This window comes from Oncorhynchus keta, chromosome 36 (genome assembly GCF_023373465.1).
Source record: "Oncorhynchus keta strain PuntledgeMale-10-30-2019 chromosome 36, Oket_V2, whole genome shotgun sequence".
NCBI classification, from domain to species: Eukaryota; Metazoa; Chordata; class Actinopteri; order Salmoniformes; family Salmonidae; genus Oncorhynchus; species Oncorhynchus keta.
The window spans coordinates 3,518,452-3,806,809 of NC_068456.1; the positions used below are offsets into that span (position 1 = coordinate 3,518,452).

The following is a 288,358-nucleotide window of genomic DNA, read 5'->3' on the forward strand; positions in this document are numbered from 1 at the left end:
TGTGTGTGTGTGTGTGTGTGTGTGTGTGTGTGTGTGTGTGTGTGTGTGTGTGTGTGTATGTGTACCTGAGACAGAGAGGCAGCAGTGTTCCTGACTCCTGGTTGAATTTCAGATGAACACTTTCCAGTTGTCTGGTACGAACTAGCTCGTGAGGAATGATGGCCGCCGAACTCTCACTCTCCAGACTGTCCTTACGACTTCTAGAGAAAGAAGGGGAGTCAGAAAGAGATTTAAATGACCCCTTACGTTCAGGGGAAACAAGTCCGATGGTGGCGTGTAGCTCCCTATAAAGTGTGTGAATGAGTTTGCTATGGAACTGGACATGTGCATAAGCACTTATCTCATCTTTCTCTTACCTGTGATACTGCTGGCGCTGCAAATGGCCATTGTTTGTCTACGGAGAAACCAGGGGGAGAATTCTACCACATACAATTTCACACACCTATCACGTGTTGTTCAATGTCCCAATACTGTGTCCACACTTGGGTCTCATGGCGTGGTCTCTGGCTGGGTTAAGGGGAGGTGCATGCATGTGTATAGTCTACTCTAGAGAACACGACAAAGGAGGGGGGCGAACGCTGTTGATGTGACATCACCGCTTGAGAGGGAAGAGAAAAACAAGAGTGGGGTGTGTGTGCCTCAATGCTGACTGAGAATGAACATTTAGAGTGGGAAAGTGAGTTAACAGCAGCTGCACTGTGTGGGTATGTACTCACTGAGGCTTGTCGTGTCCTTGTTTCTGTGAGTTGATAGGGGGTAGTGCTGCTTTGGTGTTAAACTCCAGTCCTTTCCTCAGGGCTTCTCTGATCTGCTCTGTATCTGCAGTGGACAACCCATTGGGTTAGTTTTTGGACATACAGTAACATTAGGACACAAAATCACGCCGCAAGGACTTAAATCACAATATTGCTTACACTTATCGGGGTAGTCACCAATAGCTTTGCTGCAAAGAAACCACTACTAAAAGACACCAATAAAAAGAAGACTAGACTTGCTTGGGCCAGGAAACACAAGCAATGGACATTAGACTGGTGGAAATCTGTCCTTTGGTCTGATGAGTGCAAATTTGAGATTTTTGGTTCCAACCGCCGTGTCTTTGTGAGACGCAGAGTAGGTGAACGGTGGATCTTTGCATGTGTGGTTCCCACCGTGAAGCATGGAGGAGTGATGGTGTGGGGGTTCTTTGCTGGTGACACCGTCAGTGATTTATTTAGAATTTAAGGCACACTTAACCAGCATAGCTACCGCAGCATTCTGCAGTGATATGACATCCTATCTGGTTTGCGCTTAATGGGACTATCACACCTCCAGGCTGCGTAAGGGCTATTTGACCAAGGAGAGCGATGGAGTGCTGCATCAGATGACCTGGCCTCTACAATCACCTGACCTCAACCCAATTGAGATGGTTTGGGATGAGTTGGACTCCAGAGTGAAGGAAAAGCAGCCAACAAGTGCTCAGCATATGTTGGAAATCCTTCAAGACTGTTGGAAAAGCATTCCAGGTGAAGCTGGTTGAGATAATGCCAAGAGTGTGCAAAGCTGTCATCAAGGCAAAGGGTGGCTACTTTGAAGAATCAAAAATATAAAATATATTTTGATTTGTTTTAACACTTTTTTGGTTACTACATGATTACATATGTGTTATTTCATAGTTTAGATGTCTTCACTTTTATTCTACAATGTAGAAAATAGTAAAAAGTCAAGGATTATCAATAGAAACAGGATGCACCCGAGCTCAATTGAGTGTGTGCAAAGCTGTCATCATGGAAAAGGGTGGCTACTTCAAATATATTTTGACATGTTTAATACTTTTTTGGTTACTACATGTTTCCATATGTATCATTTCATAGTTTTGATTTCTCACTATTATTCTACAATGTAGAAAATAGTAAAACTGAAGAAAAACCATTGATTGAGTAGGTGTGTCCAAACGTTTGACTGGCACTGTATGTATGTATGTTCAGTTGAAGTCGGAAGTTTACATACACTTAGGTTGGAGTCGATAAAACTTGTTTTTCAACCACTCCACAAATGTCTTGTTAACAGACAGATTATTTCACTTATAATTTCACTGTGTCACAATTCCAGTGGGTCAGAAGTCTACATACACTAACTTAACTGTGCCTTTAAACAGCTTGGAAAATTCCAGAAAATTGTGTCATGGCTTTAGAAACTTCTGATAGGCTAATTGACATCATTTGAGTCAATTGGAGGTGTACCTGTGGATGTATTTCAAGGCCTACCTTCAAACTCTGCCTCTTTGCTTGACATCATGGGAAAATCAAAAGAAAACAGCCAAGACCTCAGAAAAACAATTGTAGACCTCCACAAGTCTGGTTCATCCTTGGCAGCAATTTCCAAACGCCTGAAGATACCACATTCATCTGTACAAACAATAGTACGCAAGTATAAACACCATGGGACCACACAGCCGTCATACCGCTCAGGAAGGAGACACGTTCTATCTCCTAGTGATGAATGTACTTTAGTGCGAAAAGTGCAGATCAATTCCAGAACAACAGCAAAGGACCTTGTGAAGATGCTGGAGGAAACAGGTAGAAAGGTATCTATATCCACAGTAAAATGAGTCCTATATCGACATAAACTGAAAGGCCGCTCAGCAAGGAAGAAGCCACTGCTCCTAAACCGCCATAAAAAAAGCCAGACTACAGCAGTTTGCAATTGCACATGGTGACAAAGATCGTACATTTGGAGAAATGTCCTCTGGTCTGATGAAACAAAAATAGAACTGTTTGGCCATAATGACCATCGTTATGTTTGGAGGAAAAGGGGGAGGCTTGCAAGCCGAAGAACACCATCCCAACCGTGAAGCACGGGGGTGGCAGCATCATGTTGTGGGGGTGCTTTGCTGCAGGAGGGACTGGTGCACTTCACAAAATAGATGGCTTCATGAGGAAGGACAATTATGTGGATATATTGAAGAAACATCTCAAGACATCAGTCAGGAAGTTAAAGCTTGGTCGCAAATGGGTCTTCCAAATGGACAATGACCCCCCAAGCACACTTCCAAAGTTCTGGCAAAATAGCTTAACTACTCTAGGGTAGGGGGCAGCACTTGGAATTTATGAAAAGTGTGCCCAAATTAAACTGCCTTCTACTCAGGCCCAGAAGATAGGATATGCATATAATTGATATATTTGGATAGAAAACACTCTAAAGTTTCCAAAACTGTTAAAATAGTGTTTGTAAGTATAACATAACTGATTTGGCAGGCGAAAACCTGTGAAAAATCCATTCAGGAAGTAGGATTTGTTGTTGTTGTATTTTTTTTTTCAATGCCATTACAGTATCCATTGATTTAGGACTCAAATTGCAGTTCCTATGACTTCCACTAGATGTCAGTCTTTAGGCTGTTTCAGGCTGTTTCAGGCTTGTATTCTGAAAAATGAGGGAGTAAGAGCAGTCTGAATGAGTGGACCCTGCCGTGTCACAGAGCTTTTTCATGCGTGCGACCGAGAGAATGCCTTTCTTGTTTACCTTTTATATTGACAACGTTATTGTCCGGTTGAAATACTATTGATTATTTAGGCTAAAAACAACCTGAGAATTGCATATAAACATCGTTTGAAATGTTTCTACAAACTTTACGGATACAATTTGGATTGTCTGCCTGTTGTGACTGGGTTTGAGCCTGTGGATTACTGAAGAAAACGCGCAAACAAAACTGAGGTTTTCGGATATAAAGAGAGACTTTATCGAACAAAAGGAACATTAATTGAATAAATGAATGTCTTCTGAGTGCAACCATATGAAGATCATCAAAGGTAAGTGATTAATTCTCTCTCTATTTCTGACTTGTGTAACTTTTCTACTTGGCTGGTTACTGTTTGTAATGATTTGTCTGCTGGGCTATGTTCTCAAATAATTTTAAGGTATGCTTTTGCCATAAAGCATTTTTTAAATCTGACACCGTGGTTGAATTCACAAGAAGCTAATCTTTAATCCTATGTAAACTAGTTGTATCTTTTCTGAATTTTTAAAATGAGTATTTCTGTATTTCAATTTGCGCTCTGCAATCTCACTGGATGTTGGCCAGATGGGACGCTAGCGTCCCACATACCCTAGAGAGCTTAAGGACAACAAAGTCAAGGTATTAGATTGGCCATCACCAAGCCCAGACCTCAATCCCATAGAAAATTTGTGGGCAGAACTGAAAAAGCGTGTGCGAGCAAGGAGGCCTACAAACCTGACTCAGTTACACCAGCTCTGTCAGTAGGAATGGGTCAAAATTCACCCAACTTATTGTGGGACGCTTGTGAAAGGCTCCCCAAAACGTTTGACCCAAGTTAAACAATTTAAAGGCAATGCTACCAAATACTAATTGAGTGTATGCAAACTTCTGACGCACTGGGAATGTGATGAAAGAAATAAAAGCTGAAATAAATAATTCTGACATTTCACATTCTTTAAATAAAGTGGTGATCCTAACTGACCTAAGGGAATTTTTACTAGCACTAAATGTCAGGAATTGTGAAAAACTGAGTTTAAATGTATTTAGCTAAGGTGTATGTAAACTTCCGACTTCAAATGTATGTATGTATGCATGGAAGCATGTATATAGTTCTGCAACAGAAAACAAATATGAGCCGTTCTTGTTGGACAAGTCCAGATAGTCCCTCCCTGTTTCAAAAAATAAAATGTTGGTGCCTATTGAACACAGCCCAGGTCAGATCTATGAGGGCCCATTAGAATTGTCTAGGGATATAAGTTAGAGGTGTGCGTGTTACCTTTCTCCGACAGTCTTCGTGGCTGAGATCCTATACAGATGGAGCGGCTGTCCTCTTCATCCTCGGACGGCCGGCTGAGGTCGTCCCACACACACTTTGCGCTCACGCCACTCAGGTTGGATCCCTCTGTCTCTATACCCTGGTCCACACGCTCCTGCTTAGGATGAGCAAACGAACACGCAAACATTAACACTAGCCCACACACATTAACGCACACTCAAACACATTGTGTGGACTGAACCAGCAGGTGGCACTGTTAGAATGAAAATACAATTTAAATTAATACACAAAGTAACTAATCAAGGCCTTACTTGTAAATGCGGGTCGATGTCAAACATGGTCTCTCCTCTCCTCATGTCAGTTATCAACCAGGGTCCTCCGGCACTGAACACAGACAGCATAGAGGAGAAAAGAGAATCATTAACTCGGTCACACTGGGTTAATGTGAAATAAGACTGGTCGGCTGGCAGGGAGGTATCTCATATTTCAAACTCACACATGGACCCCTCGGAGTAGCTCCAGTATTCCCTGGCCATTCCACTGTTGGGCCGCCTGCAACTCTTCTGTACACACACCCACAATCTACAGAAAGGAGAGAGAGTTAACACACCGAAAAAAAAGTAAAAGACAGGGGGTAAAAGAACACACACAGAAGGCTATTATAGACTCAACCGAGGGAGTTGAGGGGGTAGGCCGGAGAGCCTGGGGCTAGATTAGCTCACCTGCAAGAAGTTGACCAGGCCGAAGGGTGTGTGGACCGGTGATATCTGGGGGTCCTCAGTGAGCAGCATGTGTTGGATACGAGACTCACTGTTGTCCAGGGGACTGTGCCACGATATGTGGTCTCCACTGCAAAATGTGTTTTCTACAGGAAAGAGACATGGCTGTGAAAGACCACTCTGTAATATATTGGAAATACGTTACAGTTTTCATCACCAGTCAAACATCAAATGAGAAAAGACCATCAGACTGAAAGAAGAGAGAGTGATGGTAAGAATGATAGGAGAAAAAGCAAGGAAAAAGGGAGTGTATGTATACAGTGCATTCGGAAAGTATTCAGACCCCTTTACTTTTTCCAGATTTGTGACTGACCGGCTCGATTCGGTCTTATGTACAACATTTTAAAATTGTGTTTTTTTATTTTTATTTCTTACATTGGATAAAAGTAGAGACTCCGAGCTCGAACATGGTATATCATACACTACATTTGAGGAACAATGGGAAAGTTATTCTGCTTTTTAAGTTGATAAACTTGTAACCCCACTTTCCAGAAAATGGCCCTTGAATGTTTTGCTACACTTACTGGAGAGCTCTTCTTTGTCTACACCCATTGAGTATCGTTCACACCCTCTTAAGCTTTTGCCCCACCCATCTAAGTATTTACATGTGAGGCCATTTACTAAACAACCAAAGGTTTCAAGACTAAAGGCTAGTGTGTTCGTAAATTTAATTTGGAGCGCCAGAGTGTGCTCTGGGCGTTCGAAAACTAAGAGCGTTGTCAGATTGTCCGTTCGTAAAGCGCTTCACTATCGGAGCGTTCAGACCTAACAGCAGTAGTCAAGCACCCAAGCTAACTGGCTAAAGTTGGCTAGCTTTCTAGCAGCTACCAGAACAGCTCACTGTTTTCATGTTATCCAGAGTGTTGGTGACTGCAACTGTGCTGCTGGCAACAATTTAACTTTTACTGACACTATTCAACGGAACTGCACTATTCATAAATTGTAAAGTTATTCTGCACTCTGCCACGCTCAGTGCTCTGAAATCGGAGAAGATAGCTGGTAAATTCACTCAGGCTACGTCTATCAACAGTTGTTGCAGTGACATCATAAACATTCTATTGAAATGGTTACTTGCATAGGAGTACTTTGTTTAGATATTTAGCTAGCTCGCTAACTAATGAACCATGCCAGCAGCACAGTATTTATGCTGCAGTAGTTTGTTTGTCGGGGGGGCTAGGGTCAGTCTGTTATATCTGGAGTATTTATCCTGTCTTATCCAGTGTCCTGTGTGAATTTAAGTATGCTCTCTCTAATTATCTCTCTCTCGGAGGACCTGAGCCCTAGGACCATGCCTCAGGACTATCTGGCATGATAACTCCTTGCTGTCCCCAGTCCACCTGGCCGTGCTGTTGCTCCAGTTTCAACTGTTCTGCCTGCGCCTATGGAACCCTGACCTGTTCACCAGACGTGCTACCTGTCCCAGACCTGCTGTTTTCAACTCTCTAGAAACAGCAGGAGCGGTAGAGATACTCTCTATGAAAAGCCTGCATTGCTACACCCGCATTGCTTGCTGTTTGGGGTTTTAGGCTGGGTTTCTGTACAGCACTTTGAGATATCAGCTGATGTAAGAAAGGCTAAATAAATAAATGTGATAATCCCAACTCATAACTCATAACGTTACTACCCTGCATGAATCTGCAGGTAGCTAACCAACAAGGTTCAATGTTAGCTAGCTAACATTAGGCTATAACTAGCAGTTCAAATGATACGAATAATATTACTACACAGATCATACTAGCAAGCTAATGTTAGCTAGCTAGCTAACAGTACACAAACTTGTAAACGACTGACAAAATTTGAAATGTGTAATATCTGAAAATGTAGTTAGCTAGACTATCTTACCCGTAAACATGGAAGGACACTTATCCCTCTCTATCACGGATGCCATGGTTGACCTTAGAGCGAAAAGTGTTTCAAACAGCCTTCTATGCTTCCTTTTCGACAATCAAAACACCAGAATTAGCTATCATACTCTAATTCCACTGATTTCAAAACTCGGTCCTCCTGAAAGTGGAGAGCAACCCTTATGCAGTTGTACTACATGATATCTTTAAAAAAAAAGCTGTGTTAAAAAGGATTACCTACACATACCGACCAGCTCATGTTATAGACAGAAGCGCGCTACATGGCAGACCAATCCGAACTCATCTCTCGGCATGTCCAGCCCACTCATCTCCGCCAATCATGGCTAGCGGGAAGGTTGCTGTCTTTTCCATGGCTAAACCAACTAGGCTCATAATTTAACAATTTTATTTGTATTTACAGATGACATACACATTTGTTATTAACGGGATGGCAGCCATAAGAAGTTAAGACACATGGGACTTCAAGTTCCAGAAGGCATCTGCCAAAAAACATATTTTGATCAAATAAAAAAGTTGTTGTTCAAATGGCTCTCCTGTGAAGTAGACGCGCGACTTACGCATATTTTCCTAAAACAAGTCACATTGTTACATTACAGCCGTATTCTCAAATGTATTAACCTCTCTAGGGTATGTGGGACGCTAGCCATCCATCTGGCCAACATCCAGTGAGGTTGCAGAGTGCCAAATTCAATTACAGAAATGCTCATTATAAAAATTCAGAAAACAAAACATATTTTACATAGGTTTAAAGAGTAAATTCTTGTTAAACCAACCACAGTGTCATATTTATAAAATGCTTTTCGGCGAAAGCATACCTGGCCCAGAACATAGCCCAGTTGACAAATTATTACAAACAGTAACCAGCCAAGCAGAAGCGTTACAAAACTCAGAAATAGAGATAAAATGAATCCCTTACCTTTGATGATCTTCATATGGTGGCAATCAGAAGACATTAATTTACTCAATAAATGTTCCTTTTGTTCGATGAAGTCTCTTTATATCCAAAAATGTCTGTTTTGTTAGCGCGTTTTCTTCAGTAATCCACAGGCTCAAACTCAGTTAAAACAATCAGACAAAAAAATCATAATTATATCCGTAAAGTTCATAGAAACATGTCAAACGATGTTTATATTCAATCCTCATGTTTTTTAGCCTAAATTGTCTATAATATTTCAACCGGACAATAACATCGTCAATATAAAAGGTAAACAAGAAATGCACATGCGCCTGAAAAACTCTGTCACGTTAGGGTCCACTCGTTCAGACTGCTCTTACTCCCTCATTTATAAAAATACAAGCCTGAAACAATTTCTAAAGAAGGTTCACATCTAGTGGAAGGCATAGGAACTGCAAATGGAGTCCTAAGTCAATGGATACTGTAATGGCATTGAATATAAAACTTCAAAAAACACCCAAAAAACATACTTCCTGAATGGATTTTTCTCAGGTTTTCACCTGCTAAATCAGTTCTGTTATACTCACAGACTAAAGTTTCCAAAACTGTTAAAATTGTGAGTGTTTTCTATCCAAATCTACAAGTTATATGCATATCATATCTTCTGGGCCTGGGTAGCAGGCCGTTTAATTTGGGCATGCTTAGCATCCAAAATTCCAAATGCTGCCCTAGAGAGGTTAAATATTTGTTTCCCCTCATCAATATACACACAATACTGCATAATGAGAAAGCAAAAACAGGTTTTCAGAAATGTTTACAAAAAAACAGAAATACCTTATTTTACATAAGTATTCAGACCATTTTCTATGAGACTCGAAATTGAGCTCCGGTGCATCCTGTTTCCATTGATCATCCTTGAGATGTTTCTACAACTGGAAAATGTATTTAAAAAAATGTCTGCAGCATTCAAGGTCCCCAAGAACACAGTGGCCTCCATTCTTAAATGGAAGAAGTTTGGAACCACGAAGACTCTACCTAGAGCTGGCCGCCCGGCCAAACCGAGCAATCGGTGGAGAAGGGCCTTGGTCAGGGAGGTGATCAAGAACCTGATGGTCACTCTTACAGAGCTCTAGAGTTCATCTGTGGAGATGAGAGAACCATTTCTGCGGCACTCCACCAATCAGGCCTTTATGGTAGAGTGGCCAGATGGAAGCAACTCCTCAGTAAAAGGCACATGACAGCCCACTTACAGCCCACACGAGTTTGCCAAAAGGCACCTAAACGACTCTCAGACCATGAGAAATAAGATTCGCTGCTCTGAGGAAACCAGGATTGAAATCGCTTGCCTGAATGCCAAGCGTCACATATAGAGGAAACCGGACACCATCCCTACGGTGAAGCATGTTGGTGCCAGCATCATGCTGTGGGGATGTTTTTCAGTGACAGGGAGATCAGATGGGATCGAGGCAAGGATGAACGGAGCAAAGTACAGAGATCCCTTGACGAAAACCTGCTCCAGAGTGCTCAGGACCTCAGACTGGGGCGAAGGTTCACCTTCCAACAAGAAAGTGAGAGGAAGCAAGAGATCCTGCCAGAGGAATCCCCACAAAGTAATCATTGTGAATGGTTAAGTGATTTGAAAGACTTAGCGAAGTGGCACACACACACAAACACCAAGAAAGGTCTGAGAGAAAAGAGGGAAACATTTCACAGCTGTAAAGAAAATACTATTAAGATGAGAGGAAGTTTCTCAACTATTACAACATTTAAACACACTTCTCCCATCAGAGAGAGAAATGGAAATGAGACTTCCTCAGTTTCCCCAGAGCCCAGAGGAACTTAACGGTGATATGTGAATGCTAACATACACCGTTACACTTTATCTAGTACAATGCACTGGAAGCAATTTTTCAACTAAACTTTACTTGGTGATACTTTCTTCGCTCACGATTCGTAAGAAAGAAACTCTAATAAACATAGGTGTGTAGTTGCAGGTGGTATTCCAAGAAACAGAGAATATTTGCCATTTTAGCCACCAGACATCTTGCAACCGGTCAGGATGCTCTCGATAGTGCAACTTTTTGAGGATCTGGGGACCCATGCCATATCTTTTCAGTCTCCTGAGGGGGAAAAGGTATTGTCGTGCCCTCTTCACGACTGTCTTGGTGTGTTTGGACCATGATAGTTTGTTGGTGATGTGGACACCAAGGAACTTAAATCTTGACCGCTCCACTACAGACCCGTCGATGTTAATGGGGCCCTGTGTGGCCCGCCTTTTGGTGTAGTCCACGGTCAGCTCCTTTGCCTTGCTCACATTGAGGTAGAAGTTGTCTTAGCACCACACTGCCAGGTCTCTGACCTCCTCCCTATAGGCTGTCTCATTTTTGCCGGTGATCAGGCCCACCATTTTTTCGTCGTCAGCAAACTTAATGATGGTGTTGAAGTCATGTTTGGCAACGCAGTCGTGGGTGAACAAGGAGTACAGAAGGGGACTAAGCACACACCCCTGGAGGGGCCCCAGTGTTAAGGATCAGCATGGCAGACATGTTGTTTCCTACCCCTACCACCTGGGGCAGCCTGCCAGGAAGTCCAGGATCCAGTTGCAGAGGGAGGTGTTTAGTCCCAGGGACCTTAACTTAGTGATGAGCTTTATGGCCGCTATGGTGTTGAACGCTGAGCTGGAGTTTATGAACAGCATTCTCACATAGGTGTTCCGTTTGTCGAGGTGGGAAAGGGCAGTGTGGAGTGCGATTGAGATTGTGTCATCTGTGGATCTGTTGGGGCAGTATGCGAATTGGAGTGCGTCTAGGGTATCCGGGATGATGCTGTTGATGTGAGCCATGACCAGCCTTTCAAAGCACTTCATGGCTACTGACTTTCTTGGGCACCGGGACTATAGTGGTCTGCTTGAAACATGTAGGTATTACAGATTCGGTCAGGGAGAGGTTGAAAATATCAGTGAAGACAGTTGCCAGTTGGTCCGTCCATGCTTTGAGTACACGTTCTGGTATTCCGTCTGGCCCCGCAGATTTGTGAATGTTGACCTGTTTTAAGGTCTTGCTCATATCGGCTACCGAGAGCGTTATCAGTCATCCGGAACAGCTGGCGCTCTCATGCATGCTTCAGTGTTGCTTGCCTCGAAGCGAGCATTAAAGGCGTTTAGCTCGTCTGGTAGGCTCGCGTCACTGCGCAGCTCGCGGCTGGGTTTCCCTTTCTAGACCGTAATAGTTTTCAAGCTCTGCCACATCCAACGAGCGTCAGAGCCGTTGTAGTAGGATTCAATCTTAATCCTGTATTGACGTTTTGCCTGTTTGATGGTTTGTCTGAGTTGGGGTATGTACTGTGGGGACGAAATCGTCAATGCACTTATTGATGAAGCCGATGACTGAGGTGGTATACTCCTCAATGCCGTTGGATGAATAACGGAACATATTCCAGTCTGTGCTAGCAAAACAGTCCTGTAGCGTAGCATACATGTCATCTGACCACTTCTGTAGAGCGAGTCACTGGTACTTCCCTGCATTAGTTTTGCTTGTAAGCAGGAATCAGGATAGAATTATGGTCAGATTTGCCAAATGGAGGGCGGGGGAGAGCTTTGTATGCATCTCTGTGTGTGGAGTAAAGGTGGTCTAGAGTTTTTTCCCCCTCTGGTTGCACTTGACATGTTGATAGAAATGAGGTAAAACGGATTTAGGTTTGCCTGCATTAACTTCTTGAAAATAGGGGGTGCTATTTTAATTTTTGGATGAAAAACATTCCCGTTTTAAACAAGATATTTTGTCACGAAAAGATGCTCGACTATGCATATAATTGACAGCTTTGGAAAGAAAACGCTCTGACGTTTCCAAAACTGCAAAGATATTGTCTGTGAGTGCCACAGAACAGGCGAAACCCAGATAAAAATCCAATCAGGAAGTGCCACATTTTTTAAAACCGCCTCATGCCAATGACTCCTTATATGGCTGTGAATGAGCTTAGGCTTTCTGTCGCTTCCCCAAGGTGTTGACAGCATTGTGACGTATTTGTAGGCATATCATTGGAAGATTGACCATAAGAGACTACATCTACCAGGTGGTCGGGTTATGCTAATGCGTTATAGTTGAAATATTTTTCTGTCGATTTCTCAGCCAAGCAGGATGAACAAACGTGACGTTTTTCACCTACAAAATATTATTTTTGGAAAAAATGAACATTTGCTATCTAATTGGGAGTCTCCTGAGTGAAAGCATCTGAAGTTCTTCAAAGGTAAATTATTTAATTTGGTTGCTTTTCTTATTTTTGTGAAAATGTTGCCTGCTGCCAGCACAGCCTAGCATAGCATTATGCCATGCTAAACTTACACAAATGCTTGTCTAGCGTTGGCTGTAATGCATATTTTGAAAATCTGAGATGACAGTGTTGTTAACAAAAGGCTAAGCTTGTGTTTGAATATATTTATTTCATTTCATTTGCGATTTTCATGAATAGGAAACGTTGCGTTATGAAAATGCGCTTGAGGCTATGATTACGCTCCCGGATACGGGATTGCTCGTCGCTAGAGGTTAAAGGTCACCCGGCCACTTGTCCCCGGCAATTACTTCTATTTAGCCGTTATTCTACCAGGTAAACTGACTGAGAGCACATTCTCTTTTACATGCTACATGAGGAAGTTGCGGTGGAGAAGCAAGGGGTTGAAAGAACCAATTTGAAGCTGGAGTGCTCTCCTTAGCCGAAACGTCACTGACGTAGAGTGACATAAGGTTACAAATACTGACATGCACATGCAAAATCTCAATATGGAGGTAGCGGAGCCCTCTGTGCCGTGTGTGGTGGAGAGTAACAAAACTGTCCGAGCGCCTGGCTTATAATTGGTAGATAACTACCATCTCCTAACCTTACTCCAATTACTAAATCCCTTCCACACTAGACACACACACACACACACACAGAGCCTGGGTTCTTACCTGATTGGAAGACGTAGCGGGCCAGGCCCTGCATGAGTTCAGCCGGCCAGGTAGGGGGTGCGGTCTCTCCCACCTCTCTCTTCAGCCTGAACGTCAGCTCAAAGCCAAAGCCACTGGGACCTTCCTGACCTGTAAACCTGACAATACACATATGGAATACACACACTTAATTCAAGTGTTATTTGACCACGAGTCCACACAACCCATGACAACACAAACCCAATAAGGATTAGCCTTCCCTTTAGCTTAACTCCATTACTCCACTAGGGATATGACAAATGAAAAAAAGTTCTTAGCATTTAAACTATAAGAATATTCATAGAATTACACATGAATTCACAATGCAGCTGTGCTGCTGCCAGCAATGGTTTGGGTCTCTTCCAAATAGTTAAGCATTGCACCTGTACTACCATTACTGTACATCAATTCCACCGCACAAAGTTTGCAATTCCTTGTCATTTAACTCCTCAAAGTATTTGCCTTCCTCTGTCATTTTTTCCAACTGTTCACCACTACATTAAGAGTCTACTCCAAAATAATTGATTCCTTGCGCATCAACTCTAGTTATGTGCATTTTACAGGGTTCGTAGGACTTTTTCAAGCACTGGTATTTATTTTCAAGGACCATCAATATGTATAGTTCCTATTATGCAATTGTTTCTAGTCGCCATCAGAAGGCGATTCATCTACTCAATCATACGTGTTTTGTTTCACTACTTATTTACTACATACATGAGTGATATCAGTTATATGAACTGTAACTCAGTAAAATCTTTGAAATTGTTGCATGTTGCATTTATATTTTTGTTCAATGTACATTATAATAATATTAAATTGTCTTTATATATAAATTGGCTTCATATTTCACAAAATGTTAGGTCCCACAGGCTGTCCCAACACAATGACATGGAAGTGTAACAGGCCCTTAGTTGACTTTAAAATATCGCATTCTATAACCATTTGAAAAGAAACAAGTTACTAATGTGTTTGATAAGATGAAAGAGTCTCTCCGGGGCCTCAAGTTTGGGTACCACTAACCTCATCTCTCTGCTTGCTTCAATGCTTCTCTGTGCATGTCCTTTGCCTCCTTCATTGCAGCCTGACTCACAACTGTCTGTCTCACTACTCTCTATAAAAAGGTAATTTGTTATGAGAACTTAGAAATGCGGCAAAAAAAGAGCCGTCCTCGCACTGTCAACTGCGTTTATTTTCAGCAAACTTAACAATTGTGTAACTATTTGTATGAACATAACGAGATTCAACAATTGCGACATAAACTGAACAAGTTCCACAGACATGTGCCTAACAGAAATGGAATAATGTGTCCCTGAACAAAGGGGACCAAATCAAAAGTAACAGTCCGTATCTGGTGTGGCCAACAGCTGCAATAAGTAATGCAGTGCATCCCCTCCTCATGGACTGCACCAGATTTGCCAGTTCTTGCTGTGAGATGTTTACCCCCCCCTCTTCCACAAAGGCACCTGCAAGTTCCCGGACATTTCTGGGGGGAATGGCCATAGCCCTCACCCTCCGAGATCTGGGCTCTTCGATGGCCATGGCAGAACACTGACATTCCTGTCTTGCAGGAAATCACACACAGAACGAGCAGTATGGCTGGTGGCATTGTCATGCTGGAGGGTCATGTTAGGATGAGCCTGCAGGAAGGGTACCACATGAGGGAGGTCTTCCCCGTAACGCACAGCATTGAGATTGCCTGCAATGACAACAAGCTCAGTCCGATGATGCTGTGACACACCGTCCCAGACCATGACGGACCCTCCACCTCCAAATCGATCCCGCTCCAGAGTACAGGCCTCGGTGTAAACGCTCATTCCGTCGATGGTAAACATAAATCCGACCATCACCCCTGGTGAGACAAAACCGTGACTCATCAGCGATGAGCACTTTTTGCCAGTCCTGTCTGGTCCAGCGACAGTGGGTTTGTGGCCATAGGCAACATTGTTTCCAGTGATGTCTGGTGAAGACCTGCCTTACAAAAGGCCTACAAGCCCTCAGTCCAGCCTCTCTCAGCCTATTGCGGACAGTCTGAGCACTGATGGAGGGATTGTGCGTTCCTGGTGTAACTCGGGAAGTTGTTGTTGCCATCCTGTACCTGTCCCACAGGTGTGATATTTAGATGTACCGATCCTGTGCAGGTGTTGCTACACGTGGTCTGCCACTGCAAGGACGATCAGACGATGTCCTGTCTCCCTGTAGCGCAGTCTTAGGCGTCTCACAGTACGGACATTGCAATTTATTGCCCTGGTCACATCTGCAGTCCTCATGCCTCATTGCAGCATGCCAAAGGCATGTTCAAGCAGATGAGCAGGGACCCTGGGAATCTTTCTTTTTGTGTTTTTCAGAGTCAGTAGAAAGACCTCTTTAATGTCCTAAGTTTTCATAACTGTGACCTTAATTGCCTACCGTCTGTAAGCTGTTAGTGTCTTAACGACCGTTCCACAGGTGCATGTTCATTAATTGTTTATGGTTCATTGAACAAGCATGGGAAACAGTGTTTAAACCCTTTATAATGAAGATATGTGAAGTTATTTGGATTTTTACAAATTATCTTTGAAAGACAGGGTCCTGAAAAAGGGACATTTCTTTTTTATGCAGATTTTTTTTGGATTGAGACACAGCCCATGCAAAAAAACATATCTCTTAGATGTTTTTCGTTATGTGTTATGCAAATTAGATTTGATCGGAATTTCTTGGCTTTTAATGTCTTGCAACTTCAGTAAAGCAGGGCCTATCATCAATGAATAGGCTAGGAAATTCTAAACGCAATAGACCGAAGACTGAACACACACTCGGCATCATAAGCGAGAGAAAGCAGGTGGGCCAGCGTGAGGCTGTATTGCATTACTGGAAACCAAGACTATTCTGAGGACAGGTCTCCCAGTTTTGAGTTGCAGAATTGCCTTTTTGTAGCAGGTTAGGAGAACTTACGCAACAGGGTAGGATAATTAACTTGGCAGGTCAGGAGAATTAGGTGATGGTTAACTAAATTGTCCCCGAAAACCAGGACCCAGAGAACAGTCTTGGTTTCCACTAATGTGATGCTGCCAGCACAAGAGAGAAAGAGGAGGGGGCAGGCAGAAAGAACCGTGGTACGCATATGTCTTGGTAATATGCATCTCATATTGTATGCCTCGCAAATTCACCAAAGTAGCCTAAAGTACGCCTCGTCCTCTCTGGTTTTATTTAAATTACACCACTTTCCTGAGGGCATTCTAGAACTGGGGAAAGTTGTGTAAATGAACATGTTCAGCGCTGGCAAGTCTAATCAAGAACACTACAAACGGGGGTGAAAGCTGTTGGCATGACATAACTGCTTCAGAGGAACAAGAAAAATTACAAGTGGAGAGTGTGTTAGTGTCTCAATGTTGATTCTGCAGGATGATACAAAGGAGTGAAAATGATGCACAAACCATGTGTGTGTGTTCTTAGTAACCTGGTCTGATGGAGCTTTAACCTGAAGTACTATACTTACTCATGCACTCTGTTGTCTCCATACAGGTCACTGAGTCCGAAGCTGATGTAGTGCCAGTGCTCCTGTACATCCTGCGCTGCACAGCCCACGTTACGGTACATACTGATGTAGTCCAATGGATCAGGACCCCCTAACCTGTAGAGACACACTACTGATAAGTGCGATCTGCAATATTTACTCCCATTTTAAATAATTACATAACCATTGATTATTTAATTTAACTATCACACAACCCAAAATGAGGCGATTTACACACCATTGTTTGTTTACAAACTCTGTAGGCGTTTAGTGGTTAACGTTACATTTCTCCAGCCCCATTCCTCACTGGTAATTTCGGCAACAATAAAGAGCAATCACATCAAATCATACGTTCTCTCTGGCTAGCAAGCTAGATAACTAACCGTAGCGTTTTCAACATATATTATGTTAGCTAACGGAACTAACAACATTGCAATCCAAGTTAGCCTAGCTAGCTTTCGAGGAATCCGACGTTGTTGCAAAGAAATGTCTCCACAATAAGACGTCGTTAGCCATCTCCTCACCAGTATTTGACAATGGCTGTAACTTGTAAGGGGTTGGCCTGGTCGGGGTAGAGGCGCCTGCATTCCCCGTAGATTGCCTGCAGACCCGGGGGGAAGATTGACGCCAGCCCAGGGGCTGCTGCTGGTCCGTTTATAGGCCGCACCTCGTCCATCCCAGCTTTTTTTTAAATGTGGTAATACCTGAAAGGGCGACAGAAATTACTTTCTTCGCGAATATAAGGAAGGATCCCTTGGTTTAATGTTGGTTGATGAAACAGTCCCTGTATTTTTTGTTTTTGTTGATATTGCTTCCAATATATATATTTTTACTATCGGCCCCTATTCCTTGCCCGACTCAACTGCGTGACTTGTTGCTCGCTTCACCTATGAAAACTTTTCATCATTGGTTGGAGCTGTGGAAAGGAAGGGAGGAACGGCTTGAGTGACGTTTGCTCAATCCAATCAAAGTGCCAGTTTTTGATAGGCGGATCCAAATACAGAGTTGTGTTTGGCTAAAGAATTGTCAATCAATATGTTAGAACCTGTTTAAGAGCAAGTTTGATGGATTTAAATCTATCCCCACTTTTTGATCGTATTGAAATGTATCATATTGTGTGTGTATTAAATTGCAGTTATTTTCTCACCTATGCCACATATTATATTTGTTTCCAATACAGAGTTATTTCCAATGTAAATTGACTGAGAAAATAAGTAATATTTGTTAAAGCAAAGACCTGGGGAAGAGTTACAGGTGGGAGGAGAAGTGATGAATGAGCCAATTGGAAGCTGGAGTTGAGTAGGTGGCCATCAATGGCATGAGGGCCAGATTGGTAATTTAGCCAGTACCCCAGGGTTAACACTAGTCTTTTTAGGATAAGTGCCAAAGGATCTTTAAATCAAATCAAATTTTATTCGTGAAGCAAAATGCTTGTGTTTCGACAGTACAGTAATATTTAACAAGTAATATCTGACAATTTCACAACATATCCCCAATACACAATAAAGGAATGTAATTAAGAATATATAAATATATATGGATGAGCAATGTCAGAGCGGCATAGACTAACATACAGTAGAATAGTATTGTTACTGGTTAGCTAGCCAGCTATTTGTCGTCCTTAACGTAGGAGACACTGCTAGCTAGCCAACAGCTAGCCAACGTCTACTGAATAGAACTTCCGCACTCAACAACCCGGTCGCATTCCGCTTCGCTCCACAGGTAGTATCACATTTTAATTTCATTTCATTACAGCACAACGGTTTGATTTGTTTGATCGTAGCTAGCTACATAGCTAGCTACATAGCCGTCTGTGTATCAAAGATAATTGTGTAGTCTAGAGCGATTTTTCTAGGTTAGCTAGCCAGCTATTGTCGTTCTTTTAACGCAACGTAACGTAATCAACACTGCTAGCTAGCCAGCTAGCCCCCGAATAGCAGCACTGTAGAAACTATTAAACTCAACGGAACGACTTGATTAGTGTAGTGTCAACAACGCAGCCACTGCCAGCTAGCCTACAAAGTCAACAACGCAGCCACTGCCAGCTAGCCTACTTCAGCAGTACTGTATCATTTTAATCATTTTAGTCAATAAGATTCTTGCTACGTAAGCTTAACTTTCTGAACATTCGAGACGTGTAGTCCACTTGTCATTCCAATCTCCTTGCATTAGCGTAGCCTCTTCTGTAGCCTGTCAACTATGTGTCTGTCTATCCCTGTTCTCTCCTCTCTGCACAGACCATACAAACGCTCCACACCGCGTGGCCGCGGGCACCCTAATCTGGTGGTCCCAGCGCGCACGACCCACGTGGAGTTCCAGGTCTCTGGTAGCCTCTGGAACTGCCGATCTGCAGCCAACAAGGCAGAGTTCATCTCAGCCTATGCCTCCCTCCAGTCCCTCGACTTCTTGGCACTGACGGAAACATGGATCACCACAGATAACACTGCTACTCCTACTGCTCTCTCTTCGTCCGCCCACGTGTTCTCGCACACCCCGAGAGCTTCTGGTCAGCGGGGTGGTGGCACCGGGATCCTCATCTCTCCCAAGTGGTCATTCTCTTTCTCCCCTTACCCATCTGTCTATCGCCTCCTTTGAATTTCATGCTGTCACAGTTACCAGCCCTTTCAAGCTTAACATCCTTATCATTTATCGCCCTCCAGGTCCCCTCGGAGAGTTCATCAATGAGCTTGATGCCTTGATAAGCTCCTTTCCTGAGGATGGCTCACCTCTCACAGTTCTGGGCGACTTTAACCTCCCCACGTCTACCTTTGACTCATTCCTCTCTGCCTCCTTCTTTCCACTCCTCTCCTCTTTTGACCTCACCCTCTCACCTTCCCCCCCTACTCCCAAGGCAGGCAATACGCTCGACCTCATCTTTACTAGGTGCTGTTCTTCCACTAACCTCATTGCAACTCCCCTCCAAGTCTCCGACCACTACCTTGTATCCTTTTCCCTCTCGCTCTCATCCAACACTTCCCACACTGCCCCTACTCGGATGGTATCGCGCCGTCCCAACCTTCGCTCTCTCTCCCCCGCTACTCTCTCCTCTTCCATCCTATCATCTCTTCCCTCTGCTCAAACCTTCTCCAACCTATCTCCTGATTCTGCCTCCTCAACCCTCCTCTCCTCCCTTTCTGCATCCTTTGACTCTCTATGTCCCCTATCCTCCAGGCCGGCTCGGTCCTCCCCTCCTGCTCCGTGGCTCGACGACTCATTGCGAGCTCACAGAACAGGGCTCCGGGCAGCCGAGCGGAAATGGAGGAAAACTCGCCTCCCTGCGGACCTGGCATCCTTTCACTCCCTCCTCTCTACATTTTCCTCCTCTGTCTCTGCTAAAGCCACTTTCTACCACTCTAAATTCCAAGCATCTGCCTCTAACCCTAGGAAGCTCTTTGCCACCTTCTCCTCCCTCCTGAAACCCCCCTCCTCCCTCTCTGCAGATGACTTCGTCAACCATTTTGAAAAGAAGGTCGACGACATCCGATCCTCGTTTGCTAAGTCAAACGACACCGCTGGTTCTGCTCACACTGCCCTACCCTGTGCTCTGACCTCTTTATCCCCTCTCTCTCCAGATGAAATCTCGCGTCTTGTGACGGCCGGCCGCCCAACAACCTGCCCGCTTGACCCTATCCCCTCCTCTCTTCTCCAGACCATTTCCGGAGACCTTCTCCCTTACCTCACCTCGCACATCAACTCATCCCTGACCGCTGGCTACGTCCCTCCCTTCTTCAAGAGAGCGAGAGTTGCACCCCTTCTGAAAAAACCTACACTCGATCCCTCCGATGTCATCAACTACAGACCAGTATCCCTTCTTTCTTTTCTCTCCAAAACTGTTGAACGTGCCGTCCTTGGCCAGCTCTCCCGCTATCTCTCTCAGAATGACCTTCTTGATCCAAATCAGTCAGGTTTCAAGACTAGTCATTCAACTGAGACTGCTCTTCTCTGTATCACGGAGGCGCTCCGCACTGCTAAAGCTAACTCTCTCTCCTCTGCTATCATCCTTCTAGACCTATCGGCTGCCTTCGATACTGTGAACCATCAGATCCTCCTCTCCACCCTCTCCGAGTTGGGCATCTCCGGCGCGGCCCACGCTTGGATTGCGTCCTACCTGACAGGTCGCTCCTACCAGGTGGCGTGGCGAGAATCTGTCTCCTCACCACGCGTTCTCACCACTGGTGTCCCCCAGGGCTCGGTTCTAGGCCCTCTCCTATTCTCGCTATACACCAAGTCACTTGGCTCTGTCATAACCTTACATGGTCTCTCCTATCATTGCTATGCAGACGACACACAATTAATCTTCTCCTTTCCCCCTTCTGATGACCAGGTGGCGAATCGCATCTCTGCATGTCTGGCAGACATATCAGTGTGGATGACGGATCACCACCTCAAGCTGAACCTCGGCAAGACGGAGCTGCTCTTCCTCCCGGGGAAGGACTGCCCGTTCCATGATCTCGCCATCACGGTTGACAACTCCATTGTGTCCTCCTCCCAGAGCGCTAAGAACCTTGGCGTGATCCTGGACAACACCCTGTCGTTCTCAACTAACATCAAGGTGGTGGCCCGTTCCTGTAGGTTCATGCTCTACAACATCCGCAGAGTACGACCCTGCCTCACACAGGAAGCGGCGCAGGTCCTAATCCAGGCACTTGTCATCTCCCGTCTGGATTACTGCAACTCGCTGTTGGCTGGGCTCCCTGCCTGTGCCATTAAACCCCTACAACTCATCCAGAACGCCGCAGCCCGTCTGGTGTTCAACCTTCCCAAGTTCTCTCACGTCACCCCACTCCTCCACTCTCTCCACTGGCTTCCAGTTGAAGCTCGCATCCGCTACAAGACCATGGTGCTTGCCTACGGAGCTGTGAGGGGAACGGCACCTCAGTACCTCCAGGCTCTGATCAGGCCCTACACCCAAACAAGGGCACTGCGTTCATCCACCTCTGGCCTGCTCGCCTCCCTACCACTGAGGAAGTACAGTTCCCGCTCAGCCCAGTCAAAACTGTTCGCTGCTCTGGCCCCCAATGGTGGAACAAACTCCCCTACGACGCCAGGACAGCGGAGTCAATCACCACCTTCCGGAGACACCTGAAACCCCACCTCTTTAAGGAATACCCAGGATAGGATAAAGTAATCCTTCTCACCCCCCCCCCCCTTAAAAGATTTAGATGTACTATTGTAAAGTGGCTGTTCCACTGGATGTCATAAGGTGAATGCACCAATTTGTAAGTCGCTCTGGATAAGAGCGTCTGCTAAATGACTTAAATGTAAATGTAATGTAAATGTAGTATAGAATACAGTGTATACATATGAGATGAGTAATGCAAGATATGTAAAAAATATTAAAGTGACTAGTGTTCTATTTATTGTAGTGGCCAGTGATTTCAAGTCTATGTATATTGGCAGCAGCTTCTATGTGCTAGTGATGGATTTTTAACAGTCTGATGGCTTTGAGATAGAAGCTGTTTTTCAGTCTCTCGGTCCCAGCTTTGAGGCACCTGTACCGACCTCACCTTCTGGATAATAGCGGGGTGAACAGGCAGTGGCTTGGGTGGTTGTTGTCTTTGATGATCTTTATGGCCTTCCTGTGACATCGAGTGCTGTAGGTGTCCTGGAGGGCAGGTAGTTTGCCCCAATCGATGCGTTGGGCAGACCACACCACCCTCTGGAGAGCCCTGCGGTTGCGGTAGGTGCAGTTGCCATACCAAGCGGGGATACAGCCTGATAGGATGCTCTCGATTGTGCATCTGTAAAAGTGTTTTAGGTTCCAAGCCAAATTTCAGCATTCTTACATAGGTATTCTTGTCCAAATGGAATAGGGCAGTGTGCAGTGTAATGGTGATTGCATCATCTATGGATCTATTGGGGCGGTAGGCAAATTTAAGTGGGTCTAGGGTAGAGGTGATAGAAGTGAGTGCTACGTGAGTGATAGTCATTTTGTTCAGTTTCCTTTGCTGTCTTGGGTACAGGAACAATGGTGGCCATCTTGAAGCATATGGGGACAGCAGACTGGGATAGGGAGAGATTGAATATGTCTGTAAACACAGCTAGCTTGTCTGAGGACGCAGCTAGGGATACCATCTGGGATTTCCTTTTGGGACTACAGAGAGTCAGGACACCCATTTTAACATCCCATCTAAAAGACACCACCCTACACAGGCCAATATACCCTTTACTGCCCTGTGGCATTATGATTTCCTTAGACCAGAGGGAAGCGTGGCCCGTACTTGCTCTCTAACACCACTTCCAACAGCATTTGGTCTCCCAAGGACTGACCAGGACTGACCCTGCAGGACTGACCAGGACTGACCCTGCAGCTTCACAGGCATGGCAGCAGTGGGATGCAGTGTGGTATGATGCCGGAGACTTGCAAGCAACCCATCTGACCTCTCACTGCAATCAGTGGTGTGGGGGCTGTGCTTTGGCAAAGTGGGTGGGGTTATATCCTTCCTGTTTGGCCCTGTCCGGGGGTGTCCTCGGATGGGGCCACAGTGTCTCCTGTCCCCTCCTGTCTCAGCCTCCAGTATTTATGCTGCAGTAGTTTGTGTCGGGGGGCTAGGGTCAGTTTGTTATATCTGGAGTACTTCTCCTGTTCTATTCAGTGTCTTGTGTGAATCTAAGTGTGCGTTCTCTAATTCTCTCCTTCTTTCTTTCTCTCTCTCGGAGGACCTAAGCCCTAGGACCATGCCCCAGGACTACCAGACATGATGACCCCTTGCTGTCCCCAGTCCACCTGGCCATGCTGCTGCTCCAGTTTCAACTGTTCTGCCTTACTATTATTCGACCATGCTGGTCATTTATGAACATTTGAACATCTTGGCCATGTTCTGTTATAATCTCGGCACAGCCAGAAGAGGACTGGCCACCCCACATAGCCTGGTTCCTCTCTAGGTTTCTTCCTAGGTTTTGGCCTTTCTAGGGAGTTTTTCCTAGCCACCGGGCTTCTACACCTGCATTGCTTGCTGTTTGGGGTTTTAGGCTGGGTTTCTGTACAGCACTTTGAGATATCAGCTGATGTACGAAGGGCTATATAAATAAATTTGATTTGATTTGAATGCTTGTCACAAGCTAAATTAAATATCAAATTTGTCACAGTAGTATGTTTGGGCAGGGTTGCAAAAGTCTGCCTAGTGTGCAATTGAGTACCACAGTATGAGTCATAATACTCACAGTATGAGTCATAATACTCATAAAATCATAATACTCATAAAATCATAAAATGTTTCCAATAGTTTTCCAGCATAATTAGTTTTCCACAGGGGATTTTAGAACTACTTCATGTAAGATCATTGTGTCTTGTAGGTTTACCCTGGTGTGACGTTTCGATAATCGTGTAACTCTCTCGGACAAGGTCACTTTTATCAATATATTCGCCTGTAATTGCCCCCCCATGTGAAATGCTAATTAGCCACAAAGAGAACTACACATCCTGTCGCAAGCTTTGACGTCATCGCTCAAGGCGCAGGATACCTTCATGCCATCCTCTTTGTTATATGTGCCCCACTTTACAGACAACACCCCATCTAACGACTGTGATCTGGGGACCCTCTTTTAGCAGCGACAGAGTAACGCTCTTGGCCCTGACCACTGCTCCATAATTGCTGCCCGTCAACCTCCTTCTCCTCATGGAGTGCTAGTTGGGGTTGGAGCACTGTCCAACTGTTGCCTGCCATATCGCTTCCTGCTGCTCCACCGACAGCTCCATGCCAGCCAGGATCCCTGCAAGCCCCAGGTGCCCTTGTTTTTTAAAATAATGTCCAGTACAGACAGGGATGACAGGGAGGGTAGTGACTGTTCTGGCTCAAGTTCAAAGAGACATGCCATTCCACTGAACCTGCCCTGGAGACGGTTCCTCAGCCACTGAAAATGTTCCTCTGTGGGCTATTGGGACAGAGGGTTGTAGTCTTCTCCCGGGTTCAGGTCCTCCACAGATTGCACGTGGTTGGCCACGGCTGGCTTCCTCCATTCGCATTCCACATTGGTATGGCCGATACCAATACCAGTTTTAGTTTTAGGTATGGCCGATACCAGTTTTAGCATTGGAATGTGATACAAAGCAAGGCAACGGTGTGCTTTAGGACCATGCGGATGCCTCCGAGCGGATGGCTAGGCTGTTTGGAATGTTTATCCGACCGGATAAAAATAATAATAATAATGAAAATAAAGTTACAACCAAAGTTGCGCCCCTGGAAATAGACACTAAAGTCGACAAACTGTACAAACAATTATCTAGGCCAATTTTTTGATCTACTGCTCTGCTAACGCTATGAACTATGCCTATGTAACGTGTCTGTAACCAGCTTCTGACAGACATTCACTATGGTGCATCAAGTTTGTTGGAACCTCTCCAACGCGCTGACAATAAACAATGATTAATTTCAGATTGACTTGTAGTGTCCCTGTGTAAGAATTTCCACAACAATTTGGCGTCAATGAACAGGGTCATTGATTCTGCCCGCGGAGCTTTCAAGTAAGCGTCTGCAAGGAAAACCGGTGGTGCATTTTATTAAGCGTGAGGGAAACTCCCGTCTGACTAAAAGACGACGAGACTCGCCCAGACCAGACATTTTCTGTTATCTGCCCAGGAGGAGACATCATCTGCGAACAATTGAGGGATGGCAACTGATTTCAGTAAGTCAATTTAAATGAATCGGTATAAAAAATCTAAAAAATGAGAAACTCAAATCAAGGTGAGTAAACGTACACAAAGGTACTCATAGTATTATAGAGAGAAGGTTATTCACTAGTTTTATGAAGACTTGAGCGAGGACGTAACGGTACCATGGGAAGCCCCGCTGACAGCTGTCTGTAGGCATTTATTTAAAAAAAACATAATCGTGGCCTGCAACCACTACAAATAACACAAGGTGTTTTTGAATACGTTGTGTTATTTATATTCACAGCAAGATACATATGGTGCATAGCAAATAATGACAAGAATCTTTGGAGATGCACATGGAGTAATGAGGGAGATTACTGAGTGTGTTTGGGAATAGTACTAAGTGCATGTGGATGTGAAAGCTGTGTGATTTGTGAGATATGACATATTAAGATGATTGGAATTTGAATCATAAATGGATTGAAATTATTACTAATGAGATTGGAATTTGGAAGATAAGATCCAAATTTGAATAGTAGGCTGATTGGATAATAAGATTGAGTGAAATGTGGATATTAAGCTGATTGAAATGTGGAAAACAAGATTGAAATATGGATAATAAGAGGTTTGAAATTGAGGTATAAAGTATTGAGTGAACGAGAGCTGTCAGGGGACTAGCTCACGTGTGATAGAGGTGAATGAATGCCCCAACCAGTTCTGTGAGCTGAGTTTTTTTGTTGTCTGTAACATTGTCTAGGGTTCTGTTCAACACCACCGATGGATCTACAGGTAGAGGATAACATGTCTCCAGTCTTTGATATATGCACTCCCATTAATAGAAGTATAACCTATGATGATAGTATTACCATACTAATTGGATTGTACAACTTAGAATGGGTTTGAAATGATGACGTGTCTGGTTTTATGTGTTGATTTCCCTTACTTCAATTTGATATAGAAGTTAAACAATGCTTACCTTACAATTTCACCATTATTATCACTCAAGTGATAAAAGGATGGAATGTAAAGGACATTTTACTTTGTGCATTTTGTGCATCTTGTCTTTTGTGTCATAAACAATCCTTGGTTCCTGCCTGTGCCTGGTAAAGACAGGGGGGGGGGGCACCATTACCTTCTCCTTTAGACTATTTGGCAGAATGCCAAGTATATGTTCTTTACATTAAGATAGGAGACGGTGTCAGACACATGCCGGAAACAACGCTATGAACTATGCCTATGTAATGTGTCTGTCACCAGTATACAAGGGCACTAAATGGGACTTCCTGGTTAGCGCTCCTGACAGACGTTCACTATGGCGCATCAAGTTTGTTGGAACCTCTCCGGCGAGCTGAACAATGATTCTTTTAAGATTTTCTTTGAGTGTCCCTGTGTAAGAATTTCCACAACAAGAGTAAATTGAGGTGAACAGACCGATTAAACTTGCCACGCCCTGATCTGATTCACATGTCTTTGTGATTGTATCCACCCACCTCCAGGTGTCCTGTTTTCCTCATTAGTCCCTGGTGTATTTATCCCTGTGTTTCCTGTCTCTCTGTCCCAGGTTGCCAAAGTCGACCAATGTTTTGCCTAGCTCCTATTTTTCCCCAGTCAATGTTTTTCCTAGCCCTACTGGTTTTGATCCTCGCCTGTCCTGACGCCGAATCCGCCTGCCTGACCACTCTGCCTGTTCTGACCTAGAGCCTGCCTATCCCCTTGTACTGTTTGTAGTCGGACCTGTTCACTGAACCCCTGCCTGTCCTGACCTCGAACCTGACTTTCCCCTGGTACTGTTTGTACTCTGACCTGGTTTATGAACTCGCCTTTCCCCCGACCTGTTTTCTGCCTACCACTTTTGGTACAATAAATGTCAATGCTCAACCATCTGCCTCCTGTGTCCGCATTTGGGTCTCGCCTTGTGCCCTTTTATAAAACTCACCTTGTCCGAGAGATAATCACACGGTTGACAAAATATCACGCCAAGGTAAAAGCCTACACGAAACATATACTTCATTTGAAGTGTGTGTAAAGTTCACTATGTGAAAGAAATGAATGGTGGAAAGGCGATTGGAGCCGTTTCTGAATCCGCGGGATTTTATGGCTATTATAACACGTCCACGGTGGGGCTCTATGCAAAACACACATTTTACAAGGCCTATGGGACTCACTACTGTTTGAGCTCCAAGTAGTATAGGAGGAACAGCAAGGGAACTCAAAGGTGCCACTGTCCTAAAAATGCAATTTGGTGTTTAGATTTTTATGACCTGACGACGACACCGTATTACTTACCCATTGAGCATAACGTAGTTCATTGAGAAGACATAGTCACCATCTTATCAGGATCTATGTACATAACTGTTGGTACCTGCAGCCTCGATACTGTAACAAAGAGTCAGGTGACTGGCTTCTGTGCCACAAGTTATGTCTGAATGTAGGGGAGGTATGGCAGACCCTTTCTATACTTAATGGAAGTGCATTTCATTTTCTGACAAGAGAACACCAAACAACACTGGCTTTGCGAGTTTCACTTCATATTCCTTCAGGTGAGCAACACGCTGTTGATTTTCTTATGATCTTGTGCGAGTTGCCGAGTCTTTTCACAACTTTTTAGATTTAATGACAGTCAGCCTATCTGTTTCTTTTTTCAGAGTTTAGTTCAGAGTTTATTGGAAATGGGAGCTAGCTACAGTGTTGACTTGTGAAAGTTCTTTTCATATACCTTTTTAATGTGAGTACTTTTCACCTCTTTGTTTTGTATTTGCTGTTAATTTCAGCAGAGTGAGATCCCTGTATGGACAAAGACAACCCCAACCTGCCTCTGAGGTCAGGGGACCTTCTACCATTCTCTCCACACCCACCTGTCTCTTAGAACATGAACTCTCACTACTTTTACACATACACCTCACCTCGACCTGCATCTACACACCACTTTTACAGATCGATGTGTCCCACCGTCATCACCCCACCTATGCAGTGGCCCAACAACTACAGTCTCTACCCTCCATGTATCCCCACCAAGTATCAATTCCCCTTAAACTTGGTCTCCAGGAGCACTAGGGGATTCCAGGGATCTGATCCCAGCGCCTTTCACCACTATCATCAAACTTCTCCCCTGCCCTGGTGTAACTATAGACTTATGTCTAACCCTTACTGGCACTACCACCAGCGCCAGTGGTATGCCAATCTTTCTGCTCCAGTGGCTCCTGTGGCCCCTACTCCAACCAGGCCCCAGAGGTTCCAGAACCAGGGAGGGACCTGGCCCGAGGGCTTCACCCTGAGAGGAGAGCTTCGCTGGGGCAGGCTGGAGAGGGTGTATGGCCCCCGCAGGGAGCTGCCTGAGTTTGTGAGGGAGGACCTGCGGAGAGTGTACGGTACCTATCCCCGGACGGATGTTAGTATCACCTACCAGGGAGGGGAGTACGTGGTGCGAGGGGACACCCATGTGGGGGAACAGGAGTACAGAGTGGAGAGGAGGATAGTGAGGCAGCAGGAGAGTCCTGAGGGGGATAGCATGAGTGAGGTAGTAGAGAAGAGGAGAAAGATGAGATGATTGTAATGGAGGTATGGCTAATAAATGTTGACAAATGAAAATGTATTTCCATAAATGTGATGATTTTTCCCATAAGCATTGAACAAAAGTATAACTGTTATATAGTAGTTGCTGTATATTAGTAAATGCTAATAGTAGAAATGCTATTGATAAATATTCTACATAAAATGTTATTTGTCACATGCTGAATTACAACAGGTTTAGTAGACCTTAGTGAAATGCTTACTTTACAAGCCCTTAACCAACAATGGCGTTTTAAGAAAATACAACAACAGCAAAAAGTAAGAGAAGAAACAAATAATTAAGGCGCAAACTTCAGATAAGTAGCGTTTGACTGCTTTTGTATTAAACATATTAGTTAATATTCTCCATCTCATTATATGGCGCTACCTCAGGCACCTACAATGCTGGAGTCATTCTCGTCTAGTGTTTTCATTAGGTGGTGTGCTACCGTGTACTACTATGATTTTCAGTATCAAGGTTCCTGTAACATTAGCATTAACAAGTTTGCTTCAGGAAAGCGCTTTCCCACTCTTGTTATAAACTCCTGTCATTTGCCTCTCATCTCTTACTGAAAACCCCAATGTTAAGCAGTTAAAACTTCTCTCATAACATGCTGATGTTCTATCATATTAGTCATTTCTCACCTCTTATACTATAACCCTGTGTCGTATTGTATCAAACCCGGTCCAGTCTCTTGTATCTCATCACTATTGTCACAGTAGACTTTGTCCATCAGCATAGAAATATAATTACTAGAATGGACATTCTCATTCAAGTCAACTGGTAACTCTGACGAGTATGACTAGTCATTCTGTTTCTGTCTGTCCAACGTTTGTGGACCCTGCTCTTCTCTCTGTCGTCTCCATGACTCCAGGTTCTATGGAACAGGCGTTTGGGTCTGAGTCACCTCTCGCAGTATAGAGTGATAAGACATAGCTGTGGCCAGGGTGTGTGGGTTGGGTATGCTGCATTCGAATTGCTTCACTTTAGAATGTTCCTTGTACTGCACAATTTCCAGTAATATATATATGTGCTTGAGCACACATCCCGTTTCTCTATAAATAAGTGTCACATATGATTTTACAAAACATAGATATCTGACTGTTATTTATAATCCTCACCACTTTGTAAATAAACATGAATGCTGATGCGATTGTAAATATTAACGAGATATGAAGTGTATTTTCTGAATAGGAAAAGTTTATTCATTTACATGATATGTATACATACAAAACACATACCCCGATTACAGACTTTAACAGTTTATTACAACACACAATGCTGAATTGTAACATGCTGAGTAAATGTAATCTGCAGAAGGACACAATGATTTTTATTTGAAACCGCAAGTTTGCCGTAGAAATCCAGATAACCCGTATTCCTCACAAGAAAGTATAGGTGATGTCTTATTATGCTGATAAGCAGTGCCTTGCCAGAAGAACTGAGCCCATAGATGACATCTCCAGTAGCCACCATCTATGGAATTCAGTTCTCAGGGCACAACACCTCTCACACCTCTCATTCTCCTCCCATTCTCCCGTCTCTTCTCTCTCCATTTAGGCTTTATCACCGTTCCAATCCATTCAAATTGCTTCTGTAACACCTGGCTCAAAAAAGTCTTTGTTTTCTTTCAAAGAAATGAGGTGCTCTTGTTCAATTGGTCCCATCAGGCAATTTCAATCAAGCATACCTTAAGTATTTTAAAGACTGCTAACACTATCAAAAAATATTTTGACCCAGGTATTGCACAATAGTGTAGTGAAAATTGTATCAATACCATAGTTTCCTAGTCTCAGTAGCATAGACACTTCTGTGTCTACCTCTCTACCATGTTGACACGTCTTTTAAAACCTAAGTAAACAGAACTGCCAAGGCTCCTATTCAGATTGACACCGAGTCTGATAAATGCCAGGGGAACGACAAGCAGTAGACCAGTAGAGACATTGCTCAACCTCTTATCACCCCCAGCTTTGCCCTGTGGTGACCTTCCCTATTTCTAGAAAAAGTCACTAAGATGGCGACGAGAAGATGGTGATAGTAGATACCAGCACCTCTTCCTCCTATGAGTACAACGCTATATGGTTGAGCATGTTCCATCTTCATTCAAGACTGAACCATGGGCCTGTTGATTAGAGGGGTATGAAGTTCATGATTTGAGATCTGTGCACAAGGGTTACGCCTATGCTTAACCTTGCTAAAGAATGTTTAAAGGATCCATCTGCAGCACACAAGATTCCTGGAAGTGTTTCACAACTTCTCTGATGGCAGTTGGCGGGGAGGAAAGGAAATATTTTGTGGTGGGGTGATGCAGGGCCTGATTCAGATCGCACTGAGAGATACTGTACAGCCCTGGTCAGTTACACACACACACACACACACACACACACACACACACACACACACACACACACACACACACACACACACACACACACACACACACACACACACACACACACACACACACACACACACACACACAGGTCAAGCCGAGAGATGACTCGTCACATACAACAGTTTCACACAAACCAGGGGACTATTCAGGAAGGTGAAACGTTCAGATAATGAAAGGCAATCCTATCTGTTGCTTAGTATTTCTTTAAATCCTCAATAATATAAATACATGGTTTGCCACTGATTGTAATCTGAGCAATTAAAATTGCAGGAATTATAATTATATTCAGATAACTAGAGTCAATATTGACAGTGTGAGTACGGTTGGAGGTGCCTTCAGCGTTCTCTCCTGGTGGTTTATAGTGTATTCCTGAGTGGACACGCAAACACACACACAAACACACACACACACAGAACATTGTGAGGAAGAACACAACTCAACCGGCTAGCACATTTGGTTCCTTGGAAGTTGTGGGAACATATGTTTTTGGTATCACATTGGCTGTGGGGAAAAAAGTTTAAATTGAGGTTTTTGAATAACTTCCTTAAAACTTGTGTGTGTTTCAATAAGACTTTTAATAACACTGCCAGCTCGTTTTGGATCTCCACGCACAGATAGGACACATAGAAATTCATTTCCTTAGGCATTAATCGAGAAAACACATTTATTTTTTCAATATGACACAGCAGCAGTGAGATTAAAATCTATGATCATCTGTCCTCTATCCGTGGAATGAGTTCACTTGGCCACCAGGATGGCGCGATCGTACCATGTTTTTTGTTACGCATACAAAGCTGTTCATTTTAGTCTATTTAAACAGACCCTAATTTCAAAGGAAACAAGCACTCATTAAAAACAGGTGTGGCTACCACAACTGAACACACTTAACAAGATGGATGGAGGGAGAGAGAGAGAGAGTTTTGTTAATGCTGAGAACGAAATGTATACGTTTTTAAATAACATTCTTAGAATGTTCCCTGAACGTTACTAAAGTTTTATAGTGGTTTTCTTAACTTTCTCGGGACAATTTGAGAACATTACTTTAGCGTAGCACCCCGTATTATCGGCATATTCAACAGGGTTTAAGAAATATATTACCTTCAACAGTGTTGTCTTGTGATCAAGCCATCAATGTTTTGTGATTATTGGTGTTGTAAAAATGTTAGCTAATGGTTTAGCAATTAACATGTTTGACATTTCAGTGGAAATGCTACTACTATCAGCTTTTTGATAAGCAGTTTAGCAAATAAAATACGTCCTGTATTATTGGCATATGGTCCCCAGTTGTTGACACCTTACTATTTTGTTCAATTACAACATAAAGCTGTTTAAGTTTGTTAACAAAAGGGGTATCAAACTCGTATCCGAACTGTTTACTGGTTGACTAGTTGGCTAGGCTTCCGGTAAAAAAAAAGCTTGCCTGTCAACTTTTCCTAGCGTAGCTCAGTGCACCCTCCTGTAGACTCTTAAAAATTCAGTGTTGTTACCAAATAATGTCTCATTATTTGTTTTACTGATTAAACTTATGTTTTGATAAAGTAGATATGTTTAATACTAACATTTAAATGAGTATGAATCATTTAGGTCAAAAGTTGGATATTAACTTATGTGTGTGGGGTCTGTCGCGCATTCACATTTTTAAATATACAACACGTCCCACAAAATGTGTATGTGTATAACTTTTTTGAAACTCTCAAAACCTAACTTACATAAACTGCAATGAAAATTGGTGGTCAGCTAGCTAGAAGTGTGTCTTTAGTCGCAAAACATACCGTTATTTTCCAGGCCATTTAAATGTTGAGCTCGAGGTGATTTAATCCTCCAATCGCTAGTGAGTGTCCTATGGTGGGGGAAAATGAGCTAAATACAACCATTACAAAAAACCTGTTACGCTAAAGTACCCACAGAAAAAACTTTTTTTTTTAAATTCTCTAAACTATTTTATAACATTCCCAATGTCAAACAAGTTGGGAGAACATTCTTAGAACATTACCAAAATTGAAATGAAATGTAACCATCTTTGAACTTTTAGGAAACTTTCTGTTAAATTAATAAAATACCAAGAAAAAACATTTCTGTGCCTAGAATGTTCCAAAACGGAGCAACTATTCTGCACCATTCTCAGAAAGGTTGTATACAAAATAACCTCAGGACAACCATGCTATCCCCAAGCTCTAAGAATTATATGGTTCTCAGAATGTTATGTGCTAGCTGGGTAATATATGCTCAGGAAACTCCAGTCTTCCTGCCAGTCAGTTGAACTGAGCAACAACCGGTTGAACTGCCTGCTATTTACTGGAATAAAGAAATAGTTGAAATACAGAGGAACTGGCTAGAGAGTCCCAGTGTAGTGGAGATGGTTCAGTGAACCATGCTCACATTATGATTAACCTTGTCTAAGGCCTTGACACTTGTGTTAGCTCCCAAAGCTAATGCCTAGGCTTTAGCTCATTGAGCTAACACAGTTAAACCCATTCGGTCACATACTAGGGACTTTTGTTATTAAAAAAGTAAATGTAAAGATAGGAATCACACACATATGGGGTAGACTAAAGCAGAGACAGATTTGGCTTCCAGGCAAAATCCAACACAGGCTCTAATCTCTGATCAACCTCTAGCATCTGTAATCCAGACAGACGAGCTAACACATAATGTTCTGAGAACCATATGTTTGTTAAAGCTTGGTGAGAGCGTGGTTGTCCTAGGGTAATTTTGTGTACAACCTTCCCACAACTTTCTGGGAAGGGTGCAGAATATCCAGTTAGCACATAACGTTCTGAGAACCATATGTTTCTTGGGTGGGAATTTCAGTTTCCTCATGGTTCTATTTAAAGTAATGTTATCGAATTGTTCCAAGAACGTTAAGAAACATCGTTCTTCCGCGGGAATGTCAGCACTTCAGCATAACATTTTCTGCAGGTTTCTTCCTGGTTCTATTTAAAGTCATGTTCTCAGAATGTTCAGAGAATGATAACAAAAAAACAAAAGTTATATTGTCACATACACTGGATAGGTGCAGTTTTACAGGGTCAACCATAGTAGTATGGCACCCCTGGAGCAAATTAGGGTTAAGGGTACAAGGGCACATTGACCGATTTTTCACCTTAAAACAAGAAACCTTTTGTTTAGTGACCCAACACTCTAACTGCTAGGCTACCTCACAACCAACAACATTCTTCTGTGGAAATGTCAGTACTTCAGCAAAAACATTAAGGGCACCTTCCTAATATTGCGTTGAAACAGCGCCACGTAATCTCTTATTCCAATACAGAAATTATACTCACACAGATGAAGACATTTGTAACTCAAATACTTACATCAGACTAAACACTGTCCCATTGATTAGGTACATCTCAGAAATTCTGTGTTGTGGCTTTCCTAGAAGTAATGTTCTTGCTAATAGTGAAATGAAACTCACAATAGTGATATGGCCCTCACCCAACAAATCGTGGTATAGCTCCCATTTTGGCACCTGATATGTCCAGTTAAATCACCATTGAGGATATTCTGTTTCGGTCTGAAATTATACTGGAGCTGAGCCCATCATCCGCATTTCTCTCTCCACCATCCTCCACCGACATCTACCTGTACTGTCCAGACAGATCCTCACAGTCTTCCCTATCCCAGGCACACCACTCACTGCACTGCCTGACATTCAGAGTTGAGACTCGCTTAAATACACTCCCCTCCACACAATCCGCCCGCTCTCTCTCCCCTCCTTCTGCTTTTCTCTCTTTCTCTGAATGATAAGCCAGGCAGTCACTTCCAGTAAGGAGGAAATAGTGGGAGTGAGGCTCTCACCCACACACAGTGATTAAACAGAGCTGCTTCCGAGGAACTCCATTAGACCAGCCCCCCTCCCCCAACACACTTCTCTTCAGAAAGATTGGGGAGAGGCGAGGGGGTGGCTTAGTAGTCTACAGTGGTTTCCTCTGTTTGTCTCCTCTTTTCTCTCACCTTTATCTCTCACTTCTTTCCCTTTAACTGATCTTTGACCAGGTTAAGAAATGCATGTTGCCTACGAGGGACTGTGTAGTCAACTCTTCTGTCGTAATAACGGAGGGGAGACAAGGATAGGAGAGAAGGAACCAGTGTTAGAGTATTGATGGTCAGCCTTGGAATGGTGAAGAGAACAGGAATTCCCCCTCAGCCCCAGAACAGCTGCTGAGAGTAGGTGATGAGGCACAGGGAAACACTTCTTGCTCTGGTATCTGTGTGTGGGTGCATTTGAGTGAAAATTAGGTGATGTTTTGCAGTGCACTTTTTTTAATGAACAACAGTCATGCTTCAAAAGTAGGTGGCATACTACAAGGTTCCCATTAGGCTGAAAAGGTATTCTACAGGAGTGCACATTTTAATTATTGCTCTAGCACGACAAACCTGATTCAAATCATCAAAGCCTCATGATGAGTTGATCATTTGAATCAGCTGTGAAGTGCTAGCACAAAAACAAAAATGTGCAGCCCTATGGGTCCCCAGGACCAGGTTTGAGAACCAGTGATCTAGATCAATCTAGACAAGCCTGAAGCCTATACAAGAACAATGTCTCCACTATGTGCATGTCGAAACCCATGATGTCATGGATAAAACAGGGCACTCGAGGGGTAGTGTGTACAAGTGTCAACGAGTGGAACAGATCAGTCATATAGAGATGAATGTGACAGACAGCATATAGATGAATGTGTACACAAACTATCGGTAAGTGAAACATGACAGGTATGATAACCGGAACAACCACATTAATCCTTCTTCCTCGTCATGTTATATTGACAGATACTCAGGTGTAAGCAGCTAGGTGGTTCTGCCTTGTTTGTTATTCTTCCTAGGAAATCCCCCTTTCTCTCCCACTGGTTTTACTGTATCTCCCTCCCTTCTCTACGTCTCAGTATTTCCGTGATGAAGCTGAAAAGGGGATTCCACTCTAGCTATACCGGTATGTCAGCATGCTTGACTTCTCTTACTCTACATAATCTACCCTGGTTGGTCCCCACTCATAGGGTTACTGTAATAACCCAGTGAGCACATTTGGTTCCTTGGTTGTGGGAATGTACATTTTTTTGGTTTCCCATTAGTTCTGGGAACGAAGCCAGAAGTTTCCTGTTTCCTGGTAAAACGGAACGTTTTTTAAACATTCTGAGAATGGAAGTGAGAATTTCACCTGTTCTGGGAATGTAACTGTTTTGGTTGTCGGGATGTTCTCTGAACGTTTTACTATGGTTCACAGAAAGTTTTCCTTGAAGGATTTATTAATGGAAATTCTAAGTTATTTGGAGGTTGCCCACCTCAACAACAGCCCCTTCACATTACACTCCATGAAGTTTGGCTTCAGAGCGAAACACTCCACACAAACGGCCAACTGCGTTCTTCTGGAAAATGTGAAGTCCAAGATGGACAAAGGGGGCGTTGTTGGGGCTGTGTTTCTGGACCTAAGGAAGGCTTTTGATACTGTTAACCATGAGATTCTCATCACAAAATTGTCCAAGTTCAACTTTTCCCCTGATGCCTTGAGATGGATGAAATCATACCTTGAAGGCAGTACTCAGTGTGTCAGAGTGAGCAAAGAGCTGTCGCCCACTCTTAGCTATGATGTGGGCGTGCCCCAAGGGTCAATACTGGGGCCCCTCCTGTTCAGCCTGTACATTAATGATCTGCCTTCTGTCTGTGCTGGGTCTGAAGTTTAAATGTATGCAGATGATACAGTGATATATGTGCATGGAAAGAGCAAACATCAAGCTGCACAAGAACTCACTACTGTAATGGTCCAGGTTACAATGTGGCTCAGTGACTCGTGTTCTTCACAAAGAGGGCAACAGATGCTACTGAGCCAGATGTCTATGTGTCAGGGGAGAAGCTCCAGGTGGTATTTGATTTTAAGTACCATGGCATCATACTTGATTCCAACCTCTCTTTTAAAAAGCATGTGAAAAAGGTCATTCAAATAACCAAATTCAACCAAATGTATACGAAATTGTTTGACTACAGAGGAAGCAAAACTTTACTTCAAATCTATGATACTCCCCCACTTAACATACTGCTTGACTAGTTGGGCTCAAGCTTGCTGTACAACATTAAGACCTATTCAGTCTGTCTACAAACAGGCTCTCAAAGTGCTTGATAGGAAGCCCAATAGCCATCATCACTGTTACATCCTCAGAAAGCATGAGCTCCTGAGTTGGGAAAATCTTGTGCAATGCACCGATGCAGGTCTTGTATTCAAGATCCTTAATGGCCTGGCTCCCCCTCCACTCAATATTTTTGTTAAACAGAAAACCCAGACATATGGCAGCAGATCCACAAGGTCTGCCAAGAGAGGTGACTGTATAGTTCCCCTAAGGAAAAGCACCTTTAGTAAATCCGTTTTCTCTGTGAGAGCTTCCCATGTCTGCAATACACTGCCATCAGACACACATAACTGCACCACATGTCACACTTTCACAAAATGCTTGAAGACATGGCTAAAGGTCAATCAGATTTGTGAACATGGTCACTAGCTGTGTGTTGCCGCTTTCCATGTATGTTGTCTGTAACTTGTGAGGTGTGGAAACATTTTGTTGCTTTGATCAATTTTATCTTGCTGCTTTTTGTTCTATGTTGCTCTGTCTGTATGCTACATCTTGCTTGTCCTATGTTGCTCTGTCTGTATGCTATGTCTTGCTTGTCCTATGTTGCTATTGTCTATATTGTAATTATTTTTAATAACCTGCCCAGGGACTGCGGTTGAAAATTAGCCGACCGGCTAAAACCGTCACTTTTACTGAAACATTGATTCATGTGCACTGTCCCTGTAAAAATATAATAAACTCAAACTCAGACACATCTAAATTTACTGGCGACCCTGTGTTTATAAAATTGGTTATTCTCCTCAGCATGCTTTTGTTGCACTGTCGATGCCTGTAGCAAGAAGATTGAGGGTTCACCAACCGCCACAGACGAGCTCACTCTCACTGCCTGTTTCATTACTTCATGATCAGCTAGGGGAAATCATATTTTCAACATTTTGATGACATATTTATAATTATATTAAAATACTGTATATGCAACACTAGTCTAGTGGTTAGGATTTGGCACTCCCACTGCCACGGCCCGGGTTTGATTCCTTGTCAGGGAACTGCTCTTAGGGCTCTGAGTGGCGCAGCGGTCTAAGGCACTGTATTTCAGTGCAAGAGGTGTCCCTACAATCATTGGTTTAAATCTAAGCTGAATCACATCCAGCTGTGATTGGGTGGCGCACAATTGGCCCAGCGTCATCTGGGTTTGTCTGGGGTCGGCCGTCATTGTAAATACGATGTGGTGTTGAAGTCGTCATGTTTTGTTTATTGGTTATGTGGTGTAAAATTAAAATAATAATAAAAAACATTTTTCACCAACAGGTTTTGGCACCACACAACCAATAAACAAACGAAGACGAAGCGGTCTTCTGGTCAGGCTCTGGAGACGGGCACATCGCGCATCACTCCCTAGCATACTACTCGCCAATGTCCAGTCTCTTGACAACAAGGTTGATGAAATCCGAGCAAGGGTAGCATTCCAGAGAGACGTTACGAGACTGTAACGTTCTTTGCTTCACGGAAACATGGCTCACTCGAGACAAGCTATCGGAGTCGGTACAGCCAGCTGGTTTCTTCACGCATCGCGCCGACAGAAACAAGCATCTTTCTGGTAAGAAGAGGGGCGGGGGGGGGTATGCCTCATGATTAACGAGACATGGTGTGATCATAACAACATACAGGAACTCAAGTCCTTGTGTTCACCTGACTTAGAATTCCTCACAATCAAATGTCGACCGCATTATCTACCAAGAGAATTCTCTTCGATTATAATCACATCCAGACACATCGATGTCCCTGAACAAACTTTATTTGACTCTATGTAAACTGGAAACCACATATCCTGAGGCTGCATTCATTGTAGCTGGGGATTTTAACAAGGCTAACCTGAAAACAAGACTCCCTAAATTCTATCAGCATATCAATTGTGCTACCAGGGCTGGTGAAACCCTGGATCATTGTTATTCTAACTTCCGCGACGCATATAAGGCCCTCACCCGCCCTCCTTTCGGAAAAGCTGACCACGACTCAATTTTGTTGCTTCCAGCCTATAGACAGAAACTAAAACAGAAAGCTCCCGCTCTCAGGTCTGTTCAATGCTGGTCCGACCAATCTGATTCCACGCTTCAAGATTGCTTCGATGACGTGGATTGGGATATGTTCCGCATTGCGTCAAACAACAACATTGACGAATACGCTGATTCGGTGAGCGAGTTCATTAGCAAGTGCATTGGCGATGTTGTATCCACAGCAACTATTAAAACATTCCCCAACCAGAAACTGTGGATTGATGGAAGCATTTGCGCAAAACTGAAAACGCGAACCACTGCTTTTAACCAGGGCAAGGTAACTGGAAATATGACCGAATACAAACAGTGTAGCTGTTCCCTCCGCAAGGCAATCAAACAAGCTAAGCGTCAATATAGACAAAGTAGAGTCGCAATTCAATGGCTCAGACAAAAGAGGTATGTGGCAGGGTCTACAGTCAATCACGGATTACAAAAGGAAACCAGCCCCATCGCGGACCAGGATGTCTTGCTCCCAAACAGACTAATCAACTTCTTTGCTCGCTTTGAGAAATACAGTGCCACTGACACGGCCCGCTACCAAAACCTGCGGACCCTCCTTCACTGCAGTCGACGTGAGTAAAACATTTAAACGTGTTAACCCCCGCAAGGCTGCAGACGGCATCCAGACGGCATCCCCAGCCGCGTCCTCAGAGCATGCACAGACCAGGTGGCTGGTGTGTTTACGGACATATTCAATCAATCCTTATCCCAGTCTGCTATTCCCACATGCTTCAAGAGGGCCACCATTGTTCCTGTTCCCAAGAAAGCTAAGGTAACTGAGCTAAACGACTACTGCCCCGTAGCACTCACTTCCGTCATCATGAAGTGCTTTGAGAGACTAGTCAAGGACCATATCACCTCCACCCTACCTGACACCCTAGACCCACTCCAATTCGCTTACCGCCCAATATGTCCACAGATGACGCAATCGCAACCACACTGCACACTGCCCTAACCCATCTGGACAAGAGGAATACCTATGTGAGAATGCTGTTCATCGACCACAGCTCAGCATTTAACACCATAGTACCCTCCAAACTCGTCATCAAGCTTGAGACCCTGGGTTTCGACCCCGCCCTGTGCAACTGGGTACTGGACTTCCTGACGGGCCGCCCCCAGGTGGTGAGGGTAGGTAACAACATCTCCACCCCGCTGATCCTCAACCCTGGAGCCCCACAAGGGTGCGTTCTGAGCCCTCTCCTGTACTCCCTGTTCCCCCACGACTGTGTGGCCATGCATGCCTCCAACTTAATCATCAGACGACACTAACAACAACAACGAGGCGGCCTACAGGGAGGAGGTGAGGGACCTCGGAGTGTGGTGTCAGGAAAATAACCTCACACTCAACGTCAACAAAACAAAGGAGATGATCGTGGACTTCAGGAAACGTCCACATCGACGGGACAGTAGTGGAGAGGGTAGAAAGTTTTAAGTTCCTCGGCGTACACATCACGGACAAACTGAATTGGTTCACCCACACAGACAGCGTGTGAGTAGGTGGACACACCTACTCATTCCAGGGTTTTTCTTTATTTCAACTATTTTCTACATTAAATCAAAATCAAATCAAATGTTATTTGTCACATACACGTAGCAAAATGCTTGTGCTTCAAGTTCCGACAATGCAGTAATCTACAACTAGTAATCTAACCTAACAATTTCACAACAGCTACCTTATACACACAAGTGTAAAGGGATGAAGAATATGTACATAAAGATATATGAAGGAGTGATGGTACAGAACGGCATAGTCAAGATGCAGTAGGTGGTATAGAGTACAGTATATACATATGAGATGAGTAATGTAGGGTATGTAAACATCATATTAAGTGGCATTGTTTAAAGTGGCTAGTGATACATTGTTTACATGTATGGCAGCAGCCACTCAATGTTAGTGGTGGCTGTTTAACAGTCTGATGGCCTTGAGATAGAAGCTGTTTTTCAGTCTCCTGGTCCCCGCTTTGATGCACCTGTACTGACCTCGCCTTCTGGATGCGGGGTGAATAGGCAGTGGCTCGGGTGGTTGTTGTCCTTGATGAACTTTATGGCCTTCCTGTGACATCGGGTGGTGTAGGTGTCCTGGAGGGCAGGTAGTTTGCCCCCGGTGATGCGTTGTGCGGACCTCACTACCCTCTGGAGAGCCTTACGGTTGTGGGCGGAGCAGTTGCCATACCAGGCATACAGCCCGACAGGATGCTCTCGATTGTGCATCTGTAAAAGTGAGTGCTTTTGGTGACAAGCCAAATTTCTTCAGCCTCCTGAGGTTGAAGGTGTATGTAAACTTTCGACTTCAACTGTATATGTGTAATTTAGTTGTGAATTTAGTCCTTATATTACTGTATGATGCAGCAAATGTAGGAACCACAATGGAAATAAGTCCCTGCCTTTATTGCGCAATCCTGGTCACTTTTAAAAATAATTTGTGTCTATACAGTACCAGTCAAAAGTTTGGACACATCTACTCATTCCAGGGTTTTTCTTTACTGTGCCACTAGAGATTCTGGGTTCGAGCCCAGGCTCTGTCGCAGCCGGCTGCGACTGGGAGGTCCATGGGGCGACGCACAATCGGCCCAGCGGCGTCCGGGTTAGGGAGGGTTTGGCCGGCAGGGATATCCTTGTCTCATCGTGCACTAGCGACTCCTGCGGCGGGCGCAGTGCACCCTGACCAGGTCATCAGGTGTACAGTGTTTCCTCCGACACATTGGTACGGATGGCTTCCGGGTTGGATGTGCGTTGTGTCAAGAAGCAGTGCGGCTAGGTTGGGTTGTGTTTCGGAGGACGCATGGCTCTCTCCTTTGCCTCTCCGTACGGGAGTTTCAGTGATGAGACAAGATTGTAACTACTACCAATTGGGGAGAAAAAAGGGGTAAAAAAAGTGAAATGTCAGAATAATAGTAGAGAGAATGATTCATTTCAGTGGGTCAGAAGTTCACATACACTAAATTAGTATTTGGTAGCTTTGCATTTAAATTGTTTAACTTGGGTCAAACGTTTTGGGTAGCCTTCCACAAGCTTCCCACAATAAGTTGGGTGAATTTTGGCCCATTCCGTCTGACAGAGCTGGTGTAACTGAGTCAGGTTTGTAGGCCTCCTTGCTCGCACACGCTTTTTCAGTACTGCCCACAAATTGTCTATGGATTGAGGTCAGAGCTATGTGATGGCCAATCCAATACCTTGACCTTGTTGTCCTTAAGCCATTTTGCCACAACTTTAGAAGTATGCTTGGGGTCATTGTGGGACATTTCTCCAAAAAGTACGATCTTTGTCCCCATGTGCAGTTGCAAACCATAGTCTGGCTTTTTTATTGCCTTTTGGAGCAGTGGCTTCTTCCTTGCTGAGTGGCCTTTCAGGTTAAGTTGATATAGGACTCATTTTACTGTGGATATAGATATTTTTGTAACTGTTTCCTCCAGCATCTTCACAAGGTCTTTTGCTGTTGTTCGGGGATTGATTTGCACAATTCCCACCAAAGTACGTTCATCTCTAGAAGACAGAACGTGTCTCCTTCCTGAGCGGTATGACGGCTACGTGGTCCCATGGTGTTTATGCTTGCATACTATTGTTTGTACAGATGAACGTAGTACCTTCAGGCATTTGGAAATTGCTCCCAATTGTTTTTCTTGGCTGATTTATTTTGATTTTCCCATGATGTCAAGCAAAGAGTCACTGATTTTGAAGGTAGGCCTTGAAATACATGCACAGGTACACCTCCAATTGACTCAAATGATGTCAATTAGCCTATCAGAAGCATCTAAAGCCATGACATAATTTTCTGGAATTTTCCAAGTTGTTTTAAAGGCACAGTCAACTTAGTGTATGTAAACTTCTGACCCACTGGAATTGTGATACAGTGAATTATAATCTGTCTAAACAATTATTGGAAAAATGACTTGTGTCATGCACAAAGTAGATGTCCTAACCGACTTGCCAAAACTATAGTTTGTTCACATGAAATTTGTGGAGTGGTTGAAAAACGAGTGTTAATGGCTCCAACCTAGGTGTATGTTAACTTCCGACTTCAAATGTATAGCTTACCTCTTTCAGGTAATCATTTCAGATGATTCAATGCAGTTACTAGTCTTATATTTAGCTAATGGATGATGTGCTACGCAAAAGCTTCTAACTTAAAATATCTTGCGCAATATGCACCTGCGCTCCGCTGGCCTCCCACCTTACAAAACACTCCTTAGCTCTTGAAGTCCCAGGAAAAACTAAACTAGAATAAGTTGCTGGATTTTATACTTCAGAATGACACTTCCGGTTTGGGCGGGAAATACCAGGTTACCCTGGGAGATAAATGATTATTTTCGGGATGGGACATTTGTCAAATATAGGGAAAATATTCAACCCTAGTCTGTAGTTTATTCTTCAGATGTTTAGGGCTGCTGGTGAACCATGATGTGCATTCAAATCTGACCTAGCAGATCTGAAGATAATTGGTTTTACATCGCCTTTTCAACTCTAGGCCTATAGTATATAGTTTTGTCACAAAAAATAGTGCTTAGGTACTGCGAATGTGTCCATGGTATTGGCACGTGGGCTCTAGCCAACAGCTTGCAGATACAGTGCAGGTATAGCCTACTAAATCAAGAGATTATTATGGACAAAAGTGCTAGATTATTTTTATTTGTCGAATGACAGCCAAGCATCGACCATCATATCACCAGAATAAGACCCTCTTGATATTTATTTAAAAGAGCATCAACCTCATCACCTTGCGCTTTCACCACCCTGTGAAGTTCATCGTAACTTATTTAATCTGTAGCAGAATTAACTGCATGCTTTCCATGTTGTGACATTTTTTATCTGACATGTAGGCTACTTTAATCGTGTAAAAAGTTAGATGTAATCCTGGTTAAAGTCATGCCATTTTGAGGATGCTGGAATTATGTTTAGGATGAATGTGCGCGTACCTACAGAAGACTTTTGAAGAAGCCTAATCATATTGAAACATTGACTGGATGTGTTTTTGCCACATGTAAACGGTAATACATTTTAAACTTTAAATGATAAATATGTAGTCTACAGTCGTGGACAAAATTTTTGAGAATGACACAAATCTTAATTTCCACAAGGTTTGCTGCTTCAGTGTCTTTAGATATTTTTGTCAGATGTTACTATGGAATACTGAAGTATAATTACAAGCATTTCATAAGTGTCAAAAGCTGTTATTGACAATTAAATGAAGTTGATGCAAAGAGTCAATATTTGCAGTGTTGACCCTTCTTTTTCAAGACCTCTGCAATCCGCCCTGGCATGCTGTCAATTGACTTCTGGGCCACATCCTGACTGATGGCAGCCCATTCTTGCATAATCAATGCTTGGAATTTGTCAGAATTAGTTTTTTGTTTATTTCTCCTCCTGCCTCTTGAGGATTGACCACAAGTTCTCAATGGGATTAAGGTCGGGGGAGTTTCCTGGCCATGGACCCAAAATATCGATGTTTTGTTCCCTGAGCCACTTAGTTATTACTTTTGCCTTATGGCAAGGTGCTCCATCATGCTGGATGCATATATAAATGTATTGTTCATCACCAAACTGTTCCTGGATAGTTGGGAGAAGTTGCTCTCGGAGGATATGTTGGTACCATTCTTTATTCATGGCGGTGTTCTTAGGCAAAATTGTGAGTGATCCCATTCCCTTGGCTGAGAAGCAACCCCACACATGAATGGTCTCAGGATGCTTTACTGTTGGCATGACATAGGACTGATGGTAGCGCTCACCTTGTCTTCTCCAGACAAGCTTTTTTTCCGGATGCCCCAAAAAATCGGAAAGGGGATTCATCAGAGATAATGACTTTACCCCAGTCCTCAGCAGCCCAATCCCTGTACCTTTTGCAGAATATCAGACTGTCCCTGATGTTTTTCCTGGAGAGAAGTGGCTTCTTTGCTGCCCTTCTTGACACGAGGCCATCCTACAAAAGCCTCACTGCGTGCAGATGCACTCACACCTGCCTGCTGCCATTCCTGAGCAAGCTCAGTACTGGTGGTGCCCCGATCCCGCAGCTGAATCAACTTTAGGAGACGGTCCTGGAACTTGCTGGACTTTCTCGGGCGCCCTGAAGCCGCCTTCACACCAATTGAATCGCTCTCCTTGATGTTCTTGATGAGCCGATAAATGGTTTATTTAGGTGCAATCTTACTGGCTGCAATATCCTTGCCTGTGAAGCCCTTTTTGTGCAAAGCAATGATGACGGCACGTGTTTCCTTGAAGGTAACCATGGTTGATAGAGGATGAACAATGATTCCAAGCACCACCCTCCTTTTGAAGCTTCCAGTCTGTTATTCAAACTCAATCAGCGTGACAGAGTGATCTCCAGCCTTGTCCTCGTCAACACTCACACATGTGTTAATGAGACAATCACTGACATGATGTCAGCTGGTCCTTTTGTGGCAGGGCTGAAATGCAGTGGACATGTTTTTTGGGGATTCAGTTCATTTGCATGGCAAAGAGGGACTTTGCAATTAATTGCAATTCATCTGATCACTCTTCAAAACATTTTGGAGTATATGCAAATTGCCATCATACAAACTGAGTCAGCAGACTGTGAAAATCAATATTTGTGTCATTCTCAAAACTTTTGGCCACGACTGTATATTAAAGCGTTAAGTTCTGGGTGCACGAGGAATAGCCACTTGGATTGTAGAGGAGGATGAGCTAGTGTTAAGCTTTTCTGAATAACTTTGGCCTGCCTGGAGCATATGTGGCCCCATTATTATAGGACATCTTGAGAGAATGATGATCTCCAACAGACAGCGCATCATTGACGGCAGTTTCATGAACATTACAGCATATTGGATGACTTGTTATTCATGTTTCATTCACCCAGTTCAATGTAACATTGATAGGCTTAGGCATGATACTCAAAATTTCCCTGTACCCATCATGAGGTTGTCTAGTCTATTATAGTCTGGTCTATGAATGAAAGTTTACAATGTAGATGCACACAGGTCGAGAGACACATTTGACAGTGACACACAGGGTGGTAGGTAGCCTAGTGGTTAGAGAGTTGGGCCAGTAAACGAAAGGTTGCTAGATCGAATCCCCAAGCTGACAAGGTAAAAATCTGTCGTTCTGCCCCTGAACACGGCAGTTACCCACCCACTGTTCCTAGATCGTCATTGTAAATAACAATTTGTTCTTAACTGACTTGCCTAGTTAAACAAAGATTAAACAAAAAACATGGCCAAACAATACGGCCTTGCACACTCTTGCCTGCATATAACTGATATAGCGTGTAATCCAACAGTTACAAACAAGAGTTACTATTGGACAATTTCAGGTATGTTTATCTCTTCAATAAATGTTTTTTTTTACAGAATCAGTGGAATGAATACACCCCTGATCACACGTAAACACAGTTCGCTTTCATAGCTGCCGTGTTGTATTCCTTCTCACATCTATGCGCTCTCCTCCTCTCAACTATTCCCTTCGCTTGTGGACTTCAATGCTCTATGTGATCAGGTGAAAAAACCTGTCCAAGCCAAACTGCTACACACAGCCTACATCATAGTCACCATATTAGCTTTTAATTTTTTATTTATTTAACCTTTATTTAACTAGGCAAGTCAGTTAAGAACAAATTCTTATTTACAATGACGGCCTAACGGGGAACAACGCTCTAACCAATGCTCTAACCACTAGGCTACCTGCCACCCCTAAGGTAACGTCATTGTCAGCATGGCTAATATAACTAACACATAATTATACAATGAATGGGTCTAATCCTGAATGCTGATTGGTTAAAACCACATTCCAGCCAGTGTCTATTTCACAAGTTACCACTGTCTAAATCTATGACGTTGAAGTGTCTTTATTATGTTCCATCTGACCCTCGCAGTCCACTGTCTTATCAGCCCAGCCAAGCATTTTATAACGATCTCCACTATAAAAAGCATCAAGACATTATCTCACATTTCTTTTAGACAAAGATTTTGTTTTTGACAGTGGAGATTTGTATTAATATTGTTTCAATATTGAAATTTGATCTCCAGCTGTCCCATAGTAATGAACGTGTCGGGAGTCAGGACGAGACAGACAGACAGACAGACAGACAGACAGACAGACAGACAGACAGACAGACAGACAGGCACCATTTCTCAGTCAGTCTAAATCATGAATCAGCATGAAATGTCAATTGAAAAAAGGTAAAAGCAAAATGAAGTGCAGCTAGTTTGAAGTCTTTCCAGCTTCAGTTTGAAGTGATTGTGAGCTAGCTGTGTTGTTGGCTAGCTCCTCTGAACAACAGTGTCCTGACAAGTGAGCACATTTTCTATGCCAGGTGAAATCCCGCCTCATTAGCTCATTGTTATGGATGTATCCAAACAAATGTCACTTGAAAACAGCATAAACAAATGGGGCTAATTTGCTGTTATTCTGGCTGCAGAAAATTTGACTTGACTGTACATTAGCCGGAATTTGCTAGCTAGCACGCAAGGGATAAGCACGTTGCCAGGCAGTATGGCAATAGAACATTTAGAACAAATGACTGTGTTGTGTCCATACATACAGAACAAAAAGACTGAACGACTGGGTCGCATCTCTAGCAACCGAACCGATAGATTGAATGCTTGGGTAGCAACCCTAGATTTGTGTCGGGACTATATCTTGTGGAAGGATGAAATGGTATGAATAAATTAATAAAAATAACGTTTTAAATGAAAATATGTCAATCATTATTTGAGTATGTTGTTAACCCGTTGTATAAATGTGATAATATCCTCAAAGCTGGTGTTTGGAGGATATATTGATACAGTTTGCCGGCCCTTGACTTCGTCTCGGGCCTAACAACACCCGTGCCAATATATCCTCCAAACACTGGCCTCTAGGGCATTATCAATTAAGTAAACCTGCTACAATCATGCGGTGACTTTACAGTATACATTCAGTAAGCAGTTACATCGGCGGGCCCTGGTGGCAAAAGAATTGTAAAACCAAAAGCTTACCTTGACTTGGAAGATTTCCAGTGTTGTGTTGGATAGTCAGAGCCAGCTAGCTAACATAGCATCCCTCTGTTTGAGCAGAGTGTTTCAGTAGGCTAAACAAGCTAACTGCATTTTCTAGCAAAGTAAGTGAAACTGGAAAAAAAAGAACACTCTCTCTCTTTCTATTTCTCTCTTGCTTCTTCATTCGTTCAACCATTGTTTTTATCTCTTTGAGTCAACTACTCAACAGCCAGCTAGCTGCAGCTTATGCTTTGAGTTCTAGATACTGTTTTTTTATTTTATTTTTATTTCACCTTTTTAACCAGGTTTTGAGAACAAGTTCTTGCAACTGCGAATTCGGCCAAGATAAAGCATTTGAACAGACAACACAGATTCAATAACACAGTAGAAAAAAAATGGGCAGTCTATATCTGATCCTTTGATTTGGTGGACAACACGTCAGTTCATGCTGCAAGAGCTCTGATAGGTTGGAGGACATCCTCTTGAAGTTGTCATAATTACTGTGTAAGTCTATGTAAGGGGGTGAGAACCATGAGCCTCCTAGGTTTTGTATTGAAGTCAATGTACTCAGAGGAGGAAGGAAGCTAGCTGTCCTCTGTCTACACCATGGTGCTACCCTACAGAGTGCTGTTGAGGCTCCTGCAGATCTTCTTTGCAAAACAGTGTTTTAATCAATTATTTTGTGACATGTAGTTATATTTGGAATATTGTTTTATCTTAAAAGGATAACTTTAATGTTTTACAATTTAAAAAAAAATGAAATTCACTGAGGAGAGTGGTTCACCCCTTTCTGCTCTGAGGAGCATCCACTGCAGTGCATTCAGTATCAGAATTTAAAATACAGCCAGACTGGCCTGCTACTGTGCCTTTCTAGACCGTATAAACTGTTCGAGAATAGACCCACAACTGATCCAAATCGAATGAAACATTCAAATCCCAGGGCTTTTGCTGCGTTATTCAAATGCATTTTCACTGCAGCCTAGAGAAGAATTTTGTTTTAATTTGAAAACAATAATGTAATTATTCATTGTACTGCGGCGTTGTAGGCTATTATAGGTAGGGTAATTGTATTGACCCTAAACAAAATCAATAGGGGAGCTGTTTGAGCTGTGTGTTTCATGTTTTCACTGATTGATGTGCAATGACGCACATGGCCTCTCTGCTGCCTATCAGCCATTCCTATTTGTTCTTGTCGATTCATAATGAAAATGGATTCAGGTTTGAATGTTTTTATGTGTGGTATATTGCTAGTTAGCCTATTGCAGATCTGACTATTGTCACTATAGAGAGCAGGATAGACTGTAGACTGGTAGACTATATTGACCTGTGGTATACTCAAAGTTAGCGTGTGGAAAAAGTGTTCAGTGGCTTGCGAAGGTATTCACACCCCTTGGCATTTTTCCTGTTTTGTTGCCTTACAACCTGGAACTAAAATAGATTTTTGGGGGGTTTATATCATTTAATTTACACCCTCATGCCTACCACTTTGAAGATGAAAAATACTTTTATTATGAAACAAACAAGAAATAAGACTAAAAAACAGAAGACCCCCCCCAAAGTCAATACTTTGTAGAGCCACCCTTTGCAGCAATTACAGCTACAGGTCTCTTGGGGTATGTCTCTATAAGCTTGGCATATCTAGCCACTGGGATTTTTGCCCATTTTTCAAGGCAAAACTGCTCCAGCTCATTCAAGTTGGATGGGTTCCGCTGGTGTACAGCAATCTTTAAGTCATAACACATATTCTTAATTGGATTGAAGTCTGGGCTTTGACTAGGCCATTCCAAGACATTTGAATGTTTCCCCTTAAACCACTCGAGTATTGCTTTAGCAGTGTGCTTAGGGTCATTGTTCTGCTGGAAGTTGAACCTCCGTCCCAGTCTCAAATCTCTGGAAGACTGAAACAGGTTTCCCTCAAGACTTTCCCTGTATTTAGCTCCATCTAACATTCCTTAAATTCTGACCAGTTTCTCAGTCCCTGCAGATGAAAAACATCCCCACAGCATGATTCTGCCACCACCATGCTTCACTGTGGGGATGGGGTTCTAGGGGTGATGAGAGGTGTTGGGTTTGCGTCAGACATAGCGTTTTCCTTGATGCCCAAAAAGCTCAGTTTTAGTCTCATCTGACCAGAGTACCTTCTTCCATATGTTTGGGGAGTCTCCCACATGCCTTTTGGCGAACACCAAACATGTTTGATTATTTTTTTCTGGCCCCTCTTCCATAAAGCCCAGCTCTTTGGAGTGTACGGCTTAAAGTGGTCCTATAGACAGATACTCCAATCTCTGCTGTGGAGCTTTGCAGCTCCTTCAGGGTTATCTTTGGTCTTTTTGATTAATGCCCTCCTTGCCTGGGCTGTGAGTTTTGGTGGGTGGCCTTCTCTTGGCAGGTTTGATATGGTGCCATATTCTTTCCATTTTTTAATAATAGATTTAATGGTGCTCCGTGGGATGTTCAAAGTTTAGAAAAAACATTTTACAACCCAGCCCTGATCTGTACTTCTCCACAACTTTGTCCCTGACCTATTTGGAAAGCTCCTTGGTCTTCAAATGCACAATTTTTGGAGGGGATAACCCTCCCCTATTTTGGATGCGCACCCCCCGCCCCCATAGGTAAATTACAATTTATCCCTTAAAACATTCACTAACACTGCCAGCTTATATTAACTGCGTTGAACTCTAAACACAGATAGAAACACACTTGCTTAGGCACTAATCATGCAAAGACTTTTTTTGTGTGTAATGGTATTTAGGCAGATTTGAACCTATGAACTTCAGTTTTTCAGCAATGGAATTAGTCCACTGTGCCACCAGGATGGAGCTAGCATGCCATGTGTTTTAAATCATACAAAGCTGTTCCTTTTAGTCTGTTCAAACAGATCAGGTGTGGCCAATTAGTGGGCGCGAGTTCACAACGTTGGTCTGCAGGGGGACTGCAGTCTGACGACAAAGAAGAATTCATAAGACTGGATGCTGCGTTCTATTCAAACTAGCCTCTCCCAACGACTGCCAGCCCTGGAGGTCTGTCTGGGGATGTTGCGACTTAAACAAGACAAAGAATACAAACAAACATATACCGAAGAAAAATAAACTAGTCCGCCCACCAAGGCAACCATAAATCTTTTGCCTGTGTAGCAGCTCAGATGCTAGGGCGGACTCGACCAAGTAACCGTATCCTACCTGCCTAACGTAAGAGACACAAACTAAAGCTACAGTATGAGCAGCGAAAAGGCTTATTAGCTTTACAGTTGGTGAGCCATACTCTTTCCAGACCTAGACAACCATCAAAAGGCATCAATGCTGAGTCTCTGACAGCATTGAACGCCTCTCCCAAACCACATGACAAAAGTTTCACAGAATTCGACCAACAGAGCCAACGGCTCACCATTCCCTGTCCTCCAGGGCGGAACCAAAACTCTCCCCTGAAAGGTTCTGCTCAGGTATTTATGACATTGCTCCCCTCTTATTTCATACCAGACACTGTTTTGTTGTTTTTGCAACACACGGGTTGAAAAATCACGTGATCAAACGACGCCATTGATGACATTCTTCTGATAAAGTGACAGACGCATCGGCACACTGCTTCGAGATCTCGATACACTCATTGTAAAGAATGTGGATTTTGTATCATTTATAGCCACTTTTATTAATTGCACTGCACAAGTGTCCAAGAGGTCTAAGAAGCTGGACATCATTGTATCTTAAGCTGAAAAAGTTTTTGGGGCTTCAAGGACTGTCACCAGAAAACATCCCTCCCTCACAAGATCCTTCTGAGCCTGATTAGAATTTGAACAGGAAATGCAGGTTGATTTTGTTTACTTTAACCTTTTTTTTTGATCATCTGTATGAATATTCTTTACCCCACGTTATTTATTTTTGGGGATCTTTATTATACCCTCGCACAGTAGGTGGCGGAATGCACATCCAATTGTTGCAAACGCCATTGTACCAGAGAAGAAGAAAAATGAGTAGCTGTGGCCAACACACTTAACAAGATAGAGGATAGAGAGCGTTTTAGATGTAGCTGAGAACAGAATGTTTTTCAATAACATTCTTAGAACGTTACTAAGGTTCTCTTATGGTTGTTATGTAAAAGTTGTAATGTTCTGAGAACATGACTATAAATAGAACCATGAGGAAACCTGCAGAAAACGTTATGCTGAGGCACTGAAATTCCCACAGAAGACTTGTTATTTCTTAACATTCTCTAAATGTTCTGAGAACATTACTTTAAAAAGAACCATGAGGAAACCTGCAGGAAATGTTGTATTGACGTTCAAACACTGAAGAGCGTTGTTTCTTAACGTTCTTGGGAACAATTTTAGAACGTTCCTTTAAGTACAACAATGAGGAAACCTGGTGGAAATGTTATGCTGTTATGCAGTATCTACAGGAGAACATTGTTTCTTAATGTTCTATGAACTATCTGAGAACATGTCTTCCTAATGTCAAACCAGTTGGAGAACGTTCTTAGAACATTACCAAAAATATAATTAATTGTAACAATGTTTTAACTTTTAGGAAAAAAGTTTTGTTAGTTCTGTTAAAGTAATGAAATACCAAGATTTTTATTTAGTCAATTTTGTTAAAACTGCCAAGAATGTTCCAAAGCCAAAAAACTATCCTGCACCATTCCAAGAACGTTGTGGGAAGGTCGTATGCAAAATAACCAGAGGACAGAACATTGTGTGCTAGATAGGAAGTGAAATTAATATATTAGGGTAAAGCGTGTCCATCTTGACACTTATACAGTACCTAGCGAAAGTCTACACACCCTTTGCACGGCCTTCACATTTTGTTGCCTTAAAATTTGAAAAGGTGAATTTACTCAGCAGGACCCAGACATTAGAAGGAGACACAGAGACCACATAGAGAGCCTCACTGTAGAATAGATGGGCTACACTACAGTGACTCCAGACTCCACTTTCAGACCCCGTCCTTGGGCAGGTGGGATAAGTTGCAATTGACATTTTGCGGCGGACTTCAGAAACAAGCCTTGCTTTCATGGCGCCGTTTGAACACTGGGGGAATCTCCTGCAAAGGTCACTGAGCCCATTTCCCTTCCTTCCCCCCCACCCCCCCCCCCCCACCCATCAATCCCCCCTGTAAAGACCTTTATTGCTTTACCTCCTCTCCGCTTTTCTCCTGCACTTCAGTTACTGGCACCAGTCCTATTCTAATGGTCTATATAGGAAGTGAATGAGAGGTGACATGAAATGGCATCTTCTTTTAAGTAGTATATTGCACCTACTTCAACTACCACTTATGTCCACATGATCCAACATGAATACAAACAGCTATTCTTTTTCGTTTCACAAACATACACTTAACAAATGGAAACTGAGTTGAAAACACTTTCACATGTTCACATTGAGTGCTGCACAGACACTTGTACAGTATGTACTGTATGTGTAAAGATGTCCTGTTAAAAACAGGCTAAATACATTTGAGACAAACCATTTGAAACACTTGAGGTATGCTTGTTATAGGCCTAGTTTGCGAGTTACAATGGTTCCATATTGATGGAATATCACATATCTTTTTTGCTAATCTCCGCAATCTTCTTTATCATCAGACTTCTGCTTCTTTTCCCTCCATCAGTGCAGCTATCCTGGTCCTCTCCTTCCTCTGGTAGCAACTGGTGAAGCCTCTCAAACTCCTCCTTAATCTGCTTTATTTTCTTAATCAAGCGCACCTCATGTATTTGACATACAGTACAAGTTTTTACCACAAAGGTAGTAAGCCAGACTGTCATACCTGCTTGCTCGACTATGTAGACTACAGTATGTCTTAAATCTTTTATATGTCCTGAATATCTCTTCATTATCTGTCAAACAACCATTCATACTGTCATTTTAATTATGTGCAAGTGTAATGGGGGTCAGTGTAGAGCTGGGCCATACGGACAGAAATCGGTGTTGCTCAGAAATTGCCTGAATTGATGCGATAAGGATACGTTTCTGACATGCACCACATTCCTTTATTTATTATCCTTTAAAAAGATGCACCATGCAGATATCGATCCACCATTGCCTGGTTCCAAAAATTCTAATAGTTTGCCTAATTTCAGTTTATGTGACAAAGCAAGAAAGTATAGTATAGAGAATCAGTGAACTATCTAAACCACTGTGAAGTATATTTTCCATCACCAAAAATATTGTATTTTCATCTGTTTGAAGCTGGTGTACAAAACCAAAAGTAAAAGACGCAGAAACAAAATCTAACAACGGGTCGCATAGCAATAGCACACATAGAACATATCTACTGCTTCTTAGACTTGCTTTCAATGAGAATGGCAGATCTATAAAACACATTTCTATGTGAATTTTGTCAGGTCGCCCAAAAAGTGACATATTGCAGCTTTAAACTACTACAGTACCACTAGCTTGATCGTTGTAGCCATCAATTGTACAATTAACAATCGCCCATATTAACAAACTTATTTGATTTTAAACTACACAGTTCTCTAGTATAGGCTACTTATGGTAATGAACGATATTAGCAAAATGCCTACAATAAGTGATGACTATGGTCTGTGTCAATTATTTTTGGTTTTTCGTCCTAGCTCTAAATCAGTGTACTGCTAACAGCTTAGCTTTCTTCACTGCCCGACTGCCCCATACTGGGCTCGAACCAGTGATCCTCTGCTTTGAAGCGCATCACTTCGACATGTCTCTGTAGCCCCTGGCCCACATTCCACAGTTTCTCCATATCAAACACTCCCTTGTCCTCCACAAACTATTCAAACAGGTGCAGCACCCACCCCAAAGTAGTTGCCCTTGGTGGCCAGGTAGACCATTCACCCTGAGGCCAACAGTCTGGAGGGTGTTGTGAAGAGCTGAGTTGTACGCCGTGTTGTAAATGGTCCCCGAGGTGCAGATTACGTCATATTTAGGGGACGGATCTTCCTTGAGGACCAGCACTAGGAACATTGTCCAGTCGCCTGAGAAGAAACGGCAGCAGGACAGCTTTGGGTGCTAGGAGGGTTCCAGAGCTTGCCTCTTGGGCAATATGCTGCCATCCTTTCCCTCCTATTTTTCTGTTCATTCTTCTTCATCTCCTTTGACTTTTCCTCTTCCTTCCTTACCTTCTTGTCCTCCTCCTCCTATTCTTTGTCTATAATTGTCTCATTGTCTTGTCCTTCCACCTGACAGTCTAGCAGTGCGTTAGACAGCGTGAGCCATTTTATAACGGTACTATTGTAGTCCTGGAAATGGGCCCCGACTTGCACATTTCTTTAGTGCCAGTCGGCCCAGCAGTCCAGCACCCTAGCCCAGATCTAGACCACTCTTCCCCCCCGAACGTCTCCCACTCTTTCTCTAGCAGCTCCATGAGGTCATAGGTACACTCAGAGCTCAGGGATGATAACGAGTTTCCCACTTGTTTCCCAATTACAAGTTGGAGCGCTGTTCAAGTTGATGTTTCCCAGTTGTATGTCGTAAATTCCCACTTCCCACTTGGTTATGAACACAACATAAATTTAGCAACCTCCATGCAGCCACGTGTTAATGACACATTAGGGCACATCAAATCCATAATGCATTGTGGGTAAATGGTGACTGACTGACTGATTGATCGACAAATAATAATGAGTAGGTTATATATGACGCAAGGTGATTTTTAGATCAGTCAGTCAGGCAGTCGTCTGCACTGTCGGGTGCAATGCCGAACAAGCCTGTTAACTACACGCGTCAGAGTCATGCGGACTGGAAGGAAAGGTTATATGAACATGCCTGCCGCCCAAATGGATGACGCATGTCACGCAGCTGAGAGTAGAGTGTGGGAGGAAGTGAGCTTGTTCGTGGAGGCCCAAGGCGGAGGAAGGAAAGACCATGGAAGCACTGTTTGAGTCAGATGGTGAATAGAAGAAAAACAATCTGGAGCAAAACGGGCTAAAGTTGTTAAGAAAGATGTAGAGTGTGTTTTATGGATGTGTTTTTGGGGGAGATCTATTTGCGGTCAAGGAGATGGTGGAGGATGCCCTGGGAAAAGTGGAGTTCATCAAAGTCACCAGGAGTGGTATGGGTGTAGAGTCATTGTATGTCAGAAGAACAAAAGGAACGTGCATTGTGTCTCAGGGAGTTATAGGAGTATGAAGTAGAAAGCTTTTTCTGATCAGGGCACCGGTAAAAGGTGTCATCTCTGCCATCACTGTGAAAAATGAGGCTGAACATCTAAAGCACCACCTACCAGGAGTGGTGGATGCACGTCAATTGAACCGTATGATAAATGGAAGGAAAGAGGAAGGCCTATCGGTGATATTGCTATTTGATGAAAAGTTTGACATATTTGGTGAAAGCTTAAATGTAAAAGGTTTCGCCAGGTGGCCAAGTGTGTGCAGACGGAATAAATATGTTGATGAAGAGTCTCAGTAGATACACAGTGCTGCAATTGTGGTGGGAACCACATTCCCGTGTTCCAGGAGTGTCCTGTAAGGGTGAAGGAGGTTGAAGTAGCAAGAATCGGGGCTGTCCACCAGAGGCAGTGCAAATAGCTGAAGGAGCAAGTGCAAATGAGGAAGAAATGGGAATGGATGTCCTGCAGGCTGCTAAAGTGTTGTTCATCAGTTGAGAGGATGCTGAACTAACAAGAAATCAACAAAACTTGACATAATTGTGAATGCAGCAGAAAGGTACATTTATCTCCAGGCGCCTCATTTATCAATATTCGGTAGAAACTATTCTAAAATGCTACTTACAAATGGAGTTTAGAATGTTCGTATGCATAGAAAAAGTGTGATTTATCAAACAATCCTAGGAGCATCTTACACACACCAGTAGGAGACTCAGTGCTCTTGCATGACCTTGGCTATTTGCATTTCGAAACGCCCATAATTAATCATATATGGTCAAAATCATCCCTTTAATGGCTGTGGGGAATATACAAAGCAGTACCATGAAATACAATACTTTTCCCGAGACTGATGCTAGTGTCAGAGATTGAGTACATCAAAAATATTTTATTTTGTTCACTCGGTTGTGGTTTGACCAGTAAAACATAGCTACAAAGAGAGGACCATTACGATAATTCAAGTTGCTTTAGCAATGGCAAATATACTTCAAATGAGTAGGCAACACTCACCAATAAGCCATCCATCCTCACCAATAAGCCATCCATCCTCACCAATAAGCCATCCATCCTCACCAATAAGCCATCCATCCTCACCAATAAGCCATCCATCCTCACCAATAAGCCATCCATCCTCACCAATAAGCCATCCATCCTCACCAATAAGCCATCCATCCTCACCAATAAGCCATCCATCCTCACCAATAAGCCATCCATCCTCACCAATAAGCCATTCATCCTCACCAATAAGCCATCCATCCTCACCAATAAGCCATCCATCCTCACCAATAAGCCATCCATCCTCACCAATAAGCCATCCATCATCAACAGCTCCCTCCTGTAGGCGTATAAGCCAACAATAATGCAGTCGTGCGTTCCACCTGGCCACCTTGCCACCACATTCAGTAGAGTTTTTTTTTTACGCACCATGTAACCTCTCACCTTTTCTGTTCACATATTCTAGTTTAAGTTGTTTTGGGATGGTGCTTTTATGGCAATGTGGGTGCTATCTATTACTCTGTACATATTTGGGAACCCATTCATGGCAAAGAAACCTTTCTTGACCTGTTGTGCGATGGTGTATGGAAATTGTATGTTACAGTTAGTTTTGCTGATGATTGTATCCAAATGATTGGCTCATCGAGGGATGTGAGATGCCGATCGGCAAGCTCCCTCTGAAAAGTGCCTGTTGCCAAAAACCCAAGGGTGGATAGCAGTTGTGCACCGGAATGGCATGTGTTTTGCGAGGATTTAGGTCTTAAATTAATCAAAAAATCTGATAAATTTGGTTTTGGGAAATGATATCTGATGAGCCAATCTGTACGTTCTGCAGAATAAGTCCCACCTGGACTGTACTTTATATGGATTATTATCGTAACATGCACTGATGGGGGTCAAATTATATTGCATGTCAAGATACACTATATATGCAAACATATGTGGACACCCCTTCAATTCGTGGATTTGGCTATTTCAGCCACAACCATTGCTGACAGGTGTATACAATTTAGCACACAGCCATGCAATCTCCATAGACAAACATTGACAGTAGAATGGCCACACACACACACACACACACACACACACACACACACACACACACACACACACACACACACACACACACACACACACACACACACACACACACACACACACACACACATTAATGGACTGCTGAATGTATATATATATATTTTCTATTGCTTTGTTTGCTCTTTTCAGTAATGTCTATCCCTGATAAGCTACCTGGAAAAGGGCTGAAAATAGCCCATGTTAATGTATGTAGACTTAGAAATAATGTTCATGAAATCAATATCTTACTAACATCAGATAACATTAATATATTCGCCATTTCTGAGACTCACTTAGATAATAACTTGATGATACAGCAGTAGCAATACAAGGATATAACATCTATAGAAGAGACAGAAAAGCTTATGGGGGAGGTGTTGCTGTATATATTCAGAGACATATCCCAGTAATGCTTAGAGAAGATCTTATGTCAAGTGTTATTGAAATGTTGTGTTTGCAGGTTCACTTGGCACATCCAAGGCCTTTTATTTTGGGGTGCTGCTATGGGCAACACCAAGTGCTAACAGTCAGTATCTAAATAATATGTGTGAAATGCTTCATAGTGTACAGTGCCTTGTAAAAGTATTCATCCCCTTTGTGTTTTTCCTATTTTGTTGCTTTACAACCTGTAATTTAAATTGATTTTTATTTGGATTTCATGTAATGGACATACACAAAATAGTCCAATTTAGTGAAGTGAAATAAAAAAAAAACATGGAAAAGTGTTGCGTGCATATATATTCAAGCCTCATGAGTTGATCATTTGAATCAGCTGTGTAGTGCTAGGGCAAAAACAAAATTGTGCAGCCCTTTGGGTGTCCAGGAGCAGCTTCGAGAACCAGTGATCTAGACCAATCTAGACAGGCCTGAAGCCTAAAAAATAACATTGTCTCCACTATGTGCATGTCGAAACCCATGATGTCATGGATAAAACAGGGCACTCGAGGGGTAGTGTGTACAAGTGTCAACGAGTGGAACAGATCAGTCATATAGAGATGAATGTGACAGACAGCATATAGATGAATGTGTACACAAACTATCGGTAAGTGAAACATGACAGGTATGATAACCGGAACAACCACATTAATCCTTCTTCCTCGTCATGTTATATTGACAGATACTCAGGTGTAAGCAGCTAGGTGGTTCTGCCTTGTTTGTTATTCTTCCTAGGAAATCCCCCTTTCTCTCCCACTGGTTTTACTGTATCTCCCTCCCTTCTCTACGTCTCAGTATTTCCGTGATGAAGCTGAAAAGGGGATTCCACTCTAGCTATACCGGTATGTCAGCATGCTTGACTTCTCTTACTCTACATAATCTACCCTGGTTGGTCCCCACTCATAGGGTTACTGTAATAACCCAGTGAGCACATTTGGTTCCTTGGATGTTGTGGGAACGTACATTTTTTTGTTTTGTAAGGTACTGGGTGTCGTGAGGGTGAAGTCAGGCGCAGGAAAACAGAGAGTTCAATATAGTGCTCTTTTAATGCACACACGGTGAACCACTAAACACTGGGTGCTCAAACAAAATGCCCCAGACACGGGGAACGAAAACAGTTCAGCACTATACACGAACATGTTCGTCTGTATCAAACACCAGGGTTACAATAATCAATCCCGCACAAAGAAACGGGCGGGCCGGCTGACTAATAAAGCCCAACTAATTACAACAAACCCAAAACAGGTGTAATCAATAAACACATAAGGAGGGGGAGAAAAGAATCAGTGGCAGCTAGTAGGCTGGTGACGATGACCCCCGAGCGCCCCCCGAACGGGAAGGGGAGCCACCTTCGGTCGGAGTCGTGACAGGTTTCCCATTAGTTCTGGGAATGAAGCCAGAATTTTCCTGAATGGTAAAACGGAATGTTTTTTAAACATTCTGAGAATGGAAGTGAAAATTTCACATGTTCTGGGAATGTAACTGCTTTGGTTGTCGGGATGTTCTCTGAACGTTTTACTATGGTTCACAGAGTTTTCCTGGAAGGATTTATTAATGGAATTTCTAAGTTACTTGGAGGTTTTTGAACAACTTCCTTAGGGACAGATCTAAATGCACTGGCGACCCTTGTTTATAAAATTCAATATTGACTTTGCTACTTCAGCATGTGTTTGTGGCACAGCCGGAGCCTGTAGCAAGAAGATTGAGGGTTCACCAACCGCCACAGACGAGCTCACTCTCACTGCCTGTTTCATTACTTCATGACCAGCTAGGGGAAATCATATATTTTCAACATTTTGATGCCATATTTATAATTATATTAAATATATGCAACACTAGTGTAGTGGTTAGGATTCGGCGCTCCCACCGCCGCGGCTCGGGTTCGAACTGCTCTTAGGGCTCCTGAGTGGCGCAACGGTCTAAGGCACTGTATTTCAGTGCAAAAGGTGCTACAGTCCTTGGTTTGAATCCAAGCTGAATCACATCCGACCGTGATTGGGTGGCGCACAATTGGCCCAGCGTCATCTGGGTTTGTCTGGGGTCGGCCGTCATTGTAAATACGATGTGGTGTTGAAGTCGTCATGTTTTGTTTATTGGTTGTGTGGTGTAAAATTAAAATAATAATAAATATAAAAAAACATTTTTCACCAACAGGTTTTGGCACCACACAACCAATAAACAAAACATACGGACTTCAACACCACAATAAATAGACTACAGTGCCTTGTGAAAGTATTCATCCCACTTGGCGTTTTTCCTATTTAGTTGAATTACAACCTGTGATTTAAAATAGATTTTTATTTGGATTTCATGTAATGGATATACACAAAACAGTCCAACTTAGTGAAGTGAAATGGGAAAAATGACTTGAATATGTATTCACCCCCGCTATGAAGCCTGTAAATAAGATCTGAATAGTTCTACACGTTCAAGATCTGTTTTTTGGTCTTATTTCTTGTTTGTTTCACAATAGAAAATATTTTGTATCTACAAAGTGGTAGGCATGTTGGTGTAAATCAGATGACACAAACCACCCAAAAATCTTCAAATTAATTCCAGGTTGTAAGGAAACAAAATAGGAAAAATGCCAAGGGGGTGAATACTTTCACAAGCCACTGTATGTGATGTAAACAGAGAGGTCTACTTTCTTGGGGACCTGAGTATTGACTGGTTTTCATCAAGCTGTCCGCTCTAGAGGAAGCTTCTTACTGTAACCAGTGCCTGTAATCTGGTTCAGGTTATTAATCAATATCAGGATGTATACAAACACTACAGGAACAAGATCATCGATATGTATCGATCACATTTTTACTAATACTGTAGAACTTTGTTCTAAAGCTGAATCTGTACCCATTGAATGCAGTGATCACAATATAGTGGCTATATTCAAGAAAGCCAAAGTTCCAACAGCTGGACCTAAACTAGTGTATAAGAGATCATACAAAAGATTTTACTCAGACTCTTATAACCCTAACCCTAACCCTAACCCACCCATTGAACCCCGGAACATCATATTGAGACCAGCCCTCCGACATGGAAAGAGGTGGAAAACACAGTTCGACGGGCAAGAACAGCATCAGCCCCGGGGCCAAATGGAGTCCCGTACAAAGTGTATAAGAACGCACCAGACGTCCTGAGGTTCCTCTGGGGGCTTATGAGAACAGCTTGGCAGAAGAAGATAATACCCAAAGTGTGGCGTAGGGCAGGCGGGGTCCTGATCCCTAAGGAGAAGGATGCAGTGAACATCAGCCAATTCCGCCCAATCTCCTTACTGAATGTCGAGGGTAAAATCTTCTTTAGGGTCATTGCCCAGAGGATGGCTGAGTACCTGCAAAGGAATGCATACGTCGATACATCTGTACAGAAGGCAGGAATATCAGGGTTCTCTGGCTGCTTGGAACATTCCAGCATGATCTGGCACCAGATCCAAATGGCCAAGGTGGAGAAAAGGGACCTCCATGTAGTCTTCCTCGACCTCGCCAATGCATTTGGCTCTGTGCCCCATGAACTCCTGTGGTCTGCCTTCAGATTTTTCCACATACCGGACACCATCACAAACCTGGTGAAGTCGTACTTCCAGGATCTGCAGTTCTGCTTCACCACCTCATGGCAGTGCCTGAATGTAGGTATAATGGCGGGATGTACCATTTCTCCGTTGGCATTCACAATGGCAATGGAGGTTATCATCAGATCCTCAAAATGGGTTGTTGGTGGACAGCGAGTCGACTCTGGTTTCCGCCTCCCTCCACTCAGAGCCTACATGGACGACATTACAACATTGACCACCACTGTCCCATGCACCAGGAGACTGCTCAGAAAACTCGAGGAGAACATCAGCTGGGCCCGTATGAAGATTAAACCATCCAAGTCACGCAGCATCTCGATTGTGAAGGGAGTACTCTCTGACCTGAAATTCTTCATCGGAGATGACCAAATCCCAACAGTGTCTGAGCAGCCGGTAAAAAAGCCTTGGAAGGTGGTATGATGCAAGCCTGAAGGATAAAGACCAGGTGCAACAGCTGCACAAAGACATCAGTAGTAGCCTACAGTCCATCGACAACACCCAGCTACCTGGAAAGTTAAAGGCCTGGTGTCTGCAGTTTGGTCTCCTACCCCGGGTGTTGTGGCCCTTAGCACTGTATGAGGTTCCAATCTCAACAGTGGAGAAGATGGAAAGAGGAGTCACAGGCTACATAAAGAAGTGGCTCGGAGTTCCACGATGCCTTACCACCATAGGCCTCTATGGAGATGGTGTCCTCAAGCTGCCCCTCACCAGTCTAACAGAGGAATTCAAGTGTGCAAAAACCAGGCTCCAGATGACACTGAATGAATCTCACGACCCAGTGGTGAGCAACAACGCGCCGACCTTGGCAACTGGGCGCAAATGGAGGCCAGGAAAAGCAGTCCAGGAGGCAACAGCAGCCCTCAGACATGCTGACATTGTGGGTCATGTTCAACAAGGGAGAGGAGGCCTTGGGCTAACTAGCCGTGCTGCTTGGAGTAAGGCCACTGCACCAGAGCGGCGGAAGATGGTAGTGCAGGAAGTACGCCATCAGGAGGAGGCTGCAAGGTGGGCCAAGGCAGTCTCTCTTGCCAAACAGGGACAGTGGACTCGATGGGACAGTGTGGAGAAGAGGAAGATCAGCTGGAAGGATCTTTGGGCCATGGAAGCGAGGCGGTTGAGCTTTTCCATCAGAGCAACATATGCCGTCCTTCCAACACCAGTTAATCTTCACCAATGGTATGGTGAAGATCCGGACTGTGCCCTCTGTTCCATGCCAGCCAACCTCAGGCACATTCTCACAGGGTGTAAAACAAGCCTCACCCAAGGACGCTACACTTGGCGTCACAACCAAGTCCTTAAAAACCTTGCGTCCGCCCTGGAGGACAAGCGAGCTGCCACCAACTCCCTACCACCCACAGCAGCATCACACTCCTTACGGACAAACTTTGTCCGCGAAGGGACTAAACCACCGAAGAGCGGCTCTACACCATTAGAGCGAGACCAGCTGTGCTTGGCCCGCGACTGGAAAATGCTAGCTGACATTGGCCGGCAACTTGTGTTTCCTCCGGAGATCGCAACCACCACCCTAAGACCTGACATGGTGCTCTGGTCCCGTTCACTCAATAAGGTCTTCATCATTGAGCTCACAGTACCCTGGGAAAACTCAGTAGATGAGGCTTATGAGCGAAAACATCTGCGCTATGCTGATCTAGCTGCCGAAGCACGGCATCATGGCTGGAACACAGAAGTCCGACCAGTGGAGGTGGGCTGCAGAGGTTTTGTGGCAACATCTACAACCAGACTGCTTAGAGACCTGGGAATTAAGGGCCAGAGCCAGCGTTCGGCAATCAAAGCTGTATCAGAGGCGGCAGAAGGCAGCAGTCAGTGGCTCTGGATGAAGAGGAAAGACCCCAGCTGGGCCCCGAAGTGAGAGGGCCAGGAGGTATGCGGTCAACAATGCTTGACTCAGGGAGGAGGACGCCCCTGCCATGCATAGTCCCATGGGATGTTGGCTATCAACAACAAGGCAACTCCTATGACTAATTGGGAATGGGACGCAAGCGTAGGATTGATCACCCTGTCGCTGGCCGCCTTTGGGGAGGGTGTATAGTGTGAAAGGCCGAAACACCCTAGGAACCAAAGGTACACTACTGACGATGCGCTCCCCAAATTTCACCACGCTCACTGTTCATTAACTCTTGGAAGTGCTTGCACAAAGGATAGTAACATCTCATCCTGTGTTCTTGGAATCTGGATGATGTTAAAAAATATTTGTTTGTCTGATGTGATTAATGAGGAGCATCCAGATGCTGCACTTGATTAATTTATCAAATTGCTTCTTCCAATTATTGATAAACATGCACCCTTTAAAGAAACTGACTGTTAGAATTGTTAAGGCTCCATGGATTGATGAGGAATTGAAAAACTGTATGGTTGAAAGAGATGGGGCAGAAGGAGTGGCTAATATGTGGCTGCAAATCTGTCTGATTTACTGCAAATTTGAAATTATGTGACTAAACTTAACAAAAAGAAGAAGAAAGTGTATTATGAAGCCAAGATCAATGATATAAAGAATGATGGGAAAAAAACTTGAGTACTTTAAATTAAATTATGGGCAGAAAGACAAATTCAACTCCATCTGTCATCGACATGGCTTATTACAAAACCATTTGATTTTGCCAATTATTAAATAATCATTCAAATAATTGGCAAAATCAAATGGGAAAACTTAGGCAGGAAATGCCAACAATGAACAGTGAGTAATTGTATTCATGCATAAAAAAAAAATAACAATGAAAGAAAATCATTGCAAATTTGAATTTTGTAAAGTTAAGTGTGGGAGAAATGGAAAAATTCTTGTTATCGATCAATAATCACAAACCTCCTGGGAATGACCACTTAGATGGAAAGCTTCCGAGGATGGTAGCTGACTCTATAGCCACTCCTTTCTATCAAATGTTTAATCTGAACCCAGAGGAAAGTCTTTGTCCTCAGGCCTGGAAGGAAGCCAAAGTAATTCCGCTACCCAAGAGTGGTAAAGCGGGCAGTACTGGTTCTAACAGCAGACCTTTAAGCTTGCTGCCAGCTATTAGCAAACTGTTGGAAAAATTGTGTTTGACCAAATACAATGCTATATCTCTGAAAACAAATTTACAACAGGCTTTCAGCATGCTTTAGAGAAGAGCACTCAACACTGACACAAATGACTGATGATTGATTGAAAGAAATTGATAATAAGCAGATTGTGGGAGCTGCACTGTTAGATGTCAATACAGCCTTTGATATTATTGACCATAACCTGTTGTTGAAATAAAGTACACTACCGTTCAAAAGTTTTGGGTCTCTTAGAAATGTCCTTGTTTATGAAAGAATAACATTTAAAAAATGTCCATTAAAATAACATCAAATTGATCAGAAATACAGTGTAGACATTATTAATGTTATAAATTACTATTTTTATGGAATATTTACATAGGCTACAGAGTCCCATTATCAGCACCCATCACTCCTGTGTTCCATTGGCACGTTGTGCTAGCTATTCCAAGTTTATCATTTAAAAAGTCTAATTGATAATGAAAAGCATTTTGCAATTATGTTAGCACAGCTGAAAACGGTTGTGCTGATTAAACTGGCCTTTAGACTAGTTGAGTATCTGGAGCATCAGCATTTGTGGGTTCGATTACAGGCAAAAGGGTTATCTAAATGATCAATTAGCCTTTTAAAGTGATAAACTTGGATTAGCTAACACAACATGCCATTGGAACACAGGAGTGATGGTTGTTGATTATGGGCCTCTGTACGCCTATGTAGATATTCCATTACAAATCAGCCAGTTCTAGCTACAATAGTTATTTACAACATTAACAAGGTCTCCACTGTATTTCTGATCAATTTAATGTTATTTTAATGGACCAAAAGTTTGATTTTCTTTCAAAAACAAGGACATTTCTAAGTGACCCCAAACTTTTGAACGGAGTGTATGTGTTATGGATTTTCAACCTCTGCCATATCGTGGATTCAGAGCTATCTATCTAATAGAACTCAATGGGTTTTCTTTAATGGAAGTTTCTCTAATGTCAAACAAAGTATGGTGTACCGCAGGGCAGCTCTCAAGGCCCACTACTCTTTTCTATTTTTTACCAATGACCTGCCACTGGCATTAAACATAGCATGTGTGTCCATCCATTTATGCTGATGATTCAACCGTATTCACATTAGCAGCCACAGCTAATGAAGTCACTGAATGGGTGGCCAGTAATAAACTGGTCCTGAACATCTCTAAAACTAAGAGCATTGTATTTTGTACAAGTTCTCGACCTCAGCTGAATCCAGTAATGAATGGTGTGGCTGTTGAACACGTTGAGGAAACTAAATGACTTGGCATTACCTTAGATTGTAAACTGTCATGTTCAAAACATATAAACTCAGCAAAAAAATAAACGTTCCTTTTTCAGGACCCTGTCTTTCAAAGATAATTAGTAAAAATCCAAATAACTTCACAGATCTTCATTGTAAAGGGTTTAAACACTGTTTCCCATGCTTGTTCAATGAACCATAAACAATTAATGAACATGCACCTGTGAAACGGTTGTTACACACATATATATATATATATATACTGTACGCTTTCTGCTGCTTTTGCAACAGCTACTGGGGATATGAATAAAATACCAAATACAAAAAATTCATAAAACTTCTGCCCTGTTAGAGCTGCCCCGGTCAACTGTAAGTGGAAACGTCTAGGAGCAACAACAGCTCAGCCATGAAGTGGCAGGCCACACAAGCTCACAGAACAGAACTGGTGAGTGCATAAGCGCGTAGCGTGTAAAAATGGAAAGTGAAACATTCCTCGATATTAAAAAAGAGACAAGCTGCTAAAAATATCAAAGCAAGCTTATTGGAACACTTTGCTTTAGTCATTCAGTGCAGCTACAGTGCTAGTTGTAGTATGGAGGATGTTCAACACTTTAATCCATAAAATGCACAAAGTGTTGACAGTGCTGAAGACAAACATTGAGTCTCTAGTTATGGTTTTATACATTTTTAGATTTCAGTCTCAACTGGCAGCTTCATTAAATAGTACCCGCCAAACACCAGTCTCAAACACCAGTATTCATACACTGGCTTGTCTGGCTGTCATGTTTATATCTTAACCTGCCCTTCCCTCATTTACACCGGATAATATCATTTCTGTAATCCTCTAGTATGATACATTTTTTTCTATCTCGCATAGCTCACTAGCACACCCTTGTGGTTGAATATATATGTGTCTATTGTAGATCCTAGGACACAACAATAAGTAATGTGGAACTAATAAATACCATCAAGGGATACCTTACAATTAACACCTTGTGAAACCGCTGTGAAAACCAACCTATTAAAGATTTTAATACATAAACATTGATATTCCTTTGGTACAGTTGTGGCACTAATATTTTTCACAGATTCTTTGTACACTCATGGCAATCAAAAACTAAAATACAGAATTCTGGTGTGTGGATTATAAAGGAGGTGGTTGCTGTGTGGGTGAGAGGTTCTGCCTGTCACTTGTTCTCGACAGGCAGCCAGTCTCAGAAGGGGGACTTGAAGAGGGAGACTGCAAAGTCCAGTCACTGCTGCGCTCTCTTTGTTCGGAGTGTTTGCAGTGCAAGTGTTTTTAGTTAGTTAATCTGTGTATCGCACATATGTGCCCAGCATGATAGAGCACAAAATATTTCTTAGCAGATAATGACAACAACAGTAGCTGTAGCAGATGTAATGAAAAGTTGGAGAGTGGTTGGTAATTGAGGACATCAGGCTGGTACCCTTCTGACTCAGAGAACCAGACTGATCTGAACTCACTGGCTCTGGTGGATGGGATACCTCCTGGGGTGCTCGGACAGTCGATGGTCCTAAAGTCATTTGGAAAGGTCAATTGAAGAGGTACATTCAGCATAACTACAATTTCTTGCTTTCTCAAATGTCAACCAAAGCTTAACATACTTTGTCTAATGGGCTTCACTGAAGTGCAGGGCATCAGGGCTTTCGGTGGTCGACCGTCCAACTGGGGAAGGTTGTTAGCTTCCACCGAGGTAACCCTAGGGAGACAAAGAGAAAAATATCATTGATAGGGAAACTAAAATTGATTTCAGGTTGTTTTGTGTGCAAATTAAAATTATTATCTGAGATGTTTTATATTCACCTTAACGGATGGTGACTCCAGCTAGGAGCGAAAAAGCAGCGAGGTTCCCCCAAGTCTTGCCTTCCTTTCGTGCTTCTTCCAAACCCAAGTAATTTGCCCAGATGTCGAAGTACTTGCCCTTCTTTACTTCCCCTTCTTGATTCTCCCCCGGTAGCTCTCCTTCTGTTTCTCCTGCACCTTGTCAATGTTCAGTCTCACATTGATTGACAACAGGACTAAATGCAAATTATATTTCATATTACAAATACATTTCTTTACATATCTCTTGGAGAAGGCCAGAAAATAAATGAACAGCAGACAATTATTTTTACCTCGTCAAAAACCTCCACATCCTTCTCAGTCTGTGCAAGAAGGTGGTTCCCAAAAGTATTCTGACAAGGTACACAGTGATCTGAAAGTATGTTACACAAAAACAGCAATAGACAACACTAAGTCAATCACAAATTTGAAAGACTACAGTTTATGCAATAATTGTACAGTTGAAGTCGGAAGTTTACATACACCTTAGCCAAATACATTTAAACTCAGTTTGTCCTGACAATTCCTGACACTTAATCCTTAAAGATTTCCCTGTCTTAGGTCAGTTGGGAGTCAGTTGGGTCAGTTTTAAGAATGTGAAATGTCAGAATAGTCGTAGTGATTTATTTCAGCTTTTATATATATATATATCTTTCATCACATTCCTAGTGGGTCAGAAGTTTATATATACACTAATTGAGTGTTCAGTAGCATTGTCGTTAAATTGCTTAACTTGGGTCAAACGTGTCGAGTAGCCTTCCACAATAAGTTGGTTGAATTTTGGCCAATTCCTCCTAACAGCTAGTGTAATGGAGTCAGGTTTGTTGGCCTCCTTGCGCACACGCTTTTTCAGTTCTGCCCACAAATGTTCTATATTAGTGAGGTCAGGGATTTGTGATGGTCACTCCAATACCTTGACTTTGTTGTCCTTAAGCCATTTTGCCACAACTTTGAAAGTGTGCTTGGGGTCATTGTCCATTTGGAAGACCCATTTGCGACCAAGCTTTAACTTCCTGACTGATGTCTTGAGATGTTGCTTCAAAATAACCACAATTTTCCTCCCTCATGATGCCATCTAGTTTGTGAAGTGCACCAGTCCCTTTTGCAGCAAAGAACCCCCACAACATGATGCTGCCACCTGTGCTTCACGGTTGGGATGGTGTTCTTCGGCTTGCAAGCCTCCGCCCTTTTCCACCAAACATAACGATGGTCATTATGGCCAAACAGTTCCATTTCTGTTTCATCAGACCAGACAACATTTCTCCAAAAGTACGATCTTTGTCACCATGTGCAATTGCAAACCGTAGTCTGGCTTTCCTATGGGGGTTTTGGAGTGGTGGCTTCTTCCTTGCCGAGAGGCCTTTCAGGTTATGTCGATATAGGACTCGTTTTACTGTGGCTATAGATACTTTTGTACCCGGTTCCTCCAGCATCTTCACAAGGTCCTTTCCTATTGTTCTGGGATTGATTTTCACACAAAAGTAAGTTCATCTCTAGGAGACAGAATGTCTCTCCTTCCTGAGCGGTATGACGGCCGCGTGGTCCCATGGTGTTTATACATATCGACGTGGTACCTTCAGGCATTTGGAAATTGCTCCCAAGGATGAACCAGACTTGTAGAGGTCTACAATTGTTTTTCTGAAGTCTTGGCCGATTTCTTTTGATTTTCCCACGATGTCAAGCAAAGAGGCAGAGTTTGAAGGTAGGCCTTGAAATACATCCACAGCTACACCTCCAATTGACTCAAATGATGTCAACTAGCCTCTCAGAAGCTTCTAAAGCCATGACATTCCTTATGGAATTTTCCAAGCTGTTTAAAGGCACAGTCAATTTAGTGTATGTAAACTCACTGGAATTGTGATAGATTACTTCACTTATTCACTCTGTCTGTAAACAATTGTTGGAAAAATGACTTGTGTCATGCACAAAGTAGATGTCCTAACAGACTTGCCAAAACTATAGTTTGTTGACAAGAATTTTGTGGAGTAGTTAAGAAACAAGTTTTAGTGACTCCAACTTAAGTGCATGTAAACTTCCGACTTCAATTGTACATATCTTTAAAAAAATATATATTTATTTTATTACTCTCCAACCTTACCAACCCTCCCCAAATTTGAGCAAACAACACTTAGGCCTGCCTTTCCAGCTTATGCATAATATATATATATATATATATTTTATGGACAGTCTATTTTACCATAGTTTTATTTGGTTTGTTTTTAGCTCCTTCCTCTACCTTCCACAACCTCTCCCATATACTGTTGAAGTCTGAAGTTTGCATTCCTTAAGTGTAAATTATTTCAATTTATATTCAGCTGTGCCTTGCAAGTGCTACACCAACTGATCCAGGGCCTAAAATTAACACTTGCCACCCCCCAAATGCGGGTAGATTTTGGAATTGGCGGGTAAAATCTCAATTTCACTCACCACGTTGGCAGGTGATCAGGGTTCCACTGTGCAAGTATTTCACTCGTATTTGTGAATGGCCCCTGTGTTCTACCTCAAAAAGGTACTGGAAAAGGGTAGTGCTACTGTACCAGTTGCCCACAAATACAGTGTAACCCTTTGAGGTAAGGCTGCAGCATGGAGATCACTGATCCAGATATGCAGAGACCCTCAAAATGCCTTATATCTGTGGTGGGGCCGGTGTAGATGATCAGGTCCTGTACATATCCTGTCAGACGGTCACATAGAACAAATACATGGACTTCAAATCTGTGGTGCTTTGATGGGCTGTATTGGCGGAATGCAAGCGTTCCCTTCCAAGCTATGAGAGACGCCTCAATGAACAAGTACTTGTGAGGCACAAACACTTCCAAATTCCCCGGTCAAGCTGCCTAGGACATTCCTAATTTTGTGAAGGGGATAGCGTTGTTCACTAAGTGGAGCGCTCTCAGCAAGACAGGGAATTGGTCCTGGGAGAAAATGGTTGGGAAAAAAGGGGTCCTCATTAGTGAGACGTTTCCTTTTAAGACCAGACTACCTCTATACTCAATGGCTATTGGGTATCTTTCAAGAGTACATTTTTTCTGTCAGGACTGACTTCGATTGTAACTATGGTTATTCAGGGTTGGCAACTCAGAACCCCCTTTCCAGAGGTTTATGCAGCTTATGAACTTTCTGTATTTGCACACCATTTATTAATAAAACCCCCATCGTAGTAATATTTCCTATGATATCCCCCCACAATACCTTCCCCCATTTCGACCCCACATGGACTAGAAAACATTCCACAAATTAAAATACACCCCCCTCCCACAAACCACTAAAAAGGTTTCATCCAAATCTGGCAACCCTGTTTAGCTTTCGCACAAAGGTAGGCTTGTATTTGAGGCGCTAACATTTTATTTGCCTTGTCAAAAACTGCATGTGCTCAGGTTATTGTGTACTCTGTAACAAGCACATCAAAGATTTGTTACATGGTGAAAAGTGGCCAGACTAAATTGATCTTATTCGGGCAACAGGTGCAGCCATCTTTGACTTTGTTTATTTGCGTTTTTAGTGAATGGCGTTCTGGGATTAGGGAGTTGTCTTGTCAAACAAACATGGCTGCCATCACAAAGAATTTAGCTGTTAGTTTATCTGACACATATCTCTTTTCTAAACAATTTCACATTTCTCCCTTTTGCTCACCAGAGATGTGGAACATTGCAAACAAGTGTAGCCGTTAGATCGCTAACTTAACCTGGTATTTAGATTGGCTGTGGATGTGTTCCCTGTGATACTTGGATGATGAAGTTTGCGTTGATCTTTTAAAATTAAAGGTGAAATTGTGGAATAAAGTTTAGACATTTTATTTTTCATCAGTACAAAACATTATAGATGCTTTTTAGACAACGCTGCAGGGACTACTCAACAATGATCACAAATAAGTGATCGTACGGGTCAAAAGGTTAATGACCGGGATACTCCCACACCATTCCGTTGTTGGGGTATGCCCAAAGCTTTCCAATACAAAAAAGCTGCTTTTTAACATGCTTAATAAAAAAAATTGGGAAGGAAAACTATTTCACTCAATGTAATTAATTTTAAGTGATATTTCATAGAAATCTAGAAAACCTGGACAGCTACTTTAAAGGTTGACTTTGGGCAAAAACTCAAATATTGTCTTTAAACTGTAAAATTCATCAATGCACCATCATACTAGGTGATTTAATGCAACAAAAAAAAATATATATATATATATATTAATAAGATATTTGGCTACAGAAGTGCCATTTCTTACCGCTTTCTACAGCTTCCGTCCAAAAACAAATCCTGAAAAATGATGTCAACACATACTGGAGGAGTTACTGTTTAGCTACATTGGCTAGCTTAGCTAACAAATGTCAGTCACATGACCAAATGACAACAATAAACCACGAAATGCAAAGTCCATTTCTGCTTGAAAATTGAGAAAGAGGAAGAGTTGGACCTTTTTTGTGCCCAAAGTCAACTGTATATGCAAATGTCCTACAATTCCACACATTTTGCCATTGCTTATGACATGTTCATATGCTATATGGGGTACCCCTGACCAAAAACTATTCTACATGGACATGTCCCACCCATCCCCCCTGGTAATTTTGCCTATGGCAAAGAAATGTGTGCTCTAATAATCTATTCCAAGGCTGAACATGAGTTTCAAGTTTGGGGAAGTTTACACGTTATCCTTCAACCTCTACCGATCTGCGTGCCAGTTATGATTTGCATATGTGCATTTTTCATGGAAGAGTTTCATTTGAATAATGTTTTAGTTTCTCAAAATCATTGTCATGTGGTTAATAATACTAATTGGAATTAAAATGATCAAATCTAAAAGTTAAAATTCCACTAATCTCTGTCATATGTACACATTGATTCACAGTTAGCCATTGGCGGCTAAAGAAATGAGCGCATGGAATGAAGAGAGCCTGTGCCAGGGGTCTCCAACCTGTTCTAGCATGAGAGCTACTTTTAAAAAATGAAACATGTCCTGAGCTAATTATTTTTCTAGCTTTCAAATAGGCATATTCTCCTCCTCTCCCCTGCAACTCTTCCCAAGGTCCTTAATGTACAAGAAAGTAGTAGTACACTGTTCTGTCAATATACCTGGTCAAATAATGGTTAATAAAATCTGTTTTTTTTCCCCCAAAATCGGCTTTATTTTTCACTCTTAAAATTACGATTGTTCACAGAGAAACAAAATTTGATGTTCTGAGCCCATGTCAATACTTCAGACACATTTCTTTAGGTCTAGAAGAAAACTAACACTTAAAATTGAGTGCAACTCCACTTTTAATTGCGCATCTGGCCCTTTAATTGCGCCACGGAAGAATTTCTGCACAAACTGTCAGAAACGGTTTCAGGGAAGCGCACCAGCGTCGCCCACACCAGCGTCTTGACCTGACAACAGAGTGCCCCATGGTGGCGGTGGGGTTTTGGTATGGGCAGGCATAAACTACGGACAACAAACAATTGCATTTTATCGACGGCAATTTGAATGCACAGAAATACTGTAACGAGATCATGAGGCCTATTTTTTAAGATGTGTATATATATATATATATATATCCCGTCTTGTGAAATCCATAGATTATTGCCTAATTAATTAATTTCAATTGATTGAATTTCTTATGAACTATAAATCAGTCAAATCTTTGAAATGGTTGCGTTTATATTTTTGTTCAGTGTAGATACAAATGATATACTTACTCATGATACACTTCTGCCAGGTAAGCCTACTTTGCAATTAACATTAAGTTGAAAAGGTTTTGGGGAAAGTATTTTTTAAACTCACAAGATGTTTACCACATCTGGCTACACATGGAGTGATTTACAAAAGTGCCCCCCACACAGACAGACAGGGGCAATATTGCTTCTACACCTGCATTGCTTGCTGTTTGGGGTTTTAGGCTGGGTTTCTGTACAGCACTTTGAGATATCAGCTGATGTACGAAGGGCTATATAAATACATTTGATTTGATTTGATTGCTGGAAATTGGCAGATATTGTGTTAGGTTTGGATTTTTACGCCAATAGCGTCTAACCAGGAGTGGGATAATGTCAATGTTGATTAGATATTAGCTGGGCGCTTGCTGTGCCTAATAGGGCCTACTTGTGAGATTTTTTTAATGACAGTTTTCGGTGAAACACGTGAAAATTGCATGTACTTTCAGAATTGTTTGGCGAACTACTCATAGGTGAGCTACGTGGTCGACCTGTTGGAAACCCCTGGCCAATGTAGACGCAGGCATATAACTTCCACTGTGAACTAAGTGAAAATACAGAAAGCTGACAAACGCATTCGTCGCTCTACTCCATCGGTCTGCCTCCTTTTCTATCTGTCTTGACTTAGGCTACAACGCACTTCATAGCTCATCAAATCAATCAACTGGCTCCGGCCCAATGACATACATATATATATATATATATATATATATATATATATATATATATGAAGGTCCATCCCGAAGCTGTTGCCAGCGAACTTGCAACATTGTATCAACTAGCCTATTCCGGGCCCTCGGTTTCCTGCACCAGTGAGCTCCGGACAAACACAGCTGATTTTGCACAAAGGGAAATGTGTTCAGGTATTTTATGACATTACCACTGGATATTGGTATCCTCAGAGCATTACATTTTGCTCTTTCACACCAAGGCCTGGTTATTATCAAGGGGGAGAGTGTTGGAAAGATTTTGGAAATACTATGTGGAACTATCGTCATAAAAAAAAAATTAAGGACTTCATTGACTTACTGTGTGAGGCGAAGAAACAATTACTTATAGAAGCGCATCTTGGTGGTGCCGAGATAAGACAGTCAAATCAAACATCCCCAAATGGGCACTTTCCTAAATTTGCACGCAGCAGACCAGTTAGTCTACTTCTATAGGTGCTCAGGCGCAAACGTTCCGTTAACATTAAGATGACAGAAAATACACTCATTGCTCACATGGAGCGCTCCAACCAAAATGCAATGAAACATTTGTAATTGAAGCTATGAAATAAACCAAAACTTGTTTCTCACAAGTGTAACAGGTTGTGAACTCTGCAAAAGTTTCCACTCTGAGAACGGCAAATGTCTGTAGGACTAATTAATTTAAGTATTAACATAACTGAATGTAACGAAATGACGCGATTAACGGTCCATTTACTACTGGTCACCGGTAATGGGGAATTGATCAAAATAAACCAAATGGCAAACCATTAACACAAAACAATGACTGCACAGCATTAATGTCTTGCTACATGTTTGTAAAAAAAAAAAACATTACTCCGATAAAAATGTTTGTAAAAAAAAAAACATTACTCCGATAAAAATTCACAAGTCCCGACATTGGCAGACAAATGTCAAATTCTCGCTGAAGTGTCTAGCCACTTCAGAATTTGACATTTGTCTAGCTGTAAAGGGCTCATCAGGATGAATCATTAGTACACGGCAAATTGACACGGCAAATGTTGAGCTGATTTCCTGGTGATTTGTCTTCTCAAACAACTAACATTATATTTAAAAAGTGGGTTAACTACCTTGTTCAGGGGCAGAACGACAGATTTTTACCTTGTCAGCTCCGGGTTTCGAAGAAGCAACTTTTCAGGAGGACTGACAATCGAATTTCTTCGTCTCGACTGCCGCTGTGCGACATAAGTCATCAATTAGGGCACCGTGTCAATATCAATTATTTATATACATACCTTTGGTCCGTATAGCCTCTCCCGGAAGTAAAATTACTAATTTTCAGCACTGAGTCTGTAACGTAGAAGAGAAGCGTCTGGGCTAAACTCGCGACAGAGAACATTGTCTCCGTTCAATTGTTAGCTTCCGGATGAATTAAACCTTCTTCGCCTTGGTATCATGGCCAGAGATAACACATTTCTCACGGGTGACATGCGATCCTAAGAAAGTGAGTATATAAATGGAATGTATTACTTTGTGCATGGTAGCTAGCAGCATACAGCGCTACTCTCTCTTCAAGCTTGCTGCTGGTAGCTCACGGCCTGTGGTCCTTTCAACTGATGTTCTCTTTTGAGGAAAAGCTTAAATGTATATGAATCATATTCAATCATATTGTTTGGCTATCTTAAAATAGCAATTTGTCCGTCGTGTCATAAAACATTGAAGCTTGATAATTGCTACTGCGCTGGCAGATGGTTTATAACAAATGGGGGGTGGACAGTGAGTGACAGAGGTATGTTCATGGAAAGTTGCGGTGAAAATGCGCAACAATGTGCTGGACAGAACGTCTGGATAGGATTCCAACAATGTAGCTAACTCCATTCTTTCAAAGCTGTCATTATGGGCTGTGTCGCTCTCACTATTGTGTTCCGCCCTGCTCATATCCCTTGATTGGAATGCAGAAGAGCAAGAGTAGAGTCGCCATAAAATGACGTGTCATAATTATATATATAAAGCAGTAGTCCTAGCAGTTTGTGGCCCAATCCCAAATCTACAGGGGTCCCCAATTACATTCAGCTGTGGGCCGATTATTATTATATATATATATAGATATATTTTCTTTCTTGAGCAGATGGTTGGTGTGCCAGAACATAGTTATTTGTACACAGCAAATTCACCGTAGGAATTCCAAACAGATAGTATTTGACATAATCAGATAAATTGTATAGATTTGTTTTTATATTTTTTTTACTAAACTTCGGTGCCAAATAAAACCACCAGTTTGGCCAGTGTGCTTGGGCAATCCTGGTCTAGACCCTACGCGAGGGCTCTCCAACCCTGTTCCTGGAGAGCTACCTTCCTGTAGGTTTTTGCTCCATCCCCAGTTGTAACTAACCTTATTCAGCTCATCAACCAGTTAATTATTAGGGTTGGAGTGAACCTACAGGACGGTAACTCTCCAGTAAACGGGTTGGCGAGCCCTGCCCAACGTCCTATGCACTTGTGGAGATCTGCAATGATTTCACAGGTGTAATCAATTTGGTAATAGTTCCAATTTGCCCTCTAATAGGCTAGGTGGAAGTTTTATCATATTGCTTAGATCAAATTATCTCAGATCTCCGCAAGTGTGTAGGGTCTAGGGGGATTGATTTGGGATTGGGCCAGTGACTTGAGTAATGTTCCCTCATTGTTTTGGGAACTGAGCAAATTTCAGGTCCGCTGAGTGCAAACTTGAACATTGTGAAAACTTCTGGCGCGGGTTTATTGTATATACTGAGGCTGTACCCACAGTGGCCGTTTGATCATAATGTAGACCTATCTGAGTGGCCTACCATTAAAAACAATGGAGAAAATGCATCACAGAACGGCTATTTCCATGTTAAAATGTTATGTCATTCAGCCTATAGTAGCAGCCAATGTGTGGTGTAAAATGTAGGCCTACATTCCGTGAGAATTTTTGGAAAAAATGCAGGGCTTCACATGAACCATTTTATTCCCTTGTCCTTCAGACAAGGTGGTGACTGGAAATGTGTTTGACGCAGGAAACCACTTACGAAAATAAAGTTAATTATTATTTCCATACCATCATTAGAGAATCAGACATTATCCTACCCTCTGCCAAATGGCTACTTAGCTCATTCAAGCATGTCTCAAAATACAACAATGCCCCTTTTTAAGACCGAAAACAAATATTTACCTGACTCTTTTCAAAGGCTCGAAATGCACAGGTTTTGTGCTCTTGTAGGAAGCAACCACTCTCCCATTGCTGACTAGAAATGAGCAATAACTGGACTAATAACTCACTTACTAGCAAAGAATATAACAAATGTTCTCTCGCTTTGATCCCAAAAGAAGCGCATCTACTCATGCTGCAAACACAGTCCAGGTCAAAGGAATAATCTAATCCTAAACTGGAATTACGGGTAGGATGAACGGCCGGCAGACTCAAAACTTCTCTGTCGCAAATCCACCCTATCCGTTAATCCCAGGGACCCAGGGGGAAATTGGAATAGATTCCAATGCCATAATTGTCCGGAGCCCAGAAAAGTAGGTCTTAAAAAGGGGAACCATTGCTTACACCATGTGGTCTTTGTAGCTCTGTGTATTGTTCAGGCCTGTGTGTGTGTGCAGGTTTTTTTTTCTGGATCAAAAAGGGTCTTCGGTGGTGGTTGTGGCAGGGGTTGCGGTCGGACGTCAGCCGGGTTTCCACTAGATAACACAGCCACAAAGTCAAAATAGTTTTTCTTAACACATTAAAACAAAAATGTACTTTTTGGTCTTGATTTATGGCTTGGGTAAGGCATAATGTTACCAGTGTGGCTTAAGCTTAGGTTTTGAAATCTGATTTTAAGAAGAGAAATTCTAGAAATAGGTGGAGTTTATGACTTTGTTGGTGTGTTAACTAGTTACGACCATGTGACAGAATTTTAGAGGGCCCTCATCTTGGCAGGGAAGAGATAAATAAAACAAATCTTGCAATTCTATACATTTTGTCATGACTAATGCTGTATTCTTTAAACATAACAAAATCAATACTGCTAAATTCATTGTTTTTGGAATTTTCAATTAGAGGCCGAACGATTATGATTTTTCAATGCGGATATCGATTATTGGAGTACCAAAATAGTAAATACCGATTAATCGGACGATTTTAAATGAAAAAAAAAAAAAAAATAATAATAATAAAATATACATTTTGTTTTTATTTTGGTAATTTTTAAAAATTGTATTTTTTTATATATATTTTTTATTTATTATTTATTTATACAGTGGGGCAAAAAAGTATTTAGTCAGCCACCAATTGTGCAAGTTCTCCCACTTAAAAAGATGAGAGGCCTGTAATTTTCATCATAGGTACACTTCAACTATGACAGACAAAATGAGAAATAAAATCCAGAAAATCACATTGTAGGATTTTTAATTAATTTATTTGAAAATTATGGTGGAAAATAAGTATTTGGTCACCTACAAACAAGCAAGATTTATGGCTCTCATAGACTTGTAACTTCTTCTTTAAGAGGCTCCTCTGTCCTCCACTCGTTACCTGTATTAATGGCACCTGTTTGAACTTGTTATCAGTATAAAAGACACCTGTCCACAACCTCAAACAGTCACGCTCCAAACTCCACTATGGCCCCTACCTGTGCTCGAACCAGGAACACATCGACAACAGCCACCCTCGAAGCATTGTTATTCATCGCTCTACAAAATCCTCGGCCCTTGCAAAGCAAGGGGAACAACTACTCCAAGTCTCAGAGTAAGTGACATTTGAAACGTTATTAGCGCGCTCCCCGCTAACTAGCTAGCCATTTCACATCGGTTACACCAGCCTAATCTCGGGAGTTGATAGGCTTGAAGTCATAAACAGCGAAGAGCTGCTGGCAAACGCACAAAAGTGTTGTTTGAATGAATGTTTACGAGCCTCCTGCTGCATACCACCGCTCAGTCAGACTGCTCTGTCAAATATCAAATCGTTGACTTAATTATAACATAACACACAGAAATATGAGCCTTAGGACATTAATATGGTGAAATCCGGAAACTATCATTATGAAAATAAAACGTTTATTCTTTCAGTGAAATATGGAACCGTTCCGTATTTTATCTAATGGGTGGCATACATAAATCTAAATATTCCTGTTACATTGCACAACCTTCAATGTTATGTCATAATTACGTAAAATTCTGGCAAATTAGTTCGCAACGAGCCAGGAGGCCCAAACTGTTGCATATACCCTGACTCTGCGTGCAATGAACGCAAGAAAAGTCACAATTTCCCTAGTTTAATATTTTCTGCTAAAATGAATTTCTTTTAACAAAATATGCAGGTTTAAAAATCAATACTTTTGTGTATTGATTTTAAGAAAGGCATTGATGTTTATGGGTATGTACATTCGTGCAACGATTGTGCTTTTTTCGCAAATGCGCTTTTGTTAAATCATCCCCCGTTTGGCGAAGTTGGCTGTCTTTGTTACTCGGAATCCAAACCGGCTGCGCACGTGCGTTATCTTGCATACATGTATTTGGTCCCCCTACACCAAACACGATCACGATACGCAGGTTAAAATATCAAAACAAACTCTGAACCAATTACATTAATTTGGGGACAGGTCGAAAAGCATTAAACATGTATGGCAATTTAGCTAGTTAGCTTGCACTTGCTAGCTAATTTGCCCTATTTGCCAGCTAATTTGTTCTGGGATATAAACATTGAGTTGTTATTTTACCTGAAATGCACAAGGTCTTTACCCAGACAATTAATCCACACATAAAACGGCCAACCACGACGGATTACCACGACGACCGGCAAAACAGTATGTCTTTCAGTCATCCACGTGGGTATAACCAATGAGGAGATGAGAGAGGCAGGACTTGCAGCGCAATCTGCGTCAGAAATAGAAAGGAGTTCTATTTTAGCCCATGACATCGCAAATGCTCGTTGGTGCACGCGAGCAGTGTGCATGCAATAATTGAATAACATGGATTTCTAAATATACATCGAGCCAGGTGGCCCAAACTGCTGCATATACCCTGACTTTTTTGCACAGAACACAAGAGAAGTGACACAATTTCCCTAGTTAAAATAAATTCATGTTAGCAGCCAATATTAACTAAATATGCGGGTTTAAAAATATATACTTGTGTATTGATTTTAAGAAAGGCTTTGATGTTTATGGTTAGGTACACATTGGTGCAACGACAGTGCTTTTTTCGCGAATGCGCTTGTTAAATCACCCGTTTGGCGAAGTAGGCTATGATTCAATGATAAATTAACAGGCACCGCATTGATTATATGCAATGCAGGACAAGCTAGATAAACCAGTAATATCATCAACCATGTGTAGTTAACAAGTGATTATGTTAAGATTGATTGTTTTTTATAAGATGCATTTAATGCTAGCTAGCACCTTACCTTGGCTCCTTGCTGCACTCTCATAACAGGAAGTCAGCCTGCCACGCAGTCTCCTCATGGAGTGCAATGTAATCGGCCATGATCGGTGTCCGAAAAATGCAGATTACCGATTTGTTGTGAAAACTTGAAATCGGCCCTAATTAATCGGCCATTCTGATTAATCGGTAAACCTCTATTTTAAATTCTCCGACCATCTAGCTTTTATTTTGGTGATTGTTACTTTTCAAAGGTTCTAAAAAAAAATATGGGTCCATTATCTTTTCTACATACGGTTCCTTCGGAAAGTATTCCTACACCTTGTCTTATTCCACATTATTTTGTTGTTGCAGCCTGAATTCAAAAGGTATACATTTCTCCCTCATTTACACACAATACCTTTTATAATGACAAAGTGAAAACATGTTTTTAGAAATCAAATTTGATTTGTCACGTGCCGAATACAACAGGTGAAATGCTTACCTAACAAGCCCTTAACCAACAACTCAGTTTAAAGATAATGGAGAATTAAGAGATAACAAATAATTAAAGAGCAGCAGTAAATAATAATAATAGAATAATATATGTATGTAATGGTCATTTTTATTTTTTATTTTTTTATTTCACCTTTATTTAACCAGGTAGGCTAGTTGAGAACAAGTTCTCATTTGCAACTGCGACCTGGCCAAGATAAAGCATAGCAGTGTGAACAGACAACAACACAGATTTACACATTGAGTAAACAATAAACAAGTCAATAACATAGTAGGAAAAAATAATCTATATACATTGTGTGCAAAAGGCATGAGGAGGTAGGTAATAAATAGGCCATAGGAGTGAATAATTACAATTTAGCAGATTAACACTGGAGTGATAAATGATCAGATGAACATGTGCAGGGAGAGATACTGGTGTGCAAAAGAGCAGAAAAGTAAATCAAATAAAAACAGTATGGGGATGAGGTAGGTAAATTGGGTGGGCTATATACCGATGGACTATGTACAGCTGCAGCGATCGGTTAGCTGCTCAGATAGCAGATGTTTAAAGTTGGTGAGGGAGATAAAAGTCTCCAACTTCAGAGATTTTTGCAATTCGTTCCGGTCACAGGCAGCAGAGAACTGGAAGGAAAGGCGGCCAAATAAGTTTTTGGCTTTAGGGATGATCAGTGATCACCTGCTGGAGCGCGTGCTATGGGTGGGTGTTGCCATCTTGACCAGTGAACTGAGATAAGGCGGAGCTTTACCTAGCATAGACTTGTAGATGACCTGGAGACAGTGGGTCTGGCGACGAACATGTAGCGAGGGCCAGCCGACTAGAGCATACCGACTAGAGCTGGGCTCCCTGCCTGTGCCATTAAACCCCTACAACTCATCCAGAACGCCGCAGCCTGTCTGGTGTTCAACCTTCCCAAGTTCTCTCACGTCACCCCGCTCCTCCGCTCTCTCCACTGGCTTCCAGTTGAAGCTCGCATCCGCTACAAGACCATGGTGCTTGCCTACGGAGCTGTGAGGGGAACGGCACCTCAGTACCTCCAGGCTCTGATCAGGCCCTACACCCAAACAAGGGCACTGCGTTCATCCACCTCTGGCCTGCTGCCTCCCTACCACTGAGGAAGTACAGTTCCCGCTCAGCCCAGTCAAAACTGTTCGCTGCTCTGGCCCCCAATGGTGGAACAAACTCCCTCACGACGCCAGGACAGCGGAGTCAATCACCACCTTCCGGAGACACCTGAAACCCCACCTCTTTAAGGAATACCTAGGATAGGATAAGTAATCCTTCTCACCCCCCTAAAAGATTTAGATGCACTATTGTAAAGTGGCTGTTCCACTGGATGTCATAAGGTGAATGCACCAATTTGTAAGTCGCTCTGGATAAGAGCGTCTGCTAAATGACTTAAATGTAATGTAAATGTAATACAGGTCGCAGTGGTGGGTGGTATAAGATGCTTTAGTAACAAAATGGATGGCACTGTGATAAACTGCATCCAGTTTGCTGAGTAGAGTATTGGAAGCTATTTTGTAGATGACATCGCCGAAGTCGAGGATGGGCAGGATAGTCAGTTTTACGAGGGTTAGTTTTGCGGCGTGAGTGAAGGAGGCTTTGTTGCGAAATAGAAAGCCAACTCTAGATTTGATTTTGGATTGGAGATGTTTGATATGAGTCTGGAAGGAGAGTTTGCAGTCTAGCCAGACACCTAGGTACTTATAGATGTCCACATATTCAAGGTTGGAACCATCCAGGGTGGTGATGCTAGTCGGGCATGCGGGTGCAGGCAGCGATCGGTTGAAAAGCATGCATTTGGTTTTACTCGCGTTTAAGAGCAGTTGGAGGCCACGGAAGGAGTGCTGTATGGCATTGAAGCTCGTTTGGAGGTTTGATAGCACAGTGTCCAATGACGGGCCGAAAGTATATAGAATGGTGTCGTCTGCGTAGAGGTGGATCAGGGAATCGCCCGCAGCAAGAGCAACATCATTGATATATACAGAGAAAAGAGTCGGCCCGAGAATTGAACCCTGTGGCACCCCCATAGAGACTGCCAGAGGACCGGACAGCATGCCCTCTGATTTGACACACTGAACTCTGTCTGCAAAGTAATTGGTGAACCAGGCAAGGCAGTCATCCGAAAAACCGAGGCTGTTGAGTCTGCCGATAAGAATTTGGTGATTGACAGAGTCGAAAGCCTTGGCGAGGTCGATGAAGACGGCTGCACAGTACTGTCTTTTATCGATGGCGGTTATGATATCATTTAGTACCTTGAGAGTGGCTGAGGTGCACCCGTGACCGGCTCGGAAACCAGATTGCACAGCGGAGAAGGTACGGTGGGATTCGAGATGGTCAGTGACCTGTTTGTTGACTTGGCTTTCGAATACCTTAGATAGGCAGGGCAGGATGGATATAGGTCTATAGCAGTTTGGGTCCAGGGTGTCTCCTCCTTTGAAGAGGGGATGACTGCGGCAGCTTTCAATCCTTGGGGATCTCAGACGATATGAAAGAGAGGTTGAACAGGCTGGTAATAGGGGTTGCGACAATGGCGGCAGATAGTTTCAGAAATAGCGGGTCCAGATTGTCAAGCCCAGCTGATTTGTACGGGTCCAGGTTTTGCAGCTCTTTCAGAACATCTGCTATCTGGATTTGGGTAAAGGAGAACCTGGAGAGGCTTGGGTGAGGAACTACGGGGCGGAGCTGTTGGCCGAGGTTGGAGTAGCCAGGCGGAAGGCATGGCCAGCCGTTGAGAAGTGCTTATTGAAGTTTTCGATAATCATGGATTTATCGGTGGAGACCGTGTTTCCTAGCCTCAGTGCAGTGGGCAGCTGGGAGGAGGTGCTTTTGTTCTCCATGGACTTCACAGTGTCCCAGAACTTTTGGAGTTGGAGCTACAGGATGCAAACTTTTGCCTGAAGAAGCTGGCCTTAGCTTTCCTGACTGACTGCGTGTATTGGTTCCTGACTTCCCTGAACAGTTGCATATCACGGGGGCTATTCGATGCTATTGCAGTCCGCCACAGGATGTTTTTGTGCTGGTCGAGGGCAGTCAGGTCTGGAGTGAACCAAGGGCTGTATCTGTTCTTGGTTCTGCATTTTTTGAACGGAGCATGCTTATCCAAAATGGTGAGGAAGTTACGTTTAAAGAATGACCAGGCATCCTCAACTGACGGGATGAGGTCAATGTCCTTCCAGGATACACGGGCCAGGTCGATTAGAAAGGCCTGCTCACAGAAGTGTTTTAGGGAGCGTTTGACAGTGATGAGGGTGGTCGTTTGACTGCGGCTCCGTGGCGGATACAGGCGATGAGGCAGTGATCGCTGAGATCCTGGTTGAAGACAGCGGAGGTATATTTGGAGGGCCAGTTGGTCAGGATACGTCTATGAGGGTGCCCTTGTTTACAGAGTTAGGGTTGTACCTGGTGGGTTCCTTGATGATTTGCGTGAGATTGAGGGCATCTAAGATTGTAGGACTGCCGGGGTGTTAAGCATATCCCAGTTTAGGTCACCTAACAGAACAAACTCTGAAGCTAGATGGGGCGCGATCAATTCACAAATGGTGTCCAGGGCACAGCTTGACGGGGGTCGGTAGCAGGCGGCAACAGTGAGAGACTTGTTTCTGGAGAGTAATTTTCAAAATTAGTAGTTCAAACTGTTTGGGTATGGACCTGGAAAGTATGACATTACTTTGCAGGCTATCTCTGCAGTAGACTGCGACTCCGACCCCTTTGGCAGTTCTATCTTGACGGAAGATGTTATAGTTGGGTATGGAAATCTCTGAATTTTTGGTGGCCTTCCTGAGCCAGGATTCAGACACGGCAAGGACATCAGGGTTAGCAGAGTGTGCTAAAGCAGTGAGTAAAACAAACTTAGGGAGGAGGCTTCTGATGTTGACATGCATAAAACCAAGACTTTTCGATCACAGAAGTCAACAAATGAGGGTACCTGGGGACATGCAGGGCCTGGGTTTACCTCCACATCACCCGCGGAACAGAGAAGGAGTAGTATGAGGGTGCGGCTAAAGGCTATCAAAACTGGTCGCCTAGAGCGTTGGGGGCAGAGGATAAGAGGAGCAGGTTTCTGGGCATGGTAGAATATATTCAGGGCATAATGCGCAGACAGGGGTATGGTGGGGTGCGGGTACAGCGGAGGTAAGCCCAGGCACTGGGTGATGATGAGAGGTTGTATCTCTGGACATGCTGGTTGTAATGGGTGAGGTCACCGCATGTGTGGGGGGTGGGACAAAGGAGGTAACAGGGGTATGCAGAGTGGATCTAGGGGCTCCATTGTGAACTAAAACAATGATAACTAACCTCAACAACAGTATACAAGGCATATTGACATTTGAGAGAGATATACAGCGAGGCATACAGTAATCACAGGTGTTGAATTGGGAAAGCTAGCTAAAAACAGTAGGCGAGGCTAATCAGCTAGCACAACAAACAGCAGGTAAAATGGCGTTGACTAGGCAACTGGGCCGACAGATAAACAAACAAGCAGAATGGGGTACCGTGATTAATGGACAGTCCAGCGTGCGTCAGCTATATAGCCAAGAGATCAGTGTCCAGGGGCAGCGGTGGATGGGCAGGGAAGCTGGGCTGGCGAGTGTTATCCAGGTTTAAAAAAAAAAAAAAACTAACAATGACTAAATAGCTTGTAGCTAGTTAGCTGGTTAGCGTCTGGAGGTTCTTGAGTGTGTCATAAAAATAAAATAAAAATTAAAGGTGATAGCGATTCCGTATCACAGTGGGTGGGACAGGTTTCCGGAAGGTATAAACAAAATAAAAATCAAAGAGAGATATAAAGTAAATGGGTTCAGAGTGTTTGGAATGCAGTGAGCCAGATGGTTAGCAGGCCTGTGCTAACAAGCTAACAGTTCGTAGGCCCGGGCTAGACAAGCTAGCCGTTAGCAGGCCGAATTAGCAAGCAGGGAGATAGCGAGGGCTAGAGAGCTAACCTTTGGGGGACGTCGCGATGGGGTGAGTCTGTTTATTCCTCTTCTTGCGGTGACATCGACAGACCGGTCGCGGGCCCGGGTGATTGTAGCCCAGGAGTATGCTACAGGAGCTCTAGTGCGCTGGGTGAGCTGGAGACACAGCGTTTCAGAAAGTCGCGGGCCTTGGCCAGCAGATGGATCTTTGGCGATGTCGCTGAAAAAGCCTGTTGAAACCACCTCGGACGATTATGTCGGCGGACCAGTCGTGATGGATCGGCGGGGCTCCGTGTCGGCAGTAAAGGGTCCAGGCCAATTGGCAAAGAGGTATTATTGGGCCTCTTCGGCTAGTCGGGAGATGGGCTTAGCTCAAGGCTAACTGTAGCTTGTTTTGGGACAGAGACGTTAGCCAGGAGTAGCCACTCGGATTGCAGCTAGCTAGTTGCGATGATCCGGTGTAAAGGTTCAGAGCTTGCGGTAGGAATCCGGAGATGTGGTAGAGAAAGAGCAGTCTGATATGCTCTGGGTTGATGTCGCTGGTGTCCTAGTTAGCTTTGAAGACCGCTAGCAATGGCTAACTGAGTACGAGCTAGTAGCTAGTTAGCTGGCTAGCTTCTGATGGTGGTTCCGGTTCTAAAGTAAAGTATGGAAAAAGCAGATCCGTACCACTTTGGGTGATGCGAGTTGCAGGAGAGTATATTCAGCTCTAGTTTGAAAGTGAGATTAAAATATGTACGAAATATATACAGAAAAAAAAAACGAAGAAAACTATATTTACACTAGACAGGACGGGACAAGACAAAACACACGTCCGATTGCTACGCCATCTTGGAAATGACAGGTAGTGATGACACCATAGGCCTTGTTGATCTCTGCACCAGTCCGGATGCTCTTACAGCATACTTGGGGTCCAACATGTACGCTGCGTATGGGCTTCAGGCAGAAGTCTTCACGTTTTTTGATGTATTTCAGAACTGCAGTTTCCTCAACCGTGAAATGGGCAGGGCAGTAAGGATTTCTTCTCTTATATCTGCAAGCAGAGTCTGAATATCAGACAGGATAGCATTGTCTCTCTCAATCCGTGCAATGGCTACTGCTATAGGTTTCAGGCTGCTTACCGCTCTCTCCCAAAATACATCATCCAGGAGGATCCTCTTGATGGGGCTGTCCATATCGGCAGACTGTGATATGGCCATTTCTTGGAGAGACTCCTTTCCCTCCAGGAGACTGTCAAACATGATGACAACACCACCCCAACGGGTGATGCTGGGCAGCTTCAATGTGGTGCTCTAATTCTTCTCACTTTGCCTGGTGAGGTAGATTGCTGCTATAACTTGATGACCCTTCACATACCTAACCATTTCTTTGGCTCTCTTGTAGTGTATCCATTGTTTTCAGTGACATGATGTCATTGAGGAGCAGATTCAATGCATGAGCAGCACAGCCAATGGGTGTGATGTGAGGGTAGAACTCCTCCACTTTAGACCAAGCAGCCTTCACGTGCGCAGTATTGTCTGTCACCATTGCAAATTCTTTCTGTGGTCCAAGGTCATTGACTGCCTTCAGCTCATTTGCAATGTAGAGACCGGTGTGTCTGTTGTCCCTTGTGTCTCTGCTCTTGTAGAATACTGGTTGAGGAGTGGAGACAATGTTCTTTTGATGTTTTTCAGAGTCAGTAGAAATACCTCTTTAGTGTCCTAAGTTTTCATAAATGTGACTTTAATTGCCTACCGTCTGTAAGCTGTTAGTGTCTTAACGACCGTTCCACAGGTGCATGTTCATTAATTGTTTATGGTTCCTTGAACAAGCATGGGAAACAGTGTTTAAACACTTTACAATGAAGGTCTGTGAAGTTATTTGGATTTTTACAAATTATCTTTGAAAGACAGGGTCCTGAAAAAGGGGCCTTACTTTTTTTGCTGAGTTTAGATGTTCCTTTTGTACAGGTGTGAAAGGGCAGTGTGGGGTGCAATAGAGATTGCATCATCTGTTGGGGTGGTATGCAAATTTGAGTGAGTCTAGGGTTTCTGGGATAATGGTGTTTATGTAAGCCATGACCAGACTTTCAAAGCATTTCATGGCTACAGACGTGAGTGCTACGGGACGGTAGACATTTAGGCAGGTTACCTTAGTGTTCTTGGGCACAGGGACTATGGTGGTCTGCTTGAAACATGTTGCTATTACAGACTCAGACAGGGAGAGGTTTAAAAATGTCAGTGAAGACACTTGCCAGTTGGTCAGCGTGTGCTCGGAGTACACGTCCAGGTAATCTGTCTGGCCCTGCGGCTTTGTGAATGTTGACCTGTTTAAAGGTCTTACTCACATCGGCTGCGGAGAGCATGATGACACAGTCATCCGGAACAGCTGATGCTCTCATGCATGTTTCAGTGTTACTTGCCTCGAAGCAAGCATAGAAGTTATTTAGCTCGTCTGTTAGGCTCGTGTCACTGCGACGCTCTCGGCTGTGCTTCCCTTTTGTATTCTGTAATAGTTTGCAAGCCCTGCCACATCCAATGAGTGTCAGAGACGGTGTTGTACGATTCGATATTAGTCCTGTATTGACGATTTGCCTGTTTGCTGGTTTGTCAGAGGGCATAGTGTGATTTCTTATAAGCTTCCGGGTTAGAGTACCGCTCCTTGAAAGCAGCAGCTCTACCCTTTAGCTCAGTACAAATGCTGCCTGTAATCCATGGCTTCTGGTTGGGGTCTGGTACGTACAGTCACTGTGGGGATGATGTCATCAGTGGACTTATTTATGAAGCCAGGGACTGTACTACTCAATGTCATCGGAAGAATCCCGGAGCATATTCCAGTCTGTGCTAGTAGAACAGTCCTGTAGTTTAGCTTCTGCTTCATCTGACCACTTAAAAAAAAAATTCATAGACCGAGTCACTGGTGCTTCCTACTTTAATTTTTGCTTGTAAGCAGGAATCAGGAGGATATAATTATGGTCTGATTTGCCAAATGGAGGGAGAGCTTTGTACGCGTCTCTGTGTGGAGTAAAGGTGGTATCGAGTTTTGTTTTTCCCCCTCTGGTTGCACATTTAACATGCTGATAGAAATTAGGGAAACTTTAATCAGTTTTAACTGCATTAAAGTCCACGGCCACTAGGAGCGCCACATCTGGATGAGGGTTTTCCTGTTTGCTTATGGCGGTATACAGCTCATTGAGTATGGTTTTAGTGCCCTCACCGGTCTGTGGTATGTAGACAGCTATGAAAAATACAGATGACAACTTTCTAGGTAGATCGTGTGGTCTACAGCGTATCATGAGATGCAAAACCTCGAGACTTCCGTATATATCGTGCACCAGCTGTTTACAAATATACATAGGCCGCCACTCTGTGTCTTACCAGAGGCTGCTGTTCTATCCTGCCGAAAGAGTGTATAACCCGCCAGCTGTATGTTAATGTCGTCGTTTAGCCATGACTCGGTGAAACATAAGATATTACAGTTTTTAATGTCCCGTTGGTAGGATATACGTGCTAATGTATTGCTTTTATACACATGTCAGTTTATCTCTATTCCATTTATTTTGATTAAAAAAACTACTTGCAGATGACCAGCATACCCATAACATGATGCAGCCACCACCATGCTTGAAAATGTAGTGGTAGGTACTCGGTTGTGTTGGATTTGCCTCAAACATAACACTTTGTATTCAGGACACAAAGTGAATTTATTAGCCAATTTTCTTTAGTGCCTTGCAAACAAGATGCATGTTTTAGATGCATGCTTCCTCTTCACTCTGTAATTTAGGTTAGTATTGTGGAGTAACTACAATGTTGATCCATCCTCAGTTTTCCTTGTCACAGCCATTAAACTCTAACTGTTTTTAAAGTCACCATTGGCCTCATGGTGAATCCCTGAGTGGTTTCCATCCTGTATCTTTGTAGTGACTGGGTGTACTGATACACCTTCCGAAGTGTAATTAATAACTTCACCTTGCTCAAAGGGATTTTCAGTGTCCGCTTTTTATTTTATTTTGACCCAATTACCAATAGGTGCGCTTTTCCAGGTATTGGGAAAATCTCATTTGACCTGAATTCCTCACTCCTCCCTAACTCGTCCACGTATGGAGTCATTCCATTTCCAATAATCCCTCATGTGGAACAATGATCTCTCACACCACCTAGAAAATATATTGACTTGAACAGGGAAGAGAGAAAATGCATGTTTAATCATTTCACACCAACCTTGGTGAGAATGAGATTTGGGCAAGAACTGTCCATCTGTTCTCAGCCAATGTGATGCTAGTCTCCATGCCAGTCTCCTTCTTCCTCGGGTGTCAAAACGAGATGCAGACTGAGCCTTGTACGTAATTAATTGTACTGTATCACCCAGAAAGCCATATGTATTCATGCACATTAAAATTAGGATTCTGATGACATGGTAAAACAAAATCCCTACTATCAATGTCAGCCCAAGCTACCATCTAGTGCGTTCTCCACCTTCCTCTCAGAGGACACTAAAAGATTAGGTTTCCTGGGAGGAAATCCTCCCTCGACTCTATAGATTTGAGCAGTGCACCCTCCCCTCACTTGGCGCTCTCTTCTCTCCTTTCCGGATCATACTTAAAACAATTGATAAATTATCCAATAGATCTGATAAAACTGCATAATTTCGATAACTGCTCCCCGAAGAAACAGCCTCAGGGAAACATTTCAAAGAGAGATAAGGACAGCCCATCTTCTCCTGGAAGAGAAAGTGTGCATTTTGTTAGTATTATGCTAAATCTTAATTATCAACTAGTTTTAATTACAAACAAAACACGTCCTCCCTCCAGTCATTAATCGTTTGTTTTAATCCATCCCAATGTTTATGTAGCCTGTACTACCCTTAGACACGGCGGCATTTCTTGCCACTGAGTCTAACGATTTACTCCCGTATATGACTGGTCTCTCTTTCCACCATGATTTCCCGTAAGCCACCACACTACAATGCCCTTCATGTGTCCATGAACAAATAGTTGAATAGGTTATTTTAGGTTTGGCAACCCCAATGCCGGCGCATGACACAATTGCTTTTTCAAAACAAACAATTACTCACAATATTAACTCCACTCTAATTTCTCGTGACCCCCCTCCTCCCTTTCGTCAATTCTATAAACATATGTCAGAATAAGTCGGAATAAAGCGTCCCACGAGATTGCAACCCCCCCCAAGGTTGTCTGAGCTTGCATGGAGTGTTTGGCTGTGTCAATTCTAACTTGTTGACTTTTTTAGAATCCATTCCCCTGGCATTTCGCATCTTCCAACCCCAAAATTGGTTCCCCGCCCATCACTATCCGAGTATTGTTACTGGTCCTGGTCGATTCTGCCTCTGTTACCCTGCTGAATGTAATAATTTTCCCTGTCGTAAATTTGACCTGTTTCATGCCCCGTTACACTCACTCTTCCAATGACCAACGGCCCCACACCTAAAACAGTGCTCTGACGCTCTGTACCTTGCGATAAAGTCATTGCTCTTTCCTCCCTGTTTCTTTGTCCGTGGCCGTGCAGTTGCGATAGGATGCTCTCAATTGTGCATCTGTAAAAGTTTGACGGTTTTCGGGTTGAAGAGGCACTGTTGCGCCTTCACCACACTGTCTGTGTAGGTGGACCATTTCAGTTTGTCAGTGATGTGTACACAGAGGAAATGAAAACTTTCCACCTTCTCCACTGCTGTCTTGTCGATGTGGATAGGGGAGTGCTTCCTCTGCTGTTTCCTGAAGTCCACGATCATCTCCTTTTGTTTTGTTGACATTGAGTGAGGTTGTTTTCCTGACACCACACTCCCAGAGCCCTCAACTCCTCCCTGTAGTCTGTCTTGTCGTTGTTGCTAATCAAGCCTACTACTGTTGTGCCATCTGCAAACTTGATGATTGAGTTGGAGGCGTGCGTGGCCACACAGTCATGGGTGAACAGGGAGTACAGGAGGGGGCTGAGCACTCACCCTTATGGTGCCCAAGTGTTGAGGATCAGCGACGTGGTGTCGATTCTTATCTTCATCACCTGGGGGCGGTCCGGACCCAGGGCCTCAAGCTTAATGATGAGCTTGGAGGGTACTATGGTGTTGAATGCTGAGCTGTAGTCAATGAACATCGTTCTTATATAGGTATTCCTGTTGTCCAGATGGGATAGGGCAGTGTGCGTGTGATGAAGATTCGCATCGTCTGTGGACCTATTGGGGCGGTAAGCAAATTGAAGTGGATCTAGGTTGACTCTCCAGTTCCACTATAAATCGTGGCGAATCCTGCCGACAACTGTTAGGTTCTGACAGAGTGAAAAACTAACGGACAACTAGTCAAAGCTCAAACCAAGTTTTTTTTTAAACTACTGGATCAAACAGCTGCATAAGACAGACATGTTTACACAAGCACATATATTTATACCCTCCTTCTAGGTTGAGTCTCCTCGCACATTTGGACAGCCAATACATCTCTGTTGCTAGGCGGGACTTTAGTGGCGACTCTTCGTTCTCACTTCATCTGACCTGACCTTGACCCTAATTCCTCACTCCTCCCTAACTCACGGCTGTCTGTGACTGAAACCAGACCGTTGCCCTCCTCTTCATAGTATAAATGAGATTTAACAATAACATGTTTGAACAGAATGTAAACTTTCTGCACTCCCCTTTCTCACTCAGTAGATTTCCATCCACTGTTTTAATAGTGTAAGATATTTCAAGTTAAAAGTTTGAATCCAACAAGTGTGTATTATTTACTGTATTTATACATGGGATATCACTTTGCAACAGTACATTTTCCAAAATCACTGGAGGATGTCTTCAGTTTACAGAGGTGTTTTATTTATTTAAGCATCGTGAAAAATGGTGCAATAATCCCTTGTAAACATTCATCTGTGTGTGTTTCAGGAGAAGAATGCGGCTGAGCCCCACCTTCCTGCTGCAGCGCTGGCTGTGGTTGTGTGTGAGCGCCAGACAGTGGCACTGCAGAAATGGCAACAACTGCAGACTACCGCTGTGTGCGAGGCAGATATGGGCCTACCTCAGACTGATGGTCGACTCCCTCTATTACAACACCCTCACAAACTCTGACGTCGTCATGGACTCACTGATGGAACCCATCTTATGGATGGTGGACCTACTCACCCGCAGGTTTGGGGCGGTAAGTGTGTGTGTGTCAGTTGCACAGATGTTCATGCTCATGAAATAATTTCTCACTCATTTACCCCCTCTCTATTTCTCCAGGTGTTTGTATGTCTGTTAGTGATACTGACCACTTCTATCCTGCTGGTAGTCTATGTGGTTATGCTGCCCGTGATCTTCGACAAGTACTCTCCATCCTGGATAGCCTGGCACATGAGTTACGGACACTGGAACCTTGTCATGATCGTCTTCCACTATTATAAAGCTACCAATACTGCCCCAGGATGCCCCCCTACGGTACACACACACACACACACACACACACTTGCCTTGCTGTAATCCATCGTATCTGATGATAACTTCCACTTCTGACTTAACAATTAATTATTTGGTGGCTGTAGAGTCCAATCTGAGATCCACAAACTTAATTGCAGGTGGGGCATGTGCAGTCTGTGTTGGGAGGGAGGGGGGCAGTCATGGTTGTCATGTCTCCTGTGATGTTTTTTCCTCCTCCTGCCCCTGTACACCGCTCTGTCAGAGGTACCGCCAGGTGGAACGGTCGGCGTCAGCATCCACCAGGCCTGCGGGTTTGACGTTGCACTTCTTCCGTGACGCTTTCAGCTGGTCCTCGTAGAGCTTCAGACTGGCAGCCAAGAAGTAGCTTGATCTTCCATGGCAAGCGCTCGCGAGACATTCTGATGACATGACCGAGCCAGCGCAGTTGGTGTTGGGTGGCCGTGGCGTCCCAACTCTTGCATTTGGTCTTTCTGTGTGGGGCACATGGTTGATTCCCAGTATGCACTGTAGGCATCCTATGTGGAATTGCTCGAGCTGCTTGTTGTGGCGACTGTAGGTGACCCAGGCTTCACAGCTGTAAAGAACTGTGGTAATGCAGACGGCTTGATAGACGGTGACTTTGGTGTGCAGGTGGAGATCCCAGTTTTGGAAGACAGAGTTTCCCGACGGCAGTGAAGGCTTGCTTGATCCTTTTTTGAATTTCTGGGTCAATGCTGAAGTCCTCCGGGAGGATGCTGCCCAGGTATTTGAATGACAGGGATATTTCCAGTGATTTGTGTTCAATGGTGAAGAAGGGCATGGTGGATGGAGGGCTGGATCTCCATTGGCAGACCACCTCTGTCTTGTTGACAGTCCCATCCTGTTGTTGACCTTCACAGCCGTTTTACAAGGATGGACTGAAGGTCTTCCGGAGTGTGAGCCACAAGCACAGTCATCAACATACTGCAGCTCAAAAACCTGGTCTGTCAACCATGGTGGTTGCTTGGAGCCTCCTGATGTTGAATAGGTTTTCACCAGCCTGAAGTCCACCGCAACCCCGCTGCTGTCCTCAAGCTCCTCGTGGAGAAGCTGGGTGACACATATGAGGAAGATGTACAGGTGTCAGCACGCACCCTTGCCTCACACCAATGCGTACTACCAAGGGCACTGACTCCTGCCCTCCTATGGAACTGGCAAAGGATGTTGACTCATTTTAGTATGCCCCATAGTTGTTCCCGGCTCCGTGTCGAAGGCCTTAGAGGGTGACAAAGGCCATGAAAAGGTCCTGATGTTCATGGCCTCTTCTGCTGGAGCTGCCGTGCCATGAATATCATGTCAACCGTGCTCCTTTTCTTTTGGAAGATGCATTGTGATTCTGGCAGCGTATCCTTGGCCAGGACCTTGCCGGGCAACAGCCAGAAGGGATAACCCCCGGCTGGTGCTGCAGATATTGCCACTGTATTCTCACCTGGAGTTTAGCCAGTATCATACAGTAATCTGTCCAGTATTCTGCACCCCTCATGACACGTATCAGCAGGACGTCATTGGTATCAACACGTCTTACTATGACGTAGTTGATCAGGTGCCAGTGTTTTGAAGCGTCCAATAGATTTCTATTGTTTTTCTGATGGAACAGGGTGTTAGTGATGATGAGATCATGCTCGGCACATGGTCAGTAGTCTCATGCCGTTCTCATTGACCTGGCCAACACCATGCGTACTAGAGGTCGACCGATTATGATTTTTCAAGGCCGATACCGATTATTGGAGGACCAAAAAAATACCGATTAACCGGACGATTTAATTTTACATTTTTTTTTGAAAAAAAAAAAATATATATATATATATATATGTGTGTAATTTATTCATGATACTGACAATTACAACAATACTGAATGAAAACAACTTATTTTAACTTAATATAATACATCAATAAAATGAATTTAGCCTCAAATAAATAATGAAAAATGTTCAATTTGGTTTAAATAATGTTGGAGAAGAAAGTGTTGGAGAAGAAAGTAAAAGTGCAGTATGTGCCATGTAAAAAAAGCTAAGGTTTAGGTTCCTTGCTCAGAACATGACAACATATGAAATCTGGTGGTTCCTTTTAACATAAGTCTTCAATATTCCCAGGTAAGAAGTTTTCGGTTGTAGTTATTATAGGAATTTTAGGACTATTTCTCTCTATACCATTTGTATTTCATATACCTTTGACTATTGGATGTTCTTATAGGCACTTTAGTATTGCCAGTGTAACAGTATAGCTTCCGTCCCTCTCCTCGCCCCTACCTGGGCTCAAACCAGGAACACATCGACAACAGCCACCCTCGAACCAGCGTTACCCATGCAGAGCAAGGGGAACAACTACTCCAAGTCTCAGAGCGAGTGACGTTTGAAACGCTATTAGCGCACACCCTGCTAAATAGCTAGCCATTTCACATCGGTTACACCAGCCTAATCTCGGGAGTTGATAGGCTAGAAGTCATAAACAGCTCAATGCTTGAAGCACAGGGAAGAGCTGCTGGCAAAACGCACGAAAGTGCTGTTTGAATGAATGCTTACGAGCCTGCTGCTGCCTACCATCGCTCAGTCAGACTGCTCTATCAAATATCAAATCATAGACTTAATTATAACATCATAACACACAGAAATACGAGCCTTTGGTCATTAATATGGTTGAATCCGGAAACTATCATTTCGAAAACAAAACGGTTATTCTTTCGGTGAAATACGGAACCGTTCCATATTTTATCTAACGGGTGGTATCCATAAGTCTAAATATTCCTGTTACATTGCACAACCTTCCTGTTATATCATAATTACATAAAGTTCTGGCAAATTAGTTCGCAACGAGCCAGGCGGCCCAAACTGTTGCATATACCCTGACTCTGCGTGCAATGAACGCAAGAGAAGTGACACAATTTCACCTGGTTAATATTGCCTGCTAACCTGGATTTCTTTTAGCTACATATGCAGGTTTAAAAATATATACTTCTGTGTATTGATTTTAAGAAAGGCATTGATGTTTATGGTTTGGTACAGTCGTGCAACGATTGTGCTTTTTTTGCAAATGCGCTTTTGTTAAATCATCCCCTGTTTGGCGAAGTTGGCTGTCTTTGTTAGGAAGAAATAGTCTTCACACAGTTCGCAACGAGCCAGGCGGCCCAAACTGCTGCGTATACCCTGACTCTGTTGCAAGAAAAGTGAAACAATTTACCTAGTTAAAAGACATTCTTGTTAGCAGGCAATATTAACTAAATATGCAGGTTTCAAAATATATACTTGTCTATTGATTGTAAGAAAGGCATTGATGTTTTTGTTTAGGTACACATTGGGGCAACGACACTCCTTTTTCGCGAATGTGCACCGCATCGATTATATACAACGCAGGACACGTTAGATAAACTAGTAATATCATCAACCATGTGTAGTTAACTTGTGATATTGATTGATTGTTTTTTTGTAAGATAAGTTTAATGCTTGCTAGCAACTTACCTTGGCTTTTTACTGCATTTGCGTAACAGGCAGGGTCCTTGTGGAGTGCACTGTAAGGCAGGTGGTTAGAGCATTAGACTAGTTAACCGTAAGGTTGCAAGATTGAAACCCCGAGCTGACAAGGTAAAAATCTGTCATTCTGCCCCTGAACAAGGCAGTTAACCTACCGTTCATTGAAAATAAGAATGTGTTCTTAACTGACTTGCCTAGTTAAATAAAGGTGTACATTTATTTTTTATCTGTCAAATCGGTGTCCAAAAATACAGATTTCAGATTGTTATGTAAACTTGAAACCAGCCCTAGTTTATCGGCCTTTCCGATTAATCGGTTGACCTCTAACGCGTACCCAGCACTCCCCTCCATATTCTTGTTCTGTCCTACCCTAGCGTTGAAGTCACCCAGCAAAAAAAGCTTGTCATTCCTGGGGATGCGGTAAAGGGCCTCATCTAGTGACTGGTAGAAGCAGTCATTTGCCTCATTTTTAGATGGTAATGTTGTTGCGTATGCACTGAGAAGAGTGGCATAGCGCGTCTTGACTAGGAGGATATGGAGAGTCATGAGTCTTTCACTTATGCCGACAAGTGTTTTTGGTGAGACAGAGTAAGAGGCTGGTCGTAATTTGCCAGTCCCACATGTGCTGATGTTGTCCATCCAGAGGGTAACCGTTCCAGAAGGTTTAACTTTCTCCCTCTTTCAGGGACCCTTCATCCAGGAACCTGTTATCACTCAGGGCAATAATGTCAATGTTGTAGTGCCTTAGTTCTGCAGAAATCAGTGGTCTATTGTTGTCATAGTCCAAAAGAGTTCTGATGTTCCATGATGACAGTTTCAGGGGAATTATATTTTTTATCGCTGAGTGGAACTGCCGATAGGTGCGATAGCCTATCCAGGAAGAAGCGAGTGGGCACTTTTTAGGCCACATTTTCTAGGCCTCTCCCCTGTTGGGGTGAGCAGTGTGGCTCCTAAATAGGGCAGCTCAGTCACATGTCCTGTCGAGAGCAGCTGCCACTGAAGTCCCAACTGCTGGCGTCCATAATAGCCCTGTGCCACTGGCGTGCAGGGGTCTGATTAAGGTCTCCCAGTGCATTCACCCCTGTCCCCCGTCATCAAACACCCCAACGCAGCCAGGCTTTAGTACAGTTTCCGGTTGATGCCTTCACTAAGGTCAGAAGTGGATACTTGTGCAAAGGAGGTTATGTTAGTGTCGCTGAGGGTACGCAATCTCCAACTGCACTACTTCCCTGTGGGAAGGTGTATTCCAGTGACAAGGGAGGAAACTCAGGACAACCAGCATATTCCACTGCAGGAGGCTGCCTGGTCCCCAATCTGTCGGCGTCTGCCAACCGCGCGCCACCAGCAGGCTGCTTTTCTCTCTGGGTGTGCGCCCCTGGACTTTGTCGTACCAGACTAACCCACAAGGCAGTGGGGCAGTGGTTGATGGCTGCCAGGGCGTGTCCACACAGCGGAGGGCCTGTACAGACTCCTTTCTGGGACCCACTGCTGCTCAGAGATTCCTTGCCGGGTTAGCCTTGAGTTTCAAGACAACCAGTTAACGTGTGCTGCCACTAGGAGGTCGGACAGCAGTCTTGGTCATGGAGAGACTTTGTACCGACAAGGGGGGACTTGTGCACGAAGCTCCCCAAATCACCACAAGGGCTAGCTGGCGGTAGCAAGCTGTAAGCGAGAGTATGGAGGCACTACTGCACTAGATGCGTCACATGCACCCTGCAGTTTACTACACACACACACACACACACGCACACACAGGCATAATAGAGATCTGTGTTGTGTTTATTCCAGATGAAAAATTCCATTCCATTTGTGTCCATGTGTAAGAAGTGTATCATCCCCAAACCAGCCAGAACTCACCACTGTGCCATCTGCAACACGTAAGGCAAACTTTGGTTACCCTTAACCATAGATCTAGGATCGGATGTCCCTATCATATCCATTAGGGGAATGAAATAGCTGACGGTAATGCTAATTCTATCTAGTCGATGAGAACTCATAACCCTGGTATAGTAGCGTTGTCGATGTCTAACTTTTAACATGACAGCTTCTACTTCACAGGTGCATTTTGAAAATGGACCATCATTGTCGTATCCTTTTAAATGGAGTTGGAGAGTAGAGATTGGTTGGTAGTGTCACGTTATCAGGGATGGTTAAACACCATTTAGATTGTCTACCATAGCTGCATCTTTTATAAGCAAGTCTGTTATGCATTAAAAAAAAAATGAAGATTTATTGCGCAATATTTTTGAGGATGGGTGTTTTTGAGTTTTTTGTTTCCTCCTTAACTCTGGTTCCCCCCAGCGTGGCTGAATAACTGTGTCGGCCATTTTAACCAGCGCTACTTCTTCTGCTTCTGTGTCTCCATGACTCTGGGCTGTGTCTACTGCAGCATCAGTGGCCGGAACCTTTTCCTGGATGCTTATAGTGCGTATAGTGCTATAGAGGTACACACAGACTCTTTGAGGGAGACCTGGGTCTGCTGGGCTTCTATTATTGAGAGGGTCATGGTCTACTTTAACCGTCTCTGTGTTCAATTTTAACCCGTGAAGTGTTTCTTCTGTTTGTCTAACTCTTGGTGGTCTTGGGGGGGGGGTGTTTTTGCGTTACCCTGAGAGCGCTTCAAACACATGGACAAATCAGGTGTCCCGGTGACGGGGAAGGGGCAACTCATAGGCATCTTACCGCCTGTGCAGGTAGTACACACACACACACACACACACACACACAAACTGCCCCTCTCACTTCATTGGCCTCTCCTGGTTACTTTCTTGTTCTTTAGTGGTGGTGGTTGAATTACTTTCTAAAGGGTGGTGTTTTTGATCTTGTATTATACATACTCCTAAAACAGGTGACTTAAGCACAACCCTGGGTCCCGACTAGGATATGTTTTCCTATTTAGGTGTTTGTATGACCTCTGTCTGTTGTCAATCAGAGCACCTACCAGACTCCTCCCTTAACGTTCAGAGACGAGATGTTCCACAAGAGTGTCATTTACATGTGGGTGTTAACCAGGTGAGATGTACTTCACAAGATTACTGTAATTATTACTGTATTTTAGTTCGTATTTACACAGTGATATTTAAAAAAAAAAAAAAAAACATATTTTAATAGTTCCAAGTTAAAAGCACATTATTTCCCAATGGTGTTAGAAGCTCCGCCCCACAGTACTGTGTGTGTGTTGTCATTGGCTGTTTAGCAATAATAAAAAAACAACTGTGACTGGTCATTTTAGCGTGGTGGCTGTATCTCTTGGGGCGCTGACTATCTGGCACGCAGTGCTGATATCCCGAGGAGAGACCAGCATAGAGAGGCACCTCAACAACAAGGAGACCAAACGGATGCGGAAATGTGGCAAGGTACACACACACACACACACACACACACACACACACACACACCTTGCCTTACAGTTGGCAGACACAAGCTATACAAACTGTTCTCCTATTCCTCCCAGGTGTACAAGAACTCATTTAACTATGGCAGACTGAACAACTGGAAAGTCTTCTTAGGTGTGGAGAAGAAAAGGTTAGATAGATGCTTCTCCTCTCCAGGCTGTGTGACAGACAATCTATTGATCTGCACAGATATTTAACACGCACATTATGTGACTGTTGTGTTCAGAAATAAAATACTATTACTGAGTATTGTATTTAGTTGTGGTGATGTCTGCCTCTCTTCTCTCTCTCCAGTCATTGGCTGACGCGAGTCATCCTGCCCTCTGGACATGTCCCCATTGGGAACGGCCTGACCTGGGACATCTGTCCAATCAGAAAAGACATGATGTCTGTCTGATCACTGATAATAAACTCTGTCCACACAGAACTACATCTCCCAGCGGCTCCTGCTCCCTACATATACTGATGTCACATGACCAGGTTTTGGAGACGAGCAGGAGAGTGAATACTGGGAGGACAACGGGGAAGAGATGGGGAAAGTTTGCTGCTCCGAAGTGAAACAACCCTACAACATGTTTCAACCCTGGTCCTGGCACAGGGCTTGTGTAATAAAGGCCAACCACACTCCAGAACTTGTAATGATGTGGGGATGAACTGTTTCATAATGTTTTCAGACTGTACTACAGTATGAGTCGTCATATTACCCATAAGACCTAGAGGTCAAACAGGGAAATTATTCCAGTTATTTTTTTTCCACAATTCACTTTTCCCATAGGTTTAAAAACAACAACAACAAAAAACAACACTTAAATTAAGGGCTGGGTTTAGTTTTGATAACCGTGTAAATCTTTCTAGGAGAAGGTGACTTATCAATATATTTGCCTGTATTTACCCCCCCCCCCATAAAAAAAAAAAAAACGAAGCTCTCTACTGTGACTATCATAAAGAACTACAAATGCCATGATTATCAGGATGAGACTTCCGAATCAAGAGAAAGGTAAGAATCTCGGGATCAACTATCTAATGTCAGCTACATGTAACGAATACATTGGCACCATTTCTTTAGATGGACAATTCTGTCAACTGTGCAAGTTTTCAATTGACAGAATACCTGTTAGCAAAGGTGTTAGCTAGAGATGACATGCAGGGATTTGTAGTCTTTCATGATGTCTACTTTGATGCTAATGACTTTTTTGATTTAAGTCACCTTGTCAGAGATTAACATGGTTATCAAAACGTCACACCAGGCTAACTCCACAAAACACAGCTGTTATTTTAGGTGTTTCTAAAATCTCCTATGGGGAAAAATGTATGGTGGAAAAATGATTGGAACCATTTCCCGGTTTGACCGCTAGGTTTTAGGGGTATTATGACACGTCCACAATAGGACTCTGGTGTACATTAGGCATGTCAAACTCATTCCATGGAGGGACAAGCGTCTGCAGGCTTTTGGGTTTTTCCTTTCAAATCAGCCCTAGACAACCACGTGTGGGGAGTTCCTTACTAATCAATGAACTTAACTCATCAAGTACAAGGGAGGTACTTGATGAGCGATATGTTTGCGATATTACATTTCCTTAAAACAACAATAAATGTGGATCTCGGCTTTAATCTAATTTTTAACATTGTCATAAGGAGCACATTCAAAACCATAAAACATGTTTTCCCATCTTGACATTAACATTGAGAAACATCACTGAAAAGGGGTTGACGGTACCCCTTGCTACCGGGAGAATGGAATCAAGGGAGAGGCAATTGAAAGCAAGCTTCACAAAACATTCCAACTTGTTTACCAATGAGTAACGGGGTTAAAGTGTTCTGCTCGATGCACTCGGTCTTCTACCCCAAAACACCGTATGTCTGTACAGTAGGACAGTTGCATGCAATGTTACATTTGTTGACCCTGGAGTTATGTTATGTTCTGTATTGTTCAGTTGTATGATATTTTTTTAAAAGCGGTCGACTCTGACACCTGTGTTTGCGTCTATCCTTCACACTTAACGTGTGGCGACAAGGATGGCCGAATTTCCCCTATCACCGTCAGTTGAGCCCCCAGTTGAGCCCCCAGCTCCATGGTCTCTTTGGATTCCCCATTGCTGCCTGGTGACCACACCAGTATGAGGCAAATCTACTGGGCACAGCTAGCTCGTGTAAATTTGGTGCACTGCAGGGCGAAATGGTACGTGAGCAACTCATTGAGCATTAAAACAACAAAGTACGCAAAAGACTGCCAGTGGCAAATCGTCAGGGTCGACTAACAAAAGCACTCCTGCTGGCTTTTCAAGTGGATTCTGTGGCAGAATGTGCTGCAAAGCTAGCCTCTCTCTCTCTCTCTCTCTCTCTCTCTCTCTCTCTCTCTCTCTCTCTCTCTCTCTCTCTCTCTCTCTCTCTCTCTCTCTCTCTCTCTCTCTCTCTCTCTCTCTCTCTCTCTCTCTCTCTCTCTCTCTCTCTCTCTCTCTCTCTCTCTCTCTCTCTCTCTCTCTCTCTCTCTCTCTCTCTCTCTCTCTCTCTCTCTCTCTCTCTCTCTCTCTCTCTCTCTCCAACCATTCACTCACTCACTCTCACTGACACAAACCGCTTTGCTCAGACACAACACACAGAGTTGCTCCACCCCAGAGCTCCGGTGCCAGCTAGAGGAAGATATCATCGTGCCTATCGATGCATCTCCCTGGATCTCAAATGTCTGCGTGCCTGTGTGGACCTTAGAGCAGCAAACAAGGCCATCATCCAAGACAAATACCCTCTGCCCACTGCAGAATAGCTCTGCCCTGTTCTATGGCGCCACTGTGTTCAACAAGCTGGACCTCCGCGAGGGATACATATATTAGCCGCAACATCACAGCGTTCTTTACCCACTTCGGGGTCTTCCGCTACAAGGACATGGCGGTTGGATTAAGCTCCGGCCCACAGCTGCTTCCAAAAGATCATGTCGGTCTTTGCGGGGATCCCAGAGGAGGCCATGTACCTCTGATATCATTGTTCACGGGCCCACCTCCAGGGTCCATGAGTGCCTCAACAGCATGTTCGCTGCACTGGCAAAACACCACGTTTTTTTTCTTTCCGCCACTGCCATAGACTTTGTGGGATTTCGCCTTTTGGCCGAGGGCAATTCCCCGCTCCAACACTGACGCAATCCACCGGATCCCAGAGCCAAACTCTGCTGCCCGGGTTGTATCCTTACTGGGTATGATGGCATACTATCTCTGTTTTCATACCACAGTACTCATCCACAACCGCTCCACTGCGCCACCTGCTAAAGAAAGAGGAGCCCTAGGTCTGGGCGCCCGCTTGCTCTGATGCTGTGCGTCTCCTTAAAAGGATACTTCATGATTTTACCAATGAGGCCCCTTATCTACTTCCCCAGTGTCAGATGTCTCTGTGTGCAGTTTGAAGGAAGTTGCTAACTAGCGTTAGTGCAATGACTGGAAGTCTATGGGTATCGGCTAGCATGCTAGTTAGCAGTAGTTAGTGGTCGTTTCGTGAGCCAATGTTAACTTCCTTCCTTCATACTGGACACAACATCAAAATAATATCCACAAAATGAATGCACCCCACAAACATATGGGACTTGTGAAGCAGGCGTCCCAGTTTAAACTGCGGCATACCTCTTGGTTTTCTCTTCAGCACGTTACTCCTCTTACGATGTTTAAGCTACACTGAGCAAAAATCTAAATGCCACATTCAACAATTTCAAAGATTTTACATTTCATATAAGGAAATCAGTCAATTGAAATAAATTCATTTAGGCCAGTCATTAATTCATGACTGTGAATACAGATATGCATCTGTTGGTTACAGATACCTTAAAAACAAAGGTATATGCTTGTATAACATGTGAGGATTTATGTCTATGCTCTGTAACCCAGTACTATATCACATAAGATTGAATTGTTTGAACAGCAGTGTGTGTGTGTGTGTGTGTGTGTGTGTGTGTGTGTGTGTGTGTGTGTGCGTGTGTCAAGAACTGAGCAACATGCTGAGACTGCTGCATGTTGCAAAACTGTAGATAACAGCCTGGCAGATGCTTTGTCCTTGTTTGTATCTTACAAAGTTGTGGTTAATCAAGTAAAGGGAGGGGTGGTCATCACGAGGTTTAACTGAGATGGAAAAATACTGAACAACACAATAGCAGGAACTGAGCAACTGTTATAACTAGGAGGTGATACCAGAACAGTAAGGATCTATACATCGACGGAGGGAGAACTGCGCCAGAGGCGGGGACCCTTTGTGCCTGCGATAGGCTTTGAAAGTCTAAACACGCCCAGCCTCTACTGTGTAGGCCAACTTGTCTATCACAGTATAAAGCTGGTACATCCTGTCAGTTCCCTGTTCTGCCCTGCGTGGTATTACAGTGAGCCCGTGTATACGAAAGTTGCATTTGCCATTTATTGCTTAGCTAATAAAAGTACATAGAGTACAATCAGTGACTCAGTGTTATAACTTGTTCTGATACCAGGTTCGAATTGACGCAACCCTAACAGGTTGAGCAAAATATTTTAAAGGATATGCGACGAAAAACATGTAAAATGATATATACAAGGGACACGACAGAGACGTCTGACTGCTACGCCATCTTGGATTGATATAATGGTTCTTGGGGTGGGATAGACATGGGCTGTGGGGGGTCTGTGGGTGGCTTTTGACAATTCTTTTGGATTCCTCACGTTTGGTCCAAGGTGGATGTTGAGTACTATTTTTATTGAATATTATCTGAAACCGAGCAATTAAATTGGCCAATTTGGGTGCAATCAATTAGCTTAACTTGTCTGAGATAAAAATAGCATTTCAACAGAATGCAAATCTTACCTGTTTCTAACGACAGAAACCATTTCATAACAATCTGAGATGGTGACTGTTGAAAAGACAAGGAACGACTCGGGTAACTTATACAATAGATACTACCAAGAATTGTCCACCCCCAAAACAATATAATAATATATGCCATTGAGCAGACACTTTTTCCCCAAGGGCCTGAGTCACATGTGCATGGGTGGAACCAGCAGGCCAAACAGACAACAATACAATGGTTTATACATTGCTTGAACTTCTCCTTAACAGGTGCAATCACATTCCCAGCAGGTAAGTATGGTCTGACCAGGGTTTTAAGTCTATAATGGGGTTGCTGTGTTGACTCAGGTTATTCTTGATCTCTTCCACCTCTTCCTCTAAATAGCTGATTGGATTAGTGCTGTTGTGTAAAGGATTAGCTGCCTTACTAGCCAATGTGGATGGGACATGCCCTCATATACCGCTCCTGTTGCTGTTTATAACATATGCTGCCAGATGTTCCATCTGACCATTTATTGATCCTGTGTGGTTCCTTAGTAAAGAACTGGGGAAGTGTCGTGACAGCTAGCGGACCTTGCTCTGACTCCACACAGATACCTGTAGTCGTCATCGATAGTCAAAGCATTGAAATCGAGTCCAGGTGGTGGGATTGTACCCTTGTCCACTACGACCTTCTTAAACAAATCTAAGTACTTTGTTTTCGTTGGCTCCAGTCGCTGGTAGAAGTCTCTGAAAGGCTGTTTTCTCTGATGCTGAGTCGGTGTCGTGTTTGATTTAAACAACACGTCTCTAGAACTAAGAGATCAAGTCTCTGGGAGAGAGAAAGAGAAGAACATGGGAGTCGCTAACTCCAGGGATCACCATCTGTACCACCCCTCACAGTCTCCCATCAAGGTGGTGCTGAAAAGTGAGTATGGATGGAGATGGACTATGGATTGTTGGAGTGTTGGATAACTGTGTTAGAGTGAGCCTCAACGTTCTAGCGCTGCAATTGCCAGAAACAGAACAGTGTTAAGTCTGTGTATTTTGTCTTTCCACCATGTCAAGTTGAAGAGGTTAAGTGTAAGATGTGGTCTTTAGATATTCGTAACAACTTGTCACCAGGTTGCATCAGGTTGTAAAATCTCTCATAAGCTATAGTATGACCTGTGTTAATACAACCTACCTCTTTTCAATAATTTATTTTAACAGCGAATAGGTAAGGGGACAGGGTAAATTTATGAAAGGATATGAGAAGGAAGTGTGTAATTTAAATAAGGGCACTTAGACAAATTATTATGGGAATATCTTGTAGTATCATGTATCAAATATTTATATAATAGTGAACTCTAACCTGCAGCATACAAAGAATGATGCTTGCCAGTGATGTTTGACTGTTAATGTGTTGTGCATCATTTAAAGCTGGAGACCAGCATTAATCGTCCATTATGGTCACTGCCTGTAAATGAGGCAAACATCAATTGTTTGGATTTACAGTACCAGTCAAAAGTTTGGACACACCTACTCATTCAAGGGTTTTTCTTTTCTTTTTTTAAAAACTTTTTCTACATTATAGAATAATAGTGAAGACAACAAAACTATGAAATCATGTAGTAAGCAAAAACCTGTTAAACAAATCAAAATCTATGTCATATTTTTGATTCTTCAAATTAGCCACCCTTTGCCTTGATGACAGCTTTGCACACTCTTGGCATTCTCTCAACCAGCTTCATGAGGTAGTCAGCTGGAATGCATTTCAATTAACAGGTGTGCCTTGTTAAAAGTTAATTTGTGGAATTTCTTTCCTTTGAGAGAATGTCAAGTGTGTAAAGCTGTAATCAAGGCAAAGGGTGGCTACTTTGAAGAATCTCAAATCAATGTTGATTTATTAAACACTTTTTTGGTTATTACATGATTCCACGTGTGTTATTTCATAGTTTTGATGTCTTCGCTATTAAAAATACTAACAATAAAGAAAAATCCTTGAATGAGTTGGTTTGTCCAAACTTATGACTGGTACTGTATATACAGTGCATTCGAAAAGTATTCAGACCCCTTGATTTTTTCCACATTTTGTTACTTTACAGCCTTATTCTAAAATGGTTTCAATTTTAGGAGTGGGACCCCGGTGCACAACTGAGCAAATAGACTGTACATTAGAGTGTCTAGTATGAGAAACGGACGCCTCACAAGTCCTCAACTGGCAGCTTCGTTAAATAGTACCCGCAAAACACAAGTCTCAACGTCAACAGTGAAGAGGCGACTCTGGGATGCTGGCCTTATAGGCCGAGTTCCTCTGTCCAGTGTCTGTGCTGTTTGCCCATCTTAATCTTTTATTTTTATTGGCCAGTCTGAGATATGGCTTTTTCTTTGCAGCTCTGCCCAGAAGGCCAGCGTCCCGGAGTCGCCTCTTCACTGTTGACGTTGAGACTGGTGTTTTTTATTCAGACCATTTACTCTGTATTTTGTTGAAGCACCTTTAGCAGTGATTACAGCCTTGACTTTTCTTGTGTATGACGCTACAAGCTTGGCACACCTGTATTTGAGGAGTTTCTCCCATTCTTCTCTGCAGATTCTCTCAAGCTCTGTCAGGTTGGATGGGGAGCGTTGCTGCACAGCTATTTTCAGATCTCTCCAGAGATGTTTGATCGGGTTCAAGTTCGGGCTCTGGCTGGGCCACTCTGGCTGGGCCACAGTGACTTGTCCCGAAGCCACTCCTGCCTTATCTTGGCTGTGTGCTTAGGGTCCATGTTCTGTTGGAAGGTGAACATTCTCCCCGGTCTGAGGTCCTGAGCTCTCTGGAGCAGGTTTTCAACAAGGATCTCTCTGTACTTTGCTCCGTTCATCTTTCTCTCAATCCTGACTAGTCTCCCAGACCCTGCCAATGAAAAACATGCCTACAGCATGATGCTTCCAGCACCATGCTTCACTGTAGGGATGGTGCCAGGTTTCCTCCAGACGTGAAGCTTAGCATTCAGGCCACAATCTTGGTTTCATCAGACCAGTGCATCTTGTTTCTCATGGTCTGAGAGTCTTTAGGTGTCTTTTGGCAAACTCCAAGCGGGCTGTCATGTGCCTTTTACTGAGGAGTGGCTTCCGTCTGGCCACTTTCCCGTAAAGGACTGATTGGTGGAGTGCTGCAGAGATGGTTGTCCTTCTGTAAGGTTCTCCCATCTCCACAGAGCAACTATACCCCAATTGCTCAAGTGGCCGGCTATAGGAAGAGTCTTTTGTGTTTCCAAACTTCTTCCATTTAAGAATGATGGAGGCCAGTGTGTTGTTGGGGACCTTGAATGCTGCAGAAAGTTTGGGGTACCCTTCCCCAGATCTGTGCCTCGGCACAATCCTGTCTTGGAGCGTTACGGACAATTCCTTCGACCTTATGGCTTGGTTTTTTCTCTGACATGCACTGTCAACTGTGGGAAGTTATATAGACAGGTGTGCCTTTCCAAATCATGTCCAATCAATTGAATTTAAGAGAGGTGGACTTCAATCAAGTTCGGTTAGCCAGACGAAAATACAGAGCCTAGGGGATGGTAATGTTCTCTAGTTGCGCCGTGATTGGCTAAGTGTTCTGTCACTCATGGGGACACTCTGTCAGGGCAAAATCTACAGGGAGAGCTCAAACATTCAAGTGGGTGCTGCCATAGAGTTACATCAGAAGTGCCCAAGGCTAAAGATTATTGGCCACAGATAAAATCTTGTCAAATCACATCATATCTACTGTAGCTTTGATTGGACTTTCATTTCAAAATCTTAGCTAGCAAGCTAGACAAGCAGTCATCGTCATGAAACATGGTCACAATCTACTGACAAATACTTTTCAATCCTTGTCATATGAAGAGAAGTTATAGATTAAACATGTCGGTGCTCATCAGCCATTGGACATAAACATTACACAACAAGTTGGAAATCGCAAATTCAACAATGAGTAGTTTGGAAGGAATCAGGGACTAACTGCAAGCGTTGCAAAGCAATCACTAGCCTGCTATTCACTGGATTTGGTGTGTGGTCCAAGTCTGGGTTTAAGGGTCTCTACTTTGACATTCTGGGGTATTTTGTGAAGATAGATCAGTGACCAAAAAATCTAAATTTCTCATACCTTTTAAGACTTTTTTCTGGTATATGTCGACAAGAAATCAAAGCCTTTGCTTATTCCAAATTTGTAGGATGGAAAACGGTTGAGAAATGTATATATGTCTCCAAAATATAGACTTTTCATTTGACACCCAATTTGATACGCTCCAATGAACTTCACGTTGGTGCTAATGGGTCCTTTTACATGGAAATGACCTTAATAGGTTTAACCTATAGTGTTATTCTTATGCCAAGACCAAGGATGAGAGAATGAGTTGGTCAGAATCAACTAGGGCTAAGAATGTATTTTCAAAGGATGATAAATATCAATCAATCAATCAATGAAACAAACAATAAATTCATTGGCCAAGACATGTCAATAGATGGATACACAATCATTGCACCTCTCTCTCTCTCTCTCTGTTCAGTAGCCTAAACTCACCACAGGAGCAGTGAGGATTAGTACTCATAACAGGCTAACACTTGGCAGCTAACACGCTAGCATTCAACCCTGACAAATGACATTGCGCAACACCCTGCAGCTGCTATCATGGGTGCTCACACATGTCAAGCCTCTGTGCACGTGTGTGTGCTTTGTTTGTGCACGCTTAGATAAATGCACAGTGATTTATTTAATAGAAAGCCACTTGAGTCAGAAAGTTGTCGTCGACTGCTGTGTACAGTCGGGGTAAACAAGTATCTATCCAATGGGGTGGTTCTATCTTTGTTGGTTCATGATCTAAGAAATAAGGATTTGTTTCATCAATTCAGAATGCAGTTGTTATCTGAAATGTGAGGTCCATTGAAGTCATTGCAGTCACCTGGCAGTCTCCACTCAAAACCCATCTCTCAGAGCAATGCATTGTGGGGTAGCAGACACTACATCCTGTTATGTGGCACCCGATTACTGCGGTAATCCACTGTTGTCCATTTGTGTGTATATGTGTGTGACCGTGGGTAATACACTGCACTATAAATAATCACGTTGATTTCTATCACTCTCTCTTGTTCTCTCTCCCGCTCTCTCTCTCAAAGTGACCTTAATTTCTAGTACAGGAATACAGCACTATGACCAACATCAGGCAGCAGAGTATTATACCGAGTCTCTTTGCAGAAAGATTCTTACAGAGGTGTACACACAAACACACCGCTCCTTGAGATGTGTTTCAGCAGTATCAAGTCATGTGGAGGTCTATGACTTATTCACTTATTTACCTTGTCAGATTATACGATTCTGCTTCGGTTGCTTCTTTTCTCCCTACAGGTTCTCACTCTGTTCATCAATTGATAGCATGAGTCTAAGACCGAAGGACCTCAGAAGAGACTGTGAATGTCCCCACTTCTGCATCTAGAAATGCCCCCTAATAAACCATTATACAATGGCTAGTTCTGGCATTTGGAAATGGAGTCTTTGCACCTGTTTTGATATAATGCTATAGACAATGCCATAGACGGAATGATAGCTAGCAAGTTACACTTTGTAATTAGTGCTGTGACATGACATTCAGAGGAATGGCAGTGTACATGCACATCAAAACTCTGAGTAAAATATCCTCACCTTTGGGAAGCAAATGTATGTATTTCTTTCTCTTTATTTCCCTTCAGGACGCAACGAGCCACTGAAGAAGGAGCGTCTTAAATGGAAGAATGAGCACCCTATGACGGAGGGCCAGCTGAGGTGTAAGAGGGCTGAGTTTTGGGACACGGCCCCAGCCTTTGACGGCAGGAAGGAGATTTGGGATGCGCTCCGAGCAGCAGCGGTGGCCGTAGAACTTAACGACCTGGAAATGGCTCAGGCCATAGTGGACGGAGCCTGCATCACACTACCACATGGTGAGATACACACATGTGCCCACACACACACACACACACACGCTCACATGTTCCATCCAATTATTAATACACTAGATGACTGACAAGGTGTACTGTTTTCAAGCCACTGCTCCTCCATCTTGGCATTCCCCCTCCATTGTGAAGATTTGGTTTGAAGCTATAAAAAAGCATGTATTGGGGCCTTCCGGGTGGCGCAGTGGTCTAAGGCCACCAGAGACTCTGGATTCGAGCCCAGGCTCTGTCGCAGCCGGCCGCAACCGGGAGGTCCATGGCCCTAGCATCGTCTAGGTTAGGGAGGGTTTGTCCGGTAGGGATATCCTTGTCTCATCGCGCACTAGCGACTCCTGTGGCGGGCCGGGCGCAGTGCATGCTGACCAGGTCGCTAGGTGGACAGTGTTTCCTCCGACACATTGGTGCGGCTGGCTTCCGGGTTGGATGCACGTTGTGTTAAGAAGCAGTATGGCTTGATTGGGTTGTGTTTCGGAGGACGCATGGCTCTCGACCCTCGTCTTTCCTGAGCCCGTACGGGAGTTGTAGCGATGGGACAAGATAGTAACTACTAACAATTGGATACCATGAAATTGGGGAGAAAAAGGGGGTAATTAAAAATAATAAAATATATATTTTTTAAAGCATGTATGGTAATGACCATGCTTAATGACTATCAACAATAATGACCTAAATGGCAGAGTGACAAGAACAATATTCATAATAAATATTCCAAAACATGCATCTTGTATGCGACAAGGCACTAAAGTAATACTGCAAAAAAACAAAGGAATACACTTTTTGGCCTGAATGCAATACATTACAGTACCTTCAGAAAGTATTGACATCCCTTGACTTTTTCCACATTTTGTCGTCTTACAGCCTGAATTTAAAATGGACTAAATTGAGATTTTGTGTCACTGATCTACCCCACAATACCCCAATGTCAAAGTAGAAATTTGTTTGTGGAACATTTTAGAAATGTATAAAAAAAATGTAAAACTGAAATGTCTTCAGTCAGTAAGTATTCAACCCCTTTGTTATGACAAGCCTAAATAAGTTCAGGTGTAAAAATGTGCTTAACAAATCGCATAATAAATTGCATGGACTCATTCCGTGTTCAGTAATGGTGGTTAACGTGTTTTCTGAACGACTGCCCCAAATCTGTATCCTACGCATATAATTATCTGTAAGGTCCCTCAATTGAGTAGTGAATTTTAAGACCAGAGCGTTTTATCAATGCCTTGCAAAGAAGGCCACCGATGGGTAGATGTGTAAAAAAAAAAAGCAGCAGCTGAATGTCCCTTTGAGCATGACAAAGTTATTCATTACACTTTTGGATGTCTAACTTATTTGCCGGAGAGGACGTAAACCGCTCAGGGATTACACCATGAGGTCAATGGTGATTTTAAAACAGTTAGAGTTTAATTGTTGCGAGGATGGTTCAACAACGTTGTAGTTACTCCACAATACTAACCTAAATGACAGAGTGAAAAGAAGGAAGTCTGTACAGAATGCAAATATTCAAAAACATTTATCATGTTTGCAACAAGGCACTTAAGTAATACTGCAAAATAATTGGCAAAGAAACTGACTTTTTGTCCTGAATATAAATCATTATGTTTGGGGAAAATCCAACACAACACATCACTTATTACCACTAATTTTAAGCATGGTGGTGGCTGCATCATGTTATGGGTATGCTTGCCATTGGCAAGGACACTGGAGTTTTTTGGAATAAAAAGAAACAGAATTGAGCTAAGCACAGGTAAACTCCTAGAGCAAAACCTGGTTCGGTCTGCTTTCCAAAATACACTTTCAGCAGGACAATAACCTACAACACATGGCAAAATCTACACTGGAGTTGCTAACAAAGATGACAGTGAGTGTTCCTGAGTGGCCAAGTTAATGTTTTGAATGAAATCTGTTTGAAAATCTATGGCAGGACTTGAAAATGGCTGTCTAGCCATGATCCCCAACATCTTGACATAGCTTGAAGAATTTCGAAAAAGTTATGGGCAAATATTGCGCAATCCAGGTGTGCAAAGCTCTTATAGGCTTACCCAAGATGACTCACAGCTGTAATCGATGCCAAAGGTGTTTCTATTATGTATCCTGTTGTGATTCAAAATATTTGAATGTGCAACCTAATCCAGTGATTGTCATGCATTTTGGATAGACAATTATGTTATTGTTATACTTTACCATTAATATGTCTCCAGAATTGTCCCTTTTTTTGTCAATAGAGATGAATTTGTCTGCATCTTTATGTGCTCTAATAGCATATGCTAATTTGTTTGGGGCTAATTCACCACCTGAGTAAGTGGAAACTCAAAACACATTAGATAGATCACTAACTCTAAAGTTAATAACCACTAATAGTAGCCATGTATTAATCTAACAGTAAATGTCATGTCCAGAAAAACTAGCCTATGTCCAATGAGGCCAATGCGCATATCTCAAAGCCATATCGAATATCTTTGTAAAATAGTTGTTATTCAACTCATAATTGAGTTGCAAAATAAAAGTAGACCTACAGAAAGCTGAGAACATCCTCTCTCCATCTTGGACAACCGGATAGCTGTGTTTTCCCAGAAATTGGATTTTAATATGTTATACAATCAGAACACCTTTTCTTTCTCCCGGAGCGTTTTTTCCCCCTGAAAAAGGAGAGATAGAGTGGTTCAATCGACACAGCAGCAGGCCCCAGCTACACACATAAAACGCCTAGTAGTCCAAGCTACTGATTGAGACACTTTCGGTCATGTAGTATATGTGGACACCTGCTTGTCGAACATCTCATTCCAAAATCATGGGCATTAATGATTCGTCCCCAATTTGCTGCTATAGCAGCCTCCGCTCTTCTGGGAAGACTTTCCACTGTTGGAGCTAGAAACAAGAGCATTTTGCTACATCCTTAATAACATCTGTGACCAATAAAATTTGATTTGATTTACAGTAGATGTTGAAACATTGCTATGCGATGGAGATGATGTCAAGGAATGAGAGTCGTCCTTGAATTGTCCGTTTCGACTGTGTGTCTTCATCCGTTTCAGTGCAGAAAATGACCTCTCAACGAATGCTGTTGTGGCTGATATAGTGAGGAACGTTGTCGCCACTGGAGCTACAGTAACTTTGTCGCCTCAGGGAAAGTCGTGTCAGGTCCTGCTGAACAAAAAACTGAGAAGCTGTCCAGGTGATTTGTCTTGTACCATTTGTGAGCTGTACAATCCGAATAACGAAATCAACTAAATCTAATGAAATCAAAGTACTTAGAGTATTTTGACAGGCACTCGTTTGCTGGTGTCAAACTTCTGTGACATTGTTTCACATTTTTTGCAGTCCACTGAGCCAAGGGAATGATGTTCACCAAAGTGGTCAAACCTGGCTCTCATCTAAACATTGATTGATGTTGTCCATTATGGTGTAGTAGATTCACCCCTCTCTACTCTGACCCGCTGGTTACTATGAGTTTCGCTTTCTGCCAGGCCCAATTCATTGTATTTCATGCTCGAATCGCTCAAATAAACGATCAGTCTTGTTGCTGCCTTTACCAGTGCTTTCCTTGTGTCGCTGAAACCCATATCCATCACTTTGTTCTGCAGAACACGAAAGAGCGAGTCAGTTTCATTGAAAATTCTATCATAGGCCTTGAGCAAAAAGCAAACATGCTGGCAGGTCTCAATGTGTTGCTAACTGTAAAAACCATATTACTGCCTCACTGGCGCTCACGAGTCATGAAGGCAGTCAAATTCCACATGACCGTTTATCAAATATAACTTTATTTGTCATGTGCCGAATACAACAAGTGTAGGCTTTACGGTGAAATGCTTACTTACAAGCCCTTTAATCAGCAGTGCAGTTCAAGAAGAGTAAAGAAAATATTTACCAAGTAGACTATAATAAAAAGTAATAATAAAAAGTAACACAATTAGAAAAACAATAACAAGGCTATATACAGGGGGCACCGGTACCGAGTCAGTGTGCGGGGGTACGGGTTAGTTGAGGTCATTTGTACATGTAGGTGGGGTGAAGTGACAATGCATAGATAATAAACAGCGAGTAGCAGCAGTGTACAAAATCAAAACAAATGTATTTAGAATGCCCTTCTTACATCAGCTGATGTCACAAAGTGCTGTACAGAAACCCAGCCTAAAACCCCAAACAGCAAGCAATGCAGGTGTAGAAGCACTGTGGCTAGGAAAAACTCCCTAGAAAGGCCAAAACCTAGGAAGAAACCTAGAGAGGAACCAGGCTATGTGGGGTGGCCAGTCCTCTTCTGGCTGTGCCGGGTGGAGATTATAACAGAACATGGCCAAGATGTTCAAATGTTCATAAATGACCAGCATGGTCAAATAAAAATAATCACAGTAGTTGGCGAGGGTGCAACAAGTCAGCACCTCAGGAGTAAATGTCAGTAAAATGCAAATCAATTTATAACATTTTTGACATGTGTTTTTCTGGATTTTTTTGTTGTTATTCTGTCTCTCACTATTCAAATAAACCTACCATAAAAAGTATAGACTGATAATTTCTTTGTCAGTGGGCAAACGTACAACATCAGCAGGGGATCAAATACTTTTTTCCCTCCCTGTATATTATTTCATAAACTCAGCAAAAAGAGAAACTTGAAATATAATGAAATATGAAATATAAACAATTAATGAACATGGATCTGTGGAACGGTCGTTAATTGCCTACCATCTGTAAGCTGTTAGTGTCGTAACGACCGTTCCACAGGTGCGTGTTCATTCATTGTTTATGGTTCATTTAACAAGCATGGAAAACAGTGTTTTAACCCTTTACAATGAATATCTGTGAAGTTATTTGGATTTTTACGAATTATCTTTGAAAGACAGGGCCCTGAATGTTTCTTTTTTTTCCGGGTTTATCATGCTTCTTTAGACCTCTCTAAAACAAATAATAAATTTATTGTGAAGGTGTAGGCTATATTACATGGATTGTTATTAGACTTTTTAAAATGGCTTGTAGCCTATGTGTGGAAGCCAGAAGATGCTAAATGTGTTTATGTTAATTAACGGTAAATTACCATGAGACCGACAGTTATTTGCTTGACAATCACCGGCTGTTGAAATTTCATGACCGCCACAGCCCTAGTCACGCCCAGGCCTTCCACGGGAGGTAAAGCAGTTCCGTCTTGTCGAGGTTGAGCTTGAGGTGGTGGGCCGACATCCAAGTAGAGATGTCGGCCAGGCACGCAGAGATGTGTGTCGCCACCTGCGTGTCAGAAGGGGGAGGGAGAAAAGTAGTTGAGTGCCATCCGCATAGCAATTATAGGAGAGACCATGTGAGGATATGATGTAGCCGAATGACTTGGTGTATAGTGAGAAGAGGGCCTAGAACTGAGCCCTGGGGGACACCAGTAGTGAGAGTATGTGGTGCAGACACCAATCCTCTCCACGTCACCTGATAGGAGCGGCCTGCCAGGTAGGATGCAATCAAACAGTGTGCATAGCCTGAGACACCCAGCCCTGAGAGGGTGGACAGAATGATCTGATTGTTCACGGTGTCAATGGTAGTGGATAGATGTAGGAGGATGAGAACAGAGGAGAGAGAGTCGGCTTTGGCATTGCGGAGAGCCTCCGTAACACAGAGAAGAGCAGTCTCAGTTGAGTGACCCGTCTTGAAGCCTGACTGGTTAGGGTCAATAAGATCGTTCCGAGAGAGACGAGAAAGTTGATCAGAGACAGCACGCTCAAGTGTTTTGGGGAAAAAAGAAAGAAGGGATACAGGTCCATAGTTTTTGACGTCAGAAAAGTGTTGGTTTCTTGATGTAGCCAGTGGTCAGGGATGAGTTGACGAGGGAAGTGAGGAATAGGAGAAGGTCTCCAGAGATGGTCTGGAGAAGGGAGGAGGGGATGGGGTCGAGCAGTTAGGTTGTCGGGCGGCCAGACCACTAGTCGCAGGATGTCATCTAGTGAGAGAGGGTAGAAAGAGGTGGACTCAATAGGCTGAGCGAATGAGTAGTGGACGTCGTCAACCTTTTTTTACAAAGTAGTTAACAAAGTCGTCCACAGAGGGGGGATTATATCTTTTTTTCACTCCGTGAACGTTGTTTTTTCACACATGTAGCCTTGTGCATTCGATGGCCACTACAATATAGCAAAACAAAATGATGCCTGTTTGTTTCTTTCTATTTCTACTTTAAGGTGTTTTATTCCCAAGTGCAATATTTATATGTGTGTGGTCACAAGTGTTCTATTATAAAGGCTGTCATGGCTAACTGTAATATTAGTGTATTTTCTTCTTTCAAGACTCGAGTGTCATTTGCAGTAAAGTCTCGGCAACAAATAACATTGGATGGCTTTCTTTACATTTTGTAGCTGTGAGTCAGGGTCACGTTAACCACTTTTTATTTTACACACAGAGACGGATCATGTAGATCATATTCTTTGTTGTTTAATTAGTTTAAACCTGCATTTCCCCCTAGCATGGATTTTCTTTTGCATGTTTCAGTGCAAAAAAAGAAAAAGTGTCACCTTTTTGGGCCCTCGCCAGTTTGCATCTCTGTTCCAAACGCTGCCAGACTCGTAATTCCACATGGGTTGTGCCGGAAGGGTACACTAAATTAAAAGGGTTGCATCCAGGGGGTGGGGAGTGTCTGTAAAGCCTACAGGGAGAGGTGCGAACAGGTATAGAAAACACACATAGTTGACAAAGCTACAGAACAGCCAAATGAGAATCTGTAAATAAAAAGGTAATATACTCAAGTGTGAGAGCGGTGTGGATCCTCCCAGATGTGATGTGTGGTTATATAATAGTCATGGGCAGCATGAGAGGATCTCAAGTATTTAGCTACATAGACAGTAAGGAGACAGTGGGGGATGGTGTCTCCGGGGGTAGGGTTGGCCACTCCTAGTCTAGAGGTCCCTAGGGGCTGTTGGTTGACTTCAGTCGGCCCTGCTACTGAGTTTTTTTGTTGTGTCTTTTTATCTGTCATCTTCAGGTACTCTGACAGAGAGTTATGATGAACTGGGGAACCGCTACCAGCTTCCTGCTTACACTCTAACCCCTCCCGCCAATCTCATCACTGAACGCACCAATGACAGCGAAGCTCCCGAAAAAAAGGAGCCGAAAAAGCCTCCCGCCTTTCTCAAAGAGGAGTTCCAGCTACGAGTACGACTCTCGTGCGGTAAGAGACACAATACTAGAGCAGGCGATATGACAAAAATTCACATTGCGATAAATTGCATGAATTGAGGCGAAAACGATAAATAAAACGTTAAGTTTATAACATTAATTTCCACCACAGTTTTTTTATTTTTTATTATCCTTTAAAATACTACTACTATCTTGGTGGTTGTAGCCATCAAGTGGCCCATTAACAATCACCCCGATAAACACATTTATTTCATTTCAAATGAGCAATATCAGCAAAATGCCTGTGATAAGTGGTTGATGTCGATCATTTTCCGTTTATCGTCCCAGCTCTACACCCTACCCTTTTTCCATTGAGTTGCTCCACCTGGGGATTTCTCACTGAGATCAGGAGGGTCATTTCAATACGAATAATTGTGAATGTCATCCCTCAGGCCTAGTTATCATCCTGTTGTTTGACAGGAATCTGTTTAAGCAAGGCGAGGCACAGAATCACTCATCTTGATTACATTATAGTGATTTGTGCATGAGTGATTCTACACAGTTTGACTCTCAAACTCTCTAGTCCAGGGTTTTCAAAAACTCTGTTCCGGGAAGCCTGTGTGCACGTTTTTCCCCCCCTTCTTCCTAGCACTACTCAGCTGATTCAAATAACCAACTTATCATCAAGCTTCGATCATTTGAATCAGCTGTGTAGTTCTAGGGCAAAAACTAGACCGTGCATCCAAGGGGAGCCCCAAGACCGAGTTTAGGAAACCCTGCTCTAGTCTCGAGTCGATTTACTTGCTCTGATGTCCCACTATTCCCAACTACGCTCCTCTCCATTCACTACCCTACAAACAGTGAACTGATTGAGTGCAGTGAGCAACTGGTTTATGCAGTGAGGGCAACGTTTCAAACGTTGCAGGTAGAAATATAATGAATAGAGTTGGCACCATTCCCCATTCTTGAACAGACCCTTGATTGTAGAAGTCACTTGACCAACGTCTCTGTCCTCCACAGGTAAGGACCTCCGTATAAGCGCCTCCATGTCAGACACCATCTCCCAGCTGAAGACAGTCCTGGAGGGGCAGGAGGACATCGAAGTGGCCCACCAACGCTGGTTCTTTGCAGGTAAACTGCTCACAGACAAGATCCGACTCCAGGACACCAAGATACAGAAGGACTTTGTGGTCCAGGTCATCGTCAACAACTACTTACCAGTTACCAAACTCATGCCAAACTGAGGAGAAATGGAGAAAGATGGATGGGAGAGCAGGAGGAAAGGATTGAGATGAAAGGGGGACAGAGAGAGGGGTGGCGAAAGACTGGGATGGAGTGCAGGCAGAAAAGGATGGGGGAATGTTGGTCAAGGCCTTATTTCTCTCCTTGGGAAGTTCAAGCACACCGGGGTCATGTTCATTAGTGCACACCGTAGGAAAACGTAACAAAACATTTTGCAACATTTCTCATTGGTCATGTTCAGATGGCCCGAAATGTGGAAAGACTTTTCTTCCATTTCGTGCCTAGTGAATAGGACACTGGACTGTTGGTTGCTGCAACAGAATGTTGTAATTAGTTTGTTTGCTTTTGTATTTCTTATCCTCTTTTTGTATTTTCCTAATGAGCCCACATTGTTACTGAGTAAAAATACACAAATTCTGCATAGCCTGGCAAAGCACTGACAAACTGTAGAATGAACGGGAAGAGAATCATGGCATATGGAGAAGAGATATTTCTCCCATGAGTCTGTCTGTCTGTCTACAAATCATTCCTTGTGAGTTTGTCCTTGTGGAACTTTGAACTGTGGAAAGTGTCCTGCCTGATGGTACAAATATTCTATTGGATCTCTATCTATACTGAAAGCCAATCGATTTGTACCCTATCGATTGTCTAATGTTTACCTAATGGGAGAGAAGAATATTGACAGATTTATGAACGAAAGTGTATGTACTGTTTCAATACTTGTTGGATCATCATATACAAATATTTGAAATTTTACGTGACAAGGTTCATGAAAAGTCAACGATTTGAGTAAAAAGTGAATATACAGGTTTATAAAGGTGAAAAAAGCAGATTTGATTTCCATCTACTGTATTTTTCGAACCATTTATGGAGAAAATGCTGGAAAGTGTATGAATATTTGTTAATGAATTTATTAATAAATATTCTAAATGTAAACTGAAGTAGTTTGTCCTAGTTTGTATTGAAAATTCATCCTTAAGTACAGATGCTAAATATTATTAAAAAGTTACATTTTATCTTCACCCGAAGAATATAACTAGAAACAGTCATTTTTCATGACAAATTGTCTGTCTTCCTTTAGCTGTTCAAATGTTTTTATGGTAGTTAAAGAGGTTTATACGTTTAAATTGCTATCATTGAACATTTGAAGCTAGTAGTAGTGATTGTATTACAAATAGCAGTACAGTAATCTTTTTTGGGATAGTTACAATAGAAGTTAGTGAATAGTAATAATATCAGCAGTGAGCAACTATTTGTTTCCATGTTCCCTCTCCTCACCGTCTCTCCTTGATTAGTTTTGACATTTTTCAAAATGAGGCAAGGAGAGAGGACGGAGGAGAGGAGGCAGGCGGCGAGTAAAACCAATTGAGATTCTGCCAGCGTAGGTAGCATAAGCGTAACCACATGTAACATACAGTATGGATTTGCATTAGAATACGCATCAAAAGTCCTATTTTTTGAGTTATTATATAAAACTGATCAGAATTCCGAAGTCATAATGGAAAAACATTTGAGGGGTGTGAAGTAATATGGAGGACCCGGCAAGCCAGCCTATTCCCTGTAATGTAAACTTCAACAGAAGTAACTTCAAAAGTATAACCAAATTCAAAGAAAATCTTTGCACTCGCCATGAATACGGGGTTTCAATTTCATTTTCAGCCAACTTACAAGCAAATACTTTACGGATATATTGTTACAAATCAGTTGCAAGGTTGCTAGCCAACTAGCATGCTAACGTTATCCCTACTAGCCAAATAGCGTTAGTCCTACCAGTCTGCTCATTTTAAATGAGCACTTCATGAGTCAGCCAGTTGCTATCTTACTTCTCCATTAAAGTAAACTAACATTTTAAATATTATTAATCATTAGTTATAATAGAGACGTGAGGGGTGCCATAGTCTAGGGTCTACAGCAGAAGTTTATGGTTATCTATAGGAGGAATGGATATGGTGGGTGCAATTAAGCTTGGAATGTGCTGAGTGCAGGGAAAACTATCACATGTTGGCAGGCACTGATAAGGGTGGGGAGCCGTGGATTAGTGATGAAGGGGGCCGAGGTCAGGTCAGGTCACGTTAAAGGAGAAGGAGAAGTTTATTTCCTGCGTCACTTAATTTCCTGCCTAGCAACAGAGATGGCGTGTTTAGAGAGGAGGAGGAGATTGCACCCAAAATTGGGGTATATATATATACACCACCACTATTGGAAATGCGTCTTTGTCTGTTCAGCTGTTTGACCCTTTGGGGTGAATAAACTTGGTTTAAGCTTTCATAGAGTCCGTTCGAGTTCTTACTCTGATATTTAGAACCTAATACTCCTAAAAACCAATGAGGAGATGGGAGAGGCTGGACTCGCAGCACATCAAGCATCACAAATAGAAACAATAACTATTTTAGCGCCTGGCTACGCAGACACTCGTTGATGCATGCAAACAGTGTGGGTGCAACGATTGAATAACATGTGTAAATGTATTTTGCAACGCTCGCGCACGTTACGAGGGTGGTGTGGTAGGAATGTAACTCTGAAGGTAACGTTAGCTAGCTCTCTAATTATGATAGGAAAACCTATCTAAAAAAATAAAGGAGAGCAGCACACTCTAGGGGCTCAGATGCAGAAATATTTATGTCCAACGTTTCGACAGACAAGCTGTCTTCATCAGGGTATAATGACAAACACTGCGGGATGACCATTAGTAACACACTACGCCGTCATGGATTAAAATCCTGCAGCGCACGCAAGGTCCCCCTGCTCAAGCCAGCGCATGTCCAGGCCCGTCTGAAGTTTGCCAATGACCATCTGGATGATCCAGAGGAGGAATGGTAGAAGGTCATGTGGTCTGATGAGACAACAATAGAGCTTTTTGGTCTAAACTCCACTCGCCATGTTTGGAGGAAGAAGAAGGATGAGTACAACCCCAAGAACACTCAGTAAGAGCATTGAAGATGGGTCGTGGCTGGGTCTTCCAGCATGACAATGACCCGAAACACACAGCCAGGGCAACTAAGGAGTGGCTCCGTAAGAAGCATCTCAAGGTCCTGGAGTGGCCTAGCCAGTCTCCAGACCTGAACCCAATAGAAAATCTTTGGAGGGAGCTGAAAGTCGGTATTACCCAGCGACAGCCCTGAAACCTGAAGGATCTGGAGAAGGTCTGTTTGGAGGAGTGGGCCAAAATCCCTGCTGCAGTGTGTGCAAACCTGGTGAAGAACTACAGGAAACGTATGATCTCTGTAATTGCAAACAAAAGTTTCTGTACCAAATATTAAGTTCTGCTTTTCTGATGTATCAAATACTTATGTCATGCAATAAAATGCAAATCAATTACTTGTACTTAAATTGCAATGTGATTTTCTGGATTTTTGTTTTGTATTCCGTCTCTCAAAGTTGAAGTGTACCTATGATAAAAACAACAGACCTCTACATGCTTTGTAAGTAGGAAAACCTGCAAAATCGGCAGTGTATCAAATACTTGTTCTCCCCACTGTATATCTTTGTCTGTCATGACTACAACACCAAGCATATTGAAACATGGTGACAGCGTTACTCAAAAGAACCTGGATCTCACCGATGTAAATGAAGAATACATCCCAGGCGGCAGTTTGAAAAAGTTCCGCGTTTACAGGCTAGACATTGCGCTGAACGTCAACGTTAGCTGGGTATCGTGAGTGACTCTATGCTAAAAGCTAGTTGGTTATTGAATACAAGCAGATTTGTGAGTAGCTAACGTTACATTTTACAAATAAATCGGCATGAAAAATATAATTTTTTCATGCAAAGTCAGGGCCACGATGAGTGTTTATTTATTTATCTGTTATTTTACCAGGTACATAAATGTGCAGGGCCCTGTAGCAGTGCATGCAGTAACACAGAAAGAAAGACCGGGAGGGAGAGGAGACCCTACAGAGGGACAGAGCATTATACAATGCAGATACTATGGACAGACACATGGGAGGAAAAATGAAAAATGCCCTAATATGGACAAAAATGTCAATCCTGTGGAAAAAACAATCACTTCTCTACGGTTTTGCAAAAGTGCAGGGACCAGCAAGAGAAACAGAGTCAATGGAAAATGCGTCAGCTGACTCGGAGAGCGGTGAGGATGTTCTCTGCATCACACTAGGGCCAAAGTCAGAGAGCATCAACGTTGTGCAGGAGAAAACCACAGGCCCCAATGCAGCTCTCTTTGCAACCATGCTGGTCAACAAAACGTCAGTCAGATTTCAGCTAGATTGTGGTGCTAGTTTTAATGTTATCCCTGCAAACCTCATAAAAGCCAGTCACCTAGAGCCCTGCAGTCAGGTATTGGTGATGTATAACAAGAGTACTCTGACGCCACTGGGGAAGTGCACACTTAAAGTGATCAATCCACACAGTAAGAAAACACTTCTTTGGTTACTACATGATTCCATATGTGTTATTTCATATATTTGATGTCTTTAGTATTATTCTACAATGTCAAAAATAGTAAAAAATAAAGAAAAACCCTTGAATGAGTAGGTGTGTCCGAACGTTTGACTGATACTGTATATATCGGAGGCTCCATATGGAGGGTGTGATGCTATATAAGAGCCTCCAGGGTCATGCAGAGGCCGACTTGAGCTCCATACTGCATCGCAATGCGCCTCCCAAATGTTGTAACAATGCAGAGGGCTCTTTCTATCTCCGCAGTGACATGACTGGTTGACTGTAGGTGGGGGCGGTACATCCTGTAGAAACACAAACTCACTTCCTTGACAACAGCTCTGCACTGCTCCGCAAAGCGCAAGAAGTATGAATGCCCTGACTTCTGCATGAAAGGGAAATTCTAATGCTCTGATCCAGTGGAAACGTCATAAAATAGGCCTAGCTGATTACTTCTTATCAGTGCTCGACTTGGACTGAAATAGGTTCCGATACTCATTTTGGGTGCTGGTACTTTTTATATTTAGGTGCAGGAGCTCCACAATAGTTTTTAGCTAATATTCTATAAGAGAAACAGGAGCTCAAGCAGTGAAACATTTGAGGTGCCGGTTCTCAGCTCCAGTGAGCTCCTGCCTAAATCAAGCACGGTTTCTGATCCCTTGTGCAAATAGCCTACAGATGTTCTGAGCTCAATAGCACAGGAAACTCTGAGGGCCCAGAATATTTTATACAATGTTGCAAGGTTGCTAGCATATTCGGGACGGACCTAGTTAATAGTTGATACATAGTTGGCAATGGCAATAGAAGTTACTTTTTAGGTTTTATACTTTTCCTTTAGATTTGGATCGAATTTTGATGAACTACATGTCAATGATTTTGAGATATGAAGACGTTATAAAAATAAAAAAAAGCTGTTTCACGTAAATTTGCAAACGAAAACCAGAACTGTCACACAAATCGGTAGAAATGGTAAGATAAATTGGCATTCCATATGAGAAAGGTTGTATCCTTTTGCCGGGAACTTAAGGAGAGTAATGGCAGAATCTGCGAAAGCAAGCAGGAGAATAATCTTCTTCTTTTTTTTAGGAGGTGGGGTACTTTTACACATTTCTCTGCCCAATTTCATGATATCCAATTAGTAGTTACAGTCTGGTCCCATCACTGCAACTCCCGTACGGACTCGAGAGAGGCGAAGGTCGAGAGACTTGTGTCCTCCGAAACACGACCCTGCCAAGCCGCACGGCTTCTTGACACACTGGCGACCGAGGTCAGCTTGCAGGTGCTGAGCCCGCCACAAGGATTCACTAGAGCACAATGGGTCAAGGACATCCTGGACGGCCAAACCCTCCCCTAACCCAGACGACACTGGGCCAATTGTGCGCCACCTCATGGGTCTCCCAGTCATGGCCGGCTGTGATACAGCCTGGGTTCAAACCCGGGTCTGTAGTGACTCCTCAAGCACTGCGATGCCGCTGAGGCATAGTTGGGTCAGGTTAAGATTTTTTTGTTCTGGTTATCTAGATCTCTGGCACCTTATTGAGGCATTTGTCTTATTAAAACACATTGGGTGTGTCTTTATATGGAAAAGTCCATGTCTATGTACATAGGGCAGCAGCCTCTAAGGTGCAGGGTTGAGTAACTGGGTGGTAGCCGGTAATGACAGTGACTAAGTTCAAGGTAGGGTACTGGGTGGAGGCCGGCTAGTGATGGCTAATTAACAATCTGATGGTCTTGAGATAGAAGCTACTTTTCAATCGCTCTGTCCCAGCTTTGATGCACCTATACTGACCTCGCCTTCTGGATGATAGCGGGGTGAACAGGCAGTGGCTCGGGTGGTTGGTGTCCTTGATGATATTTTTGGTCTTCCTGTGACATCAGGTGCTGTAGGTGTCCTGGAGGGCAGGCAGTGTGCCCCCGGTGATGCGTTGGGCAGACCGCACCACCCTCTGGAGAGCCCTGCGGTTGCGGGCAGTGCAGTTTCCGTACCAGGCGGTGACAAGGCCCAACAGGATGTTCTCAATGGTGCATCTGTAAAAGTTTGAGGGTTTCCCTTTCGATAACCACTCAGCAATTTCTTCAGCCTCCTGAGGTTGAAGAGGCGCTGTTGCACCTTCTTCATCACACTGTCTGTGTGGGTGGCCCAATTTTCAGTGATGTGTACGCTGAGGAACTTTAAGCTTTTCATCTTCTCCACTGCGACCTGTTGATGTGGATGGGGGCTGTCTCCTGAAGTCCACGATCAGCTCCTTAGTTTTGTTGATGTTGAGGGAGAGGTTATTTTCATGGCACCTCTCCGCCAGGGCTCTCACCTCTTCCCTGTTGGCTGTCTTGTCTGCAAACTTGATGATTGAGTTGGAGGCGTGCGTGGCCACACAGCCATGGGTGAACAGGGAGTACAGGAGGGGGCTGAGCATGCACCCTTATTGGGCTCCTGTGTTGAGGATCAGCTTAGTGGGGGTGTTGTTTCCTATCTTCACCACCTTGGGGCGGCCCGTCAGGAAGTTCAGGACCCAGTTGCACCTGGTGGGGTTCAGACCCAGGTCCCTGAGCTTAATGATGAGCTTGGAGGGTACTATGGATTTGAAGGCTGAGCTGTAGTCAATGAACAGCATTCTTACATAGGTATTCCTCTTGTTCAGGTGGGATAGGGCAGAGTGTAGTGCGATGGTCATTGCATCGTCGGTGGATCTATTAGGGCGGTATGTAAATTGAAGTGGGTCTAGGGTGTCAGGTAAGTTGGAGGTGATATGATCCTTATCTAGCCTGTGGTGATTAATTGCACTGTCAAGGTGGAAAGGAAGTCCAGGAAAATAGATATTATTGTGGATGAGGCGGAACTGTTCCATGGACTGAAAGACTTCTCGGCTGAGGAGTTGCATGGAGTAACGTCAAAAGCCTTTACCATCCTCTCAGGTCATAGAGCCTGAGAAGGGAGATTTGAAGATGTTTTTATTGTTTTATTTTGGGTGGATTAAGTTAGTTTTTCCTGTCACGTATGGGCTTTATTTATACGTAGTTTTTTCAACCCCGTCCAGTTGGTGGCAGTAATAAACCTTTTTGGGTTGTAGTCTGACATAAAAGCCCCAGAAGAAGAAGACTTGGGTGATCGCATCCCTGCTACGTCATCAGAAGAGCGACAGAGCCACTTGCGACAAATGCTTTGCTGAGCCTGAGTGGTTTGTATTACTTGAAAATATGGTGAAATCTGGAAAATTAAAATCTGGGGCCGCATCGAAACTGAAGCGATGGAAAAAGGGACACAGCAGCGACTCGAACCCCCAGACGAGCCGATTCAGACAGGCTGCCAAAAGCCGTTTCTTCAGCCGCCCCTCGGGTAAGCATTTGCAGCGTGCTCGGCCTGAGACTAGACAACACGTGGAAAGTCAGCCATTCAGCGAAGTTAGCAAGCAGTCTGTATTACACAATTTCTAAACAAAGAAAGGCTAGCTGTTTTCAACTTTTGTAACGTGCCCAACTTTCTGGAAAGTTGTCAGTGTGGTTTGAGTCCTTTCTCATTGCTGTGTTAATAATGCAGCTATGCTGACATATGAGCCATATCATATGCTAGCTCCAACTAGCCTAGTGCCGACCATAGTAGTTCTAACTAACACAATCCTATGCCACGGGCTTTGGACTGTTTTATGGTTGGGGCTCATCGTGACCTAGAACGTTTTGTTAGTGCAATACACTATTTAATGCGATATTTCTTATCATTCGACCCCAAAACAACCCATTGTACATCATTCAGTCTCTATATTTAAGCAATAAACCACCTGAGGCATCACGTTTATACAGCGGGTGGGTCTGATCCTGAATGCTGATTGGTTAAAAGCGCATTCCAACCGGTGTCTATTCCACAAGTTACCACCAGCTAAATCTATGACATTAAAAAGCCTATTTACTCTTAGAAAGAGGAAGGGAAGCGCTATGGTACACAATAGTACATTTTGGTAGACCGAAGGTGCTCTTTGGTAAAAGGGGTAAATTGGTCATCAAAAAGGAGGACCAAGGCACTCTTCATATAATTAAACAAAGTTTCTAAAATCCTACGCGTTTGTATTATTTTTTTTGTAGTCCCTGATTAAGGCCATGCAGATGAAACACGTCGTGTTTTTAAAACTTTGTTTCTATTGAACATGCCATACTAAAGATGTTTTAATGAATTATATGAAGAGTGCCTTGGTCCTCCTTTCTTTTCGATCAGCCTATTTACTCTGTTCCGTCTGTCTGCGCAACCCACTGTCTCATCAGCCCAGGCAGGGAAGTTATAAACTTCATCTCCACTTTAAAAAGCATCTAGACATTATCGCACACTTATTTTAGACTAACTTTTAGTTTAACAGCGGGGATTTGTGTAAACCTTACTGTCTGTCTCCGACATTTGCAACATGGTTAAAATATTCCAATTCAATCTCCAACTGTACATTGTAATGAACGTGTAACGTTAGGGGTCGGGAGTCAGGCCGAGAGAGAGAGGGAGGCAGGCAGTGTTTCTCAGCGAGTCGAAATCATGAATCAGCTGGCATAGTTTATGGATGTAAACAGACGTGTAAATTGAAGAGGTGAAATGAAAAGAAGTGCAGCTAGTTTGCTGTCTTTCCAGCTTCAGTTTGAAGTTGTTAGCTGTGTTGTTGGCTAGCTCCTCTGAACAACAGTGTCCTGACGAGAGAGCACAGTTTCTATGCCAGGTGAAATCACGCCTCATTAGCTCATTGTTATGGAAGTATTCCAATAAATTTCACTAGAAAACTGCTTAAACAAATGCAGCTACTGTTATTCTGTTTGCAATGTTTGACGTGACTGTAAGTTGGCCGTAGGTGGCTATCAAGCAAGGGATAAGAACGTTGCAATCCAGTGTGGCAATGGAACATTTGGAAAGAACGACTGGGTCTCGTCCATAGATACAGAACAGAAAGAATGAACGACAGGATCGCGTCCATAGATACAGAACAGAAACAATGAACGACAGGATCGCGTCCATAGATACAGAACAGAAAGAATGAACGACTGGGTCTCGTCCATAGATACAGAACAGAAAGAATGAACGACTGGGTCTCGTCCATAGATACAGAACAGAAAGAATGAACGACAGGATCGCGTCCATAGATACAGAACAGAAACAATGAACGACTGGGTCTCGTCCATAGATACAGAACAGAAAGACTGAACGACTGGGTCTCCATAGATACAGAACAGAAACAATGAACGACTGGGTCTCGTCCATAGATACAGAACAGAAAGAATGAACGACAGGATCGCGTCCATAGATACAGAACAGAAACAATGAACGACTGGGTCTCGTCCATAGATACAGAACAGAAAGACTGAACGACTGGGTCTCCATAGATACAGAACAGAAACAATGAACGACTGGGTCTCGTCCATAGATACAGAACAGAAACAATGAACGACTGGGTCTCGTCCATAGATACAGAACAGAAACAATGAACGACTGGGTCTCGTCCATAGATACAGAACAGAAACAATGAACGACTGGGTCTCGTCCATAGATACAGAACAGAAAGAATGAACGACAGGATCGCGTCCATAGATACAGAACAGAAACAATGAACGACTGGGTCTCGTCCATAGATACAGAACAGAAAGACTGAACGACTGGGTCTCGTCCATAGATACAGAACAGAAAGAATGAACGACTGGGTCTCGTCCATAGATACAGAACAGAAAGACTGAACGACTGGGTCTCGTCCATAGATACAGAACAGAAAGACTGAACGACTGGGTCTCGTCCATAGATACAGAACAGAAAGAATGAACGACTGGGTCTCGTCCATAGATACAGAACAGAAAGAATGAACGACTGGGTCTCGTCCATATATACAGAACAGAAAGACTGAACGACTGGGTCTCGTCCATAGATGCAGAACAGAAAGACTGAACGACTGGGTCTCGTCCATAGATGCAGAACAGAAACAATGAACGACTGGGTCTTGTCCATAGATACAGAACAGAAAGAATGAACGACTGGGTCTCGTCCATAGATACAGAACAGAAAGACTGAACGACTGGGTCTCGTCCATAGATACAGAACAGAAAGAATGAACGACTGGGTCTTGTCCATAGATACAGAACAGAAACAATGAACGACTGGGTCTTGTCCATATATACAGAACAGAAAGACTGAACGACTGGGTCTCGTCCATAGATACAGAACAGAAAGAATGAACGACTGGGTCTCGTCCATAGATACAGAACAGAAAGAATGAACGACTGGGTCTTGTCCATAGATACAGAACAGAAACAATGAACGACTGGGTCTCGTCCATATATACAGAACAGAAAGACTGAACGACTGGGTCTCGTCCATAGATACAGAACAGAAAGAATGAACGACTGGGTCTTGTCCATAGATACAGAACAGAAAGAATGAACGACTGGGTCTCGTCCATAGATACAGAACAGAAAGAATGAACGACTGGGTCTCGTCCATAGATACAGAACAGAAAGAATGAACGACAGGATCGCGTCCATAGATACAGAACAGAAACAATGAACGACTGGGTCTCGTCCATAGATACAGAACAGAAAGACTGAACGACTGGGTCTCCATAGATACAGAACAGAAACAATGAACGACTGGGTCTCGTCCATAGATACAGAACAGAAAGAATGAACGACAGGATCGCGTCCATAGATACAGAACAGAAACAATGAACGACTGGGTCTCGTCCATAGATACAGAACAGAAAGACTGAACGACTGGGTCTCCATAGATACAGAACAGAAACAATGAACGACTGGGTCTCGTCCATAGATACAGAACAGAAACAATGAACGACTGGGTCTCGTCCATAGATACAGAACAGAAACAATGAACGACTGGGTCTCGTCCATAGATACAGAACAGAAACAATGAACGACTGGGTCTCGTCCATAGATACAGAACAGAAAGAATGAACGACAGGATCGCGTCCATAGATACAGAACAGAAACAATGAACGACTGGGTCTCGTCCATAGATACAGAACAGAAAGACTGAACGACTGGGTCTCGTCCATAGATACAGAACAGAAAGAATGAACGACTGGGTCTCGTCCATAGATACAGAACAGAAAGACTGAACGACTGGGTCTCGTCCATAGATACAGAACAGAAAGACTGAACGACTGGGTCTCGTCCATAGATACAGAACAGAAAGACTGAACGACTGGGTCTCGTCCATAGATACAGAACAGAAAGAATGAACGACTGGGTCTCGTCCATAGATACAGAACAGAAAGAATGAACGACTGGGTCTCGTCCATAGATGCAGAACAGAAAGACTGAACGACTGGGTCTCGTCCATAGATGCAGAACAGAAACAATGAACGACTGGGTCTTGTCCATAGATACAGAACAGAAAGAATGAACGACTGGGTCTCGTCCATAGATACAGAACAGAAAGACTGAACGACTGGGTCTCGTCCATAGATACAGAACAGAAAGAATGAACGACTGGGTCTTGTCCATAGATACAGAACAGAAACAATGAACGACTGGGTCTTGTCCATATATACAGAACAGAAAGACTGAACGACTGGGTCTCGTCCATAGATACAGAACAGAAAGAATGAACGACTGGGTCTCGTCCATAGATACAGAACAGAAAGAATGAACGACTGGGTCTTGTCCATAGATACAGAACAGAAACAATGAACGACTGGGTCTCGTCCATATATACAGAACAGAAAGACTGAACGACTGGGTCTCGTCCATAGATACAGAACAGAAAGAATGAACGACTGGGTCTTGTCCATAGATACAGAACAGAAACAATGAACGACTGGGTCTCGTCCATATATACAGAACAGAAAGACTGAACGACTGGGTCTTGTCCATAGATACAGAACAGAAAGAATGAACGACTGGGTCTCGTCCATAGATGCAGAACAGAAAGACTGAACGATCCATAGATACAGAACAGAAAGAATGAACGACTGGGTCTCGTCCATATATACAGAACAGAAAGAATGAACGACTGGGTCTCGTCCATAGATGCAGAACAGAAAGACTGAACGACTGGGTCTCGTCCATAGATGCAGAACAGAAACAATGAACGACTGGGTCTTGTCCATAGATACAGAACAGAAAGAATGAACGACTGGGTCTCGTCCATAGATACAGAACAGAAAGAATGAACGACTGGGTCTCGTCCATAGATACAGAACAGAAAGAATGAACGACTGGGTCTCGTCCATAGATACAGAACAGAAAGAATGAACGACTGGGTCTTGTCCATAGATACAGAACAGAAACAATGAACGACTGGGTCTTGTCCATATATACAGAACAGAAAGACTGAACGACTGGGTCTCGTCCATAGATACAGAACAGAAAGAATGAACGACTGAGTCTCGTCCATAGATACAGAATAGAAACAATGAACGACTGGGTCTTGTCCATATATACAGAACAGAAAGACTGAACGACTGGGTCTCGTCCATAGATACAGAACAGAAAGAATGAACGACTGAGTCTCGTCCATAGATACAGAACAGAAACAATGAACGACTGGGTCTTGTCCATATATACAGAACAGAAAGACTGAACGACTGGGTCTCGTCCATAGATACAGAACAGAAAGACTGAACGACTGGGTCTCGTCCATAGATGCAGAACAGAAACAATGAACGACTGGGTCTTGTCCATAGATACAGAACAGAAAGAATGAACGACTGGGTCTCGTCCATAGATACAGAACAGAATGAATGAACGACTGGGTCTTGTCCATAGATACAGAACAGAAAGAATGAACGACTGGGTCTCGTCCATAGATACAGAACAGAAAGACTGAACGACTGGGTCTCGTCCATAGATACAGAACAGAAAGAATGAACGACTGAGTCTCGTCCATAGATACAGAACAGAATGAATGAACGACTGGGTCTTGTCCATAGATACAGAACAGAAAGAATGAACGACTGGGTCTCGTCCATAGATACAGAACAGAAAGAATGAACGACTGGGTCTTGTCCATAGATACAGAACAGAAACAATGAACGACTGGGTCTCGTCCATATATACAGAACAGAAAGACTGAACGACTGGGTCTCGTCCATAGATACAGAACAGAAAGAATGAACGACTGGGTCTTGTCCATAGATACAGAACAGAAACAATGAACGACTGGGTCTCGTCCATATATACAGAACAGAAAGACTGAACGACTGGGTCTTGTCCATAGATACAGAACAGAAAGAATGAACGACTGGGTCTCGTCCATAGATGCAGAACAGAAAGACTGAACGACTGGGTCTCGTCCATAGATACAGAACAGAAAGAATGAACGACTGGGTCTCGTCCATATATACAGAACAGAAAGAATGAACGACTGGGTCTCGTCCATAGATGCAGAACAGAAAGACTGAACGACTGGGTCTCGTCCATAGATGCAGAACAGAAACAATGAACGACTGGGTCTTGTCCATAGATACAGAACAGAAAGAATGAACGACTGGGTCTCGTCCATAGATACAGAACAGAAAGAAAGAACGACTGGGTCTGTCCATAGATACAGAACAGAAAGACTGAACGACTGGGTCTCGTCCATAGATACAGAACAGAAAGAATGAACGACTGGGTCTTGTCCATAGATACAGAACAGAAACAATGAACGAGATACAGAACAGAAAGACTGAACGACTGGGTCTCGTCCATAGATACAGAACAGAAAGAATGAACGACTGAGTCTCGTCCATAGATACAGAATAGAAACAATGAACGACTGGGTCTTGTCCATATATACAGAACAGAAAGACTGAACGACTGGGTCTCGTCCATAGATACAGAACAGAAAGAATGAACGACTGAGTCTCGTCCATAGATACAGAACAGAAACAATGAACGACTGGGTCTTGTCCATATATACAGAACAGAAAGACTGAACGACTGGGTCTCGTCCATAGATACAGAACAGAAAGAATGAACGACTGGGTCTCGTCCATAGATACAGAACAGAAAGACTGAACGACTGGGTCTCGTCCATAGATACAGAACAGAAAGAATGAACGACTGAGTCTCGTCCATAGATACAGAACAGAATGAATGAACGACTGGGTCTTGTCCATAGATACAGAACAGAAAGAATGAACGACTGGGTCTCGTCCATAGATACAGAACAGAAAGACTGAACGACTGGGTCTCGTCCATAGATACAGAACAGAAACAATGAACGACTGGGTCTCCATAGATACAGAACAGAAAGAATGAACGACTGGGTCTCGTCCATAGATACAGAACAGAAACAATGAACGACTGGGTCTTGTCCATAGATACAGAACAGAAAGACTGAACGACTGGGTCTCGTCCATAGATACAGAACAGAAAGAATGAACGACTGGGTCTCGTCCATAGATACAGAACAGAAAGAATGAACGACTGGGTCTTGTCCATAGATACAGAACAGAAAGAATGAACGACTGGGTCTCGTCCATAGATACAGAACAGAAAGACTGAACGACTGGGTCTCGTCCATAGATACAGAACAGAAACAATGAACGACTGGGTCGCATCTCTGGCAACCGAACCAATAGAACGACCAGCCGGCTTGGGTAGCAACCCTAGATCTGTTTCGGGACAATATCTTGTGCAAGAATGAAATAGTATGAATAAATTCATCTAAATAAGTTGAATTAAAATACGTCAATCATTATTTGAATATGTTGGTAACTCGTTTGTCTCGTGCCAAACAACACCGGTTCCATAATATCCTCCAAACACAGACTTCTTGGGCATTGTCACTTTATTAGAAAATGATTGAATTACCCAATTTACCTTACCCAATTTTAAAACCATCATCCACTAAGAGGACCCAATGTCAGTCAGTAGTACACAACCCTTAGATACTGTTATCTTCTCTCGCTCTCCAGAGAAGAGTGACCTGACAGTTGATGCACTCAAGCTGCACAACGAGCTGCAGGCAGGAACCCTGGAGAGGGGTGCGGGTGACCGGGGAGATGCCTGTATGGAGGAGACGGCAGAGCAGGCCCTTTCAGAGAGGAGCGCAGGGACCTTCCTCAGTGGGTTGTCGGACTGCTCTAACCTCACCTTCAGAAAGGTGCAGCGCTTCTGGGAGTCCAACTCAGCTGCCCATAAAGAGGTGTGTAACTCTGGGGGGGCTGTACTATTCTAAATGACCTGGTAAGTGTACGTTCGGAAAGTATTCAGACCCTTTGACTTTTTCCACATTTTGTTACATTACAGCATTCTAAAAATGATTAAATTGTTTTTGTTCCATCAATCTACACACAGTACCCCATAATGACAATGCAAAAATAGTTTTTTTTTTTAGAAATGTTTGCAATTTATTAAATAACATCTACATAAGTATTCAGACCCTTTACTCAGTACTTTTTTTTATTGGGTAAGATGCTACAAGCTTAACACACCTGTATTTGGAGAGTTTCTCCTAATATTTTCTGCAGATCCTCAAGCTCTGTCAGGTTAGATGGGGAGCGTCACTGCACAGCAGTGAGAGACTTGTCTCGTAGCCACTCCTGCGCTGTCTTGTTTAGGTTTGTGTGTTTAGGTTTGTTTGTTTGTTTAGGCTGTGTGTTTAGGTTTGTTGTCCTGTTGGAAGATGAACCTTCACCCCAGTCTGGGGGCTCTGGAGCAGGTTTGCATCAAGGATCTCTGTACTTTGCTCCATTCATCTTTCCCTCGATCCTGACTAATCTCCAAGTCCCTGCCGCTGAAAAATATCCCCACAGCATGATGCTGCCACCACCATGCTTCACTGTAGGGATGGTGCCAGGTTTCCTCCATACGTGACGCTTGGCATTCAGGGTTTTCTTGTTTCTCATGGTCTGAGAGTCTTTGGTTGCCTTTTCCAAGCCGGCTGTCATGTGCCTTTTACTGAGGAGTGGCTTCCGTCTAGTCACTTTACCATAAAGTCCTGATTGGTGGAGTGCTGCAGAGATGGTTGTCCTTCTGGAAAGCTCTCCCATCTCCACACAGGAACTCTAGAGCTCTGTCAGAGAGACCATCGGGTTCTTGGTCACCTCCCTGACCAAGGCCCTTCTCCCCCCATTGCTCAGTTTGGTCGGACGGCAAGCTCTTGGAAGAGTCCTGGTGTTTTCCAAACTTCTTCCATTTAAGAATGGAGGCCGCTGTGTTCTTGGGGACCTTCAATGCTTCAGAAATATTTTGTTACCCATCGCCAGATCTGTGCCTAGACACAATCCTGTCTCTGAGCTCTACGGACAATTCCTTCGACCTCATGGCTTGGTTTTTGCTCAGACATGCACTGTCAACTGTGGGACCTTTTATATAGACAGTTAAGCCTTTCCAAATCATGTCCAATCAATTGAATTTACCACAGGTGGCCTCCAATCAAGTTGTAGAAACATCTCAAGGAGGATCAATGGAAACTGGATGCACCTGAGTTCAATTTTGTCTGTGAATGCTTATGTAAATATGGTATTTCTGTTAATACATTTTCAAACATTTCTAAACATGTTTTCGCTTAGTCATTATGGGGTATTGTGTGTAGATTGATGATGGGGAAAAATGTATTTAACCAATTTTAGAATAAGGCTGTAACGTAAAAAAACGTGGGACAAGTCAAGGGGTCTGAATACTTTCCGAATGCGTTGTATGTTAGGGTTTGGCCGGGGAAAGGCCGTCATTGTAAATAAGAATTAGTTCTTAACCGACTTGCCTAGTTAAATAAAGGTGAGATGAGAATGTTGTAACAGAAGCTGACATCAACGGTGTACCACTGTTGTATTGATGTTATGTTAACCTCTCCGCTGCATAGGGTCTAAACCAGTACCTTGTCAAAGATATTCACTCTTCGTATCGGTCTCGTCCCATAGATCTGTGCAGTGCTGGCTGCGGTGACTGAGGTGATTCGATCTCAGGGAGGGAAGGAGACGGAAACCGAGTACTTTGCAGCTCTGGTGAGTAAGGGCCTAATTACCGCTTGTGCCTGTCTATCATAGTTTCAATATCACTAGATGAATGACCCTCCTACAAAGGTATAATTGCGTTGGATGCTTGCACTTGCGTACGAACAGGAGGCATTATTAAGATGAATGTTATTCTCTGTTGCATTATGCTCCTGCATTGAAGTCGATCAGAATTCACATACGCACAGTGGACAATACTCTGGTCAAACCAGAAGAAAAATAGTTTGTTTTCATGACTAAACTTGGTGTGTGTGTCTCTCTCTCTCTGGTTTCAGATGACCACCCTGGAGGCAGTGGATTCAGGGGAGTCTCTGGCTGCTGTAGCCTACCTCCTCAACCTGGTTATGAAACGGTTAGTCCCACAGTCCGTCACAGCTCTCGCCCATGCTAACTGGGGTCACTAGCTGTTTCCGTAAACTTGTCCAGTGATTTTAATTTATTTTTTATTTTCATTGTCGACATTTAGAAAAATAGATCTGACATTTACCTGCTAGGGTGTGTTTTCATTTATACTGAACAAACGTGTAAATGTTTCATAAGCTGAAATAAAAGATCCCCGAAATGTTCCATATGCACAGAATGCTTATTTCTCTAAAATTTTGTGCACACATTTGTTTACATCCCTGTTAGTGCGCATCTCTCCTTTGCCAAGATTATCCATCCAACTGACAGTTGTGGCATATCAAGAAGCTGATTAAACAGCATGATCATTACACAGGTGCTCCTTGTGCTGGGGACAATAAAAGGCCAGTGTGCAATTGGAGGGACACTGCATTTGGCATGCCGACTGAAGGAATGTCCACCATAGTTGTTGCCAGAAAATTCAATGTTAATTTCTCTACCATTAGCCGCCTCCAACGTTGTTTTGGAGAATTTGGCTGTACGTCTACCGGCCCCTTTAAAAAATGTCTCCTATATCTGCCATTTCCATTACACACGTCACAATGATATTTTTTGCGACAATGCTTTTGTCAAATAAACCTGGGTCAATGGAAACCTGCCTACTGTCTTAGGTCTGACTGTGGTTTATGTGTTTTAAGTATTTGTTAAGTGATTTGAATATGTATGTGGTGTCCCTCAGGGTTCCAGCACCAGTGTTGATTTCTAAGTTCTCTGACACGGCCAAAGCTCTGATGGACGTCATGTCCACCCTGGCCAGCTCAGAGTCCGCCTCCGCACTCAGATGGGTGAGTGTGTGTGTGTGTGTGTGTGTCCGTCCGGCGGGTACCTTTTAACATAACTTTATTTAAATGTTCAATGTGTGTCTTCTTTCTCCAGATCCTGTCGTGCCTCTCCACTCTTTTGCGGAAGCAGGATGTCACAGTGTGGAGTTACCCGTCTACTCTGCAGACATACCACGGTCTACTCAGCTTCACTGTCCACAGCAAGCCCAAGGTACGCGCGCCCGCTCGCACACACAGAGAGTACCTTATATTCACAATCATTTGGCAATCAATTGTTTCCACTCTCCACCTCAGATCCGTAAAGCAGCGCAGCACGGTGTGTGTTCCATCCTGAGAGGCAGTGACTTACTGTTTACAGACAACGCCCCGACCCACCACCCTGCTGCCGCGATGGCCGCCAAGTTCTGCATCAAAGAGATTGAACAGGCAGGAGGTACAACCCCCTATTTGAATACAGAGGCAACGATTTAAGTCTGTCATTTTATTTATGAGGTCCGTTGTTTTAACTCTATACTCTCAAAGCTTTGATTGACAGGGCTTGCGGCTTGTGATTATGCAAAGCTAGAGAACTCAAATCGCCCCTACATGACCCTTTAATTAAGCTTCTCTGGATTTTTACATTTTTAATTCAGGCAGTAAGGAGGACACCACCACCCTGCACGTCCTGGGTCTCCTGAAGGACCTCATGGTCACCTTCCCTCTCAATGCCGTCAAGTCCTGCTGTGAGACTCTGCTCAGGGTGATGACCCTCAGCCACGTGGTGAGAACACGCATACCTACATACATACACACACACACACACACCTCACCTTCCCAAACTGACCTCTCCCTGCTTTCTCTCTCTAGTTGGTGACAGCATGTGCCATGCAGGCCTTCCATAAGCTGTTCAGTGGGAAACCCAACCCTGTTACCCTGTCTGCTGAACTCAATGCTCAGATCATCACGGTAAGGTCACAAAGCTAAAGTCACAGCCTGGGATCCAAAAACACCACCACATATTCATACCCCCTTTACACTGTAAACCTGGGCTGAAAATGGTTAAATGGGTTAACGGTGCTGTGTTATGTTCTTCCTCTCTTCAGGCCCTGTATGACTACCTGCCCAGTGAGAATGACTTGCAGCCTCTACTAGCCTGGCTGGCTGTAATGGAGAAAGCCCACGTTCACCTGGCCAGGTAGGGTACTGCACCCGGGAGGGTACACTACACCAGGGTACACTACACCTGCAGCAGTAAAAATATAGTTAACTGAATGTTCTCTCTCTCTCTCTCTCTCTCCTCAGTGTTCAGTCGTCTCTAAGTCTGGGTCATCTCCCTCGTCTCTTCTCCACAGCCATGTCCTGCCTCCTGTCACCTCACCCACAGGTCGTCTCTGCTGCCACCAATACACTCAAGGTAAGATACTTCAAGCTCACCACTTTGTTTACACCTACCCTGTTAAGTGGCCCTAACTGTGCTCGTGTGCTGTTAGACTCTGCTGTCGGAGTGTGTGGCTCCTCGCATGGAGGAGATCGGCCCCGTCAGCCCCACCGCTTCCTCTGGAAACCCTTCCTACGTCTGCAAGATGTTCCGGTGAGACTCACACACACTCACCTAGGGACAGTGCGCTCGCTCACTAGGGCTGGGTGATACGGCCTAAAACTTATAGCAGATTCATGTTCTCTTTTTTTTTCTCGCTAAATAAGCTTTGTTGCATAATTAAATGTATTTCAAACAGTCAGGAATAAAGTTATACCTAGGCTAAACATAAGACTTCAACCATAAGACCCACTAATAGTTTAATTGTTATATCAAAATAGTTTAACCTGTTTTTGTTTTGCAATAGTCACTGATCTGGCTTTCAAGTGTAACTAGAACCATGCACATCAGCTATTAATGACCAACTTCTGGTAGAAGGCATTATAGACAATTAATACAGGTCACATCAAGGACAAGCCCACTGAGTAGCCAGCTAATCTTTATATTTAAAGTCTAGCCAACTTTGATCTATTTGCTTGCCTACAAGGTATAACAGTTGAGCAGTTATGAATACACCCTTGTCTGTCTCCAACTGTTCGAACAACATACCCGGTTCACTTTCTTTTTAGATGTTGAAATCAAAATGGCCTACCTGGATAAGAAGAAGCTTATTTCTCAGAATGAGAACGAGTTGCCAATTCCTTACACAAATATATTTTTATGCCCAGTGCACATTTTATAAAACGCAGACTACGGCGTGTGCGCGCGCGGCATGAAATTGAGTATTATTTTTCCACAATCATGTTCATTGATACTCCTGTCTTAGTAGGCTCTGCCCAGTCCAACATTTTGGGAGTTGATAATTAAACGGGTATTGTTACGTAGGTAAAGTTTTCCTCTATTACGTTAAAATAATGTCTCGATGTCTTTCTGTGTCCATATGACCGATTTAATAAATAAATAAAATAAAAAAATATATTTTATGCCGCACCAAACCTCAAATGCAAATGGTGAGTGGAAACTGCTTGTCAGAGAGGAGGAAGGGATCTTTCGTCTCTTTGTTGTGAGTGGCAGGGGGAGGGGCTTGGTGTCTGCTAATGAAACAAAGAACGTCCTTGATTTTTTTTGCGATTTGGAACATCAAGCTAACTGACTCAAGCAGGGGTCAAGGCATAATTAAGGAGTTTATATATAGATATGTATGTTTTGATATCCAGTTTTATGCTGCCTCTGTGTATTGTAGTATCGTGGAGGAGGGTCTGTCGTATCGTTTCCACGCCTCCTGGCCGTTTGTTCTGCAGTTGCTGGGCTGCTTCTACAGAGCAGCAGGGAAACACACGCACCCGGTCATGACCAAGGTAATGCTCCCCGACAGGACCAAGTTGAAACACACACTGGCTTTGTCATGCCCAACTACTACTTAGGTACTTTGTTTCTCTCAGTCTCTCCAGTCTCTAGCGGACCTGCGCTCCACCCCCCGGTTCCCGTTCTGTGGTGAGCTGGACCTGGCTGTAGGTGGCGCTGTAGAGAGCATGGGACCTGAAGTACTGCTGACCGCTGTACCGCTCAACATCACTGGACTGGAGTATGTCTGCTACTGGGATTACTGTTTGTTACTAAGTTATAGCTGTTTATTACGTTAGTGGATTGTATTTTTTTACGGTTAGTTTGTATTGTGTCTTCAGAGTTGACCAGATTAATAATTGTGTGTGTGTGTGTGTGTGTGTGTGTTGGCAGAGACAATCTGGAGTTCCCTCGTAGTTGGTTGATCCCTGTCATACGGGATCACGTTAAGAACACGCAACTGGCTTACTACACGTCATATCTCCTGCCGCTCGCTGCCACACTCCGACAGAGAGGTAAATAATGGTTTGTGTGTGAATGGGTGTAAGCGTAAACAATGCATCGCTCATTTCTGTGCCTGTCTGTGTTGTAGCTGAGGAGCTGGAGAAGGCTGGACAGAAACTGGAGGCTAAAGTCTACAAGACACTCCAGCTGCAGGTAAGAATCTTGTTAGATTAGGTCTCCATGCGGTGAGGGTGTTCCGTTTTTATATCTGTCATTTATACCACGGCATTGCTGAATACTCCATTCTGATTGGCTAGAAAGGGTTTCTAGAGTCGGCGTTAATATATATCTCTGAAGTAGTTCCAACAATGGGTACCGTTTTACTGTTTGAAATCACTGTACCATGTAGTAGGGATGCACCGATATGACATTTTTGGCCGATGCGATATGTTCCTAGCCAAAAAACCCAATGCTGATATTTAAAAATGTAGCGGCCTTTTTAAGCATTCTAGTGCAGTTAAATGGCTGAAACACACTGACCAAAAAGTTATTTTGGTGGCATGTATGTATGTATGTCCCCATTACCAGTAAAACATGATCAAAATCTTTTTCTTTCACTTACTTGCTGTGCTTTTTCGTTTTCCGTTTGTTCTGTCGTTTCATTCTCAACGGGGATTTCATCATACATGTCAAGCAGCTCTGTCTGTCCGTGGCCTCTTTTGTCGTGGGTCCTCTTCGTCGGAGCGCACTGTCACTGTCTGTTTCCATCTTGTCCAGCTGTGTCTTAACATTTCATGTAAACCCTGTTTCTTGTCTGCATCGAAATAGCGGTCCTTGTACCGAGCATCGACCATGGTGACAACACACAGTAAAGAGGCTCAGAGAGAATGCCACCGACTCGCTTGTTCACAGCCTCTGGAAGAGTACTTTTGCGAGTTGTAACCCCACAGTCTGTCGGCAGTTTCAATGCCATGACACCGGGAATCACGTCTGCTGCAGACACAGTTGATCAGCTTATTTTTTTGAGTCAGTTGTTCGAATGGAGCTTGGAGTGTGTTCATGTTTCAAACATCTCAAATGGCATTGAACTGGCAGCAGCGGTAAGAGAACCAGCGCATTCGGCTTTCCTCAGTACGAAATCATCGTTGACTCATTGTGCTGTCAGACTCCGCATGCTCATGGGGCTGACATCGCTGGTCCAAATGTCAGTCGTGAAGCTAATAGCAGTGACGCCCATAGCAAGTAGCTCACGGATGGGTGTTTCATTGGAAACGGAGGTCCAACAACGAACATTGATTTGGGCTCCCGAGTGACACAGTGGTCTAAGACACTGCATCTCAGTGCTAGAGGCTTCACTACAGACCCTGGTTTGATTCCAGGCGGTATCACAACCGACCGTGATTGGTAGTCCCATAGGGCAGCGCACAATTGGCCAGCGTCGTCGGGGTTTGGCCGGGCTAGGCAGTCATTGTAAATAAGAATTTGTTCTTAACTGACTACTTAAATAAATGTAAAAAAATAATATTTGTTTCTAGAGACTTGTTTTTTACAGCGTCTGATGACCTTAAGATGGTGAGCTTTGAATCTGATTTTCTCTGGTCCCTCTTTTACTATGTTGCAGTCATGACGCAAGTTGCGCTCGTTCTCTCATCCTCCCAACATGCTGTTACGTTTAACCAGCTGTTTTCAGTTGAATTTGGTTGTCATATTGGCAGAGTTTCCTGACTCCTGGCGAGACAGGAACTTTTTCCTGTACCAGCCGAAATCGCTCATCTGCATAGGCTACTTGTTATGGATGTGTCCACATAAATGTCACTAGAAAACAGCTTAAGCCAATGCTGTTAATCTAGCGGCACTGTTTGACGTGACTTTGTTAGCTGTGATTGGCTAGCTAGAAGACAATGAAAAATAATGCTTCCAGCCTGCGTAGCAATCGAATATTATAATTAACTACTGGTGCACGTCTCCAGAAACCTTTTACCAAAATAACAAATGGCCAGTCCGCTTCTCTAGCAATCTAACCAATAAAACGAATGACCAGGTTTTAGTGGAAGGATGAAATGGTATGAATTTACTTACCGACTGAAAGTATTGATAAAAGTCGATTCGACCAGTAAATTTGTGCTTTAGTTTTGTTTGGCAACCTTGGTATGGGTGGAATAAACCGCTCCTCATCGTCCATTATCCCCCCCCCTCCCCAAAAGGACAGTGTCAGTGTTGATCCCATACATACCTACCAGACTTGAGTGTTGTCTCTCTCCTTGCATCCCTGTCAAAGCTATTGTGTACTTCCTGTCATAGCTGTACTACTCCTACTTAGGCCATGTTTAACGGATGCCCCTCATTTTTCTTAATAAAACACAAAAATTGCTTCCAGTAAAGAGAGACAGAACTTTCTCAAATTATGGCTGAACTATGCCTCTTAAACTCATATCTCTTAATTAGGCTGCTAGGTTTTGACTATAATTATTATTACTTTTTCGCTTGCCTCACTTTAAAAACAACATTCAATACAATTTGTATGGCCTCTTGGTGTTGTGTGTCCCTGTCACATCTGCACCATGATAAGGTGTTTAGTTTTCTCCCGGTGATATGGTGTGTTCTGTGTGTGGCCATTCCTGGACCGTACTCACTGGTGTGTTTCTGCTCCCGTCAGATCTGGACCATGCTGCCAGGGTTCTGTGTGGGGCCCTTGGACCTGCTGGTGTCGTTTAAAGGTGTAGCAAGGGCACTGGGCATGGCCATCAACGAACGGCCTGACCTACGACTGACCATCTGCCAGGCCATACGCACACTCATCACCAAGAGCTGTAACACCGGTACACGCACGCACACAAACATAAAGTCTAGACATTAGCTCAAGTTTCTCATCATGTGATGATAGTTCCCAGAACCTCCTCTATTACACACACACACACGCGCTATGTAGGTCAGTTGCTAAACGCTCCTCTGCTATGTTCCCCCTGTAGAAGAGGAGAAGGCGGAGGTGGGGCGTTTTGCTAAGAACTTCCTGCCCATCCTGTTCAACGTGTTCAGCCAGCAGCCTGCTCCTGGAGACATTAGCCCCTACAGGATGGCTGTCCTAGACACCATTAAAGTCTACCTGACTGTCACAGACCCACAGGTACACACTCTGGCTCCTTAACGATCACAATTGTTCTTTTGATTTCCTCGCCTCCTTCTCAAAACGCAATGGAGGACAAGTTCCAAAATTCCTCTCCTCTGACTTTTCCTCCCCTGAGTTTTGAGAAGGCGAGAAGAGAAGATTCATGGAATCTAGGAAAAACTGAGAGAGCCTCTTTCATGCTCATTCATTTAGAGACCCACACCTCCATGCCTCAACAAAATGCCTTTAAAAAATGTACGTTTTGTCTCCTCCTGGTGGTGTAATGTTTTACCTCTCAGATGGTGTGTACCTTCCTATCGAAAGCTACAGAAAGACTCAGCAGCCCAGACAGCACTGAGTTCATACGGTAGGAATGTGCTTAGTTAGTTGTGTTTGGAGTGAATTATAAGATTACATTTCTGTATTACAATTGAATTGCCAATTACATTACTGTACACTGCCAATACCACATTCCTATTAACATTTAACAAAATGAAATCAAAATCTCACATCTGTGTCTCCCCCCAGGTTGTCTGTCATGGACCTGATGGTTGCCATGGCACCCTGTGTAGATGAGGTCACAATGAGTCAGACCTTTGAGCTGATTAGGCCATACCTGGAGGTTAGGACACGTGACATTTTGACTGCGCAAAGTTGTGGAGATGTTTTCCAAACCAGCCATATTATTTTAAATGCTAAACACGTCACTTTTAAAAGTGCGTAATATATTGTTTAGATTACCAGGAGTTGAATAACAGATTTATTTCCCCCTCCCCCCACCGCTCATACGTGTTTCCCTTTCTGATTTTTGGGTGTGTAGAATAAGGAGCCACACATGCAGAAGAAGGCATACCGCGTATTGGAGGAGATGTGCGGTGGAGAGAGGGAGGAGTGTAGATCTTTCGTTCTCTCTCACCTGGAGACGCTCAAACACGTTCTGCTGGGGACACTGAAGAATGCTTCATCTCCCGCCAAGAGGGTAAGACTGTGTGTCCTCGCCCTTAACTGAGTGCAAGGACGGCTCAACCAGCTTAATTTTTGTCTAACTCTCCCTCTCGTTCCCTTTTCCTCTCTCAGCCCAGACTAAAGTGTCTTATCCACATTGTGAAACAGCTGAGTGATGAACACAGAGACTTCATCACTGCCCTGCTACCAGAGGTATACACACACACACACACATACACATACACACGCGCACACATACTCACGCTAGCACTCACACACTTACACTATTCTTTAACTCTCCTAGGTGATCATATGTACTAAGGAGGTGTCAGTGGGAGCTCGTAAGAACGCCTACACTCTACTGGTGGAGATAGGAAACGCTTTTATCAGGTTCTGTGGAGATGCCAAAGGTAAGGATTACTCGACCAGAGGCGTTTGGTTAGGCTTACATGTCCTCTAGATTCTTACTATCACGTAGAGTTACTCCCCGTCTTTCTGTCCCTCTGTAGAAGCCTTGGAGCAGTACCTACTGTTGGTCTACGTGGGGCTGACCGGCTCGGTCACGATGATCACATGTACAGTCCTGGCTCTCACCAGACTGGTCTTTGAGTACAAAGGTAAATCCCCTGACACTGTTTACAGGGTGTGTTTATGGTGTGTTTATGTCCCTCTAGTTCAGGGCGTTCAAACTTGTTTCATGGGGGTTCGAGTGTCTGTTTTTTATTCATTCTTTCCTTTCAATTTGTATCCAATTAAGATGTAGGGAACCAGGTGAGGGGTCTTCCTAACTCATCAGTGACCTTAGTTGATCAATCTAGTACATGGGAGGAGTGAAAATCGCAGACACTCGGCCCTCCGTGGCATGAGTTTGACAGCCCTGCTCTAGCTGATTTCATCACTGGCGCAGCTGTTACAAAGTGTGTGTGCGTGTCAGACTCTATAGACATGGGATCGATGGAGCACCTCCTACACAACGTGTGCCTGCTGCTGACGTCTCGGACCAGGGAGATTGTGAAAGCAGCGCTCAGCTTCGTCAAGGTCATCCTCTTCGTCATGGACCCCAAGACGCTGGCTGGACACGTCACTGTGATGGTAGGGTTGTGTGCGGTTTGTTGGGTTTCTGGGTCTGTGTAGCAGAAAAACCACTTATGTTGGTGCTGAAGTTGGTTTGCAGACCTTTGCTTGAACATGGTTGTGTGTCTCTCTCAGATGGAGGGTGTTGGGAACATCAAGGATGACGTTAGAAGACACTTCAGGACGAAACTGAAAAACATTTTCACCAAGTTCATCAGGAAGTTTGGGTAAGTTTAGGAAACATATTTGATTTGACACTTTTCACTCTAGTTTGCTTGCTAGATGATTAGCCTTATGTGGATCTGAGTTGAAGAGTGGCATGCTGTAGCTGTTTTTATCAATACCCACATGGCAGTAATGGACAGGGACATATTGTACACACATTGGCATAGATGTTCCATATCCTGTATGATGCGTGTTTTGTCCGAGGTACTTGGTACACCCCTAATAATGTCGTCATTCACACAAGGGGCACGTCTGAGACCTCTCTCTCTCACACACACACACACACACACACAGTCAGTTCTCTGAGCCAGTAGATAATCTTTGGGAGGGATGTGCGAGACGGACTGATTTTAAGTGAATTAATAAAGTTTGTGGCAATACGCTTTGCATATTTTGCGGGCGTTTCACAAAGAACGAGGGGAGTTTATTGATGTTAGCTTCAACTGTAAGCTAAGGAAGGTTAGACGGCCAAGCTGAAATCTATCGGTATCGCCTTGCATTGTGAAGGCATTTTTCTTCTAACAGTTTCTGCATGCCGTGTCGCATTATTCACTCATGCTGCACAGAAGGGGGACATCGGCTGCGCTGATAGACTGACTTGATCCGTGAGACACAGTTGACATTACCGGCAGCAACAAAATCTAGTACCGAAAACGTATTTCATGTTCAGTATTGGAAAAGGTACAGAAGTTTCCGTACGCCGTTCAACACTACATGGACATATGGTTTACATTGTTTTCATGCTCATCAAGCCATTGTGACCACGCTTGCCCTATGGATGGGGGCATTGCCATGGTAGCCAAAATACCGGCCTGCCCCACATTTTTATAGATGACTTTAAGCATTATGGGATGTTAGTCGGGGATGTTATACCAACCTACAGGGGTTCTAAAATCCACAAATCGAATGGCTAAATGATCCATGGTATGACCATCTTACAACAATTCCATATGTTACCTAGATATCGCGAACCAAGGATGTAGACTTAACTCCGGAACCACACCTGTGTGGAAGTATCTGCTTTCAACATACACTACCGGTCAAAAGTTTTAGAACACCTACTCATTCAAGGTTTTAATTTTTTACCATTTTCTACATTGTAGAATAATAGTGAAGACATGAAAACTATGAAGTAACACATCAGCACTCCATCAGTCTCCTTCTTGGTCAAATAGCCCATACTAAGCATGGAGGTGTGTTGGGTCATTGTCCTGTTGAAAATCCAATGATAGTCCCACTAAGCCCAAACCAGATGGGATGGCGTATCGCTGCAGAATGCTATGGTAGCCATGCTGGTTAAGTGTGCCTTAAATTCTAAATAAATCAGTGTCACCCGCATAGCACTCCCACACCATAACACCACCTCCTCCATGCTTCACAGTGGGAAATGCACATGCAGAGATCTGTTCACCCACACCCAAAATCTCCAATTTGGACTCCAGACCAAAGGACAAATTTCTACCGGTCTAATGTCCATTGCTTGTGTTTCTTGGCCCAAGCAAGTCTCTTCTTCTTACTGGTTTCTTTGCAGCAATTCAACCATGAAGGCCTGATAGTGCTTGATGGTTTTTGCGACAGCACTTGAAGATACTTTCAAAGTTCTTGAAATGTTCCATATTGACTGACCTTCATGTCTTAAAGTGATGATCGACTGTCGTTATCTCTTTGCTTATTTGAGCGGTTCTTGCCATAATATGGACTTGGCCTTTTACCAAATAGAGGTATGTTCTGTATACCTCCCCACCTTGTCACAACACAACTGATTGGGTCAAACGCATTAAGAAGGAAAGAATTTCCACAAATTAACTTAAGGCACACCTGTTAATTGAAATGCATTCCAGGTGACTACCACATGAAGCTGGTTGGGAGAATGCCAAGAGTGTGCAAAGCTGTCATCAAGGCAATGGGTGGCTACTTTGACGAATCTCAAAAATAAAATATATTTGTATTTGTTTAACACTTTTTTTTGGTTACTACATATGTGTTATTTCATAGTTTTGATGTCTTCACTATTATTATATAATGTAGAAAATGGTAAAAATAAAGAAAACCCCTTAAATGAGTAGGTGTTCTAAAACTTTTGACCGATAGTGTATACTGAAAAAAATATATATAAACACAACATGTAAAGTGTTGGTCCCATGTTTCATGAGTTGAAATAAAAGATCCCAGAAATGTTCCATACGCACAAGAAGATTTACTCTGAAATGTTGTGCACACATTTGTTTATCCCCGTTAGTGAGTATTTCTCCTTTGCCTGTATAATCCATCCACTTGATAGGTGTGGCATAGCAAGAAGCTGATTAAATCATGTGAAATACATTGATTAGGGCCGAATTCCTTTTATTTTGACTGATTTCCTGATATGAACTTTAACTTGGTATAATTGTTGCATTTCTATTTTTGTTCAGTGTACTTTATGTTCCCTCATTTACTCAAGTGTTTCCATTATTTTCGCAGTTACCTGCACGTTATAAAACATTCAAGTTAAAAAACAAGTGAAATCCATGACTACATTGACTACATTGTGAAGAGGACTGGCCACCCCTCATAGCCTGGTTTCTTCCTAGGTTTTGGCCTTTTCTAGGGAGTTTTTCCTAATCACTGTGCTTCTACACCTGCATTGCTTGCGGTTTGGGGTTTTAGGCTCAGTTTCTGTACAGCACTTTGAGATAGCCCTTCTTACATCAGCTGATATATAAATACATTTGATTTGTAGGTTTGAGTTGGTGAAAAGCAAGCTGCCTGCGGAGCATCATAAGGTGTTGGTGAACATCCGTAAGGCTGAGGCCAGAACCAAGAGATCAAGACTGGCAGACGAAGACCACGACGACTCAGACAGCGGGGACGACAAGCCAAAAGCCAGGGGAGCGAGGTATACACACGCTACACTACTCTTGACTCCGTAATACACATCTTAACATTCGATTTGTGACTCTCTCTTCATCACTTCTTCTGTCCTCTTCCCTCCCTCAGTATTGAGGAGATCTTGGCCGAGTCGGACTCTGATATGTCAGATGACGAAAGGCCTAAGGGCGCTAAGACCCAGAAGCCCACAAAGCAGAAGGGGCGGGCCTGGCTGAAGGAGGGACAGGGAGACGAACCACTCAACTTCCTGGATCCCACTGTCTCCCAGAGGGTCTTGGGTAATGGAGCCTTTACTCTCAACTTTGTGGTGTTGAAACTACAACTGTGTATCATTCCAGGGAGCGTATTTCCTTCCCTTTGGTCATTCAGATCAGGATGAAACGTCTGGAACTACTGCTAACATCCACCCAGTTGTCTCCGATCAACAAAGAGAAGTGATCGAGGGAAGGAAGGATTGTCTGGAATGAAATATGACTAATATTGATCTAGATTTGTTCATTAGGACATGCAAAGGAAAATGTTTTCAACAATTTGCGATATGAAAATGAGCTGTTCTTATTCGACAAGTCAATGTAGTTTCTTGCTGTTGATGTCAGTTTTCTTTTTGGTGCTTAATGATCACGACCCATGGTTTTTGGTAGACGGGGAGATTAATTGTTTTGTATGGAGAGTGTATGTATTGACCTGGGAGTGTGTGTGTGTTTCAGCCACCAACCCAGACATGAAGAAGAGGGCAAAAGTTCAGCACAACTTCAAGGTCACGTCAGACGGAAGACTCATCATCAAAGAGGACAATGACGAGGGAGACAAGACTAAAGGTCACACACACACACACAGACACCCAAACTCACTCTTTGTTATGGGAGGAGAGAGAGAAGTGATCTGAAATTCTCTTCAACCACATTTTCATCTACAACTAATTTAAAATAAAATATATACTTTATCTTCCAGTTTGTGGAAATGAAAATGAGTATTTTGCCTTCACCCACATTACTCAATCTCTACATCTAGTAATAGTCTATCATAACCTGCTTCTGCTTTCTCTTTGCGGTCCAGGTTGGGTTACTGTGTAGCTAAATTATGATGTGAAAAGGGCTTTATATATCCACGAATCCATCTTTTTTTGTTCACATTTCAGTATGATGTTTCTCTCTTCCCTTACAGATGACGAGGGAGAGATGAAAGACATTCTGGAGGAGGCTGGAGTCAAGAGTGTGAGTATCCATCAGTGTTGCCTACTGATTTTCCACGTTACCATGGGATCTGTGCTCACTGTGGCGACTTCCTAGACGCGGTACACGACCTCCCCACGTCCCGAATAAAGCTCCTTTCATGTTGTAGCATCGGGACAATATGCACAAACACTCGTGAAACTGGCTTCATCGGAGGGATTATACAACCTGTTAAATGTGTCTACCCGAAAGTCCACTCAAGCCACATTTTCACTTAGGCTGCATTTACACAGGCAGCCTAATTCCGATCTTTTGCCACTAAATTGGTCTTTTGACAAATCATTTGATAATTGTGCAACATGTTAGAATTGGGCTGCCCATGGAAACACATTGCCATTAATTAGGTTGGATAAAGTTAGGATTTGCCACTAAATGAATATCATTGTGTAAGAAGTTGCCTGCTGAGATTACTGACACAAGGGTGGGAAGAGTACTGAATATTGTACTTATGGTAGAAGTACAGTTTAACCTCATTCGATGTAATGGCAAAACGTAGATTTCCGCCTAAATAGACATACCCAAAGGTACATGCTATTCATGTGTAATTACATGATTCGGACATGCAAAAACTTGGTATATATTTGGAAAGAAACATCTGGGAGATTATGAGGAAATGATAGGAGTTACAGTTGAAGTCGGAATTTTACATACACTTAGGTTGGAGTCATTAAAACTAGTTTTTTTTCAACCACTCCACAAATTTCTTGTTAACAAACTATTGTTTTGGCAAGTCTGTTAGGATATCTACTTTGGCATGACACAAGTAATTTATCCAACAATTGTTTACAGACAGTGAGTTATAAGTCAAATAATCTATCACAATTCCAGTGGGTCAGAAGTTTACATACACTAAGTTGACTGCACCTTTAAACATCTTGGAAAATTCCAGAAAATGATGTCATGGCTTTAGAAGCTTCTGACACAATTTGAGTCAATTGGAGGTGTACCTGTGGATGTATTTCAAGGCCTCCCTTCAAACTCACTGTCTCTTTGCTTGACATCATGGGGAAATCAAAAGAAATTAGCAAAGACTTCACACAAAATATTGTAGACCGCCACAAGTCTGGTTCATCCTTGGGAGCAATTTCCAAACACCTGAAGGTACCACGTTCATCTGTACAAACAATAGTATGCCAGTATAAACACCATGGGACCACACAGCCGTCATACCGCTCAGGAAAGAGAGGCGTTCTGTCTCCTCGAGATGAATGTGCTTTAGTACGAAAAGCACGAATCAATCTCAGAACAGCAGCAAAGGACCTTGTGAAGATGCTGGAGGAAACAGGTACAAAAGTATCTATATCCACAGTAAAAACGAGTCCTATATTGACATAAACTGAAAGGCTGCTCAGCAAGGAAGAAGCCACTGCTCCAAAACCGCCATAAAAAAACAGACTATGGTTTGCAACTGCACATGGAGACAAAGATCGTACTTTTTGGAGAAATGTCCTCTGGTCTGATGAAACAAAAATAGAACTGTTTGGCCATAATGACCATCATTATGTTTGGAGGAAAAGGGGGAGGCTTGCAAGCCGAAGAACACCATCCCACCCATGAAGCACGGGGTGGCAGCATCATGTTGTGGGGGTGCTTTGCTGCAGGAGGGACTGGTGCACTTCACAAAATAGATGGCATCATGAGGAAAGAAAATGATGTGGATATATTGACGCAACATCTCAAGACATTTAGTCGGGAAGTTTAAGCTTGTTTGCAAATGGGTCTTCCAAATGGACAATGACCCCAAGCATTCTTCCAAAGTTGTGGCACAATTGCTTAAGGACAACAAAGTCAAGGTATTGGAGTCGCCATCACAAAGCCCTGACCTCAATCCTAGAAAATTTGTGGGCAGAACTGAAAAAGAAATGTTTAAAGGCAATGCTTCCAAATACTAATTGAGTGTATGTAAACTTCTGACCCACTGGGAATGTGATGAAAGAAATAAAAGCTGAAATAAATAGTTCTCTACTTTTATTCTGACATTTCACATTCTTAAAATAAAGTGGTGATCCTAACTGACCTAAGACCGAGAATTATTTTCTATTAAATGTCAGGAATTGTGAAACACCGTAGCCAAATACATTTAAACTTAAGTTTATGTAAACTTCCATATGTCCACAGTTTCTGGTTAGGGTTGATTCTAATAGTCACAGTGGGTACATCTCCTATACACTTCCTGATAAACTCAGTCACCGTATCAGTGTATTCATCCATGTTATTCTCAGATGCTACCCGGAACATATCCCAGTCCGCGTGATCAAAACAATCTTGAAGCGTGGATTCCGATTGGTCAGACTAGCGTTGAATATTCCTTTTTCAAACTCCCGAAAATGCCTAAACATGTAGCCTAGACATATCCAATGTATTGTCCCCACATACAAATGAACTGTTTCTAAAGAAAGAACATATAAAAGCAACAGATATATACACACAACAATATATAAAAATGTCTTATCAACTTGGTTACACACGTGTCCTTCACTAAAAAAGGTGCAAGAATAGAAATAAGCTGAACTATTTACAAATGGCTTTTGTTTTGCATCAAAAGTGTAAATAGATTAGATTCCACTTTCACCATACCATGTGCATGTTGTGACTTGTCTCTTGGCATGCGAGTTGGATAGTGGCACTCACCTTGAGTGTTGATTTGGGCCCCCAATTCAGCCATTCCCAACACCAACTGCTCTCGGAAAGCCAACTGGGAAAGAGGGGTTTGACCTTTTTGCTTTGGTCATCTACTTGTGGAGAATTAAAGCTATTTTATTGTAGCAATGTCCACAAAGTGTTGAAATAGTCTACTATTTCCTGGTCTTGTGGAGGACCTGGTAGTAATGCAAATAGAAGCACAAATAAACAATGGTCATGAGAGTTTAGTGGCCTCTCCAAAGTTACAAGGATGAAACGGCATACAGTGAACTAATATGAAACATGGACAATAACTACTTTGGAATTATATAACATTGAAATGACTTGTTACATAGGCCTATGTAAACTAAATCAAAAGCGCAAAATGCAGACAACTTAACTCTAAAAGGGGATCCAATCCTCCTGGAAAGCAATTGGCCAAGTCGAAATCCTCGTATTTTTCACGTTTTTCCCCCTCTCCTTGAGAAGCCATCTTTTATGCTAAAGCGATGTCACTTTAATTTCAGTCTGTTTACATTGTTAATGTAGCGTGCTCTGTGAGTCTTGTCTCTGAGCCAGGTAGCAATATTTTGCATTACGCATAAAAGGTTCCAGGCCTTGCTTTGTCCCACCCAGGTGAACTGCATATCCCTGGAAAGCTTATCTCATTGGCTACAAAACTGTCAATGTGCCATAACCAATCCCCTGTGTAATGGATGCCTACAGTGTGTAAGCAAGCAACACATTTTTGATGCGCAAAGATATAGTCACTCGGTGGACATTCAATGTTGCTATTAAGTCATACATCTTCCGATAACATTGTCAATATGTTAGATTTGTTCCTACCAACCTAAGGATTCATTTGATACCCCCATGTTGCTATCGGTCAAACACAGACCAAATCGAAGCTTACCTTGTAAGATGTTTGTTGAAAACGTTGAGCAAAATAAACATTTTGACTCTTGGGGCTGGTGATCAATAACTAGGTCACAGGCAGACAAATAATATATTCCCATGATTTGTGGAGTCCTGGCTGTCGCTGTGTATCAACGTATTCAGTGTTTATTTTGTTTATGCTTCACAAAACTAACCGGAATGTAGGTAGCAGCCATCTTGAAATTAGGTCATCGGCTCGGCCTCCCCTTTATATATTTGTATGCCAAAATATATGGTTGTAAATCACACCCAAGATTTAATTAAGATTAAAATTAAATTAATGTACAGTAGGAACTAGGTTCATTTATTTTATCAGTTGTAAACAGGGCACATCTGTATGTTAAAAAAAAAAAAAAGCTATTCAAATGTAAATAAAAAAAATCTATAGAAAATAAAGTGCATAAACAAAGTTGCCAGACTTCAATATTCTTCAGACTCGAGAAATAAACAATTGTAATTATTTCAACCATCAATCACTCATTCACTCCTCTGTTACTTTTTAATGTCATGGAACCGGCTGATATTCACTCAAACACCCATTTACACTCTTTCCCTCACTCACAAGCTCCCCCACTCACCAGGGTGGAAAGAGTACTGAAAAATCCCACTCAAGTAGAATAACTGTTACTGACAAAAAAAAATACTTGAGTACCAGTACTCGTAAAAGCTACCCTGACAGTAACAAGAGTATTTGAAATGTGTTACTTCCTACCTCTGCTGACACAACTTCTGAAACCTCTGAACCCCCCATCTCTTTCTCTCTTAGATAAAGACTAAGAGGAGGACATTCCGGGATGGTCACTACGATGACGACATGGAGATTGAACCCCAGCTGAAATACAAAGGTACAGCTGACTATAAGTCTGTCTCTATTTGTCTGTGTTTTCTGGTTGCTGGTCTCAGCCGTCTCTTGTGTGTATGCATTCATGCAAGTTCTTTCTTTCAGCTGGAGGCTCGGGGATCCACAGACCTCTGGGTGGGAGCAGAGACCTGGGGGGAGACTACAAGGCCAAGGTGACACATGCACACAGGCTGAAGTGTGTTTAGGTTGATTTCAAGCGGGGACTATTGGTCAGCTCTTTGTTGAATCTCCACAAGGCTGAAGTGTGTTTTTTTTTGTTTTTTTTCTCCAGAAGGGTAAAGGAGATGTGAAGAGGAAAGGAAAGGTTGATCCATATGCCTACATTCCTCTGAGGAAAGCACAGCTCAACCGCAGGTAAACACATAGCAATGAACTAGTAATAAACATTGTAGTAGAGTTGTAATGGCGAAAGCTTAATAACCCTTTGTTGTGTTTTGCGTGTGTAGGAAGAAAGCAAAGATGCAGGGCCAGTTTAAAGGCATGGTGAGAGGGGCCCAGAAGGGAGCGCAGTCTGGGAAGAGGATGCAAAGGAACAAGAGGAGGGCCTGAAAGGTTTACATCCCAAAGGTTGAATGTGTCCTTCTGCCTGTTGTCCAAGAGGGTCTGTGCATAGAAATCTAATTAAAGCTAATTCTATGGGTCTGAGTCTATGCAGTTTATTGCTCAGGCATATCCCCCCCCCCCCCCATAACAAGCAGTCCATGTATGTCTGCGAGCAACAGAATGGGAGAAGGAACGAGAAGAGGATTTGAATAGCTCTTCAAATGGATCTGTAGATTTCTCTTTTGGGGGGGTCTTGCCTAATTCCCATTGTTATCAATGGATACAATCAGGCGTACACATGAAACTTTAGCTTTATAGGTGTGTTCAATTAAAATGTCTAATGATGGATAAACATCTGTTTTTAAATGTATTTATGTTCCCTACTTTTAAAGGATGGAGAAAAAAATGTTGATGGTGTGAAAATGAAGAATGACTTGTTATTGCTCTGTTTGACCGCTAGATGGTGGTCTAGATTGCGGTTGAATATAAACAAGTGTTGGTTAATACATATTCCAGCGCATGAAATTAGGATTACTGTTTGAATGTATTAAACTATTGATTCATCAGACTTAAAACAGTTTTCTTTGTTTAAGATTGATTGGCATGAAGGAAATACAGAAGTGGGTTTTTGCCCAAAATCAACACCTAGCCCCAGACACTTCTCCATTTAGATTTGATTAACATCAGCAATATGGCTTCTTCTATAAGACGTACACTCATCCCTTTCTTCCAGATCTACAAGGCGGCATACCAAATTGGCTGTAGGGTTGGGGAGGCTGGGAGTTTATCCTTGGGAGGCTTTGGCTGTAGTGTTTGAATGAAGCAGTCTGTCATTGCAGTGGGGGAGCCCTGTTCACGCCGTACTAAAGCAACTGTGAACAGGAGAGCAACAGAATGGCTCCATTCATGAAATGACTAGAGTACTACAACACTCCTACTGTTCATTGTTCTGACCAACCCCTCTGACACAGCCGAGCAAAGGAAGTCTGGCCTGCTCGCTCTCTCCTTCCTTCCCTCACACTCTTTCTAATCTCGTCACCCAGACCCAAATAGCTGTGCTTATGTAAGTCTCATGAGAGAATGCCCTCTGTAACCTGAGCAGATTTCAAGATGATGAAGACCATGAGACTGCACAAGGGTTGATGAGTGAGTGTGAGATCTGTCATCACTTGAAGCCTGAGTTCTTGTCTTTGGGCTTGTGCTCAGCAAATGATTCATGTAAATTTAAATATTTTAGGGGTAGGGTCTATGGAGGAAAAGAGCAGGGGGTAAGAGAAGTGGGGGCTAGGGAAAGAAGTGGGTTTTGTACAGACCAGGAAAGAGTTACCAGACACGCGAGTCGTGAAGCCGTCACTTGTTACATAATTAGTCGTAGGGTTACACACGGAACCGATGACCATTTGAGTAATTATCTAAACCAGAGGTTCTCTGAGGAGACTGTCCCATGCCTCTCTGAGGGGGTAGGCAGATGTTCTGGCCCATTCTCGGAATAAATCGACAAACTGTTTATTGCCTTTTTGATATTTGGGAGCACTGAGTAATTATGAACTCAATCTAATAATCCATCAAGAGTTTCCTTACAGTACGATAAATTAACTACATTTACCATTTACATTTTATTAACCTAAAATAATAAATATGTCTAGGTTTCAGCACCCGTAACTCATTTATTATACTCGTCATATCAGCTCAGCTGGTTAACATGACTTAAGGAAAGTCACTTGCATATAGGGCTGGTGTATAAATATACATCCCTTCAAATTAGCGGATTCAGGTATTTCAGCCACACCTGTTGCTGACAGGTGTATAAAATCGATCACACAGCCATGCAATCTCCATAGACAAACAGTGGCCATAGAATACTGAAGACCTATGGTGGGGAGAACAAGTATTTGATACACTGCTGATTTTGCAGGTTTTCCTACTTACAAAGCATGTAGAGGTCTGTAATTTTGATCATCTGGTACACTTCAACTGTGAGAGACGGAATCTAAAACAAAAATCCATAAAATCTCATTGTATGATTAAGTAATTCATTTGCATTTTATTGCATGACATAAATATTATCACCTACCAACCAGTAATAATTCTGGCTCTCACAGACTTGTTAGTTTTTCTTTAAGAATCCCTCCTGTTCTCCACTCATTACCTGTATTAACTGCACCTGTTTGAACTCGTTACCTGTATAAAAGACACCTGTCCACACACTCAATCAAACAGACTCCAACCTCTCCACAATGGCCAAGACCAGAGAGCTGTGTAAGGTCATCAGGGATAGAATTGTAGACATGCACAAGGCTGGGATGGGCTACAGGACAATAGGCGAGCAGCTTGGTGAGAGGGCAACAACTGTTGGCGCAATTATTAGAAAAGTTCAAGATGATGGTCAATCACCCTCGGTCTGGGACTGCATGCAAGATCTCACCTCATGGGGCATCAATGATCATGAGGAAGGTGAGGGCTCAGCCCAGAACTACACGGCAGGACCTGGTCAATGACCTGAAGAGAGCTGGGACCACAGTCTCAAAGAAAACCATTAACAACACTACGCCGTCATGGATTAAAATCCTGAAGAAGGATGCGTACAACCCCAAGAACACCATCCCAACCGTGAAGCATGGAGGTGGAAACATCATTCTTTGGGGATGCTTTTCTGCACTGTATTGAGGGGAGGATGGATGGGGCCATGTAACACGAGAACTTGGCCAACAACCTCCTTCCCTCAGTAAGAGCATTGAAGATGGGTCGTGGCCATGACAAAGACCCGAAACACACAGCCACGGCAACTAAGGAGTGGCTCCGTAAGAAGCATCTCAAGGTCCTGGAGTGGCCTAGCCAGTCTCCAGACCTGAACCCAATAGAAAATCTTTGGAGGGAGCTGAAAGTCCGTATTGCCCAGCGACAGCCCCGAAACCTGAAGGATCTGGAGAAGGTCTGTATAGAGGAGTGGGCTAAAATACCTGCTGCAGTGTGTGCAAACCTGGTGAAGAACTACAGGAAACGTATGATCTCTGTAATTGTAAACAAAGGTTTCTGTACCAAATATTAAGTTCTGCTTTTCTGATGTATCAAATACTTATGTCATGCAAAAAAATTCCCAGAATAGTGGAGGCTGTTGTAGCAGCAAAGCGGGAACCAACTCTATATTAATGCCCATGATATTGAAATGAGATGTTAGATGAGCAGGTGTCCACATACTTTTGGTAACATAGTGTATTTAACTTTTTTTTCTCAAGGCAAATATGGACAATTCTTTAAATTTTTAAAGTTGGTACACAGAATAATAATGCTGGATGCAAATATTGGAAAGAAAATGCTTTAATGATGGACAAAATTATTTTCACTTAACAGATGAACACAAAGCAGATTATAATTTTAGTCTCTAGTGAGGGACCTTTAGCCTGGCCTCCAAACAAACATTATAAAAAGTTTACATTTGAGGTTACATTTAATTCCTCATCAGCCTATCAAAGATATTAAACTTTTTCTCCACAAACCAATGGCATTTCTTTAAATATGTCAACTCGGCCAGCAGAGGGATATTGTAAACCTCCAATGTCAAGGTTCACAATATCCCTCTGTGGCCAAGTTGACCTATTTACGATTCAATCCATGTACAATTCAATACCATTACAATTGGATTTCTGTTCATAAGACAACACAATTTGAGGAAACAGAATTTGTCTGCACCTCCTAAAAGACCAGAGGCATTTACTGTGAACTCAGTAGTTTATTCGGTATTCACCAAAATATGATATTTGCTGTCCAGCAACAAACCTTTGAGATCAAAGCCTGAACCCGTGTATTAAATAAATACCTTTGCTTTTGGTGGTGTGAGGAGAGTGTTTTGGGGGGTGTTACTACTGTGAGGGCGTAATTGGGGTTTGTCTTGTCCTCAGGGCCTGGGTGGCGGGCGAGAGGGAGGGGGGCCTGGGGGTGCACGGGCTGGAGGGGGGCCTGGGGGAAGTCGGCTGGACGGGGGGGCACGGGAGGGAGGGATGGAGACGGAGGGAGGAGTGGAGTGTGGGGGAGGAGAGGACGGTTGGACTAGAGGCCTCTGAACTGGAGGAGGGGGAAGGGTTTGAGAGCGACGGGCAGAAGGGGGTCGAATGGACTCCTTGTTTTTTACGCGTGTGAAGTTGATACAACGACCCTGCAACACAGACAGACGGAACCAAGTTAGACCAGGGGTTCAGAACACAGACGCCTTTTCCACAGTTAGTTACATCACTGTTTGGCTGCAGAGTCTTCTGATTAAAAGGTGACAAAGTAAACCAGCATGCACATACACACGTGTGTGTGTGTGTGTATATGTCCTGTTTGCATCAAGATAGGTGAAGATTGGCGGGAACAATGCAAACTAAGAATAATGGTATTAGGGTGCTAATAAAAACAAGTGTTAAAGAATCCACTCTTCTAGGTGGTCCGAGTGTTGCAGAGAATTTAGAACTGGGCCGTTTAATTGGAAACAACTTTCCAGAGTCTGTAACACATCGTCTCTGAGTCTCACACACACACACACACACACACACAAAGCCCCTTTACAAGTTCTTCACACGTCATTAACTGGGCAGAATACATCTTCAAATCACGAGGTGCAATGAGGGGAGAAATCAAAAGACAATGACTTTTTTATTTCTGTATTGTTATTTAGGGAGCCAATTTCAGATGCAAACACACTTTTCTGTGAAAAGACAAAGCATTATCTCATCTCTGTATGTTTTTGAGTCATCTTCCAGGGTTTTATTCATACATAGGTATTGGATGTATTTTAAAAATTGTCATACAACTTAATGACAAATCAAAACAACAAAAGGCACAACGACAAAAAGTGCAACAAAAACGACAAAAGCACACGGTTAAAAAGCACATCAACTACGAAAAGCACAACAAGAAAAGGCACAGGGATAACGAGCTCAACAATATAACACAAAGCACTAAGACATCCAGATCAATTATGAAAATCTCCCATCTCTGACAAACACACACATCTCACTCTCCCATCTCTCCACATTACTCTCACTCTAATGCGCTCATGAATGGCCATCAGCAGGTTACCAGTTTCTGCCACAATGTGTGTGTGTGTGTGTGTGTGTGTATGTCATCCTCTGTGAAAGCGCGTCACCCAACCAGATGGGAAGTTGAAAGGCCACAAGCCAAATTGTGACAGAAGAGATTCCCTTTCATTGTCCCCTGATGGCCCTGTCACACAGCGGAGAGGAGAGGAAATAGGGAAAAGTAGGAAAGAGGGAGGAGAGGGCCCTGTTTATTAAATAGGCAAAGCAAATCAGGACCTCCCATCTTCTCTCTCCACCAAACTCACATTAACCTCTGGCCAAATAGAGATATCACATCTGCAGAATAAGGGTCTTGTTCCGCTATATGCATAGCGTGTGTAAGTGGATCCTCGGTTGTGTGATGGAGGGATCTTATACAGTTGCCTGTGAAGTGTGTGTGTGAGTGGATCCTTTTAAGGTCATGTGAGGTGACATGCAGAGCTGTCAGTTCAGAGCGCACTCTCATGAAACGCCGCGATGCGTGGGGTTTTGTTCTATCCTCGCAGGGACCTAAAAGTCCCCACAAGGATAGTAAAACAATTTCCCACGAGGACAAAGGCTATTTTGGCTTTAGAGGGCTAGGATTACGATTAGAATTAGGAGTTAACCCTAAAGCTAGGGTTAGGTTTCAGGAAAATTCTCCTTCGTGGGGACATTTCCCACATCCACACGAGGACAAAGGTTAGTTTAGGGGCTAGGTTTAGGGTTACAATTGGGGTTAGGGAAAATAGGATTTTGAATGGAAATACATTAGAGGTCCCCATGAGGATAGAAAAACAAGTGTGTGGGTGTGTGTGAGAGAGGGACTGAGAGGTTTGGGTATGCTGAGGGTTGTAAATGGAGCTGTGTTTGTTTCCCACCAGAGGCGGGTTATGACTTGCCTGAGTAGTGAGTACCAGTATCTTGAGTTAACATTCCACTCCTTACCACTGCTTTCGGCAATCTTAACTATGATCTCAACTTTCAATATGCAGTTGTTGATTGGTAGTTGGAAACAGCATGAATATTTTCTATGTCGTTATGGAACACAGGGTGCGAGCAAATTTGGCGCAATGTCGAATTTTTTAAGAACAAACAACACCTTGATGACCTGCTGCGGTCATTCCCTCGTAAGAAGGCAGTGTCACTGCAAGATCACGTTGTTCAAAGTCAAGTGGCGAGAGAGGACTCCGTAATGAGAGAAAAAAAATATTTGGAAAATATCAGCCTACAAGATTTAATCGAGCAGTGTTTGCTCCAGTTGCATCCCATTAATGAGAGGAAAGAAACTAAATAACCGGCCACCTGTCGTCATTCCTCGAACACATGCTGATCAGTGCTTGATATGATATGAAAGAAGTATGCGAGAAGTACAGGAACTGTCAGTCCCCCCCCCCCCCAAGTTGGTACATTAGACTGTTCGCCGAAATTCACAAATGACATTATGCTATATAGACCTCTTATTATTTATTCACTATTAAGGTTTCATACATATTGTCCATAACTAGTATTATTATAGCCGACATGAAAAAAGTAACCATTAATGACACTGGAATGCTGCTGTATCTGATCGCATGCAGGCCTACCATCTATTGCCGTTGTACACTTGATTGAGGCACTAAAACCCCCGCAAAGAAGTCTAACCCCCGCAAAGTAGAACTGCACTGTAAGTCACATGTGGCCAACCCACCGTCTGCAGAGCTCCTGGGTGTGCAGGCTTGGCAGGCTTGTGCAGATCCAGCCCTGAAACACCCAAGTCTGCTTATCAAGGTCCTGTTGAGCAATTGGTGTTTAGGCTACAACGAGGTTAGTCCAAGGCTCGACGAAATGCCTGCACACGCAGTAGCTCTCCTGGAGGATGGTTGCTACCCTTGATATAAAATATTGTTTAATTACAACCAAATACTTTGTCGTATTTATAGAAAATCATTCCCCAATTCAATTAATCGGGGATCAAATGGATAAGGCTACTTTGAAGTAGCCTAACTAGACATGTTTATATACAGTACCAGTCAAAAGTTTGAAAAGACCTACTCGTTCAAGGGTTTTTCTTTATTTGTATTATTTTGTACATTGTAGAATAATAGTGAAGACAACAACACTTTGAAATAACACATATGGAATCACGTAGTAACCAAGTGTTATACAAATCAAAATATATTAGAAATGTTAGATTCTTCAAAGCAGACACCCTTTGCACAATCTTGGTATTCTCTCAACCAGCTTCACCTGGAATGCTTTTCCAACAGTCTTGAAGTAGTTCCTACACATGCTGAGCACTTGTTGGCTGCTTTTCCTTCACTTTGTGGTCCAACTCATCCCAAACCATCTCAACTGGGTTGAGGTCGGATGATTGTGGAGGCCAGGTCATCTGATGCATCACTCCATCACTCTCCTTCTTGGTCAAATAGCCCTTACACAGCCTGGAGGTGTGTTGGGTAATTGTCTTGTTGAAAAACAAATGATAGTCCACTAAGCGCAAACCAGATGGGATGGCATATCGCTGCAGAACGCTGTGGTAGCCATGCTGGTTAAGTATGCCTTAAATTTGAAATAAATCACAGACAGTGTCACTAGCAAAGCACTATCACACCACCTCCTCCATGCTTCACAGTGGGAACCACATGCGGAGATCATCCATTCACTTATTCTGCATCTCACAAAGACACGGCGGTTGGAACGAAAATCTCAAATTTGGATCCATCAGACCAAAGGACAGATTTCCACCTGGCTAATGTCCATTGCTCGTGTTTCTTGGCCCAAGCAAGTCTCTTTCTTATTGATGTCCTTTGGGCTCCTGAGTGGTGCAGCGGTCTAAGGCACTGCATCTCAGTGCTAGAGGTGTCATTACAGACCCTGGTTCAATTCCTGGGCTGTATCACAACCGGCTGTGATTGGGAGTCCCATTGGGCAGTTGCGCAATTTGCCCAGCGTCGTCCGGGTAAGGTTTGGCCGGGGTAGACCGTCATTGTAAATAACAGTAGCAAGAAAAGGTATGTGAATTACATGGACTTCTGCATCAATTGGTCATGAAATTTGATCTGATCTTCTGTTGTTGATTTACTTCTGTGTTTTGGGTCGTTGTGCTGTTGTATCACCCAACTTCGATTGAGCTTCAATTGGTGGACAGATAGCCTTACATCCTCCTGCAAAATGTCTTCAATTCATTGTTCCGGCGATGAAAGCTTCTTCCAATTCGAGGTGAGTAATCGCTGTTCTGATGTCCAGAAGTTATTTTCGGTAGCAGCAACATTATGTACAAAATAAGTTGAAAAAATAAGTTACAAACAACACAAAAAAAATTATGTCTTTATATGCTTTTCCAAGAGAGAAATCACTTTGTTTAATGAAGCCTGATCACTGTTAGTTAGTGTTTGTTGCTGAATTATGATGACCGACAGCTTGTTGTTGAGTCATACACCAAGCGTTGGGGGTCATCGCGTTTTCTACCTTGGCAGTACTCTGCGCCTTGTGTCTGGCTGACTGTTCGTCTCTGTGATGGCTGTCAATCATTTCCTGTAAATCTCCAACGGTCCAATTTTCAAAAGGCTTGCACCTTTTATCTTTATCTTTCACCTTTATTTAACCAGGTAGGCCAGTTGAGAACAAGTTCTTGATTACAACTGCAACCTGGCCAAGATAAAGCAAAGCAGTGCGACAAAAACAACACAGAGTTACACATGGGAGAAACAAACATACAGTCAATAACATAATAGAAAAACTGTATACAGTGTGTGCAAATGAAGTAAGGAGGTAAGCCAATAAATAGGCCAATAGTGGAGAAGTAATTACAATTGGTCAATTTACACTGGAGTGATAGATGTGCAGATGAGGATGTGCAAGTAGAAATACAGGTGTGTAAAAGAGCAGAAAAACCAAAACAAATATGGGGATTAGGTAGGTAGTTGGTTGGATGGGCTATTTACAGATGGGCTGTGTACAGCTGCAGCGATCGGTAAGCTGCTATGACAGCTGACGCTTCAAGTTAGTGAGGGAGATATAAGTCTCTAACTTCAGAGATTTTTGCAATTCGTTCCAGTCATTGGCAGCAGAGAACTGGAAAGAAAGGCGGCCAAAGGAGATGTTGGCTTTGGGGATGACCAGTGAAATATACCTGCTGGAGCGCGTGTTGCTATGGTGACCAGTGAGCTGAGATAAGGCGGAGCTTTACCTAGTAAAGACTTATAGATGACCTGGAGCCAGTGGGTTTGGCGTCGAATATGTAGCGAGGACCAGCCAACAAGAGTATATAGGTCGCAGTGGTAGGTAGTATATGGGGCTTTGGTGACAAAACGGATGACACTGTGATAGACTGCATCCAATTTGCTATTTGCTATTTTGCTAATTACATCGCCGAAGTCAAGGATCGGTAGGATAGTCAGTTTTACGAGGATAGTCAGTTTTGTTTTACGCAGCATGAGTGAAGGAGGCTTTGTTGCGAAATAGGAAGCTGTTTCTTGATTTAACTTTGGATTGGAGATGCTTAATGTGGTTCTGGAAGGAGAGTTTACAGTCTACAGTCTACAGTCTTGAAGAGCATGCATTTAGTTTTACTAGCATTTAAGAGCAGTTGGAGGCCACGGAAGGAGTGTTGTATGGCGTTGAAGCTCGTTTGGAGGTTTGTTAACACAGTGTCCAAAGAAGGGCCAGATGTATTGTATACAGAATGGTGTCGTCTGCGTAGAGGTGGATCAAATAATCACCCGCAGAAGAATGACATCATTGATCTATACAGAGAAAAGAGTTGGCCTGAGAATTGAACCATGTGCCAGAGGTCCGGACAACTGGCCCTTCGATTTGGCACACAGAACTCTATCTGAGAAGTAGTTAGTGAACCAGGCGAGGCAGTCATTAGAGAAACCAAGGTTGCTGAGTCTGCCGATAAGAATACGGTGATTGACAGAGTCGAAAGACTTGGCCAGGTCGATGAAGATGGCTGCACAGTACTGTCTTTTATCGATGGCGATTATGATATCGTTTAGGACCTTGAGCGTGGCTGAGGTGCACCCGTGACCAGCTCGGAAACTAGATTGCATAGCGGAGAAGGTATGGTGGGATTCGACATGGTTGGTGATCTGTTTGTTCACTTGGCTTTCAAAGACTTTATAAAGGCAGGGCAGGATGGATATAGGTCTAACAGTTTGGGTCTAGAGTGTCTCCCCCTTTGAAGAGAGGGATGACCGCGGCCGCTTTCCAATCTTTAGGAATCTCAGATGATACGAAAGAGAGGTTGAACAGACTAGTAAGACTAGTAATAGGGGTTGCAACAATGACGGCGGATAACATTTTAGGATGAGAGGGTCCAGATTGTCTAACCCAGCTGATTTGTAGGGATCTGGATTTTGCAGCTCTTTCAGAACATCAGCTGTCTGGATTTGGGTAAAGGAGAAGCGGGGGGAGGCTTGGGCCAGTTGCTGCGGGGTGTGCAGATCAGTTGGCTGGTGTTGGGATAGCCAGGTGGAAAGCATGGCCAGCCGTAGAGAAATGCTTATTGAAATTTCTGTTTGAAAAAGCTAGCCTTTGCTTTCCTAACTGACTGTGTGTATTGGTTCCTGACTTCCCTGAAAAGTTGCATATCGCGGGGACTATTCGATGCAAGTGCAGTACGCCACAGGGTGTTTTTGTGCTGGTCGAGGGCAGTCAAGTCTGGAGTGAACCAAGGGCTACATCTGTTCTTAGTTATACATTTTTTGAAAGGGGCATGCTTATTTAAGATGGTAAGGAAAGCAATTTTAAAGAACAACCAAGCATCCTCTACTGACTGGACGAGGTCAATATCCTTCCAGGATACCCGGGCCAGGTTGGGTAGAAAGGCCTGCTCGCAGAAGTGTTTAAGGGAGCGTTTGACAGTGATGAGGGGTGGTTGTTTGACCGCGGACCCATAACGTACGCAGGCAATGATCGCTGAGATCCTGGTTGAAAACAGCAGAGTTGTATTTAGAGAGCATCATCCACTCTTTCCCCCTGTCTTTGCAAGCACTCACTGGAAAGGTCAAATGCTTTGCTCAGTCTGACCAAATAATCCAAGCAGCTCTCTGACTGTCTTGGTAAGGTTTCATAGAAGTATCCTAATGTAATTGAGGATTAGACTGCCTCTTCAAAGTCCTGCCTCAGGATATTGTATTTAGCTTCAGGGTCTCTGCTTAAGTGAACGGAGAGGGTTTCCACGGAGCCCAATCCTGAATATGTCTTTAGCCCGCCCCATTAGTCAGTCCTGTATCTCTTGCCCCTGTTCTTATGTACTGCATCCCTTTTTTTCAAGTAAGCCTGCATAAGTTCTTGCCATTCAGTCACTGTGCACCGGTATGTGCTATAACCCCTGAAGTGGGGTGGTTCTCTGATGTCTGACTTCAGAATTAGATTGACCACTGACCAATCAGGTATTAGTACTATGGGCTGGGGAGTGCTTAGAGCAGCCCCTGCTAGACTCGTGGCAACTTGATTTCCTATTTCACGGCCCAGTTGTTTGACTAACTCTGCTAGGGCTATGTTGATCCGGGTCGCGGCCCAAATCTGTAGCGGTCGTTATATGTACCACGGAAAAACCAAGAAATGAAGAGCGACACCACGGCTGTCTTTTTTGGGCTTTAATGTAGATCTGCAATGGTATTAGGAAAAGTCAGGGCAGGAATGAATCATTCTTCAATGCACTATCTGACAAGTTGTTCTTTCTCTCTGTGTCACTGTTTCGTGAGCAAATTAGAGCAGATGGTGTTAATACTATATAGCCTTCCGGGATTTTGTTTCAATGCAAGCACATTCTGCCTAGTGGCACAGTTTTGGCCGCATGAGAAGAAAAATGTGACTATTCAGCCAACCATCCTAAAATCTCATAAGAAAGGTGATGTTTTTGGTTTAACAGTAAAGCCATACTATGCAAATATATTTGGTTCTGTTATGTAAAATATAAAATGAATCATTATGTGATCTTCCAAGACATTGATTCAGCTTTGATCTAACTTGATTAAACAAGCACCATTGTGAGAAGTGGTAGCTTGACACGACACCAATGCTTCCACTGCAGCGAACGAAGCGCACCAAGTAGGCTATAGCCTACCTCCCGCAACATTTGGTGATGGCGAAACAAGAGACCACGTGTGGCTTTTATGAAGATCTGGGAATATTTGGCCAATGAAACATTTTTGGTTCGTCTCAGAGATTGTAAAGCAGTTAGGGAGGGAGACTTTCAAACAGTTTTGCATGAAGAAGCAGCAAATATGTTGAATGAGCAACTAATGATCATGGAGAGCATCACACGTTTGAGGAAATTACAAAGGGCTAAAATGCGGGACTGTCCCGCACAATCTGGGACGTGGTCATTCTACTACCTGGGTGCCCAGGCCAGATGCATCGAATCCCCTTATTGAATATAACGGTTGTTCCCATTCAAGACAATGGTGGTATAATGGGTGGACTGGGGAGTGTACCCATAAGAGCAAAGCAGGAAGTTAAAGCATAAAGTAAAAGCAGGAAGTGTACCCATCAATCTGTGCTGTGATTTGTTGAGACCACTCAACAGACATTCCATTCCATTGTATGAGCCAAAGCTGATGTAATTAGCATCATTTGAATGTTACCATGGAAATTATTGCATCACAATACCAGGCAGCCATTGCGAGTTTTACAACGGGTGGGTCTAATCCTGAATGCTGATTGGTTAAAACGGCATTCCCGATGTGTCTATTCCACAAGTTAACACTGGCTAAATCTATGACTTTAAAATGCCTATTTACTCTGTTCCATCTGACTGTGCAATCCACTGTCTCATCAGCCCAGCCAAGCAATTTATGAACTTGATCTCCACTATAAAAAGTATCTAGACATTATCTCACATTTCTTTGAGACTAATATTTAGTTTTCAACAGCGGAGATTTGTATAAGTCTTGCCTTCTTTCTCTCCGATATTTGCAACATTGTTTCAATAATCAAATTCAATCTCCAGCTGTCCTATAGTAATGAATGTGTAGGGACAAGACAGACAGACAGGCAATGTTTTTCAGCGAGTCGAAATCATGAATCAGTTGGTATCATTTTTATGGATATATACAAAGAAATGTCCATTGAAAACAGGTAAAACGAAACAAGTGCAGCTAGTTTGCAGTCTTTCCAGCTTCAGTTTGAAGTGATTGTGTTAGCTGTGTGGAGTCTGACATTTGCAACGGCAAATACACTTTTGACACGTTACCATCTCATTGTTTACTTTAACTTTCGTTCTGACTTCCTTGCTTGAAGACCAATAGTAAGATGCTCCTTTGTCCCACCTTCGTCCTGCCTACTGTAATTATCAATCTAGGAACCACGAAGAAGAGATCCTCCAGATTACAGATGAAATGGAAGGCCTTTGCACTAGCATGAAGTAGGACTATGTTTTTTTACACTTTTTACATAAAAACAACAACATTTATTTGGCAATTTAGTGCCGAGACATCATTCGCTGTTCATGTAACAATAAATACACATAGTTTTGAATGCATTTTAAGTACTTTTGGAAATTCTGCAATTTAAAATTAAACAATGGACCTGAAAACAGTCTGGGGTACTGCCAGGCAAATGTTACTGGCCAAAAGTGGTTTTGGGTGAACTTCCCCTTTAACTTAGAAATTAGAAGTTTGGAGCAACTTCGAAATTAGAAGTTTGGAGAAACTGAACAATGCTGAGCAGGAGTCAACCTCTGGATGTCAAAAACCATTTGAAATTTGATGTTTGGAGAAAAGTGCAAAAACCTATATAATTCTACAGTGAGAGAATGTTGGCAATAAGCACCTGAGACACAACTCTCCCTTACCCCAAACCACATTGGTTACAATACACCCGGCTCGCCACGCTGGTTTACAGCAGCATATGGAGGGGATTCCCTCCTCCCTCTCTCTCTGATATTCATGAGCTTGTGTTCTCATTGTGTCCATATGCTGTCTCTGGTGTAGGTCTGCTGCTCTGCTGCTTCCCTTTTCACGACCAGACCACCGCAGTCACAACCAACCAGGCTGCCCACATCAATCTACTGTTGCTACACTCTCTTTTCCCCTCTCAACTCAACAATGGGACTCCTTCTCAATGGGCTGTGTAATGTCCCTTGTGTGACTTTAGGGCCTCTCGCTCTGTGTTTTTGTGTGTGTGACTTTAGGACCCATCGATGTGTGTTTGTGCATGTGTGCACATGTATGCATGTGTGAGTGTGCGAATTCAGGGCCTCACTGTTTAATAAGGTGTTAAATCAGACCACCAAGGTTCTGTTAAAGGCACCTCTAACCTCTCTCCCCTCTAACCCTAACCCATTCACCCAGTCAAGAAGGTGTGAAAGACAGGATAAGGGTACAGAGAGATAAAAACAAAGAGCACTGAGAGGGAGAATGAGAGAAAGATGGAAATAGAGATAGTGAGAGAGAAGGACAGAGAAGGAGAGAGACAAAAAGAGAGAGACAGAGGGAGAAGAAGAGAAAGAGGATGAAAGAGAGGAGTAAATGTGAAGAAGATTCTCATTGAAAAGGAAGAGAGATAGAGAGGGCGGGTGGTCTCTCTCTGTCTCTCCCCTCCCCTTCTTTGCACAACAATAATACCAACATAACACAAAAAATAGCAGCCCTGTCACATCCCAATACATATTTTCTTCCAAGTGAATGAAACAGAGACTACTGGAAAGGTGGTTCCTATCTGTACTCACTGTCATGTTAAATGACATCATCTCTGCCTGATCCTTTTTTTAAATCTCTTTTTAGGCAAACTACTGTATCTGAGCTCGCAGTTTCTCCCAGGGGAGTAAGCAGAGGACTCCTACACAAAGCTGGAAACTCCATCAACTCCCAGTCAGTATCAGTACATAACTCTCCCTGTGTTTGAACAATAGTAGCTTTGTGTGTGTAGGACAGAAAGAGTGTTATTGGCGGTTCATTCAGAAAGTATGTGTGCACATGTGTGTGTCAGTAAGAGACAGATTTCAGCAGCTTATTCACAGAGTTCATATAGAAACATCCATCTGTGTGTGTGTGTGAGTGTGTGTGTGTTTGAGGCCGATAGCTGTACTATGGGAGCTACCAGTGACTAATAGTATAGTACTGTGATTGTTTCACTAGCACCTGCCATTTCTATGGTACAGAGAGTGCAGATGCTTCATTGAAAAGGATCACTGGAACACACACAAACAACCCAGAAGAGCGCTTTAGAGGAACCAGACTCTATAGGGGGATTCCTGTGTGTGTGTGTGTGTGTGTGTGTGCCTGTGTGTGAATAGTAACAGTCTCACCTTGTCTCCAGGCTGAGGTCTCATCAGGGACACCTGATCATATCCTCGACGACACAGAGCCCGCAGAGCATCCAACTTCCCCTGCGGATAGAGAAAGGGGAGTGGAAGAAGAAGGTTCCACCAGGGGATCATATTAAAAGCTGGGGATAAAAAAAATAAGCTTTTCTATGGTGCTCTATTAATTCTTTATATATCTTGGTGAATACCATAGTCCTTATTCACAGCGGAACATTCTACCATAGAAGGCTATTGCATCGAGCTAATAAACTGTTGTTGTATAATGTCAGGACTGATAATGACAAATATAGTTTCAAGCAGCCATGCCGGGGGTTCAAGCCAGAGTTATGGACTCGAGTCACATGAATTGGACTCGAGTCACCAATTTGATATCAAATAAAATAACTTGAGACTTGACTTGGACCCTAGACTCAGGACTCGAATGATCTGGCCAGGTTTTGGACCGTTTTGTCACTCATTTTGTGGCACAGAGTCTCTGTGGATTATATTCTTGTAAAGCTCAAAGAGAATCTCATGACAAATGAAATTCAAGTTCTGTGGTTGCAGCTTCACCTGCCTCATCGAAAGCCTTTTAGGGTGCTGCTATAGGTCACCAAGTGCAAACGGTGCGTATCTGGAGAATGTGTGTAAATGTTAGATAAGGTCTCTGATGCCAACAAAGAAATGTGTTTTCTTGGTGACCTGAACATTGGATTATTATAATCTAGTTGTCCTCTCAAGAGGAAGCATCTTACTGTTACTAATGATGTACCATGACCCAGGTTATCACTCAACCAACTAAAGCAGGGGTAGGAAACACTGTTCCTGGAGTACTGCAGAATTCTGTTCACAATTGGCACCACACCTGACCAATTGAGCTAATTGTTCAGTTCAGTGATTGCCTAAATTCAACACACCTGGTCTTCCAGGTCGGTTAAATCAAAAACATGAAGTGGATGCGGCACTCCAGGACCAGGGTTGCCTACCCCGAACTAGAATGTATACCAACAGTGTTGGATCTGTGACATCCACTTGTATTGATCATATCTTCACTAATGCTGCAGAACTTTGCTACAAAGCAATATCAGTTCCCTGTTTGGCTCTAGTGACCATAACATTGTGGCAAGAACAATGACAGCCAAAGTAGCAAAAGGCAGGGCCTACAATTATTTATCAGAGATCATACAAAATGTTTTCTCAGGACTCTTTTGTTGACGATGTAAAACATGTATGTTGGTCTGATGTGTTTAAGGAGGAGAATTCAGATCCAGCACTTGGGACTATTTGTCAAATTAGTCTTGACAAGCATGCACTTGCTAAGAAACTAACTGTGAGAACTACTGTGAGCCCCCTGGATTGATGATGAATTGAAAAATGGTATGGTTCAAAGAAATTATGCAACGAAGGTGGCAAACAAGTCAGGCTGCTCAGGTGATTGGTTGACATACTGTTCATATTGAAATTTGGTGGCTTAAGAAATTATATTACCAAAACAAGAGAAATGACATATTACCATGGAAAAAAAACTTTGGAGCACCTTAAATGATATTATGGGCTGAAAGTGCAATTAATCTTCATCGTTCGTTGAAGTTGATATGATTGATATAGCCTTTCATTTCAATGACTACTTTACTTGTAAAGTGAACAAACCGAGATGTCAAATGAAAACATTGAACAGTGAACCAACATATCTGTTCTTTTGAAGTTGGTCAAGTTGATGCGGAAGAGGTGGGAAAACTATTGTTATCCATCAATAATAATAAGCCACCAGGTATAGACAACCTAGATGGGAAACTATTGAGTATGGAAGCAGACTGTATTGCCACCCCTATTTGCCATGTCTTTAACCAAAGCCTAAAGGAGTGTGTGTGCCCACAGGAGTGGAAGGAAGCTAAAGCAATTCCACAACCTAAAAATAGTAACGCACCATTTGCTGTCTGTAACAGCCGACCAATCAGTTTGCTGTCTGTTCTTAATAAACTGATGGGGAACATGTTTTTTGAACAAATACAATGCTATTCTTCAAAGAACAAGCTGACTACTGACTTTCAGCATGCATATAGGGAAGAGACCTCAACTTGTACTGCACTGAAAAATACATTGATAATAAGATGATAGTTGGAGCTGTATTGTTATATTTCAGTGCAGCCTTTGATGTTATTGATCATCATTTGTTACTTAAAAAACTCGTTATGGCTTTACATCACCTGCCATTACATGGTTTGAGTAACTTATCCAATAGAACTCAGAGAGTATTCTTCAATGGAAGCTTCTCTAACATCAGATATGTACAGTGCAATATCCCTCAGGGCATTTGCCTTGGGTTGTTACTCTTCTGTATTTTTGCAAATGGTTTGACAATTGTATGATTGTGGGTGCTGATGTGTAGAGTGTGCAGAGACAGTGAGCTCACTGAGACTCTTAGCAAGGAGTTACTGTCAGCGTCGGAATGGGTAATTAACAATAAACTGGTCTTAAATACATCTAAAACCTTAAGCATTGCATTTGATTCAACGCATTCTCTTAGACCTAAAGCTCACCTGGAGTTGTGTATATAAAGGGTGTGACCACTGAACAAGTTGAAGAAGCTAAATTCCTAGGAGTAAAATTGGATAGTCAGTTATCATGGTCAACTCATATTGACAAAGTTGTTATGAAGATGGGTAGAGGTAGAGAGGGTCGCCTCGCTTCTAGTCCTTAGGAAATGGCAGTGTTTTGTTTTATTATGTATTATTTCTTATATTGTTAGCCCAGAAAATCTTAAGTGTTAGCCGGGAAGAACTATTGGATATCAGAGCGACGTCAACTTACCAGCATTACGACCAGGAATATGATTTTCCCGAAGCAGATCCTTTGTTTGAACCATCCAAGGCATTAAAACTGATTCCAGACGCTGACCCAAAACAACGTTACCGCAGAATAGATAGAAATTCTGGTCAGACTTCGGAGGTGTGCACACCACCCACCACTTCCGAGTATATTACTCGCTAATGTCCAGTCTCTAGATAACAATTTAGACGAAATTAGGGCAAGGGTTGCTTTCCAAAGAGACATCAGGGATTGTAACATACTCTGTTTCATGGAAACATGGCTCTCTGGGGATATGCTGTCGGAGTTGTTACAGCCACAGGGATTCTTTGTGATTTGCGCTGACAGAAATAAACATCTCTCCGGGAAGAAGAAGGGCGGGGGTGTATGTTTCATGACTCAAGTCCTTTTGTTCACCTGACCTAGAATTCCTCACAATCAAATGCCGACCGTATTATCTCCCAAGATAATTCTCGTCGGTTATTGTCACAGCCGTGTATATCCCCCCTCAAGCCGATACCACAACAGTCCTCAAGGAACTTCACTGGATTCTATGCAAACTGGAAACCATAAGTCCTGAGGCTGCATTTATTGTAGCTGGGGATTTTAACAAAGACAATTTGAGAACAAGGCTACCTAAATTCTATCAGCATATCGATTGTAGTACCCGGGCTGGCAAAACACTGGATCACTGCTATTCTAACTTCTGCGACGCATACAAGGCCCTCCCCCGCCCTCCTTTCAGCAAATCTGACCATGACTCCATTTAGCTTCTCCCCTCCTATAGGCAGAAACTCAAACAGGATGTACCCATGACAAGGACTATTCAACACTAGTCTGATCAATCGTAATCAAGGCTTCAAGATTGTTTTGATCACGCGGACTGGGATATGTTCCGGGAAGGTAGATCCTCAACAGTGGGGCCCCACAAGGGTGTGTGCTCAGCCCCCTCCTGTACTCCCTGTTCACCCATGACTGCGTGGCCCTGTACGCTTCCAACTTGACCATCAATTTGGCAGACGACATAACAGTAGTAGGCTTGATCACCAACAATGACGAGTGTGGTGCCAGGAAAATAATCTCTTACTCAATGTCGACAAATGTCGACAAAACAAAGGAGCTGATCGTGGACAGCAGAGGGAGCACGCACATATCCACATCGACGGGACCGCAGAGGAGAAGGTGGAAGATTTTAAGTTCCTTGGCATACACATCACGGACAAACTGAAATGGTCCACTAACACAGACAGTGTGGTGAAGAAGGCGCAACAGCGCCGCTTCGAACTCAGGAGGCTGAAGAAATTTGGCTTGTCACCTAATAAAACCCTCACAAACTTTTACAGATGAACAATTGAGAGCATCCTGTCGGGCTGTATCACCGCATGGTATGACAACTGCACCGCCCACAACCGCAGGGCTCTCCAGAGGGCGGTGTGGTCTGCACAATGCGTCACCGGGGGCAAAGTACCCTCCAGGACACCTACAGCACCCTATGTCACAGGAAAATAGCTTCTATCTCAAGGCCACCAGACTGTTAAACAGCCATCACTGCTGCCTCTGTGTTTAAATCATTGGCCACTCTAACAAATGGATCACTAGTCACTTTATTAATGCCTCTTTAATAATGATGTTTACATGTCTTGCATTACTCATCCCATATGTATATACTGTATTTTATACCATCTATTTTGTCTTGCCTATGCCGCTCAGTCATTGTTCATCCATATATTTATATGTACGTATTCTTATTCCATCCCGTTACTTAGATGTGTGTGTATTAGGTAGTTGTTGTGGAACTGTTAGATTACGGAACTAGAAGCACAAGCATTTCGCTACACTCGCAATAACATCTGCTAACCATGTGTATGTGACCAATAAAATTTGATCTGATTCAATGTCTGTTCTAAAAATATGTTTTGTGGTTTTGACACAATGATCAACTGCACTAGTTGTTCAGGGTTTGATCTTGTCCCATCTTGATTACTGTCTGGTAATATGGTCAGATGCAGCAAAGAAAGACCTGGCTGAATGAAAAGCTGCAGCTGGCTCCTTAACTGCACACATAGAACTTTGTATTGGTGTAGACTTGACGGACCAGATGGGACTCATTCCCACCCAAACTAAAAGGAGAAACCAATGTTTTCTCTGGTAGGCACAACCTACCTGGCACTATAAATAATAACCTCAAGTCAAAACCGTTACAATGTGAACAACCAAAACATCAACAACATGCATGATGAACTAACATCAACAACATGCATGTCTTTCATGGTTGAGGGTTGAGGATAAATTGACTACTTCTCTTCTTGTCTTTTTAAGAAACATTTGTGTGTTGAAAATACCTAACCACTTGTATAATATATTTAAAGTAGCTACTAAACAATTGAATACCACGTCAAGTTGGGGACAAAAAATTAAAATAAAAATTACAAATTAAATTAAATAAAAAAAAAATAGTGAAGACAAAAAATGGAATTAAATCAATTTGAATCCCATCTTGTATCAAAGCAAAATGTGTTAAAAATATTTCAGATTATATTTAAAAGGCAGTAAATATTCTGAGAACATTGTAACCTTGTAGATACATAGATAAGTTCTGCTTGACCTTAAGGGAATTTTCAAAAACAGATTTAACACTCCGAACTAATGGAAAACTGGAAACTCAAACATTTGTTTAACTTAACATTACAAAAACAAGTTTAACTGGGGAAAAACAGAGGAAAAAGAACGCCTATCACATTTGCATATGTATTCAGACCCTTTACTCAGTACTTTTTAAAGCAGCTTTGGTAAGTGATTACAGTTGTAGTCTTGGGCATGACGCAATATACATTGTACATATATTTATTTAGCAAGGAATTTAATGTCCCCAATATATGACTGTTCTGCTGCTCCAGTTTCAACTGTTCTGCCTTATTATTATGTGGACCATGCTGGTCATTTATGAACATTTGAACATCTTGGTCATGTTCTGTTATAAACTCTACTCCACACAGCCAAGAAGAGCTGACTGGCCACCCCACATGCAGCCCGGTTCCTCTCTAGGTTTCTTCTAGGTTTTGGCAAACTTTCTAGGTCTTTAAACATATTTTCTCCAGAACAGCTTGCTTTTACACCTGCATTGTTTGATTTTGGGGTCATTTAGGTTGGGTCACAAAATGAAAAAGCCAGTTTCTTGCAGCTTTAATGCTGAACCTCTAACTACAAAATGTATAAAGTTCCTTGTGTGTTTGACTCATGCAGCTATATAAATAAATTTGATTTGATTGGAAGATTTGATTTTGTCACACCAAAATTGCAGGGAGAAGCTTCAGTAGGAAGGCAGATGGATGGATAATTTCTGATTAAAAAAAAGGGAGGAGAAAAAGAGATTAGTAGATATTTTCAAGGCTCAAGTCCGGCTGCTGGGCCACTCAACCATTCACATCCACGTTCATAAAGACTTAAAACCTCTTAGATTGTCCTGCATTGTTCTGGTACCAAATAGCATGCATTAAGGTGATCTGTTCCCCGGACACAGTAGTATATTTTCTGAGCGCTCTGGATGCAGGTTTGAAACCTGAAACCACTTGCAGCTGAGATGTCATCTTCCCATTTCATTCACTCTTTCAACTGTCCATCAACTCTGGCTAAACCAAAACATCCACTGACACAGCATGATGCCTGCAACCACCATGCTTCACAGCGGAGGGATGGTTTTGTCTTGTTTCAAATTCAGAGATCGATTTATAGTCATTAATCTAAAATAAATGATAGATTTTCACGTTCTGGTTTCATATGAGATGAAGATCAGTTCTTGTTTCTCATGGTCTGAGAATCCAGCGATAGGTGCATTTTAGCAAATTTCAAGCAAACTGTCATGTGCCATTTTACTGAGGAGTGGTTCCATCTGGTTACAGTCTTGTCCCATCGCTAAACTCCGTACGGACTGTTGAGTGCTGCAAAGTTAGATGGTTGTCCTTCTGGAAGATTCTCCCATCTCCACAGAGCCGAAATCTTGAGCTCTTAACCCAGAAGAGTGACCATCGGAGGGTTCTTGGTCACCTCCGACCATGCCCTTCTGCCCCCGCACTGCTTCAGTTTGACACAATGCCTGCCAACCTGGGAAGATCTTGTCGGTTCCAAACTACACCATTTAAGAATAATTCCTTTTAAGCCCACTGTGTTAATTGGGGACATAATTAAATACTGCAGAAATGTTTGGAATTTTCCCAGATCTGTGCCTGTACTTGAGCAATCCTGTCCTCAAAAGTGAGCTCACCGGGCAATTTATAACTATTTTTCATGGTTAGTTTTTAACTCTGACAAATTCACTTTCAGCCGGACAACTAACCTAAAACACAAGGCCAACTACACACTGGAGTTGAAGATGTCATGTTCCAATCAGTTACAGTTTTACTTAAAGGTGGACTGGCAAGACTTGAAAATGGATGTCTAGAAACATCTTGAGGATGATGAAGGGACACAGGATGCACCTGAGCTCAATTTCAACTCTCAAATCAAAGGGTCTGAATACCTATGTAAATAAGGTATTTCTGTATTTTATTTGTAATACATTTGCAACACATTCTAAAAAATGTGTGTTTCGCTTTGCCATTATGGGGTATTGTGTTTTGAAACCCGAATGAGCTAGCAATGTTCTGTTTGTGTGTTACCTGTATAGGTGTGTACCACCTTCTTTCCTGAGGAGGTTTCCAGGGCTTGGGTGTGCGTGGTTTGGGTTGGTACGCTTCATACTCCTGTTCAGGCATCTTCACCACTGCATTCTTAGGCTTGTCTAGCTTAGCCCCTTCCTCTGTAGAACCTTTATCTCCCCACCGCACCTACACACACACACACACACACACACACACACACACACACACACACACACACACACAAAAGACAGGAATTCCTTTCAGACAATTCTATATTATCTGATATCCATTTCCGCACAGGGTCGGACACTGCTATAATTTGTGTGTGTGCGCGTGTGTGTGTGTGTGTGTGTGTGCGCGCTTGAAGGTATACCTCCATGCGTTTGATGCCCCCCACCCCTCTCCCTCCGTAGTAGGATGCGTCCACAGTGGGCCATCGCATTTTGGGCATACCATCTTCATCATCAGACTCCTGACATGGGAAGAGTTAGTTAGGAGTTGAGGTTTAAATGAAAGGTTTTATTTGTATAAATATGAGTATGGGAGTGGAGGTGTACGCTGTGAAACCATTCAGACATGTAGAGGAGTTTCCTTGGGTGACCACACAATTAAATATAACACTAGAATGGACATTTGCATCCTAGCAACATCAGGAAAAAATAATTGTATAATATCTATGTGTGTGACTTACTGGCTCTGGGGGAGGAGGTGGTGGGGGCTCTTTAATGACCTGGAGAGAGAACCATTGACATTGAACAAGTAAATCAGGAAGAAGATACATTAAACACTACAAAACATCCTCCCTCTCTATACGCAAAATGACTACAATTCCCATAGTAATACCCCTGACTTTGCTGAATGAATACACAAGAGCTAGTCTTACCAAGGTGCAGCAGAGTGGCCAGAACCACCACATGAACAGCAAGCCCAACAAAAGTGTCAGAACTAGCAATGAGATCAGCAGGAGGGTCCCATCAAACTGCACAGAGAGACACAGCAAAGGTGTAATTGCAAACCAATATGGTATCTTGTTTGGAGTTAGACTGAGATGAGATTGATTGGGGGGGGGGGGTTAATTTACTGGATTACGGTACAATTCTGGTGTGACTACAGACAGATCAAAAGATGAAGGAGAGAACATACCCACAGCCTCCTCTGATGACAGAGAGAGCAGAGGAGACCGCAGAGAATAGGCGGAGGGAAAAAAGAGGAGGAAACTATAGGAAGAACAGAAATACAAAAAAGGGCAAGATTATACCAAAGAGCATTATTTTTCATTGCTTCAGGATATGTGTTGTTGAATGTTGCTTACCATTTCAGAACGTTGCTTAGTGCTTATTTAAAATTGATTTATTTAACTATGCAAGTAAGTTAATAAGAACAAATTCTTATTTGCAATGACGGCCTAGGAACACTGGGTTAACTGCCTTGTTCAGGGGGCAGAACAACAGATTTTTACCTTGTCAGCTCGGGGACTCAACCTAGGAACCTTTTGGTTACTGGCCCAACGCTCTAACCACTAGACTACCTGGCGCCACAAATAAGTTTTCTTCTTTTTTTTACAACAAAATCAACATTTTTGATGTAAATGGTGTGTTATAGAAGGGTCCAGTCACCTTTTTTGTGATTTCACATGTTTTTGAGAAACCCCAAAACAGAAAATCCCTTCTTCATCCTCGTTGCGTGATATGGGAGCCCGTAAAACACATGAACAAAGGCCACGGAAATACTCAAATATATCCCGTTAGAACTGGAAAAGCTCTTATTATAGTGACGCAGGTCCTTCAATGTTTTGTGCACATGAAACTGTGTCATTCGCAAAGTTATATTTCATTTTGTCGCGACTCGAGCGATACCTCTCCCTTCATTCTACAGGTAACTGCCAAAATAAAAGAAACACTTGAGTAAATAAGGGATACAAAGTATATTGAAAGCATGGGGTGCTTCCACACAGGAAGTCCCAGACAATCATTATTATTCCGTCGTTTCTGGAGCCTTTGTTCATGTTGTTGAACATCGCTGTACTCACACATTCGATGGTGGTGATGTGAACAGAACTGGTGACGTAGGAGAGTCCTTCATTCATACTGACCTGGAGATAGATCACCCTGCAACACACACACAGCACTACATTACCCATCACACCCAGAATCCATATATAATATATGCCATTTAGCAGACTTTTACACACTTACAGTCATGTGTGTATACATTCCATATCCCCCGAACCCACTACCCCCAAATACCCCTACAGAAGGACCCCCAAAAAAAAAACACATCCATGTTCTTTTCAGACTTGAGCTTAATATATACCTTATGTACTGTAAGTAAACAATGCAAGTACACAATTAGTTACTTACAATGGCTGTTCTGCGTACTTGCGTACCAAACATAGGTGCAGCCCACAATTTGAGTCTCCGTGCAATCACGCAGGATCGCCATTTTGCATAGTTAATTGAGTTATTGCGTTGCATACTTGCATAACGTCGCTGTCGTATGAAAAACTTGTAACAACATCTTTGCCAATTTGAGCAGTAACTCCCCTCAATGAACTCGGAACATTTCATGACTCTGGGACCAAGAATACTTACTCAAAATACTTGCTGAAGTTGCACAATTGCATGTTCGTTAATGGGAAAATAGTTTCTGTTTTGAAGATAAAGGTAGAAATGAGGCTGTAGCAGGAACGCAAGACATTACATGCATCATGCCAAGGGACACGTGGATGCCCACCTGCACACAGATCTACGTTTGATACTCATGGCTTTCTTTAGAAATCTGAAGCATGAATAAGATCTAGGCCATTAACACATTCCTGTCTCCGTCCGTCTCTCGTCTGTTCATGCTCTCTTTCACTAATACCTGCTTTCGGACAGCCATCCCAATTTGGCCCTGTGGACTTTGGTTCGGCATGGGACCTGTAAGGCTTACCGTGTTGGGGAATGCGTCTTTACGGGGTCAGGGTAGCAAAGTAACAGTTGTTAGGATTGCATTGTCGACTGCCAGCAAGTCTTTAAAAAGGATGGGACCTTTGGACTTTGGGTTGATTCCAGAGTCCCAATGTGGAAAGTTGTCATTAGGCCACTGAATGACTTCCCCGCCCTAATGTTAGTGCTTCTATCTACAACACAGATCGTGGAGACACATACAGAGGGGAGGAATGTACATGTGTGTTTGTGTGTGTGTGTGTGTGTGTGTGTATGTGTGTTTGTGTGTGTAGGGTTGTTGCAAAAAAAACTCTACTAAATAGTGATTTGAGGTTGGTGGGTTGATATTTGAGAGGAGAGTGTGTAAGTGAATGATTTAGGAGGCAAGAGAAGAGAGGGGTCATTGAGAGTGTGGTTTAGGACTGAGGGAGGGGAGGGAAGGGAAGGGGGAGGCTAGGGGAAGGGGGATTGAGGTCATTTGAGGGTGGATGAGAAAGGAGGGAGCAGACAAAGACAGGAAATGGAAAAGGGAGAAGGGGGAGTTGAGGAGGGGAGGAGAGGCAAGAGGGAGTACATCCCCCCAGACTCCCTTCTAGGACCTCCCCCTCCCTCTCCCTCTCTCTCTAACAGAATGGAGAGAGAAAACCAGAGAAAAACAGAGATCACTACTGAGACTCACAGAAAAATATGTATTCCCTCTCCCTTTTCCCCCTTTTCTTTTGCCTCTGTACCTCTATCTCTCTCTCTCTCTCTCTCTCTCCCTCTTTCTCTCTCTGGGCAGGCAGGGGGCACAGCGCGATCAGCACCCTGGTGACAGAGCCATCGTACCACCCATCAATCAGCCCTCCGCCATGAGTGTGTGTGTATATGTGTTTGTGTAGCTTCTTCCAGAAGGTTTCCAGTCACCATATGCTTGCGTGACAGCAGCAATGATGACTTCATCATATGAGACAGGGCTGAGGGGGGTGTGTGTGTGTGTGTGTGTGTGTGTGTGTGTGTGTGTGTGTGTGTGTGTGTGTGTGTGTGTGTGTGTGTGGGGGCTTACATCTCATGGGCCCTCAAATGCTCTTAAACATTTCAAATATACACTGAGTATTCAAAACATTAAAACACCTGCTCTTTCCATGACATAGACTGACCAGGTGAATCCAGGTGAAAGCTATGATCCCTTAGTGATGTCACTTGTTAATTCCACTTCAAACAGTGTATATGAATGGGAGGAGACAGGTTAAAGAAGGATTTTTAAGTATTGAGATAATTGAGACATAGATTGTGTATGTGTGCCGTTCAGTGGGTGAATGGGCAAGACAAAGAATTTAAGTGCCTTTAAACGGGGTATGGTAGTAGGTGCCAGGTGCACCGGTTTGTGTCAAGAACTGCAACGCTGCTGGGTTTTTCACACTCATCAGTTTCCCGTGTGTATCAAGAATGGTCCCACTATCCAAAGGACATCCAGCCAACTTGACACAACATTGAAGTCAACATGGGCCAGCATCACTGTGGAACACTTTCGACACCTTGTAGAGTCCATGCCCTGACAAATTGAGTCTGTTCTGAGGGCAAAAGGGGGAGGGGTTTGGTATACTAAGTGCAGTTTGACATACAGTATTGTTAATGACACATAACCAAACCATCAACCATCATGTTTTTAAAAATAACCTTATGATTATGCATTTTCAGACAAGTGTGAAAGATAGAAATATGATGACCTTTAGGGTAAACACATAAAAACAGGCCTCATCGTCTCGCCCTTGGGTTGTTCACAGTTGATTTCCTCTTACTCACATGCCCCAAGTGTTGTTGGTCGAGCATGTGCTAATGGGGGTGGCTCAGTAACAGTAATAGAACAACACAGAGACTCATGGGCACCATTATGGGCACAGAAATGGAGAAGCAGCACAATTATGCCCATAGGGAGTGGGGGGTGTGGGTGTGGTTGTGGGCACGAGCCAACCTGACAGCCAGGTATTGACTGCTCCTTTCTACCCTTCTCGTTTTTGCTGAACAGTATACAAGCAGTTGGTTTAAGGGAGTGAACATGATTTATAATAAGGGTTACATTGAGAAAATCAGACCCCTGAAATGCAAATAGATGGCCCTCCCTTCAGCAAAACATATTTTACCTAAACCCTCCCTGAGAGCTTGAAAAATAAAACGAGTGACCCTCCCCTATAACCAAAATAATAGTGAAGACAAAGTGGATAGAAGAGAACATGTCTACTGTTTACCCTCACTTTGTGGACAGACCAGAGTTTTAGATATGCAGTTTTAGAATACGTTCTTTGTTCAGTTAGCATTACGTGTCAACGTGGGCTACGGGCCAGAAGGTTGTGGGTTTGCAGACCGTGTGGACAAGAGTAGGGGTGGAAAGATCTCTTTTATATGAAAAGCATTGTACCTTTTAAAATATGTTCATGCAATTCTACCTATTTTTATTTTTTATTTTTATTTTTTTACATATCACCAGAAACTTAATACCACACAAATGACTGAAATGACAGGCTATGAATGGAAAGAGAGATAGGCCTATGTGTTTATCTTGTCACGTTTCTCCAATGCCAAATCAGTGTGTCTTGTTTGCAAATGTAAGCTATTAAATAACTTAAGGATCCGCCGGTTTTTATACATTTTAGCCTAAAATGACATACCCATATCTAACTGCCTGTAACTTCCCTGTTGCTTCAGGGAATCAAGGATATGCATATTGTTGGTATCATTTGAAAGGAAACACTTTGAAGTGTGTGGAAATGTGAAAGGAATATAGTAGAATATAACACAATACATCTGGTTAAAGATAATACAAAGAGAAAACCAACCGTTCTTTTGTATTTTTTTGTACCATCATCTTTGAAATGCAAGAGAAAGGCCATCATGTATTATTCCATCCCAGGTGCAATTTAGATTTTGGCCTGTAGATTTGCAGCAGTGTATGTGCAAAGTTTTAGACTGATCCAATGAACCATTTCCATATTTTTGTTGTGCCTAATATGTTTATTAATAACTTTTCATGTTCAAAATTGTTCACTTTCCTCAAACAATAGCATGGTATTATTTCACTGTAATAGCTACTGTAAATTGGACAGTGCAGTTAGATTAACAAGAATTTAAGCTTTCTGCCATTATCAGATATGTCTATGTCCTTGGACATTTTCTTACTTACAACATGCTAATCGCATTAGCCTACGTTAGCTCAACCGTCCCGTGGATGCTACACCGATTACAAAGAAGTTTTTAAAGATTGCTGTACACCAGCGGAACCAATCCAACTTGAATGAGCTGGAGCAGTTTGCCTTGAAAAATGGGCAAAAATCCCAGTGGCTAGATGTGCCAAGCTTATAGAGACACACCCCAAGAGACTTGTAGCTGTAATTGCTGCAAAAGGTGGCTCTACAAAGTATTGACTTAGGGAGTTATGCACGCTCAAGTTCAGTTTTTTTCCTATTTCTTGTTTGTTTCACAATAAAAAATATTTAGCATTTTCAAAGTGGTAGGCATGTTGTGTCAATCAAATGATACAACCCCCCCCCAAAATGTATCTTAATTCCAGGTTGTAAAGCAACAAAATAGGAAAAATGCCAAGGGGGGTGAATACTTTCGTAAGCCACTGTACATGTACAAATGACCTCAACCCCTTCTATACAGCCTTGATACTGTTGTGTACTTTTCTTTGTTATGTAATTTTCTACTTTAGTTTATTTAGTAAATATTTTCTTGCATATTTTCGGTGCATATTACAAATCAAATTTGAAAGGTGCAAAAGGTGCTTCAACAAAGTACTGAGTAAAATATCTGAATACTTTAGTTTTTTATTTTATAATTTTGCAAAAAATTCTAAAACTCTGATTTTGCTTTGTCATTATGGGGTATTGTGTGTAGATTGATGAGGGGGGGAAACATTTTAATCAATTTTAGAATATGTCTTTAACGTAACAAAATGTAGAAAAAGTAATGGAGTCTGAATACTTTCCTAATGCACTGTATATCATTGTTTCATTTCTTTGAGGCTGATTTTGCTTGGGAAGTAATCTAAGTCTGTCACTATCAATTGGTTAAGCTATTCACATTCTGTACAATAGAAGATGTTTAAACCCAGACAGCTTTTAGGGAAACACTTCTCTCGTTGGGTTAAGCCACGGAAGAAGAGTAGCCAGCTGTTAACAACAAAAAAAATACAAAAGAACGGTTGTTTTTTTCTTTGTATTATCTTTTACCTGTTCTATTGTGTTATATTCCCCTACATTCCTTTCACATTTCCACAAACTTCAACGTGTCTACTTTCAAATGGTACCAATAATATGCTTATCCTTGCTTCAGGGCCGGAGTTACAGGCAGTTAGATTTGGGTATGTCATTTTAGGCGAAAATAGAAAACAAGGGGAGGATCCTTAAGAGGTTTTAAGTCTTACCACAGATTCTCAATTGAATTGAGGTCCGGGCTTTGACTAGGGCATTCCAAGACATTTAAATGTTTCCCCTTAAACCACTCGAGTTTTGCTTCAGCAGTATGCTTAGGGTCATTGTCCTGCTGGAACATGAACCTCCGTGCCAGTCTCAAATCTCTGGAAGACTGAAACAGGTTTCCCTCAAGAATTTCCCTGTATTTAGCGCCATCCATCAATTCTTCAATTCTGACCAGTTTCCCAGTCCCTGTCAATGAAACATCCTAGCGTGATGCTGCCACCACCATGCTTCACTGTGTGGATGGTGTTCTCGGGGTGATGAAAGGTGTTGGGTTTGTGCCAGACATAGCGTTATCCTTGATGGCCAAAAGCTCAATTTTAGTCGAACCTGACCAGAGTAACTTCTTCCATATGTTTGGGGAGTCTCTCAGAATTCCTTTTGGCAAACACCAAATGTGTTTGCTTATATTTTTCTTTAACCAATGACTTTTTTCTGGCCACTCTTCCGTAAAGCCCAGCTCTGTGGAGTGTACGGCTTAAAACAGTTTTGTGGACAGATACTCATATTTTTTACAAGCCAACCCTGATCTGTACTTCTCCACAACTTTCTCCCTGACCTGCTGGAGAGCTCCTTGGTCTTCATGGTGTCACTTGCTTGGTGGTGCCCCTTGCTTAGTGGTGTTACAGACTTCGTTTCAGAAGAGGTGTATATATACTGAGATCATGTGACAGATCATGTGACACTTAGATTGCACACAGATGGACTTTATTTAACTAATTATGTGACTTCTGAAGGTAATTGGTTGCACCAGATCTTAATTAGAGGCTTCATAGCAAAGGGGGAGATTACATATTCATGGACCACTTTTCCATTTTTTTTCCCTCAAATATTTTGAAACAAGATCTTTTTTTAATTTCACTTCACCAATTTGGACTATTTTGTGTATGTCCATTACATGAAATGTAAATAAAAATCTATTTCAATTACAGGCTGTAATGCAACAAAATAGGAAAAATGCCAAGGGGGATGAATACTTTTACAAGGCACTGTAGGTAGGGGTAAAGAGACCATGAATATATAATAAACAGTGTAAATATTCCGGGTGGTCATTTGAGAAATTGTTCAATAGCCTTTAGGCTTGGGGATAGAAGCTTTTAAGGAGCCTTTTGGACATAGACTTTGCACTCCGGTACTGATTGCCGTGCGATAGCAGAGAGAATAGTTTATTTCTTGAACTGCATTGTTGGTTAAGGGCTTGTAAGTAGGCTTTCCTCTGACACCGCCTAATAAATAGGTCCTGGATGAAAGGAAGCTTGGCACCAGTGATGTACTGGGCCATACACACTACCCTCTGTAGCGCCTTACGATCAGATGCCGAGCAGTTGCCATACCAGGCAGGGGTGCATTTTCAGGCCTGTTCAGACCATTTTTTCCTGTAGTCTCAATCAACTCCTTTGTCTTTTTCATATTGAGGGAGAGGTTGTTTTCCCGGTACCACATTCCCAGGTCTCTGAGAGATGTTCAGTCCCAGGCTCCTTAGCTTCGTGATGAGTTTGTGGGCACTATGGTGTTGAACACTGAGCTGTAGTCAAAGAATAGCATTCTCACATACGTGTTCCTTTAGTCCAGGTGGGAAAGGGCAGTGTGGATTGCGATTGATATTGAGTCATCTGTGGATCTGTTGAGAATTGGAGTGGGTCTAGGGTTTCTGGTATGATGGTGTTGATGTGAACCATGAGCAGCCTTTAAAAGAACTTCAGTGATTTGGGGCGGTAGTCATTTAGGCACGTTACCTTCGCTTTCTTGGGCACAGGGACATGACCAGCCTTTCAAATCACTTCATGGCTACCGATATGAGTGCTTTGGGGCGGTAGTCACTTAGACAGGTTACCTTTGCTTTTGTAGGCACAGAGACTATGGTGGTCTGCTTGAAACATGTAGGTATTATAGACTCAGTCAGGGAGAGGTTCAAAATGTCAGTGAAGACTGGCCTGTGTATGCTTTGTTGGTCTGCGCATGCTTTGAGTACACTTCCTGGTAATCCGTCTGGCCCCGCGGCTTTGTGAATGTTGACCTGTTTAAAGGTCTTGCTCACCTTGGCTAATAGAGAGCGTGATCAAACAGCTGGTGCTCTCATGCATGTTTCAGTGTTGCTTGCCTCGAAGCGAGCATAAAAGGCATTTAGCTTGTCTGGTAGACTCGCGTCACTGGCGGCTGGGTTTCCCTTTGAAGTCTGTAATAGTTTGCAAGCCCTGCCACATCCGACGAGCGTCAGAGCCGGTGTAGTAGAATTAAATCTTAGTCCTGTATTGACGCTTTGCCTGTTTGATGGTTAGTCTGAGGGCATAGCAGGATTTCTTATAAGCGTCCGGATTAGTGTCCCGCTCCTTGAAAGTGGCAGCTTTAGCCTTTAGCTTGGTGCGGATGTTGCCTGTAATCCATGGCTTCTGGTTGGGATACGTACGTATGGTCGCTGTGGGGACGACGCCATTGGTGCAGTTATTGACGAAGCCGGTGACTGAGGTGGTAAACTCCTCAATGCCATTGGATAAATCCTGAATCATATTCCAGTCTGTGCTAGCAAAACAGTCCTGTAGCGTAGCATCTGACCACTTCCGTATTGAGTCTTCTTGGATATGACGCTACAAGCTTAGCACACCTGTATTTGGGGAGCTTCTCTCATTTTTCAGGTCTCTCCAGAGATGTTTGATCGTGTTCAAGTCCGGGCTCTGGCTGGGCCAGTCAAGGACACTCAGAGACTTGACACGAAGCCACTCCTACATTGTCTTGTCTGTGTGCTTAGTGTCATTGTCCTGTTGGAAGGTGAAGCTCCACCCCAGTCTGATGTCCTGAGCACACTGGAGCAGGTTTTCATCAGGTTTCTCTCTGTACTTTGCGCCGTTCATCTTTCCATCGATCCTAACTAGTCTCCCTGCCACTGAAAAATATCCCCACAGCATGATGCTGCCACCACCATGCTTCACCTTAGGGATGGTATTGGCCAGGTGATGAACGGTGCCAGGTTTACTCCAGATGTGACGCTTGGCATACAGGCCAAGGAGTTCAATCTTGGTTTCATCAGATCAGAGAATCTTGTTTCTCATGGTCTGAGAGTCCTTTATGTGCCTTTTAGCTAACTCCAAGTGGGCTGTCATGTGCCTTTTAGGAGGAGTGGCATCTGTCTGGCCATAAAGTCCTGATTGGTGGAGTGCTGTAGAAATGGTTGTCCTTCTGGAAGGTTCTACCATCTCCACATAGGAACTTTGGAGCTCTGTCATAGTGACCATTGGGTTCTTAGTCATCTCCCTGAACAAGGCCCTTCTCCCCCAATTGCTCAGTTTGGCCGGGCGGCCAGCTCTAGGAAAAGTCTTGGTGGTTCCAAACTTCTTCCATTTAAGAATTATGGAGGCCACTGTGTTCTTTGGGACTTTCAATGCTGCAGACATTTTTGGGTACTTTTCCCCAGATCTGTGCCTCCCCACAATTGTTTTAAAAAATTTATTTCACCTTTATTTAACCAGGTAGGCTAGTTGAGAACAAGTTCTCATTTACAACTGCGACCTGGCCAAGATAAACGCATAGGAGTGTGAACAGACAACAACACAGAGTTACACATGGAGTAAACAATGAACAAGTCAATAACACAGTAGAAAAAGGAAAAAAAAGAGTCTATATACTTTGTGTGCAAAAGGCATGAGGAGGTAGGCAAATAATTACAATTTAGCAGATTAACACTGGAGTGATACATGATCAGATGGTCATGTGCAGGTAGAGATACTGGTGTGCAAAAGAGCAGAAAAGTAAATAAATAAAAACAGTATGGGGATGAGGTAGGTAAATTGGGTGGGCTATTTACCGATGGACTATGTACAGCTGCAGCGATCGGTTAGCTGCTCAGATAGCAGATGTTTAAAGTTGGTGAAGGAGATAAAAGTCTCCAAAATCATGTATTGGAGCTCTACGGACAATTCCTTTGACCACATGGCTTGGTTTATGCTCTGGCAGGCACTCTCAACTGTGGGGACTTATACGGTTGGTAATCTTTTCCAAATCATGTACAATCAATTGCATGTACAACAGGTGGACTCAAGGATGATCAATGGAAACAGGATGCACCTGAGCTCAATTTCAAGTCTCATAGCAAAGGGTCTGAATACTTAATACGTAAATAAGGTATTTCTGTTGTTGTTTTTTTGAATAAATGTGTAAACATATATGGGTTATTGTGTCTGCTGAATCTGCTACTGCTTCATGTTTCAGCGCCACATTCTAAATGACTTGAATCTGGCTTATTGAGAGTTTAATAACTCTGATAAATACATAATGGGCAAGAAACCTATTGTTTTTAATCAAATCAAATATAGTAATAGCAAGCTATCAAAGTTGACCTCCGGTCCTCCTCCTAATCTTCACGCTCTCATTCTCAAACTGAACAGAATTTAGGCTATAGGCTAGTCCACGTGCAAGATTTTTGGACTAGGCTTTAATCAACAACAAACAATGTCAGAAGAAACCTTTGACTCTTCTCCTCCTACGCAGCACAGCCATTGGTTAAGCAGCACGCAGCACAGCCATTGGTTAAGCAGCACACAAAGACGTTTTGGATCAGCGAGAGCAGAGTAGGCCGGGACTCCGGGTTGGAATATCCCCTGCAGTGTGTAATGCAGTTTAGTTTAATTTACACCATCCCAGCAGCTATCTTAGAAATATAACCGTTGTGCTTCTCCGAGCATGCACTTTGTAGCCTATAGGTTGTGGATAATGATTGAGACTACATTAAATAGCCTATAAGCGCACTTGATATTGCGCGCCAAGTGGAGAATCAGAAATGGGGGACAGCATCAGGCAGACATCCATATCTAGCCTAATAAGGTATTCATTCTTAAGCACTGAGAAATATGGAAATATTGACCCTCCACTGGATTATATTTAACAAATACTAAACCCTCCCTTTGACTGAAATGTAAAAAGCATGACCCTCCCTCTTCCAGGTAACCATTCTGTAAATTTCGATCCATCCCTAAGCAGACTGACTAATAACAGACGGAGAAATTGAGAAATACATTTCACTCACCAAACCAACTTCTAAATCCAACGTCACAGTAAACAAAGACACATAATAAACTCTCTCTCCTTGCTACAGCGTGCAAACAAATTGTGTCTTTAAGAGTGGTGTTGCAGTGGTGAATCGATCTAGCCGCGAGTCAAGAAAATCTCAAGCCCTCCTCAGACTTCTGAGTGACAGCAACAAGACAGTTGATCACCTGGAGGTGTCTGTGGGTCGGGGACAGCGGTATAATTATGTGCTGGGCTGGAGGGCAGTTTGTCCCAGCTTCCAGCCCAGAGTAGATCTTTCTCTGCCCCCTGAGGTGCTCTCAAATTTGGGGTGGCTACAGAGGATGCTGGGGTGAAGGGTTTAGACAGGGCATACTTCTCTCTTCCGTAGTGACTGTGTTCATACACACACACACCCTCTCTTTCTCCTGCGTTTTTTCCCCCATATCTCATTAAACCATGTTCCTAGGCTCTACATCTCTCCTCCTCTATTCTTTCCTTCCCTCTCTCTAACTCGTTCTCTCTCTGATTACTGTCTAAGGTTGTTAGCGGTGACTGATTGATCACAGCAACAAACGACTTTGGCCCTAATTCGTTCAAGGACACTGATCTGCTAAACCAATCTACCAGTCCAGCAGCAGTGGCAGAGCGCTACAGAGTGTGCGGGTTAGTAGGCTGGAACTAATGCCCTAACTTCCTGTAGCACTCCAGGACCACGCAGGATTGACGAATACACTGGAATACTGCAGTAGGTAAAGGAGTAACTTACCTTCCTACTTCCTTTATAACAGGAGCAGGACAGAGCAGGAAAGTTTCCTCTACACCAGCAGGCCTCTCATCTAAAGAAACATTATATTCTGTTAATTGAAGAGGTTTAACATCATATTAAAGCTAGAATCCGTAGTTGCTACATTCATTTTTGGACTTGTAAATTAATGATACGTACCCATTGATTCACTATTTCTGATTGTTTTTACCCCAATTTCGTGATATCCAATTGGTAGTTACAGTCTTGTCCCATCGCTGCAACTCCCGTACGGACTCGGGAGAGGCAACGGTCAAGAGCCATGCGTCCTCCTAAACACGACCCTGCCAAGCCGCACTGCTTCTTGATACACTGCTCGCTCAACCCCAGAAGCCAGCTGCACCAATGTGTCGGAGGAAACACCGTACAACTGGCGACCAAAGTCAGCGTGTACGCGGCCGGCCCACCACAAGGAGTAGCTAGAGCACAATGGGACAAGAACATCCTGGCTGGCCAAACCCTCCCCTAACCCGGACGACGCTGGGCCAATTGTGTGCCATCTCATGGGTCTCCCGGTCACGGCCGGCTGCGACACAGCCCGGGATCAGACCCGGGTCTGTAGTGACACCTTAGACTGCTGCGCCAGTTGGTAGGCCCATACCCATTGATTCTTAAATAATATAAATTATAAATGCCTCATGAGCTTAGTTCAACTTTCGTAACCCATCAGAACCCAAACTATAAGCTTGTTTTACTCCAATGTTTGCATTAACAAACACTGTATAGCCTGAAAACATGGTTTAAACTATAATTGGATGGTCAGTCCATGGCTTTGTCTATGAATTTGAGAGTGGTTACATTTCTCCAGGGCCATCCCTCAGCTTTTTACCCAAACAGAGGAGCAGTGACCACTTGTTTCAACTGTGTACTGTAGCTTTCATGTTGCAAATAAACACAGAAAACATGTGTGTGTGAGCATTTGCGTGTGTGAGAGAGAGATTCATCAGACATTTTCTTAGTATATAATTATAGACAAAATGATGTCCCCATTTCTTACATAAACATCTATGTTTGTGTGTCTCACCCAGAGTGTGTGTGTCGTTGAGTTTGAAGCTACAGAGGACCTGGTCGGTGTTTCTGGCGTGGAGAAAACCGTTCCCTCGAACTACCACCTGAAACGACTCTGAGAGAAAGAAACAGAAATGGTAAGAACCATGTATCTCCAACCATTCAACGTTATTTGAGCGCATTATGCTTTTCTAGCAAAGTAGTCTCGTGAAAATTTGTTTTGAAAAATATGACCGTGAGGATGGCAGCAGCACTTCTCTGCCACTTCTCTGCCTTTGTCTCATGTGGCCCTGTTTTACATTAGAAAGTGTTCACAGCCTGAGGCCTTGTGTGTGTGTGAGTGTGAGTGTGAGTGTGAGTGTGAGTGTGAGTGTGTGTGTGTGTGTGTGTGTGTGTGTGTGTGTGTGTGTGTGTGTGTGTGTGTGTGTGTGTGTGCGTGCGTGCGTGTGCGCGCGGGGCTCTTTGCCTGCTCTCTTATGTGCTCCATGCTTAACCTTTCAGGAAGACTCAACTCAAGCTGGAGAAAAACAACCAGCATATGCTTCACTGGTGCTAACGTTGTGTGTGTGCTGATGTGCGTGGTGCGTGTGTGTACAGGCATATGCTCCACTGGTGCTAATGCTAAAAGTGCTGCTGTTCACAAATCTCTGCCTGCACAGCCGGGAGGGTTTTGAGTGACTGTATGTGTGTGTGGACAGGAATATGTGTGTGTGTGACTCTGACCTTTCGGTCCCCCCAGGCACCACTAAAGCGCATTGATGGAAGCTAACCAGCATATGCTGGAATGTGAGTGTGTGTGTCAGTGTGTGTATGTGTGTACAGCGTTTGTTGTAGAGAGGGGAGGGGGGAAACGCTCGCTTAGAAAGCGGTCGACAGGGTTACCAGCGGAAACAGAGTAGATCTGACCTTACCTATGACATCAACTGTGTGTGTGTGTGTGTGTGTGTGTGTGTGTGTGTGTGTGTGTGTGTGTGTGTGTGTGTGTGTGTGTGTGTGTGTGTGTGTGTGTGTGTGTGTGTGTGTGTGTGTGTGTGTGTGTGTGTGTGTGTGTGTGTGTGTGTAATTCCACCATGCACGTTTGTGTGTGATCTTTGCTGTGCACTGAGGCATATTCTAGCCTCATCCCTTCTTAATAGAAATGAACCTTCGCCACACCTTTAACATTTAAAGCTACAGAAAGTGTACAATTCACTGGATAAAAACATCACGGTGTGTGTGTTCCCCACAAGAGAAAAAGCGTGTTTCAAAAAGGTCAAGGCAACTAAGGTAAAACATTGTCACTCTCGCTGAAATGCCACCAATACATCATAATTAGTTATGTTGCTGTATTGAAGTGAATGTCATGTTCAGCACTAATGTAAAAACAAAGTCCTTCATGTTCTTCATGTTGTGATATTTAGTGCTACATTTGAAGATGTTCTGCTCTTTCTCTCACTGTTGGTCACATTTGCGTTTGCCTGTGACGCTGAGAGCTGTATTCATTGGCTGTATCTAGTGCATGTGTGTGTGTGTGTGCGTGCTGTTTCAGTTTCAAGTTTTAATGTCACATGAACAAGTAAAGTGAAATGCCTTTCTTGCTAGCTCAAAACCCAACAATGCCGTTATAAATATCAATGTAGTACTAAAAATAATCGATAACTCAATATATCCCCAAGCAAACGTGAAAGCGTGAGCGGTCAGTTATATACGACAGCGGACCAATCTGTGGGTAAAGCGACGCTGCGACTTGAACCCAACAAGCCATAGCTTCCCTTAGAGGAAAAGACGAAGAACAACTTGGAGATACAAATTAGAGCAATGAACAGATAAAGTATATCCAGGAAATGTCCAGGCTCAGGAGAAGAACCAGATGCAGACAGCTTCGAAGTAACAAGTTTATTTTAAAAAACAGGGGGTCAGGCAAAAGACAGGTCAAGGGCAGGCAGAGGTCAGTAGTCCAGGGTGGTGTGACCAGGTACAGAACAGCAGTCAGGCTCAGGGTCAGGGCAAGCAGAGGTCAGTAATCCAGGGTGGTGTGACCAGGTACAGAACAGCAGTCAGGCTCAGGGTCAGGGCAGGCAGAGGTCAGTAATCCAGGGTGGTGTGACCAGGTACAGAACAGCAGTCAGGCTCAGGGTCAGGGCAGGCAGAGGTCAGTAATCCAGGGTGGTGTGACCAGGTACAGAACAGCAGTCAGGCTCAGGGTCTGGGCAGGCAGAGGTCAGTAATCCAGGGTGGTGTGACCAGGTACAGAACAGCAGTCAGGCTCAGGGTCAGGGCAGGCAGAGGTCAGTAATCCAGGGTGATGTGACCAGGTACAGAACAGCAGTCAGGCTCAGGGTCAGGGCAGGCAGAGGTCAGTAATCCAGGGTGGTGTGACCAGGTACAGAACAGCAGTCAGGCTCAGGGTCTGGGCAGGCAGAGGTCAGTAATCCAGGGTGGTGTGACAAGGTACAGAACTACAAGCAAGGGGCATGGATGAACAGGACAACAAAATTGGCCTTCTGGAAGCAAATGTGCAAACTTTAGAAGATGAACTGCACCAGCAAGTAAACAGAATGTGACCAAACAACATGAGAATATTGTCTCTACCGGAAGACAAGGAAAAAGGAGACCTTTCCAGCTACGTGATCAAGCCGATTTCAGAGGAGCTTGGCGTAGATGTATCACCAGAGGATCTGCAGCGGCAAATACCCTTGCATGTCAATCTTTAAGCTGTGGAACTATTAAACCAAACTCAACATTCTGAAGGCACAAGGGAAAAGGGGACCTGTCTGCTAAGCTGAGGAAAAAACGCACGCAATTTATTCCGATCAGGCAGTCATTGGAGGAAAAAGTCTCAACTCTGATTCCTGGCAGTGCAGTGGGTATGGAAGGGAACACAGAGGATGGAGGGCACAAGTGCCAATGAAGCCCTGAACAGGCTAGAGGAAACCTTTCCAGGGGAAAGAGAGCCCAATGCCCTAAAAAGAAGTGGAGAAAGGTGATCAGCACACTACGCTACATACAGTGATGCACAAGACCAGCTTATCTTATGTTGAGACTATATCATTTCCCCCTCCCCCCAACACAACCTTGAATCTATTGTCCCCGAGTACCTGTTCTTCTCTAGGAAGTAACAGTAGAATTAGCCATTGGCAATGAGATACATAGACACAGAAAAGACAATAGAAAATAGGAAATATAGCATGTATGTCAATAATTGTCAATAACTGTTCAATGAATGGGTGTGTAATGTGTGGGCGAGAGGGTGTGAGTAGATGTGTGTATGTAGCTGTGCTTTTGAATTGTAGAGTGAAGGAGGGGGAATATGAACAAGTGTACGGGGGGATGGAGAGAATGGGTGTGCGGAAGCATAGGATAAATGTTGTTTGTGAATGAAGGAGAATGGATAAGTAAGTAGTTGTATGGAGGGGTATAAATGGGTCTGAGAAGACGGGAGGGGGAAAAGATGGGAGGTTGGGATAAACTTGGCCTGGATGGGTAAGGGTGGTAAAGAATGGGATGGTGGGACAAGGTTGGCTTGGGTGGGCAAGGGTGAGTAAAGATTGGAGGTTGGGATAAGATGGGCGTGGGTGGTGTAGATGGGGGAGAACTGGGAGGGGTGGTGGAGAGGGATGGATTTGGTTTGGGAGAGAGAAAAGGAAGGCAGGGTAGCCTAGTGGTTAGAGCGTTGGACTAGTAACCGAAAGGTTGCAAGTTCGAATCCCCGAGCTGACAAGGTACAAATCTGTTGTTCTGCCCCTGAACAGGCAGTTAACCCACTGTTCCTAGGCTGTCATTGAAAATAAGAATTTGTTCTTAACTGACTTGCCTAGTTAAATAAAGGTAAAAGGGACTTCATTATTTTACAATGTCATTTTATTTTTAGGATCTCTCTATGCTTTTCTCTGTTCACCTTTCCCTCAATCCTGACTAGTCTCCCAGTCCCTGCCGCTGAAAAACATCTTCACAGTATGATGCTGCCACCACCATGCTTCACCGTAGGGATGGTGCCAGGTTTCCTCCAGACGTGACGCTTGGCATTCAGGCCAAAGAATTCAATATTGGTTTCATCAGATCAGAGAATCTTGTTTCTCATGGTCTGAGAGTCTTTAGGTGCCTTTTGGCAAACTTCAAGCGGGTTGTCATGTGACTTTTACTGAAGAGAGTCTGGCCACTCGACCATAAAGGAATGATTGGTGGAGTGCTCCAGAGATGTGGATTAGTGGAGTGCTCCTTCTGTAAGGTTCTCCCATCTCCACAGAGGAACTCTGGAGCTCTGTCAGAGTGACCATCGGGTTCTTGGTCACCTCCCCCGATTGCTCAATTTGGCCGGGCGGCCAGCTCTAGGAAGAGTCTTAGTTGTTCCAAACTTATTCCATTTATGAATGGATGCCACTGTGTTCTTGGGGACCTTCAATGCTGCAGAAATGTTCTGGTACCCTTCCCCAGATCTGTGCCTCGACACAATATTGTCTCGGAGCTCTACGAACAATTCCTTCGACCTCATGGCTGTGTTTTTTCTCAGATATGCACTGTCAACTGTGTGACCTTACATAGACAGTTGTGTGCCCTTCCAAATCATATCCAATCAATTGAATTTACCACAGGTGGCCTCCAATCAAGTTGTAGAAACATCTCAAGGATGATCAATGGAAACAGGATGCACCTGAGCTCAATTTCGAGTCTCATAGCAAAGGGACTGAATACTTATGCAAATAAAGTAATTTTATATTTTATTTTAATACATTTGCAAAAAAAATGAAACACCTGTTTTTGCTTTGTCGTTATCCACTGTAAATGTCCTAAAGCAAAGAAATATTTGCACAAATAATACATTATCTGATCAAATTGCTTAGAAAAGGGCACAAGAGATGAATGTTTTCTCTCCCCCTTCTGCCTACACTAGCAATTGAACTGTTTGCAGAAATAATTAGACATGACCCAAACGTAACAGGTATCAGGATTAATAAACATGAATATAAACTAAACTTATTTGCAGATGATCTCCTGATATACCTGACCAATATTGAAAACGCAATGCCCTCCTTGCTAAAAAAGTATTTTCAGAATACTTCAACATTTCAAGATATAAAATGTATGCAGAAAAGAAACAGAATAATGGCAATAGGAAAAAGATGATTTACAGCAATCCTTTAAATGGACCACAAAAAATATCAAAAATTTAGGATGCTTAATGAGTGACAACAAACAACATATATGTAAAGATAACTTATCCCCATTATTCATATGAAAGCAGATCTAATTAAATGGATCAATCGTCCCATAAATTTAACAGATAGAATACACTTCTACAGAAGGACATAGTTCCCAAATGTTTTATACTTATTGTCGGTAATACCACCTACCCCAACGAAGACACTCTTTAAAATCTATACTCGCTCATAACAGACATTATATAGGCAATTCAAACTCAGAATAAAAAGGAAAGATTTACATCTTCTTAAGTCTTATGGTGGTTTTAACCATCCAGACTTGGATTGTATCAATTTCGCCTCCCAGGGCGATTTACTTGCGATATATTAAATGCTTTAAAGAGGAACAATGGGTAAATATTGAAGATTCGCCTGCTCATCCCCAGAATCTTTGTGTGTCTATTTTTGGAGGATAAACCTAAGAATATGAACAAGAAAGGAAGAAATTGTAAAGTATTCTACGAGAACCAATGAAACTTCCTAGAAACACAACACTATGGAATATTCCTTGGATTGTTTTTCATTGAGCTGTCGTCAATGAACAGCATTCTCACGTACAGTTGAAGTCAGAAGTTTACACACAGTTCGGTTGGAGTCATTAAAACTTGTTTTTCAACCACTCCGCAAATTTCTTGTTAACAAACTATAGTTTTGGCAAGTCGTTTAGGACATCTACTTTGTGCATGACGCAAGTCATTTTTACAACAATAGTTGACAGACAGATTATTTCACTTATAATTCACTGTATCACAATTTCAGTGGGTCAGAAGTTTACGTACACTAAGTTTACTGTGCCTTTAAAAGCTTGGAACATTCAGGAAAATTATGTCATGGCCTTAGAAGCTTCTGATAGGCTAATTGACATAATTTGAGTCAATTGGAGGTGTACCCGTGCATGTATTTCAAGGCCTACATTCACACTCAGTGCCTCTTTGCTTGACATCATTGGAAATTCGAAAGAAATCAGCCAAGACCTCATAAAAAAATGGTAGACCACAAATCTGGTTCATCCTTGGGAGCAATTTCCAAACGCCTGAAGGTACCACATTCATCTGTACAAACAATAGTACGCAAGTATAAACACCATTGCACCACGCAGCCATCATACCGCTCAGGAAGGAGAAGCGTTCTGTCTCCGAGAGATGAACGTACTTTTGGGCGAAAAGTGCAAAACAATCCCAGAACAACAGCAAAGGACCTTGTGAAGATGCTGGAGGAAACAGGTAAAAAAGTATCTATATCCACAGTAAAACGAGTCCTATATCGACATAACCTGAAAGGCCGCTCAGCAAGGAAGAAGCCACTGCACCAAAACCGCAACAAAAAAGCCAGACTACGGTTTGCAACTGCACATGGGGACAAAGATTACACTTTTTGGAGAAATGTCCTCTGGTCTGATTAAATAGAAATATAACTGTTTGGCCATAATGACCATCGTTATGTTTGGCGGAAAAAGGGGGAGGCTTGCAAGCCGAAAAACACCATCCCAACCATGAGGCACAGGGATGGCAGCATCATGTTGTGGGGGTGCTTTGCTGCAGGAGGGACTGGTGCACTTCACAAAATAGATGATGAAATAGGCAAATTAGGAAAATTATATGGATATATTGAAGCAACATCTCAAGACATCAGTCAGGAAGTTAAAGCTTGGTCGTAAATGGGTCTTCCAAATGGACAATGACCACAAGCATACTTCCAAAGTTGTGGCAAAATGGCTTAAGGACAACAAAGTCAAGGTATTGGAGTGGCCATCACAAAGTCCTGACCTCAATCCTATAGAAAATGTGTGGGCAGAACTGAAAAAGTGTGTGCGAGCAAGGAGGCCTACAAACCTGTCTCAGTTACACCAGCTCTGTCAGGAGGAATGGGCCAAAATTCACCCAACTTATTGTTGGAAGCTTGTGGAAGTCTACCCAAAACATTTGACCCAAGTTAAACAATTTAAAGGCAATGCTACCAACTACTAATTGAGTGTATGTAAACTTCTGACCCACTGGGAATGTGATGAAAGAAACATAAGCTGAAATAAATACTATTATTCTGACATTTCACATTCTTAAAATAAAGTGGTGATCCTAACTTTTACTAGGATTAAATGTCAGGCATTGTGAAAAACTGAGTTAAAATGTATTTGGCTAAGGTGTATGTCAACTTCCGACTTCAACTGTAGGTGTTCCTCTCATCTAGGTGGGTGAGGGCAGTGTGGAGTGCAATTGAGATGGCGTCGTCTGTGGATCTGTTCGGGCGGCATGAAAACTTTAATGGGACTAGGGGGTCTGGGATGATGGAGTTGATGTGTGCCATAACCAGCTTTTCAAAGAGGTTGAAAATGACTGTGAATATGCCTGTTAGCTTTGAAAAAATATATATATTATGACTCTGTGGAGGTCATAGCGGGACTTCTTGTACTTGTTGTCCTCAGCTGTAGCCTTAGGGTTGTCTGTGACAGCCCTGTGTGCGGTAGCCCTGTCCTTTGGTTTAGCGCCAACCTCTGTTAACCATGGCTTTTGATTGGTGAAGCAGCTGTGGGGACAACGTCTCCGGCGTCATTTCTAATGACGCCGGTGGCAGAGGTGGCTAGCTCGTCGATGTTATCGGTGGAGTCTCTGAACTTGTTCCAATCAGCGCTAGCAAAGCAGTCCAGCAGCATAATCTCTGATTCTCAACGGAGCGAGTCACATGTATTTCCCGTTTGACATTCTGCGAGTAAACAGGAAGCAGGAGTACGGAGTCATGATCTGATTTGCTGACTGGGGGACGAGGGAGAGCCTTGTATTCTTGCTTGTGGGTAGAGTGGCAAAGGAGACGTATTGATGGAAGTTGGTACATGACGTGGCTTAATGATGCGGAATTAAAATAGCCAGCAACAAGGAAAGCAGCCTCCGGGTGCAAGTTTTCCTGATTGTTTATAGCATCTTAGTTTGTTAAGTGCTATCTTGTTATTTTTCTTTTCCTGAGGTAGAATGTCGCAGTAACAGCTGAAAAGACACTTGACAATCAGGTATCTTGTCCGAAAGCCATGTTTCAGAAAAGCAGAAAAGAAAAGCAGAGACTATTGCAGTTACAAAATCGGTAGCAAATCGGCGATCGGAGGTCATCCATGTTATTATCAGGTGACTGTATATTGGCCAATAGAATGGAGGGAAGCAGAGGCTAGTTTTCCCTTCGTCTACATCTAGCAAGTACTCCCCCTCTCTTGCCTCTATAACGCCGGCGTTTCCTCTTGGATAACCCAAGAATTGGGTCGGAATTACAAAAAAAGCCCAGTACAGATGAGTCGAAGCCGGAATTTAGGTAAATAACTGCCGATCTGATGTTCAAAAGTTCTTGTCAGTTATAAGAAACGATAGAGGATACATTTCGTGAAAATAATGTAACAATAAACGCCAAAAGAATCACAAAATAGCAAAGTTGGGTCAGAGTTCGAAAAACGGTGGCCAGTCAGTATGACGCCATCTTATAAGAGCGTCAGGGGCTTTGCGACTTGTCACTAGTGCTCTTGTCGCCTTGCGTGGCCAAAACTGTGTGTGTTGATAGGCCAGGGCTGTGTGTGTGTGTTTGCATGTGCGTGTCTGTGTTTGTAGGGGGATTTGGCATGTCCGATTGTGGCCACTTCAATCACGTTAGTGCGACGGGACAGTAATGGGGACGAGGGGTTGGGGGTACAGGGAAATGCGGACAGAAGGGGGAGGGAAGGGGGAGGGGGAGGCGGGGTGAGAGGTCAGATGTTAATGAAAGCAGCAATCTCTGCTGTCAGGTTAGATAGCAGGACCACCTCTCACTGGCCTGTGTGTGTGTGTGTGTGTGTGTGTGTGTGTGTGTGTGTGTGTGTGTGTGTGTGTGCTCAGTGCTGTCAGGTTAGATAGCGTGGCTGGCGTTCACTGTCCAATCTGATGGCCTGTTTGCAGGCAGTGCGGTCTGGTCACTTTATATCAGTGTGAGGGACGTGTGTGTGTATGCTGGTTAAAAGAGCGTCTGGTTGTGCTTGTGTGTGGACTGGAAGAACGTCTATGTGTGTTTGTGTGTTAGTATGTATGTGTGTTTGCTGCCATCATTGTGCGCTGGGATCATGGCAGGAGGAGAGATCCATATAGACAGTTAAACCTTATCTAAATCATGAAGCGACTGTAGCACTAACTTACGTTTCCTGTGCAATTTTGTTATCTCATCTCATAACCTTTTTTGGTTAGGCTTCATGGTGAAAAACTGCCCCAGTCCTTCTCTACCCTCATCTTATCATTCATAACAGCATCCGGACTAGGGCATTTTCTGTCCTGGAAAAATACTTTCATATTGCCTCAGTATGTTCCCATGTTTATCACCACCCTCGTTAAGAATGACTCTGTCACACCGTAATATGAAAACGTATTTTCAATTAATACCAGAGTATATCTTAATTGAAAATGCATTAAAACTTTTACACATTTATATTGTATTTTTTTAAATAAATGTTTTATTTATTTAACCTTTATTTAACTAGGCAAGTCAGTTAAGAACAAATTCTTATTTACAATGACGGCTTACCCTGGCCAAACCCTAACCTGGACGACGCTGGGCCAATTGTGTGCCGCCCTATGGGACTCCCAATCACGGCCGATACAGCCTGGAATCGAACCAGGGTCTGCAGTGAAGCCTCTATCATTGATTAGCAGTGCCTTAGACAGCTGTGTCATCTCAGATTAATGGACGGTGCTTGGATTATTGCAAACTTTAAAAAAGATTTAGTCCAGAGTTTCATCTAACGTCATCTGTGTATTAAAGACATCACATTTACATTTGCTGCTCTTGATTGACAACTTAACCTCTAAATCTACTTATTCTGTCTCTTAGTTCACTGACCATTACTGTTCTCATTATTCAAATAGTAAATTAGCCTGTTTGGGACATTTGGGGACAGGCTGACCAGGCAAGGACGTGCTGTTCCTGATCCTGATTAGCATATTATTATACAGACAAGTCTTTATGAAGGGTCTGTCTCTTTCTCTCACTCTCTCCCACTCCCATCTCTATCTTCCTCCCCCTCTCTCCCTCCCTGCCTCGCTCTTCCCTCTTTTCCTCTTTTCCTCTTGCACTTGGCCGTCTCTGTCTTCTCTTTTTGTATCTCTACCCCCACCCCCCCCCGCCCCCATTCTCTCATATTCCATAATGAACATTGATCATGTCTGGTGAACACTAATCCCTTCCGCTGGTTGCTGTAGAGACAGAACAGTAGGAGCACTCTGGTAAGTGAGTCCTAATAAGGTCATGTCAGCCCTCATCCATCCTGCTGGCTACACACACCAGACCACTCTCTCACTCACTCACACACACACACACACACACACACACACACACACACACACACACACACACACACGCACGCGCACACACGCACACACGCACATTTTCTTTCAGAGTGGCTACTTAAGGTATCAGACGTGGAAAACTAGGCCAAAGAGGCAGCCAGGCTTAAAGAAGCATAGCTAATTTCCTGACGCACACACACACACACACACACATGCTAATTTCTCAGGACAATACGCTCTCTGTCACTTCCTTGGTCATCATGGTTGGTCGGCCATGCGCTCACCTCACACACCGCATTATGATAATGTATTCTGATGACCACCACTCAGCTGGACCAGTGGGCCAGAACACATTCACTGTCAGGTGTCTGTCTTTGACAAATACCATCATCGGAAATGGCGAAATTCCATGTTTGATCCAAATAACTACAGCTCCATCAGAGAGTATTCCCACCTCTTGACTTTTTCCACATGTTGTTGTGTTACAGCTTGAATTTCAAATGGATTCAATTGAGATTTTGTGTCACAATACCCCATGCAGTCAGGGTGGAATCATGATTTTTTAGAACTTTGTACAAATGAATAGGAAATTAAAAGCTGAAATGTCTTGTGTCAAAAAGTATTCAACCCCTTTTTTATGGTGCGACTAAAAATGTGCTTATCAAGCCACATAATAAGTTGCATGGACTCACCCTGTGTGCAATAATAGTGTTTAACCTGATTTTTGAATGACTACCTCATCTCTGTACCCCGACACATACAATTATCTGCAAGGTCCCTCAGTTGAGCAGTGAATTTAAAAACACAGATTCAACCACAAAAGGTAGGTTTTCCAAAGCTTCGGAAAGAAGGCCACCTATTGGTAGATGGGTTTCAAAAAAGAAGACAATGAATATCCCTTTGAGCATGGTGAAGTTATTCATTACACTTTGGGTGGTGTGTCACCCGGTCACTACAAAAATACAGGCGTCCTTCCTAACTCAGTTCCCGGAGAGGAAGTTAACCGCTCAGGGATCTCACCACGAGGCCAATGGTGACTTTAAAACAGTTACAGAGTTGAATGGCTGTTATAGGAGTAAACTGAGGATGGATCAACAACATTGTAGTTACTCCACCATACTAATCTCCCCAAATGACAGAGTGAAATGGAGGTAGCCTGTACAGAATCTTGTTTGCAATAAGGCACTCAATTAAAACTGCAAAAAATGTGCCAAAGACATGAACTTTATGTCCTGAATACAAAGCGTTATGTTTGGGGCAAATCCAACACAACACATCACTGTGTACCACTCTTCATATTTTCAAGCATGGTGGTGGCTGCATCATGTTATGGGTATGCTTGTCATCGGCAAGAACTGGGAGTTTTTTTTAGGATAAAAAGAAACATAATAGAGCTCAGCACAGGCAAAATCCCAGAGGAAAACCTGGTTCAGTCTGCTTTACAACAGACACTGGGAGACAAATTCACCTTTCAGCAGGACAATAACTTAAAACACAATGCCAAATATATCCTGGAGTTCCTTACCAAGCTGACAGTGAATGTTCCTTAGTGGCCTAGTTTTGAATTAAATTGGCTTGCAAATCAATGGCAAGACTTGAAAATGGCTGTCTAGCGATGATCAACAACCAACCTGACAGAGCTTGAAGAATTTTAAAAAGAATAATGTGCAAATATTGTACTATGTGGTTATGAAAAACTCTTAGAAACTTACCCACAAAGACTCACAGCTGTAATCGCTGCCAAAGATGATTCTAACATCTATTGACTCACAGGTGTGAAATCTAAATGAGATATTTCTGAATAATTGTTGTTAATGATAAATTGAATCAATTCTGAATTAAGGCTGCAACACGACAAAATGTGGAATAAGTCAAGGGGTATGAATACTTTCTGAAGTCACAGTATTTATTTGAATCCACAAGTTGGCTTAATCTGGTTCTTTAAAGTTTTTCCTAAGAGACTCGTTAGCAGAACTAATATTTTCAGCCCAGTTTGACAGCAAAAGATCCATTGTGCATAGCTCATGGCACATTTCAAACGCATCTATAATGCATTATGAAGAGGGTATTCATAAGAAGTGTAACCCAACTTTGGTACGACCAGCTCTTACCTCCTGCACACACACTGGACGGTTCAGCAGCTAGAATCTCAATGCAGGACTTCTTAATGATCTGAGAGATGAAAACACAGAAGACATTTTGTCGTTGTGGGCAAGACATACTGTATATCTTGGGACTCTATCTACTGAGAGAATACATGCTAAAATAGTTATTTGACAACTATAACCTGATAGATACACATATTTCTATGGACCACTCAACCATTAATATGGTGTTGAATTCCTTGAAGTACCAAAAACTATCCTTTGATTCTGGTATAAATACCATACGTACCGAATTGATGATGCCCCTGAGGGCTTGGAAACCCCCCCAGACAGGGAATACATGCTCCAGGGTGTCTGCTATGGTAGCCAGCTATAGGACACACACACACACACACACACACACACACACACACACACACACACACACACAGAGAGGAGATGAAATTGTTGCATTGCAGATGATCACAGAATGGACTATTGAGTGTGTATTTATGAGTGTCAGTTACCTGCGTCTCATTAAACTCTTTGACTCCCACACAGTAAACTATGGCTCCAAGCGACCGTGCCCTCTGCGCCTGCATGGAGAAAACACACACCGTTTTGACAATCTGTTAACGCCAACTTTGATTTTATAGTAGGACGCTACTGACCTCTCGTTAATGAAGTGTCAAACTGCGTGTGCATGTTGCTCCAAACGTCAAGATATTTTGACGTGTTTGGAATGAAATATCACATTTTTAAGTTAAAAAAAAACCCACAACCCTCAGAGCTGGAGCTCATGGATTATGCACGGCCAGCACCCCCGTCCACAACGCATTAGCAAAACCCAAGCCTATTTGATGGTAATTGTACTTACCGTTTCCCTTGTATTTAGTGGATATAGGTCCTGCATGAGCTCCAGACGTTTTAGGCATATTAGGCACAAAGAAACAAGTTAAGACATTAATTCTGACTAGGTTAAGTTAGGGGTTACGGTTTGGGATACTGAAACAACTCCAAGGTTAACCTCAGTCATTCATTTCGATTGGTTAACAATTCCGGCATTCATTCTGATTGATTAAGTTAAGGATTAAGGTTTGGGATCGGGTTAATTAACTTCAGGTATTAATTCAGATTGGTTAAGGATTAAGGTTTAAGGTTTGAGATCGGGTTAATCACGGTTGACAACTCCATTGTGTCCTCCTCCCAGAGCGCTAAGAACCTTGGCGTGATCCTGGACAACACCCTGTCGTTCTCAACTAACATCAAGGCGGTGGCCCGTTCCTGTAGGTTCATGCTCTACAACATCCGCAACTCTGCAACTCGCTGTTGGCTGGGCTCCTGCCTGTGCCATTAAACCCCTACAACTCATCCAGAACGCCGCAGCCCGTCTGGTGTTCAACCTTCCCAAGTTCTTCACGTCACCCCGCTCCTCCGCTCTCCACTGGCTTCGGGCATTACAAGACCATGGTGCTTGCCTACGGAGCTGTGAGGGGAACGGCACCTCAGTACCTCCAGGCTCTGATCAGGCCCTACACCCAAACAATGGCACTGCGTTCATCCACCTCTGGCCTGCTCGCCTCCCTACCACTGAGGAAGTACAGTTCCCGCTCAGCCCAGTCAAAACTGTTCGCTGCTCTGGCTCCCCAATGGTGGAACACACTCCCTCACGACGCCAGGACAGCGGAGTCAATCACCACCTTCCGGAGACACCTGAAACCCCACCTCTTTAAGGAATACCTAGGATAGGATAAAGTAATCCTTCTCACCCCCTTAAAAGATTTAGATGCACTATTGTAAAGTGGCTGTTCCACTGGATGTCATAAGGTGAATGCACCAATTTGTAAGTCGCTCTGGATAAGAGCGTCTGCTAAATGACTTAAATGTAAATGTAATGTAAATGTAATTAACTTCAGGCACTAATTCAGATTGGTTAAGGATTAAGGTTTGAGATCGGGTTAATTAACTTCAGGCACTAATTCAGATTGGTTAAGGATTAAGGTTTGGGATCGGGTTAATTAACTTCAGGCACTAATTCAGATTGGTTAAGGATTAAGGTTTGGGATCGGGTTAATTAACTTCAGGCACTAATTCAGATTGGATAAGGATTAAGGTTTGGGATCGGGTTAATTAACTTCAGGCACTAATTCAGATTGGATAAGGATTAAGGTTTGGGATCGGGTTAATTAACTTCAGGCACCAATTCAGATTGGTTAAGGATTAAGGTTTGGGATCGGGTTAATTAACTTCAGGCACCAATTCAGATTGGTTAAGGATTAAGGTTTGGGATCGGGTTAATTAACTTCAGGCACCAATTCAGATTGGTTAAGGATTAAGGTTTGGGATCGGGTTAATTAACTTCAGGCACCAATTCAGATTGGTTAAGGATTAAGGTTTGGGATCGGGTTAATTAACTTCAGGCACCAATTCAGATTGGTTAAGGATTAAGGTTTGGGATCGGGTTAATTAACTTCAGGCACCAATTCAGATTGGTTAAGGATTAAGGTTTGGGATCGGGTTAATTAACTTCAGGCACCAATTCAGATTGGTTAAGGATTAAGGTTTGGGATCGGGTTAATTAACTTCAGGCACCAATTCAGATTGGTTAAGGATTAAGGTTTGGGATCGGGTTAATTAACTTCAGGCACCAATTCAGATTGGTTAAGGATTAAGGTTTGAGATAAGGTTAAAACAGAAGAACAACCATACGGTTCATTTGAGCTATTAACTAAGACTCGCCTTGCTAACTCATTGTGGATGGATGGTGCAGTGGTCTAAGCAGTAAGCCCCCACTCCATATACTGTGTGTTCAAACCCAGTTCTGGGTACTTATTTAGATTTTTTATTTTTTTTTTGCTCCTAGTGGACAATTTTTAAGATCTCTCCCGACATCCTGGGTACCTGCAAAAAAAAAACAACATACAATTTTGACTTGAATTGCAAGTGCTGTCTCTGGTGTGTGTACTCACCTCTCGTTGTGCAGTAGCAAACTGCCACTCATTCAGTTCTCCATCAGTCAGTGCAATGATCACACTGGCTGTCCCTTTAAAAGCAGATAACATCATATTTCCTCAATACCAGCCTGTGCATACAAATACATACTAACAGAGCCATGTCTGCAGAAATCTGTATAACACATACCCATACAAAACACACGTGCTCAGCATAGCACGCGGACACTTACCATGGTTCTCATAGTGTATCTGTTCGTTGGCCTGCAAAAATGGAACGATAGAGTATCGATGTCAAGCATTAAAACAGTATGGATACTATGAGTTAGTGAGTGAGAGGTGATATATCGAAGGGCGATAGTACTACCTTCTCCAGGCCAAGGTTCATGAAGGTGTCTCCTCCTGGTGCCTCCCTCCTCAGAGTGGTTAGACCTCTGTTAATGGACTCCCTGTGAAGGGAAGGAGAGGAATGACAGCTGATCAAATACAGTGGGGGAAGACTAAGAACACCAAGGGACACACAGTGGTAAGATACAGTGAGAGAGAGAGACCCCCCCCCCCTGAAGGGATTTGACAGGTAAAGTATTGACAAGGCGAAATTGTGACTGTACGACGGTGTGTAACTCAATACCTGCTCTCTGTCAGTTTCATGATGGTGGTTCCTCGAGTGGAGAAGACGATGAAGGACATCCGTAACATGGGGCTGTAGACAGACGGGGTTAGACAGTCCTGTCAGAGGCCTCTTTACGCAAGTGCAGGAGAGGACAAGGAAAGGGAGCCATTTGAGACCACAGAGACGCAGCTAAAGAGGCAAAGATCGTGAAAGATCCTACCTGAGGAACTTCTCAGCCAGCTGCTCCACGAAGGAGTAGATCTCTATCCAGTGATGTTTCACACTGCCAGATCTGAAGGAACAAAACAAACCTAACACTACAGCAATGTCCATTTGCCACATTTCTCTGTGCGTGAACGCTTAAACCACTGCACCACCACGTACGTGTGTAAAGCCTATGGTATAAGTGAAGAAAGAAAGTTTGCTTGTAAGTGTAGCGTACGTAAGCTACACAACTTTGGAATTGCAGAGCGCTAACAACCAGAATTCAACAGCAGCCAGTTGGATGAGCTCATTTCCCAGGGGGCTAACGCTAATAATGCTAATGAGGGCTAATTGCTGGTAATAATGCTGATGCTAAATGCTAATAATGCCAGGAGGCTGGGGGCTAGATGTTCCAGCAGGGAAAGTGGGGTGTTCTCCCTCTCTCCTCCCCCTGTCTCCCCCGTCTCCTCCCCCACAATGGCTGTCTGTATGAGGGGGAACAGATGGTCCTGGTGAGCAGGGCAAACCTAATAACAGGTTGGGGGTCCGGGGAATGAAAAGGCTGCTGTATGAACAACGGAGGGACACAGGGCTCACCTCTGCAGTGTGTGTGTGTGGGGGGGGTAAATGGGTGGGAAAGTTATAAATAGAGAGACTTTGTGTGTGTGTGCGTGTGCGTGTGCGTGTGTGTGTGTGTGTGTGTGTGTGTGTGTGTGTGTGTGTGTGTGTGTGTGTGTGTGTGTGTGTGTGTGCGTGTGCGTTAACACATTGCTGCCTCCTGGCATATTGGCATAAACTTCATGTTGAAAGTCCATCTCGTTATGTCTCTAGCTGTATTCAGTGTGTCTGTATGTATTTAACCAACCACACTAATTATAACCTCTAAGAGCGGTACAAGCGCTTTCATAAGTATGTCTACATCAGACATTACATAAAGATATATAATCTCAGTCAATGATGGGAGTCATTTCATGTAAACGATTCGTGTGTGTGTGTTGTGTGCGTGTGTGTGTAAACTCAAATATGCCGACTGTCTGGGACTCCTTTTCAGTCTGTTGCTCTGCTATGCTGTGTATATAACTGGAAAGTGACATTGTAATAGACACATCACAGTATACTTAGGTGCTGGGCCCAGAAACATAAAGGATCCTAAACAGGACCAAATCAAGGCCTTTCTACACATCACAGACAGTTAAAATACTTTAATACTTGAGGATTATTCTGAGGTCACTGCTTGGCATTTAAAAACCCCAGACAGCCAGACAACAACGTGGAGACACTGTACCAGAGGCTTGGTGGTGTGTGTGTGTGTGTGTGTGTGTGTGTGTGTGTGTGTGTGTGTGTGTGTGTGTGTGTGTGTGTGTGTGTGTGTGTGTGTGTGTGTGTGTGTGTGTGTGTGTGTGTGTGTGTGTGTGTGTGTGTGTGTGTGTGTGTGTGTGTGTGTGTGTGAGGCATGGCCATGCGTGGCAGCCCAGCCACCTCAGGCGTGTTTTAAACTTTCAGGATTAAAGGGTAACGTGTGAAGGCTGACTAACAGATGTTCGGAGTGGCACAACAATAGAAAAGGTTAAAAAAAAAAAGGCACAACAGGAGAAAGATATAAAAATGTTGACCAACACTGAAACCAGTGTGAGGAACTGCAGCTCGCCTGATGTGATGCTGAGGACGTGACTAACTGGGGTTTGAACTTGGGTCAATTGTATGTCACAAGACTGTCAGGGAGCTAACACAAGTTTTACACAGACAAATGTCTGTTCTCACACTTATTCTTTGTGATGAATACCAGTGTTGTACACCCTGTGGGGTGGTAGGTAACCTAGCAGTTGAGAGCGTTGGGCCAGTAAACGAAAGGTCACTGGTTTGAATCCCCGAGCCGACAAAGGTGAAAAATCTGCCGATGTGCCATTGAGCAAGGTACATAAACTTAGTTGATCGTGTAAGTCTGACGTAAATGTAAAATGTACACCTGTTAAATTCCCTGGAAGTCTATACACTACCTATATACAAGACCTCTCTCTGTTTCAGTGGGAGAAAATTGCTCATGTACAACACATTGCCAGTTTAGCCTAGCACCTTATGATGACTGCTGTTGTCAGAGTTCTCAGCGTGTTCAGACACGCCGGCCTGCGTCCTCCTCTAATAACCTCTCCTCGCCTCTTTGATCTGTATCAGATGTACCAGAAATGTTGCGAGGTTAGACGGCCCGAGCCTCTGCTCTGGGACTGGAGCGATCACATAGACAGAGTAGACTACTGTTGTTATGATGACTATCGTCTATGGCATTCTAGTAGCGGGGATTGGCCTATTCTGAACGAGTAGCAGCCTTTGTAGGTAGGGCCAGGAGGTTTTCCTGAAAATGACCTGGCCGGGAGAAACTCTGGGCCCTATAGTCACAGGACATAACATTAGTCTGTAACACGCCATAATCATTTTTAAGCCATTAATAGATCATTCATAAATGCATGTTTTATTGACATGTTACACAATTTGTCAACCGTTACTGCTAGTTTATTAGACATCAGTAAGCTGTGTTAAACATCCAAAAACCCAACCGCAGCCAAGAAACAATAGCAGGATGAGAGAGAGGATACCGTACCAAAGACTTTTTAACACAGCCTCTAACAGTAGGTCTTTGTGCAGTCGGGAATACAGCTGCTGTACACCTCAGGGGTGATATATTCTTTAAAAATACCATTACTCTTCAAGGTTTTCACTGTCTGTCTGCCAGTGAACCATTCACTCTGCTGTTCTGTGCCTATGAGAAGGTTCTGCCCTCCCCATATCCTATCCTTAACCATTGGGGGAAAGCACCACGCTGACCTCAGATCAGTGTCTAGAGGGATAGCTTCCTATGGTCTGCCTGGCAGCTGCAGCAGTGTCTACTGGCGTCATCAGTCTGTAACTCAATTCCTGCATCCTGCCTGCCCTGCCTATCCCCTGGGGGAGAACAACTGTTTGCCCCAGAAGCTTTCAGTGGGCTGGAGGGGAGGACTATGCCTTTATCACAATGAACGAGGTGTTTACATCAAAACAGGCTACACAATCGAATGGCCACATGAAGTTAATGACAGACACTCCTATTCAATCAAATGAATCTGAGACAACACACAAGTAAAGACCTAAAAATGTAGCATGCACTACTGTTTTTTGTTTATTGTTGAGGGAGGAAATATCAAAATAATCCAAATAATTTGAGTAAAAATATAATAGCGGAAAAAGTTACTGGTGGCATAGCTTGCTTGTCAGGGCGGTTTTGAAAATATGGGAGAAAGAATTGGGAGACCGGCGCGCTGCTTCTCCCGGCAGTCAGTTTGACAGATAACTGGGCGGGTTGCAAGTAGATGTGCAGTGAGGAGGAAGTAACAAGTCATAAATGAAAACGGACACTTACTTGTCGAGGACAAAGTATAAATCGAAGGCACCTTGACAGGACCTCTCCTCCTGCTGTTCTTCTTTCATCTCTCCTTTTACGGAGGGAAGTTTGACAGTAAAAATCGCTAATCCCAAAAACACCACGGCTATAGACACGCTAATGGCAGCTCTCGCCATCTTTCCCGGACAGTTGTGTAGACTAACACCTCAAAACATCACCGAGTCCGAAATGTCTCTCACATTATAGTCTTGATGATAATGATTCACTCCAGGACAATGTAACGGTGCGCAAGTTTCGATATGGTGGTCATTAGATCGGTTGTCCACGGTGATGCGATAAACAGCCGTCAGTCCCAAATCCCTCTTCACTCCGGATTTCTCGCCTCAAGCAGCTCCTGGTGGTGTTGTGGAGGACAGGACTCAGCTCAATATTTCTTAGACAGGCACCGATCAGCCAGAATACTTCCCATTTCCGGGATAAAAAATCATCATAATGAATATCCCGATAGCCCTATAATAGGTTGGGAAGTTAAATAGGCAACAAAGATATAGGAAACGACTCACATTTCACTATGCACAAGAAAGTGCCTCTTTCTCCCCACCCTACAAAAAAATGACGGATGATGAGAGATGTGGACTTTAAAAATACATAAAAAGTTCAATTTGAGATCCAGACGTTTTAGTTGCTGTATTGGCTGTGCTTTGAGATTATGGCGCATTGGAAATGGATGGCAAAACATTCTGTTTAAGATTGAAACAGCAAAATATGTATTGTTATGCTTGTTAAAAGTGGCATTTACATAAAGTTATTTAAAAATGCAATTACATGTAAAAAAAAAGAAATATATGTTTTGTAATTCTTTCTCCACCCCACGTCTGGATTTCGAGCGCATCAGATGAGGGCATACCAGTTAGCGGCGGTGGCGAGGCGCACACACCCCCGGGCACAGATTTAATTTATGCCAACTACCAATTAGTGTAAGGGTGAATCGAGTATCGGAGGAGAGGTGTCCTGACATCTTATTGTTTAGTCAGAGAGAACATCTTTCCGGTGAAACGCTGTTCTTCACAAGTCTACTCAATATGATTCAGCCAAAATGTCTGATAAAACAGGATGCTGAATTGACTGGATTGTAGAGCTGTGGATGCAAAAAGTAAAGAAACACATATTTCATACAATTTATAAATGTCCCTACGCATCATATTTCAACGAATGTATGACATCTACTAAAAAGTGATTGGTAGTAAACGTATTTGAGTTTCAGGAAATGCATTAGCTCTGTTGTGCATACAGTGCATAAGAGAGAATGACAAATTGGCCTCTCGCTGAGGTGATAATAACGATAGGATACTGGTTAATTTTCAGGGGCTAAATGTAAAATTGAGCATTAGCTTACTAAATGCCATCTGATCCAGGGGGTACGGCCGAGCCACTGGGCAAATGCATTATTCGTCAAATTAAACTGGAAACGATTTAAAAAAAATATTATCTAATGAGAATTTAGTAGATTATTCTGCATCACGGGTTTAGTTGGGGTAAATATAATCTCTTCCAGGCTGAGAAATGTGTAAAATGCATTAGAACTACCATGGGACTATTGGAAATGTTTCAGCTTCGGTTGGTGGCCTACTATTTAGGGATAATGTCAACATGTATTTGGTATTTGAAGATTGAAAATTAAATGATTATACTTTGTCACTAAATATCACTGACACATAGGAAATACTTCTGCATACAGCTGGGTGTAAATTAAGTTTGAATAGGACCACTTCGAAATATTGTGTTCTATGGATTTGAATAGCATTCTTATGCAATTGAACATACATTTCGATGGAGGCTACATTTATGCTGAGTTAACATAGCTACGTAGCCTTCTCATTTCCATGCTCCTAACCAAGAACATTAGATAGATCCATGTTCGATTTGTCAACACAGGCATGACTTGTATGGTTTTCCCAGAGAAGATGGATAACAAAACTTAATAACAATTTGTTTGGGTAAAAATGAAGCATAACGTTATCTCTTTGCAACTAACAATTCGACTCTACTAAACAATACTGACAATGAATTGTGCAACCTTGAGCAAAAATGGGCATCTCTCTCTCTCTTTACCAGTTCAGAGTTCCTCTTATGCTAATTATCCTGACTGTAAACCAGAAAAGAACCAATCAGAGTTTCCCTGGAGGGACTGACGTAAGGTAGAGCGTGTGTATGTGTGTGGTGTGTGTGTGTGTGCGCGCGCGCGAGCAACGCCTCACTATTCCTGTCACTGATGGAGATAATGGGCTTGTTCCGACATTGCAGCCGAGAGTGCAGGCGAATGCCGATCAACAAAGACCTTGCATCATAAATAACCACTCATTAATATTTGTAGATCAGTCAGTCAGTCACAATTTACCCATGATACAATACGGTTTTGATCCTCTCGAACACGGTCGTTAAGTGTGTGTGTGAGCGGAGCAGAGAGGCAGTAACGAGGCAGACACTGTCGTGATCACTCTCGTTCTCAGACCGTAACAGCAACCGAAGGAAGGAGAATCGTTCTAGCGGCCAGTGTACCTGCTGATAACCAGCCTCCTCGCGGACATACCGAACCACACGCTACCTCCACGACCAGACGGTGAGTGGGCTATGGGCATGCAACAGACACTTTTGGGTTCTCTTGGATTAGTTTTTTTTTTTGGAAAAGGGAAATTGTTATCTCTAGCAAAGCTTTACGCTACAACTGGTGTTTGTTTGTGAATGAAAACCTTCTCATCAGACATTGTTAGGCTTTTACATTTATTGGAAAAATACCTACATCTTTATATAAATGTTTTATTTAATATGCATTTGTATTTGATATATCCAGAATAAATATTCCTTATTAATCAAAAGCCTATAGCCTACACTAAAATAGACACAACGTCCAGCTGAAGTAAATATACCAAAAACCTGTGAATGGACATTGTTTACAACAAATCTCAGTGTGGCTATAATGAATATATTAATATGACCAAACTGACTCGAAGCAGAGACGCATGTAGACCAACGAGGCAGTTGCAGCGCAGAAGGGAAGACAATTGGACAAACCGGCTGAAAAACTGAGACAAAGGACGCTAGAAGTCAAAACCATTTTACATGCCTGCTACACATTGTCGGAGAAAATTTAGCTGAATGATTTCATAAATCAGAATTTGCCACTCAAAAATATGGTTGAAAAATATAAACTACAAAAAGTCAAATCATGTTTAAAAAACAACAACTTATAAATGACAACGATGCCACGGGGATTATGAACTCTCAAATATGTGGTTTTAAACATTTAAAAGTATGTATATGTAATAATATTGAACGTGATTCATATTGTGGCATAATAAAGATACAGTATGATTAACCAAAAAAACATATTTTCCTATAGGTCTAATTGTATCTGGAGTCTGAACTATTTGCTATTAAAAAATGGATTTCTGATGGAAAACAACGAATATTTCGATTAAATGAATAGGCCTATTTATTCAGAAATAGAAAACGAATCAAAACCTCTAGTCATAGATCTAGTCTACTATTTTCGAAACGAATAAATTATAGTGATATAGGGCTACTTATTTGGGATTTTGCATGTTTAAGCCAAATTGATCAGGCCCACGTTTTAATATAAGAATGCAATACATTTTTACAATTATTTAACAAAAGCATCACATTCAAACGCTCCATTCCTCACCTTTAAAATGTCATACACTTTGGATCAGACGGCGATAAAATAACATTCATTCTTTAAACAATGGAAAGTTATTAACGCGTTTTGTTTTTCCTACAGGCTAACCATGGACCAGAGTTTTTTATCTCGTTCCCTCTGGACCAGTGAGGGTAAATTCCTCCAGCACCACGCGACAGACCTCTATACCAGCGTGCACGTCACTCGCAACATCCCAGCTGGGGCACAGTTCGGCCCGTGCATCCTTCAGAATACTTTCTATGACACGGTCGCCTTCATAGCGCTCAAATCCCGCGACAAGAGAAGCAAATCATACGTGTTCAGAGTAAGTTCGTTTTTTTTGAATATTTATTAATAACACAATTTAACTTGCAAGCTAGGATACCACAGAGACAATGAACACATTATACCTTCATAAAAACATAGGCTAAATCTAAATCTTATAAAAAAGAGCCATCAACAACAAAATGACATGTTCTACAATGAGATATGTGTGTTGGTGTAGCCTAATACATTTTCATTGCCATCCATATAGGCTATCCGTGGGAAATGATTGACCATGCCATTCGGTCACATTTGCACCTTTACAAATTCGAATCAATTCAGTGTTTTCACTATGACTGAGGAGAGGTGAACCTCATTGAAACTTTTGACAATGTTGTCTCTATGAAAGAATATTAACAATGATTTCTCTCAACAGGTGGACCCGGAGGCTATGCGGAGCTCTGCTCTCGTGCTGTCCTGGCTGCGACTGGTGCAGGCGGCGTGTGGCAGGGAGGAACAGAACACCGAAGCGTTCCTGAAGGGAGGCCAGCTGTATTTCCGGACCACCAGGGACATACGTCAGGAAGAGGAACTGTTGGTGTGGTATGACCAGGAATTGTCACATCTACTGGGCTTCACTGACATCTCAGCCAGAGGACAACACGAAGGTGAGAGAGAAATAGACACGTGGGAAAGCGCTATAGAAATACAACTCTTCGTCACCATCCTAATCATCATCCTCCTCATTTCAACATATAGGCTTACTAATGTTACGGATGTTGTTTGCTTGTTTTAGCATTTTGCTAGGAGTTTTGTTGTAGCCTGCGTAAATGCGTAATGCATTATTGGAAAATACAGAAGGAAGAGGAAACGACTGAAATTCTTCAGATAATATATATGGACTATTGTTATTTGATAAGTTTATATCTGAGTTAATTTTCCCCTAATGTGTTTTTTAATGTACATATTAACGAACAAATTGTATATCTCTTCACAGAGCTTAAATGCGCAACATGTAACCAGGTGTTCAAGAATGAGCATCCCTATTTGGCCCACTGCCGCTTCCTGTGCGCGCAGGTGAAGTATGACGCGCTGAGCAGAGAGGCCTACGAACACAAACACATGGAGATCAAGCGGCAACGACGCGTCACAGACTTCCACAACATCGCTAGGGATCTGGAACATAAAAGATACGGCGCCAGTGAAGACGCAGAGATTTCCCCGCGGAAATGGAAACACGAGGAGACGGGTTATCCCCGATGGAGGAAACCTGTGCTACTTGAGAAAACCAACATATCGAACAACAACAACATCACACAGATAACCAGAGACTACCACCCCACTGCGCCAGAGTCAACTGGCTCTGCATTGAAACTGAAGGCGGAGAAGTACCAGCTCAAAAAGGACCACGTGGAATGTAAAAATAGTGCGTTTACAGAGGTTGGAGCAGCGAAAATTTGTTTTACGCATGAGAAAGAAAAGCCAACGGAGGCTGATTCTGAGACAGTGCGGGAGATGAGCGCTGATTTAAACTCAAACAGCAACAGCAGTGCCTTTTCATTCGTTCTGCGCAGTGGAGCGGAGGAGCAGAAAAGCGCTTTCTGTAAACCCTATAAAAGGACTTCTAACGGCTCTACAGCGCACCCATCCAACACATTACCTGCTCAATTGAACCGCCTAGAGGATGTGAGAGACGTTTTTACCTCAAAGACGGTTCTGAGATACAACAATCTATTGGCTACTAATATGTTGAATGGTGATTTACCTCGCGCACAGACACTACCTACACAGGTTAATGGAAACGCTTTCCCGTACGCGCCAGAGCACTGGTCCAGGAGCATTGGAGACCAACTACAAACCACGCCGTCTTTAACAATTCTTCCACCAACGTTTACCTCCATTGGGGTGTCAGTGCAAAACTGGTGCGCCAAGTGTAACCTCTCCTTCCGCATGACGTCTGACCTAGTGTTACACATGCGCTCGCACCACAAGAAGGAGTTCGCGGCGGAGTCCCAGGTGAGGAGGAGGCGAGAGGAGAAACTTACCTGCCCTATCTGCCACGAGTTCTTCCGGGAACGGCACCACCTTTCACGTCACATGACATCGCACAATTAAAACCCATTTTGCATAAGAAAAGCCATTAGAAAACGTATATTTAAAGAAAACGACATCGGACATACTGTATGTAATTACAAGAGTAGAACAGAGTAATTTAGAGTAATTAAGCATTTAATGACAATTTGAAGTCACTAACATCTTAATGTAGGACCATCCACTTGTGATTATCGATCATTACGCATTAGGGCGTATTTGGGCACGTAGGTTCTCATTCAGGATTTCACACAGTGTCCACTAGATGTCCACAGAATACGAAATTGAATACACAACATATTCATTTTGATTATCTGCATAGTGGGTGATAGGAATATTGTGTGTAATTGGGATTATAAGGTTCTATCTGAATATTTGTCAAAATGGAGTTATGGACATTCTTGTTTTACTCAGTGTTCTATATAGTACTCTAAATGCCCCAATTAATGTTGTTAAGTTAAAAACAGTACACAATCAAAATTACTGACACCATTCAAACCAATGAGGGTTCAGAACTTTAAAGACAATTATCTCAGAATCATATTTTTTTTTGCCGATTTAAAGTCCCAAGCTCTCGGTATGTCTGATCCGTGCCTTATTGAAACTCAGGGTGGGACTGAAGAGAGAGACTGAAGGTCTCTTGCAGCTCTTGCTTTTGACCTCTGATTGTTATAAACATGTTTTCAATGTCTATTACTCAATGTGTTTGACGAGACCTACAGTATTACCAGAGCTTGTACGGGGATAGATGTGTAGATTCATTGAGCTTTTAAAAAAAATGTAAAACAACAACAACAACAACATCAGATCCAAACTCCACTTTGCCCTGTGTTTTCTTTAAACTTCCATAAAGACATTTTGTGTGAAACATATGGACATTGTATTACTTGACCCACCATATTCCCTGGCTTCACCCATACGTGACACAAGACATACAACCTGAACTATTTGTCCCATTTCATTTTGGCCCATTTAATGTATTGCTGAATAAAAATATACAGATGAAAATGACTGCAAATAACAAGAGTGGATGATAATATGGAAACACATCATTTATCTTTTTGAAGGCCATGTTAGCAAGTTGTCTCTCATATGTTTGAGACGTCATTGCCGTAAATCGCTTCTAATTCCAACAGGTGGCATCAGCCACCAATTTCCCTCCAATCCAACGGCCAGTGAGTCCAGTGGCCTCAATCTCATTCCAAGATACTTGCTGTTCTTTTTTTTACCTTGTTTAAAGGTGGGTAACGACTCATCTATGAGGCCAGGTGGGGCTAGTATCCAAACCAACAATACTGGTCAAGGTGTTATTAGGGAATTCTTTATAGTTCTGAAAAACATCAACTAATTGCGTCATTAAAAAAAAAACGTTTTTTTTGTTAATCTCATTCACAATAGTCTGACTCGTGTCTTCGTGTGTCAACCATCAAGCTAATAAGACATAATCTACAAGGTGACAGCGAGAACAGTCTTAATCACTTGGTCCCCATTTAATCAGATCCACTTTACCCGAAATCCGCATAGCTGATGTTTTGACGAAGTGGAACTGCGCTGTCAAATCCACAAGCGCGGCTTCCCGAAAACACTGTTGCGGTGAGATAACTCGAGCTGTTGCACTATGATGATACGAGCAGTACTTATCTCAAAGAGCGTTCATAAACCAGCTCTATGAGCAGACCCCCCCAGTTGAAACTTGTTCCCCAAACTTGTGCCCCCTCAGTTATGCTTTGATGTCCCTGTATTAAAATAGCAAAAAGTTCACATTTTTGAGTGACGGGTTGGCGCAAAATCTGTGTCTCTGCTGCGCTGTGTCAGCACAGTGGACAGTGTGGAAAGCCACTGAGGGGGACATTAGACGCGATAGAGTCAAGAGGGGAGGGGGGCAGTATACCTTTTCTGTCTGTGATGGAATATATTCTCCGAAAAGACAATCAACTTGCCAATGCACCGCACCATACCTCACTATGCCACACGATATTCAAAATTAAATCATAGGGCTCATGAGTCCACAGCTCCATGCGGAAACTAATTTTCCACTTTGACAAACGTGTTCAGTCAGCACAGAAGGAACATGCTACACCTGAGGAAAGCTCAACTAATCCAACTGGCGTTTGAAGGGGATCCTACAATAATATTTCGAGGAGAATGGAATGATCGATTACTCAGAAAAACAATCCAGCTTGTTGGTTTTTGGTGGTATAGCCAGTGGCGTCATTTCAGCGAAAATCGAGAGTATGGAATGGCAAAGTGGCTTCCATAGCAAGCAAGCTATTCAACAGCCTTGCTTTAGTGTGTAGGGCGCTGTCCATGGTGCTGATAGAGCGCAGTGGAGATTTCGCCGCAACCAGTCACTTCCTTTTCAAAAGCACTCAATGGTGTCGGCATTTGAACTTTTAGTTTTATTGTGGTATCGATGATATAAGCATAATTCAATATAATTCCAATGTGAGAACCCAAATTACGCCCCTGGGTCTAGCTACATATCGGTATGTTTCATCCTAGAAATAGATACCTTCTATTATGGTTTTCTTTGTAGCCTATTGTTATTTCGTGGTTGTAAAATGGAACTGTACGTAAGCTGCCGTTTCTGTACTCATGAGCGGCATGGTTTTCCCATGCTTGAAGCGGTCTTATAGGCCTATTTGTTTGGCAAGGCAACTGTGCATGGCTGCAACTCACTGATGTAGGTATCTCACTGCAACTCACTGATGTTTTGGATATTTGGATCTCTATTCGCCATTTGTTTATTGCGTTTATTTATTGCTAATGTAACTAGCCTAAATATAGATTGATATTCAGATTTTATACTAAGCCGAACTGCTATTCAGTATTTTTGTTTGGATGCATGATTAACTAGGCAACTACTTTCAGCATTTAGTTTGCTGAGCTGTTTGTTATAGTGAGCTCGAAAATTGTTGTGACAATAACCTCGTTTCCATCTACTGTTTTTCTGAGAGTAGTCATACCGTGTATAAAAAAAAGAATCCCGACAGCTGTGATGGAAGGCGGAAGTTTGGTAAATGCCAACAGATAATTACTTCCTTCGACATGGTGGGATCTTTTTGTGTCGGTAAAATTAATTATGCGAGGAATGGGGACGGGAACGCATTTATGCGGGAATATTGATAGAATTGACCATCATATTGAAGGTAACTTGGAATCACACGATGATATGTTGTGTGGTCCTCCCACTACGACTAGGGAAACCATGTAGTTTATTAGGCTACAGATAAAATACTTTATGATCAACTTCACAGGGCGGTGAAAGTGCACGGTGACCTTGATTCTCCTTTCCAATAAATATCTGATTCTGGTGTCATGATAACGGTCGATGCTTAACTACCGTTTGACAAATACAAATATCCTTGATGTTATCCATAATCATTTCATCATGTAGACTACCTGTTGGCTATATGCCAGCTGTTGGCACACGTGCCAAGACCAGAGGTTTTGTTACAAAACAATCTGCAGAGTCGAAAATGTTATTCATACTATACAAATCACAATAAAGACCACCACAGTGACAGTCACTTCATCCTCATGTTGATGTATTTTTTCATATATCATATATGGTCCTGTGAAAGTACATCGTCATGTCCCTGACAAACGGGAGACATCGATCAGGAGGAATAGACACACCATCCGTGGTACCATGAGGTTGTAGATGGCCTTTGCTGGACACTGCTGCCGTTTTTCTAGCTCCTGCTGCCATTTCTTTAATAAAAGAGAAAACGTTTTTTTTTGCAAACAAATCTCTATTTTTGATTTAAATGGCATTCTGTAGAAGGGTCCAGACACAATGGAATATGAAGTTGCGGATGAAGTTCAGAATGACACAATTTCATGTGTACAACATGTAAAGACCTGCATTACCACGGCTCAGAGCTTTGCCGTTTCTAAAAGGACATACAATATTTGGGTGTTTTTGGAACCCGACTAGCATCACTACTCTGGACGGTTCTCACTTAGAATATGTAGACAACTACAAATACCTAGGTGTCTGGCTAGACTGTAAACTCTCCTTCCAGAATCATATTAAACATCTCCAATCCAAAATTAAATCTAGAATCGGTTTCCTATTTCACAACAAAGCCTCCTTCACTCAAAGCCCCAAATACCACCCACCACTGCGACCTGTATGCTCTCGTCGGCTGGCCCTCGCTACCTATTCGTCGCCAGACCCGCTGACTCCAGGTCATCTATAAGTCTTTGCTAGGTAAAGCTCTGCCTTATCTCAGCTCCCTGGTCACGATAACAACACCCACCCACCCATAGCACGCTCCAGCAGGTATATCTCACTGGTCATCCCCAAAGCCAACACTTCCTTTGGCCACCTTTCCTTCCAGTTCTCTGCTGCCAATGACTAGAACAAATTGCAAAAATCGCTGAAGTTGGAGACTTATATCTCCCTCACTAACTTTAAACATCAGCTATCTGAGCAGCTAACCGATCGCTGCAGCTGTACATAGTCCATCTGTAAATACCCCATCCAATCTACCTACCTCATCCCCATATTGTTTTTATTTACTTTTTGCACACCAGTATTTCTACTTGCACATCATCATCTGCACATCTATCTCTCCAGTGTTAATTTGCTAAATTGTAATTACTTCGCTACTATGGCCTACATATTGCCTTACCTCCTCATGCCATTTGCACACAATGTATATAGACTTTTTCTATTGTGTTATTGACTGTACGTTCGTTTATTCCACGTGTAACTCTGTGTTGTTGTTTGTGTCGCACTGCTTTGCTTTACATTGGCCAGGTCGCAGTTGTAAATGAGAACTTATTCTCAACTGGCCAACCGGGTTAAATAAAGTTAAAATAAATAAATAAATACATCTTTAAATAATCTCCATGGGCTCCCTTGAGATACAATACGTACTCAAAACAAATGATTTCATAAACATATCGATTTTATTATCACACATGCACCACAGTGTCTGTTTTCAGATGTTTGAACTAGCATGGCTAATCATTATGATAGCACAGGCAACAAATATTTCCCACTCACAATGTCTCCCATCCAGAAAAGAGCTGATTGAAACACAAGATCAAACACACACACACTGTACCAAAGGATTCGGCTGCATGACAAGAGTACATACCATATCTGGCATATTGGTGTCTGTCTGAAGTTGTTTCACATAAACACGAAGCCGATAAAGTTTTCGGACAATTGGCAGGACACACACACCGGCAGAGGCCCCATTCCAGTCTCCTTCACCGGTCCCAAATCTTTCCCTAATGTTTCTTTGAAACATTGACATATTGTGCATTTGCAAAACTCGAAATAAAAGCACAAAACGGACCCTTGCAAGTAGAATACCAAGTAGTACCAGTGAAGTAGAAGTATGTCCATCTCTTCAGTGTTTATACCAAAAGGGACACCGGAAAATATGTGATGTAGACACAGGGGCGGGACTTAAGTTGCAAAACTCACTCAATATTGCCCCTCAAGTCTTTGCAAGGAATTATACAGCGATAATTACAATTCAGGTAAAGAGCATCACAGTCAGGCTGTAACACTAGTCATTGGAAGGAGTAGACCAAGGTGCAGCGTGGTGGCGTACATCTTTCTTTTATTGATGACACCGAAAAAACAACAAATACAAAACTAAATGCACTGTTCTGTAGGGCTGGAAAGCATCAGTACAAAAACAAGATCCCACAAACTAAGGTGGAAAAAAAGGCTGCCTAAGTATGATCCCCAATCAGAGACAACGATAGACAGCTGCCTCTGATTGGGAACCACACCCGGCCAACCAAGAAATATACAACATAGATTGCCCACCCTAGTCACACCCTGACCTAACCAAATAGAGCAACTAAAAGGATCTCTAAGGTCATGACACAGGCAGAAAAATCACATAATATTACCGCAGTCTAAGACCATCCACAGAACGTACTACATGCCAGGGACACTGAATTACATGCACTCAGAAATGTAATTATTCTGCTGGAGGTGTAAAACACTGTAGGGGACATACTGTATTTGCATATGTTATGGGTCTTGTGAAGGCTGCCTGAATTCTGGCAAAGAGTATGTTCTTTTATCTCGGCATGTCTACAGATTCTCCCTTCTCCCTGTTTTTGTTTGCTTGGAAATGTTGATACTGGAGACTGTTATCAGAAGAAACGGAGCAACCCAGCATTTATAGCAGCTAAGAAATTCATTGCCATTAATTGGAAGGTTGGTTGTCCTCCCTCCCTGTCCTTTTTTCTCAATTTCTGCCTGAATGATGTGCCCAAAGTAAACTGCCTGTTGCTCAGGCCCTGAAGCCAGAATATGCATAGAATTGGTACCATTGGAAAGAAAACATTTTGAAGTTTGTAGAAATGTTAAAATAATGTAGGAGAATATAACACAGTAGGAGAAAATCCAAAGAAAAAACAACCAGAATTCTTTTGTTTGTTGAGAGACCATCCTCTTAGAATGGCAAGTATAAGGTCATACTGAGAATTAGCTTCCTGGATGCAATTCCTGTGGCTTCCACGAGGTGTCAGTAGTCTATGTTCAAGGTTTCAGGCTTGTAACTTCAAAAACAGGGACCCCGTACAAGGACACAGTCTTGGAAATTCGTGTTTGCTCGCGCCATGAAAACAGGACTCACCTGCTGTCATGACTTCTACCGAAGGTAACTCCTTTCCCTGTTCGGGCGGCGTCCGGCGCTCGGCGTCACCGGTTTACTATCCGCTACCGATCCCTTTTCTGGTTGTTTTGTCTGTGTTCCTTTTCACACCTGGTTTCAATTGCATTTATTTCTGTGTGTATATATGGCACCTGTTACCTGCCTTAATTGGTGCAGGATTAAGCTTGTGGGCATTTGCGTTCGGTATTCTATGCTGTTTATTGTTTTCGCTATTACGTACGTGTATGTAGTGTCGGAACTGTGGTTGTTCCTCTGTGTATTGACACGAGTTTCTGTTCCTTCCAGAGCGTAGTTTTGGATTTTCATCTGTGCCAATTTTGTATTGGTGGACTATGGTGGACTATGTGTGTATACATATATCTATATTAAACACGCTTCTCAGAAATCCCTGCTCTCCTGCGCCTGACTCCTACACCTCTCACCGAGACGCACCTTATCACACCTGCTAAAATCGGTTTCCTATTGAGCATACTTCTTTCCGCAAGAAATATCATAGTTTGATTACATTTTAGGGTATCAGAGGAGCAAATAGAAATGTATTTTGACTTGTTGAAACAAAGCTTAGGGGTAGATCTTCAGATTACTTTCTCTGCATGTTGAACGAGTGGATTACTCAAATCGATGGTGCCAACTAAACTGACTTTTTGGGATATAAAGAAGGATTTTGTCTAACAAAACGACACTATAGCTGGGACCCTTTGGATGACAAATCAGAGAAAGATTGTCCAAAAGTAAGTGAATATTTAATCGCTATTTGTGAATTCATGAAACCTGTGCTGGTGGAAAAATATTTTTACGTGGGGCGCCGTCCTCAAACAATAGCATGGCATGTTTTCTCTGTAATAGCTACTGTAGATCGGACAGTGCAGTTAGATTAACAAGAATTTAAGCTCTCAACCGATATAAGACATGTACAGTGGGGCAAAAAAGTATTTAGTCAGCAACCAATTGTGCAAGTTCTCCCACTTAAAAAGACGAGAGGCCTGTAATTGTCATCATAGGTACACTTCAACTATGACAGACAAAATGACAAAGAAAATCCAGAAAATCACATTGTAGGATTTTTAATGAATTTATTTGCAAATTATGGTGGAAAATAAGTATTTGGTCACCTACAAACAAGCAAGATTTCTGGCTCACAGATCTGTAACTTCTTCTTTAAGAGGCTCCTCTGTCCTCCACTCGTTACCTGTATTAATGGCACCTGTTTGAACTTGTTATCAGTATAAAAGACACCTGTCCACAACCTCAAACACTGCAAACTCCAATATGGCCAAGACCAAAGAGCTGTCAAAGGACACCAGAAACAAAATTGTAGACCTGCACCAGGCTGGGAAGACTGAATCTGCAATAGGTAAGCAGCTTGGGTTGAAGAAATCAACTGTAGGAGCAATTATTAGGAAATGGAAGACATACAAGACCACTGATAATCTCCCTCGATCTGGGGCTCCACGCAAGATCTCACCCCGTGGGGTCAAAATGATCACAAGAACGGTAAGCAAAAATCCCAGAACCACACGGGGGGGACCTAGTGAATGACCTGCAGAGAGCTGGGACCAAAGTAACAAAGCCTACCATCAGCAAGGGCATTGAAGATGAAACGTGGCTGGGTCTTTCAGCATGACAATGATCCCAAACACACCGCCCGGGCAACGAAGGAGTGGCTTTGTATGAAGCATTTCAAGGTCCTGGAGTGGCCGAGCCAGTCTCCAGATCTCAACCCCATATACATTTTTGGAGGGAGTTGAAAGTCTGTGTTGCCCAGCAACAGCCCCAAAACATCACTGCTCTAGAGGAGATCTGCATGGAGGAATGGCCAAAATACCAGCAACAGTGTGTGAAAACCTTTTGAAGACTTACAGAAAACGTTTGACCTCTGTCATTGCCAACAAAGGGTATATAACAAAGTATTGAGGTAAACTTTTGTTATTGACGAAATACTTATTTTCCACCGTAATTTGCAAATAAATTCATAACAAATCCCACAATTTTCAGGATTTTTCCCCCTCATTTTGTCTGTCATATTTGAAGTGTACCTATGATGAAAATTATAGGCCTCTCTCATCTTTTTAAGTGGGAGAACTTGCACAATTAGTGGCTGACTAAATACTTTTTTGCCCCACTGTATGTATGTATATGTAACTAAATATTTAATATCCATAAGTTGTATGATTATTTCTTTGAATTGTGCGCCCTCCAGCGGGACGCCTAGGCCTAAACGGTTTTTAAGAAGGAATGAAATTCCACAAATGAACTTTTAACAAGGCCCACCTGTTAATTGAAATGCATTCCAGGTGACTACCTCATGAAACTGGTTGAGAGAATGCCAAGAGTATGCAAAGCTGTCATCAAGGCAAAAGGTGGCTACTTTGAAGAATCTAAAATATATTTTCACATAATAACACTTTTTTGGGTTACTACGTGATTCCATATGTGTTATTTCATAGTTTTGATGTCTTTACTATTATTCTACAATGTAGAAAATAGTACAAAATAAATAGAAAATCCTTGAATGAGTAGGTGTGTCCAAACCTTTGACCGGTACTGTACAAACAGCCAAATCTTAAAAACAGAGACCCTCCACACACTCTCCAAGCCAGCGGTGGACAACCCTGCTCCTGGAGAGCTATAGGGTGTGCGAGCTTACATATCAGCATTAACACACATGATACAGCTTATCAAAGACTTGATGAGAGGTTTTTATTTTTTTGAATTTTTATTTTTACCTTTATTTTACTAGGCAAGTCAGTTAAGAACAAATTCTTATTTACAATGACGGCCTAGGAACAGTGGGTTAACTGCCTGTTCAGGGGCAGAACGACCTTGTCAGCTCGGGGATTTGAACTCACAACCTTCCGGTTACTAGTCCAACACTCTAACCACTAGGCTACCCTGCCACTAGACTATATGCCGTATCAGGTTTGTTAGTGCTGGGCTGTCCAATGCAATTCACCTCCCATTCAAAGACCAATCCCTCAGTATCAGGAGAATACGTACCAATTCTGACATAATATAAAACAACATATTATACGCTACACAGTACATATTGTGAATAAATACTAGTGACATCACAGGGTCAGAGGTGATGAACTGGTTTGGAATGCTCCTACAGACTCAACTCTAACCACAATCTCATCTCCTAGTGCGAGAGAAGGGAATGAGAGGAGGAGGATAAGAAGAGAGGAGGAGTAGACTTTCACCCAGGGGTTGATGTGGCAGAGGGTTGAAGAGGATGTGTACCTGATGGACTGTAGTTTGGTCCAGATTCTGTGTGTGTGTGTCTAGAGGACAGACTTTAGTTTGACCCAGGGGTGTGGTCCGGCGTACCTCCATGGGCGGTTTGTTGGCGAAGATGTGGTTGCAGAGCTCGTCCAATGACGGCTCTGGCTCAAACTGGGCCCCATTCTCGTTCACCTTCCTGATCTTTACATCTATTTCTTAAGGATTGAAGGAGGGAATAAAAAAAATCATATTTGAGCACTTGGACCACCTGTGTGTGTGTGTTTGTGTGTGTGTGTGTGTGTGTGTGTGTGTGTGTGTGTGTGTGTGTGTGTGTGTGTGTGTGTGTGTGTGTGTGTGTGTGTGTGTGTGTGTGTGTGTGCATGTTGGTGAAAATGTGTGTACCTTGAGCTCCTTGACAGAAGCCACGTTGTTGGACAGCATGCATTCCTTCAGCATAGTGATGGGGTCACTCTTACTGCACACTTCCTGGATCTCCTCACGGGTATGGTTGCTACAGGAAGTTAAATCTCACACAGGCAGATGGGTTAGACCTGATTAGCAGGGTTCAGCTCTAGCCCTTGGTTGATGAGAGAGAGAAAGACAGAGCCCTGGAAAGGAAGCGGTGCTAGAGTAATAGGATGCATCCCAAACCAATACCGAACTAAAAGGGTGTCTAGACAGGTTCAAATAGGGAGTGAGGGAGAGTGGCAACACAAGAAGGTGGGTCAGGCTAAAACAGAACGGAGTACGGGATGAGAGAGAGAGTAGAGGAGGAGTGAGGAGGCTGAGAGAGACCCGGGGGTAGATAACGGTCACAGGGTCAGAGGTCAGAGATTACATCTCATCTAACCCCAGGGTCGCTCATGCTGTGTCCATGGTAACAGTAGGTCTCCAGCTCCATGACAATAGGACCCTGCCAGAGAGGTTTCCAATCCAAGAGAGTCGACAAGGTAGCCAACATCATGACAGTGCTGATCAGGGATTTCTATTGGAGCAGCAGTTTCTCAGCATCTTCCTATATCTATGCTTTTTGGCCCTGCAGTACACAAGGAGTGTCAGTAGTGGTTAAACGGGGACCAGTTGCAGCTCTGTACTGGAGTCTCTTCCACAGAGTCTCTCAGAGTTGGTCACATAGCCTCCCTCTGTCAGGGAAGAGACACTGGTGCGATACTAGAAGCTGATCATCACTCTGAGATTAGACTGTCTGAGACAAGGTTCTTAGCACTCTTTCAAGCTCTTAAACCACTTATAACATTCTTATCTCTGCACCAATCAGAACTCATCTTCTCAAACTCTACAAGCAATCATAGCTCACCTTCCTGGCTTTGCAGTGGTCTGCAGCGAACCTGTTGGCCTCCCTCACACACAAAACGTCCATGCCGTCCACCTATACCCAGAGTTAGGAAGGTCAATATAGCAGAGATACTGCACACTCACTGATTGTGTGTGTGTCCTACCATGAGGCCAGGAATATTGTTTCTTGAAGTACCCAGTGCGAGCAGAGGACCTCTCCACATGCGTTCCCATGCCAAACTTGTTTTTCTCACAGACGAAGATACACTGCTTCCACAGAGACATCATGTTGAAAGACTCAAAGATCTGGCCCTGATTGGACAAGAGGAGGAGAGTCGATGATGATGATGAAGATGACTACTGCAACCGTTAGATAGATAGAACAAGTCTCACCTGGTTGGCTGCTCCGTCTACAGTTTATTAGGCTACAGACAAAACGGTTATGATGAACTTCACAGGATAGGGAAAGTGCCTGTTGATGAGCTTGATGCTTTGACTCATTCCTCTCTGCCTCCTTCTTTCCACTCCTCTCCTCTTTTGACCTCACCCTCTCACCTTCCCCCCCTACTCACAAGGCAGGCAATACGCTCAACCTCATCTTTACTAGATGCTGTTCTTCCACTAACCTCATTGCAACTCCCCTCCAAGTCTCCGACCACTACCTTGTATCCTTTTCCCTCTCGCTCTCATCTAACACCTCCCACACGGCCCCTACTCGGATGGTATCGCGCCGTCCCAACCTTCGCTCTCTCTCCCCCGCTACTCTCTCCTCTTCCATCCTATCATCTCTTCCCTCTGCTCATACCTTCTCCAACCTATCTCCTGATTCTGCCTCCTCAACCCTCCTCTCCTCCCTTTCTGCATCCTTTGACTCTCTATGTCCCCTATCCTCCAGGCCGGCGCCCCTGGCCCGTGGCTCGACGACTCATTGCGAGCTCACAGAACAGGGCTCCGGGCAGCTGAGCGGAAATGGAGGAAAACTCGCCTCCCTGCGGACCTGGCATCCTTTCACTCCCTCCTCTCTACATTTTCCTCCTCTGTCTCTGCTGCTAAAGCCATTTTCTACCACTCTAAATTCCAAGCATCTGCCTCTAACCCTAGGAAGCTCTTTGCCACCTTCTCCTCACTCCTGAATCCCCCCTCCTCCCTCTCTGCAGATGACTTCGTCAACCATTTTGAAAAGAAGGTTGACGACATCCGATCCTCGTTTGCTAAGTCAAACGGCACCGCTGGTTCTGCTCACACTGCCCTACCCTGTGCTCTGACCTCTTTCTCCCCTCTCTCTCCAGATGAAATCTCGCGTCTTGTGACGGCCGGCCGCCCAACAACCTGCCCGCTTGACCCTATCCCCTCCTCTCTTCTCCAGACCATTTCCGGAGACCTTCTCCCCTACCTCACCTCGCTCATCAACTCATCCCTGACCGCTGGCTACGTCCCTTCCGTCCTCAAGAGAGCGAGAGTTGCACCCCTTCTGAAAAAACCTACACTCAATCCCTCCGATGTCAACAACTACAGACCAGTATCCCTTCTTTCTTTTCTCTCCAAAACTCTTGAACGTGCCGTCCTTGGCCAGCTCTCCCGCTATCTCTCTCTGAATGACCTTCTTGATCCAAATCAGTCAGGTTTCAAGACTAGTCATTCAACTGAGACTGCTCTTCTCTGTATCACGGAGGCGCTCCGCACTGCTAAAGCTAACTCTCTCTCCTCTGCTCTCATCCTTCTAGACCTATCGGCTGCCTTCGATACTGTGAACCATCAGATCCTCCTCTCCACCCTCTCCGAGTTGGGCATCTCCGGCGCGGCCCACGCTTGGATTGCGTCCTACCTGACAGGTCGCTCCTACCAGGTGGCGTGGCGAGAATCTGTCTCCTCACCACGCGCTCTCACCACTGGTGTCCCCCAGGGCTCTGTTCTAGGCCCTCTCCTATTCTCGCTATACACCAAGTCACTTGGCTCTGTTATAATCTCACATGGTCTCTCCTATCATTGCTATGCAGACGACACAATTAATCTTCTCCTTTCCCCCTTCTGATGACCAGGTGGCGAATCGCATCTCTGCATGTCTGGCAGACATATCAGTGTGGATGACGGATCACCACCTCAAGCTGAACCTCGGCAAGACGGAGCTGCTCTTCCTCCCGGGAAGGACTGCCCGTTCCATGATCTCGCCATCACGGTTGACAACTCCACTGTGTCCTCCTCCCAGAGCGCTAAGAACCTTGGCGTGATCCTGGACAACACCCTGTCGTTCTCAACTAACATCAAGGCGGTGGCCCGTTCCTGTAGGTTCATGCTCTACAACATCCGCAGAGTACGACCCTGCCTCACACAGGAAGCGGCGCAGGTCCTAATCCAGGCACTTGTCATCTCCCGTCTGGACTACTGCAACTCGCTGTTGGCTGGGCTCCCTGCCTGTGCCATTAAACCCCTACAACTCATCCAGAACGCCGCAGCCCGTCTGGTGTTCAACCTTCCCAAGTTCTCTCACGTCACCCCGCTCCTCCGCTCTCTCCACTGGCTTCCAGTTGAAGCTCGCATCTGCTACAAGACCATGGTGCTTGCCTACGGAGCTGTGAGGGGAACAGCACCTCAGTACCTCCAGGCTCTGATCAGGCCCTACACCCAAACAAGGGCACTGCGTTCATCCACCTCTGGCCTGCTCGCCTCCCTACCACTGAGGAAGTACAGTTCCCGCTCAGCCCAGTCAAAACTGTTCGCTGCTCTGGCCCCCCAATGGTGGAACAAACTCCCTCACGACGCCAGGACAGCGGAGTCAATCACCACCTTCCGGAGACACCTGAAACCCCACCTCTTTAAGGAATACCTAGGATAGGATAAGTATATCTTCTCACCCCCCCCCCCCCTTTAAGATTTAGATGCACTATTGTAAAGTGACTATTCTACTGGATGTCATAAGGTGAATGCACCAATTTGTAAGTCGCTCTGGATAAGAGCGTCTGCTAAATGACTTAAATGTAAATGTAATGTAATGTAAATGGTCTAATTCTGGTGACATGATGGCTGCCATTTGACAAGTTTGTCCAAAATAATCTCATCATGTAGTAGGCTATACCTGGTCTGTATCTGCAAGCTGTTGGGTTAGAGCGAACATGCCAATACCAGAGTGGACACATTCACTATATCTACAGTGGCTTGCGAAAGTATGCGCCCCCCTTGGCATTTTTCCTATTTTGTTGTCTTACAACCAGGAATTAAAATATTTGTTTTATTGTTAAACAAACAAGAAATAAGACAAAATAAAACTGAAAACTTGAGCATGCATAACTTTTCAACCCCCCCCCCCCCAAGAGCCACCTTTTGCAGCTTCAAGTTTCTTGGGGTATGTCTCTGCAAGCTTGGCACATCTCGCCACTGGGATTTTTGCCCATTCTTCAAGGCAAAACTGCTCCAGCTCATTCAAGTTGGATGGGTTCCACTGGTGTACAGCAATCTTTAAATCATACCACATATTCTTAATTGGATTGAGGTCTGGGCTTTGACAAGGCCATTCCAAGACATTTAAATGTTTCTCCTTAAACCACTCGAGTGTTTCCTTAGCAGTCTGCTTAGGCTCATTGTCCAGCTGGGCGGTGAACCTCTGTCCCAGTCTCAAATCTCTGGAAGACTGAAACAGGTTTCCTTCAAGAATTTCCCTGTATTTAGCACCATCCATAATTCCTTCAATTCTGACCAGTTTCTCAGTCCCTGCCAATGAAAAACATCCTCACAGCATGATGCTGCCACCACCATGCTTCACTGTGGAGATGGTTTTCTCGGGGTGATGAGAGAGGTTTGCACCAGACAGCGGTTTCCTTGAAGGCCAAAAAGCTCAATTTTAGTCTCATCTGACCAGAAAACCTTCTTCCATATGTTTGGGGAGTCTCCCACATGCCTTTTGGCAAACACCAAATGTGTTTGCTTATTTTTTCTTTAAGCCTGGCTGTTTTCTGACCACTCTTCCATTAAGGCCAGCTCTGTGGAGTGTACGGCTTAAAGTGGTCCTGTGGACAGACACTCCAATCTCTGCTGTGGAGCTTTGCAGCTCCATTCAGGGTTATCTTTGGTCTCTTTGTTGCTTCTCTGATTAATGCCCTCCTTGCCTGGTCCGTGAGTTTTGGTGGGCCGCCCACTCTTAGCAGGTTTGTTGTGGTGCCATATTCTTTCCATTTTTTAATATTGGTTTTAATGGTGCGCCGTGGGATGTTCAAAGTTTCGGATATTTTTTTTATAACTCAACCCTGATCTGTACTTCACAACTTTGTCCCTGACCTGTTTGGAGAGCTCTTTGGTCTTCATGGTGCCGCTTGCTTGGTGGTTCCCTTTGCATAGTGGTGTTGCAGACTCTGGGGCCTTTCAGAACAGGTATCTATATACTGGGATCATGTGACACTTAAATAAAGTCCACCTGTGTGCAATCTAACTAATTATGTGACTTCTGAAGGTAATTGGTTGCACATGATATTTTTTAGGGGCTTCATAGCAAAGTGAATACAATATGCACGCACCATTTTTTGAAACAAGTTATTTAAAAAAAATGTCACTTCACCAATTTGGACTATTTTGTGTATGTTCATTACATGAAATCCATATAAAAATCAAGTGAATTACAGGTTGTAATGCAACAAAATAGGAAAAACACCAAGGGGAATGAATACTTTTGTAAGGCACTCTACCTAACATTTTTGTCACAAAACTATCAGTAGGCCTAAAGCTGAAAATGCAATGTAAGCCCATTTAACTTGTATTTTTTATCCGATACCTGGAAATTCAATGGTTAAAGTGATTTTTTTTATGTGCACTACATATTTACACGTACTTTTATCCTCAACAAGTCAATTTGATTGAGACACAATTCTGATAGAAAAATGCAGCGGCCATATTGTTTTTATGCACATTTTAGAATATTCACATGAAAATATGTCGCCAATTGGATGGAAACCTAGCTATAGACACCCTACAGACTCTGTCAAGTGCGCTAGTCCGGCGTCACTTTGATTATGGCTGCACATCATGGTTGACCAGCAGAACCAAACATCTAAAGAATAAGCTACCAGCCAAACAAGCTTGTAATAATTGTACCCATAATCCCTCCTTCATACTCATCAGGAGGTTGAGCATTTTTTCGTTTGTATCTCTGTAATGTGTCTGTATCTATGTCATTGTATATGTCTATGTCATTGTATATGTATTGATTGACTGGGCACACACTGGTTGAATCAACGTTGTTTCTACGTCATTTAAATTCAATTATGTTGAATCAATGTGGAATAGACAATGAATTGACGTCTGTGCCCAGTGCGCACTGTGTGTGCACATATATATATATATATATATATATATATATTTATTTTATTTTTTATTTTACTGATAAATAAAATCAATCATTCTGAACTGTGCAGTGGCCACTTGCTGAATGGAAAAAGACACCTGTTACAAAACATCATTTAAAAAAATGACAATCAGAGTTTGTCAAGCCAAGCCTTCGATACTTGGTAAGCCTACAAGGTAGGAGGATGTATTTTCTGTTTTTGACAAGATTGACATAGTTTATTTATTGTAATGTTGAAAATGCAATCCATGATATTGAAGTGCCTGAAGTGTCAGTATGCTTTGTTTGTTAATTAATTCATACTTTTAAAAATATATTTTTTATTAAACAAAATACAAACAACACGATCATGACAACAACAAGACAAGACAACCACAAGAAGTGAGGACGATGTATATACATGACAATACTCAAACAGACAAACACACACGATACAACACATTTGGACAAAACAGTTATCGGCAATGCCATGGTGTAGCCTAATACCAAAATAACTAAATAAGGAAAACCATTGTTAGCTTACATTCCATGGCATGTGGAGCATTTAGCCTTTATAGTAACATATATTTACATAAATTATTATTGTTCAAAAACAGCTTCTCCCACTTTCTTTGATGCTGTTGAATTTTCTGATTTCTAGTAGCAATTGTACTTTGAAAAAATGAATCGGTGTATTGAAAATTGCTCAAAAAGGTTTGGTGTTAGAGATGTCAAATTGTGTGTTTTGTATATAAATATTTTACCTAGAAGAAGTACCGTGTTGTTATTTGAAGGACTATGAAGATTGAGGTCACCAAAAATGACAAGCTGAGGGTTATATCCCTCTAGATTCTAAGCCCTGTCTAAGCCGGGGGGGGGTTAAGCTAACATATGGAATTGTTTTAAGATGATCAGTCCATGCAAACAACAGATATCTCTACCTTAAAACAGACTGATTTTAAAATTATGTTAATTAGTTGCGGAAATTGTAGGCTAAGGGTTAATATGTAGTTTGATGGAGTGATGGGAAAGCCGGCCTTGAACTTGTAGCCAAAATGAGCTCATTGTTGGACATTACCAATTCAGATGGATTATGTCCTCCTCCTCTTCATTACAGAATCTGCATTTAGAGTCTTGCTCAATACCCCAAATGCAAAGCATTATCTTTGTTGACAGAATGTAAAAAACATCTTTAACTGAAAGGCTCTTGAGTATGTATCTGTTGTTGTTTTGTATGTGAGTTTGAAGACCTGCTTCCGTGATTATGGGTTGTCAAAGACATCCTCCCAGTATGTTTGAAACTTTTATGGAATTGCAGAAGTCGTGGAAATTCAAAGCAAATTGATATATTTCAGAATATATTTTATGTTTTTCTAACCATAAAAAAAAAGATATAATTCCCCATTCAAATGAATGACATCCGGCGCGTAACAGAGTGCTTATTTATGGTTAATGTGAATGAGGCATATCGCAGTTCCACCTCCAACAAAACACCAGCTATACGAATATCGGTTAAAGCGGATCTGCTTGAATCTGGAAATGCAACCACTCTCAAATTCATAGACAGAGCTATGGATCCAAGGACTGACCATCCATGATGTCAAAAGTGTAGTTTTAACCATGTTTAACGGGCGATACAGTTTTTTGTTCACATTTGCATTGTTTACAAACATTGGAATAAAAAAAGCCTACATTTTGATTGGTAAGGCAGTTGAACTAAGCTCATGAGTTATAGTCTTCAAGAATCAATGGGTATATTGCATTAATTAACAAGTCCAACATTGTATGTAGTAACTAAAGATTCTACCTTTAATCACGGGATATAATGGCTTGTCTACGGTGGCCTATAGGGGGCAAAGTCATTGTTAGTCTGTAACCTGAAGACAAAAAGAACCAGTGTCAAATGGCACACAAGGTCAACTATTTGGCAATTTCTTACATTGATAAAGCTGGAGAGATGACATTTCTTCTCAGTTTTACTTGTTAAGATTGAACTCACCTCTAGAGTGAGCTCTTTCCACATGATTGAGCAGGTCCAATTCCATTTCAGAAGTCAGGTGCTCAGCCCAAGTCTCTTTCCCCTGCCCTAAAAGTGTTCTCATAGATCTGACAGAAGAGTGATGCCTTTAGAGGGGCGCTTCAGCCATATTGCTGACTGTCTCGTCCTTTCAGATAGTCATAGTGAACTGAACACCACATGGTCAGCATAGAAGTTAGGGTTGTTGAAATGGAAGCATCTGAATCTATTTACAATATTGACTTTTTAGTGATTCATTTTAAGAAAGGCATCCTTTGTTTAACCAAAGTAACCAATATCTTCTCGCAGATACGGCATGTGACTTGTTTCGAGTCTGTATAACTGCGCTACCCTAAGTCCGTACAGAGTTTTCAGTTTCACTCTTGTATAAAAACTATTTAAAGATAATGACTTTTTTTTGGTGAAAACACCCTAAACCTAAATTGAGGCTGCAGGGTAAACCTGGCCTACAGACATTACCTCTCTGTTGCAGGCAAATGAGGCGGGAAGTAGGTACCAGGCCCTGAAGGTTCATGGGTAAGTCAGGCCTCGACCTCTCTGAGTTCAATCACAACGTAACCAAACCCAATAGCATTTACCGTGGAAAGCACAGACTTTGGCTGTGACTATTCAGTTAAACAATCATAGTTCTGTTTAAGACATTACAGAATAAATGTGAATGTGATTATATAAATCCACACAATATTAGTCCTCCTAATTAACAGAATGACGGTTCGCCTCGGGTTCTAATCACTTGCGGAAAGACCCGTTTCAGACGAGCACAGAAAATCCTCTGTCGTCTCATAATAGCTGCCTTCATATCCTCCATTAATTGTTCAGTCTCCATTTGGAAACCCAAATATTGCCCTTAGCCCTCCCAGCTAAACTGCACTTTATTTATAAAACAGGAATACTGTGGTTCTTCCCTGAACGGAGGCTTTGAACCACATTTGCATATTAAGCTGACGGCTCGACAGGATTTTCACGCATGATGCTGATTGCAGCTGACGTCGGGGTTAAATTTCTGCCCTGTGCTGCTGGTCTGAAGGGAGTCGGACCGCCGGAAACAGAGCACAGCTGCTGGACCGCGAGGCTGTTCAGAGACACAGGACATTTTTTTTAAATGAATTGACCTGAAATCTGTCTTCAACTCAGTAGACCACAACTCGAATATTTGGCATCATGATATGCTATTAACATTATTGTACTTGCACAAATGGTCTAGTGTGAAAAGATGATTGCCCAAATAATTCTCATGATTTAAAAGTAGGGTTCAGGGTATTTAGAGGACTCCTTCTTGTTGAACGATCTCACTACTACCCTCATTGAACTCATCAGTCTGTCAACATAGGGAAGGTCAAGGCTACAGTTTGTAATCTCAAGGTAATGAACCTCTCACACTTTCATACACTGAAGTTGAATGCAGAAAAGTGTTAAACTCTTATATTAGGCCTACATGACCAGTAGGTGTGTGTGTAGCTCGCTCTGCATGTAGCTATCTCTGTATCCATTTAACAACTATGATTAGAAAGTACAGTAAGTAGGCTAGCCTATCTTAGGCTAAATCAATCCAAATGGTTCATAGCCAAATAGTGACAACCTGTTTACTCTGTGAGGGTCTTAGGGACTGAATGACAGGCTGACAAGAGTCTCAGTTCAAGAGGAGTGGAATCACCCATAAGGGGGAAAAGGCCATTGAGGGGGGGGGCATCCTGCGCTCAAACGTATTCTCCTCTTGAAGGGGGCACAGATGGATAGCGAGGGGAAGTGCAATGCTCCTTCTTTTGAAATTCAAGTGGATGACATCTTAATTACTGCCTGGTTGTTTCCTGTGTCCGCCAATGTTCCATAGCGGCATCAGTCACATCACACACACACACACACACACACACACACACACACACACACACACGCACACACACACACACACGCACACGCACACGCACACGCGCACACACGCACACACGCGCACACACACACACACACACACGTCGGCTGTGTTAAAGTGGGTTCACCTTGGAATATGCCGGATGTTCATCATTTTCAACCCACATGACAGGATTTATAAGTGGAACCTTTTACCGTTGTCAATGAAGGATTAAACCATCTCTCCGCCTCCATTTAATCTTGGTATAAAATAGTATTTTGCTAAGACACAGTTTGAGCCGTTTGGGTAGCTGGAGTCATCTGGTTCAAAATGGCCTCCTCCTTGAAGCACGTTAAAAGCAACCAGCCAGGTTTGTGGCCTTGACGTTTTTGCATGTTTGCCATAGAGTTTGATACTTTAATGTTTTCTTGTCTTGTGTTTATAACTGGCTTCAAAAGATTATTGTCACCATCTTCACCACATAGTGACTTAAAAACAATGACATATTCCATTGACAAAGTTGAATTAAATGACTTTTTATTCTAGTTCTTATAATGGCAACTTTTTCATCATTTAAAACACATGTACAAAAACAAACATCTCCTTCTAAAATATAATACTTTTTTTGATTGCTTTGGCACTATTTTTTACAAGTATGTGGTGAATTTTCAAAACTCTTCGTACAAAACTCCAAACTGGTAACACCTGTAACGCAGCCAGTCGTACATTCAACACCTTTCATTTTTCATTCATTTTGTTTGTAGACGTCTTTCACCACACAACCATTGATCCCAAGTACATTTGTTTAATCACCAAAACACAACACAATGATGCCTTCTCAATGTTGTTAGTTTAACAACCAGTTAATCCAATAGAAAAAAAACTGTGTTGACACATGTTTCAGAATTGCCATTTGAATGTAGTATGCTACAGTATTGTACATTACACTGTTTTCACACTAGGCAATACACTTGCACTACCCATAAAATTGTCTAAACGTCCAATTTCCATCATTTATATCCCATGTGGATCAAAGGTGTGATCACTGAAGACATCTTTCACAACAAAAACAAATGAAAGAAATTAAAGCAACAACAATGTTTCGATGGCACTAGTTTGCATCAAACCTATCTTAAGCATCTGGCCATAGGTTCTCATCAAAACCTCAATAAATATCCTCACTGTTCATGCACCTGGGAAAATACCTTTTGGGAAGGCGAATCCAAGTCTGACATAGCTCTGGATTTAAATCATTTTAGATATACAGTACCAGTCAAAAGTTTGGACACACCTACTCATTCAAGGATTTTTCTTAATTTGTTACTATTTTCTACATTGTAGAATAATAGTAAAGACATAAACACTATGAAATTACACATATGGAATCATGTAGTAACCAAAAAATTGTTAAACAAATTAAAATATAGTTTATATATCAGATTCTTCCAAGGAACCACCCATTGCCTTGATGACAGCTTTGCACACTCTTGGCATTCTCTCAACCAGCTTCAAGAGGAATGATTTTCCAACAGTCTTGAAGGAGTTCCCACATATGCTTTTCCTTCACTCTGGAATGAACTGGACCTCAGAGTAAAGGAAAAGCAGTGCATTTTTACTGAGTAGTGGCATCTGTCTGGCCACTCTACCATAAAGGCCTGATTGGTAGAGTGCTGTAGAGAGGGTTGTCCTTCTGGAAGGTTCCCCAATCTCTACAGAGGAACTCTGGAGCTCTGTCAGAGTGACCATCGGGTTTTTGGTCACCTCCCTGACCAAGGCCCTTCTCCCCCGATCGCTCAGTTTGGCCAGGCAGCCAGCTCTAAGAATCATGGAGGTCCACTCTGTTCTTTGGGGACCTTCAATGCTGCAGAATGTTTTTGGTACCCTTCCCCAGATCTGTTCCTCCACACAATCCTGTCTCGGAGCTCTACGGATAATTCCTTTGACCTTGTGGATTGTTTTTTTTTTGCTCTGACATGCACTGTCAACTGTGTGACCTTATTTAGACAGGTGTGTGCCTTTCCAAATCAATACATTTTTTTGACAAAAATTTGATTGACCTGTTTTCCCTTTGTAATTATTGGGTATTGTGTGTAGATAAGTATTTTTTAGAATAAGGCTGTAACATAACAAAATGTGGAAAATGTCAAGTGGTCTGAATATTTTCTGAATACCCTGTATATCATACTTTTTATGTTTTTTACTTTACGGACACGTGGCTCTCAAAATCTGTACAAACCAATTTGCATGTAAAATCTATAGGTTTACCAAAGTGATCATCAATTAAGGGCAGTTGGATTTAGTAATACTAACATCTGTTTTAACAAAAGAGAAGAGTGAAACACGCAAAAATATAAACGCAACATGTACAGTGTTGGTCCCATGTTTTATGAGCTGAAATAAAATATCCCAGAAATGTTCCTTAATATGCACAAAAAGCTTATTTCTTTTGAATTTTGTGCACAATTTTTTTTTTCTTGTGGTCCTTCTGTAGCTCCTTCTGTAGCTCAGTTGGTAGAGCATGGCGCTTGTAACGCCAGGGTAGTGGGTTCGATTCCCGGGACCACCCATACGTAGAATGTATGCATGCTTTGGATAAAAGCGTCTGCTAAATGGCATATATTATATTATTAGTACATCCCTGTTAATGTGCATTTCTCCTTTGCCAAGATAATCCATCCACCTGACATGTGTGGCATATTAAGATACTGATTAACTTCTTCAGGGATCGGTGTCCCTTGCATGGGACAGTTGAGCTAATGTAGGCTAATGCGATTAGCATGAGTTTGTAAGTAACAAGAACATTTCCCAGGACATAGACATATCTGATACCGGGATACCCATGAGGCGGTGCATAATTGGTCTAGCATCGTCCGGGTTTGGGGATGGTTTGGTCGGCCGGGATGTCCTTGTCCCTTTACGCTCTAGCGACTCCTGTGGCAGGCCAGGCCGGGCGCGGTGCACGTTGACTTCAGTCGACAGGTGTACAGTGTTTCCTCCGACACATGCGGCTGGCTTCCAAGTTAAGCGAGCATTGTGTCAAGAAGCAGTGCTTCTTGGCGGCTTCGTGTTTCGGAGGATGCATGGCTCTCGACCTTCGCCTCTCCCGAGTCCATACGAGAGTTGCAGCGATGGGACAAGACTGCCTATTGGATATCACGAAAAAGGGGTAAAAAAAATGGCCAGTTGTCTCATGTTTTGAGTGAGTGTGTAATTGGCATGCTGACTGCAGGAATGTCCACCAGAGCAGTTGCCAGAAAACTGAATGTTAATTTCTCTACCATAAGCCGCCTCCAACGTCATATTAGAGAATTTGGCAGTACGTCCAACCGGCCTCACAACTGCAGACCAGGTGTATCCACACCAGCCCAGGTCCTCCACATCTAGCTTCTTCACCTGCGGGATCGTCTGAGACCAGCCACCCGAAGAGCTGATGAAACTGAGTATTTCTGTCTGTAATAAAGATCTTTTGTAGGGAAAAACTCATTCTGATTGGCTGGGCCTGACTCCCAAGTGGGTGGGCCTGGCTCCCAAGTGGGTGGACCTCTGCCCTCCCAGGCCCACCCATGGCTGCGCCCCTGCCCAGTCGTGAAATCCATAGATTAGGGCCTGATAAATTCATTTCAATTGACTGCTTTCCTTATACGCACTGTAACTCAGTAAAATGATTGAAATTGTTGCATGTTGCACTTATATTTTTGCTCAGTATATTTCTAGATGAAACACTTAGTCACTTTTTACCAAAATTCAATATGAATTTGTGTTGTACTTGGTCAATAAAAATGTGCTTAGAGTTTTGAAACAAATGCCTTTGGCTGATCAGTTTTGAGGCTTTTCCTAAGAGTTGTGAAAATCTACCATATACTTCTGAAAATTGCACCAAAGCGATGTGTTATAGTATGGTCACCCAGACAAATTAATTTCAAAATACTCTCACATACAATATAGGAAAATATTTCTGGCTTTCTTCCACTTATACATAACAGGCTTGAACATATTATTAAGGAGGGAATAAAAAGACAAACTAAATTCCAGAAGCTATCTTTATGATTCACTTGAGGGTAGTTTTAGTAGTAGAAAAAAACTTTATAATAACATTTTTTACAACATAACACAAACGTCCCTCAAACAAATACTTATACGTACACAGTATGCTTAAACCTTATAGTGCCACTTGAATGTATCTGTTTTAAAGCGTTCTGTGTATTTAATACATGTACTTTGTAAGCTGCCTATATAGGACACTGAGGTCTTTCACCGTAATTCTAGCTTGAGCGACCAATGAATCTGCCCCCCCCCCAAAAAAACATGAACACAAATTAACATGAGCTCCATCCCTTTGTGCACTGTTGAGATAGGGGAAAGTATAGGGATGTACAGTACAGTATGTACAGTATTAGTGAATGAGGATCCAGGTTCCTGGGGGGGGGGGGGCATAAACTGACCAGGTGAATCCAGGTGAAATATAGGATCCCCTATTGATGTCACTTGAATTAAATCCACTTCAATCAGTGCAGATGAGGGGGGGGGATAGAGGTTAAAGAAGGATTTTTATTAAGCCTTGAGACAATTGAGACATGGGATTGTGTGTGTGTGCCATTCAGAGGGAAAATGGGCAAGACTAGAGGGCTGTGGTGGTCATGAAATTTGTCTGCCAGTGATTGTTGCGCAAATAACTGCCGGTCTCATGGTAATTGACTGTTAATTAACAGTAACACATTTAGCATCTCCTGGCTTCCATGCATAGCCCAGAAGTCACTGATGCAGACCTTTGGAACATTACATTTTAAAGTCCAATAAATCCATGTAATGGAGCCGACACCGGGGTTCCCCAACTGGTGGCCCGCGGGTGGTTTTATTTGGTCCCACAAGTTTTCTGAGCAAATTTATTTGTTGCTGAATTTTCATTTTTGTGCCAGAACTCTAACCACACTTCAGCATTCAGGTAGAGAGGTGAGGAGTGATATATATATATTTTGACAGTATCAATGACAGCCTAGGAACAGTGGGTTAACTGCCTTGTTCAGGGGCAGAATGACAGATTTTTACCTTGTCAGCTCGGGGATATGAACTTTGCAACCTTTCCGTTGCGAGTCGAATGCTCTAACCACTAGGTTACCCTGCCGCTAATTAGTAATGAGGGGGATGATTAGGTGGCCACGATGGAATGTGGACAGTTTGGAAATTTCGCCATGACACCGGGGAAAACACCCCTACTCTTACAATAAGCACCATGGGATTTCAAATTGCCACAGAGAGTCAGGACACCCATTTTCACATCCTATCCAAAGACGGCACCCAACGCAGGAAAATGTTCCCAGATGTAATCAAGGTGTGAAATTATTATGTTTTAGTCAAATATTATATCGGTTTAGGCTTCTAGCGACCAATTTGCAGTATATACACACTACCGGTCAAAAGTTTTAGAACACCTACTCTTTCAAGGGTTTTTCTTAATTTGTACTATTTTCTACATTGTAGCCACCCTTTGCCTTGATGACAACTTTGCACACGTGGAATTCTCTGAACCAGCTTCACCTGGAATGCTTTTCCAACAGTCTTGAAGGAGTTCCCACATATGCTGAGCACTTGTTGGATGCTTTTCATTCACTCTGCGGTCCGACTCATCCCTAACCGTCTCAATTGGGTTGAGGTCGGGGGATTGTGGAGGCCAGGTCATCTGATGCAGCACTCCATCTCTCTCCTTCTTGGTCAAATAACCCTTACACAGCCTGGAGGTGTGTTGGGTCATTGTCCTGTTGAAAAACAAATAATAGTCCCACCAAACCAGATGGGATGGCGTATCGCTGCAGAATAATGTCATGGCCATTCTGGTTAAGTGTGCCTTGAATTCTAAATAAATCAGACAGTCTCACCAGCAAAGCACCGCCACACCGCCACACCTCCTCCTCCATGATTTACGGTGTAAAACACAAATGCAGAGCTCTTCCGTTCACCCACATCACGTCTCACAAAGACACTGCGGTTTGGACCTAAAAATCTCCAATTTGGACACCAGACCAAAGGACAAATTGCCACCGGTCTAATGTCCATTGCCTGTGTTTTTTGGCCCAAGCAAATCTCTTCTTCTTCTTGGTGTCTTTTAGTAGTGGTTTCTTTGCAGCAATTCAACCATGAAGGCCTGATTCACACAGTCTCCTCTGAACAGTTGATGTTGAGATGTGTCTGTTACATGAACTCTGTGAAGCATTTATTTGGGCTGCAAGTTCTGAGACTGGTAACTCTAATGAACTTGTCCTCTGCAGCAGAGGTAACTCTGGGTCTTCCTTTCCTGTGGCGGTCCTCATGAGAGCCAGTTTCATCATAGCGCTTGATGGTTTTTGCAACTGCACTTGAAGTAACTTTCAAAGTTCCTTGAAATGTTCCGTATTGATTGACCTTCATGTTTTAAAGTAATGATGGACTGTCATTTCTCTTTGCTTATTTGAGCTGTTCTTGCCATAATATGGACTTGGTCTTTTACCAAATAGGGCTATCTTCTGTATACCCCATACCTTGTCACAACACAAATGATTGGCTCAAACGCATTAAGATGGGAAGAATTTCCACAAATTAACTTTTAAGAAGGCACACCTGTTAATTGAAAAGCATTCCAGCTTCTCATGAAGCTGGTTGAGAGAATGCCAAGTGTGCAAATCTGTCATCAAGGCAAATGGTGGCTTTTGGAAGAATCTAAAATATAAAATATATTTTGATTTGTTTAACACTTTTTTGGTTACTACATGATTCCATATGTGTTATTTCATAGTTGTGATGTGTTCACTATTATTCTACAATGTAGAAAATAGTAAAAATGAAAAACCCTTGACTGAGTAGCTGTTCTAAAACCTTTGACCAGTAGTGTGTGTGTATATACACTGCTCAAAAAATAAAGGGAACACTAAAATAACACATCCTAGATCTGAATGAATGAAATATTCTTATTAAATACTTTTTTCTTTACATAGTTGAATGTGCTGACAACAAAATCACATAAAAAGGATCAATGGAAATCAAATTTATCAACACATGGAGGTCTGGATTTGGGCTCAAAATTAAAGTGGAAAACCACACTACAGGCTGATCCAACTTTGATGTAATGTCCTTAAAACAAGTCAAAATGAGGCTCAGTAGTGTGTGTGGCCTCCACGTGCCTGTATGACCTCCCTACAACGCCTGTACTTGCTCCTGATGAGGTGGCCGATGGTCTCCTGAGGGATCTCCTTCCAGACCTGGACTAAAGCATCCGCCAACTCCTGGACAGTCTGTGGTGCAACGTGGCGTCCGTAGCATCAATGCCTTCCTCTTGCAGGAACTGCTGACACACTCCAGCCACATGAGGTCTAGCTTTGTCTTGCATTAGGAGGAACCCAGGGCCAACCGCACCAGCATATGGTCTCACAAGGGGTCTGAGGATCTCATCTCAGTACCTAATGGCAGTCAGGCTACCTGTGGCGAGCACATGGAGGGCTGTGCGGCCCCCCAAAGAAATGGCACCCCACACCATGACTGACTCACCACCAAACCGGTCATGCTGGAGGATGTTGCAGGCAGCAGAACATTCTCCACGGCATCTCCAGACTGTCACGTCTGTCACATGTGCTCAGTGTGAACCTGCTTTCATCTGTAAAGAGCACAGAGCGCCAGTGGCGAATTTGACAATCTGGGTGTTTTCTGGCAAATGAAAAACGTCCTGCACGGTGTTGGGCTGTAAGCACAACCCCACCTGTGGACGTCGGGCCATCATACCACCCTCATGGAGTCTGTTTCTGACCGTTTGAGCAGACACATGCACATTTGAGGCCTGCTGGAGGTCATTTTGCAGGGCTCTGGCAGTGCTCCTCCTGCTCCTCCTTGCACAAAGGCGGAGGTAGCGGTCCTGCTGCTGGGTTGTTGCCCTCCTACGGCCTCCTCCACGTCTCCTGATGTACTGGCCTGTCTCCTGGTAGCGCCTCCATGCTCTGGACACTACGCTGACAGACACAGCAAACCTTCTTGCCACAGCTCGCATTGATGTGCCATCCTGGATGTGCTGCACTACCTGAGCCACTTGTGTGGGTTGTAGACTCTGTCTCATGCTACCACTAGAGTGAAAGCACCACCAGCACCAAACCATCAGCCAGGAAGCATAGGAACTGAGAGGTGGTCTGTGGTCCCCACCTGCAGAACCACTCCTGTATTGGGGGTGTCTTGCTAATTGCCTATAATTTCCACCTGTTGTCTATTCCATTTGCACAACAGCATGTGCAATTTATTGTCAATCAGTGTTGCTTCCTAAGAGGACAGTTTGATTTCACAGAAGTGTGATTGACTTGGAGTTACATTGTGTTGTTTAAGTGTTCCCTTTATTTTTTTTGAGCAGTGTATATATAAAAGAATATTGAAAAACATTGGCCCACGGCCGAATCTAGTTGATGATCCCTGCACTATTCTATGTTAATCTGCTATCCCACATAGTACAAAAGTTGACTTATGCTAATTCTTTGCGAGAAATAAATATTCCAAACATAGCCTGGGGCAGTTGTGGGATGCGGTAGATCCCAAATGAATAAAAATAACTTTTAATAGCAATGAGGATGTACTGCGAATAAGCATGTAATACTTTTATTCTAAAGTTGCATTTATTTAATGGTGAAAATGATCTTCCCCAAACTTGAAACTCACGTGTTGTGTTTGTATGCCAGTTAGGCTCTACACCCGGTGTGAAGCCAATTAACGTGCTTCATTTTAAGAAGTTACTTTAGTCGTGATACAAACATACATGAGGTGTGAGACTATGATTTTTTTAAATCGCAAAACACCCCCCCGCTGTTTCTTGCCTTTACTGCACACAGACTGGGCATCATTCACAAGGCTAATATTGTCACCCATCAGACCATTCTTGATTTGATCTTGTCTTTACATACACTAAATAATATATGTGTGAAATTTGTTTTGATTTCGAATAGACCGTTATCATGCACCAGTCTGGAAACAGGGGCGGGGGAAAACATTACATGTCATCTATGCACTTAAGTAGAGAATTTAGGATGCTTTTCCTGTGTTTCATTTTCATACCAGCCAGGTAGGTTATACTCCTGATTTTCAATAACAATTGCGTTGACGTCAGAGTGATACGAATGACAAGCTTGGTAGGATACTAGTTTGGTAGGCCTAATTACCGTGACTAAACGTGGAATTTGACTGGGGTCGTGACGTGCCGCCACGGTTGCGGTAATATGGTCACCGTAACTTGCCCTAGGCAAGACGAAAGATTCAAGTGCTGTTGAACGGGTAGTAGGTGCCAGGCACACCGCTTTGTGTCAAGAACTGCAACGCTGCTGAGTTTTTCCACGCTCGACAGTTTCCTGTCTGTATCGAGAATGATCCACCAGCCAACTTGACACAACTGTGGGAACCATTGGAGTCAACATGGGCCAGCATCCCTGTGGAACGCTTTTGACTCCTCGAGTCTATGCCACGGGGAATTGAGGCTGTTCTGATGGAAAAGAGGAGGGGGTGAGCTACTCAGTATTAGGAAGGTGTTTTGTACACTCAGGGTATTTTTTTTTACAGGTAACATGCCCCATCTTCTGTCTGAAATGGGTATATGAAAGTACGCATGATCAGTGCCTAAAAAACAAAAAATAAACACAGCGCCAGTCAAGCAGCCCTGGTTTTTGAACGGAACGATTTTAATTCAAGTTGTTTGGAGGGAGAGAGCTCTCTCAGTACCTGTAGTCCTTGAAGTGGTGATGCTGCTTTGTCGAGGGTATGGTAGATGTGGAGAATATTGTGGTGGCGCGTGTCTACTGCTACTGGAGGACATGACTGGTGCTGCAACGGCAGATAACGTGCTTCTTCAACGCCTCTTTGCGTTCACCCATCTCAGCGTCAAACGCCTGAGGGACACAAGGGACGAAGAGATGGACAGACACCTCAACTCATCCGTCCGTTTATGAATATATCTCTTGTCTTTTTTTCCTTCCCCCTTTTTTTTCTTCCTTTTTCCTTTTAAATTCCTGCCATTCCATCCTGTCTTGTCCAACATTGTTCCCCTCTGTCCTTTGGGTCTATCTGCAGGCACAGCTCTCCACAGACATGCTGGGGTAGACCTTGAGCACCAGGTTACCTCCCTCGTCCTGGTAGAGAACCACCAGAGGGCTCATCTTCTCTGGGACACAGCAGGGCTCTGGGACCCCTGGAACTATCCCAACCGCACGGACTATACTCTGGATTGTTGCATGGTTAGAGGGATGCAGCACCTGGGAGAGAGGGAAGCAACGGGGAGAGAATGGGAAGGGCCGGTGAGGTAGAGAAAGAGACGGAGAGAGAGAGAGAGAGAGAGAGAGAGAGGTTACAGCATTGTAACTTCGAATCAAATCCAATTTTATTGCGCCGAATACCAGAGCCTTAGATCTTACAGTGACATGCTTACTTACAAGCCCTTAAACAACAATGCAGTTTTAAGAAAAATAAGTCTTAAGAAAGTATTTACTCAAATAAACTGAAATAAAAAATAAATAAGAACATTTAAAAATAACAAATATTTAAAGAGCAACAATAAAATGATAGTATCAAGGCTATATACTGTACAGTCAATGTGCGGGGGGCAGAGGTTAGTTGAGGCAATTGAGTTCATATGAACATGTAGGTAGAGGCAATGCCTGTAATAAAACTGGCAATGCCTGCAATAATTCAACAGGAAAAATGATATTACATTAAAAAAATATTTTTTTAAAGAAGGAAGACTAGCCTTGATAAAAGCTATCTATGATTTAGGAGCACAATGGTTATTAATTTAATAAAGTGCAAGTAGGGAAAACATAACATACATGTAAGTGTGTCCGCACTGGTCAGTAATGTATCTACTGATTTATACTATTTCATAAATGTTGTAGACATATCATCAGACTGGGAGCAATTCCAAATTGAGAACCAGGAAAACATTATCCGCAGTCATGTGTCCTCTCTGCCTTACATAAGCTCTGCTCTGTGCTCGAACATTGGCCATATGTATTGAGTCTGTATCTCGTCTTTAGCTCAGAAGGCTACCAAAGACTGGATTTCACATGGGTTCAAATCCGGCTAGTCATAGCCTTTACCTTGGGCATGGGGAATCCACAGGTTCCAGCGCAGTAAAAGGCATCGAAGGCTTCAGGCGCCAGGACCCACTCACTCCAGCCGATGTCGGCAAAGTCGACCCTGAGTGTCCTCCTAGAGCAGCTCCTAATCTGGGGCTCCGATCCCCACTGTCTCTTCTTCGCCTTGCGCATTGTCCACTCATCAAAACTCAGCATTGGAGACTTACTTCCTCCTGCCTTCCCTCTATCGTTTCTTCCATCACTCCTTCCCTCAATGTTGTCTTGCAACCTACTCCCTCCATTGCTGCTCTTCTTTGGGGTCCTCTCGTCCAAGCTCAGAACTGGCGATTGACTCCCTCCATCCCTCTCCCCATCTTTCACTTCTTCCTCTCCGTCCTGGCCGTTCCTCATCCTCTCCTTCCTCCCAGGCTTGGGATTGATAGGTTTCAGGGTGTGGTAGGCGGTTTCAAACAGGTCATCTTTCCTGGATCCGCTAGGCCTGTACTCCACCTCTGGTAGCTCGTTGTTCTGGATGGAGTCTGGGTGGGATGGTACCCCCCTTCTCATACGACCCGTTGACCCCTGTTTAGGGGGAAGACGAGAAGGGTGAGAAGAATTTTCCTTCACCTCAGCCTCAGGGCCATACCTCTGTAAAGTCTGTGCCACACTGTTGGGCTCATCTAGCGCATGGTCATCAGCATATATCAACAAATAAGGTAGACTGGCCCCCGACAGTGCGTCCTCTGGCTGTCTGTGGTACTGCAGCCCAAAGTCCAGCTCCACCGACACAAAATGACTGCCCTTTTCCCTGGCCTCTTTTATCGCCACAGTCACGTCCTGCATCTGCCACAACCCTTTCTGGTTTGGGTGAAATGTCACGTTGCCCAACAATGACACCTGTGACCCTGGATTGAACCCTGACCCAGAGGGGTTGGAGTGAAGGAAGAGGTGGATGTTGGGAGCCGGGTGGAGGTGTAGAGAGCGACAGGCCGGGATTTTGTAGCGTTTGCCCAACCAGGCCCTTGGCCGTGGGCACCGGTCGAACAAGAAGTGAAACGTGGCAGAGAGGATGAGCTCTGAGTCCTGGAGAGACGTCAGGTTCAGATGGTAAAACGTCCTCTGGTCAGACGAGTCTACAGGGGGAGAAATGTGTTACTTCAGATAGTCTTTCACAGTGACCCAGGCCTTAACAACTAAAGAGCAGACAGAGGCACATTGATTCCCTAGGTGGGAAGAAACCTTCAGTGGAACCAGACTCTGGAGAGTGAAGCCATCGTTCTCTGGCTGTTATAGGAGAGGATAGGAGAGGGGAAGGGTTAGGGAGATGGGGAAGGAAAGAGAGAGGGTGAGGGGGATGAGGAGAGAGGAGAGGAGAGGGGGAGTGAGTGAGGGAGGGAGGGAGATGGGTGCAGAGGAGTGGGGGAGGGAGGCATGAATAACATATTCATGATGTACACTAGGCAAACAGCAGACTTATTGTCCATTGTATATGCGTCTGCGGATGTATGGAGTGACTTAAGAGATATACATTACTCTGTATCCAGCCTCAGGCATATGGAAACGCTTATTTCAGTTTCCTCCAAAGCTTCCCCTAAGCCACTAATACAGCCTTCACTGTCTGCCATGCACCAATACACCAACCTAATGTTTTTACAGATCTCCTGTTGTTGTCAAAAACTCCCTTACATATCTCCTTAGATTGCATGGCCTCTGCAGTTTAAAAAAAAACAAACGTGTGTTATGATATCTGATAACCACTTAAAGAAGAGCTCCTCCTTAAATTGACATTTTTCTACTATATGTGAACAGTTGAGTTATTTTAGTGCATTGCTGTGTTCTGCTCATCGAGGGGAACGTTCGTTTGTGCAAATGGTTTAGGGGAGATTTCGAGAGATCGATCGACTTGGTTCTTGCTCGACTCAACTGCTGAATCATCAGGCAACCCAAGGAAGGGATGGGATAGGACGACTATAAACCCAACAAAAGGACAGCCACAAGAATTAGGACAGAGGTAAAAAAAAACACAAAACCCCCGGGGGGAGAAAGCGGAAGGATTTCTAAGGGATTTCTGAAGGATCGTTCAGGCCTGATAGGGAAACAAGCATTCAGATGAACAAAATAACAAGCGGAAGACTTGGTAAGGAGGCTGAAGCGGTGAAACATTCTGAACCTTGAGAAAGTATCTTAATCTATGTGTAATATGCTGTTTCATTGTGCAGAGAGCATTTATCTATAGGTGCATTACTTAAACAAGTGCGCTCATCAATGGGAACATGCACATCATCCTAGAGAAGCGTGCATCGTTTAAAGAGGTCCACATGGAGATGAAGACGGATGCATTCCCTACGCATTATTTCAGAGACCTTGCCAATGCGAATCCTGAAAAAAAGTCTAAAAGAAATTGCAAAGGGAATCTCCAGAGACTCGGAGGGCAGGCATCCAAAAAGCGAACAAGGAAATAAGAAATAAAAGGAGACCTTCTGACGATCCTAATGCTTGGCACACAGTTCTCCACAAGACCAATAATGATCTTAAAATGTCAGAAAACAGAACACTGAGGCAACTGTATATTGATTCCACCCCCAAATGCAACATTGATATATATTTAATAACGGTACTGTGATGGTTCAAGGTTCGGAGGCCAGTCTGGATCAATTTGACCACTAGCTCGACCAAATAAAACCTTTTGTTGCTGAACTTAAAACCTCTCCACTGTCACTACCTACAACATCCTTAACTCCCTCTGTGCCTCGGTATGTAGTCCCCAGTGTCCCTCTCCCTCCCTCGCCTGGAGCAGACGCAGCCCTGAGCACGCCTCTCTCACACGCGACACCTGCAGTACCACAGCATCTTATAGAGGAGGAGATTAGCCTGGTGCGTCAGCATAGGGATGGGATCCGGGAGCTGCCGTGTGCAATGAACAATGTTGAGGACGACAGTTAGGCTGTCAGGATGTTTCGGCTCTCAGGGTGGCAGTGTGCAGACGGAGAGAGGCACTATCTGGCACAGTCAACGCCAGCCACATGCACAACCTGCAGAAAGAGCTATATGAACTAAGGCAGGAATTTCTTAGCCACCACCATCCACTCTACAAAGGGTCCCACAAAAACCCTGGACCAGGCCAACAGCTGAATCAGAACCCACCAACGAACCCAACCAACCCAACCAACCAATGCACCAACCCAGCTGACCCCTTCCATCCCCATCTCACGGCCTGTAATTACTCCCATCACTCCTGCCATCCTCCATAGACCTGACGAGAAACCAGACATAATATTAATGATGGACTCAAATGGAACGATTAAATTAGAGAATACAACTTTTCCAAATAAAAAGGTGTCAAAGTGCCGAACAACAGAGAGAGCTTATGGAGCACTTGACTGTGGCCCAGCCTAGCTCTCCAAGCCAAACAATCTTTCACACAGGGACCAATGACCTGTGTGCCAAACAGCAGAGGGTGCCCACATCACTAAGGGGAGTGATAGAGAGGGCCTCCACCATCTTCCCGCTTGCAAAGACAGTAATCTACCTTGCTCCAAAGGAGAGATTTATGACTGTCTTTATGACAATGTACACCTGTACAGAGGCAGTCCCCACCTTCGCCAGGCCGTTAAAGGATGTTGCTCTGGGTGGCCAGTCCACCTCACCCCACAGGAGTAGCAGACCAGCCACCAACTCCCCGAGACAAATCAGATGCTCCTTAAGACGGCAGGGTAGCCTAGTGGTTAGAGCGTTGGACTAGTAACCGGAAGGTTGCAAGCTCGAATCCCCGAGCTGACAAGGTACAAATCTGTCGTTCTGCCCCTGAACAGGCAGTTAACCCACTGTTCCTAGGCCGTCATTGAAAATAAGAATTTGTTCTTAACTGACTTGCCTAGTAAAATAAAGGTAAAATAAAAAAGACCTGCACCCGGTGCCTAACAGAGATCGGAGAAAAGCCAGCAACCCCCCACCACCCTCCACCACTTCTCTCCCGGGAACTGTGTGCCGGGACCAGGCCCGCCTCAGCACCGCTCTACCTGACCAGGTCCGTCGCAGTACAGCTCAACCAGACCAGGTCCGTCGCAGCACAGCTCAACCAGAACCGGCCCATCACAACTCTACTAGACCTGAACCATCGTAGCACATCTCTACCAGACCTGGCCCACCTCAGCACATCTCTACCAGACCTGGCCCACCTCAGCACATCTCTACCAGACCTGGCCCACCTCAGCACATCTCTACCAGACCTGGCCCACCTCAGCACAGCTCTACCAGACCAGGTCCGTAGCAGCACAGCTCAACCAGACCAGGTCCGTAGCAGCACAGCTCAACCAGACCAGGTCCGACTCAGCACAGCTCAACCAGACCAGGTCCCACTCAGCACAGCTCATCCAGACCAAGTCCGTAGCAGCACAGCTCAACCAGACCAGGTCCGACTCAGCACAGCTCATCCAGACCAAGTCCGTAGCAGCACAGCTCAACCAGACCAGGTCCGTCGCAGCACAACTCAACCAGAACCGGCCCATCACAACTCTACTAGACCTGAACAATCACAGCACATCTCTACCAGACCTGGCTTACCAAAGCACAGCTCAACCAGACCTGACCATTCACAGAACAGCTCTACCACTACCCTAGGGTCTGGAAAAACACTGTTGAGGGTAGTGCACCACATGATGCAGTCCACACCATGTATCATTCACATCATCAGCCCTCATATGTTGAGAGTTTGGAGCTTTGCCAGCCACACTGCCCTCCACACCACCCTCCTCAATAACCTCCCTCCCAGACTAGTTTTGGTTACCCTCCCTACTCCCATGCCCAGGACAGGCCTGGGACACTCCTACCCCCAATGGCAGCCCAACCCTGCAACAGGAGGTACACCAAGGCCTCCTGTGCACACACAGAATTGAGCACCAACAGCCACACCTTTGGCGGGAGCTTCATCCAGGTAGACTGAGCTCTGCCAACACTGCTCTCCCAGTTCCCGCCCCAGCGACTGCATCCAGCAAATTAAGGGAGGTTTGTCAAATGCTCAGACTACCTTGCTCTCACGTGGTTGGCCCAGGACCTTGGCAAAGTCTCAACTTATTCAACAAACAGCTGCAGATGACCCTACGCCTGTTAGCTCTTATGGGAATGAGCTGAATATACCCCTCTGACTTTAAATCTCGCAATGGGATTGGTCTAATGGACCTAAACGTGCTAAGAAACATGGTTCAATGGTTCTGTATCTGATGAAGACTTCGAAGTAAATTATTCTAATATATTTAGATGTGACAGATTCTAGATAGGGAGAGGAGTGGCCATATATACTACAGGTCAAATGTTTTAGAACAGCTACTCATTCAAGGGTTTTTCTATATTTTTACTATTTTCTACATTGTAGAATAATAGTGAAGACACCACAACTATGAAATAACACATATGGAATCATGTAGTGTCCAAAAAAAGTGTTAAACAAATCAAAATATATTTTATATTTGAGATTCTTCAAAAAGCCACCATTTGCCTTGATGTCAACTTTGCAATCCCTTGGCATTCTCTCAGCCAGCTTCATGAGGTAGTCACCTGGAATGCATTTCAATTAACATGTGTGCCTTCTTAAAAGTTGATTTGTGGAATTTCTATATTTCTTAATGCATTTGAGACAATCAGTTGTGTTGTGACAAGGTGGGGGGGATCAGAAGATTGCCCTATTTGGTAAAATACTAAGTTCATATTATGGCAAGAACAGCTCAAATAAGCAAAGAGAAACGACAGTCCATCTTTACTTTAAGACATTAATGTCACGATCGTCTGAATGAATAGAACAAGGCACAGCGTACTTAGAGTTCCACATGTTTAATAAATATGCAACTCACCAAAAACAATCAGAAGAAAACAAAACGTGACATTCTGGGCTGCTCACAGGCATCTACACAAAAACAAGATCCCATAAACAACAGGTGGGAAAAGGGTGCCTAAATATGATCCCCAATCAGAGACAACGATAGACAGCTGCCTCTGATTGGGAACCATACCAGGCCAACAAAGAAATAGAAAACATAGATTGCCCACCCTAGTCACACCCTGACCTATCCAAAATAGAGAATTAAAAGGATGACTAAGGTCAGGGCATGACAGTAACCCCCCAAAAAGATGCGGACCCCGTCCGCAAACCTGAACCTATAGGGGAGGGTCCGGGTGGGCATCTACCCTCGGTGGCGGCTCCGGTGAGGGACGCAGACCCTGCTCCGCTCGCAGCGCCGCCAACTTCGGTGGCGCCACTGGTGCGGGGATCGTCGCCGGAAGCTCCGGACTGTGAATCATCGCTGGAGGAATCGAACCGTGGATCATCGCTGGGGACTCCGGACCGTGGATTGTCGCCAGAGGCTATGGACCGTGGATCGTCGACGGTGGCTCCAGGCCGTGGATCGTCGCCGGAGGCTCCGGACCGGCAACCACCGCCGGAGGCTCCGGCCTGGGAACCGTCACCCGAGGCTCCGGACCGGGAACTGTCGATGGAGGCTCCAGGGCTCCGGAACGGGAACCGTCGCCGGAGGCCCCGGCCCGGGAACCGTCGCCGGGGACTCCGGACTGCCGACCGTCGCTGGGGGCTCTGGACTGCAGACCTTCGCAGGAGGCTCTGGTCTGCAGACCGTCGCAGGAGACCTGGTGTGTGGAAAATTTGTAGCCGTGAAAACCATCAAGCGCTATGATGAAACTGGCTCTCATGAGGACTTCCACAGGAAAGGAAGACCCAGAGTTACCTCTGCTGCAGAGGACAAGTTCATTAGAGTTACCAGCCTCAGAAAATGCAGCACAAATAGATGCTTCACAGAATTTAAGTAACAGACACATCTCAACATCAACTATTCAGAGACTGTGTGAATCAGGCCTTCATGGTCGAATTGCTGCAAAGAAACCACTACTAATAAGAAGAGACTTGCTTGGGCCAAGAAACACAAGCAATGGACATCAAACCGGTGCAATTTGTCCTTTGGTCTGGAGTCCAAATTTGAGATTTTTGGCTCCAACCAGCGTGTCTTTGTGAGACGCGGTGCGGGTGAACGGATGATCTACGCATGGAAACTCCTCCATACTTTACGGTTGGAAATTCAAATGCTTAGATAATCTGAGGTTTTATGGTGTGGGGCTGCTTTGCTGCTGACACTGTCTGTGATTTATTTAGAATTCAAACCAGCATGGCTACCACAGCACTCTGCAGCGATACGCCATCCCATCTGGTTTGTGCTTAGTGGGACTATTATTTGTTTTTCAACAGGACAATGACCCAACACACCTCCAGGCTGTGTAAGGGCTATTTGACCAAGAAGGAGAGTGCATCAGATGACCTGGCCTCCACAACCCTCCGACCTTACAAATCAGCAAAATACTAATCCTTGTTTAATTAATTAAGAAGAGACATTGTAAAACGTTTTTGGCTCTAGAACATTTATCCTCTATATTTATTCCTCTGGCAGATAAACACGCCCCTTTTAAACAATTCAGTCAAAGATAGATCTAACCCTTGGTTTTCTTTCAGAGCTATCATAGCACATTCAGATGAGATATCAGACCTGGGCCAAAGCAAGGAAAACTGTGTAGTGGACTGGTAAACTTTCAGACAATGGAGAAACAGACGTCGAATCTCGTTTAAAAAAGCTAAACCAAGCCACTTTTTGAGCTCTATCTATGACTCTGCTGGTGATCTTTCAACATTTTGGAAAACAGTAAATGCACTGAAGTGTACAAATTCCTCTTCTTCACTGCCTAAGCAAGTTCTGCCTGACTCTGGCATCATAACTGAAAAGAGTGGAATAAGTGATGCTTTTAACTTGTTAGGGAAGTGCTCCCGCTGTGGGGATCAAATCAGCGGAAATTTCAAGTGCGCCACGTATATAGTTTTTGATAAAACTCAAACTTTCATTAAAATGCACATACAATGTACTGAATTAAAGCTACACTCGTTGTGAATCTAGCTACCGAGTCAGATTTGTAAAATGCTTTTCGGCGAAAGCATGAGAAGCTATTATCTGATAGCATGCACCCAAAAGTACTGGAACTTCATCTAAAACGACGATTTTGCGGTAGCCGGTCCTAACCAAAACGCAGAAATAAAATATAAAACATTCATTACCTTTGACGAGCTTCTTTCTTGGCACTCCTAGATGTCCCATAAACATAATTTGGGGTCTTTTTTCGATTAAATTGGTCCATATATAGCCTAGATATCGATCTATGAAGAGTGTGTGATCAACGAAAAAAATAGCGTTTTTTTAACGTAACGTCATTTTTTAAAATTAAAAAAGTCGACGATAAACTTTCACAAAACACTTCGAAATACTTTTGTAAATGCAACTTTAGGTATTAGTAAACGTTAATAATCTATCAAAATGATCACGGGGCGATGTATATTCTTTAGCTTCACGTCTTGATATCATGTCCGGATATATCTCAACCAAAACATCCTGTCGGAGACCGGAAGAAATCGGCTTCCTTGTGTCCGTTTGACCAAGAAACAAATCCGAGACAAATGACAAGACTGTTGACATCGTGTGGAAGCTGTAGGTATTGCAACCTCGGCTCCATTTAATTTGGGTCACTTTTAACAATTGGTTGAAGTTGCGCATGGATATATTTTCCCATTTTCAGTAATCAGATTTTTCTGCACTTTCCGATGAAACTCACGTTCTGTTATAGTCACAGCCGTGATTTAACCAGTTTTAGAAACGTCTGAGTGTTTTCCATCCACACATACTAATCATATGCATATACTATAGTCCTGGCATGAGTAGCAGGGTGCTGAAATGTTGCGCGATTTTTAACAAAAAGCTGCGAAAATTCGCAGCTTCCTTAATCACAATTTTATCTCGGCAGGCTTTTTATTTGAGATAAACGGTGGTTTAATTGACCCTTTTCATTCAATAGACTGCTCCCCCCTCTGCCCGCCTATGGCTGACTCAACGTCTGACCTGTCAACTTCTAGTGAATCTTTTTTTCCAATTCAACAATTGACTATCTGTGATGTGCTAGATGCCTTGCTTAAGATTGATGTCAAAAAAAACTCCACTGGGGAGGACATTCTTGATCCATTTTTACTGCTGCTCTCTGCCCCCCTGATTGCTGAATAGTTAACCAATATTTTTAACCTGACAATTATATCTGGTACCATCCCCAAGGTTCGGAAGGTGGCCCATGTACTCCCCCTTCACAAAGGTGGTGACCCTTGCGACCAAAATAATTTTTCCCTCTTTCTAAACTTTTTTGCCTAGCTAAAATATTAGAAACCTTTATTAATTCTCAGCTAAGATATTTCTTATCTTTGAAATGTATTTTAAATGTACTGTACATCAGTCAGGTTTTAGACCAGGTCATTAGCACTCTCTCGGGCCACATTCCTAGTTACGAATGATGTGGTTACCTGTATGGATAAAAGACAACATTGATCTTCCTTGACCAGTCAAAGGCTTTCGATACAGTTTTATCACTCACTGCTAATTCAGAGGCTTTCCTCAGTTGGCCTAGACCAGGCTGCATGTAGCTGGTTTAACAATGACTTGACAGATAGAACTCAATGTGTATCTACTGATGGTGTTAAATCAGGTTTCCTGGATATTACGAAAGGTGTCGCACAAGGGTTGATTCTGGGTCCTGTACTTTTTACTGTTTACATTAACAAAAAAATGTAACCTGCATGCTGTATGCTGATGATACTGCTGTATATGCTATTACCCCCACGGTTGACCAGTTTTGTCTTCATTTTACTATAGAAAAACTTTATTGACCTAAAATTTGTATTGAATGCAGGTAAAACTAAGTATATGTTGTTCTCCAGGGAGCATAAAAATAACTGATTTAAGCATACGTCCATAATGCTTACGAGTATCTGGGCATCTGGACAGATGAAAAGCTGTCTTTTAAAAATCATATTGATGCATATTTTCTGTAATTGATTTAATTCAGGGATCCTCTGTAAAAGAGACCTTGGTCTCAGTACGACTCCCTGATAAAATACAGGTAAAATACATTAAACAAAATGTTAAGTCAATGTGGGCCTGTTTTGTTCATAAAAAAACACCACAGGAAATTGGCATCAATGTATGCTAAGCCTTCACACTCCAGCCCAGGATACAGTGGCCTCTTTATAGGAAAATAGATATGGTGCATTATTGGTGTCCGCCTGTCTCCTAGTTACCGCATTGTTGTCGTGGCCAGCGCGGCAGCTGGGCTCCACTTGGGGGCGAATTCTACACACATTCTTGCGCGTCTGCGGCTGGAGCTGTGGCAGGATCACACTACAGCTGAAGCGACTCATACAGATCTGCCCAAGTGTGTCATAAAAAGCGCTGTGGCATTCTCAGAAGGTTCCAAAACAATCCTACCTATTTGGGGTGTCTGACCACATGCGTCGGCTTTTTTCAGCCCGCTGTTGGCTATTTCAATTAATTAGGTTGCCTACTAGAAGGGAGTTGGGGGGGGCAGTACATCATTGATATTATTGAAAAACATAAAGACATTTCGGTTGTTATATAATATAACCATAAATTCATCATAACTTTGTGAGTGAAGGCACCGCCTATGCACGTTGCATTTCTCTCCATGCCTATCTCATCAGCGCCTTTCCCTCTGAGGACAGACATACTCTGAGAATTTAGGTCACATATCAGAGTTGAGGATATTACTAATTGATCTACATTCATTTTCCCGTCCAGCATCATAGACAGCCATACCACAGTCACACTCACCTTGGCTGGCTCTGAAACTCCTGACAGTGTTTCCCTCTCTGAGTCGTTTCAGATCTCTGTTGTATTTCTCATACAGCCTGTACATGTGCTGTGAGACCACATCCTGATTAGCTCTGTCTCGGTCAAACGGAGAATCGGTTCCATCGCTGCCCTGTCCCTGCAAGCCCCATGAGGTTCGGCTCGAGGTCCGACCCTCCAAAGTTCCAAGATAACAACCTAGCATTAGAAAAAGCATGTGCGCGGTAAACTCGAACCAGACTGCCATTTCAGAACCAAACACAAAATCCTTTTACTTCAAGGGAGAAAACGTGCATCCGAGTAATGACTTGTAATGATGGTGTCTGTAATAAAGGCGTCCGCTTTTACTCCTCTTTTATGCCGTGTGGATGCTGGAGGTTAGTTTACTCTCCTCAGAGCTACTTTAACACTTGTTTCTCCTTTACAGCCAGAGGTTAGAGGGGTAACACTGGAGTAGTGAAAGGTGCTGACGTCCACTTCTGCAGCCAATGAGAGAACTCACACACTACAGTTCCAGATCGTTATTCCCGTCTCGCTCTCTCTCACGCACACACGCACACGCACACGCACACACACACACACACACACACACACACACACACACACACACACACACACACACACACTGTTCCATCATGAAGCAAATATTTCAAACCCACAAAAATGTAACAATCCAAATATGTTATTAATAAAATTGGACGAAGATGACGATTGATATGCTGTTGGTGCTTTATTGATATTTGTTAAATGTGTCATAACAAGTATTGTTGAGTTATGTTGTCAACATTTCTGTTTCAAATAGCATCACAACATTGTCTGCAATAACTGCTTTTGATAGCAACTCAGTCACAAATGATTAGTGAACTACACCTACAATAACAGTCGGGGTATTAACCAACCAGGGCTTATTATGAATGGTTTTATTGTGTCTTTGTGTGTGTGTGTGTTTGTGTGTGTCTGAGAGAAAGAGAGCATAATGAGTGTGTTATTGAGAAGTGGAGTGTTACAGAGAGGCTGTGAGAAGAGAGGAGGGAACTCGCATTTTATAAATGGGATTCAGAACATGACTCTACCAATGGTCTTGCCACCTCGGGTGTTATTGTGTGTGTATGTGTGTGTATGTGTGTGTGTGTCTGTCTCTGTGTGTGTCTGTCTGCAGCTCCATGCCAACAATGCTAGTTCTGTGAGACCGGCGGTCTCCAGCAGAGAGGCTGTAACTAGCCCGGCCTCTCAGGTCACCCTCTGTCACCACACACACAACCAAACCCACACCCACATTTTTTTACTATCTTTGTGTGGACCAAACAATTGATTCCCTTTCAAAGTCCCATTTTCCCTAACCTCTAATTCTAAACCTAACCTTTAATATTAACCTTAACCAGTAAACCCAAAACCCTATCCCTAATTCCTAACCCTAAACCTAACCCATAACCCTAATTGTAACCCTAACACACAACATACATTCTCCCCCACTCCAGGACTTCAGACCTATATCATATCTATATCAGTCTTTACCAAATTTCCACACAGGCCCACCCACGCACGCACGCACACACACACACATATTTTTTATTACTATACAAATTACCAAAATGTGTGGCTACTATGACACTGTCAACCAGATAAATAAAAACGATTTGGGCCCGGTTTCATAAAAGCATCATAGGCTAAGATCATTGTTAAAAAATAGGATCCTATGGTTCTAGGATGAACTTAGCCATAAGATGCTTTTGGAAAGGGCTTTGGAGAGACATACAGATTGTACAATATTAGGAGGGAATATATAAATATTATAAGCTACAGTAGGCTACTAAATCAACTTTTCAGTGGCACTGACTAACCCAATGATGAAAGATAGATAGCATGACTGTGTAGCCCTAGGCTCAACCATACATGGTCTCGATAAGTCTGAGCTACTTTGAAAAACAGTGCTGTTTGTCCGAGTTCTGGAGAAAATAAATGGTAGCTTCTACTGCAGTGGAGGATACTGAAGGGAGGACGGCTCATAATAATGGCTGGAACGGAGCAAATGGAATGGCATCAAACACCATGGAAACCATGTGTTTGATGTTGTTAATCCCTTTCCACCTATTCTGCTCCGGCCATTGCCATGTGTCTGGCCTCCCCAATCAAGAAGCCAACCTCCACTGACAAATTAGTCTTCTCTTTTCAGCAGTAGGCATTTGCAGAAGGCACAGCCATTTTGAGCATACCCTTGAGTTTATCAGTCAAATGACCAGGGTGAAGTTCCAAAACCCTTCCCAGGTAGCACATTTGGTACCTTGGACGTTGTAGGAATGTAAGCTTTTGGTTTCCCATGCGTTTTCTGACCGTTAAAATGCAACGTTTGTTTTAATGTTCTGCGAATGGAAGTAAAGATTTCACCTGTTTTGGGAATGTACATTTGTCGGTTGCAGTGAGAACGTTTTTCGATAGTTCTGTGAAAGTTTTCCTGGGTGGTTTTATTGACATTCTAATAACAGAAATTAGAGGTTATTTCAAATCAAATCAAACTGTATTTGCCACATGCGCCAAATACAACAAGCGTAGACATTACCGTGAAATGCCTACTTACAAGCTCTTAACCAACAGTGCAGTTCAAGAATAAGAAAATATTTACCAGTAGGGTAAAAAAAAGTAATAACAGAAAGTAACACAATAAGAATGACAATAACGAGGCTATATACAGGGGGCACCGTTACCGAGTCAGTGTGCAGGGCTACAGGCTAGTTGAGGCAATTTTATGGGCTTTCTTCTGACTCCGCCTATTATATAGGACCTGGATGGCAGCAAGCTTGGCCCCAGTGATGTACTGGGCCGTTCGTACTACCCTCTGTAGAACCTTATGGTCAGATGCGGAGCAGTTGCCACACCAGGCGATGATGCAACCGGTCAGGATTCTCTCGATGGTGCAGCTGTAGAACTTTTTGAGGATCTGGGGACGCATGCCAAATGTTCAGTCTCCTGAGGGGGAAAAGGTTTTGTTGTGCCGACTGTCTTGGTATGTTTGGGCCATGATAGTTCGTTGGTGATGTGGACACCAAGGAACTTGAAACTCTCGACCTGCTCCACTACAGCCCCGTCGATGTTAATAAAGCCAAAGCAAATTCCTTTCCAAGTGTCCCATCAGTGCTTGGAGTTTAAAACAGTTAACCTAAGCTAGCAGTGTTATTAAAGGTCTTATTAAAACACGTTCTCAGAACATTATTTAATTACCTTCAAATAGGTCCTTCTACACCGGCTCTGACGCTTGTCGGATGTGGCAGGGCTTGAAAACTATTACAGACTACAAAGGGAAACCCAGACGCCACCTGAGTGACGCGAGCCCACCAGACGAGCTAAATGCCTTTTATGCTCACTTCGAGGCAAGCAACACTGAGGCATGCTAGAGCACCAGCTGTTCTGGATGACTGTGTGATAACGCTCTTGGTGGCCGATGTGAACAAAACCTTTAAACATGTCAACATTCACAAAGCCACTGGGCCAGACAGATTACCAGGACGTGTACTCAAAGCATGCGCGGACCAACTGTCAAGTGTCTTCACTGACATTTTCAACCTGTCCCTGACCGAGTCTGTAATACCTACATGTTTCAAGCAGACCCCCATAGTCCCTGTGCCCAAGGGAGCGAAGGTAACCTGCCTAAATGATTACCGCCCCGTGGCACTCAAGTGCTTTGAAAGGCTGGTCATGGCTCACATCAACAGCATCCTCCCGGACACCCTAGACCCACTCCAATTCGCATACCACCCCAACAGATCCACAGATGACGTGATCTCAATCGCACTCCACACTGTCCATTCTCACCTGGACAAAAGGAACACCTATAGGAGAATGCTAACGTAGGCTAATGTGATTAGCATGCGGTTGTAAATAACAAAACATTTTCCCAGGACATTGTCATATCTGATATGGGCAGAAAGCTTAAATTCATGTTAATCTAACTGCACTGTCCAATTTACAGTAGCTATTACAGTGAATTAATACCATGGTATTGTTTGAGGAGAGTGTACAATTATGAACTTAAAAATGTATTAATAAACCAATTAGGCACATTTTGGCTGTCTTAATACAACATTTTGAACAGATACATAATGGTTCATTGGATCAGTCTAAAACTTTGCACATACACTGCTTCCATCTAGTGGCCAAAATCTAAATTGTGCCTGGGCTGGAATAATACATAATGGTCTTGCTCTTGCATTTCAAAGATGAAGGTACAAAAAAACGTTTTTTCTTTGTATTTAAAAATATTTTACCAGATCTAATTTGTTATATTCTCCTACATTAATTTCACATTTCCACAAACTTCAAAGTGTTTCCTTTCAAATGGTATCCTTGAATCAGGTCCTGAGCTATAGGCAGTTAGATTTGGGCATGCCATTTTAGGAGAAAAAGGGTCCGATTGTGACATGAGTGAGATTCAAACCTATGATCTTCTGCTTCCTATCCATGGAATTAGTCCACTGTGCCACCTAGATGGCGCTAGCGTGCTATGTTTTTTAAAAACTCATACAAAGCTTTTTGTTAGTTTATTCATAGTTAACTCATACAAAGCTTTTTGTTAGTACATTTTGTTAGTTTATTCAGACATTTCAAAGGAAACTAGAACTCATTAAGATCAGGTGTGACCAATCAGTGGGCGTGGCCAACACACCTGAAAAGATGTAACAAGATAGAGAATGGAGAGTTTTGTTGATGCTGAGAATGGAATGTACTGTATATGCTTTTAAATATTCTTAGAACGCTCTTTTAACATTACTAATGTTTTCTTGTGGTTTTTATGGAACGTTCTCTGAAAGTTCTAAGAACATGACTTTAAAAAGAACGATGAGGAAACCTGTAGAAAACGTTATGCTGAAGTACAGAAATTCCAACAGAAGAATGTTGTTTCCTAATGTTCTCTAAATGTTCTGAGAACATTACTTTAAATACAACCATGAGTAAACCAGTAGAAAACGTAATATTGAAGTACTGCAATTCCTGCAGAAAATAAGTGTTTTTCTTAATGTTCTCAGAACAATTTCAGAACATTACTTTAAATAGAACCATGAGGAAACCCGTAGGAAGTGTTATGGGAAGGCTGTCTGCGAAATAACCATAGGACAACCACGCTCTCACCAAGCTCTAAGAAACATATGGTTCTCAGAACGTTATGTGCTAGCTGGGTTCTATAGACTATATTTCTATGGCCTCAATGAAACATGCTGTTTGATATTTGGCGCGTGTGCTGCCCAAATTCAGTCAGTGTTCAGACAGGGGTAATTATATCATTTTGGAAACATTATTTCAATTTATCAGGGAATGCTGCAGCCTCTTCAGCACCCCTACTTCCCTTAGCTATGCTCCTGGACCATAGCCTAGAGAACAGCTGCTGAATCCAGGTGGATAGCCAAACTCAAGACCGCTTGATTTGTCTTGAATGGTAAAAGAAAAACCTAATTCTGGAATTTGTTTGAGAATCATACCTTTCAACTACATTTTAAAACAGTAAAAAATGACAACTTTATTATGATACCATATAAAGTTGTTATAATGGCATTTTGAAACATTATACTGTGAAAATCCCAGCTCTCCTCACCTGCTCCTCTCCTCCTCTTCCTCTTCATGATTTACTAAACTCTCTCTAGTGTTTTCTATCAGGATGTAGATCATCTTCTCTCAAAGGCTTAGGCCACTGCTCTAACCCCAAACACCATTACACTAAGCTTAGAGTGTACATCAGTCTAGAGATAGATAGAGATGTAGAGAGAGACAGAGAGCAGAGAGAGAGAGTGTGGAAGACAGAGCATGTGGGAGAGAGAGGATTATTAGGTGTGGGAAGCCAGGTTATAGGGGTGAGAGAGAGAGTGTGGAGGACAGAGAGAGTGTGGGAGAGAAATAGAGGTTTAGAGGTATGAGAAGCCAGTTTATTGGGGTCGGGGTGAATACTCTCAGGGAGTTAAAGTCCTGATGGAGGACTGAGTGTGTGTGAGCAGTCCTCCAGTAAGTAGGACGCAGAAAGATTCATGTGGGCCATTATCTACCATAATACTCCCTGACTCTGTCACCAGGACATAACAGGAGTATCAGTATAACGGGTCCTCTCTGATGATCCTGGAACAAACTAACCAGAGCCCGGTTCGAATGCATCCTTCTCTACTGCCTTCCTTGAAGTAATCGTTGATCCAAAATGACTGGGTTGTCATAAACAGGCTCTCCATTGCAATGTTTTCACCAGTTATGTCATGTCAGATCAGTGACCACTTCAAATATGGGAGGAAAGCAGGATGAATTCCAAGAATATTCAAACAGGGCTTAAATAATCGGCCAACTGACTGACCGATATATCGTGTGGGTGCAACTTTGCTGGGCGTGTACTGTATATACCCAGCAAACCAACATTGGTTCGGAGAAAGTTCCTCGAACCTTCTTTACGTTGAGGCAAATGTTCTCATACGGTTGCGGGAACAGTCTGGTGGGGACATTGTGGGGACATCACAAAAGATAAACTGTCTAGTTGTGCAGATGATTATGCAATGTTACTTTTAGGGTGCAAAAAACATTCACCTGATGTCACAACAATGTTCCCAGAACACATTTTCTTTAAAAGTTTAAACATTTGTTTTGGTTGTGGGAACATTGTAGGGACATTACAAGAGATGGATTCAGTTATTGGGTTGTCTGGGATGTTGCAAGAATCTTCTTGTGATTCACATATTGTAAGAGGTTGCACAGAACATTCCCACAATGTTGCACGATGCTCCACAAGTTTCATTTGAACGTGCATCTGTTGTCCTGATCTTGTCCACATTCTGATTGTGCCCACATTTGTCAACAGGCGTAGACAATCAAAACACACGGTGTTCCTGGCCTCCAAAAAAAAATCACCCCGGACAGTTGAGGTAGTCATTGCGGACAACAGAATTACGATCATGGTCTTCATTAGAAACCAAGTGCCTACTGGCACTGGGGCCGGACGCCACAGTCCAATCGAAATTGGATTACTCATATAGAAATACAGATAATTATGAAGAGATACCATCCCAAATAATATAAAAAGTATTCACCCCTTTCCCATGGCCAATGCCAGCGCAACATTAAATATTTGAAAAACAAATGTGCATAAAAGCCAAGGACTGTAATAGCAGGAGTGGAAACGGGAGGTATTGGGGTGACCATCTCACCACTCGCCCACCGTTCGTTCTTGACAGTGCTGTGGCAATACTGAGGGAATGCTGCTGAGCACTTGAACAACTTTTTTGGGGGAATATGAATAGTCTAATTCAGTTGCTATATCAGATATGAAACGAATAGAGCGGTATGATACAGTGACTTGCACACGGAAATGTTATAGACGTCCACTCTGGCTAGATCTAAAGGTACAGTTGGAACATTTGGCCTTCACATTATACCTGGCCATACACTGGTCATGCATTGTGGTCTTCTGCTGCAACTCTATCATAGTCCCTCCCATGCAACTCCAATACATTTGTAGTTCAGTTTAGATTCTGTAATGCTAGTGTATCAGTCTATCAACCCTCGATGAGTGAAAGAGTTATCCCTAATCAATGACCTGGAGGAAACTAAACCACGGTCGTTCTCCCAGCATGCCACATTTTTTCCCCTTTGGTTCAGTTCCGGCTAAACTAAATAAGAATTGGACTATTTAACCCTTGTAAAGTCTTAACATTCTGTGTACTCCCCTTGTCCTAAGGGTCAAAAATGACCCACCTTCAATAAACCCCGAAAATAAAGCAGCTTATAATTGAATTTTAAACCCCAAATCTGTTTTGCATGAAGAAACAGCATGTCATTCATCACAAACGTTGGGCATATCTGGGGTTTCCCTCCTCACAATGCAGAAAGACATTTAATGCACTTAATCAGTGGACACCATTCGTTTTTATTAGAACACACCTGTCAGAATTGTTTTCTTTACTAAAGTGCTCATCCACTGTTACCTCTACAACCCGGGGCCTGAAGTATGCTAGACGCTCCACCCACTTCTCCCAGACCTCTCTTATGGCCGCCAGTTTGTCTCTCGCACGTCTTGCAGGTCTTGACTCACGGTTATCAAATCGTAGCGTTCTTGAGAAAGTGTGAAAGACTTTCAGTGGCATCGTGGCACGGAACATCGCCTCTGCATCCAAAATACTACATGTAGCCTCGCCTCGGGACCTATACACACCCGCTAAGATTAGCAGCCCTGCCTGTATGTAGGCATACAGGTCAATCTCATCCATCCTTTTCCAGTTGTCTCCATATTTAAGGAAACCCTTCAAATTTGACATCTCCTGGTTGATTTTTTTCGATGGCTAGTGTGATGAACATGTTGAATGTTGAGGCGATGTCCTGGGCATGGGCAACTGCATGTCTTGTGGGCCCTGGGGTCATCCTTATGACATTTTGTGCTGCCATCCTGCCCTGGTTGTCATATGGTGATAAGGACCATCTTATTTATGTTATTTGACAAAAATGTCTTTCTTTCAGCATGGGGGATTTCTTCTTCATCTGAAGATGATGCACGGGGCTCTGGGTTGTAATTCTTCCAAAATCTTCTTCAGATACCTCCTAAATCATTGTTCTCTTTGAGGACAATACAGTGCCACTGACACGGCCCGCAACCAAAACCTGCAGACTGTCCATCACTGCAGCCGACACGAGTAAAACATTTAAACGTTTTAACCGTCGCAAGGCTGCAGGCCCAGACGGCATCCCCAGCCGCGCCCTCAGAGCATGCGCAGACCAGCTGGCTGGTGTGTTTACGGACATATTCAATCAATCCTTATCCCAGTCTGCTGTTCCCACATGCTTCAAGAGGGTACAGCCCACTTATTATCTCAGCCAATCATGGCTAGCGGGAAGGATGTTGTATTTTTCTGTGGCTAAACCAACTAGGCTCGTAATTTAACAAATGTTTTCATATTTACAGACGGCATACTATCTTGTTATTAAGGCACATGAAAGTTCACATGTTCCAGAAGGCATTTCTGCCCGGAAATGCATTTTGATTAAAAAAAAAGGTTTTAGTTCAAATGGCTCGCGCGACATATGCCTAGTTTCCTGAAAAGAGTCACATATGATTAGTGTATGCGTAGGTGTGAGCCAATGAAATGTGAGTATGTGTGAGTGAGTGTGCCCCTGCTGAAGAGTAGTGGAGTGTGTAGCTCTATGGCCTGTTCACATGGCTAATAAAACATTCATAGCAGACAATGAATGTCCGGATCTAGTTTTCCTCTGTGTGTGTGCGTGTGAGAGAGAGTGTGTGTGTGTGTGTGTGTGTGTGTGTGTGTGTGTGTGTGTGAGAGAGAAAGAGAGAGTGTGAGAGAGAGTGAGAGAGAGAGAGAGAGAGAGAGAGAGAGAGAGAGAGAGAGAGAGAGAGAGAGAGAGAGAGAGAGAGAGAGAGAGAGAGAGAGAGAGAGAGAGAGAGAGAGAGAGAGAGCGTGCGCGTGCGTGCGTGCGTGCGTGCGTGCGCGTGTGTGTGTGTGTGTGAGAGTGAGCATGAGAGCTTCTATGTGTGGTTTTCTGTTCCTCTGTGTATGTCTCAGAGACTGTAAGCACGAGAGAGAGTGTCTGTGTTGCTCTGTCTGTGATGTTCGGCCTCCTGCAGTGACCACACGGAGTGTTCCATTCTGTCGACTAACAAAGGGATGGCTGTTTTCCTTCACATCAACCGTGGTTCGCCCCAACACCGCTGACCGTTCGCCGCTGAGTTAACCAAATATTTCTCTTCCTGCTCTGAATTTGTCTCAATAAATAGTGCAGCGTTTGAGTTGTTCTTTCTCCTCTGGTTTACCGTGTGTTTGACAGAGCACCCATGAACCCTCTTGAGCTATCACACACAAAAACATACGTTTGTTTTACTATCCTTGTGTGGACCAAACAAATGATTCCCATTCAAAATCCTATTTTCCCAAACGCCTAAACCTTAACCCTTACCCTAACTCCAAACCCCTAACCCAAGCCCTAACCACTAACCCTAATTCTAGCCCTAACCCTATTTGTAAGTCTAAAATATACTTTTTCCTTATGGGGACTAGCGAAATGTCCCCACTTGTCCGAATTTTCCTTGTTTTTACTATCCTTCTGGTCCCCACAAGGATAGTAAAACCAAACAGTCACATTCAATCTTTGAACAAAAGCACTTCAATCTATTGCCCTGTATCACTCAATTCTGTCACCATGAAGTGTTTTGAGAGGCTAGTTAAGGATCATATCACCTCCACCTTACCCGATACCCTAGACTCACCACAATCTGTATACAACCCCAACAGATCCAAGGATGACGCAATCGCTATTGCACACTGCCCAATCCCACCTGGACAAGATTAATACTTACTGTATGTAAGAATATTGGTCATCGCTTTCAACAACATAGTGCTCTCCAAGCTCATCACCAAGCTCAGCACCAAGCTCAGGGCCCTGGATCTGAACCCCTCCCTTTGCAACTGGTTCCTGGACTTCCTGGCGGTCGACCCCAGGTGGTGAAGGTAGGCAACAAATCAAGCCCTTCCTGTACTCCCTGTTCACCCATGACTGTGTGGCCAAGCATGTCCCCAACTCAATCATTAAGTTTGCACAACACAACAGTGGTAGGCCTGATTACCAACAACAACGAGACGGCCTACAGGGAGGTGAGAGCCTTGCCGGAGTGTTGCCAGGAAAATAACCTCTCCCTCAACATCAACAAAACGAAGGAGCTGAATATGGACTACACTCTTCGAAAAAAGGGTTCCAAATGGGTTCCGCAGCTCTCCCCATATTAGAACCCTTTTTGGTTTGAGGTAGAACCCTTTTTGGTTCCAGGTAGAAGTCTTTTGGGTTCTATGTAGAACCGTCTATGAAAAGGGTTCTACCTGGAACCAAAAGGGTTCGACTTTGAACCAAAAGGGGATCTTCAAAAGGTGATCCTATGGGGACAGCCGAAGAACCCTTTTGGTGCTAGATAACGCCTTTTTTTCTAAGAGCGGACAGAGAGAAAGTCCCCAAGTTTCAAATTTCATAGCCCCTTGCATAAGTACAGTAAGATGCCTTTCCTCCAAGCTCTTTTACCAACAATGCAGTAATCAATATATGTAGTACTCTAAAATAAAGTAAAGTAGAACAAAAACACATCATAAGATGAACCTGAGTAAGTAAGGAAGCTATGTGCAGGGTCAGTGCCAATACCATATTTACAATGTGCATTAATACTGGAGTGGTAGGGGTAAGGTGGTAAGGTGACTAGGCATCAGGATACATAATAAACAGAGTAGCAGCAGTGTTTATGCTGATTGTATGTGAGTGTGTGTGCATGTGTGTAGAGTCGGTATGAATTTGGGTAACTGAACAATAAAAACATAAAAATAAACTGCTTAACAAAATGTGACTGGTCAATTGTGTTTGTCAGGGCCTGGGCCCGAGCCTATAGAGGGTCTAAGAGGCAGACAAATATATATCTCAATGTTAAAAATACACCATAGAGCGTCATTTAGCCACACAGGATCGATAGATGGAAAAAAATAACTGTGGATTTCATCACATCTTCCAAAATTAAGGAGACACCAACATATGTCTTAAAAGAGTGTTTGGCCACCACGAGCTGCAAGAAGAGCTTCAATGAGCACTGGCATAGATCCTACAAGTGGACCTAAACCATGCCAGAAAATGCACCCCACACCATAACAAATACTTTCTATCCCTTGTTTGCTCAACCCTTTTCTTTATGTTGGCATCTACCGGCATGCCTACAGTCCGGATGGCTGCATTTTGGGCAGCATGTGAGCCAAATATAGGCGACAGCTTGTTGCATTGTGGCCATAGACATATAATCCATAGAAGGGTTTTGTAACATATAACCCTGGCAATTTGACTGTTAAACTCATGGGTACACGAGCAATGGATGCCAGTCCTGACTTGAATATATATGGGCAAAGCCATCTAGGTATTACATTTCTATGGTTGGTTGCGGCTATCAGTTTGCCTTTTGCAGATTTCAAAATACAACCGACGGAAAAAACGTAGTTTGGAAAGCAAATGCCTACTGCTGAAAAGAGAAAACTAGAGAACTTGACACAACTGCGGGAAGCATCGGAGTCAACACGGGCCAGCATCCCTGTTGACCGTGCTGCTGCTCCAGTTTCAACTGTTCTGCCTTATTATTATTCGACCATGCTGGTCATTTATGAACATTTGAACATCTTGGCCATGTTCTGTTATCATCTCCACCCGGCACAGCCAGAAGAGGACTGGCCACCCCACATAGCCTGGTTCCTCTCTAGGTTTCTTCCTAGGTTTTGGCCTTTCTAGGGAGTTTTTCCTAGCCACCGTGCTTCTACACCTGCATTGCTTGCTGTTTGGGGTTTTAGGCTGGGTTTCTGAACAGCACTTTGAGATATCAGCTGATGTACGAAGGGCTATATAAATACATTTGATTTGATTTTGATTTTGTGGAATGCTTTCGACACCTTATAGAGTCCATACCCCGATGAATATTGAGCGGGGGGGGGACTCAATATTAGAAAGGTGTGATGTCCTGTCATCCTTGGAAAGACAACAAGATCTCGGTTTTACTAATTTTACTGTGACGTTTTTCCACGTTTTTCCAAACGTCAAAGTTAAGGGTTACGGTTTGGGATAGGGTTCAAAACGAGTGTCTTCCACTGGAATTAAACACGCGACCTTAGGATCCGGAATCATGGGTTAAGGTTTTGGATAGGGTAAAAAAAAGTGTCTACCACTGGCTATGGACTTCGGAATCATAGTCATGGGATTACTCTGGGGCCCATCCATATCTCAGTGTTAAAGGTGACGGCACTTCCTGATTTGACCTCAGTTTGAAGATTGTTCATAAAGAAATACTAGCGGCCATAACTGAAGCCAAACAAGAGTTGTCTTGGGGGTGGTTTGTCCCCCCTGAGTCACCGTAACAACATTATAGCCCCTTCCTAAAAGTAGTTACTCCCTTAAAATAGTCAGAATTAATCTAGCATAAATCAAGAAATCTGTACTTAATTGAAGTTTTTGCTGAAGAGGTCTTAGTCACATAATTTTACATCTAGCTAAGGTGTTTGGTGCAGTATTTCTCAAGTAAAAAAAATGTGAATGAAACGTTTTCAGTGAACTGCATACTATTGACTACCAACCCGTAGACTCAGGCCTGTAGCCATGAAGTGCTTTGTAAGGCTGGTCATGGCTCAAATTAACAACATTATCCCAGAAACCTTAGACCCGCTCCAATTTGCATACCGCCCCAACAGATCCACAGATGATGCAATCTCTATTGCACTTCACACTGCCCTTTCTCTCCTTGACAAAAGGAACACCTATGTGGGAATGCTATTCACTGACTACAGCTTAGCGTTCAACACCATAGTGCCCTTAAAGCTCATCAATAAGCTAAGGACCCTGGGACGAAACACCTCCCTCTGCAACTGGATCCTGGACTTCCTGACGGACCGCCCCCAGGTGGTAAGGGTAGGTAACAACACATCCGCCACGCTGATCCTCAACACAGGGGCCCCTGGGGGTGCGTGCTCAGTCCCCTCCTGTACTCCCTGTTCACTCATGACTGCACGGCCAGGCACTACTCCAACACCATAATTAAATTTGCCGATGACACAACAGTGGTAGGCCTGATCACCGACAGCGACGAGACAGCTTATAGGGAGGAGGTCAAAGACCTGGTGCCAGGACAACAACCTCTCCCTCAACGTGACCAAAACAAAGGAGATGATTGTGGACTACAGGAAATAGAGGACGGAGCACAACCCCATTCTCATCGACGGGGCTGCAGTGGAGAAGGTTGAGAGCTTCAAGTTCCATGGTGTCCACATCACCAACAAACTAACATGGTCCAAGCACACCAAGATAGTTGCGAAGAGGGCACGACAAAACCTATTCCCCCTCAGGAGAAAAGATTTGTCATGGGTCCCCAGATCCTCAAAAGGTTCTACAGCTGCACCATTGAGAGCATCCTGACTAGTTGCATCACTGCCTGGTATGGCAACTGCTCGGCCTCTGACCGCAAGGCGGTCAGAGCGCTGGACTAGTAACCGGAAGGTTGCAAGTTCAAATCCCCAAGCTGACGAGGTACAAATCTGTCGTTCTGCCCCTGAACAGGCAGTTAACCCACTGTTCCTAGGCCGTCATTGAAAATAAGAATTTGTTCTTAACTGACTTGCCTAGTTAAATAAAGGTAAAATAAAAAATAAATAAAAAGGCACTACAGAGGGTAGTGCATATGGCCCAGTACATCACTGAGGCCAAGCTTTCTGCCATCCACGACCCCTACACCTGGCGGTGTCAGAGGAAGGCCCTAAAAACTGTCAAAGACTCCAGCCACCCTAGTCATAGACTCTTCTCTTGGCTACTGCACGGCAAGCGTCAACTCTCGGTCCAAGAGTCATCTAAACAACTTCTAGCCCAAAGCCATAAGACTCCTGAACATCTAATCAAATGGCTACCCAGACTATTCACATTGCACCCCCTCTTTACTAACCGGTGCCCCCACGCATTGCCTCTGTACCCCCCTGTGTATAGTCTCGCTATTGTTGTTTTACTGCTGCTATTTAATTACTTGTTACTTTTATCTCTTATTCTTGTCAGTATTTTTTAAAATTGATTTCATTGTTGGTTGGGGGCTCGTAAGTACTCAGGACTGATTTCTGAGAACAATTACATGTCTACAACTTAATCTGCAAGATGTCAAACTATCTTAAAGAAAGCACATGCTACACTCTTTATCAGTGCCAAAAATCACATGCTAGCTAGCCAAGTTTCAACTCTGTGTTTTTCAATGAAGCCAGCAAGTAGTAGCTGGCAGGCACTTTGAGCAGCAAGGCCACAATCAGCTGGAGAGTGGTGAGGTGTGTGCTTTGGTGTCGTTTCGTTTTTTATAACTTTCCCACTCTCTATTACCAGAGTACTCTTCTGTCTGGCAGTGTTACATAGGGAATCATGTCACAAATCAGGTCGTGGGCAGACACAAGATGCTCATGAATGGGTTTTGGAATATCGACAAGTTGCAGTTGGGATACAAGTGCGCTCTGATCTGCTCAATTGTCATTTTACCCCAAAAAGAGTCAGATTCGAGTGATTGACACTATCAAACACATCATCAAGTGGCCACTCCAAAAAGGCCTTAGGGCCAAGGATGATTTCAACATAACATTGGCGACGTGTTGTTAAACAAGTCTGAGGCACTGCGTAATGGGCAGGTTTTTCCTCACTGTCTGGAGGTTCTGGCCGCTATGATTGGTTAGAGTGTGCAAAGCTGATAGAGTGCAATCAGCACACCTGCTTTTCTCCTGGTAGTGGGCACTGGGCACTGGGCATGTGGGCATGATTGTAATCCATACCCAACCCTTCAGTAAGTCGGGATGAGACTGACTTTAAAAATGTATGTATTTACACTTTGTAATCAATATTGATACGACAACGAATGTTTCTAACTCATATTGATTCCACATAGGTTGGCCTTTAACATTATCTTGCTTAATTGGTGTGTCTGTAATTGTTCTGTTTAATCATGGTTTAATTCTGTCTATATTGGCCAGAGACAGGGCCTGACTACTGCATTTGGAGCCCTGGGCCTCTGACATTCGGGGGCCCCTACCCCTGGAGCTGGAAATCAGCTTACTGCATTTCAACACATTTTCCCATGGTGCAGAGAGAAGAATTTGCCGTTTTATAATGGTATTCTACACATTTTGTCAAGAGGCAGATCATTTTTGTTTCAGTTTTAAAGCCAATTTCCTGCAATCCTACATATTGTACCCTGGATGCCCATTCGGTATTCCGGCCCTGGCCAGAAAACGGTTAAAGAATAAAGACTCTTATTGTGCTTTATGTTACACGTGCACACACAGATGCACGCATGAATGCACGTACGTATGCACGCACACACACCCTTCATGTCTCCGACTGACCGAGTTGGTCTCTCATACAAATACCTTTAGTCGTAGAGGTATTTTGAGTGAGCTAGACTTTAGGGGTTAACTTAAAACCTCTGGTGTACGAACCGATACACACAGCCTAGTGTCGCAAATGATTTGGCTATGCAGCACAAATATGTCTTTAACTTTATTTTAACATATTTATTTCTCATGTTAAATGACACCACAGACTCCCATACTAAATCATTTCCATGACTGGTGGTATTGCGTTGACACTGATGACCGTGATATTCATTACAGGCTGAGACACTCCCTGAACCCGTCCCATAGGCTCGTGACATTCACCCTCAAACCCCATTGGGCTACAGCCAAGAAGGAGGAATTTACACAGGAGATTGATTGGCTAAATCCTTTAATTATTTGGATTTCACAACAGGGCCAGAGTGACTGTCTCAGCCAAACTAAGAATACAGAAATGTTTGAGAACACCCCCCAAAAACTTCACCACCGACTTCACTATAGGACCTCATGTCTTCTAGATTAAACAAAAAATGAGTATTTCATAATATTGACAGAAAACAGAAATTAAACACGTGGTATTGAGTTTTAATGTTTTACTGTAAAAAGGCTTCAAAGACCAGCCATTTGTCACTTCCTCTGTTCTTTCCACTTCTCTCTTGGTTTCTGTGGAGTGAGGAGGACGCAGAGAGAAAAGTGTGTTTTACTAGAATATGATATGTGAATTGTGTGTTTGTGTGTGTGTGTACGTCTGCATATGTGTGTGTGTTTGTGAACCAACACGTGATATGTCACACACATTCAACACAATATCCTGTAGAGATTTACCCAGGTATTGTTTCTGTCGGGCTGTTCTCCAACCTCCAACCTGACTGCCTCCAGGTTCCCTAAATGCCAAAATCCCACGGCTTTGGCTCCCTAAGAACAGCAAATATAGAATATGTGTTAGGGATAATCTGTCAAGTTCTACTCATAACTGGATAGATCTGTCTGTCTGAATGACCTTCGGTCTACATGGCTCGAGTCTCCAATTTCTTTGCTGGCCAGTGTGTGTGTGTGTGTGTGTGTGTGTGTTATTTTGCCCAGTGGTGTATCCCAGTATAGCAGCTGCCCCCACCCCCACCCCGCAAGGTTCGAGCAAGGCCCATCCCCCAACAACAAGTATTATTATTATATTGCCATGGGTCAGAGACAAAGAATTGCTGTTTAAGGGCTCAGGGTCTAAATGTTAACACAATTTGAAATAAATATTTTGATAGACCAAGGTATCAGCTATCTCCCCTCTTTCATAGAACGCAACTAACTTGATTTATGTCAACTCTGTCAGACACCATAAAAGGCATTTCATTTTTATAATTATTGTCCAACAAGTGTTTAATGACTTTGATTGTTTAATAATAACATTCGATTATTCAAATATGTAATAGAAATCTCCAAACATATTAAAGTTTTGCTTTATCGCACTTTTAGATGCTCCAGGGCAAATTTCGTTAGCATTTTGGCATGTTTTTCCAGGTTCTAGAACATTAAAAAAACATTTAAAAAGCAAACATTTTCCCATAGGTCTAGCACAGAAAATGATTAAATTGCACATGCTGCAGAACAGTGATTGCAATATTTTTTTTCAGATACTCAAAACAGACATGTTTTTGCCTCTAAAAATAAAAGTTCAATACAAACATGGAAAATTATTCATTTGAAAAATCCCCCCCCCCAAAAAAACATAACCATTCTATCAGATCTTTCAGTACTCTGATAGAGTTGATATTAAACTAAATTCTCAGGGGGAAGATCAGCTTTAATAATGCAGATAGATCTTAGGTTCCATCAATGTAATTGTCTGCATCATTTCCAGTCCCCCATATACTTTTTTTGTAAATATGTGTAGTACCAGTCAAAAGTTTGGACACACCTACTCATTCAAGGGTTTTCGTTATTTTTTACTATTTTCTACATTGTAGAATAACAGTGAAGACATCAAACTATGAAATAACACATATGGATAACATATGGAATCATGTAGTGACCAAGCAAGTGTTAAACAGATTCTTCAAAGTAGCCACCCTTTGCCTTGATGATAGCTTTGCACACTCTTTGCATGCTCTGAACCACTCTCACCTAGAATGCTTTTCCAACAGTCTTGAAGGAGTTCCCACATATGCTGAGCACGTGTTGGCTGCTTTTTCTTCACTCTGCGGTCCAACTCATCCCAAACCATCTCAATTTGGTTGAGGTCGGGTGATTGTGGAGGCCAGGTCATCTGATGCAGCACTCCATCACTCTCATTTGGTCAAATAGCCCTTACATAGCCTGGAGGTGTGTTGGGTCATTGTCCTGTTGAAAATAAATTCATTGTTTTATTTTATTTAACCTTTATTTAACCAGGTAGGCTAGTTGAGAACAAGTTCTCATTTACAACTGCGACCTGGCCAAGATAAAGTAAAGCAGTGCGGCACAATCAACAACACAGAGTTACACATGGAATAAACAAACATACAGTCAATAATAGAGTAGAAAAAAGTCTATATACAGTGTGTGCAAATGAGGTAGGATTCCAGAGGTAAGGAAGTAAATATGCCGTAGTGGCGAAATCATAATAATATAGCAATTAAACACTGGAGTGACAGATGCGCAGAAGATCAGTGTACAAGTAGAGATACTGGGGTGCAAAGGAGCAAAAAAAAAAAAATAGATAACAGTATGGGGATGAGGTAGTTGGATGGGCTATTTACAGATAGACTATGCACAGGAGCAGTGGTCTGTGAGCTGATCTGACAGCTGGTGCTTAAAGCTAGTGAGGGAGATCTCCAGCTTCAGTGAGTTTTGCATTTCGTTCCAGTCATTGGCAGCAGAGAACTGTAAGGAAAAGCGGCCGAATGATGAATTGGCTTTGAGGGTGAACAGTGAAATATACCTGCTGGAGCGTGTGCTACAGACGGGTGCTGATATGGTGACCAGTGAACTGAGATAAGGTGGGGCTTTACCTAGCATAGACTTAGAGATGACCTGAAGCCAGTAGGTTTGGCGATGAAAATTAAGAGAGGGCCAGCCAATGAGAGCATACAGGTCAAAGTGGTGGGTAGTATATGGGGCTTAGGTGACAAAACAGATGGCACTGTGATAGACTGCATCCAATTTGCTGAGTAGAGCATTGGAGGCTATTTTGTAAATGACATCGCCGAAAACAAGGATCGACAGGATAGTCAGTTTTACGAGGGTATGCTTGGCATCATGAGTGAAGGAGGCTTTGTTTGCGAAATAGGAAGCCAATTCTAGATTTAATTTTGGATTGGAGATGCTTAATGTGAGTCTGGAAGGAGAGTTTACAGTCTAACCAAACACCTAGGTATTTGTAGTTGTCCACATATTCTAAGTCAGAACCGTCCAGAGTTGTAATGCTCTTCGGGCAGGCGGGTGCGGGCAACAATCGATTGACGCATGCATTTAGTTTTACTAGCATTTAAAATCAGTTGGAGGCCACAGAAAGAGTGTTGTATGGCATTGAAGCTTGTTTGGAGGTTTGTTAACACAGTGTCCAAAGAAGAACCAGATGTGTACAGAATGGTGTCGTCTGTGTAAATGTGGATCAGAGAATCACCAGCAGCAAGAGCGACATCATTGATGTAAACAGAGGAAATTGTCGGCCCAAGAATTGAACTCTGTTCGATTTGACACACTGAAATCTGAGAAGTAGTTGGTGAACCAAAAAAGGCAGTAATTTAGCTTTCCTAACTGACTGTATGTTGGTTCCTGACTTTCCTGAAAAGTTGCATATCGCGGGGGCTATTCAATGCTAATGCCACAGGATGTTTTTTTGCTGGCCAAGGGCAGTCAAGTCTGGGGTGAACCAAGGGCTATATCTGTTCTTAGTTCTACATTTTTTGAATGGGGCATGCATATTTAAGATGGTGAGGAAAGCACTTTTAAAGAGCACCCAGGCATCCTCTACTCTCCTCTACTCAATATCTTTCCAGGATACCCGGGCCAGGTCGATTAGAAAGGCCTGCTCGCTGAAATGCTATAGGGAGCGTTTGACAGTGATGACAGTGATGAGGGATGGTCGTTTGACCGCGGACCCATCACGCACGCAGGCAATGAGGCAGTGATTGCTGAGATCCTGGTTGAAGACAGCACAGGTGTATTTAGAGGGAAAGTTGGTCAAGATGATATCTAAGAGGGTGCCCATGGTTACAGATGATCTAGTTTAGATTGTAGGACGGCCGGGGTGTTAAGCGTATCCCAGTTTAGGTAACCTAACAGTACAAACTCTGAAGATAGATGGGGGGGAAATCAATTCACATATGGTGTCCAGTGGCAACAGTGAGAGACTTGTTTCTGGAAGGTGGATTTTTTAAAGTAGAAGCTTGAATTGTTTGGGCACAGACCTGGATAGCCTGCAGAGTTCTGTCATACTATCTATGCAGTAGATTTCAACTACGCCTTTGGCAGTTCTTTCTTGTTAGAGGATGTTATAGTTAGGGATGGAAATTTCAGGATTTTTGGTGGCTTTCCTAAACCATGATTCAGACATGGCTAGGACATCATGTTTGGCAGAGTGTGCTAAAGCAGTGAATAAAACAAACTTAGGGGGAGGCTTCTCATGTTAACATGCATGAAACCAATACTTTTACGGCTACAGAAGACAACAAATGAAAGATCCTGGGGAATGGAAGTGGTGCTGGGGGCTGCAGAGCCTGGGATAACCTCTACATCACCAGAGGAACAGAGGAGGAGCAGGATAAGGGTATGGCCAAAGGCTATAAGAACGGGTCATCTGGTGCGTTGGGGACAGATAGTAAAAGGAGCAGATTTCTGGGCGCGGCAGAATAGATTCAAGGCATAATGTACAGACAAGGTAGGATGTGAGTACAGTAGAGGTAAACCTAGGCATTGAGTGATGATGAGAGAGGTTTTGTCTCTAGAGGCACCAGTTAAGCCAGGTGAGGACAGCGCATGTGTGGGGGGTGGAACAAAAAGGCTATCCAAGGCTTATTGGGTAGAGCTAGGGGCTCTACTGTGAAATATGATAATAATCACTGACCAAAACAGCAATAGACAAGGCATATTGACATTAGGGAGAGGCATGGGTAGCTGAGTGATCATAGGGTCCAATGAGTAGCACTAGATGATTCAGGGAGCCAATTCCGTAGTCGCTGCTGCGCTAGGCGAGCTGGAGACACAGCGATTCAGACAGCTAGCGTGCCGGAGCTAGCAGATGGGCATCCGGTGACGTCGCAACAAAAGAGCCTTTTGAGACCACCTCAGGCGGTTATGTCGGCAGACCAGTCACGATGGATCGGCGGTGCTCCGTGTCAGAAAATAAAGGGTCCAGGCCAATTGGAAAAAGAGGTATTGTAGCCCAAGAACTGGCTGGTGGACCTCTTTGGCTAGCCGGGAGATGTGCCTAGCTTGAGGCTAGCTCCAGGCTAACTGGTGCTTGCTTCAGGACAGAGACGGTAGCCAGGAGTAGCCACTTGGAGAGCAGTTAGCTAGCTGTGATGATCCAGTGTAAAGGTTCAGAGCTTGCAGTAGGAATCCGGAGATGTGGTAGAGAAAAAAACAGTCTGATATGCTCTGGGTTGATATAGCATAGTGCAGACTAGCAGGAATTGACCGGGTTGAGGCTGGCTGATGTCCGAGTTAATGGTGAGGTCTGCTAGCGGTGGCTAACTGACTACTAGCTAGTAGATAGTGAGCTGGCTAGTTCCTGAAGGGGGTACGCTTCTAAAGTATAAAAATAGCAGATTGGGCGTACCACATTGGGCGAGGCAGGTTGCAGGAGAGTATATTCAGTCCGTAGATGGGAAGTGAGATTAAAGTATATACTAAATATATACGAAGAAAATGATATATACATGGGACAGGACGGGACTATCCCTGACCCAGTCTGTAACACCGATTTGTTTCAGGCAGAAAAGCATAGTCCCGGTGCCCAAGAACTCCAAGGTAACCTGCCTTAATGACTATTGCCCCCTGGCACCAACATCTACAGTATAGCCATTAAATGTTTTGAAAGGCTGGTCATGGCTTCATCAACACCATCCCACTTTAGTTCACATACAGCACCAATAGATCCACAGATGATCTCTATTGCACTACACCCTCCTGGACAAAAGGAATACCTATGCAAGAATGCTGTTCATTGTCTACAAGCTCATCACTAAGTTCAGTTCAGTGTTGACTGAACACAACTGGATCCTAGACATCCTGATGGGCTGCCCCCAGGCGGTGACGGTGCTCACACACACGGTGCTCACACACACAAAACAAATGCACACATGCATACTGATTTCACACACACATCTATCTATTATCTATCCTGTTGCCTAGTCACTTTACCCCTACAAATGCCTTCAGAAACTATTCATACATCTTGTTATAATCTGCATTCAAAATATATAACATATTAAAAAGTAATATTAATCTACACAAAATACCCAATAATGACAAAGTGATCTCAGGTGCATCCAATTTCCTTTGATTATCCTTAAGATGTCACTACAACTTGAATGGAGACCACCTGTGACCAATTCAATATATTGGACATGATTTAGGAAGAAACACACCTGTTTTTACAAGGTCCCACAGTTGACAGTGCATGTCAAAGCCAAAATAATACCATGAAGTCCAAGGAACTGTCCGTAGAACTCCGAGACAGAATTGAGATGAGGCACATACACATCATGACCAAAAGTATGTGGACACTTGTCGAACATCTCATTCCATAATTATGGGCATTAATATGGAGTTGGTCCCACTTTTGCTGCTATAACAGCCTCCACTCTTCTGTGAAGGCTGTCCACCAGATGTTGGAATATTGTGGGAGCATTAGTGAGTTCGGGCACTGATTTTGGGCAATTAGGCCTGGCTTGCTGTCAGCGTTCTAATTCATCCCAAAGGTGTTCGATGGAGTTGAGGTCTGAACTCTGTGCATATCGGCCAAGTTATTCCAATCTCGACAAACATATTCTGGACCTCACTTTTTGCACAGAGGCATTGTAATGCTGAAACAGGAAAGGGCCTTTCCCAAACTGTTGCCACAAAGTTGGAAGCACAGAATAGAATGTCATTGTATGCTGTAGCGTAAACATTTCCCTTCATTGGAACTTAAGGGCCAAGCCCGAACCATGAAAAACAGCCCCAGACCATTATTTCTCCTCCACCAAACTTTACACATGACACTATGCATTGGGGCAGGTAGTATTCTCCTGGCATCCGCCAAACCCAGATTAGTCTGTCGGACTGCCAGATGGTGAAGCGTGATTCATCACTCCAGAGATCGAGTTCCCACTGCTCCAGTCCAATGGCGGCAAGCTTTACACCACTCCAGTCGAGGCTTGGCATTGCGCATTGGTGATCTTAGGCTTATGTGCGGCTGTTTTGCTATGGAAATCCATTTTATGGAGCTCCTGACGAACAGTTCTTGTGCTGGCTTTGCCTCCAGAAGCAGTTTGGGACTCGGTAGTGAGTGTTGCAAGCGAGGACAGATGATTTTTACGCGTTATGCTCTTCAGAACTCGGCGGTCACGTTCTGTGAGCTTGTGCGACCTACCACTTCGTGGCTGAGCCGTTGTTGCTCCTAGACCATGGGTGTCAAACTTTGGCCCGTGGGCCAAATTTGGCCCGCGGGGTAATTATATTTGGCCCGCGAGACAATACCAAATTACTACTAGAGCTGGCCCGCCGGTATTATACAGCGCATTCACCACTAATACTACGAATACCATAATGCTCTGCTGTTTTCGCGCGCCAATCAGGACAGGACCCAGAAACGCTCTCTCCTCTGTGACAGTAGTCATAGCAACATAGACGCTACAACTGTCAGCGAGCTAACCCTTCCCAAAAATGGCGAAAAGAAAGGCAGAAAACAGGAGCTTTCTGGACAAGTGGGAGGCAGAATATCTGTTTACATATGTAAAAGACAAACCTGTTTGTCTTGTTTGTGCAGTCAACGTGGCTGTAAGTAAGGAGTACAACATTAGACGACACTATGAAACGAAACACCATGACAAATACAAGGACCTGGACATGACTCAAAGGAGCCAGAAAGTAGAGGAGATGAAAAGAAGTTTGGTTTCACAATAGAATATGTTTAAAAAAGCCACATCACTAGGACCTAGACGTTTACACTTAGCAATAACAGCACTTACAGTTGACCGGGGCAGCTCTAGAAGGGCAGAAATTTTATGAAATGACTTGTTGGAAAGGTGGCATCCTATGACGGTGCCACATTGAAATTCACTGAGCTCTTCAGTAATGCCGTTTTAATGCAAATGTTTGTCTATGGAGATTGCATGGGTGCTCAATTTTATACACCTGTCAGCAATGGGCGAGGCTGAAATAACCAAATCCACTATTTTCAAGGGGTGTCCACATACTTTGTGTATATATATATAGTGTAGCTAGGGAAGGGTATAAAACAGTTTCTGGAGCGTTGAATGTTTCCAAGAGCACAGTAGTCTTCATCAATGAGTAATGGAAAAAATATGTCTAAAGCTGTCCGTCCGACCAAACTTAGCAACTGGGCAAGAAGGACCTTGGTCAGGAAGGTGACCAAGAATCCATTGACCACTCTGACAGAAATACAAAGTTCCTTGGCTGAGACCTGCCAGAAGGACATCAGTCTCTACAGCACTTCACTAATTTGGGCTTTATGGGAGTAGCCAGATGGAAGCCATAAATAAGCCAAAAATAAACATGAAAGTACACCTGGTGTTTGCAAAAAGGAACATGGAAGACTTTGAGAGCACAAGGCAAATGATTATGTGGTCTGAATGCAAAGCACTATGTCTGGAGAAAACCAGACACAGCACATCTAACACCATCCCTATCGTGAAGCATGGTGGTGGCAGCATCATGCTATGGGGATGCTTTTCAGTGGCAGGGACTGTGAAACTGGTAAAGATAGAGGGAAAAATGAATGGAGCTAAATATAGGCAAATCCTTTATGGAAGCCTGCTTCAGAGTGCAAATGACCTTAGACTAGGGCGGAGCCTTAGGTTCCAAAAGGACAATGACCCCAAACATACAGCCAAAGCATTGCTGGAATGGCTTCAGAACAAGAATGTTAAAGTCCTGAGTGGCCCAACCAATGCCCAGACTTGAAGCTTCAAAAAATCTGCAAGGAAGAATGGAAGAAAATCCCCAAATCCAAGCTGAGCTGATACAGACATAGCCTAGATGACTCAAAGGTGTAATCGCCGCCAGAGGTCTTTCTACAAAGTACTGACCCAGGGGTGTGAATACTTTCTCGATTTCATTTTCAATACATTTGCAAACATTTCTAAAAACACTTTTATTGAGGGATATTTTGTGTAGATGGGTGAAAATATTATCAATTGAATCCATTTTAATTTCAGGCAGTAACATAAAAAAATGTCTAGGTGCATGAATACTTTCTGAAGGCACTGTACATGTATATGTACATAGCTACCTCAATTACCTTGTAACCCTACACATCAACTCGGTACTGCTACTCCCTATATTTATCCATGTTATTTTTGACTTGTCATTGTTATTTGTTATTCACTGTGTATTTATTCCTTGTGTCACTATTTATGTTTTATTTTTTAAAGGGGCAATCTGCAGTTGCTACTTCCATTTTCTGACTTAAAATGAATCATATGTACCCATTGGTTCTTGAAGAATATAACTTATAAATGCCTCATGCGCTTAGTTCATCTGTCGTACCCCACCAGAACCCTATATATAAGCTTGTTTTACTCCAATGTTTGTAAACAAAGCAAATGTAAACAAACACTATATAGCCTCAAAACATGGTTAATACTATCATTTTGATATCAAGGATGGTCAGTCCTTGCATCCATAGCTCTGTCTATGAATTTGCGAGTGGTTGCATTTCTCCTGCCATATCCCTCTCACTGTTTTTACCGAAACGGGGAAAACACTTTGTTATTGTTTCAACTTCTGACTGACGCTTTAACTCTGCATGGTTGGAAAATAACCCATAAGTAAGCATATCACTGTTAGTCTACACCTGTTGTTTACGAAGCATGTGACAAATCAAATGTGATATGATTTGAATCAGCAGCTATCTTCAGTGATAGCTTGTCTCTCGGGAGAGTTTAAAGTTGGGTAATGGTGAATTTTGGTTCACCATTGGTGAATGGTGACTCCAGCCATAATACCTATTTGATAGATGGACCTTAGCTCTCTGAGTCTGTATATGAAATATAAACATTACTTACGCCAGGTAATACATTGCATGTAGCAGACACAGGCTGTTAACCCTTCCTGTTGGCTTACAAACTGAACACCAATCGAAATGCAGTGTCCAGGAGTGTTTCTGAAATGATTGGACGTTACACCTGACACATTGGGAAGAGAGGGCTAGCCGTATCAGATGACAGTGTGTGTGTGTGCGTTTGTCTGTCTCTCTCCTCTTTAACAGCACCTAAGAAAAGGTATGAGCATTTAACACACACCAACTTTACACAGACTCCCCACCACACTGCTCACACATTAGCGAGAGGTCTATCAGACCTAAGAGAGACAGACAGAGTTTTGAATTTGAGACTGGTGATATCATGTTTGGCAGTGAGGAAAGGACTGGAGCAAGAACAATATTCTCTCCAACCAGTTGTTTGAAGGAAATGGGAAATTAGCTGATTTTGTTGGAACTCACAGTTAAGTCTACACGCTATATACTGTAATACTATAGTATAGCAAACACGTCTGAGATATTTAAAAAGACAAAATCCAGTTTATTCAAGGCTAAAATCCTCACTTTACTTTTAAAGGGCCAATGTTAAAAAGCTTTATCTGTGCATATGCCATGTGTCTCTTCTTAGATTTAGACATAGGGTAGACAGATAGAGCTGTGAAGTGAAGACTGATTGGCTTGTTGACAGACAGGATCACAGTGAGACATATGGAACCCGAGAGATTAGCAGGCCAAGAGAGAGAGAGAGTCTATAGACACAGACATCAATTTCTAGTATCACACATAGAGGCCTGCTTGTTCCAGGGTTGGACCCCTCAAGACTGGCTCCTGTGCCCAAGGATGGCTTCCTCTCCTGGGGGTGACTAACGCTGAGTGACTGCCAGTCCCAGATCAAAGCTGGTCCTGGCCATTCCTGAACCCAGCATGGAGGGGAGGGAGCCAGGGGGAGAGGGGTGATGTAGACAGAGTGTAGCGCTGGGTCTTGACTCTGGGTCTGGCTCTGGTTTGATCTGATCCTTTTTTTTTACACTATCATGGTGACCCAAACCGTACTGTGCTGGCTCTGACATTTTATTTTTTAACATAGTATTTTCCAGCACAGTTCCAGTGTAAATATGGCGGCTGCTTAACCAGGACAGCATAGCGTGGCTTGGTTCGGGTTGGTTTGGCTCAGTAGTGTGAAAAGATTATGAATCTGGTAGATAGGGCTGGGTCTAGGCCAGGGAGCAGACAGCATGGGTGAACTTTATTGGCTTTATCAGCTGTCTCTGAGAGGGACAATAGACTCTCTGCTGCAGTCC

At 43.1% G+C, this 288,358-nt stretch overlaps 8 protein-coding genes, 1 long non-coding RNA gene and 1 pseudogene across 19 annotated transcripts in view; 5 read left to right on the plus strand and 5 right to left on the minus strand.

Moving 5' to 3' along the window:
- The window catches only part of LOC118369472 (suppressor of fused homolog), a 24,081-nt gene extending 6,453 nt beyond the window's left edge, over positions 1 to 17,628 (minus strand). Inside the window, exons 1-9 of one of the 2 annotated variants that reach the window (XM_035753877.1) lie at positions 17,266 to 17,628; positions 16,724 to 16,858; positions 13,231 to 13,367; positions 5,471 to 5,613; positions 5,245 to 5,330; positions 5,060 to 5,132; positions 4,749 to 4,902; positions 717 to 819; positions 66 to 200 (exon numbers count right to left, since the gene is read on the minus strand). In XM_035753877.1, coding sequence (XP_035609770.1) covers positions 66 to 200; positions 717 to 819; positions 4,749 to 4,902; positions 5,060 to 5,132; positions 5,245 to 5,330; positions 5,471 to 5,613; positions 13,231 to 13,367; positions 16,724 to 16,858; positions 17,266 to 17,417 — 1,118 coding nt within the window. In that variant the 5' untranslated portion in view covers positions 17,418 to 17,628. Of the gene's footprint in view, positions 1 to 65; positions 201 to 716; positions 820 to 4,748; positions 4,906 to 5,059; positions 5,133 to 5,244; positions 5,331 to 5,470; positions 5,614 to 13,230; positions 13,368 to 16,723; positions 16,859 to 17,265 lie in introns of both variants that reach the window. The other variant, XM_035753876.1, reaches the window with a different exon arrangement.
- A 7,574-nt stretch (positions 17,629 to 25,202) lies between these two features.
- Positions 25,203 to 103,011, plus strand: LOC118369474 (palmitoyltransferase ZDHHC16A-like). Of its 5 annotated transcripts, XR_008095025.1 has the most exons (11): positions 25,301 to 25,366; positions 38,650 to 38,938; positions 93,632 to 93,884; positions 93,968 to 94,162; positions 99,436 to 99,524; positions 99,706 to 99,734; positions 99,949 to 100,071; positions 100,580 to 100,659; positions 100,880 to 101,003; positions 101,102 to 101,172; positions 101,337 to 103,011. XR_008095025.1 is itself a non-coding variant. In XM_052498323.1 (10 exons), exons 2-10 carry the CDS (start codon positions 93,639 to 93,641, stop codon positions 101,437 to 101,439), a joined length of 1,080 nt encoding a protein of 359 aa, XP_052354283.1. In that variant the 5' UTR covers positions 25,203 to 25,366; positions 93,632 to 93,638; the 3' UTR covers positions 101,440 to 103,011. The 5 variants fall into 5 exon arrangements, 4 of the variants coding, with proteins under 4 accessions (XP_052354283.1, XP_052354282.1, XP_035609772.1 ...); XM_052498323.1 differs by lacking the exon at positions 38,650 to 38,938 and having other exon boundaries at positions 25,203 to 25,366; positions 99,949 to 100,091; XM_052498322.1 differs by lacking the exon at positions 25,301 to 25,366 and having other exon boundaries at positions 38,679 to 38,938; positions 99,949 to 100,091.
- On the plus strand, positions 26,473 to 29,999 carry LOC118369475 (uncharacterized). The gene has a single exon (XM_035753880.2). It carries the CDS (start codon positions 28,204 to 28,206, stop codon positions 28,879 to 28,881), a length of 678 nt encoding a protein of 225 aa, XP_035609773.1. The 5' UTR covers positions 26,473 to 28,203; the 3' UTR covers positions 28,882 to 29,999.
- On the minus strand, positions 67,786 to 76,287 carry LOC118369476 (uncharacterized). Of its 5 annotated transcripts, XR_004822614.1 has the most exons (6): positions 76,139 to 76,226; positions 71,049 to 71,295; positions 68,915 to 68,994; positions 68,604 to 68,818; positions 68,405 to 68,499; positions 67,786 to 68,313 (listed from the first exon to the last, which is right to left on the minus strand). It is a non-coding gene; the product is annotated as an uncharacterized LOC118369476 (long non-coding RNA). The 5 variants fall into 5 exon arrangements; XR_004822616.2 differs by lacking the exons at positions 71,049 to 71,295; positions 76,139 to 76,226 and adding an exon at positions 76,273 to 76,287; XR_004822613.1 differs by lacking the exon at positions 71,049 to 71,295 and having other exon boundaries at positions 76,139 to 76,271.
- A 2,622-nt stretch (positions 103,012 to 105,633) lies between the features above and the next one.
- On the plus strand, positions 105,634 to 120,934 carry LOC118369888 (ubiquitin domain-containing protein 1-like). Its single transcript, XM_035754662.2, has 4 exons — positions 105,634 to 106,737; positions 111,492 to 111,719; positions 118,675 to 118,860; positions 119,829 to 120,934. The coding sequence occupies exons 1-4, from the start codon at positions 106,665 to 106,667 to the stop codon at positions 120,050 to 120,052; spliced, it is 711 nt and encodes a 236-aa protein (XP_035610555.1). The 5' UTR covers positions 105,634 to 106,664; the 3' UTR covers positions 120,053 to 120,934.
- Positions 120,935 to 127,549: 6,615 nt separating this feature from the next.
- rrp12 (ribosomal RNA processing 12 homolog) lies at positions 127,550 to 156,769 on the plus strand. Its single transcript, XM_035753881.2, has 34 exons — positions 127,550 to 127,779; positions 135,314 to 135,543; positions 137,261 to 137,344; positions 137,629 to 137,705; positions 138,435 to 138,540; positions 138,632 to 138,748; positions 138,832 to 138,970; positions 139,170 to 139,297; positions 139,384 to 139,482; positions 139,620 to 139,711; positions 139,819 to 139,930; positions 140,007 to 140,107; positions 141,237 to 141,351; positions 141,436 to 141,578; positions 141,731 to 141,852; positions 141,930 to 141,994; positions 144,438 to 144,600; positions 144,751 to 144,905; positions 145,187 to 145,254; positions 145,416 to 145,509; positions 145,708 to 145,866; positions 145,965 to 146,045; positions 146,137 to 146,242; positions 146,342 to 146,449; positions 146,767 to 146,924; positions 147,042 to 147,133; positions 149,851 to 150,006; positions 150,108 to 150,277; positions 150,707 to 150,817; positions 151,164 to 151,213; positions 155,556 to 155,634; positions 155,736 to 155,803; positions 155,923 to 156,005; positions 156,098 to 156,769. The coding sequence occupies exons 1-34, from the start codon at positions 127,641 to 127,643 to the stop codon at positions 156,198 to 156,200; spliced, it is 3,873 nt and encodes a 1,290-aa protein (XP_035609774.1). The 5' UTR covers positions 127,550 to 127,640; the 3' UTR covers positions 156,201 to 156,769.
- Positions 156,770 to 159,496: 2,727 nt separating this feature from the next.
- LOC118369478 (anthrax toxin receptor 1-like) lies at positions 159,497 to 213,233 on the minus strand. Of its 2 annotated transcripts, none has more exons than XM_052498320.1 (18): positions 212,813 to 213,230; positions 209,438 to 209,509; positions 209,236 to 209,307; positions 208,972 to 209,053; positions 208,838 to 208,868; positions 208,623 to 208,696; positions 206,181 to 206,249; positions 205,964 to 206,044; positions 205,681 to 205,741; positions 193,124 to 193,222; positions 192,064 to 192,133; positions 180,942 to 181,020; positions 179,796 to 179,891; positions 179,604 to 179,642; positions 179,286 to 179,384; positions 178,931 to 179,098; positions 171,471 to 171,551; positions 159,497 to 160,347 (listed from the first exon to the last, which is right to left on the minus strand). In XM_052498320.1, exons 1-18 carry the CDS (start codon positions 212,968 to 212,970, stop codon positions 160,090 to 160,092), a joined length of 1,689 nt encoding a protein of 562 aa, XP_052354280.1. In that variant the 5' UTR covers positions 212,971 to 213,230; the 3' UTR covers positions 159,497 to 160,089. The 2 variants fall into 2 exon arrangements, with proteins under 2 accessions (XP_052354280.1, XP_052354281.1); XM_052498321.1 differs by lacking the exon at positions 159,497 to 160,347 and adding an exon at positions 168,453 to 169,519 and having other exon boundaries at positions 212,813 to 213,233.
- A 1,840-nt stretch (positions 213,234 to 215,073) lies between these two features.
- On the plus strand, positions 215,074 to 219,909 carry prdm8 (PR domain containing 8). Its single transcript, XM_035754663.2, has 4 exons — positions 215,074 to 215,414; positions 216,594 to 216,816; positions 217,192 to 217,423; positions 217,753 to 219,909. Exons 2-4 carry the CDS (start codon positions 216,601 to 216,603, stop codon positions 218,868 to 218,870), a joined length of 1,566 nt encoding a protein of 521 aa, XP_035610556.1. The 5' UTR covers positions 215,074 to 215,414; positions 216,594 to 216,600; the 3' UTR covers positions 218,871 to 219,909.
- Positions 219,910 to 228,783: 8,874 nt separating this feature from the next.
- Positions 228,784 to 237,370, minus strand: LOC118369381 (pyruvate dehydrogenase E1 component subunit alpha, mitochondrial-like; annotated as a pseudogene).
- A 6,263-nt stretch (positions 237,371 to 243,633) lies between these two features.
- On the minus strand, positions 243,634 to 261,424 carry LOC118369890 (growth/differentiation factor 10-like). The gene is made up of 3 exons (XM_035754664.2): positions 260,982 to 261,424; positions 250,291 to 251,402; positions 243,634 to 249,450 (listed from the first exon to the last, which is right to left on the minus strand). Exons 1-3 carry the CDS (start codon positions 261,244 to 261,246, stop codon positions 249,259 to 249,261), a joined length of 1,569 nt encoding a protein of 522 aa, XP_035610557.1. The 5' UTR covers positions 261,247 to 261,424; the 3' UTR covers positions 243,634 to 249,258.
- Positions 261,425 to 288,358: the final 26,934 nt, after the last annotated feature.

Bases quoted from the DNA above. Each gene is read 5' to 3' on its own strand.
- LOC118369475 (XM_035753880.2), top strand. From the start codon at position 28,204: ATGAACTCTCACTACTTTTACACATACACCTCACCTCGACCTGCATCT.
- LOC118369474 (XM_052498322.1), top strand. From the start codon at position 38,853: ATGGCTCACTCGAGACAAGCTATCGGAGTCGGTACAGCCAGCTGGTTT. The intron at 100,092-100,579 runs GTACACACAGAC...GTTGTCAATCAG, and splicing joins GTGCGTATAGTGCTATAGAG to AGCACCTACCAGACTCCTCC. The intron at 100,660-100,879 runs GTGAGATGTACT...TGGTCATTTTAG, and splicing joins TACATGTGGGTGTTAACCAG to CGTGGTGGCTGTATCTCTTG.
- LOC118369888 (XM_035754662.2), top strand. From the start codon at position 106,665: ATGGGAGTCGCTAACTCCAGGGATCACCATCTGTACCACCCCTCACAG. The intron at 106,738-111,491 runs GTGAGTATGGAT...ATTTCCCTTCAG, and splicing joins CATCAAGGTGGTGCTGAAAA to GACGCAACGAGCCACTGAAG. The intron at 118,861-119,828 runs GTAAGAGACACA...TGTCCTCCACAG, and splicing joins ACGAGTACGACTCTCGTGCG to GTAAGGACCTCCGTATAAGC.
- rrp12 (XM_035753881.2), top strand. From the start codon at position 127,641: ATGGTGAAATCTGGAAAATTAAAATCTGGGGCCGCATCGAAACTGAAG. The intron at 144,906-145,186 runs GTACACACTCTG...TTTACCTCTCAG, and splicing joins TGACTGTCACAGACCCACAG to ATGGTGTGTACCTTCCTATC. The intron at 150,007-150,107 runs GTATACACACGC...TCCCTCCCTCAG, and splicing joins CCAAAAGCCAGGGGAGCGAG to TATTGAGGAGATCTTGGCCG.
- LOC118369478 (XM_052498320.1), bottom strand. From the start codon at position 212,970: ATGGCGAGAGCTGCCATTAGCGTGTCTATAGCCGTGGTGTTTTTGGGA. The intron at 179,099-179,285 runs GTATACCTTCAA...GTGTGTGTGTAG, and splicing joins GGGGCATCAAACGCATGGAG to GTGCGGTGGGGAGATAAAGG. The intron at 171,552-178,930 runs GTAACACACAAA...CTCTATCCGCAG, and splicing joins GGTGGTACACACCTATACAG to GGGAAGTTGGATGCTCTGCG.
- prdm8 (XM_035754663.2), top strand. From the start codon at position 216,601: ATGGACCAGAGTTTTTTATCTCGTTCCCTCTGGACCAGTGAGGGTAAA. The intron at 216,817-217,191 runs GTAAGTTCGTTT...TTCTCTCAACAG, and splicing joins GCAAATCATACGTGTTCAGA to GTGGACCCGGAGGCTATGCG. The intron at 217,424-217,752 runs GTGAGAGAGAAA...ATCTCTTCACAG, and splicing joins AGCCAGAGGACAACACGAAG to AGCTTAAATGCGCAACATGT.
- LOC118369890 (XM_035754664.2), bottom strand. From the start codon at position 261,246: ATGGCAGTCTGGTTCGAGTTTACCGCGCACATGCTTTTTCTAATGCTA. The intron at 251,403-260,981 runs GTGAGTGTGACT...CTCCCCCTGTAG, and splicing joins GAGTTTCAGAGCCAGCCAAG to ACTCGTCTGACCAGAGGACG. The intron at 249,451-250,290 runs GTAAAGGCTATG...CCTCTCTCCCAG, and splicing joins GTGGATTCCCCATGCCCAAG to GTGCTGCATCCCTCTAACCA.